The sequence below is a fragment of the Eulemur rufifrons genome, chromosome 15 (genome assembly GCF_041146395.1).
Source record: "Eulemur rufifrons isolate Redbay chromosome 15, OSU_ERuf_1, whole genome shotgun sequence".
NCBI lineage: Eukaryota > Metazoa > Chordata > Mammalia > Primates > Lemuridae > Eulemur > Eulemur rufifrons.
The window spans coordinates 70,285,688-70,574,045 of NC_090997.1; the positions used below are offsets into that span (position 1 = coordinate 70,285,688).

The 288,358-nt window shown below is 39.2% G+C and overlaps 3 protein-coding genes and 1 pseudogene across 7 annotated transcripts; 1 reads left to right on the forward strand and 3 right to left on the reverse strand.

The window, feature by feature from the left end:
* Positions 1-53,780: 53,780 nt before the first annotated feature.
* On the reverse strand, positions 53,781-116,429 carry MCM9 (minichromosome maintenance 9 homologous recombination repair factor). 3 transcript variants are annotated; one of them, XM_069487290.1, is made up of 13 exons: positions 116,418-116,429; positions 112,847-113,165; positions 109,132-109,448; positions 107,485-107,566; positions 103,532-103,732; positions 99,925-100,050; positions 98,356-98,475; positions 69,731-69,905; positions 61,339-61,541; positions 60,213-60,416; positions 58,858-58,940; positions 58,239-58,384; positions 53,781-55,248 (listed from the first exon to the last, which is right to left on the reverse strand). In XM_069487290.1, the coding sequence occupies exons 2-13, from the start codon at positions 113,148-113,150 to the stop codon at positions 53,781-53,783; spliced, it is 3,429 nt and encodes a 1,142-aa protein (XP_069343391.1). In that variant the 5' UTR covers positions 113,151-113,165; positions 116,418-116,429. The 3 variants fall into 3 exon arrangements, with proteins under 3 accessions (XP_069343391.1, XP_069343392.1, XP_069343393.1); XM_069487291.1 differs by lacking the exons at positions 53,781-55,248; positions 58,239-58,384; positions 58,858-58,940; ... (2 more) ...; positions 69,731-69,905; positions 116,418-116,429 and adding an exon at positions 114,422-114,548 and having other exon boundaries at positions 97,305-98,475; XM_069487292.1 differs by lacking the exons at positions 53,781-55,248; positions 58,239-58,384; positions 58,858-58,940; ... (3 more) ...; positions 99,925-100,050; positions 116,418-116,429 and adding an exon at positions 114,422-114,548 and having other exon boundaries at positions 97,305-98,475.
* ASF1A (anti-silencing function 1A histone chaperone) lies at positions 82,066-96,150 on the forward strand. The gene is made up of 4 exons (XM_069487293.1): positions 82,066-82,446; positions 88,325-88,440; positions 92,927-93,103; positions 94,421-96,150. Exons 1-4 carry the CDS (start codon positions 82,338-82,340, stop codon positions 94,631-94,633), a joined length of 615 nt encoding a protein of 204 aa, XP_069343394.1. The 5' UTR covers positions 82,066-82,337; the 3' UTR covers positions 94,634-96,150.
* A 9,320-nt stretch (positions 116,430-125,749) lies between the features above and the next one.
* Positions 125,750-227,230, reverse strand: FAM184A (family with sequence similarity 184 member A). 3 transcript variants are annotated; one of them, XM_069488099.1, is made up of 18 exons: positions 226,701-227,230; positions 183,654-184,508; positions 182,686-182,821; positions 180,194-180,375; positions 177,788-177,985; positions 174,640-174,762; positions 169,904-170,065; positions 166,929-167,050; positions 166,333-166,483; positions 147,693-147,905; positions 145,400-145,553; positions 142,277-142,404; positions 140,669-140,853; positions 140,088-140,234; positions 133,397-133,514; positions 131,305-131,409; positions 127,760-127,962; positions 125,750-126,173 (listed from the first exon to the last, which is right to left on the reverse strand). In XM_069488099.1, the coding sequence occupies exons 1-18, from the start codon at positions 226,866-226,868 to the stop codon at positions 126,092-126,094; spliced, it is 3,432 nt and encodes a 1,143-aa protein (XP_069344200.1). In that variant the 5' UTR covers positions 226,869-227,230; the 3' UTR covers positions 125,750-126,091. The 3 variants fall into 3 exon arrangements, with proteins under 3 accessions (XP_069344200.1, XP_069344201.1, XP_069344202.1); XM_069488100.1 differs by lacking the exons at positions 140,088-140,234; positions 226,701-227,230 and having other exon boundaries at positions 183,654-184,510; XM_069488101.1 differs by lacking the exons at positions 131,305-131,409; positions 140,088-140,234; positions 226,701-227,230 and having other exon boundaries at positions 183,654-184,510.
* A 29,112-nt stretch (positions 227,231-256,342) lies between these two features.
* LOC138395482 (peptidyl-prolyl cis-trans isomerase A pseudogene) lies at positions 256,343-256,743 on the reverse strand (annotated as a pseudogene).
* Between the last annotated feature and the right edge of the window lie 31,615 nt (positions 256,744-288,358).

The following is a 288,358-nucleotide window of genomic DNA, read 5'->3' on the forward strand; positions in this document are numbered from 1 at the left end:
TTCAGTCATTTTCCCTATTAGGCGTTGATTCTGAGAGCACTGGTGGGACCACCGAGGGAGCCTTCTAACTGGTTTCCTTTCTCGTTTCCCTAACCTTATCCTATCACCAACCAATATATCATACTTAGAATAATCTGTGTAAAACACTTTCATTAAGTTTTTCCTGACACTGCCACCAGAATTTCTCTTTTAAAACACAAAACTCATGCAATCAATTCTTATTATTCATGGATTCTGTGTTTGCGAATTCACCTACTCACTAAAAGTTATTTGTCACTCCAGTATTAATACTCACAGCACTTTCCCGATTATTCACGGACATGGGTAGAATGGTATAAATTTTGACTCACCTGACGTGCAGGTTCCTAGCTGAGACTGAACAAGGCGATGCTCTGCCTTCTTGTTTCATGCCCTCTCAGACTGCCAACAAGTGACTTTTTTGTGGTCTATTTAATGTCATCTTTTTTGTATTTTATTGGCGATTTCACTGTTTAAAATGGTCCCCAAGCAGAGTGCTGAAGTGCTGTCTAGTGTTTCTAAGTGCAAGAAAGCTGTGATGGACCTTGCAGAGAATATACATGTTAGATAAGCTGCTTCCAAGCGTAAGTTATAGTGTGGTTGGTCATGGGTTCAATGTTAATGAATCCATAATGTAAATATATTAAATAAGGTGTCTTTAAATAGAAATACACATAAACCAAGACTGTGTTTTGATCAGTTGTTGAAAATGTGATCAGAGCCTTGCAGAAACCTAGCCCTATATTTCCCCTAGGAGAAATGATTCAGTATTTGTTAATTCAATGTTCGAGTTATAGTTAATGTTGTAGAACATACAGAAATAACAAGAATCAACTGTATTTGCGTGCTTTGCTTAAAAGCCTTTGAAAACTCCCCATTATTAACAGAGCAAAGTTTATATTCTTAAGGTTGTCATTCAAGGCCTACACCTTTATGCCCTAATTTTCTAACCTTAACTTTGACTAATCCCCAGTGTAAACTTTTGTTGCTGAGAAAAATTCATCTATGATTATAAAAGATAGCTGGTTAAAATAAAGGCCTTCAGTTCTGTCAACAGAAGCCTATCTGGTGGGAAAACAAATTTTCCTTGAAGATAAAATTCTACAGCAAAAAGGCTCTTATTTCCCAGGCACCTAGAAAAGAGTGCTTGTCCTTTTACTTCTCTCGGCAGCACACTCTCAGGGTCCATTGTTTCTAGAAAACTGTTTTGCTGTTCCCATGTTACTGACTTCATCTATGGTCCTATAGCCAAGTCTGGCTGTATTTATTCCAATCAGTGTGAGCTCCTGGCTCCAGGGAGCACACTGATGTTAACGTTGACGTTCTCTTCAGGCATACTCAGTCCTGTAGCCAGAAACTGTAGCATAACCAAATAATGATATCACAGAGCAGAGCCCTTATGGGTAATTACAAACATTTCCAACCAGTTTGCAGAGATTTGGGGCACTAAGAATAGCGGACCTGGGATCTGGACCTGTATTCAGTGTCGGGTAGATTTCTTGCTGGAATGTAGGCCGGCCCCATCACTCCACACCAGCCAGGGTCTGACATTTCCTTACAGCCAGCATGACAGTGTTGGGGGAAAGGAAAAGGGTGCAGCCCCCACATTCACCTTTTGGCTGATGACGATGCCAGGAGGTGCAGAGGGAGCATCATCATGTCGAGTAGCTCAGTGGCCCAGGAGTTCTGATCAGTGACCAACAACAAAGAAACAGGCAGCTCTAGGAGGGGTGAGAGCAGTAAAAGAAGCAACTGCAGTGTGGAACAGGCTCAGGTGGTATGTATTTCCCCAAATATTCTTTCTTGGGAGGCTAAGATTTGGATGACACACCATGTATGCATGTGTCACTCCAATAGCTCCTCCTGCCCACATGATTAATTCCAAATTCTTTAGCTTCAAAATCACACATTGGGGCCGGGCGCGGTGGCTCACACCTGTAATCCTAGCACTCTGGGAGGCCAAGGCGGGTGGATCACTCGAGGTCAGGAGTTCGAGACCAGCCTGCGCAAGAGCCAGACCCCGTCTCTACTAAAAATAGAAAGAAATTATATAGACAACTAAAAATATATATAGAAAAAATTAGCCGGGCATGGTGGCACATGCCTGTAGTCCCAGCTACTCGGGAGGCTGAGGCAGTAGGATTGCTTGAGCCCAGGAGTTTGAGGTTGCTGTGAGCTAGGCTGACGCCACGGCACTCACTCTAGCCTGGGCAACAGAGCAAGACTGTCTCAAAAAAAAAAAAAAAAAAAAATCACACATGGGGCCAGATCCCCTTTACCATGTCACCTCCTCCTACTGCACCGCAACTACGTGCTCACTGGGACGCAGCCACTCCCTGCTGTCCACGGACATCACTCCGTTTCTAGCCTCAGCTCGCCACACCTATGGAGAATGGAGAGCAGCCTCTTACCTGCCACCTCCTCTGAGCAGCCTTCCCAGCCTGCCGCGCCCATGTGGAGCTGCTTCCTCCTTCCTGTGTGCTCCCATTGCACTCCAGACCTATTGGCACTGGAGGACAATGACCCATTGTCATATCTGCCTCCTCAACTGGGCCACGGAGCTCACTAGCGCAGGGACTGAGTCCTTCTCTTGTTTGCGTCTCGGACATCAGCCCAGGGCCTGCCATGTGTAGGTGCACAGTGTGTCCTGATGGTTAAATGAATGAACACAGGGATACGTTTCTGAGACGCTCATTCATGTACTTTGGTTCTAAAATTCCCTGGCTCTCGCTTGTCCCCTGTGGCTCCGGGTTGATGGTTTAGCCTGGCTGGCTCAGACGGTAGAGCTCCTTCCGAAGTTAGAAGAGAGAACTAGGTGGCACGACTTGCTGTTCTAGGAAGAAGCACCTGACAGAAGAGAAGTTGCCCCCAGACGCTGAGAGGAAGCAGAAGGCCCACCCCCTCCAGGCCAGTGCAAAGAGGGAAGGAGGAAAAGACGGAGGTCGGGGAAGCAAACAGGCCACTGTGTTCTGGCTTCTCATCAGATAGAATTCCAAAAAAGTGGGAGCCGCTATTAATAGGTGTGGAGAAGCTGAAAGAGAAGGATCTTGTGCCGCACTTCCTGGTTAGAACTCTGGAAGGAGACCCATGGGTGGCCCCAAGCAAACAGCAGGCGCCTCCACTGAGAGAAGTTCTGATCAGTGCCCCGGAGGCCCCTCTCCTCCTCTGTGGTGTGGAAGGATCCGGGCAGCCTCGCAGGCCCCTTAGGTGTGCAGCAGGTAGCGGAAAGGTCACTGCCATGGTGATCGTAGAAGAAACGGTGAGGCGACTCCTGTACAAAGTCTGTGGTTTGGACAGTTAAAGCCAAAGGCCGAATGCAGAACTCGGCCAGGACTGAGCGGGGTCCACAGTGCCAGAGACAGCAGGGGGAGCCCTGGCTGCAAGGCCAGGGCCCGCCCAAGAGAACAGGCCTCGGACCTCCAGCCTCGGGCCTCAGCTGTAGATACCAGCAGAGCCCCCCGGTGACAGGGAGGACAAGGGAAACATCTGTGAGGACCGGAAGGCCCACAAGCTCTCTGTTTGTGGGTCAGAGGCCTCTTACCCCTCAATGAAGTCATATCCATTTCCACAGTTACTACCTTGGGATGAGCAGGAGTTGGGGGCGACAGCTAAAAGATGCGGTATTTACTGTAAAAGAAGAGGTTAAATCAAAAGCAGCTGGGACATACCGGGGCTGTCTGGAAAGTATCCAGCCTTGTCACATGAAAAATGGCGTTAACAATGGCTGGATACTTTCCAGACAGCTCTCATGCATCGACTGCCCAGTCAGGGGTTCCCAGCTCACCTTTACCCAAAGAGGCGCGAGCTCCGAAGGAAGATTTGTCCAGCTCAACGGAGAACTTTGTTTTGAGAGAGAGGTACATGAATTGCCTTAGGTTAATTTTTCAACTCTATTATAAATGAAAAGAAAAAAAAAACAAAAGCGAAAGGGTCAGGCCAATATATATTTAATGAATAAAGCACCCAGCAGTGACACAGCGATGGTGTCCTGAGGACGCTGGTGCCATTTTGCCCAGTAATCTGCCTCCTGTCTATATTTTCAGACCTTCCTCTTTTGTGAGAGATCTGTGCTTCCTCAAAACCCTAGGAAGAGAGGAAACTGAGCAACACAGCCCTGATCCTGGGCTTCAAACGTCAGCTGCTGCTCCAGCTGCTGCTGCTGCTGCTGCTGCTGCTGCTGCGCCTGTCAGATAGGATTTGCCTCTTGGCTGCCCCTTGCTGAGATGTTCAGAAGTGCTGTGTGTGTGTGGGTGTGGGTGTGGGTGTGCACACGTGCCTCTTTTATTCATCTCTGAGCTGAGGGGCCTTGGGGCATCATAATCCAGCACTCGCCACCCGCCCACAGCCTCCCACCTCATTGTTGGTGGATGCGACTGAACCAGCCTCCGGACTTGACACAGACTCTGCTTCCGGGTCTGTACCTTTGCCTCTCCCGCCTCCTCGGCAAGAACTCTGCATTGGTGCAAAACCCCAAATGCATCACTCTTTCAGTTTCCGATACTGTGTGGCTTTTCTGCCTGAATTCTGAGTCTGGCTCTTAAAGACCTTGAAATCCGTATTAGAAACTCCAGCACCGGATTCTCTACAGTCACAGGGACACTGGCTACTTCACTTCCCTCCAAACCTCCCAACAGCTTACCTGGTAACTGGCGACTTCCCTCTATCCACCCCACTACGGCCCCCACCAGACACCGTAGCTTCCTCTGTAGCTCCTGGCCCTTGTTCAGGAAGCACTTTCTCATGCATTACTCTCAGCAGCTTTTATTCTTGAAACTTTCTGAAAATTCACATGGTGATATATTTAGCTACAGCTAGTTACCATATATTCATATATTTAGTCACCATGAAGGGTATAATATGCACTAATTCATTTAACCCATCAAGACCCCTAAGATATTGCTGTTTTACACATGGGAAAGCTGACGCTTAGAAAAGTTAAAAGCTTTGCCCAAAGCCACAAAGCTAGCACATTGTGGAATCCAAATTTGGACCTCTCTCTGCTTGGTTCCAAGGCCTGTGTGCTTAACCCCACATCAGTCTGCCTCCCCCTGAGTAGTCCGACCGTCCTTACCCCAAAGATGTTCCGCTGGCTCTGAACCCATTTCCTCACACTTTCCAGACAAGATCCATGCCCTAACAAAGCTTGATTATGCAATTCCTGCTAATGTACAACTTGCTTTTTTTCCCCTTACCTATATGTCATTGTCAAAGGACAATTTCTTAAAGGGAAAAAGCACAATTCTTGTTGTTACTATAAAATGAACACCAGTAAAAGGTTTTATGTAACTCATTAATTAATGATAGTAACAGCAAGATGTTAACAACCAGCTCAAAGGAGAACTCAAAGTACCACACATATGTAGACAATCAGAAATGCTGAAATGAATTTACACTAAGTACAAAACTAGCAAAACTGGTCAGGACCCACAGGGCAGTAAGCAATTGTGTTCTCCTGGACACAGTTCATTTGCATTTCTATAGAAAACAATCCTTTGCACTATTTTCAATTTTCTACAACTTAGAGGATAAAATAACTCAAAGACAACAAAAAGTAGAGATAACCAGTAAGGATGTGCTACACAAAACACGCAATAGTCATTTTTACCCATTTTTAAGATCTTTTACAATTTTTCTTGGCATTGTGAACATAACATTTCATTACACAAATGTATAATATAAACATCTCCATCCATACATACATACACACAGATACACACACAGAAACTGCTCAAGATTCAAGTTGTAGAGAGACATTTCCTCTTCAGAATGAATATAATGGAAACACCTGTACCTCCGGCCCTCTCCAAGTGGCATCTATTAGGGATAAGTATTCCACAACCAACTGCATATTTTTCCCAAAGGAGTCTCCCAATATCATAGGCTGTTACAATTCTTTTCTAAATCATGTGATGAATAGATTGCACTGGGATAGTCACCTCTTACCTTTAATGCCTACCAGGGCTCATCTGGCAGTCAGTCATAGGACATTCACAAAGATAGGAAGTCTTGAAACCCTAATTAAATATTTTGACTAGAAACTGGCCTTTGATTTAACAGAACATCCTAACAGGAAACAAATGTTTACCAAAAGTACTTCCTAAAGGAGGACATAGGTCTATCTTCTTCCTTCCCGAAACACCTGCTTCATGCTTTGAGAATTTAGGTTGTTTGGTCACAAGTAATGAATGCCCGCAGAGGAGGGATTTACCTAGTAAAAAGGAAAAACAAGACTCTCCCAAGACTCCAAGCACAGCCATCCAGGAGTGGTTTGGCAAGTGGTGTTCAAGGTCCAAGTTGCTTCAGGGTCTAAGTCATTTTCTTGCCCCCTGAGGGAAGCAGTGTCTGAACCAAGATTTCAGGTGCAAGGCCTTTATTTGGGAGGTGCAGGAAATACTTGCAGGCGTAGGGAAGGGAATAGAGTGGTAGGCAGGCAATAAAGGATATGTGATTGAGCCACTGTCACAGCAAGTAACTGAAGCTTAATCTCACAGGGAATCTTGAGAAAATGGTGCAAAACAGAACATCAGAATTATCCTACCCGAGGGGCAGGGGAGCTGGAATAGTATTTATACAGCAACTCCTGTGAGCTATCGATTGAGGGCTGCTCCTGAGAGGTGTTGGTTCCCAGCACTTCTAACCTGCTGTAAGTTCTAGAAATAAGGCCTTGAGACTCAAGACACAGATGCTGGCAGCTGGAGTCAGCTCGAGCCACTAAAATGTCGGGGAAGACAGGAGAAGAGTGGAGCGGCCTGATACTGACTGCACCTGCTACCCCCGAGCAAGGGTGGTCTTCCCTCCAGTGAGCAGCATTAGTGTGACTCAGCCTCTCTCTTGGTCTCTGCTTTCTTACTTTTTCTCCTGCCACTAACTCACTTATTTTTTATTTCCTGGTTCTAATCCCAGAAAGAGAGCCTGAGAGAGAATCTGATTGACAAGCCTGTCTTATTATCACCATCCTTATTGATTCAGAGCTTTTTGCCCTGGGCCAACTCACAGGTGACTGGTCAGCCTCTGGATTGGTTGTCCTGGGACCAGGTACACACCCTTGGCTCCTGTTTCTGAGTGTAAACAGGGTCAAGTGACACAGAGCGTGACCACTCCTGCTGGAGAGTAGCTTAGGGGCTGTGAGCAGCTTCCCTGGGCAAGGCAGACGCCACGCAGATTCTGTTTCTACATAGGGACAGTTGGCAGAGTTATGCCTTTGTGTGGCTGTGCACGCACACACTCACCTCACCAGGAGGAAGAGGTGAATGCCTAACCTGAAGTTGTGGTTTTCATGTCTATTTTTCCCCTTAGAATGTAGTGTGTTCGTATGGCTCATCCTGATTTAAGACACATTGTACTTTACCTCTCGCCATTTCTTTCTTTTCATTTGACTGTTTCTGTGAACAAAAACCTGACATGTAGGATTTCCCTATACCAGGAATTGCTGCAATTCTTGATTTCCAAGAGTATGTACATTGCATTTAAATGTGGGGACAGTGTATGTATTTTAATTGAGCTCCTGACCACCATATCCACGTTCTCTGAAAGAGCCCTCTCCCTCCCAGTTACTCTCTCCTTGCCAAGCATTTATTCTTTGTAGCATTCAGCACTCTCTACAACTTATTTTTCATTGTTTGTTTACTGTTAATTTTTTGATTCCCATGTGAGCTTGGTGAGAGCTGATGCCAGAATGAGGAGATCAAATTTATATTTGTTGAATAAATGAATCACTAAAGCAAGGACGTTAAGGCTTTTTTCTAGGAAAGGTCATGGGGGAATTAGTTTGGATTGATCTAGTGGCATCTGTCACTTGGTCTCTATTATGACAAAGATAAAATCCGTGGTGGCTGACCGGAGCAGTGTGGAATCATCAGGCAAAACTGAAGTCGCCACCTTGGCCTCATCGGCGTGGCTCAGACCAGCACAGCATCCCTGCTTGGGCTGGAAAGCTTGTTAGGAGCCATCCGGCAGGAGTAACAGGGTAGGGGCATGTGAGGCGGGCAGTGGGTGACATGGAAAGGTCTAGCCAGAAATGCCCAGCAGGGCCAAGGGTGGAGGATAACCCACCTAGAGGGCAAGACTGCCGCGTGGATGAACAGAGTGGGCCCCACCGTAGGCCAGCCCTGGGAGAGGAGGACTCTGAGTCAGGGAGACAATTCATAGCGGCCACACTGCTGATGATGGCCACTCCACAGCCACCCACATGCAGCACGCCAAAGTTTTCTCAAGGTCAAAATAAACAGCTGTGGAAAATGATTCTCCAGCAGATCTGGAATTTGCTGTGCTTCTGGAGACACCAGTGGAGGTTTGCACGCATTGTAAGTGCCAAGAATCAGCACACACACACACTGGTGTTCCAGTCTTCCTTTCATTTCTGATTTTGGATATTCACACTGGATATGCAATTTTTACAAATTTTAAGTAGATAAAATTAAATAAGCATAACTTCAGTATTTTTCATCCCAACTTCCCCGTACCTAAACAGCAAATCCAACAACATGTTGGAGGAAAATATTAAATGACACTCAACATTTATGTCATTCATGAAAGATTCTTTGGAGAAACTGGATAAATGAGAATAACTTGTCATGGGAAATGTGTTTATGAAGATTGAGACTGCTGTTCGTGGGCTAAATACATCTGCAGTGAAGGGCAGTGTAGGCAGAGGCTGATTATATCCAAGTGTGAGAACAGTGTGACATTGAGTTTCAGAAAGACAGCACAATTGATGGTTAAGCCTCGAACTTATAAAAACGACCCACTCACTGGCAAGTGGCGATGAATGTGTGGAGGAGAAATAGACTTCTGTGATACACTAAGGAAAAGTTTTATTGGAACTTTCAGTGTGAAAGGAATTGCTAAATTGTAAGAGGGAATACGTTTTCAAGAGAGGAAATATTCAGACGTGCAAAGCCCTGGACCAGGATGTGAAGAATGTGTCACAGTGACACATTCACTGAATAAAAGAGAGTGGGCACATTATTCTAAGAAAAGTGATAGCAAAGAATTTCCTAAAACTATCAAGAATTATTTCTCTCTGTTTAGTAAAAGCCCACCTATAAATTTCCCTTTGTTCACTTTCAATGCGCATTATTCTTTTTATTCAAACCAATAATAATGACGTATTCTGAGATAATGTTCTTTCAGTTAAATACAGAGCTTCAAAACAAGGGGGTATTGTTCATCCTCAGAAAACCCTGAGGTTTCTAATCATGTTCTCAGATATTACTGCCAAGGAAAGAGATTGGTTCTAAAACCAATGTCTCTAACAGATCCTGTAAAATGGGAACTGAGAATAGAGCACTGTATTTAGCAACCTGGAGGTCACTGGCGGTCTTGACCAGAGAAGTTTCACTGGAGAGAAGCCTCACTGGAGTGAGTTTGGGACAGAGTGGGGGGAGGGAAATTTGAGACAGTGAGTGTAGGAAACTCTTCCAAGGACATCCCCTACAGAGCAGAGCAGAGAAACGGGGCAGTAGCTGGCAAGGGAATTGAGGTCAAAAGAGAGTTTTGTTTAGTTTCATTTTGTTTGAAGATGAGAGAAATAACGACAAATTTGTATGGTGATGGGAATGAGCTATTACGGAAAGATTTCAGTAGAGGGGAACTTTAGTCCCTCTACCCTTCTCTTTCCTCCCACGCTGGCTTCATTTCCCTCTTTAGCCAGCCTGGCCTGTGCCTGGCTATTGCAATTGTGCTTTACTAACCCCCTAGAATGCCCCCTTTTTGTCATTCCTTCCTTCCCAAGTCCACCATTTTCTTTCTTTGCTAGAACTCGTGGCTTGCCAGTTGGCTTTACTACAATAGATTCATGCTACCTAACCTCAGTTCAACCCAACTCTTTTATTCTTATATTCTTTCATGGTTTGCTTCCTACTGACCAAATAGTGTTTATTCCAATTTTTAAAAAATTCTTATTCAGCGCTCATTTGACACAAATTTACTGAGCAGCAACCCTGTTCCAGACACGGGGCCCTGACATCCCCGCCCCCCACCCCCGCTCTTAGCAGATGACCTTTACTCCACTTCACTGAAATGACTGATGGGAATTTCTTTTATTTTCTCCCTTTGGTTCTCAATTTTTAAAGACATCCTTTCCATTATTGTTTCTAAAAGACAAAGTCTCCTGCTTATCTCAAAGATTAACTCTCCTACGTGGGCCTTGATTCTGTGACCTATTATTATACGCTGGGTGCCTCAAACTACCAGTTAATCTCCCCCAAACCCACCGCACCTCCAGCATTGCCCCTCCCCACTGCAGACCCTTTTTTCTTCCCAGAGGTAACAACCACACTGACTTTTGAACTAATCATTTTTTTGCTTCTCTTTATAATTTTATCCTGCACACACATACACATAAGTGTGTCCTGGAAACTAGCCGAGGGTGATCATCTCTGCATTTCTTCTTCTAAGCTCTCCGTGGCTCATCTGCACGAAAGCCTTCTTGAAGCTGAGAACATTTCACTCTCTTCACACCATCTTTAATTTCTCCTGTGTTCTCCAGAATAAATTCCAAAGTATGTAGATAGCACTGGGGGTCTCACTACCAGTGTAGCAGTGTTTTCCACGGTTCCTCTTTTTGCTCCTTGTGCCAAACTAAGCCACCGTAACCAAGACACAGAATGAACAGGACTCAGGGCACAGTCAGAAGACAAAGTGGTTCTTTTCCCTCACAGCCCCTTCAACTTGCTCTGGGGCACTTCTTTTTGTCCTCAGTGAAGTTTCAGGCAGGTCACATAGCTTATTATCTGCTCCCTCATGGATGACACAAAGTCTCCTGGTCAATATATCAGGTCATTTCTGTAATTCAGCTGTCTAATCGTGTGTAATAGTCAGGACTCCAAATTCCATTCCACGCCTTCTCTCCCCGTGTGGGCTATCCCAGGCTGGCGCCGTGGAAGGGAGGGCTCGGTCAGCCTCTTTGCTTTTGACTGTGTCTGAGCTTCCACACAACCATGCTTCTACCTGTCCTCTGCTCACTGGTCACCCCTGGATCCTCTCGGAGGGGGACACCAGGAGAGGCAAGGGTGGGAGCAGGAAAGGTTCTGCTTTGCCTTGCAGCAGTGGGCCCTGGCCCTGGTTTCCTCCAGGCAGAGCAAGTTCAAAGCTGATGCTTCTCTGGGAGCGTGTGTGTGTGTGTGTGTGTGTGTGTGTATCTGTGGGTCTGTGGAGGCCCCGCCTGGATGTCCCCTGATGCAGAGAATGCATTTTACTCTGTTCAGTGTCCTCTCTCAGCTCTGGGACTTGGAAGGAGTCTACTCCTGTTCAGGTCACAGCCCACTGCAGGCAAAACTCTTGGGCAGGCTGGCTTCCTCTTTGTGGTCACCTCTGGCCTGTGGAAAAAGCGCTCAAGCATCCTTTGTCCCCCAAACCTCCATCCTCTATGCAATTATCCAGTCACAGACTCTTGCTTTTAGGATTTTCTAGTCATGCATCCAGCAGAGCCTCTTGCCCCCACAAAATCCAGAGGGCGCAGGTCCAGAGCCCCGAGTGGTGTGCTTAAAGTCAGTTTCAGTTGGCTCGAGGTGAAAGGAAAACACTTCCAAAGGGGAGAAAGGGAAACTGCCTCGGCACTCCCACAACTTTTTCCAAGGAAATTATCTGTCACATTTCTAATCTCTTGCCTGCAATAATCTGTTGTATATAAATTCTAATCTTTTGTGTATCCTCCCATTGTGTGAGGTACCAAGGGTTACAAACTGGTTTTTGCTAACCTCCTTTTAAAGCCCTGTGTGGGTGGTCTAGAACTTCACTATTGACCAAACAGGTATATTATTAATTCCTTTGATTCTAACTTTTTGGGGCTGCAGCTAAATGGAAACAGAACTTTTTATATTATATTCTTATCTTCTAAAAGGCTCTGGGCTTTCCTTTGGGTCCCATTCATGTTATTTCCTCCACCTAGACTGTCTTCCTCTCCCATCTCACCTGTAAGGGCTCAGCTCCAAGACCATCCCCTGCACAAACGTTGTCTCAGATTCCCTCAGCTGCAAATGATCGCTCCTTCCCTCGTGCCATTTTCGCCCCTCTCAGATAGCGGTTACTCACACTCTTGCCCTGGCATTGTAATTATTCCTGTGCATGCCTTTTTTCTTATTGAATACAAAATCCTTTGAGGTAGAGAATGTGCCTGAATTGGTGTGCTAGGGCTGCTCTAACAAGGACCACAGACTGGGTGACTTAAACCACAGGAATTTATCTCCTCACAGTTCTGGAGGGCAGAAGTCCAAGATCAACGTAACAGCAAGGTTGGTTTCTTCTGAGGGCCTCTCTCTTTAGCTTGTAGATGGCTGTCTTCTCACTGGGTCTTCACCTGATCTCCCCTCTCTTTGCGTCTGTGTCTCCATCTCCTCTCCTTATATGAACACCGGTCATTTTGGATTAGGACGCTCTTCAATGACCTCATTTAACCCTAATCACCTCTCTATAGACTCTATCTCCAAACACAGTCACATTCAGAAGTACTGGTGATTAGGACTTGAACATATAAATCGGGGGAGGGACACAGTGCAGCCATAACAATGCTTATTGTTAAGAACAACCCAATCTTGCTTCCACATAGTGCTTGCTTAACACATGCTTGTCATCCTGAATTGACCTTGAAGACCTGATGCCAAAAACCCTGAAGGGTTATAAACTGTGATACTAGTGATAAGATAGTCTGTAGAGAGGGGAATCTGAACTGAAAGGATGAGAGCTTCTGTTGCCAGATTCAGGGACGTGATGGTTAATTTTATGCGTCAAATTGACTGGGCTAAAGATGCCCAGATAACTTGTTAACATTATTTCTAGGTACGTCCAGCAAGTGTGATTCTGGTAGAGATTAGTATTTGAATCAGTAGACTGAGTAAAGAAGATTTGCTCTCACCAATGTAGTGGGCATAGTCCAATCTGCTGAGGACCCAAATAAAACAAAAAGGCAGAGGGAGGGTGTATTCTCTCTTCCTCTTCTAGAGATGCAACATCCATCTTCTTCTGCCTTTGCACATTGAAGCTCCTGGTTCTCAGGCCTTTGGACTCTGGGACTTACACCAGTGCCCCCATCACCCCCTCTGCTTCTCAAGCCTTCGGCCTGGGACTGGAAATGACACCATCAGTTCCTTTGTCTGGTTCTCAAGCCTTCGGTCTGGGACTGGAAATGACACCATCAGTTCCTTTGTCTGGTTCTCAAGCCTTCGGAATTGGACTGAATTATACCATCAACTTTCCTGGTTCTCCAGCTTGCAGAAGGCACATTGTGGGACTTCTCAGCTTCCATAATCATGTGAGCCAATTCTCATAATAAATCTCTTTTTATATATATAGGAAACAGAACCAATAGGATATACATATATACAGAGATATGTATATATAGGATGTAGGTATATGTATACATAGGGTATGTGTATATAGCACATATATACATATCTATATATGTATACATAGGATATATATGTATATATACCTATCTCCTATTAGTTCTGTTTCTCTGAAGAACTCTGACTAATATAAGGGGGTTGAAATTAATTGGAGACAATTCATTATTATTAAATAATTGAGGCTTGGAGTCTAAAGAAACTAGCAACTAAAAGAGGAGAGGCTGGGTACAGTGGCTTATGCCTGTAATCTCAGAACTTTGGGAGACTGAGGTGGGAGGATCACTTGAGCCCAGGAGTTTGAGATCAGCCTGAGCAACATAGCAAGACTCCCCCCGCCCCCTACAAATAATTAGAAAAATTAGCTGGGTGTGGTGGTGCACACCTATAGTACCATCTGTTTGGGAGGCTGATCCAGGAGGATGGTTTGAGCCCAAGAGTTTGAGGTGGAAATGAGCTATCATGATGCCACTGCACCCTAGCCCGGGCAACAGAGTGAGAATTTATCAAAAAAAAAAAGGAAAAGAAAAAAGAATAGAGGAGAAAATGGAGAAAATGGTAAATGGTACTGGCAAATATTAATACTTCAGTAATAGAGAATGTAGCCACATTAAGTATTCCAGGAACATAAAAACTGACATATCCTGGCCAGAAGCTTTTCCCTCCTATGTGGTATACTCCCTAGCAGGAACCCCAAGAGACATGCAGGAGAGCCTGTCTGTTCCTAACATCAGCAACTTCAACTAAGGCCCAGGTTGAGATCTTTTATTAATGAATGTATCTAAAGGTTTTTTTTTTTTTTCACCAATATCGGGCTTGTTTTTGTGATTGTAAAAATAATACATGCCCAGAGTAAGAAAATACACACCAACTCCCCCCCCCAGAATTACATTAGTTAGAGAGTAAAAGTCCTTCCCTTAAGAAATTTACAGCTTTAAATACCTATATTAGGAGAAAAGACAGAAAATTAATGAGTTAAACTTCTAATTAGAGAAGGTAGAGGAAGAACAACAAAGTACACCCTAAGAAATCAGGAGGAAGTAACAAACAAAAATATTAGCAGAAACTAATATTAGAAAACTAATAACATAGGGCCAGGCGCGGTGGCTCACGCCTGTAATCCTAGCATTCTGGGAGGCCGAGGCGGGTGGATCACTCGAGGTCAGGAGTTCGAGACCAGCCTGAGCAAGAGCGAGACCCCGTCTCTACTAAAAATAGAAAGAAATTATCTGGCCAAGTAAAAATATATATAGAAAAAATTAGCTGGGCATGGTGGCGCATGCCTGTAGTCCCAGCTACTCGGGAGGCTGAGGCAGTAGGATTGCTTGAGCCCAGGAGTTTGAGGTTGCTGCGAGCTAGGCTGATGCCACGGCAATCACTCTAGCCAGGGCAACACAGCAACACTCTGTCTTAAAAAAGAAGAAAACTAATAACATAGACAAATATCTGGGAATATTGGTCAAGGAAAAAGAAAGCATAAATAGTGTTTATAATGAAAAGGGAACACATGTAGCAGGTAAAAAAATTGAAAATACTATGAAGAACTTCATGCTAAGCATTCAAACTTAGATGGAATAAAAAATTTCTTAGAAAAATATAATTTACCAAATAAAATAAAATATATTTGTAGTCTATATAAGTCTATATATTATGCATATTTTATTTATACATATGTGTGTGTAATTTATGAACTATATCTCTCAAAAAGAAACACCAGGCCCAAATATTTCCAAAGACATATCCTACCCAAATTTCAAGCCCATCCAGAGAATGAAAAAAGAGGGACTGCTCCCAAGCCAAGTCATGAGGCTAGAATAACCCACCTAACAAAACCAGACAAGGAGAGAATATAAGAAAGGAAAATTATAGACCAGTCTTGCTTATGAACATAAATGCAAAAATCTACATAAAATATTGGTCAAGTGAATCCCATATGATTGAGTGGACTTTATCCCAGGAATGTAGTGATATAATTAGTCACATTAAAATATTAAAGAAGGAAAATCACTTGATTGAAGAAAAGGAAAAAGATCAGTTAATAAAATCAAATACTGGTTTATATAAAACATTTAGTACTGAAATAGAAGAAACTTCTTTACCTGGGTTGAAATATATCTACCAAAAAGTACAGTCAACACTTCACTTAATAAAGAAACTTCAGAACTATTCTCTTTAAATTCAATGAGACAAAGAGCCGACAACTTCCACTTCTATTCCATAAAGTACTAGAAGTGCCAGAACTAAAGTGGGACAAGAAAAAATAACAAAAATTTTTATATTTAATCAATTTTTTCACATTTCTAAAATTAAAATGCTTCTAACAATCAAAATATCTTAAATTTGATGAAAGGATTAAAAAGAAAGGAAAATCTCTCATTATTTGTAGACAGACAAATTAACAAAATGAATTTGAGTGTTCAGCAAGAATGGTGGATATGAGACACGTATGCAAAACTCAAATGCATTTTCATACATTGTCAGCAACAAACAGAAAATGAATTTTTAAAAATATACCATTTATAATACCAACAAAATTATAAGATACACAGGAATAAATCTAAGAAAATATGCGTAAGACCATTATGAAGAAAGTTATAGAGCTGTAAAAACATGAAAGAAGACCCAAATAAATGGAGAGATGGATCATGTTCAAGGAATGAAAGATCCAGTATTGTAAAGTTGGCAATTCTTCCCAATTAACCTAAATTTTCAATGCAACTCCAATAAAAATCTCAAGAGGATTCTTTGACAAACTCACTTAAAATTCCCATGCAAGAACAAAGAACCAAGAATAGCCAAAGCACTTACAAACAAGAACAAAGTAAGTGGGGAGACTTCTTCTGCCAGGTGTCAAGATTTATTATAAATCTCTATTTATGCAGTTGTGTAATAACTGGCACAAATTGACAAACAGATCAATGGAACAGAATAAAGTACCCAGAAACAAACCACGCATATACGTGGAAACTTGACATATGACAGGGGCAAGGGATTGCATTACCAAACACTCAGGAAAGATGATTTCTTTTGTCAATAAATGGTGCTGGTACAAGTGGTTACTTTGTGGGAGGAAGAAGGATAAATTGAATCCTGACTTCATGCCACAAACAAAAATAAATTCCAAGTGGACTAAAATCCCAACTTGACAAAACGCTCAAAATCTTATCAGAAAAATTTATCATTTCATACCTATCCTTTTGGCAAAAACCAACAAAGCCTGATAATACCAAGTGTTGGCAAGGATATGGCTGACTAGGAATGCTGTTCTTGGGAATGGAAACAGGCATCATCTTTTTGAGAACATTGGAAGTCAATGCTAATTGCCTAAAGATTAGACATTCTACCGTTCTTCTTTACTTACCAAAACCCTAATATTTTTAGGGCAGCAATGTCCTCAGGCTCAGTGTACAAATCATGTCTGGTTTAAGCCAGTCATAATCATCCCATTCTCTCTTACCAGATACTTGTTTTCCCATCTCCCTGAAACCAAGGCATGGCAATGCAATCTCATTCTGGCCAATGAGCTATAAAGGGAAATCTGAGGAAGAACTTCTGGTTGCTAAGACATGAGAGTCTCCAATGGCAGAATGGAGGGAACCTCTACATATTTTGACCATGTCCTCACCGTAAGGCAGAAGTGGCCTATCTCTAGAAGCATAGGAAGGTTTTTCCTCCCTGAAAAAAAGAAAACTCCTTTTTCATACACTCTTTTCTCTTGTTTGGGACACTGGAATGAGACTGTGATGCCTGGAGTTGTGAAAACCATATCATGATCACGAGGCAATAAGCAAGAGGACCAAAGCCAATGCATTAAGGGCAGCAGAATGGAAGGATGGAAAGAGGCTGAGTTCTTTGTTGACAATGTTAGACAAATACACTTTATTTACTTATTTTTTTCCTAGCCTCTTTACTTCCATGGAAAGTACATCTTTATTGCTTAAGCTGTTAGCTATTCTGTAACCTGCAGCCAAAAGCTTTCCTGATGAAAGAGAACAATTATCTAGTAAAGTTGAAGAATAGCTTAAGGATCCAGAAATTCCACTTCTAGGCACATACCCTAAATAATACCCACAAATGTGTGCAGGAAAACATGTCCAGAGATGTTCATCATAACACTATTTGTAAAATAAAAATATTGCAAAAATCTAAATATTTATCAACAGGAAAGATGGAAAAATAATTCAAGGTTAGTCACACAATAGAATACTATACAGAAATTTAAATAAGTGAACTGGAATTATATGATCCAATACACTAAATCTTAAAAGAATGTTAAGCAAAATATGCAAGTTTCAGAAGAATTTATACAATATGTTACATTTACATGGGATTTTAAAACATTGAAAATATTATACATTGATTATGGATGAATTAACATATAAATGTAAACCTGCATAGGAATGTTAAATATCAAATTCTTGATAGTATTTGTTTCTAGGGAGAAAAGGAAGGAAATACTATGGGGGTCTCCACCTATAATGTAAAATGTAAAATGCTATACTAATTATTTATAGTTGAGAATATTCTGCGACTGAGAAGGCACAAATGGTGTAGCACTTCATTACTTTATGGGAAGCATTGAGTCCTCCATGGCTTACTCCAATCATCCTACATAAAAGCTTACAGCATTTGAATTGCAAACTTGTGAGGCCTATAATTAGTGAGAAATAGCAGACAGAATAATATCAATGTATTAGAAATTCCCAGGGTAACTTCCATAGGTATCAAAATAATTTAGGGAGCCATAACTTTCTTTCTGATGCTGGTCACCGTCCATAACAAAATGCACCAATCCACACAACCCTGGATTCAATGTTCTTATTCTTGTAATGCTTTATTTTCAAAGGCAGGTTGTAAAATTGTAAACTTGTAAACATATTAGTTCATCCTATTCTCACAAAGGGTCTGCATTTCAAAAATCACAAACCTCTCCCAAGTTCAGATATCAAGGCAAATAAGAAACTATAGGAGAGGCCGGGCGCGGCGGCTCACGCTTGTAATCCTAGCACTCTGGGAGACCGAGGCGGGTGGATCGCTCAAGGTCAGGAGTTTGAGACCAGCCTGAGCAAGAGCGAGACCCCGTCTCTACTAAAAATAGAAAGAAATTATATGGACAACTAAATATATATATATAGAAAAAAAAAAAATTAGCCGGGCATAGTGGCGCATGCCTGTAGTCTCAGCTACTTGGGAGGCTGATGCAGGAGGATCGCTTGAGCCCAGGAGTTTGAGGTTGCTGTGAGCTAGGCTGATGCCACGGCACTCACTCTAGCCTGGGCAACAGAGTGAGACTCTGTCTCAAAAAAAAAAAAAAAAAAAGAAACTATAGGAGAATTCAAGTTTTTGAAAAAGAAGGGAGGCCAGAGAGAACACTGTTTATACAGGCAATCAGGACACTCTTTCCTCTAAATCAAACGCCAAATTAATATTAGATATAATTAATAATTTGCATTTTTCTGGAAGACTTTCCCCAGTGTCTTAAAAGTAACATTTCTTACACAGATTTCAAAATGAAAATTGCAAAACCTTTTTGGACATCTGTGCTAAAGGAATTATGTAGAAAAGAGTTGATGCTAGAAAACTAAATACATTCAAAACTTGGGTTTCTTTCCAAAATACGTTTTATCTTAATTACTTTTACAGTAGGATCTCACTTATTCAAGTCTAAATTAACAAAGCTCATGAATTTTCCTTAGGGAAATGACTTGTGGCAAATAAAAAGAAACAAGCAATATGTAATAAGCATCGTGCTCCAGGATTCAGAGCTGACACCAGCTATGAGAACAGTATCTCAAGCAAGCAGCACTTTAAGGCTTCATTGAGTGGCAGCACACAAGATGCTTCCAAAGCAGCAGCTTAATGTTCCTCAAAATCCATGAAGCCTTCATTAAATATATGATCTGCAAAATTACTTATATTTGGATCTTGAATATTATAGGATAATATAGCATACCATTGTGGTATAGTGTTGTAGTATATAGTACAGTATATTGTTGTAAACAAAAAATAAAATCCTGAACTCCCCTGCTGACTGAATGGACCCCCTCTTGGCCAAGGGCACCCCAGAAAATCCTTAAAACTGAGTTCCTGGCTGTGAAGGGAAGGGAGGTCGGACTTGCCTTGTTATGCCCCCTCCCTTTTGCAGTTTAGATACAATTGACCAGCATTAATGTTAAAAAAGAGATCATAAGACTGGCTAAACAGACTCTTTGTGACAGTAAGATGATAAATTATTAACAGGACCTTAGGCCATGCAAGGCAAAGGTTAAATTACACCTGCAGACCATCAATTTGCTTAACAGATCACTTGAGTCTGTATATCGTGGCTTGTCTCTGATTAACAGACTTCCTGATCTTAAAACATTCCAAGCCTTTAGATAAAGCTTTATTTCTTTAACCAATTACAAATCAAAGCATCTCTGAAGCCATCTATAACCTATAAAACCCTGCTTCGACATGTCCTGCCTTTTCAGGCCAAAGTAATGTATACCTTCCACATGTTACGACTTTACCTGTAATTCCTGTCTCTCTAACATGTATAAACCTAAACCGTATATACTCAGTTGTTTGTAAATCTATATAAACTTCCCTGCTCTGGGGTCCTGTTCTACTCATTTTCCATATTCCCTCCATGTTCAGTATAGTACATAGTGTGCACTTGGCACTTTTTTTTTTTTTAAGAGACAGTGTCTTGCTCTGTCGTCCAGGCTGGTGTCCAGTGGAGTGATCATAGATCACTGCAGCCTCAAATTCCTAGGCTCAGGCCATCCTCCCACCTCAGCCTCCTGAATAGCTGGGACTACAGGTGCAAGCCATCATGCCCGGCTAACACATATTATTGGAGCTGATGAAAAAGCCCAGGTGTGAGGTAAGGTGCTCGAGGAGGGTGATGGTGCTAGTGGGATAGAGACCAGAGAAGATATCTGGGGCATTGGAAAGAGTCAGCAATAGGACACTCTAGTTGCCAAGACTCAGTGATGAAAGACTGAGTTAACCAGAGAACTGTGCCCTGCCTACGTGGCTGGGAGATGACTAGGAGCAGGTGTGCCCCACTGTGATTGAATGCAATGCTTATAAAGCACTTGCCCTCCTGATATCCCTCACGTGTGCACCATCAGGGGTTTTGATATCAAATGGATTGTAAAATGTTTTAAACAAGAGAATTCTGGTGAAATATTCGGCATGAATAATTCCAGCTTGGACTATCCTGTCCTAGGTGAACACGTACAGGAAGAGACAAAGAAATTCCAAAGTCCTATGTTAGGCAAACAAGAAGGAAGCCAAAAGATTTTCTGGTCCAGACCTTGGACCAAAAAAACCCCAACTCTTAAATCAAGAAGGTGGTACCAGGAGGGTGATACCATAGTGCAGTTTGATGGTGGCACCCTTATTATTAGCTTGTTGTCAGCTGTGAGAGCTGGCTGTCCATGGTGGGCCTGACAAAGTGACAGTAGGGTACTCACGAGAACAGTCCAGGAGGCCACTCAAGCCAGAGAATCAGATTGTAGGTGTCCAGCAGGGTTGGAGATGACATTTTCAGAGCCATCGGAATATAACAAATAAAGAAGACAGGAACCCTCTGAGAAGGGAGGATCTACAGAGAAAAACAAGACAAAGTTAGTATGAAGGCGCATAATCAAGGAAGATAACGAAGGCCAAACAAAGGCCAGAGAGATAGAATGAGACAATAATGAATATAATGTACAGAAACCAAAGAAAGGCAAGTTCTGGTGGGAGAGATCAGGCATCAGAATCGCCACGGTGTCTGGCTCGGCAGGCCTTCTGTCGGCCCTCACCCTAAGAGCTCCAGGGGTGGATCCGGGGCCTTGGCCTCCAGCTCCAGAGCTCTCTGGCGTTGCCAGCTAGAGTGAAGGCTCTTCATTGCTGGCACCGGCTCCCTCCTGTTTCTAGCTACATAGCTTTGGGCGCAACTGATCCTGGCGCCTGTGTGGTCTCTAGTGAGTCTGAGCTCCCCTCGGAGCTTCCTGCTACTTCCAACTTTTGACTCGGGGTCCCCACTTTCTCTGTTCCAGCAGTCTAACTTCCGGGCCCTGAATCTGACCACTGATGTTTTGTGTTCTCACTCAACGCCAGCCTCTAGCCCTCTTCCCATCTGAGAAAGAGCTTGCAGAAGGATGCTTTGAGGTTCTGCCTGCACTGTAGAATAAAACAGTGATAAGCACAGTCAAATAGAACAGAAATGCCAAAACAAAAAGAAAGGGGGTGGAGAAGGCACCATGGGTGATGTTTGAGGGAGCAGTTTCAAGAGCACAAACTCACCCTAGAGTCTAAAACGAAGGGAGGAGAGTAAAGGACGAAGACAAACAGGAAACCCAAGGATTGCCGCAAGAAACAAGTACCGTGTTGATGGCTGAGGCAGTTTTCTGACCCAAGGCTAGTTGTCTTCATCTCCCTCTTACCCTACAGGGAACCAGTCTCTGAATGAGAACAGTGGAAACTTTCAGAGGAAAGCAATTGGAAACAGCCGGCTTAGGTGACATGTGAGGAGAGGAAAGCATTTCCTTACAGAGGCTTCTGATAAGAACGTGGTTTCAGGGGTTGTCTGCTTGCTGCTCCTTCAAAGGAAAGTGCTGGCTGCCCTACTGAGTTCTAAGCTTTCAGTGCCCTTTCTCACTTTTCCTGCCCTCCGGAAACAGAGAAAGAAGAAAAGGAGGCTGAGCTTCCAGCTCTGCAGGTCCCTATCTCTTCCAATCTCACTTGGCCTTGCTCAACTTCCTGCTCTGCGCCTTTAAATCTCAGTCTGAAACAAAAGCTGCTGGGACTGTGCAGTTTTCCCCTCTCAATGTGCTTTCAAGCACAAGACATTTTATTCATACCCTCTATTTGGGAGGACCCCAAAAGCTACACATATAACATACATTAGCATCAGTTGTTCACATCATCAATGTAGTTGCTCATATTAAAAGGCATCACCATAGGGCAGCTGTAAAACATACTGAACACAGGTTTCCTTAATTATTAGTTGACCTTACTGAGAGTTACGTTCATTTTGAGATAATTATAACCATTCTTTTCTCCTAATAGTCACATGGGTATTCATTCTAAGATTTAAAAATTAAATTTATATATATTTACATATTTTTCTCTCAGTCTAAATTTGGCACCACATTTGGGTTTGGAGAGAAGATTGAGTCATAACTTTAAGTTTTCAAGACCTTCATAGAGTGTAAAGAAAAGCTCCCGTTCTAAATTACAGAGTTCAGATCGTTGGAGTTGCTTTTTCTGCATAACAGAAACATAAAACTCTTGTGAATTTATTATCACTTGTTCTCTGTTCTTTCATCTGGATCCTGCACATCTGTTGGTTGGTGATTCCTATCAGTGCCAGAGAGCATGTAAGCAAAACCTACAGTTTGTGTTAGTTTCATCTCTTTTAGCAAACGAACTTTGATTGTCTAATTTGTGTCAAGCGCCATTCAGGAGACGTGCAGAGAGGGGTAAGGAGCATATACAAAGATCTGTCAGACCCCGGAGTCTTCCTAGAAGTAAAAGGTTGGTGGGAGTGATAAATTGCCATTAAACGGCTCTTGCTGTGGCAATTCAATTTCCCTTCTGTTTTTAAAGTGGCCTCTGGGAACAGCAGCAGCTAATAGACCATGTGTTTAATGGGAAGAACCAGGGCTTGAGGGTTCAATAACACCAGGCCTGATTCTCAGCTCCATTACCTATTAGCTGCAATCTTGGGGCAATTAACTAGAGTCCTACGTCACCGAGAAATATGTCATTATGCAATTTCATCATTGTGCGAACATTATAGAGTACTTACACAAACCTAGATGGTATAGCCTACTGCATACACACCGTTAACAAATTCACTGAAAAGGAAAAGAGAAAGAGATTCAATGCAAACAGAGAAGACACAGCCTTCAGTATAAAACAAAGAAAAAAGAGAAGGGCTGCCTTGTGTAGATGAAGTTCCTGCCTGGGTTCCCACTCCAGTCCACTATGCAAATGAGGAAGCTTGTTCAGTCTTGATTGGTTGATGCTAAAATTGACCGCAGGTCACAGTTCATTGGTCAGGTCCAGGTGACAGAATGGGGCCTTTCAGTAGCAGTTGATTCTGGCTGCATAAACAGGAACAGACAGGTTTGAAAGCTCTGAAGTTTAACTACTGTTCACCTTGCACAGGGTGTGTGTATAACCTCTAGTGGGCAAGTGGCTCTCAGCTCCACTCAGAATTTAAACCCAGTTAGGCCCTCAGGATTCATATCAAAGGGTTGGCTCTTTCAGGGCTCACAATACCTAGGCCATATGGTGTTGCTATAGTCTGGCCTGTTGCTCCGAGGCTACAAACCTGGACAGCGTGTTACTGTACTGAATACTGTAGGCACTTGTAACATATGGTAAGTATTTGTGTCTCTAAACATATCTAAACATAGAGAAGGTATAGTAAAAATATAGCATAAAAGATAAAAAGGTGGTACACCTGTATAGGACACTTATTATGAAAAGAGCTTGGAGGATTAAAAGTTGCTCTGGGTGAGTCAGTGAGCGAGTGGTGAGTGAATGTGAAGGCCTAGCATGTCACTGTGCGCTACTGTAGACTTATAAACGCCGCACACTTAGGCTACACTAAATTTATAAACACTTCTTTCTTCACTGAATTAACCTTAGTTTACTATAACTTTTTTTACTTTATAAACTTTAAAATTTTTTAAACGTTTGACTGTCTTGTAGTAATATTTAGCTTAAAACACATTGTATAGCTGTACAAAAATATTTTCTTTCTTTATATCCTTATTCTATGAGCTTTTTTCTATTTTTAAATGTTTTTATATTATTTTATTTTACTTTTTAAACTTTTTTTGTTAAAGACTAAGACACAACCACACACATTAGCCTAGGCCTACAGAGGGTCAGGATCATCAATATCACTGTCTTCCACCTCCACATCTTGTAACCCTCGGAAGTCTTCGCAGGCAACAACATACACAAAGCTGTCGCTGTGATGTTAGCAATGCCTTCTTCTGGAACACATCCTGAAGGACCTGCCTGAAGCTGTTTCACAGTTAACTAGTTTTTTAAATAAGTAGATGTACACTCTAAAATAATGATAAAAAGCATAGTGAGCTTTTATCACGCCTGTAATCCCAGTGATGTGGGAGGGTTGCTTGAGCCCAGGAGTCGGAGGCAGGAGTGAGCCATGATAGTGCCACTGCACTCCAGCCTGGTGAGTCAGCAAGACCCTGTGTCTAAAGGAAAAAAAAAAAAAAAAATTTAGAAAGAAATAAAAAAATGTAGTAAATACGTACACCAGTAGCACAGTTGTTTATTATCAGGTATTATGTATTGTACGTAATTGTTTGTGTGAGACTGTTCCATAACTGGCGGCGCAGTGGGTTTCTTCACACCAGCATCGTCACAGATCCGTGAGAGCAATGTCACAATGGCTGCAACATCGCTGGGCAATGGGAATTTTTTCAGCTTCATGATAATCTTACGGGACCATTGTCGCACATGCAGTCTGCCTTTCGCGGAAACATCATGATGTGGCTCTTGACTATATTCTAAACTCCAGTCTTCTCATCTGTAAAATACAAGCCAAATGTATACTTTCTGGAGGTTTTACATGAATTAAGCCAGTGGAGTTGAATCCAGTGAAGCCCCTGGGGTCAGACTACTGAGGATTCCAACTCTGACTCAACCACTTACTTGCTGTGTGATTCTGGGCAAGCTGCTTAATGTCCTTAAATCTCAGTTTCCTCAATATACATAATATTCTCAAAAATGATTCTTAGCTTATTGAGTAGTTGTGATGAGCACACGGGATTATCCATAGAAAGAATTTGGCATAGTGCCCAGCGCATAGTACGTGCTGAAATGAATGTCAGCTGTTGTCATAGACAGCACCATGCACAATAAAGGTTATTTCCTGCTCTCTTAACCGGGTTGCAGGTTAATGGGAGGCAGTTGTGCTAGAAGTGCCCAAAGGCAGATTCTTCTCTTTACAAGGAATTTCTGTTTTTTCTTTTTTTCTTCTCCTTTCAAGAGTGTTCTGGTAGACATTAGCAAAACACCTGGGGGAGAGAAACCTAGAAAGCCTTTAAGTGTATGTGTTTCCTTCACCATGAAATGCATGTGCTTTTAGAAGAAGCAGGCTCCCGGAAAGGGGCCAGTTAGTGTGAGTGCCTGACTGTAAATAAAGCATAAAAGAAGAGACATTGTGAGTCCCAATTAACGATAGATCATTATTACCATTAATGTCTTCATTAGCGATGTTTTTCTATATACGCTTTTTTAGAAGTACATATGTAATTTTATATTCAAGGGGTAATTGTGTAGGTATTTCAAATTAGAGAAAACGGCCCTTGGGTAGTAACTAAATTTTTAGCTTTGCAATAATATTCAGAGTTCAGATGATGATTAACTTAAATTTTTTGGTTGGGAGCATGGCCTTGTCCCTGCTCCTGGCCCCAGGCAGGTCTCCACACCCACCAGCCTTGCCTGGGTTCCTTCTGGGCTCTTCCACGTCTTCACTTGGTCCAGTTCTGCTGCCCTGCCTGCAGGAGCTTTGTCCGTGCTCAGCAAACACATCTTGGATTGGGTGTCATTTTTGCTCAGTGTGGGCCTGGGCATTCCAGATTCCCAGGCAATTCTGATGTTTACGGTGCCAAGAAAACATGACTGGATTTATGATTTTCACTATAACAACTCCTGCAGGGTCTTACCATTTTGCAGATAACAACTGCCCCACTTTTCCTGTTTGTATGATGACTTTCTCATGCCAAGACACACCAAATGAATATGCTTGTAAAAGTGATATTTCATGGTTACCAGGGGCTGGGGGTACGGGGAGTAGGGAGTTATTGTTTAACAGGTACAAAGTTTCTGTTTGGAGTGATGACAACATTCTGGAAATGGATGTTGGTGATGGTGGCACAACACTGTCAACGTACTTAGGGCCCATGAATTACCCACTTGGAAATGGTTAAAATGGTAAATTTTATCACATATATTTTACTATAATTAAAAAAGTGATATTTAGGCATCATGGTTTCATCCTTGTATATAGACACAGTACTTCTAGTCAGGTGACGCAAGTTTTAATTGTCTGCCTTTTGGGGATGGAAACCTATAGTAAAAATGCTTCCTCCCAGAGGTCGAGGTGACCAGAATGTTCTGCTTCCTCGTTAGCCTGTTAATTAATTGCATAGAAGTAGATGCTTGGAAAGTACTTGAAGATTTGCTATGTTTTGGAAGCTCTAAACATCCTCCTTTCAATGTCATCTACCCTTTCAACAGCACCCATAAACCAGTTTGTGGCCCACTTGTTGGTGCATCTCATCATACGTGGTAAGTGCCGTGAATGGAGGAAGGAAGTGTCTCTCAAGCGAGCACTCAGTGTCTAGGGGGCTGCCTAGGTGGGATGGAACTACATGGTAGCTTTTTCCACGAAAAATAATGGAAATAATTGTCATTTAGCAACTTTTCACTTAGAGGCAGGGTTTTCAAGAATGATTTAAGTCGAGTGAAGGACAGGTGTAAAAGTCACATCTTCCCACCCGCCATGAGTCAGTTCCTGACCTTCCCATTCCACTTAATGCGAAATTTTAACTAGCACTATCCAATCCTGGGATTTGGTTGGGACATCTATATTTTATAAGTATCAAATGCTCTAGCCAGGGCAACAGAGCAAGACCCTGTCTCAATCAAGCAATCAATCAATCAAAGCAACGAATCTTCATAGAAAAACATAAACACATTTTTAAAGTTCTGATGTTTAATATTAATGTTGGTGAAATCATCTCCTGAGACTAGAATGGATTATTTTCTATTCTTCAGAGGGAGTGGTTAGGATAAAGACGAGGGCAGATGGCCTTATACATTCTTATACACCTCAGTGTGATTGCAGGAAGAATTATGTCTATGGAACAGAGATTGTCTCTCTCTCGCTCTCCAAGCTTCTTCCTTCCTTCAGTTCTTTTGTCTTTGAGCCTTTTCCTCTGCCTCTTTCTCACACAGGCACAGTGCTGTACTAATCACACTTCGCATTTGTCTAGCATTCTTTTCTTTTCATTTAATCCTTGAAACAACCCTATGAGATAGAGGGTGGTTAAGGCAAATGTTATTATTATTGCCATTTTACAGATTAAAAAGAGATATGTAAAGGTGAAGTGACACACAGCTAGGTGTAGGAAGAACCCGTCCTGAAAGCCACTTCCTGTGATTCTGGTCTAGAGCTGGTTCTACAGCTGGACCCAGGATTCTGGGGATCATTCGTTCATGAAGGGAACAGGGTCACAGCACCACCAGACATATGGCATCAGTGACTTTGACAAGTGGCAGGTGTGGAGCCCAGCACAATTCATTAAGTCCCCCTGAATATGCTCCCAGGAGCTGCCATCCTGGCTGCTGAGTGGCCTCCATCCATCTACCCACCCATCTACCCACCCATCCAGAATGAAGGGGAGCAAAGGGGATGTTCTGTTGGAGGAAGCCAAGAGACACACCTGGATCCTGAAGACCATGATGGTGAGCTCTTCTAAAAGTCAAAATTGACAACTGAATTCAGCCACTTTTAGTCAAAATAGCTGGGAAGCCATCACAATAAAATTCTCTCTCAAAATGTAAATTCAATTGTCATCTTGAATTATTACTCAGGTAATTCTATTAATAGCTATGCAAATACAGGATTTGAGTAACTTAATTTAAAAACAGGTTGTATTTCCCTTCTACCTTAAAGGATTGATTTAGTTATGTAAAAATGCAAAAGATTAGCAAAATCACCTTAATATTTTGACTAATTGATATCTGTCATATTGGATTGTCATAACTTAAAAATTCCTCACCAGCTTCTTAAATTAAGCCTGTATTTTCCCTTTTTGTTACATTAAAAAAAGAAATCCTGGGCTTTCAATGTGCACCAAAACCAGTTTCTATTTTTTATTCTCCATTGACATTTGCAATTACCCAGAGAGGGAAAGTATTGTGAGAAAAAACCCCACCCAAAATACAGTCAGGTGACAATTCACATTCTTTTTCCTAAGATGCTTAACTGTGACAAGCAAAAGCCAATTCAAAAATAGATCTTTGGGGCACCCTCTGGTGGCTGAAAAGAGTCACAAAATCAGTGTCCACGTGTACAAGATCCTAAAACTCACCCGCTAGGACCCAGAAGGCCAGTGATCTTTGTGGCTTTTCTCAAACAGCCATCTCGAAATTTTCCATACAATATTGAAAACGTATCCAGATCAGGAAAGCAGGAAGGAGTGGAAAGAATTTTGAATCATAAGACTTGGGCTTGAGCCAGAGCTCTCGCCATTTACTAGCTGTGGGAACCTATGTCTGGCAGGTCAGTTTCCACAGAGCTGAGGATGAATCTGGAATTTCTCACTGGAGATAAGAGGCAATGTCAAAACTGGAGGGGTAGAGGATTCTATTTATCTGATGTGTCCAGAAAAGTCAACTCTGTAGAGACAGAAAGTAGATTAATGGTTCCCTGGGGCTGGGGAGGGGAATGGGGATTAACTATAAACAGGCATAAGAGACCTTACTGGGGTGGTGAAAATGTTCTAGAACCTGATGGTAGTGAATGTTACACAACTCAGTAAATTTTCTAAAAATCATTGCACTGTACATTTAAAATGGGTGAATTTTATGATATGTCATTATACCTCAATAAAGTTGTTTTTAAAAAAACAACTGGGGGAAAAAGCTGAGTGGATAACCCCTAGAGACATCTGGGAATAATAGAGCCAGGAAGCCTGTCCCTTGTAGCTGGGTGGGAGGAAGAGGACCGTGAAGCAGGGAGGGGTGATCAGGAAGAATGACGGGAACAAGTGCTGACGTTGGGAACTTTATTGTGTCCTTTATGTTGTCCTTCGATCACCCCTAGGTGGCTGACCTGAGGGCTGAAAGGCCACCACCTCCCATGGCAGGTGTTTGGGGATGTTCCTGATGGAGCAAGACTAGCAAAGCTGCCGACTTGATTGCAGCTGCAGCAAAATGGCCATTTTGAAATATAAAAACTATGTTGTCTTTGCTACTTTTTTCAGCAACAGGTAATCTAATGTGGTTTGGGAATTAGATGAGATTAAGGAGTGAGCTGGGGAGAGAATATCTACTTTTTACATTACTTACTAGTAGAAAACGTGAAAGTCAGGATTTATAAAAGTACCAGAAGAAGATTCAAGTGACTATTTCTGTAAAATTAGGAAAGAGAGAAACTTGTTAGGAATAACACCCAAACCAGAAACTCTAAAAGAGACAATAGATGGACTTATTTATTTAAAAAAAAAAGAAAGAGAAAAAGAAAAAATTAAGACATGAATGATATATTAAGAAATAATACTGTGTCATACATACCAGACCGAGGTCTACTATCCTGAATATAGCAGATACTTACAAACCACAGAAAAATGGGCAAAGGATGGGTTAAGACAAAAGGAAAAATAAATGAAGACATACCATCTGTCAACATATGAAACAGCATTTAACCTGGCTACTAATTAATAACTGTTATTAAGAAAATAATGAACTATTTTTCACTGGGATTAGCAAAGATTAAGAAGATTGATGCTGATTACCCCCAGTGTTCAGGTAGATTTGTATAGCTTTCTGGGAGGTAACTTGGCACTATACCTCAAAATATAAATATGAAAACCTTTTGGTCCAACAATTCCATTTTGGGAAATTACTATATGGTAATAATTACACATGTGTGAAAAGATATATACATCAGGATGTTCATAACTGAGTTATTTGTAAAGGCAAAAAATAGGAAGGTTTTCAAGTGCCCATCAACAGGGATTTGATTAGGTATAATACATCTATTCAGTAGAATATCTACAGGAATTAAAAATGAATGTGATCTATATTTTAGATCATGGGGGAAATGTTTACATTATGTTGCTAAGTAAAATAAATCAGTGCCATAAGATCATAGATAATACGCTCACATTTTTGTTCAAAACTGTACTCTCTGTGTGTGTGTGTGTGTGTGTGTGTGTGTGCATGCATGTATGACATGAAGATGCATTACCTAGATCCTCCATTTGTCCCTTCAGGGATTGTCACCTGAAAAGCCACCTCTCCAATGCCCTGCCCTACTGGGTAGGTAGAGTGGGCACACCTTGATTGAGGCAGGAATATGAGACCAGGCCATTTTGGCACAACACAGTACAACTCTGATGGGCCATTTCCACTGCAAAGCTCTTGTGGGGTCAGCCCAGGCTGTTGTTAGGCCTGCAATGAAGCTTGACTTCTCTCTGTACCCAATTTTGTTTCTTTGCCCTCCTTTTCATAGGTGCTGACCCCAAGGACAATTCTTAAAAGACATCCTGCACAATAAACTCCATATCAGAATCTGCTTCTCAGAAAACCCAACCAGCAATTTTTATACCTATGCAATGAACAAATTCTGGAAAATAAAATCCACCAATTATTTTGTATTGGATGGCTTTTATTTTATAATTTCTGGCATTGTCTGATTCTTTTTCCTTTTTTTTTAGAGACGAGGTCTCCCTGTGTTGTGCAGGCTGGAGTGCAGTGGTGTGATCATTGCTCACTGCAGCCCTGAACTCCTGGGATCAGGAGATCCTCCTGCCTCAGTCTCCCGAGTAGCTGGGAATACAGGTGTGCACCACAACACCCCACTAATTTTTTAAATATTCTGTAGAGACAGGGTCTCACTGTGTTGCCCAGGCTGGTCTGAAACTCCTGGGCTCAGGCAATCCTCCCCCATCAGCCTTCCAAAATGCTAGGATTACAGGCATGAGCCATCACGGCCTGTCTGATTCTTTTAAAATGGGTATTTGTTATTTTTGTCATTAGACAACAATAACAAAGCAGTTTTCATTTTGGAAACTACAAAGTTAATGGTTTAGTTTTAGTCTGGTCAAAATGGCTACCTCAAAGTGTCTCTATCGAATGGCGGCATCCAACCCATCTGGCATGTGTCCTTCTTAGTGGGGTAGGTAAGCTTTTCTGAACACCCTTCTGCTCCATATCCTTCCTCCTGTTCTAGGCGTTGGACCTGGTAAGAGTTCTGGTACTTCTACCAGGTTGTTCTGGAGCATAGTTGAGGTTGACTGTGAAGTGTAAGATGAGGAGTAATTTGGGGGTATGTGAGGAGCTGTAGAAGATGATTACACTGCAGGGATGGGAGTAGAGGGAAGCAGAATGCTATTCATACATGTTGACAAATTCTCAAGCCTTGTTTAGTTCCAGGTAGTCTCACTCTCATCATGAACAGGTGGAACATATGCGTTGGGAGGAGAGTCAAATGCTATCTGCCACCCAGATTCCTCAGAGCCTTGGACTGTTTGGCAAAATCCTTATCATGCCTACACCAGAAGCATCTGTCTTTAGTTCCCTTTTGAGTGTTTTGTGGCTTTTTCAGATTTTGGCTGCATCTTGTGGTTATGTTCTGGGGTGTAAGAGAACTGTAGGGTTAAAGTCATTGCTGCTGAGAACAAAGTATATTTTGGCCAATTCAGTCTTAGGAAATATTGAATTAGCTATCAAGTGTAGCAAAGACTATAAGTTAGTCCCTAAAATCCATCCTCCTCTTCTTCACTTAGTAAATACAAAACCCAAGCTTTGGGTGGCACATGGCTATCCAGCTAAAAACTGCATTTCCCAGCCTCCCTTGCAGCTAGATGTGATTAAATGAGTCAATTCTGTGAGCAGGACTGAAGTTCCAGGTTATCTCCTTAAAGGAAGTGACTTTGTCTTTTCCTGTCTCCTGCTAGCTGGGATGCAGACCCAGCAGATACCGTGGTGAGGTATCTGTGCAACAGCCTAAGGGATGAACAGGCAATGCAATAGAAGAAGCCTGGAACCTGTTACGATGGAACCAACATAACATTCTTTGACCACTTGCACTTGAATTGTTATGTAAGACAGAAACAAACTTCTTTCTTGTTTTTTGTTCTTCGGGGTTTTGTTTGTTTGTTTTTGCTTTTGTTTTTTGAGACAAGGTCTTGCTCTGTCACCTAGGCTAGAGTGTAGTGATGTAATCATAGCTCACTGCAGCTCCCAACTCTAGGCTTAAGTGATCCTCCTGCCACAACCTCCTGAATAGCTGATACTACAAGCATGCACCACCACACCCAGCTAATTTTTAAATTTTTTGTAGAGATGGGTCTCACTATGTTGCTCAGGGTGGTCTCATACTCCTGCCCTCAAGCAATCCTTCCACTTCAGCCTCCCAATTCTTTCTTGTTTAACCCACTGAATTTTGGGAAGGGAAAAGTGTGAAATAATCATTGGTTTTATATTATGCTCACAACTCTATTATAGTGTTTATAATAATGATGTAATTCTTTGTTTACTTCTCTGTGTACCTCCCTAGATTTTTTCTTTCTTTCTGAACTACTAGCACATAAGAGGCATCCCCTAAATATTTTTAACATGTGTAAATAATTGAATGGTGGGAAAATTTATGGGGAAGGGAAGTTAGGGAACTAAATACAACTTCAGTTTCACAATTTTGTGTAACTAAAGTTTCCCCAGGCCTCTCTAGCCTGGAAGGGGGAGGGGACATACAATTAAAGCCCCATCAACAATGTCTAGCAGGTGGGAGGGGGGAGGAGGGGATGGTATATTCACACCTAATGGGTGCGGTGCGCACCGTCCTGGGGGATGGACATGCTTGTAGCTCTGACTTGGGCGGTGCAAAGGCAGTATACATTTGTATCTAAACATTTGTACCCCTGTAATATTCTGAAATTAAAAAAAAAACAATACAAGGAGATAGCAATTATTAATGCATAAGTATTCACAGCTTTCCCTTCCCTTAGCCCAGAGGAAAATTCTGGTGTTTCTCGCTGTGTGTTCTGTTCCACTCTACCCCTATCCTGATCAAACTCACAGCCATCTCTCAGATCAGGTTCATCAGTGTGAGGAGCGGCTTGGAGATGGAGGGTTTGTGTCAGGGAAACAGGGAGGGGGAGGCCTGAGGAGCCACAGTATGCGAGAGGCTGAGAGCCTGGGAAGAAGGGGGACTGAACGTTATAAACTATATTTCTTTTTTTCTTTCTTTCCTTTTTTTCTTTCTCTTTTTTTGAGACAGAGTCTTGTTCTGTCTCTGCAGGTAGAGTTCAGTGGTGTCATCATAACCCACTATAACCTCCAACTCCTGGGCTCAAGGGATCCTCCTGCCTCAGCCTCCTGAGTAGCAGGAACTACAGATGTGCACCACCATGCCCTAATTGTTTTCTATTATTTGTAGAGGCGGGGGTCTGGGGGTCTCGCTCTTGCTCAGGCTGGTCTTGAACTCCTGGCCTCCCGGTGTGCTAGTATTACAGGTGCGAGCCACCCTATGTTTCCTTTTGAACATCACTTGAAAAGAAGAAAGACTAGAATTAATTTACTTTTGATTGCTGCTCTGTGTTCTCTGAGAGCAACACCACAGAAAAAGCCTGGGCAGAGGACGTTGGGACTTGTTTTTCCCTCTACACCATTAGTAGCTAAAGTTTTGCTGGCTTTTCAGCCCACCTCTCATAAGACGATTCTGCCCCTTCTCCAATTCACAAATTGTTTTTAAAGAGTCCCTGGATGTTGCTTCTCCTGTAGAAACAAATTCTGGCTCTCACCGTGGTGCTGGCTGCCACAGTCACAGGGAGGCAGCCCCAGCCTCCGTAACTGCCGCTGCTGTCCCGAAGGAAGCCGACTCTGCCCAGAGCACCATCTTCATAGGCACCAAACATCTTCCACCATCAAGGACGATTTTCCCTGGAATCTTTACTGTGCCAGAGTCACACTAGGATCCTCACAGAGGTGGAGGGAATATTCTTTTCCCCTTGCCTGACCTTACCTTGCCTTCACCTTCCTCATTCCCCTCCTTTTTCCCCACAGATACAAGTCTATAGCCCGGGGCTGGCAAACTTCTCTTTGTAAAGGGGCAGATAGTAAATATTTCAGGCTTTGCAGGTCACATCCATCTCCGTCACATATTATTCTTTGTTGTTTTTTCTTCTTTATAACCTTTAAAAAGTGTAAAGAGTATCACTAACTTGCAGACAGTACAAAAACAAGCCCTGAGCTCGATTTGGCCCTCCAGCCAAAGTTTGCAGAGCCCTGGTCTCTGGGAATTGCCCAAGGAACTGGTACACGTGACACAAGTCCTCCTCATCTTAATTTTTCTCCCAGATACATACGCAAAAATCAGAAATAAACTGGTGTTAGTCTAGTTAAACTAATCTGCGCCAAATGAACTGACCTGAGACCCCTGTCAGCTTTTCAGTTGCAGACTAAACACACCTGAGCACAAATGGCCAATGGTTGCCTTGGGGTTTGAGGTCCAAATGTATCTTTAGAGAGTTGATAAACCCACTTTGTTATTCCTTGGTCTTCTGGATTCACAGCATGGACACAGCTGAAAAATGTTTCTGAGCTCTAGCAAGCATTAATAATTTGTTTAAATGATCCAGAAGCCTACAGCCAGATTACTGAATTTTTAATATTCAGGAAGTTGAGTTGATTATAAACAAGACTACTGACTTGTAAATATGCATCTTGTTCTTCTCATTTGACAAGTGTAATTTTGCTTCAGTTATTTAACATACAGCTTCTCCTGGTTGGTAAGGAAATGATCTGCTGTGAATCTGCAAAGCAGTGACATTTGCGTAACATGGGACCTCAGGGCAGCCACCGTATGGCTCATTTCTGCTGATGAGTGAGATCCCTGCTAGACTGCGTGTGAAGAGGCGCAGGCGTTACTGGAATTTCTGTTTTACCAAGGAGAATTAGGGAATATTTACCAAATGGGATTTCTGTGTATCCATATTTATAAGCACAATTCCAGAGTGTATAAGCCATAAAATTAGTCATTTATTTAGTAAACATTCTGTGAGGCCCTGTGCTGAGTACTGATACTAAAACATTTAAGCACAGTGAATGGTATTTGCTCAATAAAAAATCATGACTCATCCTAAAGAAAGAATATTTAAAATAACTGTCCTAATGTGTGGCCACCTTACGTAAAAGACATAAAGCCTGTCACTATTTGTAGCTCCCATCATTGCAAAGTCTATGCAAAAATACAAAGTAAAACACACACTCACACATACACACATCAGTGCTTTTTATGGGAATGGAAAAGGAAGCTAGGTCTCCCTAATTAAAGGATATTTCTCTAACCTTTTACATATTTGAAAGCCAATTTAAGCTCTGAAGGGAAGCCTCGTCCATTAAGTGATCATTGGGATGCCCCAAGGCAGCTGTAGATCCCGAATGGAATCATTGAAATGTCAGCATCTTCCCTCTCCTTTTCTGCAGCGATACAGAGAGCTCCATTGTCTATTCTCTCGGGCAGCTCGTGCTGGCAGATTCCACCTGAACTCACAGAGGGCAGTTCTCCTGCTTTGGGAACGGGGGTGGGGGGAGGACGGCTCCGCTCTGCCAGTTGGTTCAGCCCAAACAGCTCGGGCTGGCGCCAGGCCCAGCACTGACAGGGAGGAAGTCTCAAGCCCGAGGCCCGGCCCTCGTTGGGATCAGAGCCCACTGAACCACACTGCTGACCTCGGCACTGGGCAGAGGCAGGACCCCCAGACATCCCTGGGGGATGTCAAAGACAAGCCCCAGTCTCTGTGTGCTCAAAATCCATATTCGAGGGTTCCTCTTGGATGATACTCAGAGATGATAGAAGGAAATTGAGTTCTGGACAAACAGAAAGAATACGCATGGCATGAAAGAAACAGTTGTGGTGTGTGTGTGTGTGTGTGTGTGAGAGAGAGAGAGAGAGAGAGAGAGCACATGCATGCATGCACATGTTGGGGATCACGGGGAACCTGTGCTGTAATAACGTCCTTTGTCTCTGACCAGGAGTCTTGTGTCTTCTGCCAGCAGCGATGAAGCCGTGACTGGCTCACCTGTTAGCTTTCAAGAAGGGGAAAAAGCTCAGCTCCTTCACGGTTCTTGATATTATTCTGTCTTGTCATCTCTTTGGGTCATCATTTGACTTGGAGTTGGGGGAAGTTATAGTGAAGATGATGGGATAAGGACAATCACAAAGTGGCTAATGTGAGATTAATGCTGCTCTCTTCAGGGCCCTGCCAGCTTCCTGGTTATCTGTGCCCTTTCTTTGCCCCCATCAGGCCAGCACATTTCGGGCAGAAACCTAGTTATTGGTCAATAATAGTTCCACCATGGAGTGAGCACCCCTGTGTACCAGCCACTCCTCAATACATGATCTCTGAGCGTGCAACAGTTTTGAAAGCTTAGTATTTTCCTTGACCTGAGGCTAAGAAGGGTTATGAAACCTGTCCGAGATCATTGAGAGATACAGGCAGGATTCCTACTCGGGTTTGTCTGGTAGCGAAGTTCAGTTTCTTTCCCCCACAACCCCAGGCTACCTTGGCTATACCATGAGGTTTCAGAGGAAAGCAAGAAACGTTTTAGTGGCAATATTGACCAGTTTGCTTAACTTCCTCTCCCCAAATGAATACCACCACCCTGTTTCCAATTTTATTCGACCCCTATTATTGCCAATGCAAAGCCGCTCCTCAGCCTTTTACTCATTATCATCTCTTCTTGAATGCAGAGATATTAATAGTATGTTTTCACCTGATGTAAGAGAATAATGGCAGGAAGTACAAGATGAACTGGCACTTCACAGCAATGAGAAAGTAATCCATGACCTCAGCTTCCAGCGCGTGGGTTTAATGTGCGTCCACCGGAAACCTGAGTTGGGAGCTCACGTCTCGGCGTCTCCTCCATGGGGGCTCGTTTGAGGGATGCCATCAGGCCTGTATTTCCAGGAAATGACACTTTGATTCATGGTAGTGTTCACTTTAAAAGGAAGGCAATTTTGATGATTCTTGAAAGGGGAAGAGCATCTGAAGACAGGTTGACTGAAAAGATAGAAAAATCCACAACTCACTTTCATTTTCAGTTGAGTGGCTCCTGCTGCCACATCTGCGCTGGCTGTGAAATTCCCTGTGGTCTGTGAGCAGGTGGTGCAACCTCCGCTAAATGAGCTACCAACTTAAACATTTCCAGGCACCCCCTATTTTCCCAGAATTCGCCAAGCTTCTCAGCCCTGGGGATGCCTTGGGGCATGGAAGATCTGAAAACAAAAATGTGTTTACAAACTCACCCTCACCATCGGATGAGATGACACTATATTTTCCCAGCAGAATTTGTATTCATTGCTGCCTTTAGGAGTACAAGGGCTGTCACGGAAGTATCCAGCTATTGTTAATATAACGAGAACAGTCACATGGCTGGATACCGGACAGCCCTCGTTTAGGCACACTCTAAAATACATCAGAGTCAATAGCTTGATGACAATTTAAACTCTCATTAGAGTCGAGTTAGTGAAAATTATATAGTTGAGAAGCCATTTGGCTAGGCAGAGATGCAATAAGACCAGAGACTATAGGAGGAATAGGGAGATGGTTCCAAAGGGTAGAGAATGGAAAATATTGGTACATGAAATAACTGGATTGATCCAAGTCACTGTGGCTAATCAAGGAGGCCCAGTGAAGGGCAAGAAATTTGAAAACTCTCCTTTCCTGGTACGCTTGTTCTTATTCACAGGGGTATAATGAAGAGAGCAGTTATGAGATCAACGGAGGGAACTGGGCCTGGCCTTGGAGGGTGTGCCCAAGGAGGTTCCTAAAAGGAAAGAAGACACATGATGTACAGTTTTGAATCTGTTTGCCAGCAGCTTCTGGCCTCTTCTGCAGACAGTCAAACCAGCCACAGCTGGTTGGCATCCCTGTCAGCCCAGCCGGCTGCTGGCCGTTTTGTGATTGACATGAATGCCCATCATTACAAGTCTCCTCATTCGGGCTGGGTTTGCCAAGCCATCCTGTGGGTTTATTGGCAGGAAAGATTCTCTCATTATCCAAAAACCTCAAGTTTGTGTGGCTTGGTGGCTTGTGAAAACGTGGTTTATTTCCTGTTGATGTCATTTTGGTGTTTTTGGTTTTGATGTGAAAAACGTGACACAGCCTTTAAGGGAATAGGATGTTAAAGACGAGGTACAGGATGCCGTGAAAGTTGGGGCACATGACCCTGTCGCTTTGTGTATTTCTCTGTAAAGTATTTCTGCCTATCCGTCTCTGGGCTTGGGCACGTTCTCTGCTTTTCTCTGCATCATTTCTCTTTTAAACTATCTCTTTCTATTTCTCTCTTCAGTTTTTGCCTCTTTTTCCCCACCCTTTCCCCTCTTTTCCTTCCCATTCATTTATTCAAAGTTGGATTGAGTGTCAACCACTGTATATTGTCTCTAAAAATGATAAAATGTCCCCTCCCTTGCAAACCTGAATCTAGCAGCTTTTTCATGTAGGTACCTTGATCTGCCGTATTTTCCATGGGTCAGTGCCCTTTGAGGAAAAATAAAAATTTGTTCTTGACCATTTCCCTGATCTATGATGGCGTTTCCTGAGGATTGTACACCACGCCGATCCCACATTAGTCTATGCAGAATGTTGATGCCCTTCAAAGCTGGTAAGACATAAGTTGCTAAAATGACGACACAAGTGCCCGGGTGCAGAGAGAAATGAGACAAAAAATCTACAAAAATGAAACATTTAATTAAGCTTCCTGATTTTAAACTTTTTCAAACATGAAACATATGGCTCTACAAAGCATAGAACAAGAACCAAAAATCTGACAAGCTGGTCAAAGTTTGAATTTCTTTCAAATCTACAAACAAGGCATTTAAATGTTAAAATGATTCAGACCCATGACTGGGATGCTCTCTAATTTATTTTTCCCTTTAAATAGCCAGAACACAGACCTGCTAAGGGGCTCAGGCTACGAGCATCCTGGAATCCGAAACATGACAAAGCCTCCAGAGCCAGCACCGAGTCACCTTGCATGGAGTAGGGACTGAGTACACATGGGTTGAAATTCAAAGTGCTGGGAATCATTGTTCTCCTCCTGTGTCCACTAACACACTTTCTAAGATTCTCCCCATTGCCTATAATGACTGGAAGACCTCATGTTTCACACCAATAACTCCAGTGTTAGTAGGAAACTCAGAAGCCATGAGGAAAGACAGAATTCATTATTCATGAGAGTACTGCGGTCCTCTGAGGAAGCCCAGCGCACATACTGCCCGGCCTACGCGCCTCTCATCGATAGCCGGCGCGCTCTCATTGTCTGTGGCATCCCTGGGCGGGCTGGCCGGAGAGCACGACAGCTAATTAACTAACCCTCTTCGGCCTTAATTAAGCCGCCCTTTCTTGTCTATCGTACCATTTCATGGGTACTATTTCAATGTAAGATGAGACATTTCCTGCTTTGTTTATTTTACTCCCATTATAGAGCTGAATTCAAATAATATCTTTAAAATATGACCCCATTAAGCTTCACTTATCTAAGGAAATGCACATATCCTCACATATTTTGTATTTTAATATGAGGTGAATTTGCTTAAAAGATTAATTTTTTTTTTTTTACCTCCTCCTTCTCCTCCTCCTCCTCCTTCTGCTCCTTCTTAACTGATGGTCTGTGAGTGTCTTGGTTTGCGAGGTCTGCCATGACCAAGTACCACAGACTGGGGGCACAAGTGACAGAAGCTCACTTTCTCACAGGTCTGGAGGTGAGAAGTCCCAGCCCGTGGTGTTGGCAGCGTCGTTCCTTCTGAGGGCAGAGGGGAGGAGCTGCTCCAGGCCTCTCTCCTTGGCTTGTAGGTGGCCGTCTTCTCCCTGTGTCTCCACACGACCTTTCCTCTATCTGTCTGTGTCCGAATCTCCTCTTCTTATAAGGACAACAGTCATACTAGATCAGGGCCCACCCTAATAACCTCATTTGAACTTAATTAGCTCTGTAAAGACCTTATCTCCAAATACAGTCACATTCTGAGGTACTGGGGATTAAGATTTCAACATATTAATTTTGGGAGGTCAGGTGGGGGGGGAGGAAATTCATTCCATAGTAATGAAGAAAAGGTGAGATTTCTAAGGGGATGTAGTAGAATACATGGTCAAGGGCACCATCTCCAGTGTCAGATCACATGGGTTCAGATCTCAGCGTTCCCACCCACCACCTAGGTAACATGGGTAAGTCTCTCAAGTTTTCTGCCCTTCAGTTCCCCGATCTGTAAAATGGGTTAATAATGATATTTACTGCAAGGGGCTTTTGCGAAGATCAAATAGGTGTTTGCTATAATAATTTCAAGCTTTTCCCTTAAAATGCTTAAAGTGTGTTTATGCGTTTTCTTCATAGGGGAAATGAATGGTGACCAAGCATGTCTGTCTTACCATTCAGCCCAGTGCCTGACACACAGTAGGGACGCAACACTTGTTGGTGTCGAACCATCCTACAAAGGAGATATCGTGCCATTTTGTTGGTGTTCAGAAGCTTAGGGTTTGGCAGTCACAAAGCTCGTGCATAGCAGCTCTGCCAGGCGCCCAGTCCTGGGTTCTCTCCATCATCACACCTGTACATATGCTCAACCGTGCGTTGCCAATATTCAGCCTATTGTCTGCTGTGTTCGATTCTGGGATTTTTCTAAAGCTTCTGATGAACAAAATCCCTTTGAGGACCTTGTGAATTTGGAATCCGAGTGCCTTCCCTACACCTCCCAAAGGAATCCCATTATTAAATGTATGTTCTTTCAGATTATAGGTTTCTATAAAATGGACACAGACCTCATGGCTCAGAGGGTTTCAAAGCCCTGTTGCAACCTTGCTCTCTGGGTATGCATTTTCAAAGTCTTCAGAATATAAAGCAGTTTTTGTCCTCCCCTCTGCCCGGCCCACTCATCAGCTGGCCTCTGTGTCTGCCGGAAGTGCCCAAATGAGAGTGATTTTTGAAGAAATGTTTTCATCATGAGAGTTGAATGCAGGCAAGCCTCTGGCTTTTGCTTGTCATGTTGCGGGTTCCCAGCCTTTTTAGCTCCTCTATCAGATACTTCATGCCCCCTAGTGGTGCGGAGCAGCAAAAAGAAAGGGCTGACCTAGATTCTGTTTCCAGGGCTGACTATTCACTCATGAGAACAATCATTGTTGCAGGCAAGCAAGAGCAGGAAACAAACAAAACCCCCTTCACGGTGGTGCTGCAGGGTCTAGCTACTGTTAACTTTTTAGTGAGGAAAAGCTCTTCATGAAAAAACATATTTGAGCATATGAGATACAAAATAAAAAAGGAGGGGCCACACCTTGCCACCCTTCAGGGACATCGTTCTCAGTGTGCTCTATGTGGTCGGCCCTGCCCGGCATTGCGAGGTACAGCCACTCTGCAGTGTCCCTACATTTCTGCGATGCTGAACCAAGGCACGGGACTATGCTTCAGACTATGTGAGCAGCAGCTGGAGTCGGCGTGCAGAGGAAAGGGGAACCACCCTCAGCCCAGCACCCTTGCCTGGCTTAGTGGGCATCAGGAGAGGGCTGCCCCACACTTTTCTTTCTGGAAGCGAACAATGATGGAACGGGAGATGAGCCAAGATCCTTATGAACTTTGGCTACTCAGTCGAGCCCTGCCTTGCCCTGACACAGTCATGTTTCTTCTGGGAGCTATCCTGACACGGCTGGGGGACCACTGGCTTTGGAACCAAACAGTTCTGGCTCCACCACAATTCATTTGTTAGCTGTGTGACCTAGAAAATTAACTTAGCCCTCCCCTCCCCCCATCCTGTTTTTATCTGTAAAGCATGGTTAGTGATACTTATCCCACAGAATTGCTGTGAGAACTAAATAAATACCTATCTCATATATATTATATGTATACAATCATGTGTCACTTAATGATAGGGATATGTTATGAGAAATGTCCTGTTAAGCAATTTTGTCACAGAGGTCTTACACAGACCTGGCTAGTATAGCCTACTACACACCCAGGCTACATGGTACAGCCTACTGCTCCCAGGCTACAAACCTGGACAGCATGTTACTGTACTGAATACTGTAGGCAATTGTAACACAATGTAAGTATTTGTATGCCTAAATGTATCTTAACGTAAAAAAGGTACAGCAAAAATACAGTATAAAAGATAAAACCTGGTACACCTGTATAGGACACTTACCATGAATGGAGCTTCCAGGAGTGGAGATTGCTCTGGGTGAGTAGGTGAGTGAGTGGTGAGTGAATGTGAAGGCCTAGGACGTTCTTATACACTACTGTAGACTTTTTAAACATCGTACACTTAGGCTATAGTAAATTTATTTAAAAATTTATAATGGCGATATGGCATCTCTTTGGTTCTCCTGGAGAGAGTTGGAACCCATTCTATTAAGTGAAGTATCCCAAGAATGGAAAAATAAGCACCACATGTACTCACCAGCAAACTGGTTTCCCTGAGTGCACATTTGGGATTAACACCAATTGGGTATCGGACAGAGGTGGGGGCTGGGGGGAGGGATGGGTGTATACCTACTTGATGAGTGCGATGCGCACTGCCTGGGGAATGGACACGCTTGAAGTTCTGACTGGGGGGGATGGGGTGGGGGGAGGGGATGGGTGCACACCTACATGATGAGTGCGATGTGCACTGTCTAGGGAATGGACACACTTGAAGCTCAGACTTGGGGGGATGGGGAGGCATGGGCAATATATATAACCTGAACTTTTGTACCCCAATAAGGAGCTGAAAAAAAAAATAAATAAATTTTTCTTTCTTCAATAATAAATCAACCTTACTTTAACTTTTTTACTTTATAAACTTTTAATTTTTTTAACTTTTGATTCTTTTATAACACTTAGCTTAAAACACAAACACAATGTACACCTGTACAAAAATATTTTCTTTCTTTATATCCTTATTCTACAAGCTTTTTTTCTTTTTCTTTTTTTTTTTTTCACTTTTTAAAGTTTTTAGTTAAAAATGAAGACAAAAACATACACATTGGCCTAGGCCTACACAGGGTCAGGATGATCAAGGTATCACTAGGTGATAGGAATTTTTCAGCTCTGTATAATCTTACAAGACCACCATGGTATATGTGGTCCATCATTGACCATTGTTATGTGGTGCATGTCTGTATGTGTGTGTGCGTGAGCGTGTATACACACACAAAGTGTCTAATATGTTGCCCAGTAGGTGCTCAATATCGGTCACTTCCTTCATCCTCCCCTGTCTTCACAATCACACACTCAGGTCTCTGCATGCCTGGGAGGACACTGGTCCTTACACGTCATGACACAGGACCCCATCAACACCCCAGCAGTCTTCATGTTCTGTTCTTGCTCCAGGGAAGGGCAAGATAACTAGACTCAGTTCTCCTGCTTCTGAAATTTCTCAAGTCTGAATTTTTATTTGGCACATTTTGTCTGTTTTTATTTTGCTTTGTTTCATTTTGAAATGGCATTGGCGATTTGATACTGGGGATTTTTTCTATGCTCTAGCCTTGGTGGGACATGATCTCATTTTTGTATAGTGATTGGGAGTTGCCTTTAATCCACTGAGATTCTTATCTATCCTAGAAACTCCCAAGTTCCTTTCATTGAAAAAAATTTAGAATTGTCTCTGTACAAAAAGGGTGTGATGTGGTGACAACAGGCCCTCCAGCAAGGAGGGGACTTCCTGGAGTCAGTGCCCAGCAGCTCTGGCCATTGTCTTCCAGCATCACATGTAAAAATGTTGCCACCTAACCCAGAAGGCGTTCTCTTCATCTACTGACATCACCCTTACAGCGTCCCCTGAAGATTCTCACCCGCCTCGCTGAAACAGAAAGCAGGCGGGGGAGCTGTCTGCTGACCATTATGCCTCCCACACCGCGTCAAGGTTTTCTGTTCAACTTTTAGTCTTGGAATTCTGAACCCGTCTATATTTGCGGGCAGGGCGAGTTTTGAGGATCATCGGAGCATTTCTGAAAACTGTTACAATATATATTCACATGCTGACAACTAAGAGTTGTGGTTAGTATTAAATACAATGAAACACTCTACATTAAATCTGACAAAATCAATTAAGAAAATATTTTTAAACATATACATCTTTAAATTGCCTTTTATAATAAAACACATCTTATTTTGGTCAGATGTTTTCCCTAAGTCACAAACAGCTCCCTCAAGTCTCCTGACTCTAATGTGAAGACAGCCTGTTGTGTACAGCCAACACTAGTGGGGAAACACCGGGAAAAAGAAAAGAGAGGGGAAATGAGAAATGTAGAGGAATGGTAACTCTTCCCTCAAATATTTTAAATGTCTCATTCAACAAATTTATTTTTTAATTTTTTAAGAGACAGGGTCTCACTCTTTTGCCCAGGCTGGGGTATAGTGGTGCAGCCTTGAATTCTTGGGCTCAAGTGGTGCTCCTGCCTCAGCCTCTGGAGTAACTGGGACTACAGGTGCATGCCATCACACCTGGCTAATTTTTCTATTTTTTGTAGAGACAGGGTCTCTCTATGTTGCTCAGGCTGGTCTTGAATTCCTGGCCTCAAGTGATCCTCCCACCTCTGCCTCCCAAAGTGCTGGGATTACAGGCATGAACCACAGCACCTGACTTCATTCAACATATATATTTGTGCCAGGCACCCTTCTAACTACTGGTGAGACATCAGTGAGCAAAACAGACAAAACCCTTGCCTTCATGAAGCCTACATCCTAGTGAGGGAAGATGGTGCCATGTTAAGCCATATTGGAGCCTGAGGCAAAAGGAGAAATCAGTAACATTGATCTTGTTTATTTAAAAATTTGATAGTCGGCCGGGTGCGGTGGCTCACGCCTGTAATCCTAGCACTCTGGGAGGCCGAGGCGGGTGGATCGCTCAAGGTCAGGAGTTCGAGACCAGCCTGAGCAAGAGCGAGACCCCGTCTCTACTAAAAATAGAAAGAAATTATATGGACAACTAAAAATATATATAGAAAAATTAGCCAGGCATGGTGGCGCATGCCTGTAGTCCCAGCTACACGGGAGGCTGAGACAGGAGGATTGCTTAAGCCCAGGAGTCTGAGGTTGCTGTGAGCTAAGCTGACGCCACGGCACTCACTCTAGCCTGGGCAACAAAGTGAGACTCTGTCTCAAAAAAAAAAATAAAAAAATAAAAAATAAATAAAAATTTGATAGTCTATTCATAATAGATTTTTTAAAATATGGCATCAAAATATCTATCCTGGTCTATGGCCATATCACCCTGAACGCGCCCGATCTCATCTGATCTCGGAAGCTAAGCAGGGTTGGGCCTGGTTAGTGCTTGGATGGGAGAAAATATCTACCCTGAACACTGAATTTTTTGGAGTCCCCTCAAATTTTGTGCCTGAGGCAAATGCCTCACTCCTCTCACCCCAGTCTTGGCCCTGAAACAAATGCTGAGGCGCACACCTGAATTTCCAGTTCAGGACTGATACACCCACTTTCCCCAGCTGCTGAGAGTATTGGCAGCTCAGAGCTCACAGCTGAATCCCCTTCCAGAGATTGCCCCTGGCTGCAGAGAGCCCTAGCCCAAGGTCATGCCCCGCCCCCTCCCCTCCCCAGGGGCAGCCTACAGCCAATAATTGATCAATGTGGCAAGATAAGTTCCCAGAATAACAAAGGTCAAGTGAGTGGCAATACTTAACTGTCAGGACCAAGGTGGGAGCAAATATCTCAGTAAGCAGCAAGGTCAGAGTAGCAGGCAGGGAAACTGACTCACAGAGAGCTATGGAAAGGGCTAGAGTCCCTAGAAGCAAGATAGATAGGCATTCAACAGAAGTGATGCTCGATCTATACCAGTGTCTCAAAGAGTGGTTGCCGAGAGCAGCAACAGCATCACTTGGGAAATAATTAGAAACACCAGCTCGCAGGCCCCAACCCAGACCTACTGAATTAGAAACTCTGGAGCTGGGGACCAGTAATTCGTGTTTAACAAGGCCTCTAGGCGACTGATAATACTGATCAATATAGACTCGAAAGAAAGGATCAGAGGGAAGCTCTGCCAACAAAAAGTCATGATTCTTTGACCAGCTTCTGTGCCTGAACCGTGATAATCAAAATGCGTGACTAAGAATCCCAATCAATTCAAGTTTATTAAGCCATTGTAGGGCATGTCTGGGAAAAAACAGTTTTTCCCCCCGAAAAGGTTTTTAGGAGGTTTAGTATTCGTACATTTTCTCGAAGGAGGGAAGGCATGAAGGGAGGGGCTGGTAGGTGGAGATGATTAATCTCATCTTGTCTTTGTTCTGCACCTCGGAAGACAAGCTTGTAACGGACATTATCAGTATGGAATCAACAGACTTTAGTTTTAGGAGCTAAACTTAAGATTGCAGACCTAAAGTTATAAGCAGCATGTCCCTGTTTATGGGAGGATATACATCTTGCAAGGCATGGAGAACGGACAGCAAAGAATTACTTACGAATGATTTGTGGGGGCAGTCATTCAGAGATGCCTGAAGACTTTTGTTTTTTTGTGGGGGTCTGGATAATGTATAAAGCTTTGATATGAGGTTGTGAAATAACAGCCATTCATTTGGAAAAGGGTTTTGCATGACTTAGCCTCCACGCTTGGCTTTCCCTTTGGCATGAGGAGTTTAGGGGTCCTGGAATTTTTTACTTTCCTTTACAACCAGTTTTTGGACTCAGAGCCCCACTGACTAAAGCAAAGGCCATAACTCAATGGTCATGTCCCTGGCCCCTGAACATATAAGTGAAATGGACAAATTGGAAGTTGTCAGAACACCCATATGCTCACATTGGTTCCTTGGCCTGTGGCAAAAGCTAGCATAGTGGGGAGGAACTCTCAAACTTCCCCCTACCCACCCAAGACTGCAAATTAAAAACATCCTGGGGCAAATGGCAGAAATTAATGTCACCCTTGAAGACTGAAAGGAAGCAGTGTGGTGATCCCCATCAAATCCCTATTTAATTTATCAATCTGGCCCCTACAAAATCAAACAGATACTGAAAGATGTTAGTAGAGTTCTCCAAGCTCCAACTGGCAGTGCCCACTGCAGCTGCTGTACCAGATGGGGTATAAGCCATAACCCTCACCACAACAGCTATCTGGAGGGAGCAAGTGATAATCATTGTCTCTCTCTACTATCCATTCTAGATTTCCCTCACCCTTGGTTAGCACCTGTGAAAATAAAATAAATGAGTAAATTTTATAGTATACTAGATGATAAAAATGCTACTAAAAATTGGATAAGGGGAGGAATGTTTTGCAATTTTGAATAGGTTAGAGTAGGCTTCACTGAGAGATGACGTTTCACAAAGCCTTGATGAATGGGAGTGTGTGATTCTGTCAGATCTTAGTCTGAAATGTCGGTTCTTAGTGCGCTCATGGCCAAAGAATGACCAGACACACCAAAGAAACACAAGCATGAAAATGAAGTTTACTGAGGAGAGAAAGATAGGATTATAGAGCAAGAGCAAGATACAGGTTTACAGAGTGTGATACATGTGCCACAGACGACAACCAGACCCATTGTCGCAGCAAAGAGAGAGCAAAAGGAAGGACACAAAAAAAGAGGTTGGTTATGGTCTGCACCTTGTTTTATAGTGCCTGGATTGGGACCTCCTTCGTGGCTCAGACATCACTGTCTGAAAGTCTCTTGGGGAGAATCTTGGCTGAATGGCCAACTTATAGTCACAAGCCTATGTCTAAAAAGAAAATGGTGTTTTGTTGTAATACTGCTTGGCCAATGTAAATGCTGCAGCATGGGAAGTGGCTGTTAAATGGAACTTTAAATTATTATTTGTCAAGGTTCAGGTAAATGGAATGAGATCCCATATGTACAAACCTTCATGCAATTATATAATAAATAGGCTGAAAGGCCTGGGCCAAAATTGAGGAGGAATTAACTAGGTTAAATCTCATGAACCCTTTTAATCCAAACCTTGCAGAACCAGCTTCCCCACTGCTGGCTTCCCTATATCTGCCAGGGCAGGTGGAGGAGCCCCTGGGTAGGGAAGGTGAGACTGGAAATAATTCTTCAGTCTCATGACCACTGGGTTATAACTCAGGAGCGAGAATGTCTCTTCTTTCAAGACCCAGCAGGGAACTCAATTTGGCCACAGGGCACCCATAGCTGGGGGCAGGACAATTTCCACTACAATAATGTCCTACAAGGGGCTTGACAAAAAGTTAATGAAGATCCCTCTGAATTTTTGGAATGCATCTATCAGGCACATTGGAAATATACAGATGCAAATCCAGAGGCTCTTGAAAATCTGCACATGGTTAATACAACTTTTATAGGACAGAGTGCTCCAGATTCTGTCAGGAGAGGAGGATTCTGTCAGTGCAGGAGAATAACTGCAATGTGTAGAAGGGGAGATTGGCATGAATCCCTCAAGCTTGTTGATATCACCTTTAACATAAATAACAACAAAGAAAAATAGAAACAGAAACCTATGCATGTTTTGTTAGCTACCCCGACCAGGAATTTACATGGCTCCCTTGGGAAGGTGATGCAAGTGCCTTTAAAGGTATGCTCTCTCAACTCAGTAATTAGAAAAGAATCAATAGAGGTTGTAGAATTGTAGCATCTATAACTAAAACCCCTGTGGAGCCGGGGATGTGGTACACTGGCCAATCACTGCCTCCCGTCCACCCACAGCTCAGGCTGCTATGCTGGTACCAGGCAGCCACTTACCCCTCCTCCTCCAGTTCCTTTTTAACCAGTGAACCAAGAATCTGAAATGAAAAGCACAGAGCCTGAATCAGTAAATGAGGTGAGTGCATCATCTAGAAAGGTCAGAGAAAATCACAGCTGGAGTCAGGTCCCAAAGCAGATCAAAAGCCACAACGTACCTGGAGCAGACAAGCCCTGGTGAGCACAGAAAGTGGGACTGCAGAGATGGGCAGGAAACTGGGGCACACTCACTGAGAGAAGCAGCAGCAAGGAACCTTGAGGATCCAGGAGAGGCTGAGGAACAGCTTCAGTACTGACTTTATAGTTCTAGGGCCATGTAGCCTGGTTAGATTTTGTTTCCTGTCCTTAATGAGACTTCCTGCTATATGCTATATCCTTACAGCAAACTTACTTTTATTTCAGCTAGCCTTGGAGGTTTTCCTTTTTTGTAACTCAGCAATACATAACAGATATGCCTGATCCTCTGCTTTCGTGGACAAGACCACTGAAGACAGTGCAGTCACAATGCTGGCTAGTTCTAGAACTCAATTTGCTGATTCTCAATTTTGCTCCACTACCAGTCTCCTTTACGTATCAGTGGGCATTGAAAAAGTTAGATCTGAAATATTAAGCAGTATTTCCACACTGGTTTGGTGCCTTATGAAAGCCTTAAGTTAAACCAAGTTTGTGTCCACATAAAAACACACCTGATACAATTGTGGGCTTTCTGGTGATTCAACTCTGCCAAGGCACTAAGATTCCAACCAAGCATAAAGAAGACTGGCCTAAAGATAATTTGCATTCATAGGTTTTATAAGTGACTCCCTATTCTTGGTGAGATTTGGCCCAGTGTGCGTATCTCATTTCCTTCCCTGAACTTTATCTTGCACCAGAGTATTCACATAGACACATCAATTTTGTTGAAGTTAACATTTGTCAAGTTCATTTTTACACATATTACCCTTACATGCATTTTCAAGGGTGACAGTGGAACTGATATAAGAACAACTGAAGAGTGTGTCTGTCATAAGAGGCAGTTACCACCACTTCCCGCATATGTCCTGAGTAACAGTGAAGAGGATGTGCGTGGGGAATGGCTCCCCATATGCCTGGCGGGCTATGCCATGTGCAGGATGGGACACCAACAGCAAAACCCCAATTGAATGTGGGCCGGGAACCTTTTCTCTTTCTTTAATGTTAACAATATGGAAAGCAGACTCGGAAGATGATATTCTGAATACTGGGGGGTATGCACAGGCCCACATGGTGAGGTTGATAGGTGTGGAGTAGGTTGCTTGAAAAGCAGCACCTGGCTTCACCTGGTCTCAGCAGCCCCTAGTGACCCAGATCTCCAGGGTAGGTTGGTTCTGAACTCCCAAATGTTGTGGACTGAATAAAGGCAAGCTGTAGGGACCTTGCGGGTGACCTAAGACTTCCTCTAGTGTTCCACCAGCGAAGCAGGAGGACAGCACTTGGGGAAGGGATAAAAATCAAATGCACATGAAGAATATCTAGGTTTGTTAGAATTATAATTTGTCAACCAAGAATGGATCTTTATGATTAAAGTTTTGGCACACCTTCAAAAAAAGTTAAAATTTGGTTGAATTAAGGCAAAGAATTAAAGATATCAGAATAATGTGTTTGTTTTGCCTATATTCCTATAAGACATCAAAAATTATAACAAAAATCCCTATTATAAATTTTAGAATACTACATAAATATACACCGAAGAGTAATCTTTTACAGTCAGAAAATGCAATACTTTTTTATATAGTTATCACAGAATTTAAATTCTGGTTTGGTCCTCTCACAAAGAAAATTAAGTTTAGCTTTTACTGTGTTTAAATAATTTCACATTATTAAAATGTTTTCAATGAGCCACTGGCCTGAAATAAAAATATTTGGCAAGTTGATTCTGAATTAAAGGTTATTTTTTTTACATTTTTCTTCACTGACCAGAAATATAATCTTTTAGACTGCACATATTCCCCAAGACACCTATATGCTTCCTTCGTATACACATTAAAGTCCATATAAGAGAAAGTTTTTAGTTGTTATGAAATCACAAACTATAAGAAAAGTAGGATACAGCAAGACAAAATGTGATCTCAGGGCATTAAAACATTTTCCAGCTCTAAAATTACTAAAAAATGACCCAATAACAGTGGTAAAACTTTTGCCCACTAGTGACTCTCCTGCACAGGAGCCCCTGAGACCCAGGGTGTGGTCTCCAATACTACTGACCTGTAAGGGAAACGGTACCATGGGGATAGCTGATTCTATGACTTGGGGCAGGAAAACATCAAAATGGGTCTGGAACATCCTGTTGTTTTCAGATAGCATGGATGCATTTAAAAATACCAGAGTGCTAAAAAGACATTGGAGTCAACCTAAAGGGACTTCCCAATGACCAAGCTGTAAGACTTTGAGCATTAAATACAAACTGAGGTAATCACAACACAAAAACAGGCTGTGATAAAATTTTTTAATAAGTAGGGGAGTGTTTACACAGGTTGAGTATCCCTAACCCAAAAATCCAAAATCCAAAACTTTTTGAGGCCAACATGATGCTCAAAGGAAATGCTCATTGGAACATTTTGGATTTTGGATTTTTGGGTTTGGGATGCTCAGCTGGCAAGTCTAACACAAATATTCCAAAATCCAAAAAAAAATTATTGAAATTCCAAACACTTCTGGTCCCAACCATTTCAGATAAGGGGTATTCAACCTGTACTATTTTATTTCTTCTAATAATTATGTCTGTTTATAATATTTATTCATTTTATTTTTGAAATGGGGTCTCACTGTGTTGCCCAGGATGGAGTGCAGTGGCATGCTCATAGCTCACTGCAGGCTTGAACTCCTGGCCTCAAGTGATCCTCCTGCCTCAGCCTCCCAAAGTGCTGGTATTACAGGCATGAGCCACCATGCCCAGCCTGTTTATAAATATTTAGATCTGTAGTTATTTCTATCTAGGTAAGCACCAAAGAATAACCACAGGGACCTTGTAATTTTGGCCAAATGATCTTGGCAGAAGGTACTAAATCAATGATTAATTAGCACAAATAATGGGATGTATGGTGGGCACAAATAATAACCAGGGAGAAGGTGGCATAGGCAGTCATACACAATAACCAAAAGGACAATTCAACACGGTATTTTAAAATATGAATTACTCAATGTCTTCGAGAGATAAGTTAACTACAAAAATTAAAGTCTCTCATTACTAAGAAATGAAACCTCTAGAATCAAGAGTCCCAATAAAGAATACAAACATTTTAAATGATGATAATGGAACAGATCAAAATACCCTAATGACAGGCCAATAGGTTAGGTAGTATCGGCCACCCAAAACCCAATATATCATCACTGCAAAAGATACTAAGTTTCAAAGGCAAACATTCATAAGAAAGGGACTTAAAAATTCACCATTAAAAAAGCATTCTTAGTCTGGGGGTGAGGGAAAAAGAAAAAAGAAAAACAGTCAGCTCCACATTGTGGCTCAGGTTTGAATTACCCCCATCTACACAATCAGAGCACGTCCAGACCAAGATTCAACTGGTCAAAAACCTATGTCCTTTCTTTTTCCTTTAGTTCTAGTAAGAACACTGACACCCTGAAAACCAAAAATACTGAAAGGACCATATCAAATTAAGAATTATACTATACTGGGAAGTTATTAAACAAGTACAGAAATAATACTATGTAAGCCATAAACTTCTACTAGAACAGGTTTAAGTGAATATGCAATAAAAAATTTTATAATCACTGCTTATGTATATCTTTTATCAGCTGTTTAAAGTATTTCAAGACTTCAAAAGACTCATCCATATTAAATTTGTATTCACAGCTTAAAATTTTTCAAAAATGTAATTAGTTAATTTTGGAATTAATGTTTAAATGTTTAAGAAAAGTTGGATTTCCTAAATTTGTTTTCTCTCCATGAATTTAATGAAGTGAACATTAAACAAATTACATATAGTTTTGAATATTCTTCATGTCCAAAACTCTCCCAGACAATTAAGGAATCAATCACGTTACAAATTCATACTTCAAAAGAGAAAGTCTGTAATTATGAAATCCTAACAACCCTTGCTAGAATCCAAAGGAATAAGTGATTTTAAAAGCACACAGAAAGACAAGCTTGAGTTATCTATTATTATCAAACACAGTACATGATTTGCTTGGATTTAAAGACAAATGAATCATAACCTAGTAGGAATCATATTTCTATATTATCCACCTGAGTAGATGAGACGTGATATACGGTTGAGACTACTGCACATTCTTCTTCTGACTACGGGATTTGAGTTGTGTTGAAGGTAGGTCCCCGAGAGAAAAAAAGAAGCTGAAGCACAAAATGTTGGCTCAAGAGAGAAAGGAAAACTCAAAAGATCAGTACTTTAGAATGATACTATTTGACCAGTTGCCAGATCTTTGGGAATACCATGGAACTGGAAGGATGTCTCTCAAAGAAAGAAAAGCTTAAGTCACATTTAGTCTGATGTATGCAAATAAATACAAAGATAATATTAGAAAATCACATGATTTTGGCAAATCACCCCAAATGATAATAAATATTCACTGTACTTAGCACATTTCAGGTGAAAGTACAAAGACAAAAATAGCAAAAGAGTTCATCTGCCTTGTTAGATTTATGAGTGCTTTCTTCCTGGCATTTGTTCCTGAGTGAGTGAAAGAAGGAATCTAGGGAAGACCCTCTCTTCCTTAAAAAACAAATAAAAAAACAGAAACATCTTTGGGAATATAAGTACTCCATTTGCAAAATCAAGCATAAGATCTATTAATTCAACTCAAGTGCTGGTATCACACTGACCTAAGCCGAGTAAGTCATGAAGCTGAACCTGAAACTAGCAAACCTGACGGGGAGCTGGTGTTCAGAATGGTACTCAATATGGCCAGCAGTTCTGTACATTGGTAAGTCGCACATTGATACCCTGAGGTGCTGCGCTGAGTTGTGAAAGCTGAAATTTGATTAGAAAGCTCTTCATAATTATGGCGTTTTTCTCATTTCTTCATCCCAGTCAAAATCTAATGTTTCATCATCGAGTTCTGATAAAGTGAAGAGAGTTTTGGAAAGAATCAGTTTCTCGGTGGACCCCTGGAGCTGAAAAGATTTCCTCCTACTGCCAAGCTCCGGAGCTGTGGCTGTGGGAGGAGGGCTTGGACCTCTCTCACTGCAGTTCCTCCTTTCAGGAGGAGGAGGGGATTCTGATTTGGATTCTGACGGGGAACTAAAGGAGAAGTTTGCCAATTTGGCTAATGTGCAAGCATGAACTTTGCTGCTTTTATAATTGCATGAAACCTCTTCCTTTTTGTCTCCCTCGCAAGTAAGACGAGCACGCCCAGTCTGGTTTCCAAGCTCTGATCCATGCTGAATAGCTCTCTTCTCAGGGGCGCACTCCCTCTTCTCTATTGACCCAGCTTTCTCTGGTGGCTGCTGGGACACCTCCTTTGTCTTACCCCGTGGATGATCTGAGCTTCTGTTTCCTGAAGTAGATGTCAACTTTTCTGAACCTTTCACAGGCAGAGCTGCTTCTCTTCTTGTTCTACGCTGGGAAATTTTAGGACTATGAACGGCTATTTCCGTCGTGCCAGGAGACGCATGGCTGTGTTCTTCAGGGGAGTGGATCAGTTTTGACTTCTGTTTGAAAGTAAATTTTGCCAGTTTGGCCACAGGGGGAACTGGAGTCTCAACACTTTCAAGTTCAGGTTGTTCTTCTTGAGCAAGGGATTTCGGTCTCTTTCTTTTGGGAGTTTCCAGTGTTCTTTCTGGGCTACGTACAGGAATGGATTGAGGATGAGAAGGGACTGTGGACTGTGAGGGCACCCTGGTGGCATTTCTGTACAACTTCTGGGCCCTCTCCCTGCACAGCTTATTCAGTCTCCTGGGGGCATGATGAGTTAGTACCGAGTCTGGTTCCCCAGCAGGTGCTGCTGCTTCTGACGCTGGTGCTGTCCATTTTGCCTCTTTACCCTCCACATTGTCTGGCCTCCTCGGATCTGTCTCTACTGGTGATGGAAGTTGCCCAGCTTCCACTTTGCTCCTTTGGCCTGGTTCACTCTTTCCCTTACCCTGAGATTTGTTGTTAGAGATCTTTAAAGCTGTATTCTCCTCAGTTGTTTTGGGACCAGGAGACACAAGAACAGTGTTTTTAGGTTTAGTGTGATGAGCTGCCATGAAGTCAAACCAGTCCAAACTGTCATCTCTGCTATTTGTTTTTTCAGCTGAATGTTTTTTCCTTGTTGATCTATTAGGCCCCAGAAGGGGTGGGGGGTCTAGAAGCGGGCCTGCCCCAGGACTGCCTCCAGAAGAGGAGGCACGCATGCTACAATTTATTTCCTGCTCTGCTGAGGTTCTGAAATTGGATTCTTCCCCTGGATCATTTCTCGAGGGTCCTAAAGTAGTCTCTGCCTCCATCACCCGTGGCTCAGATTGGTGCACACTCTGATTCTGTAACCTGTAACAGAGATAAATAAGGAAAACGTGAAGAGAATTTGCTTTAACCTTCTCATTTCTTTAGTTTCTGAGATGCCATCTTAAAGGTTTAAGCCCAGTGTAATTCCAGGTTAATATCCAATACAGTCTCCTAGAGCAGCAGCAGGAAATTATCCTTTTTTATCAATATAGGTTTAAGTGCTCTGATAAGTGTTCTAATTTAAACTAAAACTGGAATAAAATAAAGAAAATTAAACAGGAGGTTTGTCTACATTGTTAGATCTCTCTGGAAGTCCATTTTACTCATTTCGGACTGTTTGAAGGTCAGTGTAATATGCTCAGCCTTATCTCTCGTGTTCAGTGTTTAAATATAAGACAGACTTGTCACTTCTCGCACAGTAGCTGACTGCTGACCAAGTAGCTTGGTGCTCTAGTTGTTTAGTGGCCAGTCTGCAGACCAGAACCAAATGAAAGGCTGGAGGTTATGATCTCTCTCTTCTCTTCACCTGATGGAGGTACTGAATTTTAGTGCATCTAAACAGTCACCTTCCTCAGGAGCTGAGAGTCTGCGATACCCTGTGCTGGTGCTCCCACTGCCCCTCCAGCGTTCTCATTCATAGCAGACATCCCCAGGTAACTCTGACAGTCTTTCCTGCAAAGCCCAGTCATGTTTTAACATGGGTTCTGGGCAGCTACTCTCCATCAATCTGATACAGAATTAAAACCTATTTACCTTCTATGAATGAAGGATCTGTTCAGTGATAATCACTTTCAACCTTGGGCATACTAGAAACTGAAATAATGCCAGAAGGACGACTTTCTAAAAGGGATTGTAGTTCCCCAAAAGTAGGTCCTTTAAAAGAAAGCCCTTCCTAGCAACCTAGAAATGCCTTTTCATTACAAAGTGCCATATTACCCCTCTTCCATGTACTAACTCTGAAAAGAAATTATACCAAAAAGCAGAGGAGTAAATTATTCTAAAATTCATGTGTAATCATACAAAACAGAAAAAAATATTACATTTAAATATATTTAAATATGTTAAAATGTTAATGGTATATATCTATGGGAAATAAGATTACATGTGATTTCTGTTTTCTTATTAATTACTAATTTGCAAAATACTCTATAAAGAATATTACCTTTATAATCAGAAAAAAACCAAAAAAATTATTGAAAAAATATTGGGTTATATTCATTCACAGTAGATTTGCAAATATCAACACAGCAAACCCATGTTCCTTGTTACTACTCTGAATTACAATCAAACAAAAAAAGCAAATAGCTTTAAAAATTACTACTATCTAATATACTTTTTAGCACCAAATTGAGGTCAGGGACACTTATAATTGTTAAAGTTCCATAACAATGTCCTAAAAGATGAGAATAGTTAGGGTAAAATAAGTTAGCCCTATTATTTTTATCTAATTCTTACTTTAGGAATTAAACTCTCCCTTACAGAAAATTTCTACAGCTTTACTACACCTTCCTGAAAGACAGTATCTTTGCATTCTGTTTTGAAGTGGATAGAATGGTCACAATTTGAGACAGACTATCACTCATAAAGCATTTTCTGAAAGAAAAGTGTGATAAAAATATAAATACTTTAATTATAATTATGTGGTCTCCTTAAGGAAATAACTCTTTCCTAAAAGCTCTTTCCTAAAAGGTAAAAACCCATATGATAGTTGGGTGTTTCTCACTTGATAAGATTAGCTGTAGATTGTGTCTTGGAGGTAAATTCACTTTCACTTGCAGGGCACTTGGTTTTGTTGTTTTGAAGATCAACATGGAACTTGCCTCTACATCATAAAGAAATACCAATAGAAACAAACATTTTAAGGCAGAATCCTATCTTTTAAGTTGTCATATACTCTTTTCTTTTTCCTTCTTCCTTCTTTTCCTCTAGGAGGGTCATGTTGAATTTGGGAAGTCCAACTGCCATTTTTCTAACACACAACAATGATTCTGAGCCACCTATTCCCTCCTTTCCTGAATTCAGCTTATGTCAGTTTCTAGTAGCTTGGGTCAAAGTAAGGAGCTGCTCCAAAGGCAAAGCCAAGCCCAGGAGTGGCTTGAAAAGGATCAGCTACATCAAACCATATGACCCAAAGGAATAACTTTGATCTTAGCACCATGCTCTGGATCATAAGAGCCAAAAGAAAGGAGGATTGATTAATACAAAGTGCAAGTTTACTACAGTCTGGCACCTGGGTGTCAACAGGATAAAGCCAGTCCCCACATTTCCCCACAGCCAGGAAGGCTGTGCTGAGGTTTTATAAATTAGAACAGAGAATGCTGCTGGGAGAAGGAAGAATTCTCAAGGCTTTACTTTTACAGTCAACCAACCCAGTAGTCTCTAATCCTCCTTCTGCGGGGCCCCACTTCCACATGTACTCCGTTCACAGCCCCCAGCTTTGAGGTCGACACCGATGAGCAGGTGCAGGTCAGTTAGTAAACTGCTCACACTGATCATGAAGACACCCAAAGGGATAGACTTGCCATTCCTCACTCCTGTTTCTCAAGTACAGACTCAAAGCCTAGCTTTTTAGAAGCCTATGTATTTCCAAAGCATGTAAACATTAATGTTCAGGCAAAAATTCTTTAGGTACCTACCAAGTCCATGTTCTCACTAATGCAAGTGACACATTCCTTCCCATGTGTCCTCCATGTCTATTATTCACCTTTTAACAAGTCATTAGAAAGGTAAGTTTTGAAATGTCACTTCTGCCATTCCTGAGTTGTTACCTCAGCCAACACAATGTAGAGCAGAGACAAGCCACCTCCACTGAACCTGCCTGAATTTCTGACTCCCAAAAAAGTGAGCACTAAAATGGTGTTTTTTCAGGCCACTGAGTTTCGGAGTGGTTGATTGTACAGCAACAGATAACTGAAAGAATCCCCTACAGGTAGCACAGATAGATTTTTCCACTTAATTTACACTTCCTTTGTTTCACTAACTGCCAAACAAGGATTTTCCATTAAATGCCTTTCTTGTTTTTCCTTCCTCACCTTTCAAGTCTTCTAAGCTCTTCACTCAAGAGGCTCTGCAGCTCCAGCTTTTCCAGAATAAGTTCACACTGCCTCTGGTACTGCTCCCGGGGGTTTTCAGGAAAGGAGGTGTGGAGAGCATTCACACCTCCTAGCAGTGCACCTCCCTGCAGGGGTGAGACAATAACAGGGAGAGTCACCACGCTGGCCTGCACGGTGGCAGTATACACTGGGATGGCTAAGACCGGCCCTCCACACCCCTACCTTGGGTATCTGAATCACCTGGGAAGCTTTTTCAAATTTTGATAGTTCCTGCCCCCAGATCTGAGTGCCAATCATTGCTCTGGGAAGGCACGCTGTCACTGGTGGAACCCTGAACATCCTTCAGGTGTGCAGAGGAGAAAAAGGATTGAGACCCCCTACTTTATACCAATGGGCAAATGCAATGCCACTGATGCAGTGAATGTCTCTATGACATATTTTCCTCTTGTATTAAATGGTTACCTTTGGATATATTTCCAGGAATTATTAGGTCTAGAATATAATCATTTTTGTAACTCTTGATATGTTAACAACATGTCTCTTTTGTTTAAGAAAGCTTGTAATTAGGGTAAATATTAGGTACACAAAATATCCTTACCTGCATTGAGGACTCCATTACTGACACCACTGTAATGGCATCTTCCAGAGTCACAGTGTCACGAAACATCAGACGGGCATGAGCTGACAAAATAAAACACGTATATTTTTTAGGAATATTTGAGGGGATAATGGTAATTCTCTACCTGACCCCCAGTTATATTTTGTGAATGAGCTACTAATAACAAATTGATCTCACTAGAACAAGCACAAAAGTCAATGTTTAACTAGCCTTAAGGTTGTTTCTATAATAGGTCTAATCCTTCTAAATAGCCCATGCAATTTAGTACATTTATATGTAAAAATACTCTAGACTCTAGCAAAGAAAGCTGTATAAACACATATTTAACATTCAGCAACTTTTAATCTTCACTTTGTAATTTACCATAGAAATACATAAAATTAAAACTCATTTCACATCTCTGGCACTTTTCCTTATCTATGATCTATATAAGCTTTCCAAAGCTACCAACCTAGCAAGCCTACATTTTGAGTATTACTTGCTCTAATATTAGCTATAAATCCTTGAAAAAATGAAGTCCATTTGTTTTACAGTAATTTTTATTAAGCTTATGTTATTTACTATATGTCACATTCAGTATACATGAATTTTTTTTTAGAATTGTTTAAACAAAGGCTAAAATGTAAAAGCCAATGTTGGAAAAAAAGTTTGAGATACGTATTCACCATATGTGTGCATGTAAGCCTATACCTTAGGGATGGATAGGGCACCGCATTGCTAATTTGGTTGTTATGATGATAGGGGTGGGTTGCACTTACACAGCAAGAACCAGAGATAAACAATTCCAAACAAGAAACTGTCCCACTCAAAATGCTAACAGAGATGGCACTGAGAAACAAAATATCAGAACAAAGGCTTTCTAAATGAATGACATCTTAAATTATAGGAGGTCCTGAGATGTCACAAAGAGTCCTCTTTCTTAATGACACTACATTCCACTCAACACACATAATCTGTCCTCAGAAGAGCAGGCAAGGTCTCACAGCTCAGAGTCTTTACTTTTTAAGTGACTATGAGCACCTTAGAATAAGGGTTACTCTTTTTTTTTTTTTTTAGACAGAGTCTTGCTTTGTTGTCTGGGCTAGAGTGAGTGCCGTGGCGTCAGCCTAGCTCACAGCAACCTCAAACTCCTGGGCTTAAGCAAGCCTTCTGCCTCAGCCTCCTGAGTAGCTGGGACTACAGGCATGCGCCACCATGCCCAGCTAATTTTTTCTATATATATTTTAGTTGGCCTAGGGGTTATTCTTATTCATCTTTGATTCCATGGTGCCAAGCTCCATGCCTTGCACACAGTAGACACTCAATGAAAGTATCATTTGTTGAATGAAACAAACCTTCTGCTAATCGTATCAAGCTTTCCAACAGGCGGATGGTGGTCCGGGCAGCGTTCCGGGAATCACTCTGCCTTTGCATCTGGTAGTACCGGAGAAGAACTTGGTTGCCCACATCAGACAGTGAGGGCTGTAGATTCCTAATGAGGCAGAAGTAGGCTTTCATCTTTTCCATGCTCCAGAGCTTCTCTGATTTGCTTGGGTAACCTGTGTATATCGGGTATTGGGTCAGTAATTTCAAAGAAAAGGCAAACCTCATTTTAAGGGTTTTTATAAAGTTCCTGTACTCATTGTTTAAAAAATAATCTTCAGGTTTTGTGGCTATTGAAATCTAGATCTGTTCTCTGCATAGCATACTGTTCTAGAAAGAACAGTCTTATGATCTAAGATGAATGAAGGTAAGCTTCCTACAGGGGTTAAAATTATTCAGAATAATTCTGGTCTGCCCTATGGTAATAAATAGTACTTGAGTAAATCTAACTTAAAGAGACGTCCACATTTAGAGATTTCTGTTTCATAATTCAGTTCAGTTTTCTTTGTGTACAAGAGGTAAGCGGTAATTCTCTACCATAAGGTTGTCCCCTTTCACTGCAAGGGACATATCCAACAACCATATTCTCATCAATGGCTGGTAGAGAATGACCCTTTTCCTTCCACTCAGTATTCTGGGGCCCCCTGACTGGCTCCTCACTCACTGCTTTCTAAGCGTCTCTCTATTGCCTGTTACATAGCATACTCTGGGTATTTATCTAATTTTCTTATTTATTTTTTCAAAGTTAAACACAATATTTTTTTCTTCTTCTAGAGTCCAATTCACACAGGATAAAAACAAGATTTTTTACTATGAATCAGAGCTTCTGTTACTCTTCTGAAAGAAGTTATATATTAATGTGATGTAAAGGCAACATTGGAAAGTTCTTTAAATTAATCACCTAATTTATCCCTACAATTACAAAGAATCAAAGTCTTTCACAGGTCAATTGCAGTAAACTATAATGTTCTCCCAGCACAAAGCAGCACTAGAAACAGTTATAGATCCGAGTTGACTAGTTTTGTCGTGGCTAAAGGGAATTTCCTTTAATTACGTCTAATCTCTCTTTGTCATTTGGAATGATTTGTCTCCACATACCTTTATTTTCTAAGATAAAGGAGGAAATTATACGATCCCAGTCTTCATTCTTGGTATCAAGTAAAACCAGGATCAGGTCAAATCGACTTAAGAGTGGGCTGCCGAGGGCGATGTTCACGGACACAGACTCGTGGGGGTCGTACTGGCCTTTGGGGTTAGTTGCTGCCAGGATGGTGGTTCTTGTGTTCAGCTTGCACACGAGGCTACCGAAAGAGAGGGTACAATTCACTGACTCTGAGATTCAAATAAAAAGCAAGATTAAATTTCTTAATAAAATGGGGCTGATCTTTAGCCTTGAAAATCTAGAAAGTCCTGTGAAAGCAATGCGGAATGACACAAAAGGATATCACAAACACCATGTTCAAATAAAGTGCTTTGAAACTGGTCTATCTTGAAGTAACTGTTCAATAAACACTTTTTATGCTGATACTATGAGCAGACCCCTCTGCTAAATGCTAAGAGGTAAACAAAATTAAACCAAGTATGAATGCTGTTCTTAAGTGGCTTGCAATCCACTAGCTATAATGTAATACAAGGCAGCATGTGGTAAATTCTATAAGAATAAAGTTCCCAGGGGAAATAACGATGATGTGTATTCTTCTACGTGGACGGAAAAGTGATCAGAGAAACATCAAGAAGCAGCTTTTGAACTGGGCCCTGCAAGGCACCTGGACATTTTTAAGTGGAGAGAGACATACCTTTGTGGAGGGGTAAGGGTGGAGGGAGAGGATGACTTTAGAGAATGGTGAGTAGTTGAAGCAAAAACTTTCTTTGTATTCAATTATTTTGTTTTGATTTTTCTAAACATGGAAGAAATGAGAGAGAGAGGGGGAGGAAAAGGAAATCAGGAAATATAAGGATTGGTTTAGCATGGAATTTCTGAGGACAGCTGTGGACAGAAGGCTGAAGAGCCTGGGCTTGGCGCAGGGTTGGACAGAGAGGGACCGGGGACGGCAGACAGGGCAGGACGCCAGTGCAGGGGTGCAACAGGGAGGAGCCGAAGTCCTAAATGGAGCAGAGGTAGAGCAGGGATGGATGTGATACAACTTAGATACAGTTTTAAACTATTAATGAGGGGCAAGTCTTCAGAATACTATGGCACATTCATTAACAATAACAAACATCAAAAATGTTATCTGTAAGTTTGTACGTCCTATACTTCCTGCCCATTTTTAGTTACAGTGGGATGTCTGCCTCTCAGAAGTCACACCCCTGTGACATCAGCAAATGTGTGCTACATTTGTTAATCCTGGATCTATTTCCAGTGGGCTGTGGTGGTTGGTTACTTCATTCCCTGAGGCTGAAAAAGCTGGAGAATATTTGTGGCAAATGGCATATGACGACACTCACCAATAAGAGAAAGACAAACAAGGCATTTTTACCAGAAACTAAATCCCCTTTTAAAATATTACTGAAAGAGAAAAATTCTGAACAGACAGTCCACATCTTATTATTTATGTGCCAGAGTGGCTTTTGTAAAGGTAGTTGTTTAGAACTTGGAATCTAGTTTGACATAAAAACAAGGTAATAAATGGTTCCTAACTAATCCCACAATAGTACATTTAAGCCACACCAAAGTGAGACTATTTGCATTTATCAGTAAAAAAATTCTGCAATACTGGCAATGAAACAATATAATTGCATATGAAATTATTTTTTTGAAATTATTTTCAATGCTAGGTAAAATTAATTGTTTATTCTCCCTCTCTCTGATCAACAGATAGCTATATAGGCCATTTCCTGTGTGCACAGGACTGTACTGAGAATTCAAAAAGGTATACAGCTGGTTCCTGCTGCCAGTTAGTTTGCAATAGAACCTCTGAAGGATGAGGAGGCTCAACACAGCACCTGCCAGACAGCAGGTGTGCAAGGAATTCTGGGTTAGTGTTGGCATCGGTATCAGCAGAGAGGAACTGCTGTGGAGATACCTGGATACCTACAAAGGAAATAATCTGAAAGTTTTCCATGATATGAGAAGGAAAATAAACAAAGACAGAAGGAAGGTAGTAAATTATTCCTGGGGTAACTGGGAGGACAAAATGGAAAGAATAAGTGTAAGAAAGGGGACTGAGGAAGATTCATATGCGAAGAAAAAAGGCTGCCTGAGGTGAAGTCAGCAGAGATGGAAGTGATGAAAACAGGGGTGTGGGCAGGGGAAAAGGAGATTGCACGGGATAGTAAGTGGGGCAGATCCCTGTGGCAAAGGCGGAGGACGGTAGCAGGGCCCAGAGGGACAGGGTGGGCTCTGGGCATTTGAAGGAGGGAAAGCAGTACACAAGCTTGGTGGCTGCAGACAAACATTTCCGCTAAAAACTGAACAGGGCTATAGAAAACAAACACAGATACTCACACACACATACACACACACACACCCAGTCTAATCCTAAATACTTATGCATAGTAAATAACTACTGAATGAATGAATTCATGAGTTAGCCACAGTCCCAACCTTTTTGGCACCAGGGACTGGTTTCATGGAAGATAATTTTTCCAGATGGGGGTGGAGGGTGGGAGAAGCTCAGGCAGTGATGCTGGGGCGCCATGGGGAGCAGCTGTAAATACAGATGAGACTTCGTTTGCTCGTCCTCTCCCCACCTCCTGCCACGCGGCCCAGTTCCTAACAGGCCACTGACTGGTACCTGTACCAGTCTTCAGCCCAGGGGTTGGGGACTGCAGAGTTGGTGTAAGGTGACTCATTTTTTCCATCCAATATGGACTCTACCTTCAATAATATTAATGAAAATAACTACAAAGTAATACCAAGTGCTGTGTTAGGGTTACACAGATTACCCTTAACCACTGCAATCTGAAAGGTAGGTATTATTATAACAAACTTAGAAAGAAGGAAATGCTAAGCTCAGAGATGTTAACTTCCCCAAGGTTACACTGAGCAGCAGAGATGAGATTCAAACCTAGATCTGCTGGGCTCAAAAATCAACGCTCTTTCACTTCCAGACTGCCTCCCCTGTGGGTTCTAACATTTCAGGTGTACAACTCCTGTGATCTTAGAGAGTCTATCTGGTGTTTTAGGTACCTATTTACTTGCCTTATTTTTTTCCAACTAAATTTGATCTTCCTTGAAGGACTGTGACTTACTGTTATAATTCTCACACTGCTTGGCACATATTAAATGCTCAATAAATGTGCATTCATTAAATGACATATAGAAAAACAAATCTTTACACAGTTCAGTATTTCTAAAATTCAGAGTTATTTTATGCTCACAGGCTTCAACAGTCACAATAAAATGATGTTGATACATGTTTTTTCTGCCTAATTTCAAGGAGAGGAACCACTCCAGTTTCTGAAAAAGCTACTTTTCCATTTATTTGATCCACACACTTAAACTTTCCAACAAACACAGTAGTAACTGTTTTAAATGTTGTAAAGTTAGGTTACGTAAGTTATTTTTACCAGTACAGACCCTCCAGAAAGTGCCCTTGTTTTTATGAAGGTTTCCTATTACTCCCATTACACCCTTTATGGGGTGATCCCCATCTTTACCCATAGCTTTAATCCCCATCTATATGCTGGTACTTCCATATTTAGCTCCAGCCTATGGCAGTGGCTGCTATATGTTCACCAAAACTTGTTATTTTTTTCCTCCTGGAAACAGGGAAAGATTATATTTCCTATCCCCCATTATAGTTAAGTAGGGCTATAATGACAAGTGTGGACAATGGAATAGGAGTAGAAGAACATATACTACTCTTAGGTTTGTCTGGCCCCTAAAAGCCTTCCGGTGCAATCCTTTCCTCTCTCTATTTCTCAGTGGAGTACAGAAGAGGATAAGGGCTTGGAGGCAGAGAGCCACATGAAGGAAGGAGCCCGGGCCCTGAATGACTATGTGGAGTACAGCACCCCACCCTCAATCCACATCAGACCGTGACATGAACGAGAAAACCTTCCTCTGGCAAAGTATTACAGGAGAGATGAGCATAAGAAAGAACTGCCCAGTTTTCAGGGAGGAATGGAAGGCAATAAAAGACAGCTCAGAAATTCGAGGTTTTGAAGGGTCAGGGGAAAAAATTGCTTTTAGACCAGAGAGGCAAAATTGAAAAAGGCTTTGAACAAAGGCCCAGTAAATTTTCTTAGTTGTATAAAGTGACTTAGATTGAGGGTTAAGTCTTCTGCTTTAGATGCCCTTAAGGTAGCCACTGTTAAGTAACAAAGGCCACACCATGTGCCTAGCAGCACAGAAGCCGAGAGGTGGAAGCAACCCAAGTATGTAAGGATGAAGAAATGGATAAGGAAAGTGTGGTCTATAAATACAATGGAAAGTTTTTCGGCCTTAAAAAGAAAGGAAGGCCTAGAGTGGTGGCTCAGGCCTGTAATCCTAGCACTCTGGGAGGCTGAGGCAAGAGGATCACTTGAGTTCAGGAGTTTGAGACCAGCCTGAGCAAGAGTGAGACCCCATCTCTACTAAAAATAGAAAAAATTAGGCAGATGTGGTGGTGCATGCCTATAGTCCCAGCTTCTCAGGAGGCTGAGGCAAGAGGCTCATCACTTGAGCCCAGGAGTTTGAGGTTGCTGTGAGCTAGGCTGACGCCACGGTACTCTAGCCCGGGTGACAGAGTGAGACTCTGTCTCAAAAAAAAAAAAAAAAGATAGGAAATTCTAACACACGCTACAATATGGATAAACTTTGAGGATAGAGGATGTGATGCTAAGTGAAACAAGCCAGTTCCAAAAAGACAAACACTGTATGATTCCACTTAAGTAGTTAAATTCATAGAAACAGAAAGTAGAATGGTGGTTGCCAGGGGTTGGGAGGAGGAGGAAATGGGGAGTTGTTTAATGGGTATAGAGTTTCAGTTTATAAGATGAAGAGTTATGGAGATTGGCTGTAAACAATGGGACAACACTTAACAGTACTGAACTGTACACTGAAAATAAGATGGTAAATTTTATGTTATGCCTTTTTTACCCCCACTCCACCCCCCTTACACACACACACACACACACACACACACACGGAATGGAGGCTATTATGGACTGAATGTTTGTGTTCTCCCAGATTCATGTGTAAAGTCCTAACACCCAATGTGATGGTATTGGGAGGTGGGGCCTTTGGGAGGTAATTAAGTTTAGATGAGGTTATGAGGGTGAAGCCCTCTTAGTGTCCCATACATACACAGGAAAGCAATAACCTTTTATTGTGTCAAACCACTGTTTGCTATAGTTACGCCTTCTACTCTGACTAATATAGAGCAAAATCTCTCTAGCAAGCTCTAGATCCTTTGGCTATGGCAACACTTATCCCAACAATGTTTGAGTGCTCTCCTTACCAAAGGAATTAGGCCAGAAACCGCCTGCGAGACAACACTCAAATATTAGTTTCTAGATTTTCTGACATTTCTATATTAACAGGGCCTCAGTTTTTTTTTTTTTTTAAAGTCTAGCACCAAAAAAGGGAGCAAAAACCCCAACAAAACTATACAAAATAAAAACACATTAATGGTATTCTCACAGTCCATTATATATTTTTTGGTAATCTGAAATGCTAGGTACACACATCCTTTCCTCCCATACTTTTTAACTAGGTTGATAAAGTTGGCAAATTGCCATTCACGTCTACATTGACTTAATGAAGGGAAATGAGATTTACCCGCAATGGGAATAGGCAAGAAGAAGAGATGGATAAAAGTACTGACCATATATATTATCTAGAAAGAACAGAAAACTTTCAAAGTGCATGATTTGAACTATTTTCACATCTTGGTGTCGCGCTTACATACTTCCAAGGAACACTTCCCAGTATGTCCCACAGCCCGTTCAGCCCCTGCTAGGTGGGGTTCGGTGGAAGGACACACGCCCTCCTCTCTCTCCCTCTCTCATCCCCACACTCCCCCAACTCTGTGATGGATGCCATCAGAGATACAGTGTCATAAGATCCCAGAAGGATGAGGCAAACAGCGTGCCTGGGTACTGAGCAATGTTACCCTGCAGCAGGGGATTCTAAGCCAGGCTGGGTGCCTGGGTACTGAGCAATGTTACCCTATGCAGTGGGTCCTAGGCCGGGCTGATCAATGGGACCCAAGGTAGGTTTTCACAGTATAGATTCCCAGGTCCCACTTCAGAGATTCTGATTCAATAGGCCTGTGTGGGCCAGAAAACTAATGATCAGTCAAGTGGGGATTTGTGCCCTGGCTCTTCTAGGGCTGTTAGAATCGCAGTATATAATACGTGTTTACTTGTCTGTCTTATTACAAGGCTGTGAGCATCTTGAGAACAAAGGCCTTGTCTTTTCATCTTTGTGGTGCTAGTGGCTAGCAGAAAGCATGACATTGCTTAGTGCTCAAGACATGTTTATTGAGTAAATCAAAAAATTGCTATCTTACCATTTTTTAATGTTCAGATAGTACTTCCTATCTAGGCATATGAGTATAATTTAGCAGCACCATATATCTCATTGTCCTAAATGTGTCCTCAGCAAACAGTGAGGATTTCCTCCATTATTTAAAAATCTAGTAATACCCTCCCCTTGATGAGATGCTATCCTAGTTACGTTTGAAAAGCACCTTGAAAATAATGAAACATTATCTTTCCCAAATCTTTATTTGGTTTAGAATCCTACAACCTTAAAGATCATCATCATACAAAGTTCTTTCAAATGACTACACACTGTGTAGCACTGTGCTGCCATTTAGCAGTCACAGGTACTGATGGGCACAGTTTAAAAACAGGTAAATTCTACTACTGACACTTTTTTTTTTTTTTGGAAACAGGGCCTTGCTCTGTCACCTGGGCTAGAGTGCAGTGGCATCATCACAGATCACTGCAACCTCAAACTCCTGGGTTCAAGTGATCCTCCTGCCTCAGCCTCCCGAGTAGCTGGGACTACAGGCATGCACTACCACACCCGGCTAATTTTTCTATTTTTAGTAGAAATGGGGTTTCGCTCTTGCTCAGGTTGGTCTCAAATTAAGCCCAAAGTGCTAGATTACAGGTGTGAGCCACCATGCCTGACCTCGTAACACTTACTATAGACTTATCACTTTGCTGCTATTTTTGTCTATTCTTCCCCCCCAAAAAATAGTGAACACTTCAAAGACAGTATTTTATTCATCTTTGTATTACTCAGTGTCTAGAACAGTACCTAGGAAACAGGTTTTTAATGAATATATTATATATTGAGTAACTGAACAAATGAATAGATCTGATAATGGTTCTGCCTACTTCTTTCTTGTGTCCTTTTCCTATGTGCTGTATCCTGTTCTCCCTCCCTCCCCACCTCACTCCCCATTACTGTTTTGCTAGTGTATATAAATAGATCTCATAGAATCTATATATACCATTATCTGCCTGGCTCCCGAGTACCCATTACTATTTGAAGACGCTGTTGGCAGCCCTATCTGCTCGATCAGTTGGCTTTACATCCATAATAGCAGCATTAAGACTGAGATAGTTCTGGCCCTGTTGTTTCTTGAATGACCTGGCAGCCTGGTTTTGTGGCCAGTCTTTGTAGCCATGTAAGTTTCCCGTAAATAACTCAGTGGATTTCTGAAATGTCTGAATCTAGCTTAGTGTTCCTCCCCTTGGGTCATGTGTAACCAGGGACTCACATACCTCAATCCTGAATCTCCTTGAGTCATAACAGGCACTTCATCTTACGCCAATACATATTATTATTTACTTTTCTATGTTCTGTGATCAACTTTCCATCAGGGCTGGGTGCGGTGGCTCATGCCTGTAATCCTAGCACTCTGGGAGGCTGAGGCAGAAGGATTGCTCGAGCTTAGGAGTTCAAGACCAGTCTAAGCAAGAGCAAGACCCAATCTCTACGAAAAATAGAAACCTTAGCCGGGCATTGTGGTATGTGCCTATAGTCCCAGCAACTTTGGAGACTGAGGCAAGAGGATCACTTCAGCCCAGGAGTTTGAGGTTGCAGTGAGCTACAATGATGCCACTGCACTCTGGCTGGGATGGCAGAGTGAGATTCTGTCTATAAAAAAAAAACAAAACCAAACCAAACCAAACACAAAAAACTCTTTCCATTAGGATGCCAGAAATTATGGGTTTTTTTTTTCTTTTTAAACTGTTCTAAATTCCCAACACATATGCTCAGAATATACACAAAATATTTATTGAATGGAAGAGAGAATAGGTTGAATCCTACACTGAAAGCTCTTTAAATCCCCTCCATTAGTTAAGTCAACCTACATTTATATTTCACCTTTCCTTTTCTTTTTCCCAAAACTCATTTTTATTTCCTCATACACCTGTATGGTCTAATAAGGAAAAACTTTGATGTGTGTCTTAAAGGGTGATAACTGATAAACCTTGAGAGGACCAAATATATCTTGCCATTCAACAAGGTTCACACTTTCCCCAAATCATATATTAAATAATCTCACCATTTCCATAGATTTTAAAGAAAGGAAACTCTTACCCAGCCTTAGCAACACTTATGGTTTGTTGCTCCATTGCTTCGTGGATACTGGTTCTATCATGCTCTTTGAGGCTGTTAAACTCATCGATACAGCAAAGGCCTGCATCTGCAAGCACTAGTGCCCCAGCCTCCAAATTCCACTCTCCTGAGTCTTTTACAGCAGTTACCGTTAGACCTGAGGAAACAAGAAAGCTATGTCAGCCTTTATTTTCAAAAGCATATCTTACACCTGTCAGGGGAAAGAGATGCCTCCATTTTAAAGAGAAGGGCATAGAATCGAGGCTTTTATTTGCTACCTACCAAGAGTGGACGACATCAGGACCATCACTTCAGGTATCTAGTCACTAGAAGGCCTTAAAAGCTCCTATGTCCTGAAAATCTAAGATGCATTATTTGGTATTTTGTAGCAACCAGAAGTCTCTGAATTTTCTGTCTCTCCTTGTAGGTTCCCTGACTGAGTGCTCTAAACTTTTGGAAGGAACAAACAGATCTCCAGAGACCTTATGACAAGAGGTTCTGTACTATATGCTGTTTACAGAGAAGGCCCCAATGATAGAGAACAGCAGTTATTACAGTCCAATGATGGGAATGAAAAGTTTGCTTCCAGTTACACAATGAAGGAGATTTTCTTCATATACCAATTTTGATTTGTCCTTTATACCAGTCAATAAAGCCAAATGGTCAAAAGCAAAGGCTTTGGAGTCAAGACTTGATTTGAATGCTGGAACTCTCATTCTGACTATTCAATCATAGTCAAGTTTCCTAATATACATATAGACCTCAGTTTATTAACCTGTTAAAGGGGACAACAATAGAAAATATAGATTCTTGGATATACAAATAAAATATAACTAAAGCTCATTAAAAGGTATATGACACATAATGAGTACTTATAATAACTATTGTTGATAAAAATTGATAAACCTCTGCCAGACTGACCAAGAAAAAAAGAAGAGACACAAGTTACAAATACCAGGAATGAAAGAGGGGACATAACTACAGACCCTACAATAATAAGAAAATACTATGAACAACTCTATGCAAGGTTTTCTTTCATCACTCTTACTCAAAAATCATACGAGAGGTTCTAGTCCATGAAATAAGGCAAAGAAAAGAAAAAGACAATATACAGATTGAAAAAGGAAAACTATTTAAATTTGCAGATAACACGATTATGTAGAAAATTCAAAATAATTTACTAAAAAGCTACTAGAACTAATAAGTGAGTGGAGCAAGGTTGCAGGATGCAAATCAATACACAAAGATTAATCTTATTCCTATATATTAGAAATGAGTAATTAGAAATTGCAATTTTAAATGATATAATTTATGATAGTATCCCCAAATATGGAATATTTGGGTACAAGTCTTATGAAATATATGCAAGATCTGTATACAAGAAACTACAAAACACTGATAAAGGAAATCAAGACAATTAAATTGAGAGACATTCCGTGTTCATGAAATAAACTAAAAAACTCAGTATTTTCAATATGTCAATTCTCCCCAAACTGTTCTATAGTTAAATACAATTCCAAACATCCCAACATGGTTTTTGATGTATATGAGTCCCTGGTCCAGCCACCTGTTTTTGGAAATATAATTTTACTGGAATGCAGTCATGCTAATTTGCTTATATATATATTATCTATGGCTGCTTTCACACTACAATGGCAGCAGTAAGTAGTTGTGATAGACATTTTGTGGCCACCAAATCTAAAATATTTACATCTGGCCTTTTACAGAAAAAGGTGCCAACTCTTGATTTAAAGTATTAACGTCTATGGTGGGACATCGAATTTTAAAACAAATACTAATAAAAAGAGAAGGGTAATGAGATAATGAAGGACATAGAAATATTAATATCATTTAAAGAATAGTTTATAACATGAAGTATGTTTAGCCTGGAAAAAGAAGATGTAGAGAATAGAAATTTTTATATACTCAGAGAATTATTCTACAGAACAGGAATTAGATATATTTGGAGCATCTTCAAAAGAAATAACCGAGACTAACATGTACAAGTTTACAAGGAACTACTGGCAACTTGAGGTATTTAAAAAGAAATGAGTTGCCTTACAAAGTAGTGAGCTTTTCATCAAAGTACCAATTAAGTAAAGGTGGAATGTCCACTTATCAGAGATAGTATGAAAAGGTATATTTATGCAATGAATGGGTAACCACCTAAAGGACGAAAGGGTCTAAAAATCCCTTCCAACCCTATTACTCTTAGTACAGAAGGCCTTTCAGTCAATCCCTGAAATCTATGGCAAAGATGATTAAAAACTAAGATACCTAAGTATTTCTTCCCACTTTTTCTATAATAATTCCTTGCATTCCAAAGATAGAAAGAAAACAGTGTTGCCTGTGTCTTTGTCTCTATCTTATGAGAGGCAAGAAGGGGGAAAGAAATATTATTTCTAATGATTAAAAGGTGATTATATTTAAGACATATTTCCTTTTAAACTTAGGGTTTTTAGTGCTGGCATAGGAAGGGCAATAGAAGGCAATCAAGGGGCAAAGGGCTAAGTCCCAATTCATTCTCCCTTCTTGTATAGGACTCCTCTGTTCAACAATTCAGCAAGCATTTGTTAATATTAAAGTACAGTAGTGCCGCCTTATTCACAGGGGATATGTTCCAAGACCACTAGCAGATGCCTGAAACTATGTCATATTGAACCCTATATGTACTGTTTTTTCCTACACATATATACCTATGATAAAGTTTAATTTATAAAGTAGGCACAGTAATTGTGGTTTGTTTGTATTCTAAGGTAATACTCAGTGGGTCAATGTGTAGAATTACTTATAACAATATACCATAATTAAAGTTACATGACTGTGGTCTCTCTCTCTCTCAAAATATCTCATTGTACTGTACTCATCTATTTTCAGATACTGGTTGACTGTGGGAAGCTGAAACCATGGACAAGTGAAACCTCGGATAAGGGGGGACCTACTGTATGTGCGAAAGAAGTAATAAACACAATGCGCTCAAGTACTGTGTTGGCCAAGGATTAAATATAATTGTATAGTAACGTTTAATTATATACCCTAACTTTCCCAAGTCCCACCCCTTTGAATCCTACTTCCCTCCCCACCTAAATAACAAGAACGTTTCCTTCCTCCAAGAAGCTTTCCTCTTCATTTCCCAACTAGCACCTACTTAAACATACCCTTTAAAAAATGTATAACAGTCAGAAAAGGTTGCTACACATGAGAAATATTTTGGCTTTTGCAGTGCAAAATTGCTCAATTAAGAGCTTGGCAATTTTGGCAGGCAAATTATCAAAGAATAACAACAGCACTCACCTTCCTGTTGACTTGTGGTTTGTTTGTATCCTAAGGTAATACTCAGTGGGCCAATGTATGGAATTAATGGTTTGATTACATTTTCTCCATAAGGACATGGAACTTGTAGCCTATTCTAGTAAAATTTCCTTAATAACACTAAAGGGGGAACATTGGCACCAGAGGTTACAAACTAGGACTAACGGCTGTGCTTAGACCTGAAGAGTTCCGCTTCTGGAATGGCACCATGAGGCGCTCCAGGGACATGCTCCTCAGTCAAGCAAGCATAACTGGTGTGAATTATTTTTAAAAACCCAACCATTGGAATTGTCCTAAGGGCATACAATAAATGAAAGGACATTTATTCATAGAAATCTGAACCTTGGTAAGAATAGTGAGAATCTATGACACTTAAATCACGACCTGCTTCCTTCCTCTCCCCTGTCCCCTACTTAGGTGGATGGAAGCTTCAGTCCAGGTGGGTATGGCCAAGAAGAGGGGCTCCCTTTCAGCTCCTAATCAAGGGATAAGGTATCTCACCAGGAGGGATAGACAGCACTTATCCTCTCCAGCTTTGAGGCCCAAATATTTAAAGAAGCAAATACCATTCTTCATAAACTCTTATCTAGAGAGAAAAGAGGAAGAAACACTTCCTATCTCATTCTATGAGGCCAGTATTACCCATACACCAAAAATCAGACACAGACATCACCAGAACACTAAAAACTAATATCTCCTATGAATATAGATGTGAGGATCCTCAACAAAATACGAGGAAACCGAATCCAGCAACACATAAAAAAGATTATATTAATACACAATGACCAAGTGGGATTTACGTTAGGAATGCAATGTTGGTTTAATATCTGAAAATCCACACCCATTAATCATAGTAAAAATGCTGAAAACAAAAGACAAAGAGAAGATTTTAAAAGCAGTTAGAGAAAAACAACTGTACACTTATAACAGAGCCCCAGTAAGATTAAGACCTGACTTCCATCAGAAACAGTGGAGGCCAGAGGCAGTGGGACATATTCAAAGTGCTGAAAGGAAAAACAAAAGTCATCCAAGAATCTTATATCTAACAAAACTATCTTTCAAAAATGAGGGTAAAATAAAGACATTCTCAGATAAACAAAAACTGGGAGCATTACTAGCTAGCAGGCCTGCCTTAAAAGAATTACCAAAGGGAGTTCTTTAGGCTGAAAACAAATCACCCCAGATGGTAAGTTAAATCCACAACAAAGAAGAATGAGCACTGGCAAATGTAATTATGTAATTAGAAAAAAAAAAAAAAGTTTAAAGGCATATTTTTTCTCTAAACTGATTTTAAAAGCAATTGTATAAAACAATATGTATATAATTGTATCATTGGGCCTATGGCTTATAGAAATGTAATGTATTTAGCAAAAACAGCAAAACAAAACAAAACAAAAAACATAGGTGGGAGGAAAGTTATATTGGATTAAGGAAATGACTCCAGATGGTAACTCAAATCCACAAGAACAAATGAAGAGAACCAGAAACAGTAATTAAGAAAGTTAATATAACAAACTCTCTATATACAACTTTACTATTCTTTCTTTTTTCAGCTTCTTTAAAAAGCATAAAATTACATAAGACAATAAATAATGTAGTTTTGTGTTTGTAACATATATGATGAAATATGTATAAATATTATAGCATAAAAAAGGGAAAATAGTATAGAACTACACAGAGGTAACATTTCTGTACTTCACTGGAATAAAATAAGTATACATCTGAAATGGATTCTGATAAGTAAGCCCCATAACAACCACTAAGAAAATAACCCTCCCTCCAAAAAAAGGGAAAAAGTTAAAGAAATAAAAAATGATATATTAGAAAATATTCATTTAATGCAAAGGGAAGTAGTAAAGGAGAAATTAAAGAGAAGACTTGAGATATATAAAAAACAAAAAGTAAAATGACAGACATGAATCCAACAATATCAATAACATTAAATGTGAATGGATTGAACAATCTAATCAAAAGGCATAGATTGATAAAATGAATTACAAAAATAAGATCTAACTCTATGCTATCTATTTACAAGAGACATTTTAGATTCAAAGAAGCAAATAGATTGAAAATAAAAAGTTGGAAAAAGATATATATGTAAACAATAAGAAAGCTGGAGTATTTATACCAATATCAGACAAAACATTTTAAAATGAAAAAATATTACTAGAGGTAAAGACAGGCATTTTACAATGATAAAAGAATCAATCCATCAAGAACCCTGACAGAAGGAGACCAAAAAAGTCAATGGTATGTCTATAAGCTTAGCAAAGAAGAATCTGAAAATATAATTTAGAAAATATTTCCATTTACAATAGCATCAAAAAGAATAAAATATGTAGGAAAAAATGTAATAAAGCACAAAACCAATACTCTAAAAACTACAAAACATTGTTGAAAGAAATTAAAAGTGACCTAAATAAATGCAAAGAAACCCCATGTTCACAGATTAGAAAACAATGTTGTTAATATGGCAATACTATACAAACAGATATACAGATTCGATGCAATCCCTATCAAAAGCCCAGGTAGCTTGTTTGCAGAACTGACAAGGTGATCCTAAAATTCATAAGAAAATACACAAAATGCCAAATAGCCAATCTTGAAAAAGAGGAACAAAGTTGGAAGACTCACATTTTCTGATTTCAAAACATAATGCAAAGCTGAAGTTACCAAGACAATGTGGTACTGGTATAAAGACCCAGATACACAGAACAGAATTGATTGTCCAGAAATAAACCCATATATATTTAAGGTCAATTCATTTTTGATAAGGGTTCCAATCCAACTCATGGGGGAAAGAATAATCTTTTCAACAGATACTGCTGGGAAACTGGACATCCTCATGTAAAAATATAAATTTGAGGCCGGGTGCGGTGGCTCATGCCTGTAATCCTAGCACTCTGGGAGGCCGAGGTGGGCGGATCCTTTGAGATCAGGAGTTCGAAAACAGCCTTAGCAAGAGAGACACCCCGTCTCTACTAAAAAATAGAAAGAAATTAGCTGGACAACTAAAAATATATTGAAAAAATGAGCCAGGCATGGTGGCGCATGCATGTAGTCCCAGCTACTTGGGAGGCTGAAGCAGAAGGATTGCTTGAGCCCAGGAGTTTGAGGTTGGCTGACGCCACGGCACTCTAGCCAGGGTGACAGAGCAGGACTCTGCCTCAAAAAAAAAAAAAAAAAATATATATATATATATATATATATATACACACACATATATATATATATATATATATATAAATTTGGACCTCCTACTTTATACCATATACAAACATTAATTCAAACTGAATCAAGGACCTAAATGTAAGGTGCTAAAATTATAAAACCCTTAAAAGAAAACATAGCCATATAGCTATAAATCTTCATGACTCTGGATTAGGCAATGGTTTTTGTGAATGACATGAAAAGCACAAGCAAAAAAAGACAAAATAGATAAAATGGGCTTCATCAAAATTAAAAGCTTTTATGCTGCAAATGATATCACCAAAAAAATTAAAAGATAACCCACAGAAAAGGAGAAAATTTTAGCAAACCATGAATTTGATAAGAGACTTGTATTTAGAATATATATAGAACTTTTACAACTCAATTACAAAAGGACAAATGACCCAATGTTTAAAAGGAGACAGAGTCAGCATGGTGGTGCACACCTGTAGTCTCACTACTTGGGAGGCAGAGGTGGGAGGATCACTTGAGCCCAAGAGTTCAAGTCCATCCAGGGCAACATAGTGAGACTCCACCTCTACTTAAAAAAGGGGGGGGGGTGGGGCAAAAAAATCTGAATAGACAGTTCCCCACAGAAGACATACAAATGGCCAATAAGCAAATGAAGGATGTTCAACATCTTTAGCCATTGGGGAAATGCAAATCAAAACCATAATGAGATACTACTTCACACACCACCAAGGCCCTAATCAAAAAGACATACTAACAAGTGTTGGTGGGGATGTGGAGAAATTGGAATGCTGGTGGGAATGTAAAATGGTGCAGCCATTTAAAAAAAAAACTGTTTGGCAGCCCCTCAAAAGGAGTTACCACACATGACCCAGCAATGCCATTTCTAAACATACACCCAGAGAAAGGGAAACATTTGTCCCACACAAAAATCTGTACAAAAATCTGTACACAAATGTTCACAGCAGCACTATACACAATAGCCAAAAAGTGGAAACAACACAAATGTCCATCAACTGATTGAATAGATAAATAAAATGTGGCATATCCATTTAATGGAATATTGGGTAATAAAAAGAAATGAAGTATCAATATATGTCACAACATGGATGAAAACATCAAAAATACTATGCTTGAAAGATGTTAGTCACAAAAGACTACATATTATATGCTTACATTTATATGAAATTTCTAGAATAGGCAAATCTATAGAGACAGAAAGTAATTTAGTGGTTGCCTACTGCTAGGAAATGAGAGCACAGGGGTGAGGAGGGGGATGCTAAAGGCCACAAAGAATCTTTTTAAGATGAAGAAAATATTCTAAAATTGATTGTGGTCATGGCTGCACAACTCTGAATATTCTAAAAGCTATTGGCTCAGACACTTTAATTCGGTGAACTATATCTCAACAAAGCTGTTATTTAAAAGATATTGTGCCATCACAAGAGGGGTACTTGGAGGTGGATTCTTTGTATCCTGGATTCAAAGCCTTAGCAGGCAAATTCTACCAACCACCTACCTACCAATTAATGACCTATTAACTCAATTGTGAAACCTTTGCTCTTCCTATCCCTTCTAGTTTTTGACTCTTTCTAAATGGCCTTGCCTACTTGCCTAGCTTTTGTCAAGCATAACTCCATCTAATGTCATTTGTATCTATAGTAACCGACTAGAAAAGCTTAGCAATGGCTTTGTGCAAGCAGTGGTTTAGCCTAGAGATGTTTTAAAGATTTGAGTCTTCTCTCTACTGATCACTGCTTTTTTCCTGGTATTAAGAAAAGAGCCTCTGATGAATGGGAGAAGTGGAGGGTTAGAGAGAAAATGATGGAATATAAAACATGAAGGAAGATGGACTGTAAGTGGAGACTGGGTTCAAGAGGAAAATGAAGTAAGAAGGAGCTTGATTTATAAAGACCAAGAAGACATGGTTAAAGAAAAAAACCCAAAAAACTAGGTATAAGGAACAAAGTAATTATTAGGTGTTTCCATTCACATTCTTCTGGTCAAAGACATATGATAATATTAACATCAAGAAACTGTCAATAAACATAATCATGGTGCTTTCAGAAAGCTGAATGATATTTCAAACTATCCAAAAGTCCTTAACAGTAGAGTCCAGCTATGGACAAGGGATGAGATATAGCTTGTATCTTTAAATGTCCAACCTAATGGTGGGTAGCAATGAAGACCAAACAATGAAACTTTTATTGAGGTGAAGTAGAGAATGGGGAGGGAGTACATTTTATGTCGCAGACGTGAAACCTTATAAAAAGTATAAGGATGTATTCCAGGATGAGTAGTCCATCCTCCCTATTTCCCAATCATCCCTTTTGCAACAGGAAGCTCAACATCTGTAGTGTCTCAACAGGGAGACTCCCCCAGCTTTGGCTTGGCTGGGTCCTCCTCTCATTACCAGTATGTACCTGGGCCAACTTCATTAATGGAGTTTCATTCCTCAAGAGTTCATTGAGCCAGTCATTACTACAGTGTCTGCCAGCCTGTATATTCTTCCAGAAAATGATACCAATCCATTTTCCTATACATAAAGGCCACTCTAAATTTTACCTGACACGGTATTGAGAGTAGAAAGATACTAGGACAGTTATTAGAGGAGCGGGTTCCTGAGCATCAGCATCTTCATTTGTCACATGGGATAATAATACCTTACTCTCCTACCACAGAATATTGTGAGGCTCAAAAATATGTTATTTAAAAGTTTTTACAAATGGTAAAACATCTTCTCTTTTGCCTATTTTAACATAATTGCTTAAAGTTGTATCTAACACTTTCTATTCTGTATCATACTTATTTGATTACATAGTTACCTTTCCTACTGGACCATAAGGTCTTCATATGTTTTATCTCTATTTCACAGAACATAGCACAAAAATTTCACATAATAAATGCTCTTTGTATATATGTAATGAGCTATTATTAAAATCATTACTATACAGTTTATTCCATTTGGAAATGTCTGTAAACTCCAGCAAATCTCTATATTCCACTTATATATAGAAAATTTTATTTAAAACTGTCATTAAATTTTGACATCCTGTCACTAATAAAAGGGAGCCTTTTAAACTAACTAAAGATGATATTAAAACGACAAGCCTTACATGAGAATTTTTTAAAAAGATGGGAATAATGGCCGGGCGTGGTGGCTCATGCCAGCAATCCTAGCACTCTGGGAGGCCGAGGTGGGAGGACTGCTTGAGCTCAGGAGTCCGAGACCAGCCTCAGCAAGAGCGAGACCCTATCTCTACTAAAAATAGCAAGAAATTAGCTGGACAACTAAAAATGGAAAAAATTAGCCAGGCATGGTGGCGAACACCTGTAGTCCCAGCTACTCGGGAGGCTGAGGCTGGAGGATCCCTTGAGCCCAGGAGTTTGAGGTTGTTGTGAGCTAAGCTGATGCCATGGCACCCTAGCCCAGGCAACAGAGCGAGACTCTGTCTCAAAAAAAAAAAAAAAAAGATGCAAATGACTCTTTAAAGACAACACAGTGATAATTTAACTACCCCAAGTAAAATCTAGGATTTGAACAAAGGCAAGAGGTTAATACTTCCATTCCTATGGTAACTTTTGTAGTAGGCAGGGACTGAGAATGGATTTGATGCCTAGTTCTAATACATTTTAATTCAGCACAATTTAATTTAATTCAATTTGATTCCAGTACATTTAAATTCACTCTTTCATCTTGTTTTGTGCGTGACCTCAATTTAACTTCAAGTTTTAGATTCTTAGAAGTCCTCTGTATAGGTACCTTGGATCCATGGAGGGATGCTACATCTTGTCTCTTCAGAGGTCAAGCTGTGTCCCCAATGGTAGATGCTTCCTCTGAAGAATGGCCATAGCACACCATTCCACAGTACAGTACACTCCTTCCTCCTGGCAAGGCTAAATGACCACTTCTTTTCATACCACTGAAAGTACTCATAACTGACCAATATTTGGATTAAATAAGTTTCAATTCTCAAATACGCTCAATTAAGAGGAAAAAATCTTATAGCTATATTAGTTTGTTAGGGCTGCCATAAAATACCAAAGACTGGGTGGCTTGGACAATAGAAATTTAATTTCTCACAGTTCTGGAAGCTAGAAGTCCAAGATCAAAGTGTTGGTAGTTTTGGTTTCTTCTGAGGCCTCTTGCTTGCAAATGGCTGCCTTCTTGCTGTTTCCTCTGTGCATGTGTGCTCCTATGTCCAAATTTCCCCTTGTTATGAGGACACCAATGAGATTAGATTAGGGCCCTCTCCAACGACCTCATTTAACTTAATTACCTCTTTAGAAGCCCAATCTCCAAATACAGTTACATTCTAAAGTACTAGGGGTTTAGAGTTCTTCAACATATGAATTCAAGGGAGACATAATTAAGTCTATAACAATAGCTAACTAGGTTCATTTATTTCTGCCCTAGGCACTAGTGTAGGATTTGTTCATGTTAGAGCCAAAACAATCTCTCTGAGCCACCCTTCCCCCAAGTAATCTGTAGAGAAGTGAGCTGAGTGTTACATTCTATGTATCCCTCCAAGCATCAGGCAGGCCCCCTTCGGTACTTAATAAATTAAGACATTGATAGTGACTTATCTGTTGCAATATGGTTAGCTGCTTGAGAGTCACTCCAGTTTGGTGGTTTCATTAACAACACTTAAGGAAAAAAATGTTTTATGAAGAGCAGGTAATAAAACGAACCTTTACACCACTCTTACTTAGTAAACGGAAATAGTTTGAGTTCACAAACTTGTTAAAAGATTTCCGTTTCCCCACAAACCTAGTCAAGCATAAACTAATACATTTCCTCAGTTTAGACCCTGAACTGGTTACAAGCAAGCAAAGGCTCCTCAGAATTTACTTGTTATGCCATAAATTTTTATTTGCTAACGGTTTAGGTCACACATTTTTTGAAGATCAAATGTCTTGGTGTGCCTTTGTGTTCTTTCCTATTCCTGTTGTATTTGTTGCTCTTTTGGTCTTCTGATACTTCCATTTTCTCCTTTTATGTTCCTGCTACGCTGCCCAAACGGCAGTAACCTGGGGTGTAACTGATCACATCTCTTGTAATTTTTTTTCTTGTTCTAGGACTTTTCAGATCTGAAATGGCAGAAAGAAGACTCAGGTGCAGCCCAAAGATTACCTATTTTGATTTTCCAAGTAGTGTGTGTGGAAAATCATCTCCTTGCCCTTCATTTTGTGTCTACTCAACGGCGCTGTCGTGCTCAAACGTACAGTGGCCAAGAACTAGATTTCCAAAATGGCTTTGCTCTTTTCGAGCTGACATCGGTCTATAAAATGCAGTTTATTTCCACTGCAACCAACCCTTCTCTCTAATCCAAATACTACCCGATACATAGCTGAACCTAACCTAGTGTAAACAACCGAATTTCATCTGCTAAATTCAGGAGAGCAGGCATAGCCATTGCACTGATGTAAAAAGACCGTTAAAAGGACAAAAAAACAAAAAACAAAAAACCCAAAACCCCAAAAAACCAAAACGAAGCAAACCCGAAGGGCGGGCATAGCCTGGGAGAGAAACTCCCCGCTAAGCGGGGCCACGCCTCCCCGGCGCGGCCACGCCCCCAGCGCGGCCACGCCCGACGTGAGGCGCGGGAGTCGCCGGGTCGGGGGCGGGGCCTGCACTGCCCCTCCCCCCGCCGCCGCCGGCGGCCTCCGCGCGGGCCTCCCAGCCCTTATTCCACTCACTTTGTTCTCCGCCTTTGTCCTAATCCACACCAGCAGGTGGAGCCGCAGTTAAAGTTTCCGAGTCCGTTCCGGGAGCGGGAGCCCATCTTGCTCGCTGCCGAGGCCCTCGCTGGAGGAGGAGGGTCAGAGCTCGGGTGCAGCCAATCGCGGGCAACGCTGCTAGTTATCAGAGCAGAATGGGCTGTAGTTTAGTGAAATAGGAAAGCTGCAAAACACTGTGGAGTGCTCCCGTGTAAATAAAAAGAGGAAAAAAAAGTTTCTCAAGTCGCCGCTGCACGACGTCGGGCAGGCACCGGGGCGGGGGTCTGCGCTCTCCCGAGCGGCCACGCGCTGGACTTTATTGTGCCGCAACAAGCCCCAGGTCCCATTGTTTGTTTTTTTTTTTTTTTTTCAAAATATGGCAAAGGTTCAGGTGAACAATGTAGTGGTGCTGGATAACCCTTCTCCTTTCTACAACCCGTTCCAGTTCGAGATCACCTTCGAGTGCATCGAGGACCTGTCTGAAGGTGAGTCGCGACGCCCGCCGCCCGGGCTGTCAGTTGCGGGCTGCAGACGTTGAAAGTTTCCCGGGCCCGGCCTCGGCGGGGCGGCCGTCCTCGGCGCCGGGCGGGCTGCGGGCTGGGCTCCGCGGAGGGAAACTTGAAGTTGACGGACGACGGCCGCCGAGGCGCGCGCTGCGTTCGGCTGCAGCCCCGGCGTCCGCCGCGGCTCAACTTGCGAGGAACTTGTTCGAGCAGAGGTAGCCATGTTGTCAGCTTTGTCTGGCGGGCAGGCGGTTCGCGGGACCCGCACTCGCGCCCGCGGCACCGGCCGCTGGGCGCTCCGGCTGGCCCCGCGCCGCGAACGGCCTCCGCGATCCTCGCGGCCCCGGCGAAGAGGCTGGGAGGGAGAGGCGTGTGTGGTCGCGCCGGCGAGTTAGGAGCGGAGCCATCTTACCCCGAGCCAAGAATTGGGCTCGCGACCCCGGCGTCACGACGCCTCCTCTCGCCCCGCCGCCCACCTTCCTGCCCGGAGCGAAATGCACGTCCCTTGCTGGAGCTGACGGCAGAGTTGCCCTACTCTCCTGGCCGGCCGTGCCGGGCCGCTTCGGGGAGGAGAGCGAGGCTGTCCTCGCGCTGATTTCTGGCTCCCTCGACCAACCAGCGGGGGAGGCGGGCGCAGGCTCGGCCCCTCCGCGCCGCGGGCCGGGCGCCGGCGCTCCCCGGGGGCCCTGGGTCCTCCTGGCCGGTCCTCCCCGGCCGGCGCCCGGGATGCGCGGGACGCCCGGGGATGCTAGTGCGCGGGCTTCCGGACCAACCGGGACTCCTTTTCCTTAATGACGAAAATCTTCTCTGTCTCAGGAAGAAAAATATAGCTAAGCTAGGAAGTTACGTTTAACCCAGGAGCAGAAATACTAAAATAATTTCCAGGACTTAATCTCTGGTTTCTAAATAGTCCCATAGATGACTTTCTTTAAAAACGTGTTGAAATCTAATTAACTCCACATCCAAACAAATGCAGAACACACTCTGAACATAAAACACAAACGTGGGCTAGGAAATTAATGGTAAGATCATGATGGCAATGCAAACGTTTTTAGTATTTTTTCTAAATACGTTTTAAGGTCTTCCAAAAAGATAAATATTTTTAGTATGTTCAGTAATAAGTATTTATAAAGCTAAAACTGGACAGTTTCTTACCTTTGCTTTTCTTAGATTTTAACAAAGTAATCCAGTATTTCAATTTCAAAATTTGAGGGGAAAAAGTTTATTAGTGTTAATTTTACAACTGAACAGGGGACATGCTGCTTTGAATTTATAAGTATATTTAAAAAAGTGTATTTAAAATTACTCGGCTAATCATGGCATGTAAAGCGTTTTTATTTTAAAAATTAATCTTTAAAATGTATCTTATGTAGGGTGTTAACTTTACTTATAAAAGCAATATATGCTTATTGTAATAAGCTTTCAAAAAGTTGTACAGACATATACAATGTAACAGTCCTTTGTATTCAGTGCCTTCTCTGTCTCCTTTTAAAGTAACCACAATACTTTAATGAGTCTGTTGTTTTAATACATATATAAAGCATAAATGCACATATATTTTATAAAGGACATATTCTGAAAGATGACTCATTTATTAAAATAAACTAATATCTAAATAGGCCATTGATAATATTAAAGGGTATTCTTACTATTGTGAAATCATTTGATTATTCTCTCATAGTACTACTACAAGCATTTCAGGAACCAGGCCCATTTTTCATATCCAACAGTCAGCAATTTTTCCTTTTTATTCCCAATTGCACATAAAAAATATGGGCAAATATAAGAAAAACTATTGATCGACGCATTCTGGCTTACACAACAGTGTTTTAGGCGTTAGATGTTCTCCAAATCACAGGTATTTCTCAAGTGATGCCTTCCATTTTAGGAGTTAACTGAAAACAAGGAAAATGATTCAAGGTGCTGTTACAGGGCCTTTACATTGGATAGTTGAAACCAGCCATTTATAGAGGCCAAACTATGTTCCATTTTTAACTGGGATTCATTCAAAACCCAGCTGAATCACATCAGGGTTTTTACAATACTGATGTCAAGAATACACCTACTTCCACTGGTACATTTCACTTGCCGGGTGCCATTACTGAGCATTTATTTAGTATTTTAAAAAATATTTTAAGCTGAGTCATACTGAAGCTGCAAAGGAATCTTTCAAAAAGGTGCCATGCCTGTGTACTCCACCTAGAGGCTATGTGGATTAAGGAAACTGCGTGTACTTAGCAAAGGCTCCTTATAGGTTCCATACTTTTATAGTTCTTAAAAAGAAGTGTTCTTGAAATTAAACTACAAAATATTCTGAAGAGAATTTTGACTTTGTCTCAAGTCTCAAAGCAGAGTTTGGTCACCATTTTTCATACTTTGTCAGCAACCCCCAAATATTTTCATTTTCCTTTAAAAGCTGCCCTGTAGATTTGCTTTAGAAAAGGCCTTGAGTCCTTGAGACAATTTGGTTGTTTCTAATATAAGGCTTATGTCGGGGGGGCGGTGGGGGGGGGGGAGCCTTAAAAAATGAGAGGTCAAGATTTTAACCAGAAGCTTTCCTGTCATACTAGGACATGGGAGACCCTGGATGTGCTTGAATCTGATGGTCACCAAGCGTGTACAGTTTTTGATTGACTTTTCTGACATTTTTAAGTTTATATATGTCAATAATTATAGCTGTCTGTTGAATACTTATAATGCACCAGAATTGAGCATGGTGCTTCATACTTTCCAACTTCAAAGTTTGTTCCAATTCTAAAGACTACATACTTTCCACTAGACCACAGGTCTTCCCAAGTATTGTAATTAGCTTAGATTCCCTTGGTGACTTCCCTCACTCACTGCCACCACAAATGGAGATACTTTCATACTGGGATTACCATGATTAAATTAAACAATTAGTTAACTTTAAATACATAAACTTTAACTGAGAGGGCTAGCACACCTTCCAGAGTGCTAGCTTTCTAGGAGGGGGGGGAGGATTAGTTGAGGTCAGGAATTCCAGACCAGCTTGAGCAAGAGTGAGACCCCCCGTTTCTACTGAAAATAGAAAAAATTAGCTGGGCATCGTGGTGCATGCCTGTAGTCCCCAGCTACTCGGGAGGTTCAGGCAGTAGGATCCCTTGAGCCCAGGAGTTTGAGGTTGCTCTGAGCTAGGCTGATGCCATGGCACTCTGCTCAGGGCAACAGAGTGAGAGTCTGTCTCAAATAATAATAATTATTAAGAAAAACAAACTTCAACTGAGAACCTGTGTAAAGAATCCGACTGTATCCTTTCTCTTCCCCTTTCAAATACTGAAGGCAGGGGAATGAAATGAAAGCTGGGTTTAAAAAAATAAAACAATGGATGCTAATTTATAATAAATAAATAAATAAATAAATAAAAGCACTGAGCATTTGAAACTCAGCTACAGCAAGCATCTTTTAAGCAGGAAAATCAACGTGCAGGTGTTCCCTAAACTGCAGCCTGTTCTCGTGAAGGTGACATTATCTCCCCACCTCTGCTCTCAGCCTTTCCCCTGCAATTAAGTTCCCTTATTCCACTATTAATTTGAGAGCTAGAAAGAAAGAAATTTATCTTCCCAGTTAGGTTTTTGGAAAAAGCCCTGGCTTTGGAGTTGCAAGCATAGCTTGAATTCTTACTCTTTGATTTACAAACTGTGAATGTAGGTAGGTTAACCTTTTGGAGTTTGCATCAAAGTTTGCAACTTGGTTTGCATCATAGGGATAATTAGATCCATATGATAAGGCTGCTGAGGTTTAAGCAACAGGCATGAAGCAGCAGGACCAATGCCCGGCACATAGTAGGTATTTTATAAAAGGTTTATAAATTAAATTACAATTCCTATGCCAGTTCACAAATACCACTTTGATTTACACCAATTAGAAGACCAACAGTATTATATGTAGTGGTACAAATACGTATGAAATTAAAGTTTTATGAAAACCCCATGTGACAATTCTTAGTCTCATCCTCACTTGGCTAGTTTAGTAGCTTTCACACCCCTTAACAAGTTCTTGGTTTTTGGGTCACCTACTTCATTGGCCACTAATTTGTAACCTACTTTATTGATTCTTCAACTTCTTAACCTCTTAACTTTTGGAAAGCCCAAAGGCTCACTCACTAGGAATCCCTTCTATTTTCAAGGCTTTACATATCATTGAAAATTTCCAAATTTTTACCAGACCTATTCAGTATCTCCATTCAGATATCTAGTGGACATTTCAAACATGTCTAAAACTAACTCCTGATAGTTTCTCTCTCACCCTCTGCAAAAAAAAGTGGCTCCTGTTGCTTCCAACTTCAAAATTTATCCAGAATATAACCACTTCACACACTCATGGCTACATGTGATACAAGCCACCATAATTTCTTGCCTCAATTATTGAAATATTCTGTTTCTGCCCTTGCCCTCTTACAATCTGTACAGAACACAGCAGTCAAAACAATCCTTTTAAAATGAAAGCTGGATCATGTCACTCTGCTCAAAACCCTCCATGGCTTCCCATGCCACTCAGTGTTAAAGCCAAAGTCCTTATGATGGCCTTCAAAACTGCATGATCTGGCCATGTGCCTCATCCCCCATCATATGGTTGGCTACTTTCCCCCTTGCTCTCATTCTGCTCCAGCCCTGGCCTCCTTGCTTTTTCTGGAACATGCCAAGCATGCTCCTACTTCTGGGCCTTAGTATCTGACGAGATACTCATATTGTTTGCTTCCTCTATCTCCATCAACAAATAAATGATCTTGTGAGATGTTAAGATGCAGGACCTTCTAGCACAGAAGAAGCTAGAAGCTAGAAGCTGGAAATATAAGTGGTCTAGGACAGAACTATGACATAATAGGTCCTCAGAAAATGACTACTGACTTAAGAGAAAATATAAATCTAAAGGAGCTTTCAGTTCAGTAAATTGGCAGTTTATAATACAGTATGAGTAAGAAGTAGTACCTATACTATTTCTGTTATCAACATGGGGAACATAAATATCTACACAGTTAGGCAAAAGTGGCAACACACGGTGGCACTAACTAGATTCTCCATGAGTGGCCTAGAAACACACCCTTTTGAGAGTGCTTGTGTAGTCTCAGTGTAGTGAATGCAACAGGCAGGCCATACAGTGTTAAACACCCTAAGAGGATGAGGTCTCTCAGAGGTGATTTGTGTGATGAGTTGTTTTCTAACCCCGTACTGAAAAGGAAGCTCCCTCAAAGAGTGGCAGTTCTGCTCATCTTTGGGTTCTCCTCACAGAGCACATTATAAAAGATGCTCAATAAAATCTGCTAGATTGAATTACAAGAGTTGATGAGCTGATGCCACTTACTTCTGAGCCACAGGGGAGGTTTGCTCATAATGGTTTTCCACTCTGGAGCTCTATGATGATTTGAGTCTCTGCAACATAGTATAGGGCAGCCCTTCCAATGTGTGTTGAGGAAGGTGTTAAAAAATGACATACGAAAAAGGGGCGGAGGGATTCTATAACCAAATAAATTTGGGAAATGCTGGATTAATGTTACTGCTGCTCTTTACTAAAGGATATCTCAGGACACTTACTATGCCAGTGTGCTTTATGAATCCTCAAGACAAGGTTTGTAGCATTTCCCAAGTTTTTGGCTATGTTATTTGTGAAGAGCACTGTCCAGGAACCAGTGTTTCACAAAAGAGCATTTTGAGAAACTGGCATAAGATGTGAACTCTGGTAACAATTTTATAAGGAGCATTTCAGTGCCTCTCTGGATTTTCTGCTATAAGAAGCCAATTTTGGCAGCCAATAAATGGTTAAGTGGACTTTAGAAAGGTTTTTTATGTCATCTGGTAATGTAATTAACAAATATGAAATAACGCTTTGGTTTTTACCCTAGACTTGGAGTGGAAAATTATCTATGTGGGCTCTGCAGAAAGTGAAGAATACGATCAAGTTTTAGATTCTGTCTTAGTGGGTCCTGTTCCTGCAGGAAGGCACATGTTTGTATTTCAGGTAAGATGAATCTTGGTAAATGTGTATGCCAAATATGTTTCTAAATAGACTGGATTATCTCATCCTTATCCCTTTTCTTTTGGGTTAAATCACTCTGCTTCTGCTGTATTCACTTTTAATTTGCTTCCATCATGTTTTAGGCAATCTCTGTGTCACAACAGTACTCTACTTCTTGGTTTTATATGTTCAGAAGTGTTAAGGTGATATTTACTTTAGGGAGATGCACAACATACAGTAAACTTTATACTATATCATGGTATACATGGTGGTTAATTTTGGGCTCTTCTGTGAATAGTCCCTTAGGATCAGACTTCCCGGGTGGCAGTCTAGCAGCCCAAAACATGGATTCAAAATGCTTATTACTAACGAGAATAGTTAGTAATGCATCTTCAGTTTATGGTTTCAGCTACTAGGAGTGATGATGATGAAACAAAAACAACTTTATTTCAGCATAATCAGTAAGTGAGCTAGGTTAACAGGTATGTTAGTAGATAGAGATGGGTGATCTTTGGTTGCTGGAATGAAAGTCTGGTGGTTTACTGCAGCATCTAATAATCTACATGTCTTACAGAGGACTGCTGTTAACAAATCTACTACTGCCCCACCAGTTATTTGTGAGGGGAAATTCTTCAGACACTGTCTTGTGTATTCAAAAGTGTTATTTTTTTTAACCCATGTTCAATAGCTATATAAAAGTATTCAGTCATTTCTCAATTATCCATTCTTATTTAGAGAAAGATATTTGTAATAGTCCAAAGAGTAACTAGCCATAGGTTTTTAAAAAACCATTTTTGTTATGAATATTTCTACCCAACAGTTAAGTAAAACCCACTGAAAAGACTTACTCCAGAAAGAAAATCTAACTCTTCCTATCCTTGACCTCCATGTTTACTCACTTCCCAGATGGGGCCCATTTAAATGAATGCTGTTGGTCAAATAATTCCACCAGAAATTGGGGAAGAATCACTTAGACACATGCCATCACTAGAGCTGCCACCTTTCCCTCCCTGTCCTAAATTTAGAATTCAGAATCTTGGTTTTCTAGCCTTAGTGCTTTTTGTTAAAAAGCAATAAATAATTTAGTGTATCCTGCCAGGTGCAGTGGCTTATACCTGTGATCTCAGTGATGCAGGACTGCTTGAGGCCAGGAGTTTGAGACCAGCGTGTAACATAGTGAGACCCTCCCTCTTAAAAAAAAAAGAAAAAAAAATTGGCCCAGTATAGGGGTGCATGCCTGTAGTCTCAGCTACTAGGGAGGCTGAGGGAGAAGGATCACTTGAGCCCAAGAGTTTGAGGCTGCAGTTAGCTAAAACTGGGCCACTGTACTTCAACCTGGGTGACAGCACAAGACCTCATCTCTAAAAAAATAATAAAATGATTTGATGTATCTAAACAAATGGTTAAGAAAGGCTCACATATGCTAATTAAAAATGCTATTAACCTGAGCTGTGTGAGTGCATAACGCTGTAAAACACATGGGTAACAGAACGCCCTGTTCTGTAGGAGGAGGCACTGCAGTTACAGACCTGATCAAATCCCGACTCCTCTGCTTATTAGCCATGTGTGACTTTTGACAAGCTCCCTAACCTCCCTTGGCCACTCTAGTCATCTGTAAAATGTAGATAATATTCTACCTCATAAGAATGGTATGAAAAATAAAGCATTTAGTACAATCACTGACAAATAGTGTCCTATTTCTATATTTAGAACTAAATTTTTATTCTCTTAGCTTCATGAAATTGTTATATAAAGAAGCAGGATTTACTTTGACCCACATGCCTGAGGAACCCATACTTTGGATGATAATTCATGATACAAGAAACTTGAGTTGACATACAGTGATACACCTTTTTATGCTACTCTGAAAACTTACAAATAAATGCCTTATTTTTGAAACAAACCCTTGAAAATCTTTTGTGTTTATGTTAAGAATACTCCTAAGCTTTTGGCTGAGAATGCTGTAGGAAAAAAATTATGCAAAAATGTTTCCTTCTGGTGATTTTTGAGTAGCTTTACCTTGGTATCAGTGCACATATTGCCAAGAAGAACGGAGGCGGCACAGTGTGATTTAGGTCATTTGTTTGGCCCATATATTTTACAAAATTCACCATTATCCACAGTCAGAAGCTAAAGTACAGCTTTTGTTTTGTATTTTAAACTGTTGTAGTATTCTGGTCTGCCACGATTTTGCCTCTCAGAATAGTTAAACATGCTTTTCTACATGCTTTTCTCGTGAGTAGGTCAAAGGCTAGCAGGAAGATGTCCAAACATCTGCCTAGTATTGCTGGCTAGAGTCAAAAGATCTCTGCCCAGCACTTATCTATCTTAAATGATCTGAGAGGCCTGTAAGTTTCTCCACCCAAATTTGCTCAAGCTGAATCCTTTTCAAATTTTAATTGTTTTAATATTTGCAAACAAATTTTAAAACACAAACATGTCTAGAACCAATTTACTACTGAGGGTATGGGAAGCAATGTGGGGGAGAGTTCTCATAGCAGTACTGATTTATATTTCCCATCTCTACCCACTTCCAGTACATTGGAATACTTCTGGGCACCCTGCAAGTAACATAACCCCTTTAGGGAAGGGGTGTATAGGATCTCTAAGACACACAGCACATTCACCAGGACAGGCTCTCTGTCCCCAGCCTGGTGTCTCTCCAGAGAAATCATAAACCCTTTCAGGTCAAGAACTGAGTTATGAATGAATTTCAAACACTATGTGTTCATAGCTGTGCCAGACATGAGATTGAAAAGATGAACTGGATGGGACTCCTGCCCTGGATAAAGCTTGAGTTGTATGTGTGTGTAGCAGGGAAGACTGAAAGTAATATATTTAGATCGTTGCACATGCATTTGTAGAGGATTTGTGTCAAGTAATATAAGTGCATAAAAAAGGAATCTACTGATTCTACCTTCTGAATTAGAAAGGGCTTCATTGAGAAGGATACATTTGATGTAAGCATAAGATGAATTTTTCAGGATGTCAGGGAAAGAACTTTTAGGCCAAGGGAACAGTATGTTGGAGGCACAGAGCGTGAAAGATTAGCACCACGTTTTAAAGAACTGGGTAATTCATATATAGAACAAGGGTGGAGTTAAAGGAGGTGTGAATGGAGATGTTGGTTGGAGACCAATTGTTATGGGCCTTATAAATGAGGTTAAAGAAGTGAGATTTTATCTTTTAGAAATGGGAACCAATCATCTGAGGTTTTAAAACCAGGCAAAGAGATAGGAACAGATCCATGTTTAAATAGCTAATGCTGGTAGCACTGCACATGATAGGCTAGAGCTGGGGAGACCAGTTAGAAAGTTTAGGAACATTCTAGATAAGAGATGAATACACAAGTTCGGCCTTTAGAAATGAAAAATGTTGAGACTGACTAGATATGGGAGCTAGAGAAGCTGTGGGTGATTGAGGTTTTTAGCCTAGATGACCAGGTAAATATAAAATGCCTTTTTGTGTCATCTACATGTGGTAGGCATAAATAAACATCAGTCTTCAATGTTTCCAAGCTTAGACATTGGCTGAAGTATTCACCTAGGCCCAAAAGCAATAGTAAGGTAATTTGCTGGGACTTGACCCACTCATCACCCAGAATGGCTGCCTCAGGTCGAGCTCAGATGCCTCAGCCATCACTGCCTATGTCCCCTCAATCTGTGGCTCCCTCCATCCAATCAGTTACTTTACTGTTCCACATGCTACTGTAGACAGGGTCCTACCCTTTGCTCATGCTCCTAGCTGCCTCTAACTTGTTTGCATACTTTCTGTACTCCTCTGGGTCCCGCTTACAATAGCTTGATGCAAAACAAGGTCTTTGACATCTGCCTAAAACAATCTTTACCTTCACTGAATTTCCACAGTATGTGTGGTTTAAACAGCACACTATACTGTAGTGCCCAGCAAAGTGACTATTCAGTAGTCTCAACAAAGGATTATTAATATTTTCTGAAAATCTGCTATATAGCTATTTCCATCCCATTTTCAGTTTTATACTATCTATTAGAATATCTGTGAGGAGTGGTTGAGTGGGTATGAGAATATAAGCGTCCTGAGTTGAAGAAGGAAACTGGTATAATAAACATCTGCTGCCAATAGGCTGTGTGGAGATAATTTAATATTTACTAATTTAGGTCTGAAAATTATGACTAGAAAAGGTTAAAATCAATAAGACTATTGCTTTGTTTACTACATTTTATAAAAGGTTTTGTAATGAATGTTGCATAATCCCTCATGAACCACCGTGCACTGTAGCCAGAATTATTTCCCAAGAGAAGTGTGGGGATGCTTTGAAGTATCAGGGATACTTACAGGAACTGTACTTTCTAGCTATAAGTCAATGTCAAAAATGAGCATTTGCCTTCCCAGTATGATTTCCAAGTTTTTATTGTTGCATCCTCAACTGATGGTGCTCAAGATAACTAAAACTCCAGCCTTGCCTGCTCTTAACAACTTTTTCTGTTTTCCTTTTCTTTTTAAATTCTAGGCTGATGCACCTAATCCAGGACTCATTCCAGATGCAGATGCAGTAGGCGTAACAGTTGTGCTAATTACTTGTACCTATCGAGGTCAAGAATTTATTAGAGTTGGCTATTATGTAAATAATGAATATACTGAAACAGAATTAAGAGAAAATCCACCAGTAAAACCAGACTTTTCTAAGGTAATGTTCTTACTATTTCTTTTTAATTACTTTTACTATACAATTTTTTAGGTTGTTGCTATTAGTGTTTCATAGTACATTATGAAAATGACTTTGAGACAAAATAAATTTGAGGTCCTTGTGCCAACTGGGCTAACTAATTATTGTTCCATTACTATGGATGACCTCAAACCCTACCCTCCAGGTGAGTCATTAGTAATTAATGTTGGGCAGACACCTGAACATCTCTATTGGTTTAGGAAAATGAAAGTGTCTCTTGTAAGAAACAAGCCTTTTTTTTATGGCTTTCTGTGTAACATTTCCCATACATCATAATTCTATTCATGTCAACCTTTAGGACATGCAAATTCACGTTTGTTGTACTGATTATTCAGTAATGATATTTTTATGTATAACTGTTCCCAAAATTGTGGGGGAAAGTTCTATTTGTTTTCCATGTGAACAGTGTTATCTCAGAATACCTATATGCTAAAGATCTGCCATTTGTAGAGGTAAACTAAAGCTCTTAAATACTTCTGATGGTGAAAAAGAGTTTAAATTCTGAGTGAGAAGCTGAAATCTGTGATTCACCATTCTCAAAGATACTTAGTACCTTATTTTCAGTTGGGAACTGTAACAGTTTAGTAACTGGTGATCTTGCAAGGATGCAAAGTAAGGGAAGTTGAACATGACACACTATCTCTTAGACCATGCAAGAAAAATTACAGGGCAACAGAATAGAATGTTCTTCTTTTTGATAATAAGGATGGAATATTTTTCATACAGGTTGTAGGACCTTCCATTGATCCAATTTCTTAGTTTCCTGTATGGCACCTTGTATAGCAGAAAAGAGAATAAACTAGAATACTGTTTCTAAGAAGGAGACATCTTTAAAAGCCATCTTTAAAACCATTAATAATAAGAGGTTATATTTGAGGAAATTTTTCATTTTCCTTAAAAAGATAGCAATCTGAAGAGGGCTTAGTTTGTTAAATGAAGCATTTTCTGAAGCATTCATCTTCAAAAAAAGAAAAGATCGTCTCTGCTTTAGAAAACAGACGTATAGAGGAGGTATTTTGTTGAATAGTAAAACACCTGGATGTGTGTCCCCTCAGATTCTCCATATGTTTCCATTCATCTAAGGTAATCTCTTTGCCATGGCCCTAGTCCTTATTTGCTAATATTATATTTAAGGTGCTTTATTTATTTGACTTACACTTTGTATATGAACTTAGCTCTTCAGGAGTACTAACGTGAACCATTTATTAAGCTCCTATTTGCATATGGTGATCTAACTTTATTAATGTTTACCATTTATATATTTCCTTCTTCCCCTAGCTTCAAAGGAACATTTTGGCATCTAATCCCAGGGTCACAAGATTCCACATTAATTGGGAAGATAACACAGAAAAACTGGAAGATACAGAGAGCAGTAATCCAAATCTACAGTCACTTCTTTCAACAGATGCATTGCCTTCAGCGTCAAAGGGATGGTCCACATCAGAAAACTCACTAAATGTCATGTTAGAATCCCACATGGACTGCATGTGACCACCTGCCATCCCTTTAGTACAAATTAAGCTATTAAACACACACAGAACTATTTCCCTGAAATTCCGTAAGTACATAGTCAAGATACAATGTGAAGAATTTGTTTAAAAACATCCTGTAGAAAGTTTATAAGAAAACCAGTATTTGAACAAATTGTGGAATATAAATACAACTATTTTTAAGTAATTTTTTTCTCTAATGTGTTATTTTATTTGTCCTGAAACTACTCTAATTAAAGCATATATATTATTTTCTTCTTCTTTACATGTAATTAAAGCACTTACAAAGGAAAATATGAATCATTGGACCAGGTTGTCAAGATATGTTAGCCTCTTGGAAAGTAATCTTTGGACCACTAATTTTACTGGCCTTTGAAAGAACGAAGTTCACTTCAACTAAAATGAAAACATAGTGTGGTTTAATTTAAGGGGCAAATTTCCTTTCTTTTTTGGTATGGCCTTTAACAGGGGATTTGAAATTAACTATATGCTATTTTCCAGGTCACCCTGAAGCCTCTCATGGCTACTATTACGGTTCACATAATGTTGGACAACATTTGGTTTGTTTTCTAAGATAATAACAAATGTGGCTAATTGTTTATAAGGCAACCCTGGCTATGGTTTTTGTTTTTATAACAGAGTTTAGCACATCTGAGCATTTCTTGAATCATACATCGTTACTACCCAGTGAATTCAAGACCAAATACAATATCAAGAGCAAATACAGACTCCCTAAGTTGAAGAATAGGAGATTATAAGGACTCAAATTTGTCCATTAGATTTATAAAAATATAAATACTATAAACTTTTTAAAATTCTTCTGATCATTTGTTGTTGGCAGGATATAAAAAGAGTATATAAAAACAGTGGATTTAGAAAGGTATATTTAGCTTTATCATAATAGTTAAGTTATATGTATATTTTCACATCTATACTATTCCCCATTTTCTCTGAAACGAAGAATGAGATCAGGCATATCTGTGGTTAACATTTTCTAGATAGCTTTTCTACGTAAGTTTTTGAAAAGCAGTGTTGGACAGGAATTCATTAACTAGATGGGCTAAAAGGTTCTTTTTGAGAGCTAGGTCCTTCCTCAAAAAGTTTCTTATGTTCCATTAAATTAAGGGTAGAATATTTTCATTATTCTTGCTCAGCAAGACAGCAGTATAATGCAGGTTATGCAGTGCCTTCATATATGAAACTTTTATACTTGCACTTTTTAAAGGTTTTGTGTTGAGGAAAGGAAAGGGCATTTGTCTAAATACAGATTCTAAATTGTATATATTTCCTATTATCCTAAAAAAGTAAATTTATGAAGCCAAGTTTTGCCAAATGTTAAAGCTTGAAATTTTTAATACACCAGATTAAAATACTGTCCATTAACTAGTTCATAGATTTTAAAAGTAAAATACTTCTGACTGTTAAACTTTATGAAGAAAATCTCATTTTTGTCTAATTGCAATTAAAAGAATATGTTAAAATATTAAAAATGAAAATAAAAGCATTACTTTCCAATAAGAGCTCAGTGATTAATATAACAGAAGCAAGATATGTGCTTTTTAAAAATAAAGCATAATAAGCCAAATCACCAAATAAAGTAATTTACTGCTGAGTTTTTATTCTGACTATAACTATCAATTTGTAGTAATATCAAAAGGTTTTTATGTCAATTTGTAAATGGGTAGTTAATCTTCACAGAAGTTTGGGACATAAACTATTTCCTTTTATCTTAAATGTTATGGCTTTATATTTTTTAAAAAAATGAATGAAAATAGATTTAGAATTCATACATTAGGAACTAAGAAACTATCGCATGTAGATCTTTTCCCTGTTTAGCCTCATTTATAGATACTATGTCTGAATTATAGCTAGAAGGCACAGAACTGTTTTTCCCCTTTGATCATAGTAAATAGCTGTGTCCTGAGAAGATAAACATGAACAAATTACTTATGGCACTGAAGAGACAGGTGAGAAGATTGGAGGAAATAGGGGTACCGCTTGACTCAGAAAACATTCAGGAAGTCTGAGGAAGTGTGTGTGTGTGTATTTACTCATTCTTAACCTTAGGCTCCCATGTGGTCTTACTCTTTGGTTTTAAGATTTGGGGTTTCTAGTTTTCCCAGGACTGTGGAAGCAGTTTTCAAAATTTTTTATCATAATCCCTGGTACAAAAATTCTTTAAAAAAAATAAAGTGTGACCCCTGTAACACAAGTATGTATTTACATTAAAAACTTTCATGAAAATGCACCCTTAGTGCACCTTTTACTACGTGCAGTATTCTGGCATTTTTTTTTTTAAATTGTATTTCACTGTCAAAGTGCTGCTTTTGACCCACTGAATTGACTTTTATGACTTTCTAATGGGTTGCAGTATACAGTTTGAAGAAAGGCTAGTCTGGCCTTTTAGGTAGAATTAGCAATAACTTTTCTACCGTTGTAAAGCTTATATTCCCTATACCTGTCTTTTCTCTCAGATTTGGATTATGATCTTGGTATAAAAAAGGAGGGGAAAGTGCCAGTATGTTTTTTTTACACTAATTCATTAATCCAGTGAATCAGCAGCTATTCACTTTTAAATTGCCCTAATACTCTGAAATTATGAGTAGCCCACAAGATAGCCTGGACTCATTTTTTGACATTCCACATAATTACTTAGGAAACATTCTACATAATTACTTGGGAAACATCTTTATTATCATTTTATACAGACTCTAGAACATTGAGTCATAAGGATTTTAAAATGCATAGGAAACATTCTTTATGTATTCTTGCTGCCTTCCCTTCTAGTAACCTGAAGTTTATCTATTCTCCACAAACCCCTTCTTGTCAATGCTTAATGTACTGTTCAGTTATATTCATATTTCAAAACCTGACAGCCCCTTCACAGTGGTTTCCTACTTATATAAGACCATTGTGGAGCATTTTCAGTTATATGATAAATTTTAAAGTATAAGCTTCTCATAAGAAACTTAGGCACAGGTCAATGGAAGCTAGACTCCCTTTACAAGCGGCAAATAACATTTGTACAATGTATGAAACCAATGGCTTATCTTTAGAAGAACAGTTGAAACACTACCCCAATCAAAAGTGTAAAAAGTATAAAATGGCATCAAAACATTTTTTAAAATAAATTTTTCCTAAATTCCCTAGGTCACTTTATTTATAATCAAATCTTGACATTCTATCTGCAAAGGCTTTTAAATGTACTTGTGAAAGAGTCATTACAATGTATGAATGAAGCTTCACATTGCAGTGATGAAAGTATGCTTTCCGAATACTGATAGACAAATTTTCTACATATTTCGATAGAAGCTACCGTTGCCTGTCAGATCTATGAGCATGAACATGCCTTAAGCTCTGTACCTTCTATCTACTTTTGTAAATTTACCCCTATTTAGTTTATTTTAACATTCTGTTTGCTGGGTCTTCATAAAATGCCAGATGATGTGTACTTTTTCCTGCATACGTATGTATGATGGAATCACTAGAGAATGAGAATATCAAATAGGATTGTTCAAAATTAAGATGCAAAGATAAGTGAAGGTGGAGCTTTCAAAATATTTTCTTAGAGCTACAAAAGTAATGTTGCATTCCTTCAGTTTTAGGCAGTAATCTCAAAAGTTAGCTTGAAAATTACCCTATTACAGGCAGTTTTTCATCAGAAAACTATTGTGTTAGCTTCTGTAGTAATATTAAATTACTTGAAATTGTCACATAAAGTACCTGCACTTGTAGATCCAATTCCTGTGGTCAGCACAGATCTTGGTGTAATCTTTGCTGCATATTTCAGGAATTGAGATTTCCCTGTGCCAGGATCCCCAACCAGTAAGAGATGAGATTCACCTAGGAAAAAGTAAATATGTAAAGTTTTAAATTTCAATAAAAGGACCTGTGAATAAATACAATTAATCAAAAAGAAAATGGCCCACTTGGAATGCCAACACTTTTCTTTTTTTCTTTTTTTTTTTGGCAGGTGAGTTGACAATTTATATAGTATTTCTGCTGTATACTTTTACATAAGGTCATTTGAGGAAGAATTTAACTAGAAAAATATTTAGAAAAGTTAACTTATAAATTTAACAGTCTTTAATTGATTACTGAATGTGACATTTAAAATTAAAATTCTATTAAATAAGTTATGTGCTATTTCCAGATGTTTAGGCCTATAGTTAACATTTAAAAAATTTTTGGCTTACAAGGTTTCTGATTTTATTTAATCTATTTTTAAATACCAAACTACTGTGATTAAATCTTTCCATACAAGTCATACAAGTATTTTATTCTATTTTTATTTAAGAACTTATAAATGTTGGGGACTTTGTAAGTGCTTTATAAATATTAAATCACATAGGATTCCAATAGTTAAAACTTTTTCATTTTATGAAAATTTTACGTAGTGAAATATCTATCTTAATTTTATGTACTCTTATCTTTCAAATATAACATAAATGAGCATATTCATATCCTATAGTATATATTAGCTTACTGACCAAATGAATTCAGTAATACTCCAGTGTTTTCTAAATGTATTAATAGGAAACCCTTATGTAAGCTCAATATTTAGCAGAGTGCCTTGCAAATAGGTGATCAAAACATATACGTGAACTTAATACTTAACTGTTCTATACTGTACTGTATATGGTTTTAGAGTCCCTACTAATAGCCTGATCTGTAATAACTTCCTTTTAGTCTTTGGTTTACATACTTTATGCTAGACTCTGGTCAGTTCAGTGTGTTGGCTGCAAAAGAGCTTTCTGCCATCCGGATGTAATTGTACACTTAAGAGTAATCTTTGCTTGAATGTGTGTGACCTACAGCAGCACCTCACAGCAGCTGGGACATTTGTTCTCTAGCAGCAGAAGGGGAATCGGCAGGCAGATGCCCGAGAGCAGCAGTCTGAGAGAAACTCTGACAGTCACAGATGGAAAGACACTGACTTGGAGACATTAAAATGCACCATTTCTAATCTTTTCCTCTTGAAGAGACTGGGGATCCAATGAAAAACATACCCAGTAATGGAAACGTAAAGATGTTATTTTGTGGCACCCTTAATAGGCTAGAGCAAAAGCATATACCAGTTGAAAAGCATGATTTCTTTTAGCCTTTCTAGATTTCTAAAATACCTTCTCATATATAGATGCTGGACTAAGTATGAGATATATCGACAATTGTCAGTTTTAAGAGATTACATTTAAAAGATAAAGCTGAACAAGTGGTTTTTATTCAGGAAAGAAAAAGTCTAGCTTCTCTCCCTGTGTTAATATTTCTCATAATTTTTCAATAGGTACTAACCTCTGACCCGTGTTCCTGTGGCGTCAGTCCTTTGAATCCCACCAGCCAGCACCATGGCCACAGCAAGCTTTACTAGGTACATCCCAAATACTTGAGGGCACAAGCTGGCCAATATTTCATTCCTTCCTAAGAAAGGCAAAAAGATCAGAAGTCACCAATAATTATCAAGAAACCCTAACTGAAATTTCCCTTCCTATCCTAACTGACCATGCTCCTATAAACATACTCTTTCTGCAATTTGAAATGAGCAAGAGGGCAAATTCCAAATGACTAAAAGGAGTAAGTAACTTTTTGGTTCTAAAAAGTCCTTTTCTTATTAATTCCATGAGCTACAAAGTCTGCTTTTTATTCCTGGGTGCTACTTAACTTTCCATAAATTTATCATACTTTAGAAGGTATGTAAAGAAAGGAAATCTTTTCTCCCTCATCTATGACCTATCAGGCCAACACATCATCCCTTAAAGTAATACCAGTTGTGCTTTCTATGTGGTAATTTCAGTAAAATTACTCTTTTGCCTAAATACAAGGAAGGTGTTCAATCTCAGAAACAAGGAGTCAGATCATAGGACCCAGTAATCTTTAAATATAGAGCCAGTTGGAGCTCATGGAGCTTCTCTGGAAGTGTAAGAGAAGGAAGAGAAGTAAAATCGAAGTAAAATCAATCTATCCTGCGAGTCAATTCAGCATTTGCTCTGGGCAGTTTGGTAAATTTTGTTTTATCTGGAATAAAGTTACACGGGTATCGGGGTATTAAGATGATTGCAAATTACAACCCTAGCAATGTAAGCTGGAGATCCTGAATTCTGATCATGTGTCCTGTTTTCAGAAATACCAAAGCACTATATCTGAGAATCTGCCTATCTCATCCACAAATAAAGTAAGTATTTCATTCGGTCATTGGCCTAACAAATCTATAAAATTCTAACAAGCCATTCATTCCTGAGCATTTCTACAATTTATGGCCCTATGCACAAAGGCTACTTTTTGTAATGAATCAAAATTGTCTCAGTGGCAACTAAGCTATGGTGATGTGACCTGAGATGGCAGAAAGAGTGAAGAAAATCTTTTAGTAAAAAAGGAACCAGAAAGATTTAGTAAATCCAGGAAGTCCATTAACTGCCAGGAGGAATCCCTCCCTTTCCTGAGGTAAAACGCCCAGAGTAAAAAGGTCAGGAATTTAAGCATATAAAATGACCTGACAGCAGGTAGGTAAATTGTGACCAGAATCTAGAAATTACAAAGATAAGGAAAAAAGGAATAGCCCCAAAAAGCAGATTTAAGTGTAAGCAAACTGACCAGGGAGTCACTCAAGCCAAAGCTGTTAAAGAGCCAGGTTCGCTGAGTAAAACAGGAGTCATGACTAATGTGCTGAGGGGAAGCATATCCCAATGTAAAGAGCACAGGCTAGGGGGTCGTGTCTGGATTCAAATACTGGTACTATTATTTACTAGCTGTCTGACCTTGGACAAGCTTCTTAACCTCTCTGCCTCCATTTCCTTATGTGTAAAATGGAGATAATAATGGTACCAACATAGAATTGTTAGGATCAAAGGAATTATTAAGTGTACGGCACAAAGAACAAAGAGTACCTGGCACATAGTGGGAACTACTTAACCATTAACTATTTTATTACCTGTATTACTTGTACTTAAATTTCTGATCTCAAGATTTCCTCACACTGAAGTCAACACAAAAGATAGACTATGAAGGTAGGACTGGGATACCAGAGAAAAACAAAGGGAAAAGACCATAATCCTAAACTTGTCCAAGTTGAAAAACTTGATTACTTGGATCATGGCATTAGAAGCACCCCTGGCTGTACCATGGAAGAGAATGCATTAGGGTCAATACTATCCCCATCTCCACCGCCCTCCTAAATCTGTGGTTCTATACCATGTCAATAATGTGGCAACAGCCCAGTTATCACCTCTTGTGGCATGGCCCTCAGTTTTCCCAATGAAGAGAAGCTCTCAGATCTAAGATAATTGAGTCACCCCAGAGTGGGTTCAGATGGTCCAACAGACCCCAACCCATACGTCTGGGTTTCTATACAGTATCTAAGCACCAGGGTCAAGGGATCCCTGAAGTCACTGCAGAAGAAAGCTCCTAGAGTCATTCTAGTCAATACCCACAGGATAAAGTCTTCATAAAGCCGGTCAACCTCCAAGAGCAGGGGAAGCAATCTCCAGCTTTAGACTGGCAGAATGAAGACTCCCTGTTGGACGTGGCTCCCCACCTTCACCTCCCCGTCTTGGTTGGCAACACACAAGTGATACGGTACAACAGTGCACTGGTACTAGTCAATAGGAAACGAAGAAGGGAGAAGCCATTTATACCAAAAACAAAAATGTTGCCTCATTTTCTCGTTGTCTTCCTACTTACATTTCTCACAAGGTTGTTATATTTACTTCTTTTATCTAATAAATGTGTCATACAACTGTCTAATTAAAAAAAGCCAGACTGTAATCACCAGCACAAGCCCTGAAGCTCTGGTTAGAGCACTGAGTGGTGGCCTTCCTTCACCGTCATATGGCAGAGTTGAGGCGTGGCACTGGAACCCATAAGGAATAACCGTGGAAGCAAAAGTTACAGATTTTTATAAGGACCTAATCCTAAGAAACTATTTCCAGTCAAAGAATTTATTTAAATATATATATGGTTCTTAAAGTCCTTGCTTCATAAACCCATAATGTAGAGAACTTTTGGTTCTTTCTATATAGATCAAATAAAAGAAAGATCAGGAACGACTACATATGTGCTATACACATAAGCAAAAAAAAAAAAATCCTACAAAATAAAGGCAAACTGCCCATATTTAGGTAAGTGGAAGCCTTGTTTTGTGAAATATCTGTCTAGTTCAGCATGTGATTTAAGAATAAAGTACTCAATATATATTAGATTTGAGGTGAAGTTTATTAGAAATAGTTTATTACTGGCTTCAGTTATTTTTATGAGAAGATACCTCCAAGGAAAAATGAAAACTGGCATTTGGAGACTTAATTGGTGTTTTATACATTTGGGACTTTTCAATAAAAAACACACCACAAACCCAAAGGCTGCGTGAGGTTTTATTCTATGTAATTACACTAAACTGTCACAGTCAAAATTTTTGCTATGATGACAAAGCTTATTCTCTGCATATGCTGTCCCTCATCATCTCTTTCCTAGTTACTCCCTATTTTAAAATCTTCAGCCAAAATAGGGTGAAGTTATCTATTTTTGAAAATACATCAGAAGAGAAATAACGGCTTTAATATGATGAGGTTTCCTAATAGGATAAGTTTTGCCTTTTCAAAGAACTGTCTTTTTAATTAATAAAGAAGGTAGGAAACTCATACTGTTTTCATAGTATACAAGGTGTTTAAAAATAATGGAAATGGAAAATTTCCAGGAAGACCCCTAAATAGATTTCTAAATAGAAAAGACTATGCCATAAAATGGCTTCAGAGGGAGATGACAGCTAGAGGTACTGACTAATGCTACCCGCTTTAAACTCAGCCACTGAGTTATGCAGCTTGTAAGGCTGTCCCCAAATCACAGACATCATATTTAACTACTGAATGCAATGCCATTAATAATAATCAGCTTTATCCCCTTAATCACAAACCTGCAAAGGGATCACTCTTATAGCATTCCCAAAAATCTTCAAATTCCTTTCGGACCTCCTCATCCATGGGGATCCCCGAGGACTGCTCATTATTTACTTGTATATAATTGGCTTTCAGGACTATCTCCACTTCACAGCGCACATCTTGCTGAAAGGGCTTCCACCGCTGCATTACAACCCCATAAATAGTGAGGTCATCACCTGGGAAAAAGCACCAAGTGAGTCTAGCAGCACCATCCTACATGTGGGCACAGGCTCATATGACAAAGGACCAGAAATTAGAAATAAATCACTCCCCTACTAGGGTTTAGAATGTGTACACTCATCCAAAAAACAATCTGGATGCAGAAGAACACCCCAGATTCCCAACTGGGTTTTTCCCCACAGACACTTGTACAGTATCTGCACAGTGAAAAGCTGAAGTCAGCAATTTTATTTTTCATAATCTACATGATAATCACACCAATTATCCTTCACTAGGAAAATATTAATAGTTTACAGGATATAATTTATTCATCATAGTTACACTAAATGAAGTGTTCATTCTCTCAGAGTCTCTAACCATTTAGTTCTCATTTAGAGAAGAGAGATTGGAATTACAGCCAGAAGGTTAAACTACGATCAATTTGGTGTCAGCAAGAGACAACCTTGTGATGACTGACACCTAGTTTCAGTTTCTTACATGTTCGTTTTTTACTCACATTTGTTAACATTTTGCTCACTACCCTTTTTTTTTTTTCAATGAACCAAAGAAACAATGAACTAAGAAATTAACGAACACCAGTTCTACTTCAAAGCTCCTTCCCATAAACTATGAAGGCACAAGATACAACCCTGCTTATTCCTTCTTGGTGGTTCCTTCCTACCTGAGGAAACCCTCTCATTCTTGGTAGGCAGAATATTAAACTTTTATAGATTTTCCTACCAGGTCTTGGGTAGTTTATAGGCACATTTGCCAAACATTGCCATCTGTGCTTATCATATTATATGTTAATACAATGCAATGCATCAGTTAACAAGTATATATGAATGTTTTGCATTTGATATTTTGGTACTAGAGAAAAGGGAGCCACAAACAAAAAATGAAAGAAAAATCATAATCCTAGTCCCTCAAAATTTCAATCTGTTTGAACACAGGATGTTAGACATGCCCCAAACCCAATCCTGGTATTTACATTTTGAATAACAATGTCTCAGAATTAACAGGCAATTCTTCATTTCCAAGCCTTTGTGCTAAGTATATATTATTTGCTGATGAAAAATGCCTTTCACTTTCTAAATTTCAATGTGTAATGTGTAATCTGCAGAGCTTTTGATTTCCTGAAGAAAAGTGTTCTGTAAATGCAGAATGCATGCAACTGGTGGTGCCAATTCACAGAATAGAGGCGAAAGGCAACTTCACACTAAATGGTAACAAACATACTAAATCAGGGCTTTATACATATTCCAAGATCTTTCCTAAGCCACTCCTTGGATGATTTTCAAACCCAATTGGGAATAATGATCATTTACTATATTGTCTGTCCCCAAATTTTTAGATAAAAAAGATTGGGGCAACTTTACATGAGCATGTGCAACAGTCCTCTATTATGGTCATTTTAATGGATACTTACGTTGTTTCTAAACTAGTTAGAGGAGGAACTTAAGTTTTAGATATATCACTCATAAGCAATAATCTAATGTCATAAGTGGTGATTATGTAGAAAATGTAGAATACTGAAGTGTGGCCAAGAGCACTGACTCTAATCAGATTTGGATGTAAATCCCACCTCCACTGCTCACTGGCTATGTGACCTTCGGCAAATTACCTAACTTTCCTGAGCCCGTTTTCTGACCTACAAAATGGGAATTATATTTATATCATAGTGCAACAGGGAGAATATCTATAACATAGTAAGTGCTCAATAAATATTAGTTGTTATTATACTAAACCTACCTTATGTTTGTAGAGCAACTGATACCTTTAAAAACCTTCAATATTTATTGAGTGGCAGATTCATATGATCATCAGAACAATTGTGTTACATATGATAGTCCAAGGCAATAGATACTTTAAACTTTTGTATTTTTCAACAGTAAATATTATAAACAATGTTATTTTCAGGAAGCTAAAATTCTCTTTTTTATACAATCCAATCTCTTTGTGCCCTGTATCTTCTGCAGCACATTTACTACCATAGCCGTCCCCAGTCAGACCCATCTCTCACTTCCTGCTGTACTGACATATACCAGCATACAACCTCCAACTTTATTACTCTGCACATATTGAATTGGGGTTCGTAACTAGGCTCTAAGTTCCTGAACGTCAAGGATTATACCATTTATGTCTTTTGTTTCCCACAGAGGTTTGTAGCTATGTATAAATGAAAAAAATAGCTATTCACGTACTGTTTTCATCCATCCTTCACTAGTAATGTCATTGAAAGAAAAATAACTTAAGATTTATTTTTCATGCAGAATGAATTCAGTTTAGATGAACTGCATGAAACATTATTCTCTATCGAAGGATATTTTCATGTTCAGGCTGAGCTCATACAAGCACTACTTTGCTGATCCAGATATTACAGATTTAGGTTAAAATCTAGAATTCTGTATGAACAAGGTATTTTGACATATCTTTGTGTCATTTAGCAGGCAATCCGTTAATCAAACTGTCTTCTCCTTCATGTACTATTCAGAAGACTATATGTTAATACAAGAAGTCAGCTGTGTGTAACCTACAAGAGGGCCCTCACCAGAACCCAAACACGCTGGCACCCTGATCTCTGACTTCCAGCCTCCAAAAGTGAGAAATAAATGTTTGTTGTTTAAGCCACCTAGTCTATAGTAATTTGTTTTAGCAGCCCAAAATGACTAATGCTTTTAAGTTCGATTTCTTACCAGTCTCCCCAGTATGGAGAGGAAGAGGGAATGAGATGAATTGAGAGGGGCAAAGGAGAGCTTAGGACTAGTCTGGTGGGCCCAAAGATCAAAACATATTATCTCAGAATGACACCAAAACAACTGGGTTTCTGGAGCCCTCAGATTTTCAGAACAGCTCTGAGGCTCAGAAAGTCTTTAATATGCCTGGAACAATGCAGATCCTCCAGATCAACTCCCATTGTAATGCCTAAATCCCTAATGAGTTGCTGTACATCCTCTCTGCTTGACTATTTATGAGAAAAAGTACTCATCATCATCCAAGGCCCATGCTGGACACTTGATTATGAGGTATTGAGTCAAAATCTACCTCTCTGTAGCTTATCCCACTGAAAGCCAATAGTATCTTCTGTAATTACAATTCCATTTCTATATGACAGTCTTCCAACTATTGAAAGTTGGCTATCATGTCCTTCCTGAGGGTTCTCCATGATTAACACCTACAGTTCTTCATTGAGTATGGTTTCAAGTTCCCTCCCAATTCCAGTGATTGGCCATTGAAAACATGGAGGACCCTCAGTGGACAGCAGACTAAAATCAATGTGACTCCTATCATGGTGTCACCAGCACAGCAGAGAGAGAAATAATCACTTCCTTTCTTCTAGACACCAATAAGACCTGTAGTAGCATTTGAAAGAGTCACATCTTCTGATTCATTTTATATGACTGCCTATTAAATCCACTAAACTTTTTAAAATTGCTGCAGTTAAGCTATGGCATACTCAAGAGAGCTCCAGATTAGAAGTCAGTGGATCTGGATTCATGTTTCAGTTCTGCCACTTAACTCTTAAATTGACCTTGGGGAAGTCAGATTCTTCATCTATAAAACAATCAGCTGGACTAGCTCTTTGTTGTGTAGCTACAGCCCAGCTCTTTCCTGCTATCATATCCCATCTCTATGCCAGTCTCTATTCTCAAGGTGAGCAATTAAGCCTACATACTTCCTTACCAGTGATCTTGGGAAAATAAAAAGTGGCTTTTCCTAATCAATACTTTAGGATCTTATAAACAAACTAACCAAAGTTCATTCTTACCAGATTTGCAACTGTCTACTAAGTCATCTTCCAGGACAACCTTCATAGATCGTGGAATACTTCCAACAGATAGTCTTTGAACCTAGCAAGGAAAAGAAAACAGATTCTGAGTATGCTTAAATACATACTAAGTATCCAGAAGCCTAGCAGTACTTGAAATTATTGTTTCTATTTCTCTGGTATTATTATATCATACAATTTAATTATGATGGGGATTTAAGGATCTTTTCTTGAAAACTGTGCCTACTATCAGTATAAGAATTCACTAAAACTAGAGTAAAATAAAAGCACCAATATGGAAAATATCTCCATATATAATCTACCCTGTGATGGTCAAAGTAAACATATGCTTCAAATACTAAACATAGTAACAAAGTTACTTATCTAGAAGAGAGGGACATTTCTTTCCTGATCTCTAACCAAAAGACATGGGACAAATCACCTAGTCCCCATGATTATTCCTCAGTAACAGAACCCTGGTTTTATTCCATGTGGACATGTGCCTAATGAAGACTATATTTCCTGGCTTCCTTGAATGTAGGTGTGGTTATATGACAAAGTTCTGGCCAAATAATCAAATGAGATATAAGCAAACATGTTACAGGAGACTTCCAGGGAGACTGTTTAAGTGGTGACTTGGTTAGGTAATAGGCATTTTTGCCCATCCCTCCTTTTTCTCTGTTCTCTAACTACACTATACATGAGATGAAGTTACAGCCAACATCCTGAACAACCATAAGAAGAGAAGCCATGTATTATTAAGAATTGGTGGAATAGAAACACAAGAGTCTGAGTCCTTGACACTGAGCTAGCCTTGGAATGCCTATCTCCTACTCATTTTAAGATGAGAGAAAAGACTTTTGCATTTAAGCTGCAAGTAAATGAAAACTAGGCTCACTCTCATATGTTAAAGAGTGTTTATGTATACCTCATTTGGTACAGCAAATAAAATTGGGCCAAAACCCCAAATCCTGTTCACTCCAATGTTTAACAACCACTTAAACATTAATTAACCTCCTATCCCTTAGTTAAGAACATTAATTTCCTCCTATTCCCTCAGGAACAGCTAGGTTGGACTTCTTAAATATTCATTTAATCTTAACATAATTATTAAGTCATTCCACAACCTTCTTGTCAATGTTCTATCTAAAAAGGTAACTACGCCAGGTGCCATGGCTCATGCCTGTAATCCTAGCACTCTGGCGGCAAAGTGGGGAGGATTGCTTGAGCTCAGGAGTTTGAGAACAGCCTGAGCAAGAGCAAGACCCTGTCTCTACTACATAGAAATATTAGCTGGGCATGGTGGCATGTGCCTGTAGACCCAGCTACTGGGGAGGCTGAGGCAGGAGGATCACTTGAGCCCAGGAGTTTGAGGTTGCAGTGAGCTATGATGACACCACTGTACTCTACCTGGGGTGACAGAGAGAAACTCTGTCCCAATCAATCAATCAATCAATAGATGACTAGTGCATAGTTTCTAAAGACTATATTCTGGCATATGTGGAACAGTTTTAAACTTGATATTCTACAAAGTAATGACAACACAAGTCCATTTGTCTCCATTTTATGTTCCCTAATCCTAGCAATTTTGCCCACAGCTGAAAAATACTTCTTTAAATTTGTTATTTCATTTATGTGATCATTTACCTGTTCCTGAATTTTGATTTCCTGGTAATCCCTACACCTCGTTGGAGATGAAGACAAGCCTGAAAGGCAAGTGAATTTAGAGGAATCACAGCTCTCCAAGCTGGGGCACGAGGATGGTCGGCAGAAGGTGTAATACTGCTCAAAGTCAGCCTTGACCACAAATACATGCTTGCATTTGTTACACATGTAATCCCGCTCAAACTCCAGGACCTTCACCAGACTTGTTCGAATCACTGTCCCAGTGACAGATAAAAAGTGTCCCACATCCTTGGTTCTAGGTATGTGCTCCCTCACGAGCTCAGGACAGACAGGCAAACCTAATGAAGAAACAAACAAAAAAAACCAGCATCAACTTATACCTTGGAATTTGACTCCATAGAATATGTTCTCATATTTCCTGGGAGAAAAATTATAATCTCAGAAAAAAGGAAATCTTTGTGTTTTACTTAAGAAAAAATCAGATCAGCTCAAGAAAACAGAAAAGAATTATTTCAAATAACAATTACCAATGGATTCTTTCTAAATGCACATAGCTAGATGCTATAATAACCAGGATTAAAAAAAAGGATTGATTCTCACAAGACGGCTATCTCAGTAGGATCTGAATACTGGATATAATTATAACCACATTTAACAAAGAATATACTGCTGCTTGCCACATAGAAAATCAATTGATGACTATTTGAGTACACCACAAAGCAAATTGATAAAGAGACAGTGGCATGATGTCCAAAGAGTTTCATGGTGCTAGAAATTTATTGGGGTTTTATTGTAGTTAGATTCAGAATTTATTAATACATAAACCTGACAGTGTTTTTAAGCCTTGACTTACCTAGAGGTTTACCCACAGCATCACTTTATCCTTTAAAAACCTTGTGTTTTTCAATATTAAAAAACAGGCAACAGAAAAGACGCAAAACACTAAAGAAAATTCTTATGCGAAATGACCTCTTTCTCAGTTTGGCTACAATGCACCACTGGAGTACAAAGGTGCCAGCTGTGATGGTCAAAGGCTACCTCCTTACACGTTTATCGGGGTAGCATTTGCTGTGCTGGTTCATATCCCATGAGCTACTGTCTCCTCCTCAGAATTTAGCAGCTCAAAAACCAGGTAAGAATGCACACTGAAGGGCAATTTATCAGATTTTCCAGCTCAGGAGAAATAACCATAATAGGTATTATACCTTAAGTTTCTATGGTCACAAGTTTTCTCTCTGTTGATACATCTACTCTGAAAGCCAAATAATAATAACAATCAGAAGGCAGTTTAGGAAGCATGGGGGGAAAAAAGCAAGTTAGTTAGAGAACTGAATGTTTAAGGTGCCAGGCTATGTTAACCTGGTGTTATACGTTACAAGTCTGCAGAAAGACTTAAATTTTCTCTGTTGGCTGAGACACTCTCTCCATACATTGTATACTGTATAAACAAGGCGGGCACTGCTAACATTTGCCTTTATGACCACTTTTTCTACTCTTCCAAGGCTGACTTGCCCATATTCTAATGGGCATATTCTTTACTTACACTAATTCAGATTGCATCCCATTTTGCCACTGAGTCACGATTTTGGTTCATATCCTAGAATGTTAAGAAACAAGAAGCAACCAAAAGGGGATCTCTCTTGCTTACCTGGCCTTAAATGGAATGTATATTATGGCAACATAAATTAACACTTTTTGCATATTCTTAGTTACCTGTATTTTGCTCCTCACATGAATACTATTTTAAAAAATTATGATATTCACATACCATAAAATTACCTTATAAAGTGTATAATTCAGTGCTAATCAGTATATTCACAATATTGTACAATCATCACCACTATCTAATTCCAGAACATTTTCATGTATCCAGTAGCAGTCACTCTCCATTCTTCCCTACCCCTAGCTGCTGGCAACCACCAAACTACTTCTGGTCTTCAGTGACTTATCTATTCTGGACATTTCATATATAGATGCTCCTTGACTTACAATGGGATCACATCATGATAAACCCATTGTAAATAGAAAACGTCCTAAGTTGAAAATGCATTTAATACACTTAACCTAAAAGCATCACAAGCTTAGTCTAGCCTACATTAAACATGCTCAGAATACTTACAACAGCCTACAGTTGAGCAAAATCATCTAACAAAAGCCTATTTTGTAATACAGTGTTGAATACCTCATGTAATTTATTGAATCCTGTTCTGAAAGTGAAAAATAGAATGGCTTATGGGTACTTAAAGAATGGTTTCTACCGAATGTACATCACTTTTGCACAATCATAGAGTCAAAAAATTTTAAGTTGAACCATGCAGGGATGTCTGCATGGAATCATATAATACATGGCATTTTGTGTTTGGCTTCATTCATTTAGCATAATGTTTTCAAAATTCATCCATGTTATAGCACATACAGTACTTCATTCCTTTTTATGGCTGAATAATATTCCACTGTACGAACAGACCACATATTGTTTATCTGTTTATTCACTGATGGACATTTGAGTTGTCTTCACTTTTTGGTTGTTACAAATACTACTACTACAAACACTTGTGTGCAAGTTTTTGTTTGAACACCTGCTTTCAATTACCTCCCTCATCTTTTTTGGAATTAACTGTTGGCAGATTCTGTTTATACTTCAAGAAGCAAATTGGGTTAATCACTACATTTCTCACTGAATACCATTCTATATTCATACAATATAGAGCACTTACTAAATCCAAACAGAGGAGAACAGAAAAAAAAAAAGAATGAGTTAATAAAACATATTAATATAACAATAATCTCTCTGGATCTTTGAAACATTCACTGTCTCTTCCTTGGCCCTAAAGAAGTATCACTTTTGCCTCCCATTTCTACTGCCCTCACCCCAGCTGTGCTTCAGATGCAAACTGAAGCTCAGCAAGACAAAGTAACTTGCCAAGTCTCCCAGCCTAAGGGTGTAGCTGTAACTGGGTATCCTATAAATTCTTTTATTTTCACCACCCGACACTATGTCTTCCAAGAAATGGTTTCCATGCAATAAACTAATGAAATACTGTTACACTTCAGCATCACTTTTTCCTAAAATTCTTAAGAGTTCTATAGAATTCTTAATTCAACTCCATCTACTTTTAAAAAAAAACCCAAAAAAACAAAAACAAAAAAAACCTTACTTTTCAAACAGAAAGTGAGTGTCAAGAAGTCCTGGAGGCAGGAATTCAAGGACACAGCTCTACCACCACAAGTTGCTGACTGCTCCCCTGAAGTTTCTTAAAAATTCAGATGCTTAATCTGTCATGTATTCAGTGAAAATTTATTGAGTGCCTGGTAGGTGGAAGCACAATGCTAATCTTGAATAAAAATAATTTCCTAAAATAGTTTTGAAGATCCTTGGGCAGAATCTACCACTTTTTTAATCCTTTGTATTAACAATTCTTTTATTGTTAGTAGTCACAAAAGTTCAAAAAGCTGTTTTTGATCACAATTTTATACACACACATGGAAATATATAAACATACAAGTCTATTGCTGTCTCTACACATTCTCTCTAGTCTCAGTAGGCACGGCTAATACCCAAACCCAGAGAACACAATCATTATTCTGCTTTCAAAGAAGTGACCAACTACACAACAGATACAAATTTTAAGTATAGATATCAAATATTTCTTAGTGTTCTGAATCCAACATGTGTTATATTTTCTCAAAATCTTCCTTGAAAATAACATGGCAGTAAAACCCTTAAGTGATTTACCTGATATCCTGGCATGAAGATTCTGCTTCATGGAAACACCCTCAGGCTGAGAAAGGGACTGGAGAATCGTCAAGGCTGACCTTCGCAGTGCACTATCAAAAATAGTAAGTACTTCATTGGGGAACACGTTGAAGTATTCCCCAATTTCCATGTTGGTCTCAAAAAGGGTCATGGCATTAACCACAACTGGGTAATGAGCATCTTCATCTCTTTCCTTCAAGATTAGAAGAATATCATTCTTATGGTATTCTGAAACGTACGACTCAAACACTTGACCAACCAGTGCGACGTGATCACTATTCATCTTGAATCTAGGTTACTAGAGAAAAAGAAAGCATCAGATTATGCCTTTGATATTCAAGATCTACACACTATTTAACAAAAAAGATTGATTATAAATCATCCTGGTTTTTCATCACACTATAATCACAAAATAATATCTGAATTCAAATTTTAATTAGATCCAAATTACCTGTTACGGTCACTTAGTACATGTATTTTAAAAATGAGTGAAGTTAAATCTAAGAATTATGTTGGTACTGATTATCAAAATCCAAAACGTTTCAAAGCATCTCCCATATCTTTTCCCAAAACTTCCTCCTAATTAATCCTGTATTAGTATACATGCATGCACTGAATAAAGTTTCAGTCAACAAAGCATATACAATGGCAGTCTGATAAAATTACGATACTGTATTCTTACTGTACTTTTTCTATGTTTAGATACATTTAGATACACAAATACCTACAACTGTTTTACAGTTGCCTACAGTATTCAGTATACTAACATGCTGTACAGGTTTGTAGTGTAGAAGCCACAGGCTACACCATATAGCCTAGGTGTGTCGTAGGCTATACCACGTAGGTTTGTACAACAATGAAACTGCCTAATGACACATTTCTCAGAACGTATCTCCACTGTTAACTGATGCATGATGGTATCATAATTTACATAGCATATAAAAGAAGCACTGCCTTTGATTACCTTCCATACAGACACATTTGCTCTCAAGTATAAAATCTTAAACATCAGTCTCCTAGCTGAAGTGGAGTTCTTTGTGAGGGTCCTGGGTCTAGGTTTTGTTCATATAAAGAGCATATTGAGGCCGGGCGCGGTGGCTCACGCCTGTAATCCTAGCACTCTGGGAGGCCGAGGCGGGTGGATCGCTCGAGGTCAGGAGTTCGAGACCAGCCTGAGCAAGAGTGAGACCCCGTCTCTACTAAAAATAGAAAGAAATTATCTGGCCAACTAAAATATATATATACAAAAAATTAGCCGGGCATGGTGGCACATGCCTGTAGAAAAAATTAGCCGGGCATAGTGGCGCATGCCTGTAGTCCCAGCTACTCGGGAGGCTGAGGCAGTAGGATCGCTTAAGCCCAGGAGTCTGAGGTTGCTGTGAGCTAGACTGACGCCACGGCACTCACTCTAGCCCGGGCAACAGAGCGAGACTCTGTCTCAAAAAAAAAAAAAAAAAAAAAAAGAGCATATTGTTCTTTCTCTCTCTCTCTCTCTCTCTCTCTCTCTGACCACACACACTCACTTGTATTCTGGTATATATTAATAAATGGAACACATACTAATCAAATTGATAGCCAGTTTTAACTTGACTAATTAATAGATTGGCTTTAGAAATTCATATTTGGAGGTGAATACTTTCTCCTCTTACCCTGGGAAAACTACTGGCTTCAGCAAAAATAGCTGTGAAGAATGTAAAGAAAATAAACAGTGGAAAGGAAAGGAACACTGAGTCTCTGAATGATAAATAATTAGGGCTGAAAATAAATATAACATATACCATTACTCTACCTCATTCCTCTGGCAATCTTTTTTTTTTAAAAAATTGTGCACAGATTAAAAGGGCCTATCCCCATACTATTTTCATGCATATAGTCAGATAACAAATTACATATGTATAAACCCAATTCAATGTCCATTTCCCAATATCTATCATGTACAAGGCACTATGCTAGCAAATGAAAAGCTTAGTAAAAAGTGCTCTTATATCCTCAGAGATCTCAGGAACAGATCAAATGAAATAGTGCTCTAACCAGCAGTAAAAATACAATATGAATAGGAGCACAAAGGAGAGAGGAATTAAATTTAAATGAGATGACAATCCCAGCAGTGGCACTGAGCAGTTACAAATAAGCTGTCCAAATAAGCAACTTGCGTTTGGTTTGGAAAGAGCATTGGAGAAGAGGTGTACTTTAATTTGCCTTATTTCATTTATCCATCATTTATTGTACTAGGCTCATCAAATATGAATATTAAAGAAGACAGTCACAAAATTCACAGTTTAGCATCCTAAAAATGTGTTATACATGCCATTTACTAGCAATATTTCGCCTTCTCTGAGAACCTACTATTCTGGAAGGTATGAAGGGTGTAAGCGGGGTACACTAGAGTTAGGCCAAGAATCCTGACAACTAAAGGATGCCAGTGTGAGATCAAGAGATGAGTAAGTGTATATCCAAGAGAATGAGTGAAAATAAATTATGGGCATCACTCCAGTAAGTAGTTTGTATTTGGTTAGGTAATATAAATTTAGCCAAGTGTAAAGCAGAAAAAGCACCTGGGAAGTAACTAACCATACAGTATTTCCATGATGTGGCCTCTGCCAAAAAATAAATAAATTAATTAATTAAAAAAAATAAAATCTGGACTCCTAAGAATGACTACAAGAGAATCTCTGAGATTCTATAAATGTATATTAAATTTAGAGCCACAAATTTAGCAATTTGAAAACAGCTCCACATAAGGGCAGGAAATGGGTAACCGCAGAATCCAAAGTTCCAATTAAAGTCGGATTAAATTTTGCCTCGTTATACAAGCAATTTATAGGGTTATATGCAGCATCTTTTATGAAAATAGCATTCTCTTTAAACATCTGCGCAAAACTGACTAATCAACTGTTTTCTAAGCAGTCTGCTAACCCTGCAAACATTCTCATCCAGAAACAGACTGGAGACACTTATTGTTTCGAAAAAGCTCATTCCACAACTTTCAAGTTCGCTTCCCCTTTTCTTATTGAATATTTAGGGCCACAATAAAAATTATTTTGCGTTACTTTGTCCTCTTGACCAAACTGAAGCGTCAAACAGAAGACGGGAAGGTGCCTACCAATACTGGGACCTTGCAGCCGGCCCCTGGGAACCGCGGCGACCCCGCCCCGCCCGCCGGGAACCACGCCCCCTCCGCAGGGGGCCGAGCGCCGCTCCCCGAGGCCCTCCCCGCCCCGCTTGCCCGCCCCCGCGGGAGCGCGCGGTCTCCGCGCCTACTCCCTGGCCGATGAGCTGCTACCTGGGCGCCCGGCAAACGTGGACTCGACTCGTTTTCGGGGGGCGCTTTCCAAACTGTCTTTCTAATTCAGAGGGTTTCTGCACGTAGCCCCTGCCCTACGACATCTCGGCAGGTCTCTGGCACTTCCCGGGCTCTGCTCCAGGCAGCTCCCTCGCCTGACCGGTCCCGGAGGTGAATAGTTTTTGAACTAACCAGTCGTGGGCGAGACTTGGGACGAAGTGCAGGAGAAACAAGGAACCGTGAAACGAGGCAGTGGCTGTCACTTACTGGCTGACACGCACTGTCAGAAGTCGCCGAAGACGCGCTGCTCCCAAGGCCGAGGGCCGCGGAGAGGTCTGGCGGGGCTGCAGGTCCTCACCGCGGCCCCGCGCGCCAGGACGCCGGTGGGGGCGGGGCGTGCGCGTGCGCGTGCCGCTAGAGCGCCGCCGGCCGCGGGGACGCGCAGGCTCCGTTGGGTCGGTCTAGAGCAGTGGGCTCAGCCCGGCAGGCGCTCTCGGAACACACCGGGCCGCGCACCGCCTCAACTTCCCGGCCTCGACTGCTCTTCCGGGTGGAGACGCCAGCGGGCGCGCGCCCCGCCAAGCGCCGGGGACTGCGAGGCGGTGGGACGGGTTGGGGAGGAGCGAGGCGGGTCCCGGGCGGGGCGGGGCGGGGTTCGCGCGGCGGACCGTGGGCTGGATGGGGGTGCCGGGCGGTGGGGTGGCTCAGACCGATTGGATGGATTGTTTTTGACCTAAGGAATGTGCCTAACGCAAAAATCACAAAGATTCTCGCGTTATGTTTTCTGATAAATGTTTTAAAATTTTAGGTCTTAGATTTAGGTCTGTGATCCAATTAGAGCTAATTTTTATGTGGTGCAGGGTATGGGCCTTAGGTCACTTTTTTTGCATGTGAATGTCTAGGATCATGTGTTCAAAGAGCTTTCTTTTTCTCGCTGAATACCCTTTGCATCTATAGCAAAAATCAGTTGTCCTTAAAAAAATCAGTCGTGGGTCTATTCTTAGACTTTCCATTCTGTTCCAGTGACCTATGTTTCTTTACAAAAATATCACACTCTTGATTCCTGTGGATTTATGATGAGTCTTGAAATCCGATAGTGTTTGGCCTCCAATTTTGTTCTTTTTCCAAAGTTGTTTTGGCTCTTCTAGGTCCCTTGTGTTTTCGTATGAATAGTAAAATCAGCTTGTGACTTTCTATTTAAAAAGCTGGGTTTATGATTGGAGTTAACATTGAAGCTGTAGATCCATAGGAGAATAATTTACATGTTAATAATATTGTGTTATGACCTTTGAACAAAGTAAGCCTTTCTATTTATTTAGGTGTTATTTCTCTCAATAAATGTTTTGAGTTTTTATCACGTCTATCCCCAAATCAGATTTATTCCTAAATCTAGGGATTATACTTTTTGATGTTATGTAAATGGCATTTTTAAATTTCAGTTTCCAATTGTTCTTTGATAATATATAGAAATACAATTGATTTCTTAACACTGATCTTGTATCTGCAATCTTGTAAAAATCACTTTTAAGTTCTAGTAGCTTTTTTGTAGATTTCACCAGATTTTTCCACATAGCAGGATTTGTTGTCTGTGAGTAAAGGTAGTTTTATTTCTGTTCCCTTCTGGATGCCTTTTCTTTCTCTTGCCTTTTTGCACTGGCTAGAAGCTCCAGTGCAATGTTGAATGAAAGTGTTGAGACCAGACATCCTTACTTTGTTTCTGATCTTACAGGGAAAGCATTCAATCTTTCACTTTTAAATATGGATGTTAGGGTTTTTTGTAGATGCCCTGGTAGCCTACTCCACAGCCCCACTCCTGCCTCATACCCCCTCTTCCCTCCTTTGCTTTTCTCCATTGTACTTATTACCACCACCATCTGACAACACACATCTGTGCTTTTACTTCTTTTTATCTGTCATATACATAATTTATGAATGGATATATATCTATATGGAGATGTATGTTCATCTGTATATCCATATAGTCCCACAACAATGTAAGCGCCACAGGGCAGGAATTTGTTTTTTCACTGGCATTCCTAGTCCTAAAACAGTACCCGGCACATAGTTGGTACGCAATAAATGTAGAAAATATTATCTTCACATGATTTTAATTTTCTAATTTCTCCCTTTAACTTATTATTTTTACAATTTTTATTGTGAGAATAGTTCACGAGGTTAAAAAAAAAAAAACTCAAACCATGCTTCCTAATGGATTTCACTCCCCTCCTCAGAAAAGAACCAGCCTTTTTAAACTCAGGCAGTGTTAGGAGGACCATTGCTGAATTCACAGATTCATTCTATATAGACTTGGCTTCCCAAGAAGGGTATTTAATATACTTTAATGCTTACATACGTCTTTCTAGAGGGTCCACTTATTATTTTTATTTCTGTCAATTAAATAAAAGAAATAAATATTTGTCTCTGAAGATCTCAGCGCCAAGATAAGCAAGGGTGTTGCCAAATGCTTCATGAAGACTATATAAATTGGAAGAATTCTTTCCCATGGACCACTCAGTAAATTGAAGAGAAAATTTCAGGCTCTAATATTTCATAACCTAACATTTGGAAGAGCAAGTTATGGGATAAGTCTTAGAGAAACTTTTATTTGTACTCTGCAGCAACAGTCTTCAACCTCAGGGAGTGTGCAAGATGCTTTGTAATGCAGAGGAAATTATTAGAACTTCTATTTATATTTATTTTTTAACCTAAAAATAAAGCATTTAAGGATTTAATGTAAAAATTGACACTGGCTTTTTATTATGTCTCTGTCAGACAGGCAGCTGCTCATCAGGTACAGTTCTTCAAGGTCTCCTGAGGGGAGAGTGGGAGGTCTGCTGTTGGAGCGCTGGACAGTAACACTAGTCAATTTCTTTGTTTTCTGCTGAGGATATTTTGCGGTTTGCATATACTCCATTAACTCACCCTACAGATTATACATTTCTATATTTAACTAAATTAACATTGAAAAAAAAACAGACTACTAGGCCGGGCGCGGTGGCTCACGCCTGTAATCCTAGCACTCTGGGAGGCCGAGGCGGGTGGATCGCTCGAGGTCAGGAGTTCAAGACCAGCCTGAGCAAGAGTGAGACCCCGTCTCTACTAAAAATAGAAAGAAATTATATGGACAACTAAAATATATATATACAAAAAATTAGCCGGGCATGGTGGCGCATGCCTGTAGTCCCAGCTACTCGGGAGGCTGAGACAGGAGGATTGCTTGAGCCCAGGAGTTTGAGGTTGCTGTGAGCTAGACTGACGCCACGGCACTCACTCTAGCCCGGGCAACAGAGTGAGACTCTGTCTCAAAAAAAAAAAAAAAAAAAAGAAAAAAACAGACTACATCATCCACTATCATTAGCCATGGACTATACCTAAAGAGACCTTGAAGTATGAATGTCATCACTATAGTGGTTTCTTTTCCTTACTTTAAAAAAATTTTTATATTATGTATATATTAGTACAATAATATATGCATCTATATAAATTTGTTATTTCCATGGGTATGTTATTTTTAAAAAACAGTGAGACCTTGTCTCAAAAAAACCAAAAAACCCCCACAATATTTGTTGAATAAATATTTGTAAAGTAAGTGCTATGAGTGCACTGAGTAAGGAAATTCTAATTCATTGTGAGAGCATAAAAAAAGCCTTCACAGGGGAGGCGACGAGAGTTCAATAGGGGGCAACAGTGTATTTGAGGCACAAGCCTAAAAAACTCAGAGATAAGAAGGGTAGATATACGCCTTGGCAATACTAAAGATAGAACCTACAAATTGGTCTGTACCTGATATTCTGTCATCTGAGGTAATCTCAAGTCATGTTCTCCATCTCTGACTATACCCTCCGAGTATTTCCTATTCAGATACCAAGACTTAAAGAAATGCTGAGGTACCAAATAGCAGAACACTCATACAGAAAATGGCATGAAGAAAAAAGCAAAAAGAATGAATCTTAGAAGTTTCCCCTTAATTTATAAATATAGCAATTTATAATATAATTTACGTATTGTGTTATTCAGATACCAATGCAGAGTCACTGGAATAGTACTTCACTACTTAGTCCTTTTGTTTTTATTGTGGTAAAATATACATTACATAAAATTTACCATTTTAACCATTTTTAAGTATACAATTCAGTGGCATTAAGTTCATTGACAATGTTGTACAAACATCACTACTATACATCTCCAGAATTTTTTTATCATTCCAAACAGAAACTGTGTACCCATTAAACAAACAACTCTCCTATACCCCTTCCCCAAACCTTGGTAATGACCATTCTACTTTGTCTTTATGAATTTGCCTATTCTAGGCACCTTAAATAAGTGGAATCATATATTTGTCCTTTTGTCTGTCTTATTTCATTCAGCATAATGTTTTCTAGGTTCATCTATGTTGTAGCACGTATCAGAATTTCATTCCTTTTTAAGGCTGAATAATATTCCATTGTATGTCTATACCACATTCTGTTTTTCACACGTTGACTGACACTTGTGTTGTTTCCACCTTTGGGCTATTGTGAATAATGATGCTAGCACCACTGGTGTACAGGTATCTGTTTGCGTCTCTGCTTTCAATTCTGCTTTGGGGTATATACCTAGAAGTAGACTTGCTGGATCATATGGTAATTCTATATTAAGCTCTGATGAACTGCCAAACTGTTTCACCATTTAACATCCCCACAAGGGCTCCGATTTCTCCACATCCTTGGCAACACTTGTTATTTTCTTTTTGTTTGTTTAGTTTTGTTTTGTATAAAAGCCATCCTAATAGGTGGAAAGTGGTATCTTGTCTGATTGTGGTTTTGACTTACATTTCCATAATAACTAGTGATGTTGAGCATCTCTCATGAGCTTATTGGCCATTTGTATATCTTCTTTGGAGAAATGTCTGTTCACGTCCTTTGCCCATTTTTAAATTGTTTTCCTTCTTGTTGCTGAGTTTTAGGAATCTTTATATATTCTGGATATTAATCCCCTATCAAATATATGCTTTGTTAATATTTTCTCCCATTTTGTAGGCTGTCTTTTCACTCTGTTGATAGTGTTCTTTGATGCACACAAGTTTCACATTTTTATAAACTCCAATTTTTTGTTTGTTGCCTGTGCTTTTGGTGTCATATCCAATAAATCATTGCCAGATTCAATGTCATGTGAGTTTTACCCCATATTTACTTCTAAGAGTTTTATAGTCACAGCTCTTATGTTCAGGTCTTTGATCCATTTTGAATTAATTTTTGTATATACTATAAGGTAAGCGTCCAACTTCATTCTTTTGCATGTGGATATCCAGTTTTCCCAGCACTATTTGTTGAAAAGACTGTCCTTTCCCAATTGAATAATGTCCCCCTTGTCAAAATTCATTTGACCATATAAGTGAGGGGTTATTTCCGGGCTATTTTATTTTGAACAGATTTTGATTGCCAATAAAAGCAAATTAGAAGTATATTGTTAAAAGTAGATATAGGCTGGGTGCAGTGACTCATGCCTGTGATCCTAGCACTTTGAGAGGCCAAGGTGGGAGGATGGCTTGAGCCCAAGAGTTTGAGACCAGCCTGAGCAACATAGCAAGACTCTGTCTCTACAAAAAACATAAAGAAATTAGCCAAGTATCGTAGCACATGCCTGCAGTCTCAGCTACTTGGGAGGCAAAGGCAGGAGGACTGTTTGAACCTAGGAGTTTGAGGTTGCAGTGAGCTATAATGCCGCCACTGCAACTCTAGCCTGAGCAACAGATAATAATTAGTAATTATTATTGACAATACCCATTTTTATCATCATTTCTCTGCAAGTACTCCTGCTCCTCTGACATCTCTCCTTCTGTGGTACTTACCTAACAGTATCCTAATCCTGGTTATGTCCAACTATCCACTCTTACAAATTTGCATCCTAGTAGCTGAAGATGGCCAAAAACCACAATCATGCCGATGGGTTTCAATATATAGTCTCTGACCTCAATTACTGCTTGACAGTCCTTTGACATTTCTCTAATATATTTGCTCTTCTACTTTCCAAGACAGCTATTTTCTCACCTATAGCAATTTATACCTTTCTCAAGACTTCATATGCTATCTTGTATTATCCTTTAGGAAGGTAAGGTAGAAGGTATCATTTTATTATTAATGTATAGCGTATAGGAGATGTATTAATGTATAGGAGACTGAGTCATGGAGCTTAAGGTAGTTGTTGGTGGCAGAGCCAGTGCTAGGGAGCCTTGGAGGAAGGAGCTTCCTATCACTGGAGGGATTAAAGTTCAGCTAAGCATGTTATAAAGGAGATTCAAGAATTCTATGGGAGATTGGAAAAAAGCATTCAGGAGAGGCTTTTAAGGCCTCTTCTAACCCTAAGATCCCAGCTTGCTTTTTATATAAAAAAAATGTCTTGCTAAAACTTTACTTTTTCTTCACAATGTTAGCCATATATGACTTCTTTGACCATCCCTTTAATTTTATTACATATAACCCAATGACAGTTGAAGGTTGTTATAAAATTTTTGCTTCTCTCTTCTTCCTCCTGTTCTTTTAATCTTCCTCTTTCCCCTCCAGCATAAAAGCATGATAAAGTCTCCCAAAAACACAAACAAAACCCATCTTGACCCTGCATTCCAGTTTATCACCTCAATTTCTTTCCCCTTCCCTGTACAGCTAAATTTCTTCAAAGAGGGGTTTTTACTCACATGTCAACTTTCTCAAATTCCATTTACTTCTTTCCTGGAATCTGGCTTTTGCTGCCACCATTACCCTGAGTCTGCTCTTGCTAAGACCATCCTCTAGTTGTCAAAGCCAACGGACACTTCATTTTTTCCCTTTTCTGATACCTGTAGCTCTTGACATGTTGGCTGTTCTCTTTGAAGCTTTCTTCTTTGGGAACACTAGGTTTTTTAACACCAATCTATAATTCCACTTCTAATTTTCATTCAAGCCCTGCCTGCCCCTTAAATGCTGGTGTCTCCCAGAGTTCTCTCCACAACCTCATTCCTTGTTGTTCTCCTCCATACCTGTGGCTTTTATCGCTCATGCCATGCTTCCAAAATATCTCCAGCTCAGATTTTTTTTTCTGAGTTGTGTTTAGCTGCCTATTAATTATTCTAGAGAAACTTTAATTTCAACATATCTGAAATCAAAATTCTTCTTCTGCCCATACTTCATTATCTTTCTGTTCTGTGTATATTTGTCACCAACTCTCACCAATTCTGTATCTTGACTCTCTATCCCCTCATCTCCATTCCCATTAAAAATGTAAAAATTGAAGTGTCTGGGCTGGGTGGGTGTGGTGGCTCACGTCTGTAATCCCAGTGTTTTGGGAGTCTGAGGCAGGAGGGTCACTTGAGACCAAGAGTTGGAGACCAGCCTGGGCAACATAGCGAGACCCTGTCTCTACAAAAAAATTAAAAATTAAAAAATTAGCTGAATGTGGCGGTGCACACCTGTAATCCTAGCTACTTGGGAGACTGAGGCAGGAGGATTGCCTGAGCCCAGGAGTTCAAGGCTGCAATGAGCTATCATCACACCTCTGTACTCCAGCCTGGGTAACAGAGCTAGACCCTGTCTTTAAAAAAAAAAAAAGAAGAAGAAGAAGTATCTGATACCTGGTAACTGCTCAAGAAACGGCTGTTCTCTTATTATGCCCACATACATCCTACACATTGGTCCAACAAGATTGCACAGAATTCTCTGGACACAGCTGGTTTGCTCTTTCTTAACTCTTGTTTCAGCTTGTGCCTGAAATAGGCTCTGCCCTGGTCTATCTGGTAATTCCTATTCATCTTTCAGTATTATATTTGGATACTCCTTCTATGTTTAAGCTTCCCCTGCCACCACTTTCAGCTAATTACTTCCTCCTCTCTGCTCCCATTGTATCCTCCATAATTCTCTTTTGTAGCTCTTCTGATAGTGCTTCAAGAAATGCTTGGTTCTGGACTATTTCAGCAAGTATACAGTTAGCTCCTTGAGGACAGGTGTTCACCATCTTTGTATGCCTATATCTAGCATAGTCACCTGCACGCGTACTAATCCACAAATGCTTGGTTAGTAAATGTCCAAATTATGAGATATGTATAAACTAGGGCAAGAATATGTGGTTATAACAAGAACTATTTTTGGATAAGCATTCACTAATCATTTTTCCTAGAAAGTTCAATCCTTGTGCTCGTTCTGGCAGCACATATACTAAAATTAGAAAGTTCATTCCCTTAAAGGAAAAAAACAAATGTAAGGCAAGTATTTTGTATAAAATTTTTTTTCAGGATAATAACTTGACAAAGAACATGCTATCAACTGTGCATATGCATGCATTGATTTATTCCTTGAGGATTTATAAAGATTAAATGAGATAATCCTTGCCCTGCTCCTTAGCACAGTGCCTAATACATGGTAATTATTTTAAAAGTTTGTCTTTAATATTATTATAATCATTCATATATGAACTAAAATCCTAACTCCCCCCCCCCACCAACTGAAGAGAACCCCTCTTGGCCAAGGGGACCCCAGAAAAGCCTTAAAACTGAGTGCCAGGCTATGAAGGGAAGGGACCCCTCAGATAATAAGATACTAAATTATTAACAGGACCTAAGGCTGTGCAGAGAAAAGGTTAAATCACCTGCAGGCCATCAATTTGTTTAACACATCACTTAAAGTGGTATACTGTGGCTTGTCTCTGATTAACAGACTTCCTTATCTTACTTCCTTACTTCATAAGCTTTTAGACAAAGCTACATTTCTTTAACCAATTACAAATCAAAGACTCTTTGAACCCACCTATAACCTGTAAGCCTTTGCTTCCAGCTGTCCCACCTTTTTGGGCCACAGCGATGTACTGATTTATCATTTTACCTGCAATTCCTGTCTTTCTAAAATGTATAAAACCAAACTATAACCCAACCACCTCAGGACCACTTGCTCAAGACTTTTTGGGCATAGCTTCCCAGGCTGTGGTCACACATATTTGGTACAAAATAAACCTTTTTAAGTTATTTTATGGAATTTGGGTTTTTTCCCTTAAAATAGAGATCATGTATTATGTCTGCATTTATCTAGTTCACCCAGATTCTTCTAAAATCCACATTACTGAATCAACTAAATTTGGTGCTCTTAGAAATGGATGCACTTCTTCTGGCCACTGAATACGATATAGTAGCTGGCCAAGATTGACTAAAGCCTGAAAGAAATAAAAGTTTTCATTAACGCGTGATAGTGGTTAGTTAAGTTCATGTTCATGTATCAATACTGAATTGCCTACTTAGAAAACCAACAAACTGGCTTTTAAAGGCAAATTAAAATAGAATTGACTATTCATTCTTTACCAAGTAACTTTGGGCCACAAAGCATAATATTAATGATTGACACTAACTGTACTAAAAATTCTAGGTATCAATTATCAGAATAAAAAAACTTATAAGTCAACAATATTTTATATACTTGAAAATCCACAACTTACACACATGCTTTCATTCTAGCCTTGTAAATTTAGAGGAAAATTTGTTAAAATTATACATTGTAATGGAACAAGATAATAATTTATGCTTCCCTATCCTGATTTTGTTATGGTTATTGAAGTCAAATAATTTGTATGATTATTAATGCAGTCAAACTTTTTTTGTTGGCAAGTCTTACCTGTAATTAAAAAGTATTCAAAAACTAAAGCAAACCTATTAGAAAAAAATGAAAAACATTGTTGTTTGTTCTAACAAAATTTATTATGCAGTAATTACAAAGGTTAAAGACTCTTCCATCTCAAATAAAAATAGTTATAATTACACACATAATATAGTACCTTATAGAGTGATTCCAATAAATATCACAGGAAATACAGTGCATTTTCAAATTGGAGAGACAAATACTTTCTCATTCACAGTGTTTGACATAGGAAAGCCTGTTCACATAATGAGTTGTATAAAGTCATGCTCTTAGTAACAGTCCACACAGAGCTGTGCCAACACAGTTCTTTCAGAATGTGAAGTACCGGGCAAACCACTCCTGGCGCTGGGGATCTGGAGAAGCCACCGGGGAAGCTTCACTCTGAGGAGGACTGAATTCATAAAAAGAGAGACATGTAACCCAGCATTAAGTGGTTTGGCAAAATTAAGGGAAAAGCACATAATACATCATCGTAGATTACCACAACTGGTTCCCCATGTTCTAAAGATTTGCTATCCCTCTGCACTAGAATCGGTTCTCCACGCCATGAAAGCATGAGAGCGCAGCAGCTGCTCAGATGAGGTCAGCTAAGCAAGAGCCACGTCACAACAATTACAAAAACAAAAACCAAACAATTCAGAAAAATAATGTCACCTTCTTTGAATAAAGAAAAAAAAGAATTCAGTAGGAATTGTGGGAAATAAGAGAATAAGATATTCCTCTTTCAGCACCTTTTCCCTTTTAATTAAAACTTCAGAATCTGACACAAGCATTTGATTCTTACAGATGTGTCCTTAAATATAACTAAATTAAGTAACTAAATTGAGGTACAGTATTTTTAACTATTTGCATATTTATGTTAAACTTTCATTTCCATAATCACAATTCCATAATCAAATACTCCAGGAAAAGGAGTACATTAAAAACTCAATTTCTCCTCTATCTTCACAGTTATATAGTCTATACTTATCTTAATTCTAACTAAAGATTCTTTGGGCTACTTGAGAAAACAAAAGAATCCCTACCGTCTTTTGGGGAAAATTACAAGGCACGCAACAATGTGTAATGGAAACTCCAGTAGTCATGTTCCTTGAGCTCATGCACATGCATCTTATTGATACCTGAACATACCCATGCACAAGGGAAAATAACACAAAATATTTAGCAGGAGACACGTTCAGAGGTGTATCTAACTATTTTTCATTCTTGCTATTTTTTTTTTTACCATTTAAAGTAGTCATTAACTATGTCATTAATCACTTAGCCCAAAAAAACCTCTCTGCTTATATTACTCGTGACACTGCTAACGGTTAATGAGAAGAAGAAAAAAAAATAAGGCAGTAAAAAATCTAATAGTAAGGTGAACATAAAATAACAGTACTTTCTGACTTTAATGGCTGAACAATGTATTTCATTCAAAATTTAATTGTTAATATATTTAATCAAGAACTCTGAGGTAACTTAAAATTGGAATGTCAATCTAAAAAATTATTTCTAAATTTATTTTTTGCTTAAGTATATCAAGTTCCCAGTACTTACATATTTTTATTTTGGCAATAAGCATATTTATTTACAAATAAGCTTGGTAAACAAGAAAGGGAAAAAATAAATATATAAGAAACAAAAACCACTTAATAAATATTTTAAAGTTCTATAATAAAGATGGATTATTAATGAAAAATTGGTGAAAATACTAAAAATGAACTATTTATCCATAAGTATTAAAATTCTAAGCATATGAATTACATTAACACCTCTCTAAGCATTTGGAAAATTGATAAGAAATTAGAAAAAATTCTTTTTAACAGAGTCAAGAGGAAGTTCTTTAGAGAGGTGATAAATATATTTTAAAAATATTTCACAGTAATATTTCTTTTATCAGGTTGTTCTTAAAGTAGTGGACTTCTGCAATGTAAGAAGGTAAATTGCTCAAGTTAAAAAAGAAAAGAAAAAAACCATCGGTGAGACGGGGCTCACCTCAAAAATGTCTTGGGCTCTTTGGGTGGCACTGGCTGTGGAAGTGGTTTGCTGCTGTTGAACTCAATATCGTGGACTGGAGAATTAGGAATGGGATCCAGGCGGTTAGGATGTCCATTGCCCACTCCACCAGATTCCAGAGCACTTAGATTGGGAACACTCACAAACCTGTTTGTTGGTGATTTATCATTCTTCTTCTTTTGCTGCATTAAAAATAATACATGTGAGGATAGTCCCTGCATAAGGACAAATGAGAAAATAGGCATAGGACAGAATAGAAATTTGGTATGGGTAAATTTTGGAAGCTTTATGTTAAATTAAGATGTTAAAATTAACTGGTGTTACCCAAACTGTGGTCTGGGAATCCTTGGAGGTGTTCTTTATCTACATGGAATCCTCAAAGGACAGAAAGAATGAGGAAGAAATACTTAGGAGTGGCTTATGGGGAGGGGAGGAGGAGGTAAAAAGGGTGCCAAGAGGTAAAGAACACTGGGAGCAAAGGGGAAAAGAGAGGGGGAAAGAGCAGGTCTTGCAGATACCACAAGGTTAAATGGATTCTGGCTAAAATAGGAGAAGGAATAAAGTTAAACATAATTTTAAGAGAGGTCCATGAAATTTAGCCATCTGTCAAAAGGAGGCAGTTCTTGCCTGGAAAAAAAAAGGAATGAGAAAATGCTTGGCAATGTATTTTGAAACAAATCTTACATTTCTACTTAAGACCTAAAGCTGACTTAGAGAAATAATTTGGTTTTAAATTCATTGTGACATCTTTCTGAAGAGAGAAAATTAAATCTGCATAATTAAATATAATTTCCCAATTAATTGGCAGCATTAAGTGGCTCATATTTTTTAATGTAAAGGATATAAAACAATAGTAATCAGTATTTTTTATTGTTTGAGTCTATCTTTAAAATTAACAGATAGGCAGGTGCGGTGGCTCATGCCTGTAATCTTAGCTCTCTGGGAGGCTGAGGTGGGAGGATCACTTAAGCTCAGGAGTTCAAGATCAGCCTGAGCAAGAGCAAGACTCCATCTCTACTAAAAATAGAAAAAAATTAGCCAGGCGTGTTGGTGCTTTCCTGTAATCCCAGCTATTTGGGAGGCTGAGGCAGGAGGATCACTTGAGCCCAGGAGTTTGAGGTTGCTGTGAGCTAGGCTGATACCATGGCACTCTAGCCCAGGTGACAGAGTAAGATGGTCTCAAAAATAAAAAAATAAAAAGATTAACAGATAAAAAGAGGCATACAGGCTGGGTGTGGTGGCTTACGCCTGTAACCTTAGCACTCTGGGAGGCCAAGGTGGGAGGATCTCTTGAGGTCAGGAGTTTGAGACCAGCCTGAGCAAGAGAGAGACCCCATCTCCACAAAAAATAGAAAAATAAGCCAGGAGTGGTGGCACGCACTTGTAGTCCCAGCTACTCAGGAGGCTGAGGCAGGAGGATTGCTCAAGCCCAGGAGTTTGACAATGTAGTGAGCTATGAGGACGCCACTGCACTCTAGTCCTGGTGACAGAGCAAGACCCTATCTCAAAAAACAAAACAAAACAAACAAACAAAAAAACCCCATACAATTGCAGATTATCATAAAATCTATCAGCTTGCAAATCATTAACTTTCATCTCAAAGTATTGTATTCACACCTCTAGAATCAGTGACCATCATCTTGCTATGAGGAATAAAAATTAACATGTAAGATATTTAGAATATTCTTATCTTTTGATAATTAGACATATGCTAACTAAATTTGTGAAATAATTTGTTGCATAATGACTTCAGAGTTTGGGAAATAATGCAATTAACACACAAGATGGAATTTTCCTTTAATTATAAAGTAATCCTCTCACTATCTAGACATATTCCTCTATGTCATATTCTGTGACAAGAGTGTCTGACAAGAAGTTTATGTTAGCATAACCAGAAAAAGAAAGGAAGAATATCTTCTTCAGAACTATTTGTGAAATGTAAAGTCATTATTAGGAGTCAAAAGTAGTTTGAAAGTTCTTACAGAGATGTATCTTTTGCATTTTCTCATTCTAGTCACCAGAGGGCATAATTAAACCTACTTAAGGTTTCTAGTTTAAGAAATCAAAAGTGTCACTGGTAAAGTTCTACAGTAATGATTTTGCATCTAAAATTTTAATTCTAATAAAATAATAAATGAAAATATTTATAGTATATGTTGTTTCCACAAGATTCAAAATCTTGCTTTATAATTAAAAGCTTATTTCATGTTAAATTATGAGTTTAAAAATGAAAACTAATTATATTCATTCATTTACCAATTATTTATTGAGAGCTTTCTACGGTGCCAGGCAGTATTTTAGGCTCTGAAAATAAAGCTACGTGCCTGTCTACTTTAGTCATTCTATTCTACAAATCATTCAAGTTTAGAGTTTGGAGCACTTTAACTTGTAATGGAAGGACAGATTCAGTGTTCTTAGCAGAGAAGTTTTATGATCTTTGAAAGCAAAATTTCTGGGTAAGCCAAAAGATTCATAATTCCTGTGAAGCTGATAAATACAATTATTTATTCTTTATTACTTGCTTTATTCACAGAACAATTTGTGGTGGCTTATAGAGAATGTGATGAAATTTTGCATCTGAACAAGTATTTATTGAATACCCACTATACTGAAAGCACTATGATTGGAACCATGGGAAGGTAGGGTACAAGGATGTGCAAGACTTAGACATGTCCATTTCAAGGCTCTTCTATTTGTCTTAAGAGAGTGACAAAGTATCAGAATAAATTATACTCAATTTTAATTGTCAAGAACAGTCATTAGACTGAAAGAAGTAAAGCCCTTCTCTAAAAAAATGGTAGGCAACAAAATAGATGTCAACGTAAGGTCCACTAAGATGGTAGGACTGGCTGGGCACAGTGGCTCATGCCTGTAATCTCAGCACTTTGGGAGGCCAATGCGGGAGGATCGTTTGAGGTCGGGAGTTCTAGACCAGCCTTGGCAAAATAATGAGACCTCATCTCTACAAAAAATAATTTAAAAAATTAGCCAGATGTGCTGATATGCACCTGTAGTCTCAGCTACTTGGGAGGCTAAGGAAGGAGGATTGCTTGAGCCCAGGAGTTCGAGGCTGCAGTGAGCTATGACCATGCCACTGCACTCCACCCTGAGCAACACAGTGAGACTGTCTCAAGGAAAAAAAAAAAAAAGTCAGGCCTTAAGCTAGGGATAGCTGCTGGGTATTCAGAACTGGAGTATCTTTCTGGGCCCCACAGAGGTATGTGATCAGTAAGGAAATGACAAGAAATTGTCTTAGGAGAGTTAGAAGTTTAGTTTTCTTTGGAAATATGAAAAAAGGTAGACTCAAGGTTTTATAAGAGTGATAGAATAATATTTTAAGGAATGTGAGTATTAAGAGTCTCATTCTGAAAATGAAGACAAATAATTCGTAAATTTTAGTGCGAGATTATTAAATTTAAGAAAACATTTTGAGGAACTTTATCCTATGCTGCTTCAAATATTTTACCAAATTTTTAATCAAGTTTTAAACCATATCCCTATTTTACAGTGTTTATAGCACATACCTTAGTCAATGGATTAATAACACCAACAGTAGGACTTGAGTTAAATACTTTGTTGAAGTTAGTTTCTCGATTGACTAATTCCAGCTGGTAAAATTTATTATCCTCCTATGCAAAAGAATTATAAACATCTTTTAAATATTTTCTATGAATATTTTAAAAATTTAATTGTTTAAATGCCATTTCGTTCAAAATTTAATATAAAACCTGAATATAGATTTATATACCTTGTTCAAAGATTTCTATGCCCAATTGCTGCTGTCTTAAAGATTGCCGGTAAGTCTTCAACACCTTTTAAACTCTATACTCAGGGATTTGACTCTACCCTCTCATGCCTTTTCCTCCAAGACTGGATCTAAATGTTTTATTTGGTCCCACCTCTGTTTCACAGGGCTAACTGTGCAGTTTTAGCAGGTCTAACTTGCATTCATAGAGTTGTGTGAATGGTTATTTCCACAGATGAGGATGGTACTATGATAAATTATTATTCTTCAGTATTGTAAACAGATTTGATCTCACCTAATATGAGACACATCCATCTATTATTGCAATGGTAATCACAGAACAGGGAAAAACTGAATGGCCCATATAAAGATAAAAGCTTTACCTTTGGCTTCAACAAGATGTGCTAACTGAACAGGCAGACTGTGGGAAGTCCCATAAGTAAACACAAGATTGCATGTGAGAATGCAGAGGTGACTGGTAGAACTAGGTTCTAGTGGAATCTGTTAATGGTAGCACTACATTCCTCATCCCGCTCTTGGTTACCTGCCACCGTCAGTTAAGTAATGGCTACATTCCTGGCTCTGTCACGTCATGACTAGCTGTGCTGCTTTCAAAAGCTACTTTGCTCTTTCTGTTGTGAGGATAAAATACAATTAGATCTATAACACCCCCCGAGTAAGTACAGGGAATTCAATAGCTATTGGTTTTTCTGTGGACCACAGCTGAAATACACTTAATACACTTGCTAATTTCATGTGTGAGATATACTTTTCCATGAGTCTACTGCTGTCAGATACAGCAATTGATAAGGACTGTACTCATGTTCACAATACTTGGACTTGGAAAACCGGGTGGTTGGTAGGTTGAAGCAGCACATTGTCTCTTCAAAGCCTGCTTCTGGATTCCATCTGTTGTCCTCAACCTATAGCTGTTGCTTTCAGCAGGAACTTCTAGTCTCAGATAACAGGCTGGCTTCCCTAAATGCTAAAAGGGATGTGTTGAGGAAAAAGGATGTCAGAAATAAATATTGCTCTTATGCTCTTTTTGCATGCTAAAGACCAAAGTTTTCAGTTGAAGAGATCAATGAGCATGAAGAGTGATTAGCATTCTATTTCTAGTTTCATTGTGAAAGATTTTCATTTGTTAGTGGCAGTAAAAAGCAGTATTTTAATTACTCATCAAGACATGTAATTTTAGAAGATTCTGAAATGTTTTATGAATTTTAAAACATCTGTGTATTTTTTATTCTTAGGAATAGTAGCATTAATGAAGGCAATGGATTTATAGTTAAATCTGTGTTTTCCTGCTTGATGGACTTCTCAGATCCGGTAACAACTCAGTGTTTCTGACTCTCCAAGAGAATCCATGTAGCTTTTCTTAGACCATACAGCCCTTTTTTCTATGGAGTATCTCTTTGGATCAGTGTTTGGTGGAACAGAAATTAACATGATTAACCTGGACTTATACAATGCAGGTTAATACATGGATGTGCTTACTATTCTTTCCTAGCCAATTCTAATTCAACATGTATAATACACACATATATACACACTTTAATAGTATATTAATTGTATAATGGTAATGACATATTCAACATTCAATATGTATCAAAAAGACTATTTCTTTTTAAAAAATACTAAAGAAAGAAGCACAATTCCTTTACCCTAATACCATATTTAAATTTTAAAAATTACTTTATATTATCCTTATTCATAAATATTTTAAAAATCTTTTAATGCACAATTCTACAATGCACATATTTTGTACTTTTTATTTTCATTTAGCATTACTTAAAAATATTTTCCCATGTTTTCCCAATCAATAGTCTATTGATTATTCACATGGTTAGACCAAAACCAAAATATCTTACAATTAGTTTCTTTATGATCTGGTCTCTTTCTGTAAGCATGGCTTTTAATTCTGTTATCATCTGTATATCTTCTGGTTTTGATTCTCTCATTAGATATTTTTCTTCCATTTCTTCTAGTCTAAAAACAAGAAAGCCTTTAGCTCATTGATATGACCCAGACACATTCTTTCATAATACTTACATTTTAAAAATTAGTCTAGTTAAACACACAAAAATTTGAAACAAAACATTTTTTTTCCTTAAAACTTTTAAGTAAAATGACATGATTTCTTCAAGAGCTATACTCTTATATTAAATGCTTCACAGGGGTAGATAATGTTATTAAAGGCCTGCATGTTACTTTTTGAAGAATTTACTCATTTAGGTCATTCAAGAGTATTTGGAGATGAAGTGAGGTGAGCTCTGCAGAGAAAATCGTATGCTGAATGATACTAACCTAATAAATACAGATTTGATGTTAGAAATGTAGGCTTACTATTAGGAGTGTTTACCATATCGTGTGATGACATAAGGCTTGGTAACATATATAAAAAGGACGAGAAAAGGAGGATACAGAAGAAAGCGGAACAAAGGACACACATGTATGACATCATTCTTTCCTGGTTTATGGAAAATACAGTTTAAAAATTCTGTATTATCAGCTAATACATATAAACGTTTAAAAAGGTTCATCAGGTAAGAGAAGACTTATACTCCTTTCTAGGCCTATTCTGTCCTGAATGATATCAGACAGTACTAGGCCTGAATGCCACTGACCACTAAAATAGAGGCCACTTTTTAGAAGCCGAGGTGACACACCCTGCAGAGTCTAAGAATATAGGACAGGGCAGATTGAAGAGAACGCAAATGGAAACTACTGGTTTAGTTTGGAAAAAAGCACTTTCAGTTTTAGAAAATGCAAATAATTAGAACAATTAAAATTTTATTGTCTTCAGAATATAAATGATAGAACTTAAGGCTTAATAAAATTATGGTTAATGAAGATTCACAGAAAAAATTATTCACTGAACAAATACTGAGTGACTTCTAGGTAATCTATCTTCTAGAAATCAGTGATCCACTCCTCCCCCAGCCCCACCCTGCTGCTTCTCCCCTAAATCCTATAGGGGTGCCAGAATCTTCGTGTATTCAAGTACCATAAAACCCCTCCACTAACTCAGCCCAAGGGAAAGATTTGGAGATAACATGTGGCTCCCTACCCAGCCCCCCTCGCTAAAGTTCTAATCTGGGGTATGGGGAGGTATGAGGATGAGGAGGAAGTGTGAGGTTAGGAAGTGACTGTCTAAGGATCAGTTGGGACTTTTTTCAGTTCAGTGTGAGGTTATTTGTACAATGTGTAAGTTTCACTATCTTTACTTTTGTTCTTTTGTGACAATGCAAACTAAGTGAAAAAGAATGTTCACTGAGCTCACATACAATGGCCTTGCATTTTACCACGGTATGGCCAGTGTAACTCTTATGTATTTTATGAGAAAAGGTTTTAAGAAGATTGAGAAATTCTGATCTTGTCAAGGAAAAAGGCATTTAGGTTTTATGCTAGAGAAGCCACAAGATGTCACTGGAGTGCTTTCTTTTATCATTAAAAGCAAAGTACAAGATTTTTTAACTGCTTTCTGCAGCTTACGGAAAGAATACTGGTGTAAGAGGTAGCCAAACAACTAAATTTAAAGCCTTACTTAAAACTATTATTTCTTTTTGTTCTAGTACAATAAGTTAAAGTGAATCAAAAGCAATTAGTTATAATCTCTGAACCACCATTTTTGCATAATACAGGTATGCCCTGAATCCAAATTCTAGTGTTTTTATTTAGCTTAAACATTCTTTACCTATAGAATTATTATCAGTTAATCCTCTCCACAAAATAGCTTTACATCTCCAAAAATATTTAATTAAAAAGATACCTGGATATTAAAGAAGAAAAAATAATTGATTAAATTGAAGAAAAAAGATCCTTATAAACACAAATAGGAAAGCATTAAAGGAGAGAACAAGTAATATGATATAGATTTAACTTGCAAATATATTTCAATAATACAAAATTCTCATAGGAAGAAAACTTCGTACTATTCCGATATTCCTTTCAAGCCAACACTATTCAACATTTTCCCTTTCTTCAATTGCCCCCAGCAGCTCTCTAAACCAGCACTGCTTCTCAAAGACCAGGTGTGAACAACTGGTGATACACGCCATTTTAAGTTTGTTCTTCTTTAATCTTTCTGATCACAAGAAGGAGAAAGTCTGGTTGGTTCTATTTATCTTAAATGGCCTTCATAGCATATGTTTATTATCCTATTTCACAACACTCAAGCACACCTTGAGCCTCAGTGCTAGCTAGAATCTAATAACAGTGTTTTATTTTCATGGAATTTACATTTGTATAATTATAGCTTAGCTTCTATTCAGAGGAAGGGATAAGATTTTTCAGTAGTGATAAAGGTTTTACTGTAGTGATATAAAGTTTTCCTGTGAAATGTTTAAGTTAATATGAGTCAGTTAAAAAATATTAAGAAAATATTATAAATAGTCGGAAATGACCAAATTCCCAAAGTTATAAGAATGATTAAAGCCTGGGAAACACTGCCCTGTGAGTAACACACAAGCACATGTAGCCTTTTACTCAAAATACAGATTTCCATTGAAAGTAATAGAAAGAACAGTAAGGAGAAGTAGAACACATAAAATTACTAATTGGGGTCACTGATGGACTCTCACCAGGCATGCATGCCCTGATTTGATTTTGTTTTTTGGCCCTGAGAATATATAGGTCAAGGTCTATGGACAAGGTTCATGGACAACATAGGCCTAAATTACAAATGCCTAAAAAGCAGTATTGAAAGTTTCCAAGTTATAGTCCCCCCCATGCTGTTTAAAAAAAAGGACCAAAAAAAAGTCAGTGAATTTGAGACTTTAGAGCCAAATAACCGTATTGTTAGGTACACATATATTCTAGAATTTTAATTTGGCAAAGATGAAAAGCTCTACTATATCATCCAGTCTTACGTAAAGGAAATAAAGTAATTGCAACCTTTTAACACTGAACTTTTCTTTCCCCCTAAATTATGAGCACAGACTCTGACTTGTGACAAGACTACTACCTCCTTACTTCACAAAGCTTATGAAAATAACCTGAATGGTAAATTAAAAATCAAACAAAAACAACAAAAATTATTGTGATATAGATGAAAGGATTCAAAACTTTTAAAGAATAAGTAATTCTGAGGTGGTGGAGTGCTTGTTCTCAATTAGGGATTACTGACCTATTTAAAATCCAAGTACAGAAACTCAACGTTTCTCTCAAGAAGAAATGATCTTTTTGTTCCAGTAGAGTGAGAATTTAATGTAAATTAAACCTAAACAATCAATAATAATCTCTGACCCATCTTTTTTGCGTAAGAATGATCTGCCATGACCCTAGACTATATTTTCATTTAGATTAAACTTTCTTTACCTATAGAACGAATCATTTAGATAAAATCAAATAGCCCATTCTCTCATTTCTTTCTAAAACAAATGGAAACCATGACATTTTTATTAGATATGAGGTTTTTACTAAGATACTATATCACCAAAGAAAATAAAATTTCTATAGAACTCTCTGAAACTCTAAAAAGACTAGTTTCCAGCACTAGAGAAGATTTCTAATAATCACTCCATAAGAGATGTAGACTCTTATCACCATTTCTACAATACTGAAAGGACATTTTCTCTCCTTTAGATTTGCTGTCCTGCTCTTCCCTGGAGTCCACCAGTATCTGGGGCAGGAGCAGAAGCAAGAAGCTTCCAGCTGCTCCAGAGCTTCCTCAGCTCTTGGCTTTGCCTGGCAGGCTGAACCGTGTTCCCTAGTCCCTCCACTACCACCACCTTCTAAGAAACCACAGCACTTTTCTGGTTTTAAAGCTTTAAAGCCTGGGTGCAGCTGATTCGGAACTTCAGTGGGGTACTCTAGTCCTTGGCGACAGCTGGGAATAGTTCAGATACTGTTCCCCCCAGCTCCACCTGCTGGAACAGACTCTCCCTGCTCACCATCTCTGTCTAAATCCAAACCATTCCGCAGATCCAAGCAGGCTGCATTTAAGGATATGGGCCAGAAATATCCAACAGTCTAAAACTGCTTTCCAGTAGGGTAGCCACCAGTCTGTATGTGGCTATTTACATTTAAATAAATTGAAATTAAATGACATTTAAAAATTCAGTTCCTCAGCTCCACTAGTCACAGTTCCAGTTTCAACAGCCATTTGTGGCTAGTAGCTTACGTACTGGACAGAGCAGATACAGAATCTTTTCATTATCGCAGACAATCTGTTGTAAGCACTGAGTGAGAATAAATTTTATGTGTGTTTTGTTTTTATCTAAAAGAGTACACACCTAAATCTAGAGGCTAATTATATGATGGCAGCAGGTTTCTGGTGAAAAAAGAAATAGTTAGCTTAGACCCAAGTTGAAGTATAAAATGAAAGGTGGGTCTAAAAAAGCAGATAAATATTTTACTTATCTGCAAAACTAATTCTTCAATTATTAAAAATGATCATAATGCAGAAAAACTAAGTTATTATTCATATTATCTACTGAAAATTCATAATGTGCAAAACCATATACAACAGAATAAAGTAAAAACAAAGACACGACCTTTACTCTTTGTAAAGGAACATTCCTAAGGAGACAGGACACACGGACAGACAGAGGTTATTCTTCTTGTGAGCATATTTTTTCAGAGTATGAAGTGGGGGATGCCAGGATTTCAGCCTCTGCCTGATGAATAACACTGAGGCCAGGAGAAACGACAGCCAAGGCACTGAGGTTTATTATATCTCATTTCTGCAAAATACATGAGGTTATGAGGTCTTATACAAGGCAGATACCTGAGCTCGTACTGTGGCTCAAAAGGATTTAAACATTACCTCTAATAACAGCCAACACCAAAAGCACAGTGGTTAGAAAATTAACACGAGTCTCCTCACCATTTCAAGGGCAACTATAAAGCGGTAAATAAGATGGGGAATCTTTTTTTTTTTTTTTTTTTTTTTTGAGACGGAGTCTTGCTCTGTTACCTGGGCTAGAAGGCCATGGTGTCAGCCTAGCTTACAGCAACCTCAAACTCCTGGGCTGAAGCAATCCTCCTGCCTCAGCCTCGTAAGTAGCTGGGATTACAGGCACACACCATGACGCCCAGCTAATTTTTCTATTTTTAGTAGAGACAGGGTCTCGCTCTTGCTCAGGCTGGTCTCGAACTTCTGATCTCAAGCGATCCTCCTGCCTCGACCTCCCAGAGTGCTAGGATTACAGGCGTGAGCCACCACGCCCGGCCGATAGGGAATCTTCATAAAATTAATTCATGAAACATTCATTCACTGAGTGCTTGCTAATGTGAAGATTCTGAATATGTCCATCAGAAAAAGCACCTCACCTCAGAGGACACTCAAATAAATGCCAACAACTGGGGGCTGTTGTTCTGTTGTGGCTGAATGTGTGTGTGTGTGAGAGAGAGTGTGTGTGGTGGGGTCCTATGTATGTAACAATATATACTGTGAGACTGGCCTGGTTACATGGATGAAATAGGAGGAAATAATTTTTAGATTTGAGGAAGGTAATCAAAATAGTAATAATGTGGGAGGTTACTCTAGAATGTAGTTGACGACACAGAAGAATCTTAGAAGGAAACCAAGGTCAGCTTGGCTGATAAAAAGACAGTAGACAGGGAATAAGGGTTGTTGGATGATGTAAAATAAGGCACATTGGAGCTAAGCATTTACATTTGACTTTGACACTGAGGGTAAAGGGATTAGTCACTAATTGTGACTTTATTGAAGTATGTGTATACTTAGGTACATACATTTTTAAATGAATGTTTTTAAATTGATAGGGAGAGGATGGACTAAAATTGAATAAACCATTAGCAGCAGCTTAGAATAGATTAATTCTGAGATAAGTTATACTGTACCAGGGTTTAGGCCACAGAGATGGATTGAATACAAACTGCCTTGATTACAGCAGTTTATAAGTGTCTAGGAAAGAGAGGAATTATTAAATATTTTTAAAGAACATAAGCAAGAATTAGAAATTTTGGCTTTAACAATATTGGTGTTACTACATATGAGCAGTAACTTTACTTGTAATGGTTTTCCTTTATTGATTTTGCAAATAATAACACAATTAAATGCTTACTTTAGGAATCAAATACCTGAGTATAGAAAATAAAAAGTCTTTGCTCTTTCCCATCTCCAGTATCTCCTAATCCATTCTCTTGAGAAAACTACTATTATTCAAAAGTTTATATTTGTTTTTTAAGTTATTTTGACATTTTTGTAAAATATGTATTATTAGTGTATATATGTGTATGTATAGGATCATAATATTTATATTGTTCAAAATATGTTCTTTTCCTTTAACATTATATAATGGACATAGTTTGAGTTTTCACCATGGCATGATAGTTCGTGATCCTGAGGGAAATTATGTAGATAAGTATTATCCTAGTAGATTTGTAGCCGTAGCAGCTGATAAACCATCATTCAACTACCGTATCCTAATTAAAGAATGTACCACACTGCAATTACCATCTGTAATGTAGCACTAAAGTTTTCTTTCATAACTATCATTTTTAATAGAATCAAAATAGCTAATCTGAGGTTAAACACAGTGCTCCTCAGTTTATTATCTACATATGAATTTTCTTGAATATAATATAACTTACGACACTTGTAAAGCTGCATTTATTTCCTTGAGTAGCTCGTTAGTCTTATTAAAATCTGCCCGCATGATATTTTTCTCTCTGAGGTGGTCTGCTGTCATGACATCCAACTCTTTTTCAAGTCTCTTGTTTAAATCTTGTTCATGCAACCTGTTTAATTTATTTTTAGTTAAGAAAATGTTATTCTGAGGTCAAGCTTTCAAAATTTTCTATACTCTACCAGATTTGAAATGGTTTTCGTATAATATATAGAAAATTAATGTATACAGCCTAAATTAAGCTACTCACTTTGCTATAATCTTCTAGCTTGTATTAAAGTTGTCTCCTTTAATGCTTTTTCGAATAACATTTTTAAGAGATTTTAGTTAATTATGTGCAATTTCCAAAGTTCATGAATACATCATTCAAAATATAAACATTTCATTTATATTCTGGATTATAACAGTCATTAAAGTAAAAAGTGGTCTTCAATATCTTACTAGAAGATCAGTCTAGTCACAAAAATAGGCACGAATTTGCTAAATATCGTGGGAATAGTTTTTCAGATAACACTGCACATTCCTTCTGTTGTAATGATAGCATACCTTATCTGTTGGTTAGATTCACTTCGTATCCTGAGAATTTCTTTCCCCTTAAATTCCAGTTCTTTGGTTAGGGCACTTATATTCCCATGAAGGTGCTGTACCTCCTTATCCAAGTCAGAGATGTGATGCTCTCTGTGTCTTAATTCTTCTTGTAGATCTGTTATTCTACACATGTGCTCCTTACTCTATAAAATACAAGTAATTCTTAAAAATTTTCTACATATCTGCTCTGTTTATTTGTGTTCATCTGAAGGAAAGAAAATGAAATACTGGAATGTCAAATGTAATTATTCTAACATTTCTTCAAAAGCAAACTGCTGAAATGAGATAACCTCAAGGTCTCTTCTCTTTCCATACATGTAAGAAGTGTTTATATGATATAGCTTCAATAATGCCAGCATTACAAGGGACCCAAAAGATCGTAAGAACACATCTCTCTCATTTCACAGATGAAGAAACCAGTACTCAAAGATGATTTATAACCAGTGGTACAGCTGAGATTATATAGATTTATATGGTCTTGCAGTAAAATGTTGGTACCATTGTCCTTTAATCTAAAAAGAATCTGCATCTATAGAAGCCCTCCCCCAAAACACACACACAGACACACACACACACACACACACACACACACTCTCATGGCTTAGAAAGCAGACCCTGTCTGTTTTTAGTTCTGGTCTAGCAGTTTTCTTATATGACAGATAAGCTCCTTTCCATTTTCCTAAAAATCACTTTTTTTGACTTTTACTTCCATTTTCCTTAAAAGTCACTTTTGTTTTCTGAATTCTGGAGGCCTAGACATTGTCAATTTCAGTGTAAGCCTAGTTGAAGAGAATATAACTTCCATCCATGGTTACAAGGTGGCTCATTTAAAACTTTCTAGTGATGAAGAGAAGATTTGGGATGATCATTTAACATAGGTGAAGACTAACAAAGTGAAAGTCAAGTTTAATAAAGTAATAAATAACAGCTTTAATTGCACTATGCTTAAAAAATCCATCCATCCAGACACACATACATTCCAGATCACACACTATCTAATTAGAGGACACTTGGCCAAAGAGCAAAGTTAAAAAGTGTAAATAGTACCTGTGCTAGAATGATATGGAAATATAAATTACCTTTTTACTTCTTGAAGACCTGCTTCTTTTGTAGCTGAACTACCCAATATGGCTATTTAAACTCAACTTTGAATTAATTAAAATAAAGTAAAAATGAAAATGCAGTTTCTTGGTCACACTAGACATATTTGGCCCACATGGCTACTGACTACCACAGTGGATAGCACAGGTATAGACTAGGTCCATTACTACAGATATTTCTATTGCACAGTGCTGTCCTCATTCTTATTATTATTTATATTTCATTGTTCACTTTCCCAAGATGCAAATGAAATTCAAAACATTCAATTAAAATGTCATAAAATAAAATGTAATTTTATGACCAATATACTGAAGTCTAATTACTTATCTCCTTTTAAAAGTAAAACTCTTCAATATAGATAGTAATTAATAACTAGTAAAAATAATAGTTACTACAAAATAATTGTGAACACTCAATCTATTCACATTAAAGAAATCATCACAGAACAGACTCTTCTTATCTTACCTGTCTTCTGCTGATGTCGATGCTTCTCTCCAGTTCCATTTTAGCAGCTGCCAATTCTTGATGGTGACTGTGCCGTAACAAATCAATTGCAGCTGCGTGTTGATGGTTTAGTTCTGAGCGTAGGGAAGCTGGAAAGAAAGGAAAAAAGAAGTTTTGCAAATTTCACAAATATTATTGATACTTTAGATAAAAATTATAAAAATCAAAGAATATTATTTTTACAATTATAACACATGTATATGCCCATTAAATCATTAATAGATTATTTATACATGATCATGAATTCAAACATTATGGACTATCATATACTATCATGAATTTAAAGTTCATATAGCTTTAATGAGAATATGAAAAAATTTGAAATGGTTAATGGACAAAAGTATTTCTGTGTATGCTTTCAGTTTGCAGGTAAAGTGCTAATGGAAATAAAATGTTTTTACCTCTTCTCTTTCACTATTAGAATAATAAAATTTTAGAGTTGAATGGTATCACAAATATTTAGGAGGCAACTTCCCATCCAAGTAAGAATTCTTTTGTAATATCCCTGAAAGACGTTAAGCACTGGCTGGTAAATGCGTCTAGTGATTGGAAGGTCATCACTTTCATTTCAGATTGGGATTGACTATTTCATACAACCCAGAAACATTTATGGAATGCCAGGTCCTATTCTAAGGAAGAATAACATTTGACACTGTCCTTATAATTGCATGGGCTAGAGGGGAAAACATTACGTCAAGGAACTAAGTGGGATATCAGAGATGAATATTAGGTATGATGAAATAACAGTGGTGGAAGAACCCAAATATTCTAGGAGAGAGAAACTGGGGATACTGTCACAAAGGAATTGTCACAGTAACTTGTGTCTAAAAGACCAAGTAGTGGTTCTTCAAGTAAAGAAAAAAGCATTCAGGAAGAAGGGATATCATATGCAAAAGCAGAAAGAACCCGATCTGTCTGGCAAACTGTAAGAGGTTTGGTATGGCAGAAGGCCACTGTGCACATGGTCATTGGAAAGAAAATGGAACCCAGTCTGAGAGTCTGATAAAGTTTCAGTACAAAATGCTTTGTACTTTAACCTTAGGCTCATGGTTCTCAAATTGGGGTATGTGTGGCAGTATGGCTGAAGGAACTTGGAGATCATACATGATTATCTTCTCAAATATGCATTTTACTTAAAGATTTTTGGAAAAGCTGTTTTTTATATTAAAATCAATAGATATATAAGTGAATAAAATATAAATTATAAATTTTAAAACTAAAACATGAGACTTCAAAGAAATGCTGTGCTTGTAGCTAGCCAATTTAGGCTCCTCCTGAGACCTCCATGGGAAGCATGAATTCAGTCTCCCCTGGTGTCAAGGGCTTCTTTTTTTTTTTTTTTTTTTTTTTTTTGAGACAGAGTCTCACTCTGTTGCCCAGGCTAGAGTGAGTGCCATGGCATCAGTCTAGCTCACAGCAACCTCAGACTCCTAGACTTAAGCGATCCTACTGCCTCAGCCTCCCGAGTAGCTGGGACTACAGGCATGCGCCACCATGCCCGGCTAATTTTTTTGTATATATATATTTTAGTTGTCCATATAATTTCTTTCTATTTTTAGTAGAGACGGGGTCTCACTCTTGCTCAGGCTGGTCTCGAACTCCTGACCTCGAGCGATCCACCCGCCTCGGCCTCCCAGAGTGCTAGGATTACAGGCGTGAGCCACCGCGCCCGGCCAAGGGCTTCTTCAGTGGAAGAAGGTGGGACTGAGGTAGGAAGTGGGGAATCACTGAAGCATTTAAAGTAGGAAGTCACACGGTGAGATCTGAGCATTCCAAAATTCGCACTGACTGGAGTCTGGAGGATGTGCTACAGGAAAGGAGATCAGCAAGAGGGTTCCAGCAGTAATCCAGGCAATAAATGCTATGACCACAAACTAAGTATGACAGAGGACTAAAGAATAAACACAAATAAGAAATATCTACGAAGTGGAACAAACAGGATGTGGCAGTGAAAGAAAAAAAGCTGAATGTGACCCCCATCTTCCTCGCTTTGGCAACTGGGTAAATAGTGATACTGTTAATTAAGTACGAGGTACAGGAATATAAACACATTTTGGACTATAAGAAGATAGCGAGTTGATATTTTAAGATGTGGAATATAAGTCAGAATATCTAACAGGCAATAAGAAATATAAATCTAATGTACAAGAAAAGAACTTTGGTCTAGAAGTGTGTATTTGAGTCACCAACACACAGATGGTAGCTGGAGCCATGGATGTGGAGCCAATCAATCAGAAATAGGCTAAAGACTAAAAACCAGATCAGAAGGCTGGGGGCTTACTATGGCTTGAATATGAGTCATCCGTTCTGAGATGCATGTTGAAATCTGATTGCCATTGTCCTGGTGTTGGGAGGTGTGGCCTTAAAAGAGGTGATTAGGTCATTAAGAAGGATGAATGCCTTTCTCACAGGAATGGGCGGGCTAGCTAGTGAGGGAGTTCAGCCCCTTTTCTCTCTAGCATTCATGCCCTCTCCCCTTCCCCTTTCTTGCCATGCTATGAAGCAGCATGAAGCCCTCACCAGATGTGGCCACCAATCTTGGACTTCCCAGCTTCCAGAACCGTGAACTACATAAACCTCTTTCCTTTATAGATTACCCAGTCTGTGGTATTCTGTTATAGCAACAGAAAACAAACTAAGACAGGGCTGAATCCTGGATATAGCAATATTTAACAGATGTATGTGGAAACAGGACTGGCAAATGAGATTAATGGCTAGAGGTCAGAAAAGTAGGAGTACAGTAAGGACAGTACACTATCATGAAAATCAAAGGGAAAAAAGTTCAAGAAGCAGGTGATTCCACCTAGTCCCACAAGGACAAATGGAAGCCCCTGTGGTGTTGCTTGCATAGCCAGAGTACCAAGAGAGACAAGGGGAACTCACTCTACTGTTTGTGTTCTACCCATTCTGCTCCACCTTACTTGCCTCTTCATCTGGTAACTTCAAATAAAATATGCAACACACTTAAGACATTGATCTTGATGTTTCAGAATTTTAAAATAAAACTTCATGATTTTGTATTGAATTTTTAAGTGGAAGAATATACAAATAAAACATGACAATATTATAATCCTTTCAAAATACCAAGCATAGCCTTTCCTTCATCTTCTAATTCAAACCGAAGAGTCTGAAGTTCCTGTTCCATTTCTACCCGGAAGCCCTCCATAGACTCTCTGTGTGCATCTTTTAATGACTGAAGCTCTGCAGAATGTTTTTGTTGTAAATGGTTTTCAAGAGCCTAGAACAGGAGAAACAAATTCAAATTATTATGCTAGAATATAGGAAGGAAAATGCAAATAAAAGAAATAATAGTTTAGACTCTCAGGGACAATGTTAAAAAAAAAATAAAAAGTAGTTCCCAAAACTCAGTTATTATTTCAGAAATACAAGGTGTATTTACTTCATTTTCAAGAAAACTAGATACGAGATAATCACCATTAGAAAAAAATTAGTAGGGTCATTTCAGTAGAATAAATAAATCATCATGAAACCAGTTTGATTCAGTATATTTTGCTTGAAGTAGAAATGTGGACCCTATACATATAATCATTTTCTAAAGCTGCTACGGGGTGTAAACTACCTAAAATTAATAAACAATTCTTCTGTGTGCACAAATTTAGACTTAGGAAAGAGGACGAGGAAGGCATTACCAAGAAAAGATCTCTTTCTGGTTAGAAAAAAAGCTACGAGGACTTTTATAACTCCAATCCTATGAAATCTTTTGTATGTGTTTTCAAGAGCCATTCTTTGCACCTGCATTTGTGAGAAGCAGCAAAAACTCTGAGAATAGGTAGCTGGAAAAGTATAGGAAGGCTTTCATGTGATTAGTTTAAAAAGCCTAGCCAGAGAGAAGAGACTACATATGGCTATGACCAAGAGAAGACATATGGCCACAGGAAAAAAAAATTAGAGCTTAAGGCACTTCACGGTAAGAGATTAAACCATGTCAGTAAGGTTTTGTTTTTTTTTTTAACTATAATTTATAACATGAAATGATTCTGAGAAAAATACCATGTTGTAATTACGGCTATCTTTCTTTAATCATTACTCTAAAATGCTGTTTTTTAATATTATTATTTGGCTACTTATGCTCACAGTTTTACAAGTGTTTTATTTCTGAAAAATAAAGCATGGGTTTTTTAAAACACAAGTAAAATAAAGGACTTTTAGTTTAGACAATGTTACTTAGGTAGCTGTACAGTAAAATTACAGGTTCTGATTTCTTTTGAACAATGATTAAAGTTCCATAAAAGACTTATGCGTAAAATTAAAATACTGATATGAGAGCTCATGTGCTATTCCAATTCATAAATGGTATCTGATAAATAGATTATTTAGCAATGCAATCAGGCCTAATTTTTAACCAAAAAAACTTCCTTGACTTTCTAGATAAGGTCAACAGACTACAACTTATTGTATGGGGAAGAGTTAATTGTTTTAAAAAGAATACAACTTTTTTGTTTTACTCATTTCTTTATAACATACCTCTTACAATAGTGCCTAAACCCAAATAAAGGATTAAGAAACAATCTTTCTCTGTAATCACTATATATGGTGAAAATTATTGTTAGTAAAAGCACATTCTTCCATCAAATCTTTATTTGAATTATAATACGGTCCTTCGGAGCAATTGAAAAATACAGTGTTAAGAAATGAACTAAACCAAAATGAAGCTTACTAAGACTATGTCAAACATTTTAATACAGAACCAAGTAATGGATATGCGAAGAAGACTTTGGCTGGCATATGATTAATCCAACATATCTATTTGATTTAAATACCTTCTGACTGAGTTGGTTTCACTACTTTTCACACAGCCTTTAGGGCTATATACAAAGGAATTATACTATTTTAAAATGTCTCCAATTTCACTTAAATTGTGAGTTTTGTACATAGAAAAGAAGAATGTGAAGGAAAAAATTTGGAATAAAAAAATATAAATCCCCTGGATATATTTCCTTTCTGTGACCCAGAGTGAAAGAGAAAAATTAAAAATTCAATGAAAGACTATTATATCTACAAAATGTATTTAATAATTAGAATGGTTACAGCTCAGTAGGATGATGTTAAAAGATTTAACTGAATTTATTTCATCACTATGAACTATATAAAAAGCCATATGGTATATGAGTCTCACCATGAATTTGGCATTATGATGGCAAAGAAATGTTGATTCTAGTCTAATTTATCTGCTGTAGTATACAATTAGCATATATGTTTAATCACTGTGACTCATCAGGAAGTCACATCCTAGAAAACACATTTAAATAAAACAATATGTAATTTTTTGAAGCAAGAAATGAATTCTTAAGAATCTGAAGGCTAATTATTATTAGGATGTTGGATTACTTTGGAGCATGTGTCACATTGAACTTACTCTTTGTTCCTTTTCCTTTTCTTCTTCCATAGTTTGAAATGCAAGGACATGTGCTTCTTTTAAGGATTTATGTCTTTGTTGATGTTGTTCTTCTAATTCTTCAAGCTCTTGTGTAAGCCGCTGTCGTTCTTGTGTGAACTGGGCTTGCAGTTGCTGCAAAGAAGTCTGAGACTGGGAAAGCTGAATCTCCAGATTCTGTTTCAGCAAGGAAATCTACACCACAGAATGGTGCACAGTGAAGAATAAATACAAGGGATATTTTACAAACTACCAATCGAAGAGAAAAAAGCATTTCAAAGATATTAACTTTAGTCAAATAATGGCCCCACTGTCTAAAGAATATGGCAGCCCACATTTAGAAATACAATGAACACCTATGTTGGTTGCATTGCAATAAAAATTCATAACATGAAATAAAAACATAACAAAACTAATGTATTTATTAGGTTATAGTCATTTTGAGGAAACAGTATGAAAAGTTAAACTACTTATTTGTGAAGTAGTAAAGTGAAGTAGTTAAGACTGCCAGCTCCGAGTTAAAATTCTAGCTCTGCCACTTGTTAGTATCAACACCTCACCAGGCTTTGGTGAGAATTAAGTGTGTTACTACATATAGTTCATTAGGACAGTCTCTGGCATGCAGTACACATTTAATAAATGTTAGCTAGGAGTATTTGAGAATTAAAAACCTATTCTTTAAGAAGATTTGTCAGTTTATAATTTAGAATCCTTATGTAAAATAATTTATTTTTGGATTTTGATTTAATTCAAACGACTTGCAAAGTTTTAAGTTTTTTAAAAATCATAAACATCCCACAATCTTCTAGTTAGCCCTTACAATCAGGTGCTTTTCTTTTACTATGGAAAACTGATTTGTTACACCTTCCTATGTCTGCATCATTTCTGGATGTTTTAATATGTTTAGGTCTTTTTCTGTAAGAATAAAAATATAAAACACATGTATATGTATATATTTAATATGTTCATATATGTGTTTGATGAAACCATTTAATTTGATCTGTTTCTATTCTCATATACAGGATATTGTAACTTGAAACTGTATAACTCAACCATATTCTAAAACAAATCTAAATCTAAGAGGAACTTAGGGGAACCAGATAAAAAGTTATAAAATGTGTTCCATAAGCAACTTAAGACATTTGTGTGTTTATATACCAGTAAAACTGTTTCTGTGGCCAAAAAAGCCAACGGAAAGTGGAAACTTTAAAGTGAGTTTTGTAATGGGAAAAGACTTTCTTCTGATTGATGGAAGGCAGATATTGGTTGCCTCACATATCTCACAAAGAAAGGTACCTGGGAAAGAAGAGAAAAGGTGAGGAATCATTGGAGATGCAAAACAAGAAAGGAGGAAAGAACCATTCTTTGGAAAACAAAAAATGTCAGAAAAAAGCTGCTGCTATCTCACTTTAAAAGGCAGCAAGCAGTCACAGACTGTAGTGAGCTTAGAGTGGTGATTAGCTGTCTAGCAAGGCTTTGCACAAAGTTATAAACCAGGGTTAGTTGTAAAGATTAGCACATTCCCTCATGGCAATAGTCAAGCACTGATGAGAAATGATACAGATGACATTGATGTTCAATCTGTTTTAACGTATTTCCAAAGTGACTTTACCTGTTGAAAGTTTATGAATTCCACTGATTAAATTCTATACAAACCTAAGGTTTCAGGGATTATTTTATAGGTTTGGAGCCAAGATGGAACTGCAACGCTCTGACTCCAGGCAATACAACCCCCTATACCTCTAAATAGAGCAGCACCCATGATTTATAGACTGAAATAAACCCTGCAAATGTGAAAAGTGCATGAGAATGTCACAGCCACATCTAAGGCCATACTTGTGAAGTAAGATAAATCACACTATGTGACTTCTCACCATTTTATGCAGGAAAAACCAAGATGAAATAAATATTAAGGACAGCCCAGAAGGAAAAAAATAAATTATAAAAGGGTAATAGGCAATGAAAATATGTGTTTGTGAACACTGATGTGTCACTGGTAGATCCATCGTCTGCTCAGCCAGCTGGTATTTGAAATAGAGAAGGCACCTATCATCCACTCTCTTCCCAGGTCCAACTCTAATCCCAGCCTCAGCATGAGGACCTGTGTTGACTGCCTGGTATTTCTCTTGTGATAATTTGTTAGAATCTATATGGGAAAGCTGGGAAAAGTGTATGTTACACATGGAATAATGATTGACATGCTCAAAGTTCTTACTTGGCACCCGACCAACTGGGGACTAAAATCTACCCAACATTCTGCTAAGCTGTCCACTCTGATACAAATCTGTGTCCACCCAAAAAGATGAGTATGTTTTTCTCCTTTGCACAGTCACCATATAGGCTAGCACTGGCCCTGGACCCCATCCTCTAACTGAGTGTGCACTTAGATTACTAAGAATCCAATCAGTTCACAATGGTGAAGCTTGTTTTCCGCAACACCAACTTCAAAAGTTCACTGCATCGATAGATTTCCCATGTGTTAACTGGACTAAAATTTGACTCACACGTGAGCTAGTTAAGAATGAAACTTATGAAGAAATATAACATTTAAAATGAATGAATGAATGAATGAAGTACCACAGTTATATAATATTTATACATTTAAAATCTATGAACAGTTTTAAATTTATCCAGCTTAAATAAAATATACTTAAATATTTTACATTATAATATACTTTACCTTGAAAGAACTCCAAAATAGTACATTTCATCTTAGGATGTATGATTAATCTTTGTATCTACACTCAAGAAAACAATACAAACTATATGCAGAAAGATATTATCATGCATTTTAATGTTCAAAATACTTAGATGTTTTGTATTATTAACTTTGAAAGCATACCAAAATAATATTAAGGCTATCTAACATCTCCAGATTCATGCTCAAGACAGTAACATAAATTATATGCAGAAAGCCTTAATCATGCAATGCAGCATCAAAATTTATTTTGTTCTTTTTGTAAATAAATTTGTAGAATTGCAATAAATAATCAGCCTTTATTCAGCATGAAAATTACACAGCACTTTAAAAGACAAATAATGAGCAAAGCAACGTAAAATGAACTAATGTTTTATAGCTATAATTAAAACAGCTGAGCTTAATATACTTTATGGAAATACATATTAATGTAAAACTTCATTAATTTAAAACAAAAGAGAACAAAAATGAACTCTGCATTAAAAGGTTTGGGCAACCTTGGTCAATACTTTTGTTACAGAATCCTAGAATATCTAGAAAGGCATGTGTTGAATAAATGAATAGCTGTTTTAAATTATATATTATATTCAAATTATATAGTATGTGGTATTAGTTTCTACACGTTACAATTTTAAAATTTTTAATGTTTTTTATTTTCTTATTTTTAAATAAACCAAGGAAAATCCTTATTTCAGAAAAAATCTGATCTATATTTTTAAAATTCTTACCATAGCAATTTAGCTATGAATTATATAATATATTCTACTGATTAATAGGTACTAGATATTTTACAAACAATTTTAAAAGCCAAACTGTACTGGTAGTAATTTTGCTACCTTCTGATCTCTACCATTTAAAATATCATTGTCTTTTTGAAAATGAAGTTTTGCTACCTTTTTAAAAATAAAGTTTTATAAAAATTTCAAAAAGAAAAAAGTAAAATTAAAAATATACGGATTCTGTATCTTCACATGGTGCTGCTGAAGACACCCCTGAAACATTAAATCGGAGGTACCGGGTATGACAGGATATCAGCATGAGACATGTCATTAATTACGTACATCTTACCTACAACCCTTGGTTTTTGATGCAATGTTGGTGTCGTTTTTCCCCAAAAGACATCAGTCTTGTTACAGAAATGAAAGAATATAAAAAGCATAAAATAATTTGTCCTCAAAGCATGTCTTGAGATAGTAATCTGTGGTTCTCAAACCTGGCTGTATATCAGAATCATCTCTGTAGACTTTGGTTTTCTTAGAGACAGGGTCTCACTACGTTGCCCAGGCTGGTTTCCAACTCTTGGCTTCAAGTGATCCTCTCCCACCTCAGCCCCCTAAAGTGCTGGGATTATAGGCATGAGCCACCGCACCTGGCCTCTGCAGACTTTAATAGAGACAGTTGCCTAGGCCCTGATCACTTGAGATTCTGATTTAGTAGGTCTAGAATTGGGCCCAGGCTGCCCAACATATTTTTATTCCTAGTTACCAAAGTAAAAAGTATTCACTGGGGAAATTTAAAAAAGATAGGAGTATATAAAATAAAAAGGAAAGTCTCTTTCATTCTCTTTCCTTGCCAAATCCCAATCCCTAAGGCTAACCAGTGTTAATATTTTGGTATGTGTGTCTGCAGACTGTAATAACTTACGCCTCTCTTGATATAATTAACTCTTTTGCTTTTTAAGCTATATCATGTGTAAATGGTTAATTTTTATCAAATGTAGATAATATATCTGCCATGATCTGACAACAATATTAGCCATGTCTTATACACAAAAGCTAGAGGCCACAGGGCACACCCCAAAACATCAGTGCTTTATGTCCATAGTAGCTAAAACAGTGATCCCTGGGGCAGCTGATGGGGACAGACATTCCATAATATATGTATCACACTGAGAAATAAACACCCTTCAAATGTGAAACTGTGAGGTGTCCTGACCTACAGGTATTGATGGGGTGGTATTCACACGCCAATGCGATGTAGCTTTCTCCAAGATAAGTATGCCAAGGAATTTATTTAACGATGTTTAATAACTTTCCCATCAGGGAGGCCAGTAGGTTTGTGTTTTTGTAGTTTTTTTCTCCTTCAAGGTAGTATTCATAGAGTATACATGATATTTAAATATGCCCCATTCTTTGAATGACTACATGGACACCCCATGGCAGGAACTGTTCCTCATTTCTCCAACAGCCCTTCCTCCCCTTTCCTTTCTTCCCAGTTAGCTGAACTCTTGAGTTTGTTCAGGGATTGACCGGAAATCCGTAGAAGGTGGGCCCCTCTGCTAGCACCAACAGATGAATTATGGCTGGGACAAGAAAGGCACAACAATCTAATTCTAAGGCATTAAGTCCAATACTTTCAAGTACATAAAGCAACATTAAAAATTGCTAACCTAGGTTTGGTAGAGAATAGTAAGAATAATTAATATGTCAATAACTTATGTAAAATGTTTGGAGGTGCTCAAAAATTTTAATTCTATGATTTTTTTCCCTTTTTAACCACTAATTTGCTATTACTGAAGAGTCTAGTCAAGAAAAGTAAATTTATATTGTAAAATTATGAATTATAGATTCTGAATTGTTCATAATTTTTTGGTATTTTCTAAAAAGACTTATAAACTCAGTTTATTGATTAATGATGCTTTTTTTTGACAAATTTATTTATTTATTTTTAATTTCAGCTTATTATGGGGGTACAAAAGTTCAGGTTATATATATTGCCCATGCCCCCCATCCCCCCGAGTCTGAGCTTCAAGCGTGTCCATTCCCCAGACAGTGCACATCACACTCATCATGTAGGTATGCACCCATCCCCTCCCCCCACCCCCAATGATGCTTCTTAATGTCCTTAAGATATTTGTGGCATATGTTCCCAATTATTCTCTTATTCTTAACGAAAACTAACTAGAAAGCATCTATAAAGGAGAGATGAATCAACAATCACGTTTACTAGAAGACAAGGTGTAAAGAGAAGAACTTTGCTAAGCATTAAGCTTTTACATGGAAGGTGGGGATAAAAGCTGCGGGGGAGCTGGGTAGGTGCTCACCCTGCTGAGCACAGCACTCTGACAAGGTCACACTGTTGTGGACGATGACAGAGTGAAAAGGGGATCTGTAAGGACTATGATGTTACAAAAGAGAATTAATTAAATGGGGATTTCATGGTGTTACCAACCCCCCCTGTTTTTTGTAAGAGATGAATCAAGGCATTCCTATTTCCAGTCGCCAATAGACTTAATTTCAATAACATGGTTTTTATTTAACGGATACCTTTCCATTTATAACTATTAAGGAAAAAGTGACTATGCTGTCACAAATATTCTGAAATACAATTTAGTTAATTTTGAAAATAATCATATTTTGGGTTCTTATTTCTATCCCAATTAGCACATATGTCAAAACATCTGGATTGATATAGCTATTATGCCAAAATTCTTACTATGTTCTATATGACTACTAAAAAGAATTTTTAAATGTAGCCTTATTTTTACCAACACTGTGATAAATGTTTGTTGCATATGTTTAAATAGATTTTTTAAATGCTGCTAAATGTATTTGTAGATTTCTAATTTATTTTTTTCCTAGTAGAAAGAAAAGCTGACTAGGAAAGGCAGGTAAAATTTTTTTTAGGTAGTAGAAACAAATTAAGGATATATGAGGAAACAGTTTCTAGTAAGTATCAGAATTCCACAGAACATCTCTAGACTAAAAACTTTGATTTCTCTAGGGCAGGGGTTGGCAAACTACAGTTTGTTTTTGCAAATTAAGTTCTATTGCAAGACAGTCACACCCATCATTTACATATTGTCTATGAGTATGCTCACACTATACCAGCATAGTAGAGTACTTGCCATAGAAACTGTGTAGCCCACAAAGCCAAAAGCATTTACTGTCTGGCTCTTTCTAGAAAAAGTTTACGGACTCCTGTCCTAGGACATCAAGAAAAACATTCAAAGATGTTCAATTCTGTTACCTTATTTTAAAGGACAAGTTGAATATGGGTTTGGTGTGAAAATAAATTTCATTTTTTCTCTTCATACGTAAAAAAAATTTTGAGTGGCAAATGGAATATTATTTTGAAGCTTAATTTCTGCATACTCGAGTGTACATAATAGCTTTGCCAATTCTTAGGAAAGGGGTTACTCTATTTTTCTTTTCATCTGTTAGTAATTATAACATGAACGTGTAAAATATTCTAAATCTCATGAAACTTCATAACAATCTGATGCTTTTAAATAAAGAAGCTTATTAATACTACTTTTTCAAAAAACTAGTTTAACAAAAATACATTTTTACATTTATTTCTTTTATGATAGTCAATATTTAATAGTTTTTCCAAAAATATTACTCTATCTTTCAAAGAAACTGTGAAAACAATGAATTTTATGTTTGAGATATAAAATATTGATTGGCTTATTATATGCTTTTTAATACAATGTGGTAGATGTACACACATACACAAATGAATAGCTGAAAGTTACAAGCTATTATTACCCATAAACAAAGTATGTCTTATTGAATGCCAAACTGTATCTTTTATATATAAGTTAAAGCTTTAAAGCAGTGATGTCGAGTATGCAAAATGAAAAGTGCAACATGCCCTTGTGTACAAATTGTAAGTGCCGCTCACTTACATTGTTGATAGATTTATGCAAAGCTTCACCGAGAGAATGCCGCTATGAAGAAAAGATCACAGGAATAAAGGGAAACATTCAGAAATCAACTAAGTGAAAGAAAGAGAGATAAGAAGGGAGAGTAAAACACAGAACATTAATTATAATGTGCTCAAGAAAAAATAAGTTGAAAACAGTTCTGAGAAAGAAATTAAACAAAAAGAAATTTAAGACACACAGTCTAAATTATCTGTAGTCCCTTAAAACGATGTCTGGTATGTTTGTGGGCTGTCAGACTTACCTATGCAAAATACTAAAGGCTAGAACATATACATCAGACTTCAGTTTAAAAGAGAATGGTTACTGAAGAACCTAGAGGGGATATTACTATTCTAAATTCCTCCCAGAAATCTACGAAGCTTTACACCCAGTTTGCTTTAGGTTCATGGAGGATTTCTCTTTAGACAAATAAGCAGATGAGAACCACAACACTAACTTAACTGACTACATAATTTGGGGGCCAGAAATAAATATGAGATAATTATTGAAAATGTAAAGATTTAATAATAACCTGGTTTTGTACTGGGGGAAAGGAAGAAGAGATGACTTTATATCTTTTTAGTCCTATTTTCTAGGATATATTTGGCAAAATTATCTATGATCTCTGTCATTTTTCAGAAATTCATTGAAATTTTAAGTGATAAACCATTGGAGAGAGAAATCTATACCCTCCCTCCCCCTAAATATGGAGGAAAATAAAACTGTGATCTCATTTTCAATCACCTCACTTTTTACCTTCCAAAAATACAAAATAGTATATTTAATTTATATCAGTGGTTCCCAACTTTTTTGGCACCAGGGCCCATTTTCACGGAAGACAATTTTTCCATGGATCAGGGAGGGAGAGGATAGTTTTAGGATGATTCAAGCACATTACATTTATTGTGCACTTTATTTCTATTATCATTATATTGTAATATATAATGAAATAATTATACAACTCACCATAGGTTGGGGACCCCTGATTTATATTACTAATTTAAATAGAAAAGTTATTTTTAAATGGTTTTTATTCTAGATACTAATCAAATTTTCAGACTGAATATAATTATCTTTTGGGTTTTTTTGCATAATGTGATTATTCCTTGGAGTAGCATGAACTAAAGATAGTTTTAATTTGGAAAACAATTTTTTACTAATAACTTATACTAATATATTTCACGACATAGTTTACTAGAGTTGAAAAAATGAGACAAAGAGACTTTCTATTTGATTATTTTATAACTTCTCAATCTAAACTTTCTCACATAGCTAGTTATATTAATTTTATTTTTTTACTTTTTCCTTTATACTTATTGTATTCTTTATATAATAATAAGAGACTTAATTTTTTCAGGCTTCACAAAACTTAAGGAACTCTGAGGGATTTTTAGTTGCAGTATTTGTATATTTCGTATTTCTTAGAACTGATGTCCTAGTACCAGAAGCTAATCTAAAATGTATGTCATTTACTTATGAAGTAGATTTTATTTTTCACTCCTGAAGTTATCATCAGATAAAAATATGTTAAGATTCCTGAATTAATTGATAAATTACAACCATATGCCAAATCAGAATGGCATACGAGGTAATCCCTTCCCTGTCTAGATTTTAAGCTTTATATGCCAGATGTATATTTGAACATTTGGAATCTAAATTCATGTGGTCACTATCTCTGTTCACAAATAGTTGCAGGTCATGGAAATATGTAAACCAAAAGGTATGGTCCCTTCTAACTACATAGTACACATCAGAAAAAAAGAAAAGAAAAAGGGGGAAAAAAAGGTATGGTCCCTAATCTGTGAGCTTACGTCACAGACACAACTATGGCAATCAGCGAAGGCACAACTAATACTGCTGGGGGAAATACTATTATTGGTTAACACAGAAATGAAGATTTATTTTTTCATTTACAAATGCTCATTAGAGTACTACTATATTCCAGAAAATATCATAAGGGCAGAGTGAGATGCAGAGTTGAATAAGATATTAAAACAAACACATAAAAATAAAATTTTTACAAAAATTAATAAGTATTATGATTTTTTAAAAAGTTGCTGCGATAGGGAATGACTGGAGGTGATACTGGGTTGATAGTAAGGAAAGATCTTTGGGAAGAAGTAACATGGAAACTGGGGGCCAATGCAGAAGCCAGTCAGGAGACGACCTTGGGGAAGAGTGTACCAGGCAAACAGACGGGCTTGCACTAAGGCCCTGAGGTGGAAGAGAGCTGAGAGCCAGTGGTGTGTGTGGGGACGTGCTGGTGAGGGGACAGACAGCTGGCTGAAATGAGATGGGAGATATCAAGCAGGGGTCTTGGCTTAAGGTCTTGTAGGATAATGAAGGAGTCAGAAGAGCCTGGATTCAAGGGGGACCCTGAGAGAATTTTAAGCAGGAGAATGGCATGATCTCATTTACATTATAAAAGATCACTTTGTGGCTGAGCTTGGTGGCTCCTGCCTGTAATCCTAGCACTTTGGGAGGCGGAGATGGGAGGATTGCTTGAGGCCAGGAGTCCAAGACCAGTCTGGGCAACATAGTGAGACCGCATCTCTATAAAAAATTTTTTAAAAGTAGCTGGGTGTGGTGGCGTGTGCCTGTAGTCCCAGCAGCTCAGGAAGCTGAGGCAGGAGTATGGCTTGAGCTCAAGAGTTTGAGGTTGTAGTAAACTATGATCACACCACTGCACTCTAGTCCAGGTGACAGAGCGAAACCCTGTCTCCAAAAAAAAAAAAAAAAAGAAAGAAAAGAAATCACTTTGCTGTGAGAAAAGTGAAATCAGGGAGGATAGACAGGAGAGAGACTATTGTAATAGTGGCTTGGACTAGAGTTTACTAGGGAAGATGAAAGTGGATAGAGTTGGGATGTATTTTGGAGGTAAACAGGATTAACAGATTACACAAGAGATAAAGGAAAGAGAGATCATGGACTATAGCTTCTGCTCTGAGCAACAAGCAGTGCCAAAAAGTGAAGATCTGGGATGGGGACTCGGGGTAAAAATCAACACTTCTGAGTCAGACATGCCAAGTTTGAGTTGCCTATCAGCCATCCAAGTGGATGTAAACTCGGGGGAAGAGGTTATGCCTGGAGATTTAACTTTGGAAGTCACTGACATATAGATGGTATTTAAACCACAAAACTGGTTGAGAACCCAGTGCTATGGACTGAATTTTGTTGTGTCCTCCTACCCCAAATTCATATGTTGAAATCCTAACCCCCAATGCGGTGCTATTAGGAAATGGACGTTTGGCAAGTGATTAGTTCACGAGGACAGGGTCCTCGTGAATGGGATTAGTACCCTGATAGAGAGATCCCAGAGAGCCACCTCAGTCCTTCCACCGTGTGAGGACACGGAAAGAAGATGGCTGTCTGTGCACCAAGAAGCAGGCCTTCTCCAGACACCCGGTCTGCTGTCACCTTGATCTGGGACTTCTAAGCCTCCAGAACTGTGAGAAATAATTTCTGTTATTTATAAGCAAACTAGTTTATGGTATTGTTATTGCAGCCCAAGCTGGGACAGGAAATGGATACCAGGTGGGGGTGCTGCTGTAACAAAGATCTAAAAATATGGAAGCTGCTTGGAGCTAGGTAATGGACAGAAGCTGGAGGAGTTCTGAGGTACATGCTAGAAAATGCCTACAGTGCCGTGAACTGACCCTTAAAGGCAATTCTGGTGAGAGCTCAGAAAGAATGCAGGTGTGGAGAAAGCCTCAATCTTCTTAGAGAACACCTAAGTAATCCTGAAAAGAATGTTGGTAGAAATAGATATAGGTGGTGAAGGCCGCTGTGATAAGGTCTCAGATGGAAATGAGAAACATGTTAATGGAAATTGGAAGAAAGGTGACCCTTGCTATAAATAAAGTGGCAAAGAACCTGGCTGAATTATGTTTGTGTACTAGCGTTTTATGGAAGGTAGAGCTTGTAAACAATAAAATTGGTGTTTAGCTGAAGTGATTTCTAAGCAAAGTACTGAAGGTGTGGCTTGGCTCCTACTGACTGCCTATAGTAAAATGCAAGAGGATAGAAAAGACTTAAAGAGGAAGTGTTAAGCAAAAAGGAATTAGAACTTAAAAATTTGGAAAATTCGTAGTCTATCTATATTGCAAAAAATAAAAAAGTATGTTCAGAAGAGAATAACGGTGTGGCCAAGCATCTGTCTAATAAGGCGATTGGTATGGGAGTGAACGAGGGGCCTAATCAGCTATCTCAACAGAAGCCAGGCACTGTTCTTTAAGACATGGGAAGAATGATCCTTAAGATGATTCAGAGATTGTCAGGGCTGCCTACTCAGTTTCAAACTGGGGGACCATTGCCTCACTTTCCACAGCCCAGAAGGCCACTGTGGGCAAGTGGCCACCCAAAGCTGTGCAGGCAGGACTACCTGGAGCCTTGTGGATCCAACCCCTACCTGGTGAAGCTGCAGGGGCAGAACTGCCAATCTAGTGGTTCCACAAGGTGGGATGCTTCCCCAGTGATTCTGGAAGGTAGGACCTCTGCCCCAGTGGGCCTGGAGAGCACAGCATTGAGCCAAAAGGATTATTCTCAAGCCTTAAAATCTCCTGAAGTTTGCTTTGTACTTGGAACTTATGTGGGATCTGTCACCCCTTCCTTCTTTTCCATTTCTCCCTTTTGGAATGGAAATGTCGATCCTATGCATGTGCTGACACTGTACTTTGGAAGCACAAAACTTGTTTGGCTTCACAGGTTTGCAGCTGGAGAGCCATTTGCCTGAGTCTCATCCATATCTGATTTAGATGATATTTAGATGAGATTTCGGATTTTAGACTTTAGAGTTGAAGCTGGAACAAGGTAAGACTTTTGGAATTGTAATAAATGTATTAATATTCTACATGTGAGGAAGACATAAACTTGGGGAGGCCCTCGGGTGGAATGCTATAGAATGAATGTTAGGGCCCCCCTCAAAATTCATATGTTGAACTCCTAACCCTGAATATGATGGTATTAGGAAATGGGGCCTTTGATAGGTGATTATGTCAGAGGGTGAAGCCCTTATAAAAGAGACCCCAGAGAACTCCCTTAGCCCTTCTGCCACGTGAGAATACAGTGAGAAGACAGCTATCTATGAACCACGAGGCAGACCCTCACCAGACATCAAATCTTCTGGCATTTTGACCTTGGACTTCCCAGCCTCCAGAAACAGGAGAAATAAATTCCCGTTGTTTATAAGCCACCCAGTCTGTGGTATTCTGTTACAGCAGCTCAAGCTAAGCCACCATAGATGTCTGCTTGAAGGAATACTAGACAAACTAAAAATATGTATGCAAAAATATTATTTGGAAAGCATTGTATATGAGCAAGATCCATGTTAACAAAAACTGATGCCCTATATAATAGTCAACTTGTTTTAAAGCACCTTAAACTTCTTGTTAATTTTTGAGATGAGTGAAAAGGGCCTTAAAAGCTCCTCTTCAACTGACGGAGAGCACTCAGAGACTTCTACCTAGAAGGCTTACTGAATGTGTTCCATTTCTGTTCTTGAAAGAGGAATAAAATCAGACTTTCAGACAAATGAGGAGAAAAATCAAAAACTAAAAAAAGTTGCTGCACTTAGAAATTTAGCACTTTGTACATAAAAAAACAATGTTCTTAGGAGTTATCTCATTATTCTAAAGCTCAGTTTATTCATTTAGAAAACAGGACAAGGTGTTACATGTTTGCAATTTGCAAACATGGTATTATATAAATATTGAAACCCACCAAATTGTAAGCATTTAGAGGACAGAGAATCTGTCTTATTCATATTTTGCATCCAAAGTGCCTAACTTGGTGCCTGGCATGGAGTAAATGGTCAATAAACGTTTATTCAAAGACTCAATGAATGCTAAGAACTTTTTAGTTTTTGCTACTCTCTACCTTACTTCTCCCCTCCTCAACAATAACAGAAGCAGTAAAGAGAATTCTGGAAAACTAAAAAGAAATAAGTTATTTAGAGGAAGAAAATATATATATATATATATATATACACATATATCTCATAGAGAAATCCTGTTGACAAAAGTCAAAGATTCTAAGATTTAGAAATGTATCCTCTCAGGGAAATGAACTAATGAGTATACTAAATATATCAAACATTTGTCCAGAAAATATAAATCTCAGCACAGAAAGGCTGCCAAGAGGGCAGCAATGTTCTCTGACTGGCACCTATCTTGTTCTACCCTAATCTATTTTCCATATTGCAGCCAGGGTTTTGGAATCACAATATTTGGAATCACAAATCACAGAATATTTCATACTTCTGATTAAAGCCCTTCAATAGGTCCTCATTGCTCCTTGTATAAAATTCCAAATCCCTAACAATGCAAACAAGTCCCACCATGGTCTGACCTGCCAACCTCCCAGATGCCCAACTCTCTTCTCTCCAGGTAACAGCTGCCTGAGGCCTTTGCATGCACCGCTCCTGCCCTCGCTGCTCAGAGTGCTGTTCTCCTTCTCTTGGCCTGGTTCCTTCCCTTTCAAATCTCAGGTGAGGAATCCCACAGTCAGAGAAGCCTTCCCCAAGTTCCTGGACTATGTTAGGTCTCCCTGTTACACATGATTGTTTACCACAGTTGTAATCTAATACCTGCTTTCCTACCTAGACTGCAAGCACCAGGAAGGCAAAGATCACTCTGACCCCATTGCTAGTCTGGCACAAGGCGTGGCTCCAGAGGCACTCAATTTTGATTGTATAAATGGATAAATGTATCAAAGTAGATAAAAAAGTAATTCCTTAAACTCTGATTTCAACACCTAGAAATTTTTTTTAAATAAACATGGAAGTAACGTGGGCCAAGACTAGAGCCACTTAAGAAAGCTCCAGGGCTATCACAAGGAGCCTCTGAAGCCATACTGAATGTTGGCAGTGGGAAACAGGAAACACCCAGAAAACTAATTATATCAGAATCACCACACTATCGTGTAATCAAAGGTGTACATTGTCATAGGGCTTAATAAAAAGCACTACTAATGCTTGATGTGTAGACGACATGCCATATGCATATACCCACAAGTTTTCATAATGGTTATTGCTCGAGTTCCAATTCCAGTTTGAATAAAAAATCTCACACAATAGAATAAAATTCTCATTACTGATGAAAGATGTATCATTTCTTAAATTTCTAACTTCCTTGAAACAATATCAATATTAGTCTTACACTGCAATTCAAGTAAAATATGTTAAAGCTTAAAAAAATTCCAAATTCAACATTTAATATATGATACTATAATTTCTTAAAGCAAACTGTGTAAAATCTTTTTCTAATGTTCATTTAACTATACTACTAGAAGAAAGCAACCAACAAATCTAAGATTTAGAAGTGGGATTCACAGCTTTAATAAGTCTCTCAATGCAAAAAAATAAGTCACAAACCATTGTTCGATATTTAAACTAAAATAATAACATAATATGAATTTCATGCATATGAATGAAATTAAGGTGGAAACAAGCTAATGTGTTAGGTTATTCTTAACACTTTTCTTGAAGACTCAGTCTTAAATAACTTTACAATCACATGACCACTGAACCCTTTCAGATCCCAAATATTTTAATTCTTTTTAGTATCTTATTATGTGAAACAGAAACAGATTGAGTTGAATTGTTACTATAATGCTATCTAAATGTTCATAAGTATTTTTCAAGTGTGTCCTGGGCCTTAGCACCTCTGAAGTCACCAACTATATGCAAGCTCTTCTGCATGTCATTGCAGGTGTCACTACAGTGTTCTGCAGAACAAGACTTGCCCAGTACTCGCTAGTAACTGCCCAGTATTTCAAATACTTCTTCTCTTTTAAAGCTAGGTATAGCTCCATCTCGTCACTCTCGTCTCCTAAAGGTGCCAATTTAAGAACTGGATGAACTTGAAAGGGAGATTTGGGTAGGAAAAAGAAAATTAAATATTAATTAATAATGAAATACTTCTAGACTAATTCAGAAAACAATTTAGTACTGTTTATCTTAGAAGAAAAAAACTCAAGAGGAGGGAAAAAATCTCAAGAGGAGGAATACTAACCACATGAGGCTGATAAAAGAGGACATAATGTACCTGAAGTAATAATGTCATTAATTTTTTTGACTAAAGAGAAATTAAAGACAAACTTCCATATTTACTAAAGAAAATATCACAAATTAACTTTGAATCCAGGAACTGAAGTAGGAAGAACGAGGAATGATGAATTTTGGTTGGCTTTTGCTAGTTTTTAATTCCATTCCACATTTTCTGAGAAAGCAAAACCAGGTAATGCCAGCTATTCCCACTCTCTTTTCTAACTGGCTTTTCTCCATATGCTATTTCTCTTCACTCTTTCTGCTTCTTTCTCCTTTGACTTCCCTTACTCCAGCCATCTCTTTCCCAGGGCTCAGGATGGACCCGATGTTTGTTTTACATAGTTTCCAGCTCTCTTGATGTCTAGGGAGAGGAGTCAGAGCAGTGAGGGCCAGCCAGCCTCCCTGCTGTCAGGGCTCAGGCATCTGTCAAGGTCTCTGGCTATCCTGGAAAGAGATGATTATTCCAGGGCTCTTGCTATTCTCTCTTCCTCAGAATCTACTTCCATCTATTCTTCCATTAAAAGGTAGTGCTGTTACTCATTTAAAAAGGCAAGGACTTAAGAAAAGGTACATAAAAACTGATGAAAATATGATTTTTTTCCTATGGACAGAAATACAATTTCTAAAAGAGAGAGAATACTTTCCTTGCTAACATAAAACTTAATTTAAAGTTAAGAGAAGGAGTGGCAGAAAGAGTATTGAGATCTAATGCCAAATTTACCCAAGTTTCCCGATCTAGATAGTCTAGACCAGTGCTGTATAATTGAAATATAATTGAAAGGCACAAACAAGAGCCATGTGTGTAATTTAAAATTTTTTTAGTAACCACTTTTAAAAACAGCAAAAAAAAAAAAAAGAGATAAATTTACATTAGTCATATATTTAAGCCAGTATTTCTAAAACATTATTATTTCAACATGTAATTATATAAAAACTGGTAGTGAGACATTCCATATTCTTTTTTTTTGTACCAAGGTTTTGAAAGCCAGTGTATATTTTACACTTATATCTCAATTTGGACAAAGCTTTCAAGTGCTCAGCAACCATATGTGGGTAGTAGCCACCATACTAGACAGCACTGTAGAAATCAGAAAGCAGTCTGCAATAAACCTTAATGAAATTGGCCTTCCAATTGCTCTTGATCACGAGCACTTATTTTAATGCTCTATTTCTTACACTAGTCATTGTTCTTTCTTACTGACTGTGAAAAATTCTGAAATACCATCTATGCTTACAAAATCAATATATCTAAAACAAAGCTTACCCTCTTGACTCCCCACTGCTCCCTACCTCACCCCAAACGAGTAGCTCATTCTACCCCCTTGTCTCGGATGATGGTCTCCTTTTCACTATCCTGCTCAAAGCCCAAGTCACCTTTAACATTTTCTTCTCCTTTCCCAAAGTAGTCCATCAAATCACATGATTTGTTCTTTTATGGTTTCTCTTGCATTCTCAGTGAAATCCTGGAGTACAACAGTTATTTGTTAGTTTATCTACGGTAATGTGTATACCCTATTCATTTTAGAAGTGGGAAAAAAGGAAGACATTACAGTCTTGGAAATGGCTTGATAGCATGGAGCATCACAGAATAGTTTTATCTTCGGAGCCAATTAATTCCTGGTTATCTTGATATTTATATTTAATCTTTGAAAACTGATTAAAAAATCTCTCTGTAGAGCTGGCAAAAACTGGAACTAATACGTAATAAATTATTTTATGATACACAGAACCACAAGATGCAAAGCATTGAGTCCGCTCAGGAATGAACATTGTTGAATAGGCATCCAAAGGAAAAGAAAAGAAAAATCAGAGAAGCAAGGATGAAATCTGAAATTCTAATATGAGAGATTAAAATCTGTCCTTCTCAGTACCTAGGTAGAAATATAAAATAAGTGTATGCAAACATGGTATCCAACTTCTAGTAAGAGCTGTTTCCTTGCGCCACCAAGTATGGCTAATTTTTTAAATATTTTATAGGAATGGGGTCTCACTATGTTTACCAGGCTGGTCTCCAACTCCTAGCCTCAAGTGATCCTCCTACCATGGCCACCCAAAGGGCTGGGATTATAGGCATGAGCTACTACCCTCCTTGTTCTTATTTTTGTCTGTGTTTCAAAGGCTTCAAATGATTCATAAAAACTCTTGTGTGTGTGTGTGCACACGTGTGCACACATACATATGTATTGTCCCTTTTCAGACTAACATTATAACTTATTATGAAATACCAGACATAAATTGGCAGGTCCCAGCCCCAAGTATTATTAGTATTATTTTTATTTATTTATTTATTTTTGAGCCAGGTCATCTTACTATGTTGCCCAGGCTAGATGTGAACACCTGGGCTCAAATGATCCTCCCACGTCAGCCTCTAGAGTAGCTGAAACTACACTGCATCTGGCTTTTGAAAGACACTGCATATATGTACCTACACATACAAATCATCTTACGAAAAGCCTATCTTGTTTATTTTGAAATTCATCATGCTCACAAATAGAAAGATAAGAGTGGATTTCTAGCGCTAAATTACAAAGCTGCTGCTTGTCCAAGTTCTGCACTTGCTTATCAACCGGTGACTCACAGTCAGTCCTATTTAATTATTGGCTTTGCAGGAGAATTCTAAGAATTCATAAATTTAGAAGTTGTGTAAATGAATAAAAATGTGCAAATTCTTTTCATTATAGTTATAAATGTTCTGGAAATAGGTGAGCATGACATAAAAAGATAGATTTAGTAATATTATCACCTTTTGTTTACATAATACTCTCTCCAAGGGACTTTATCAAAGCATTTTGAAGCATAAAAGGCAATATCCCACTGGTGAGAAAGAAGTAAACTGCTCATTTTTGGTAAGTGGTTTTAGGTAATCAGGATACATTTAACAAATTTTACCTTCTGTTGCCCAAATGGTATCTAATGGCTTGAAAAAAGATTTTATACTTTCAAAAAATAGCCAACTTTCTCATTTAATATTGTGAACATGTTCAGTTCAAATATTAAACTATAAAGTTATAAATTCTTCTTCAGTATTTAGGACTGCATATATAACAATAATTTAGCACAATGTTTCCTAAGTTTATGATAGTCTCCCTGATTTTATATATTTTTAAAATCTTAAGTTTTCCTATGAAAAATAACAAAATACCATGAATTAACATAGAATGTTTTACAATACTTCCTTACATAGAGAATGTCAAGGAAAATACATCTTCATAATGTACACATGACAAATTACCTGGTTTAAGAGATCTTCTACTTTCTTCTGCCAGGAATCTCTAGCTGCATTTTTCTCTCGCTCTTTTAATTGCAAAAGTTGAGACATCGCTGACTTCTTATCCTCTTCATGTTGAAGCCTTAACTCTTCACGAAGTTTAGAACACTCTTGTCTAAAATAAAATAAACGCATTTACTTCATAAAGAGAATTATTCCTCTCAGTAACTGTAGTATAGTCGTTCACAGTTTTCCTAAGCACTCAATCCTCTACAAAAGTCTGTGACTCTGAGTAAAAGTAGATTATTTTATAGTTAAGAACTATAAGGTAAATTGGTAACTTACACAAGATCACTGATATACCAATTTATTAATGGCAGAATAGGTACTAGAACAAATAAGTCTTCTGACTTCAGGTTAGTTCTCTGCCTATTTTATATTCAAGTAAATGAAACCAGGAAAAAAAAAGAATTCCAATTTCTCTGCATCTAATCATGGAAAAACTGCATTTAAAATACTGCTACTATGTCTTTAATAATGTGACAACATGAGCCATACAAGAGAAAAATGTTCTTGCCTATCTGTATTGATGAGATTACATAACAGAGTAAAAAGCATACCTAAGATTTTCAGTCCACTTGATTTCTAAGTCATGGGCCATTTTGTCCACTCTGAGCTTCTCTTCTTCTTTCATGGTTGCAAGTGTTTCTTCATGCTGTTGCCTTTCTTGTTCGAGCTCACCCTGAAGAATAAAAACTTTTCAATGAAGACTAGTCTTAAAAAGCAAAGACACTGCTGGTTATTTCAAGTAAGTAGAGTGCTTGTATTATAACTTTTAAATTCTTCTAGCATAATAATTGGTAATGCTATCTATGACAAAAAAATATATAAAACATTTTATATTTTAAATCTCATTGCCTGGACTGTATTTTATTCAGGCTTATAATATAAAAAAGTATTTAAATACTTTAAAGTCAGCATTAATCATCTTAATTAAGCCTTCCATATCATAAGTATCTAACAATGGACTGATTATCCAATTACTTTCACATATTTATACATTATATAGATGTTATTCAAATTCACTCATTATCATATTCAAAAGTATGCTATTTATTCAAAACTTAAGTATTATAGTTGTACTACCCCATGGCATGATTAAAATAATTATGTAGTATTTAGCCTACTATTATGTAACTTCAAACGAGCGGTCCACATGTTCAGTGCTATGGTAATGTGATCCGATACATACAAAATCCCTGCAGACTAGTATGAATCAGGTGGTACCCTGGAGCCTAGGGCTGGCGGTGACCTGTTTAGACAACACTAGCAGCCACTGGCCCCTGCCAGCAGTGCAGTTGGCTCTTGGGGTACAAGGCAGAAGAGGAACAGATGATAATCCATTCTCCTGTGAGCACAATGACCCTTTCTGGATCACTCCCTGCCAAGAGCACGGGGTGCAGCAGTTTTGAGGGGTGTATCCAGATGAACGGGAAAGACGCAAGCCAGTGTTGAAGCAATAAGCGTTGAAAACTAAATGCAGTCATCCTAGTCGGCTGTTCCCTTCACTCAGTGCTCTGCCTCTAGTAACTTTTGTTTTTTCCCAACGAAGGTAACATTAAATGAAGTAGATTACTTAAAAAGTATTTCTTTTACTCAATGCAAAGCACTTTATTAGACATTATTGTGGTGGGGTTTGAGGAAAAGAGGTACGGGAGAACACTTGCTCTTAAGCAGCCTACACAAAGTTGTGATAAATCATGATGTAGCACTTATATTTTCTCAATTAAAACTGTCAAGCAGACAGAAAATGAACAGCTGATAGGATTTTGCTTAACATTTTTATTTTCTACTATTTGATAGAAGAACAATGTAAATATGAAAAAGGACCCAAAAGAAATGAAACTGAATCCATAAGCTCAATTCTCAGTGCCAAGACAGTCAGAGGAAAATGTAACCAGGACAAAATACACTAGAGCCAGGAACTGGGGATACACCAAGGCCAAGAGACATAGGAGCTCCCTGATACCATATAAATACAACCTATATTCAACTAACATTTGTTAGAAATATTTCAACTATTTATTTTTAAATACATTTTTGCTACCTTAAAATGTCATCCACCTTTTATATTTGGCAATGGAAAAAAACCCTCTTCATAAGGTCTGGTCCTCCAGCTTAGCTTTACGCCACAGAACATTACCATCAAGGTCAGAATCAATATACATGGCAATCATGTAAATTAAATATATCAAGTTGTGTATTAGACTATCTCTAAATTCCAACCTATTACTTGTTTTATACTTATGTATTTTTTTCTATTTTCCCAGATTTCACCACTATCCAACACTGTGTTTTATATTAACATTGTCACATCACATAGGCATTGGAGAAAGGTAAATAGAAGGAAAAGACGATTCAATGAAAATGAAATAATACATTTTGTCACTGAATTTAAAAATAGAATGTAATAAGTATTCAATGTACATAGAATATAATTATATTTTAGATAAGACATGAATAAAATTACATATACAAGGTACATCCACTAAAGTCTTCTTGTTTACATGCTTTTGAAGTGTCACCAATGCTAAGCTTAAAAATAAAATTTGAAATATTAATAAAAGGCAACATTTATTGAATGCTCACTATTTTGTTAACCACTGTGATGTAAATGGCTTATCTCATTTAATTATTACAATAACAGTGTGAAGTGTATTGTTATCCCCCACCCCTCCTTCATTGTGCAGATGAGGAAACCGAGGCTTTGCTCAAAGTTTCACACTACGTGTTAGATCCAGAATTCACATACAACCAACTAACTCAGAGCCTATACTCTAAATCACCTCTTTGAAGGAAAAGTTTGAGAAAAACTCCCTGGCTGCTATCCCCTCAGTTTTATGGATTCTTTTCTCTAGTGTCTAAGGCTGTCTAAATCTTCGCTGTGCTTCGTAAGAATGAATGGAAGGGAAAAGGCAGAGTGTTTCTGAAATTTGTAGGTAGATCACAGAGAAGTACCTAGTTGCTACGTGTGAAAGTTCCAACTCTTACCAGTAAAAGAATTGCACACTGTAATTGATATGGGTTAAACTGAATCTCCTAAAAGACATGTTGAAGTGCTAACTGCCCCCCCCCAGTACCTCAGAATGTTACCATATTTGGAAATAGGGTCAGTACAAATGTATTTAGTGAAGATGATGTCAAACTGGAGTAGGGTGAGCCCCTGACCCAATACGACTGGTGTCCTTCAAGATGGTGGATGATGTGCAGACAGCAGAGATTGAAATTGTGCTGCCCAATGACAAGGAATGCCTAGGGCTCCCAAAAGCTGGAAAAGGCAAGGAAGGATCCTCCCTTAGAGGTTTAAGAAGGAGCATGGCCCTGCCAACACCTTGATTTTGGACTTCTAGCCTTCAGAACTATGAAAGAATAAATTTCTGTTGTTTTTGAGTAGTCTATAGTATTTTATTATAGTAGCTCTAGGAACTAATATACTAATTATATATAATGTAATATTTAAATAGCTTTAAGCTAAGTGGCTAAATTATGCTTTTATTTTGCTGATATTTAGATTACAGTAGAATTATGAAATTACCTCCACATTTAGTAGAGCATCCTTGGTCTCCTTTAGCCTGCCTTTAGTCAAGTCAAGCTCATTCTGAAGCCTTTCTTGGGAGTCCTGAAGACTCACAATAAGTCCTTCTGCAGAGCCAAGACCTTGTTCACTTTTCCTTACCAGATCTTGGAGGCGGCCAATCTGCAAGTAAATCAAGTGCTTTTAATATACCTTATTGTAATAGACTTGCAAAACACTCTTACTATTTCTTCTTAAAGTTTTTTCTTTAGTTGTAATTTTACTGACTGGACCATTTCTTGATGAATTTCAAAGAAGGACTCAAATAAAAGATTTTTTTGAAAAGACTTTCATATTTAAGATTTTCCTTTTTTGTGACAACCACGTAAAGAAATGGATATACCTCTCAAGCTACTGGTTTAACAAAGAGAATTCCTGGTTCTATCATATAATAAGACACCTAAAAGAAAGAATTAAATCAAGATAAAGATTATATCAAAGTTTGAAAAAAAATTAGATAAAAATATTTTTAAAGCCGTTCTTTGAAATTGAATCACTTGTATTTCATTTACGTCCATATCTCCTGCTATTTACAAAGGTGATAAATTTAGGTCAATATTGATAAGCTGGCAAATGTATCATAAACTAGAATAAGCTATGATTTCTGTTTCCACACAAAATTTGTCTCATGAATTCTTTAAGAGTTGAATTTATACTCATCAAGTTAGAAGCTAATACATAATTTGGTGATTAAGCAAATCCCTACCCTAAAATTATGAGACCTAAAATCCATAAATAAAATAATTTAAATTATTTAGGAAAATGCTATGAAGTAAAAACTCTGTTCTTACAAAATAGCTAGGCCTATGAAAATTCTATAAAAATTAAAATTGATAATTTAAGAATAATATCTGAATTTCCTCCTTGTAAATGCAGACATCAAAAATAAAATGGTGAAAATTCTCCTTTAACCCCTCTCTGACCCACAGTTCCCTTCCCAGGTGCACAGGCTTCCTGTCCTGTTTCTGAGCAGGTGTATGCTGATACATGTATATGCTGAACAATACTGGTGGTGGTAGCATTTTATCTTGTTAGTGTCTCTAAAGGGATGCTAACCTCATAAAATGATTTTGAAGAGTTTCCCATTTTTTCTGTGCTCTGAAATATTTTCATGGCAAAAGAATTACCTGTTTCTTGAAATTTTGGTAAAATTTATCCATTAAATCTTCTGGGCCTAGTATCTCTCTAGATACATGTTTGACTATTTTCTTTCATGGTGATAATTGATTTGGTCAGGTAGTTCAACTACTTTGAGTCATTTTAAAAACTTAAATTTTCATACAAAGACATCTTTTCTCCTAATTTTTAAAACTTACTGGCATACCTTTATATAGTATTCACTTATAATGTTTAAAATATATGTCCCTTTTCTCTATTCTGTATCACTTACTTGTATCTTCTGTACTTTTTATATTGATCTGGCCTTCCATAAATGTGTATTACAGTGATAAATTATTGTAAAGAAAGCAGCTTTAAGAGTTGAGAGAGTATTGACTTAGCAGAAAATCCAGTTTCAAGTCCATGTTCCGCTAATATAAAATAGCAGTCATAACACCCACACCTCATGGAGTTACTATAACAATTAAATTTAAGAATGTATAGGAAAATGTATATGTTGCTTATAGAAAGCAACATATAAACATTAGGTAACAATCAGTAAGGAAAGAACAATCAAATTTATCAATATGGAGAAGACTATTCTTCCACAATCCAGAAAACTTTCAAATGAGTAATAGTTATGCATACAAATGCAATACATAAAATAATTTACAAAGAACAGTATTCTAGTTACTACATAAAGAATTAAAAGAGAGGGTCTATTGAAAAAACTAAGAATCTAGAGATAATGAATATCTAAATAAGCAAAAAGCTTAAAATTCTGCAAAATTAAATGTAATAAAATACAAAAAGCAAATAATAAATGATGAACATGACTGACTAAAGTTTGTTTTCTAAAATATAACAAAAATCAATACGTGTGGAAAACATCTGTTGTCTCTCAATATCAAAATCTCCTTTTGGCATTTTTGAGAATCTCTATTGGGTGGTCTTAGTAAGGATTCAACTCAAACTCTAGGATGAAGTGCTTGATCAAAGCATAAACCGATAAGGCCGCCTCATTCTGTTGGTCATGGGCATTGGTTCAGGGCAGGCACATGGTTTAAGCTTATCTATTCACAGTGATCTCAGGACTTTAAAGGTACCTGGAAAATGTTTTTTTGCCAGCTGCACATCTACCTGAGGGAACGTATGACTGAAGCATAAAATAAACACAAAGAGAACAAATCCAACTTAAGAGAAAAAGACAAACTGAGCTCACCAATTTCAGTTCTGACTTTAGTCATGCCTAATGCTAACATTATCCTTTAGTCACATGAGTCAATAAATTTCCTTTTTTCCTCAGTCTAGTGTGAGTTGGGATTTTTGTCATTTGCAATAGAGATCAGTAGTCAGGTTCCTCTTATTAATGTGCACACTGAGGGAATATAGTAAGTACAAACCTCCTTCCTGGAATATCTATCTATCTACCTTTGCTCTTCTCTGATCCATTCTCCTTGCAACACCAGAGTGTATTTTTCATAAATTACCAGTATGGACATGTGTATAAGCCTCGTCCCCCAAGCAAGCATCTACATTTTTTGCACTTAACATCTTCCAACTGCTTCCCAACTGCCCCTAGGATAACATTTAAAATCTTTCATGTGGCTTACAGGGCCTCCATGGCATAGCCCCTAAATCTCTGGCCTCAGACTGGCAACCCCCCTTCTTGGCCTTACACTCACTGAAAGGAAGAATAGCACTACAGTTAAGATTTGAGTTCTGAAATCACACCACCTGGACTGGAATGCTGGCTTTACCTATTTACTATGTGTCGTGGGCAAGTTATGTAACTTTTCTGTGACTCAATAACTAATATCTACTGCACAGCGTTGTTGTAAGGATTAAAGGAGAGAACAGTATAAAGAAGAGACTTTATAAAACAATGCTGGATATAGAAAGTGCTAAATAAATATTAATTATTATAGTTGCTATCATACTCCAATTATACTGGCATTCCTACAATACCTAGAAATTTCTCACACTTCAGGGACTTTACATAAGCTTTCTTCAGTTTATGATTCTGGCAAGACCCTGTTAATCACTTACTACCCTTTTGCAGTATACATCAGACTGGTAACTACTTGTTTCCTATCTGTCTCTCCACGGTAGTAGAGACCACATCTAACTTACTGCTGAAACCACAATGCCCAACATAGTGCTTTGGTATCTAACAGCCATTCAATATTTATTAAACAAATGAATGAGTCAATTACCGAAAAAGTTCATATATACCTACTAGCAATTAAGAAGAAATGAAATCTCTTTAACATCTCAATATGTAGGTCTTTAACTTCTAAAAAGACCCTCGATGCCCTCACTTTCTTGACCTTGTCTTATACCAGGGCAGCTGCTAGGCCATATGGCACCTCTGAACAGGAGAAAAGCAATCCCTCTCGGCATGGAAGTAGCCCCAGAGCACAAAATGATGCTTCTGTGTGAGTTAGAAAAGACTCCCTTTCTTCTCGACAGAGTTCTGTGAAAATTTATGTTGCTTCTAACTTTCTTCCATAAACAGTGCTGATTTTTGTCAATAATCCATAATTATCTGCTAAGGTTAAATACACAGAAATGAAACTGCCGAGTCAAAGGACCATCTTTAAGGCTTTCATATGTGCTGCTAAATCTCTTTCATGGAAAATTATACAATTTTATATTCCCACCAGCAGCTTCTCAGTGCTTATTTCTTTACCCTCATCAACGCTACATGGTCTCACTCTATTTGGTAATGGAATGGCATCTCATTGATTTCATTTCCAGTTCTTAAATTACAAAAAACAAATTGTTTTTTCATGTTCTTCTTCAGTCTGTAAAAACAAATTGGGTATCTGTATTTTTCTTATTGCTTTGTAAACACTCTTAAGGTGTTAAAGACACGAATTCTTTGTCAGTCATACAATCTGTCAACTATTCATTCCATCCATCCCAATTTTTCCTCTTTTAATTTTGCTTTTTATATGTTTTGATATACAGAAGTTTCAGGTTTAACTGTATAAATATTCTGTTTTTAATTCATGATATGGGTATCAAGTTCAAAAGGCCTTCTTTGTCCTAAGGTTTGTCACTTGTGTTTTCATATTTTATTTATATTCACATTTATGATTTTGTATTACATTTTAATCCTTAGCCCATGTGGAACTTTTTTGATTTGAGGTTGAAACTTCACTTTGCTCTCCTCTTCCATTCACATATAGTTTTAAAAGAGCAGTGCTGTGTACTAGTACTCAGATTAAGCCTACTGACTCTAGCTACCATCCTACAATTCTATTGAAATTGTAGAAAGAGACACAGTATAGAGAATACTAAGTTAACATTTTGTAAAAGGGCAGAGAAACCTCTTTTGTTTTCTTTCCCATATAGTGATGCTCCCCTGTTTTGATTCTCCCCACAAAAGCACCTTGCTTTAATGTTTTTGACAGTAAGTTTTTACCTAATGGGACATAACCAAAATTATGAAAAATTCAGCATAAAGTTTTTTGATTATTTTTACTCCAGATGTTACCTTCACTGAGGCTCACCTACCTATACAATGTCACCAGAATAAGTCACTAATATTGTTAATATATATAACATAGGTGATAGGCCTAAAGAATTCTTGCCTCTTGATTGGCTGTATTCAACTTATCTTCTAGTACTTTCTTCAGGTTTTCTAGCTCTTGCTGAAGATGATTTTTATCTTCTTCCAGGTTTAGTTTCTCCTTTTTATGTTGTTCCTCCAATTCCTTAGAAAAAGGAAATTTTAAAAATTTACAATATTGCAAATACTATATACTTTGAAGACTCCAAGGAAAAGACTATTCTGTTTCGTATTTTGATACTTTGCTCTACAAATTGGTCTTACCTTTAATTAATAACAATCAGAGCTAACAGTGACTCTAATGCTGTCTACCAGGGAAGCTCATGAGAGACTCAGTGCCCAGCTTTTTTATTGGGCTGTGGTCACATAGGTACCTCTCTCCTGTGACATATCAAATCCCAGACTCCCAGAAGGAAAGCAGGTGTTTGGCATAAACCACATCATTTGCATACACGGTTTAGGTACAATGAGCCATTCTTATCAGGGAATGGTGGGAATCCTCCCAAAATCCAAGTTCCCAGATACCAGCCAAGGGCCAACTTGCCATTCTAAGGACAGTAGTCTCAAGCCAGCTATGTTAAGTCTTTTCTGCATCATGGGTTCTCTTACATTCATTCTCAGATAGAGTGGGTGAACTAGAGTTATGATGCACAATGTAATTCTGTTTTGTTTTGTTTTTTAAAGACAGGGTCTTGCTTTGTTACCTGGGCTACAATGCAGTGGCATCATCATAGCTCACTGCAACCTCAAACTCCTGGGCTTAAGCGATCCTCCTGCCTCAGTTTCCCAAGTAGCTGGGACTACAGGCACGTACCACCATGCCTGGCTAAGTTTTCTACTTTTTGTAGAGAGAGGGTCTCACTATGTTGCTCAGGTTGATATCAAACTCCTGACCTCAAGTGATCCTCCCATCTCGACCTCCCAAAGTGCTATACTTCTTTTTGATAAGTAAATAGTAAGGCACAGAGAAGTCATCTTTAGCTAAATGTTCCCTAAGAGATAATTTGACATTGGAGAAAGACTATTCTGGAAGAAGACTGGTTTTAGCTTAGGCTCAGATGTGCGCTACATACACAAGAAAGAGAGGACTGAGGCCAGGTGAGGTGGCTCATGCACATAATCTTAGCACTCTGGGAGACTGAGGCAGGAGGATCTCTTGAGATCAGGAATTCGAGACCAGCCAGAGCAAGAGCAAGACCCTGTCTCTACTAAAAATAGAAAAATTAGCCAGGCATGGAGGTACTCGGGAGGCTGAGGCAGGAGGATCGCTTGAGCCCAGGAATTTGAGGTTGCTGTGAGCTAGGCTGATGCCATGGCACTCTACTCAGGGCAACAAAGTGAGACTTATCTTTAAAAAAAAAAAAAAAGAAGAAGAAGAAGATGATTAAGCAGCAAGTGATATATAAGTTACTGTGATAAAAGAGAAAGGTACAAATAAGGTTGCGATAGAGGTTTTGATTATGTTTATGTACAGGAAATTTCATGCCATCTGTCTTATAGCAATCATGTTTTAAATAAAGATTTTAAGAAATGTAAATGGTTTAAGGCAGGTTAGGTGGCTAGAAAATTGAAATTTAATTAGGTAAAGGGATGATGAGGAGTAAAGTAATGAGGTAAAAAACAATATTGATAAAAGATGTCTTGATTCCAGTACTTAGAACTTAATATAGAGGAATAAAGAAAGACTAAAGGCAGGATACATGGAATTTATTCCAATATGAAGGCTAAGATGAAAAAGAGATGTAGAAATGAAAAATAATAACAAAAGATAGCTTGGAAAGAGATTACAGAAGCAGCAGTTACCACTAAATACTTTACTATAAAACCTTGAACACTTGATACATGCACCGCATAATTAAAACCATACAAACTGGTCCTGGAATAGCGAGCAGGCACAGAGAAAACCACAGTCAGAATCTTGAGAAATAATGTGTCATTAATTTTTGTATCTGGCTACATAAACATAAAAGTTTAGAAAGAAATAACATCCTAACAGAAAATTTTATTTGAATTTTTGATTAAGTTTAAGTCTTAAAATATTTTTTCCAACTAGTCATGTCACAAATGGAAGGGACATTGAGGTGGCTATCAATTCACATCCTATCTTTTCTACTTACTTGGTTCGTGGCTCCGAGTAAATAATTTAGATTTATTAAACCTACTTTACCATCTATATAATAAATGATTCCAATCTCCAAGTCATAAGTATTACGGAATGTATAAGAAAGTTCCTTGTAAACTGTAAGATCATTAATAAATGCCTAAATGATAGTATTTAAATGCCTGGGGTTTGGCAGATCTGAGACCTGCGTCCAAGGCCTGCCTGACTTACTAGTTGTGTGTGCCGAGCCCATCCCCTCTTCAGTAAAATGGGCATAGCAACCAAACCAACAGCAGGGTCATAGGATTAAATTAAAAAAAAAAAAAAATGTAAAACATTACTGTAGTGTCTGGCACGAGGCTAAGAATCACTAACTAAGATTTATCACCGTATGCTAGAATGTATCTGGGTACTCAACACTTTATCTCACTTAATCCTTGCAGTAACATTTTAAGATAGGTCGCATTTTCTGTCAGGTGAGGAGCCTGAGGCATAGCTTTGGGGGCCCAAGGGAATGCAGAGCTGGTAAGCAAAGAGCTCAGGGTAAGGCCAAAGTCTGTCAGATACTTTGCTTTTTCTACTATGCATTTCTGTCTGTCATGTATTACTATTAGCAAGAAGATTACTTAATTGGGAAAGAAACAAAACAAAAAAAAAAACATAAATCATTTTCACAGAGAAGGAAGCCATATCTATAAGAGAATATGTCCTTCAACTAGTTGAGGTTTCCTAAGGAGCATATCTATTTGGTTGTCTCATTAAGAGACAGCACAAGATCAAAAAGAGTGGTTTTTTCCTGAATGACATTTTTGTCAGAAAAAAGAAAAAGCGTTTCTATGATGGCTTACACAAAGTAGCAATGCCTCATGTCAATTCAATAAACTACATCCCATATCAAGAACTTTCATGTATGTATTAATATGTTACTCTGAACCGTGATTTAAAGAATAATCACAAGACAGCATCCAACAAAACTAAGCAAATCATTACTTTCCAATAAAGGTCTTGCTGGACCATTACAGAAATCCCATCAATTTACAGGGCGATGATGAACTGAAGTTTTGCTTACCATTTGCAGTTTTTTCTTATCCCTAATTGCATTACTGTGGACAGCCTCAATTGCCATATGGTGCTTCCAAGCTAATTCTTCCAAAGTCTTAGAATGTGCCTCGTTTAATTGAGTCACCTCCTCTTCCAATCTATTTTGCAGGTTTTTTAGCTCCATTTCATAATATTCTTGCTGAGTTCTCTTTGCTTCATTTACTTTCTAAAATTAAAACAAATAAAAGTCAATAACTGGCACCTGCTTTTTTCATTGTTGCCAGGGTAATTTGAATATCCTATAAATATGTAAGTTTGAATGAACTGAGTGCTATGGGATCCATACTATGAAACATGAGAACAGATCATTGTCCTCAGAAAGGGACAGGGTGGCACAGAGAAAATGAAAAAAATTTAAAGCAAGAGATAAAACAGACTATTATTGGGTTAGAATCAATGTGAGTTAGCACATCTACAAGCTTAAGAGAGAAAGGCTTCCTATATGTCAAAGTAGTACACAAAATGGCTTATTAATTAATGCACTCAGATGATGTTATTCAATACAGTTTTGAGTGTCAATTACACACCTTTCAGGCATTCATAGTCTAGCGATAAAGTCCAAAGACAGTGGCAAGACAGTTTCATAAGTTCTAGAGAGATATCAAGGAAGGCTTTTCAGAAGAGAAGACATCTGAGCTAGTGATAACACATTCTTTTTTTCAATTTTCACAACAAACCCATAAGGAAAGTAAAGATGAGAAAATGTCAGGTCTAGGTCTGATGTCAAAAGCCTGCATTCATAACCATTTCTACTGCCTTCCAGTATTCTGAAAGATGGGAAGTAGCTAACCGGGTCGCAAAGTTTAGGGAGACAGAAAGTCCATGCAGCTGTGCAGTCTGGTAGACCATGTAAGGCTGGGGGTGGTGTGAGACGGGGCTCAGAAATAGGAGTCAAACAATGAAAAGGATCTTTATACTAAGAACTTTGGGTTTTATTCTGAAGGGACTATGCAATCACTGAATTTTAAGGGACATATTTTTAAAAACAATCATTTTGGCAGCAGAGCAGTGAGCTGACTGTAAGCAGCGAGAGCGGTTAGGAGGCTGTGACTATAATCCAGGCAATAACAGCTGCCTAAGCCTGGGATCTGCAAGTGGGTAAGAAAGAAAAGGGGAGGATGGAATAAAAAAAATAGGAAGGGAGCAGAACCAACAGGATTTGGTAACAGACAAGGGGGTTCAGAAAACAAGAATGACTTGTTGAAAATCAAGAATGACTCCCAGGGTTCTGACTTAGCAACTAGACGGACTGTGGTACTAATGGTTGAAATAAGGAGAAAAAGAAATATAGTACTTTTGAGGGGAGAAAGTTCTAGGTATGCGGGCTTGACATGACTATGAAAAACATAAATGAAGGTATGCAGTGGAAAGTTAGATATATAGGACTCAAGTTCAGGAAAAATATCTGGCCTGGACCTACAGACTTAGAAGTGATCAGTGAACAAGTGATGGTTGATGTTACTGGAATGCATGAGTGTGTAGAATGAGACAAAAAGCCAGGGAACATCAATGATAAGGGAACAGATGGAGGAGGGAATTTCACAAAGAAGACTACAAGGCCAAGGAGGTAGGGAAAAAACGTGAGAGAATGTGAAATACCAAGAGAAGAGAGACACTGTGGATCAGCGGGTAGGAAGTAATGACAGTAAGATAAGATCCACCAAGTCCAGCCACAAGGATGTCACTGGGGGCTGGGGCAAAAGCAGATGCTGGGGAATGGTGGTAAGAGCAGACTGCATCAGGTTAAGGAGAGAATGGGAGTGAGCCAGGAGCAAGAAGAATGGACATCATTCAATACACTTAGTAGTTGAGGGAAGGAGAAAGGAAAGGACATCCAAAACCTCCACTTGGTATTGTGGATATCGGAAAAATTGGAATAAATATTCAGCAATTACTCTACAAATGATGTCTTACTTATTAAACTAGACATACTTATATTAAACTAGACTTACTTATTAAACTTATTCAGTCTGTTGGTATATGAATTTTCAGAGCATGATGCTTGTCATCCTTTTCAGTTTTAGAGAAATTTCCTAGGTGTTCATACAATCACATATTCCATTAATAGAAAAATAAACATACTATAAATGCACTACAGTGAAATAAGACTTTATTCAGTTTCTGGCTCAAAATAGGTTGAAATATCGTAAGCTTTTATATTATAGATTGTTACCCACATATTTTGAACACACACACAATGTAGGATAATCTAGCTATACACCTTTTTCCTCAAAAACAACTACTAGCCTAAGAAATGCACTGTTACTGTGGAGTAGGAATAAACATGTCAAATACTTCAAATCTAAAAAAAGAGGAAAACTGAACTTTTCTTCCTTTCCTCTTTTTGGGAATGGGGTACTCTGTTATTTTTCACCTTCTCCAGTTCCAGAATCTGTTGCTTCTGCTCTTCATCCAGACTTTGAGTTTTGCTTTGCAAAAAAGCTCTTTCCTCTTCAAGTTGAGATAATCTCTCATTCACTCTCGATTTTTCTGATTCTAAGTCTTTAATTGTAACCTCCTGGGTCATCTGAGTTGCTTGAAGCATTCCAATATGACCTACCCCCAAAACAGAAAAGTCCCTTCAATTAAAAACTGTTGCATCATGACATAAAACAGTTTATACTTAATGACACAACTGTACTTTATACCTAAGTAGAATAAATGGTCTGCATGTGCAAATTTTTCTTTGGTTTCCTCATTGTACAAAATGGAAATATTTACCACGGGAATACTTTTCACCCAACTAGAATAATTTAAATTAGAAAGTCATTTGCATATAACTGATGTTGCTCCCTGTCTCTAGTACTGTTCCACCTTTTTTTTTTTTTTTTTTAAAGCCTGCAAGCTATACAGGTTGAAATCAGAGCAACTCCTCAGAGTTCATATAAGTCTCCTGGGAGTAAAACAAGATAACAGAGGATGCAATGACTAATACTATGGAGCCAAAATAAGTAATTTGTTATTTTCTAATCTCTTCTTTTTTTCAAATTCTAACATCAAGAGGAAGAAATCTGTATTCAGGGAACAAAAGTGGCAGACAGTAGTTTGGTGGGAACTGACCGTTGCTTTAGATAAGAAGCTAGATAAAGAACTAAGGTGGTCTGTTTATTCTCGTGACTGTTTCTTTGGCTGTGCAGAAGCTTTTTAATTTAATCATGTCCCAGTCATTTATTTTTGTTACTGCTGTGATTGCCTTGGGGGTCTTCTTCATAAATTCTTTGCCTAGGCCAATGTCTATAAGAGTCTTTCCTACATTTTCTTCTAGAATTCTGATTGTATCACGCCTAAGGTTTAAGTCTGTTATCCACCGTGATTTGATTTTTGTGAGAGGTGAAAGCTGTGGGTCGTTTCAGGTTTCCCTGATCATCACCTAAATACAAATCTGGGAACGACACCAATTGGATATCAGACTGAGGTGGGGGGTGGGGGAGGGGATGGGGGTATGCCTACACAATGAGTGCATTGCGCACCGTTTGGGGAGTGGTAACACTTGAAGGTGCTGACTCGGGAAGGGGGGGGGTGGGGAAGGGAGGGATATATACCTACATGATGGGTGCAATGCGCACGACCTGGGGAACAGACACGCCTGGAGCTCTGACTTGGGGGGAAAGGCGGTACAGGAGCAATGTATGTAACCTGCAATTCTGTATCCCCCATAACAAGATGAAATAAAAAAAAAAAAAAAAAAGAACTAAGGTGGAGTAAAAGACAGATAAGGACAGCAAGGGTATGAAAGAATAAAATAAATGACAGCAAAAAAAGGCGGGGGAAATAAAGAGAGAGAGAGGAAAAAAAGGGTCTTCACAGAAAAACATGGTTTAGGACACTGGTTCTCAAAGTAGCATCCAGCTCCAGCACTACCTGGGAACTCTAGTCAGAAATGCAGCCTAGCCCAGACCTACTGAGTCAGCAGCTCCAGGGGTGGGGCCCAGCAGCCCTAGACTCAGGAATCCTCCAGGTAATTCTGATTCGTGCTAAGGTTATTAAAAATGACTACTTTAGGGGAAGGGAAATCTGGAATTCACTGATAAGCCAATCAAAATCACATGAGGCCCTCGAAGAACTAGCTCAAACAGCTTCACTGGCCACACTAAACACTCAGACAAAATATAACTTCAGAACTGGCATGGGTCACCCATCTCTTCAAGTATGGGCTATGAAATGGCCACTTCAGAAATGGGCAATTCATTTTTAGTATGTAAAACAAGCATTAATAACAAGCCAAATGAAATGAGATGCTGCAATTTACATACAGTTTAACTAATTTAAATACCTTAAAATGTATGCTTTTAAAGGACAAAGCTCTTAGAGTGCTTCATTTTTTTTTAGTGACTGATTTACTAATGATTTTGTTATTTTTTAAATAAAAAATGTATTCCTAAAAATAAGTTATTATTTGCTTATCTTATGAATAATTAGTAAGACATTAGAGTCTTTAAACATATTGAGAGTCTAAGTAATTTTAAAATGTTAGAACACTAGCACTCTGGGAGGCCGAGGCAGGAGGATTGCTTGAGCTCAGGAGTTCGAGACCAGCCTGAGCAAGAGCGAGACCCCATCTCTATGAAAAATAGAAAAATTAGCCATAATTAGTCTTGGTGCATGCCTTCAGTCCCAGCTACTTAGGAGGCGGAGTCAAGAGGACTGCTTGAGCCCAGGAGTTTGAGGTTACAGTGAGCTATGATGACGTCCCTGCACTCTACCTGAGGCAACAGAGGGAGACACTCTGTCTCAATAAACAAAATAATTTTAAAAATAAATAAATAAATAAATAAAATATTAGGAGAAAAGACAAATTTTGTCCTGAGTTAACATGTAAATGTTGGTTTTAGCTGAGCATTACACCAAAACTGTGGTCAGACATACTAGCTTTGAGGACAAGATCTGAAGCTTGCTGTTGTAAACGTTCTCTGGCAGCTGCTAGCTCACTTTCCACTTCTTTGTGCTTGCTTAATAAGGCCATTTCTCCCTCCTTGGCTTCATCAAGCTGTTTTTGAAGAACCTAAGGAAGATTAAATAGCCATTATTAAAATGCAAGAATGATACCAAGATAAACAATTTATTTAAATTATAAGCATCAGCTTTCTCTCATTTGGAAGTCATACCTTACCTTGAAGATACCTTGGTGAAGAAAATAAAATTAAAAAAGAAAATAAGAAGTCATACTTAACTATAAGCAGTTTTTAAATCTGTAAGTAGTGGTGAAATTTATAACTTGATATTTTCACAAGCCATATGACCCAATCAGGATTTTACCCTTTCTAAACGATTCTAAGGCACAAATATTAAAAAACATAGCTATGACATTTTCTGTGCCAACAAAACAAAACTTATAGAGAATTTTTGGCTTTCCCCGCCCCCCACAGAATTGTGCCATACCTCTATTAAATTCAGTTTTATAAAGGAATCAATTTTTTGATCAATGTCTAAATATCAACTCACGGGCAAACCATTATTAATGACGAAAAAACAAAAAACACAAACTCTAAGTCTAATATTTTAATTGTCCCAAACCACTTCTGGAAAATATTAACATGTTAAATAAATAAAATCCTTTTGTAAATAATCAGTAAGTTTTTAAGTTTATCTTTTTGGGCCCTTAATTTCTGAAATAATAGCTATAGGGCAATAAAAATTATCCCTTCATTGTTTTTTCTCACAAAGGAAAAGCAGGTAAAGGCAAAATGGAAAAAAAGAAGTTGTTTATATGCTGTGAATGAAAAGAAGCTGATCCTATGCCAGCCAGACTGCTCTCCAGTCTACAAAATTAATATATCTAAAAGAGAAAACTGGGAAAAGAAATCCATGTGTTGCCTGTAATATTCTTTACTTACCTGAACATTGTTCTCTGCTGTAGCAAGTGCCATCTCAAGCTTTTGGCATTTGTCAACAAGACTTCCAGCTTCATCCTGTACCATCTGTAACTCCGTCTTTAATTTTCCTATGGTTTTTCGTAAAATTGCTTCTTGTCCTTGAAATTCTTTTCTAAGATCAGCTTCCTTTTCTTTGCTGGCCTGTAGGCTTTCCGCTGTAAAGAGCTGCGACCTTTTCAAAGTATCAAGCTCACGTTCGTAAAAGGACTGAGCTTTATTCAACTTGCCTTCATAATCCTCTATTAGTTTTTTCTGTTCCAGTCTAAGCTCTTCAAGTGTTTTGTTTAAGGTCTCCACCTCCAGTCTGTGCAGTTCCTCTGCCTTCTCCTGCCCTTTATTGACTGAGGAGTTGTGATCCTGCTGTGACTTCAATAGCTCTTGGATCTCCTGTCTGTGAGCAGTCTGCAAATCTTCAAATGCCAACCTTTTGTCTTTCTCAAACTGGACTTGAAGTTGTCCAAAGCTCCGTAATCTTTCTTCAAATTTCCTTCTAATCTCTTCAACCTCTCTAGACATGGTCACTATGCGTTGGACGTGCTGGGCTTCTGCACAGAGCTGCATGTCCTCAACTCTGTGCTTATAAGCTTCAAATTCTGTCAAAGCCTGCTGCTTCATTTTTATGTGATCTTCTAATGATGCTTCTAAAACTTGAATCTTTCTCTTAAGGTCTAACTCCTCTGTCACTTTGCTTTTATACTGCAATATTTTTTCTCTTGTTTCTGCAAGAATTTGTTGGACTTCTTCTTCATGAGCATCTTTGAGGGCTTGAATTGCAGATTCATGCTCATCATTTTTAGTGTTCAAAGCATATATTACCTGTGAGGTTTTGAAGAAGGGAGAGGAACTGAGTAAATCATATTCTTTTCTAATTTGTAGTTAATTCTTTCCTTTGAACTGATATTTTTCTATGCACACAATATTGGCTATGGTAAATGTTAAACACTGAAGCTTCATGCAATTGTTTTTGTACTAGGATTTGCTTAGAAAATTTCTATCTTAGCATAATCTTAAGACTTGTATTTGAAGACTTTTTAGTTATGATTTTAAAGCATTCAAAATTAAGTCAGTTTTACTATTAATACAAATGAAACAGTGAGGAGGAAAGGGACAAAGGAAGCCACCTGGCCTAAGAGAAAGGAGTTCTCCTATTGGGGACTGTGCAGGGGATCAGAAGAAAAAGCCTCCTAGTAAGTCTCTGCCCTACATTGGTGTCCTAGAGGTAAGAGAGGCTTCGCATGACTGGAAGCTCTAGGCCCTAATCTTCCCCAAAGCCTCTTTTATCTGTTTAATGGCTTGCTTAAATATTTCAACTTTTGAAATTTCCTTTTCCAATCCCCCTATGGTTTGCTTTTATAAAGCTGATCCTTTTCTCTCCCAAGTTTCTTAGTGGTGTCTTTACAAAATCCCATTAGTACTTTTCACATATCAAATGCTCTAGTTTTACTCACTGCCTAATTTTCCCTCTGCCTCCAGGCAAGCCCCATTCCTTGAGGCAGAGTGTTTTTTCTTTTTCTTTTTAAACCATCCATGGAATGAGAGCCACAGTGTTTTCAGTACAGGCCTTTATTTTCATTTTAGTTCTCAGGTTTTAATGGTTCCACTGAGATTTCTCAACCTTAATTCCAAATGACAGCATATTCCCTGTAGAGTAACACTCTCCTTTCCTCCGTTCCTTGGATGCCCTCCACATTACCACTGTGGTCAAATAGTGCAATATTCATGACTGTTACTTAAGGTTTAGAGATGTGCCCACTGTCCTTCTCCTGAAGTAAAAAGAAGTAAACACTATACAATCTACAAATCCAGAAGCTAAAAATCAGTGTCCTGGAGATTTGCGTATTTTAATGTGATCTTAACTGGCTGTAGAAATGAATTCCAGCACCAGATACCAGAAACTGCAATTAAGATGCAAAAGTATTACCATTTTTGTAGAGAACTCATTCATGCAGCTTGAGGCAATTGAGGCAGACTGCCTGGCTCTCCAAATATCCCTGGTAACCCCAGATCCTACTTGCTAAATATAGGCTGTCACCCTTTTGGACTGCAGCTGCACTTGCAGAAGGAACAATACATATCAAAAGCCTACGCCACTGCAGGGGGTTTACTTTGTCCACACAGGGCTTTGTCTTCCAGACCCAGTGCTCTGTCCACATACTCACTTGGTCTGCCATAACTATTATGAGATGCAATCATACCAATCGTAAAAAGATGGAGAGGTGGCAGGAACCCATCTGTCTTGCCACAGCAACCCCTTTTTCTGCAAGGTTCATAGGCAAATGTGTACACAGAAGTGTTTATTTGTAGTCTCTAATTCCACATCCTAATTCCTAATCCCAAATTATGTCCCTAATGAGTTAATACAAATCCCATGGAAGACTCCTTTCATTTATGCATTTAAGCTTTAAAGTAGCCCATAACTCAACAAAGTTGGATGTCTTCCCATCTCCTGGGGTCATACCTGGCTACCAAGTAAATGGCCAGAAGAGACTGAAAGGGTCTGTGATATATTAAGAAATATACATTTGGACTCTGCCCCCATTTCCTGACATAGAGCTCCTAAGAGCTTAGTAATTTCCTGAGCATCAGGATCATCAGACACAGAGCTCCTACCTACCTTGGAATTTCCTGGGTGATAGGAGCATATTTTGTTCTAATGAAGTAACTTTTGGTGGCCTCCTCGATGGCCTTGGGATGGGGCCAGAGGAAACAACCATGTGACAGGAGGGTTGGAACTTCCAGTCCCACCCCTCAGCCTCCAGGGAGGAGAGGACTGAAGGCTGATCACCAATGGCCAATGATTTAATCAAGCATGCCTACATAGTGAAGCCTCCAGAAAAACCCAAAAGGACAGTGTTTGGAGAGCTTCCAGATTTCTGAACAAGTGGAGGTGCTGGGAGAGCACCCCTTTCCACAACCTTGCCCTATGCAACTTTTCCATCTAGCTATTTATCTGTATCCTTCATAATAAGTGGGCAAATTTAAGTGTTTCCCTGAGTTCTGTGAGCCATCCTAGAAATTAATTGACCCCAAGGAGTGGGGAGTGGGAACCCCCAATGTATATAGGTTGCTCAGAAGAACAGGTCAGAACTTGGGGTTTATGACTGGCATCTGAAGTGGGAGCAGTCTTGTGGGACAGGGCCCTTAACCTGTGGGATCTAATGCTATCTCCAGGTGGATAGTGTCACAATTGAATTGAATTACAGGATACTTAGTTGGTGTCCACTGGCTGTTGGTAGGGGGAAAACTTGCACACATTTTTGTGACCAGAGGTGAAATATTCTGTATTGTATTAAGTAGGAGGGTAGGAAAAACACTTTTGTTTTTTCCTATCTCAACTAGGGTCACTAACGAACAACAAGCCAGAGAGAAGCCCACTCGCCAGAGTTCCTAGAGCAAAGCTGGTGTGGGCCATAGGCCTTGGGCCCCCCAGGACAGGTCAGCACCCATGCCCACTTTATCTACTAACCCATGGAGAGAATTCAAAGAGATAAAATCCCAAGGGAGAGCCAAGCCCTTTAGCACTTTGCTCCAGGATATGATCTTGAAAAGAACCAGACCATGGTGAGATTCCATATTTTGGGAATGACATGCAGTAGGGAGGCAATATGTGAGCTTCACATCTTATCAAAAATTTACTGAAATACTCCTCCTGTTTTTTGAATATTTAATTTTCCTTCAGCCTTTGAAGAGTCAGCTCAAGTTCTGCCTCCTGTAATAAGTCTTCCAAGATCACCCAAATCCATGGGAGTCTATCTTTCTTTCTATACCCAGCTCCTCCATTTCCTTACCATTACTCACTCCTGATACTCAGTCAATGTTTGATTAATTAAATCTGGGAGGCCTTGACAACAAGGTTGGAAAGATGTATGAGGATGTTAGAGAGCCTGGAAAAGAAGGTGCAGATATAAAAGCACCCTAGCACTCAGAAAGGTGAAAAAAAGGTGAAATTAAAGAGAGTAGAGGTAGGAATGAAGGCATTAAGTTAGAATGGGATTCAAGCAAAGTAAATAAAACATCTGACATAATAAAAAATCTTATGGTGAGGAGCTTTATTTCACTTTTTCTAACCTAGGGGTCAGAAACTACAACCTGTGGGCCAAATATGGCTGCTGCTTCGTCTTTGTAAATAAAGTATTACTGGAACACAGCTATGTCCCTTTGTTTTTGTATTGCCTACAGCTTGAAGTAGCAGAACTGACCAAAACTGAATTTTTGAACCTAAGTAAAATCAATTTCTCCAACTTCCAAGTTTCTCAAATATTACATAGAGATCCTACTTATTCTACCCTAGTGGTATTGTTATTATAATCACAAACTGTAAGGCTGGTGGCAGGCACCCCTCCCCTCCCTAATGAAAAAAAGAAGGAGCCCACGAGACCTGCCGAAAACAAGGCCTGCAAGGCACAGCTAAGTTAAAGAATAGTCACACCTGCACGGTTACCCTGATAAGAGTCTCTGTTCCTGGAATCCATACATACCACTAACCCCTCCTAGTTCTCAATACCCACCCTAAAACAGTAATGGAAAATTCCTAACTCTTCACGAGGGAACCCCCCCATCCCCCAGCTCTAAAACATATATAAGCCCACACAAAACTTCTGGGTGGCGCAACTTCTCGGGCCCCTCTCTCGGGACCGGTGAACCTTGCCTGGGCCCCTCTCTTGGGGCCCATTACCCTCGCCCGGGAGCGCTCAAATAAAGCCTCGTTGCTTACCCCTTTCAACTCTGCTCGTCTTTCTTTCTCTGGGGCCGACCATCCAAAAAAACCTTAACAATCTATCACTGAAATTTTAAAAATTGATTTTATGTAACTATATTTCAAAAAATATAAAACACTAAAACATAGCAAAGCTTCCTTATTAGCTGTATGATTTACTTATGGAGAGAGTGAGACTAATTAAAGGGAACTTCAGTAATTGATCATAGTCATCCATAAAATTGGCTATTACTTTCCAAATAAGAAAAGGAAACTCTCTAAAGTCTCTTTTCATAAAATATTTTAAAAGACATTAGGAGACATTTGCAGGTTTTTCCGGAACTATGAACATTCATGGAATGGAATAGTACATAAATCATTTCAGCAATTTCATGCAATTTCATAGTTTCATTTTATGCCAATAATGCCTAATTTAACTATGTATTTCATGATGAATAAGCAATAGTAATTTTTACTTTTTCTATGGAGATTTTCAGACAATGTTTTCCATAGGTAAAATGAGAACAATTCTAGACCTTACTTTTTAAAATGATGGTTAGGTGAAAATAAGCAGTTTCTGAAATAGTTCTCATTATTGGCTGCTACGGACTGAATTGTGTCTATAAAATTCTTATGTTGAAGCCCTATCACCCAGTCTGATAATATTTGGAGATGAGGCCTTTGAAAGGTAATTAGGTTTAGATGAGATCATCACAGTGGGGCCCTGATGATGGGATTAGTGCTATTTTACAAGAAGATACCACAGAGCTTGTTTCTCCTCTCTTTGCCCTGTGAGGACACATCAAGAAGATGGCCACTTGCAAGCCAGAAAGAGAACCCTCCCTGGGGAAACGAACTGTCTGGCACCTTAATCTTGGACTTCCCAGCTTCCAGACTGTAAGATATAAATTTCTGTTGTTTAAGCCACCTAGTCAAAGGTATTTTGTTATGGCAACCCAAGTTGACTAATACACTGGCAATATGTAAATATGCTCCCACTAAAATCTAACTCATTCATTATAAAGTACATTAGTAATAAACTGCACTCATGAAGTAATGTGTTATACTAGATTATTAATATATTTTAACTGGATCTTAATTGTTTTATATTATACCAACAGGTTTAACATTGCTAAGGCAAGGAAATCATTGAATAAATGATATATTCATACAATGTAATACCATGAAACCATCAAAAAGCACATTTAAAAGAATACTGTATAATATAAAAAACGTATATAAGATAAAGCAAGCATATTCATAATACAAAAAAGTATACAATATAAAGCAAGTATACAATAAGGTCCAATTTTATAGGAAGAAAATGTGTGCATATACATATTTAAAGGTGTATAAAGAAATAAAACAAATAAGGAGATAATGTATTTCTAAGCCTTCTATAATGAATATGTTATTAATAATAGTAACAGAAAACCAGAAGTTTAATCAGAAAATATTAAACCTTTTTAACAGATTAACAGTGATAAAAGAATGAATTAATATTCACAATGCCTTAGCTTTAGAAAAACGTAACAATGAAAACGGAAGCAGAAAATTTAAGGAACATTTCACTAATTACCAACAGAGCAAGTTTCCTTAAAAATTACCTGCTGAAATTAAATGGATATATAAAAATTATACTTAAACTTTTTAAAAGAATAATGAATATCAATAACTATACTTATTAAAGATAATTTACATATGTTAAGGAAAATATAAAAAATCTAAATACCTAAATAAAATTTGATAACTTATTAGCAAATCTTTAATGGTCAATCCTGACTTTGTTCATTTTGCCTTTCTACTGCTAGCTTCAGCCAAGAACTATAATTGACACAGGAAATACAACAGTGAATTAGATGCGTCTATACAATGTCTATTACTCTTAATGGAGCTTAGTGGATACTGGCCTTAAAGAAATATTTATTTAATGAGTCAAAGTAAAATTTTAATAAGTCTTGCAAAGGAGGAGAAATATAAAATGAGTCTTTGCAGGGAGTGGGAGATGTATGAGTATTCCCTTAATTCTGAGCAAAATGCTTTTGCTTTATTACAGCCAGGATCTCTTAAATTAGTCAAAATATTAAGGGGAAGACTAGAGAGACAGAAGTCCAGCCTGAAGAACAGTAAGAGCAAAGGCACAAAGATGGGGAAGCACAGGACTCTGTGAGGGGAGAGATGGGCCCAGAGCTAGAAATATGTCCATGGTCAGCACTGCGGTGACACCGGTAGCTGTCAGGCTGGACAAGGTCCACAACGGAGAAACACTGAGAAAGAGTGAAAAAGCCAGAGGACATGTTCTTGGGCAGAGTCCAGGGGTGGAGAGGAGGATGAGGACCCACAGACAGGCATGTGCTGAGATGAGGAAGAGAGGAATGGAGACAAGGCATCAGGGGCAAGATGCAAGGGATGCTCTGTGGACAGTGTCAGAGGCTGCACAAAAACCAAGAAAAATGAGGAAACAAAGCCATTGCATTCAGAATCTAAACCTCAGAAGTAATCTTTGGGAGAGAACATTCAGCAGAATGATGAGAGCAGAAACTAGAGGAAAAGTGGAGAAAGCAGATGAGTAGATGGTTAATGGGTGGAGGCAGTAAGATGGTAGAGAAAAACTCCAAGAAATGATTGGTAAAAGGAGGGGTACAACTAGAGAACTAAGATGATGGTGGCTTTCCCTTTTGACTTATTTATTTATTTATTTTGAGACAGGGTCTTGCTCTGTCACCCAGGCTGGAGTGCGGTGGTGTCATCATCACAGCTCACTGCGACCTCATACTCCTGGGTTCAAGTGATACCAAAGTGCTAGGATTGCAAGCATGAGCCACTATACCTGGCCAAAGGATGGATTCTTCTAGCTGAGCCAGTCACCAATAGGTTACTTGGGCCATTAGACATCAGAGTTAAAGAATATTGAAAAGAATCTCTCAAACTTCTCAAAAATATTGAGTTACTTACCTTTGCCACATAGGCTGTTCTAGAGCATTGACATAGATCAAAGCTCTGAACCTCAGTTTATATTCAACAATATCCCAGACCAGCCTGATAAGTAAAATTTTCACAAATTGTCAAAGATAATTTCAAAAATTACTAAATATTACTGAGTATCTTAGGGAATCTTATGTTTCTGTAAAATGGTTCACCATTTGGAGCCCGAGTATTAGCACCGTATCCTTACCATATAAAGGCATGTTAATAAAATGTGCTTAAAGGTGTTTTTCTTTTGGAGGTGATGAAATTGCACAAATCCCTCCATATTTTCTTATCTATTCTACTGGTGATCAATAACAACATGCATTTATGCTACCTAGATTACCCAGAAAACAGGATTAATCATTGCAATGTAAGAAAAAAAACTAAAGGGCTTATAGAACTGAATTCAAGAAATAGTCTCAAGTAGCTCATGCTAACAAAATGAGGTGGATGAAAGAAAAAACCTTAAAACGAGGAGGTCATAAATGAACATGCATCTTAGAAAAAGCAAGAAGCAAAACTTACAGAAATCATTTAGTGCAAGATGAATGTTAGAAAGAACAAATCCCAAACTCTTTCAGCAACAAGCATGTGTACATGGGTGCACAAATACGCACAAATTTTCTTTTTTCTGAACCATTTGAAAATAAGTCACAGCTATCGAGACTCATCATTAAATATTTATATACTATTTCCTAATATCAAAAGCAATAGTAAATATCAACCTAATATTTTCTAATATACAGCCCATATTCAAATTTACCAAATTATTCCAATAGAGAAATTTATAGCGGCTTTTCTTTGTCAATGAAGATCCAATCAAGGATCCTACATTGTATTGGTCATCATATCACTTCAGTGTTTTTAATCTGGGGAAAAAAAGAAAACAACCCAAGCCTTCCTTTATTTTTTTGTATTTTGTGACATTGACATTTTTGAAGAGATCAGACTGGGTGTCTTTGTAGAATGCATAGATTTTTATAATCTTTACTTTACAGTTTTATAGTGTGTTTTATTTTTAATGTCAAGTTTCTCCTTGTAGAAATCTTGTGTTTTCCCAATCCATCCTATCTACTAGTGCTTGGAGGACCTAATATCACATTATGAGGGCACATTTTATTAGTCTGCTTTTCCTATGTCACCCTTCCCCCCACCCTCTTCTAAACTAGCGTCCTTTTGTAACCACCTACTCAGTTTAAAGCTATTAAAAAATAAGAACAAAAATAGACGATGAATTTAATTTTCTTTATAAAAGGTTTAGTCCCTAAGACAAACCTTTCGACCTTTGTATGGCAAGCCCTTTACGGGGGCTTGCCTGAGTAATAACAGCCGATCATCTGTGGATGATCTGTCCTTTCTTTTCCTGAGTAGAGTTTGTAAGCCAAAGGTCAGGCTCAAACTGTTCACGACTATGAAGGGAATTTTTTTGAGGCTGTGAGTGGTAGAGAAACAAAGCAAATGGCAGACTAGACATTTAAAGAGGATTCTAACAGTCTTTTACAATAAGATGTAAAACTTTTTAACCTATAGTCTCAAAAACTATTCAAATATTCATTTGCCATTAATGGACACAGAACAGGATCTACCAGGGAGGTGCACTGAAGATGTGGAGTTCAAGGTGAGTAGGATGGGAACAGATGCTTCCCACATCAAGTTGTTCAGCCCTGGGAATGAATTACTTTCATTTGTTTTCTTGGTTCCGTTTCTTTTGTTTGAATTAGTAAGGAAAAAAATTTTTAAAGGCTGTTCTTCGTATATTATATAATCAAATTAATTCCAGCAATAGACTTGTGTCCAAATAAAACATTTACAAGGCAGTTAACAAAAAGAGCTCATTTGGATTTATGTAAGCCAAGGGCACTATAAAGCCCAAATTTTAAAAGAATTTTAAAATCCAATTACTGTGGGAAATAATTACCTTTAAAGATATGCCTGCTATGTGTTTCTATAATTATTGTTGGAAAAATCTTTTGGAAAATATTTATAAAGTACAATAATGTTGGAGTTGTCTTCCTGTATGGTAATGTAGAATACATCTGTTTCCTCAAAAGATTTAACTTAAATTCTGAAACAGGCAATAGAAGTCTTACTATACAGCTATGGTTCAGTACCCATGCAATGGGATCTGTGCTACCAAACTTTAGAAAAAAAATCAAATCATCAGCAAACTTTTCATGAATACCTATTATGTCCTCAATGCTTTTTTACATGCATTCTGGCAAAGAAGAGTACCAGTGTTCTTAATCTTACTTAAATAGGACTGCTTAAAACAAACATACACAAAATAATGGCAGACAATTTTAAAAATATATATTTAATGTCAAGCTCTAGAGAGAGTACAGAATACTGTACACAGCAAGAGAAGTTTTCAGTAGAAAGAACTAGATGAAGACTTGTAGTAACTAGAAAGGCTTGAAAGGGCAAAGGCAGTTGTAGAGAACTGTGAGGAAAGCAACTTGAGTTAAGGCACGAGATAGGAATGATTTTGGTGGTTGGTATGGTCTGATAATCCTCAACACAGAGAGGGTGAGCGCCAGGGAAAGCCAGTTAAAGTTAAAAAGTTACTACAATTTAATTGAAAAAATGGGTCTCTGTAGTAATTTTAAGAGATTTACAATCCATATATATTTTTCTGTTTGTATATCCACAATGGTGCTGGACAATAATTCTAAGACACATATTTTTTCCACCTTTAAATATTTCTTAAATTGGAGTGCATCATACAATTAATTGCATATCATAGTTTAATTGACAGCATTTTTTCCTTAGAAGTACATAAAATAACGATGCATCTTAAAAATCAACCATTGCTATAAATCAAGAGTGCTACAAAGCCATTAGGAAGAATGGATGAATAAAATGTTTTATGTTGAAAGTAGAACCTAACTGGTTCTCAACTCTACAAATAAATTGCATGAACTACTCACTCACAGGAACAGAAGAGAGCAGCTGGTCTCCTGCAGGGAAGGGGCAGGAACATCACTAAATTGAGTCCTGACAGAAAGTTGAGATTTTTAAATCAGAGAGACCAAATGTTTTGAAACATTGTAAAAGCAAAAAGCAGGATCAAAACAAAAAAAGGGGAAATGAGAAGTCAGGAGTTAGGACCCAGGAGAGAACTGGAAAGTAAGAAAGTAAGCTGTAACAAGTCACAGAGGGTCTCTGAGCAATCACTGCCTTCAGTGTTAATTCACCAGTGGGTGCATGAGCACGTCAAGACTGTATAAAAGCATATAACTAAAGAAGACACAATGGGAAGAGTGGTCAAATTTTTCAGGTTCCAAAGGTAATCAATATGCTTCCATCCACATTCTCCTAATCTCCTCCATACATAGCACTGTTGACTTTCCCCTTTTGGAAATCCACAGTTCTTCTTCTGGTCCAAAAGTACATCCTCTGCTTCTTTTATTTCCTCTTGTTTCTCCTTAACCTGCAACTTTGGGCATTCTACTGAAACTTCTTCCTTAGAAAGTTTATCTATCCTATTCCCTTTTAGGCAGATGACTCTCAAATCTACAATCCTGAGCCTTTCACCTACTGTTTACGTACTGAATGTGTGCAAGAGTTCACATGAATATATGCAATTGAATTCATCATTTCTCCTTACGCAAACAAGCAAACTCAATTTTTTTCTTTTTGTCTTTTCTACTGTCATATTATTCTCCCAATCCTCTGACCTTGAAATCCATTATTAATTTTCAGTGCCCAACGTGTACTGACTCATCTTCTAACTCTCCCTGGCCAACCATTCTCTATCATTGTGTTGGTCCAGGCCATTCATAACCAAGGCTACAGTTACTACAAAGGCCCTTGCTGTTTCTCCTGGCCTCAGGCATCTCTGCTCCCATTCCTCCCGCCTACCATTAAACTAATCATCCTAAAACATAATATTTGTTACATAATTTTTTATGCTCAAAACCCTACAAGATTCTGCCAAATGTCTTATATTTTATGATAGCAAAGTCACCCAGACTTTGTGGTCAGACAAAACCTGGGTTTGAATTCCTGATGCTACTTGTACAACCCTGGCCAAGTTATTCAACTCTAAGTATCTATTTCCTTATCAGTAAATTAGGAAGATTAGAACCTACTTCCTCAGATTCTTATAAGGATTGCCTGAAATTAGGTATTGAAAGCATCCATTATAGTGTCTGGCCCACCATAGGACTCCAATAAATGGTGTTAAACATTATCTATCCCGAATTACCCCACCCAATGTAACTACATATTTTCTTATCAAAACAGATGCTTTGTTCCAGTCAGGTTGGCTTTCCCTAAAAAGACCACGGTTTTTCTAGTCACAGTGAGATGGCTCATTTTGTTCCTAATTCTAATATCCACACCCATGGAATGTTATTCTCCTTGTTCTCCCTACCTTATACAACTGTTACTCACCCTTCAAAAGTATCTCAAGTCTTGTTTCCTCTTTGTAGTCTTTATCACAAGTCTAAGCCTATACAATCTCTTTCTTGCCAGCTCTCCAAAACTACCTTCTAGAAACTCTGACTGGGACCTACATGTATTGTCTTGTATCATGCAGTCTAACGTTTAAATATGTGGTCCTCTATTATTTCACATGTGTAAATCTTGTCTCTATAAATAGAATAAAAGCTCATCAATAGCAGGGAAGTAATCTGTCTGCTGACAAATACCCATTAAATCATAATAATTTAAGATAAACAAGTTTCATAAGGAATTTACAATAATATATTCCTCATCTTTTAATCTATTTGCTATCCTAAAGTTTATTAACGAAATGTTTGATTTACTGAAAGCATACTAAGCAAACAGCACTGAATTCAGGTCTTTTATAAGCCAGCAGGACAGCACAGTTTTTGATATTAGTTTTAATTTACTCTGATAGTACAACTTCACTGTTTGCTGTCTGACAAATACAAACATCTACACTATTCTTGAATAAGATGAAGACACCAAGACTGTGTTTTGCCTTTTGGAATAAAAAACGGTAACATTTCTCAAAGAATAAAAATAGTTTTTAAAATGTTAATAAGCTAATTATAGCAATATATATAGAGAGAGAGAGAGCGAGAGAGCGAGAGAGAGAGAGAAAGATAATAAGTATGTAAAATAGTATTCGCTAAGCATTGGCAAAGCCATTTCTGTTTGTGTTTTATACTATAGAAGACATTGATACCATAAGGTCCATATTTCAAAACTTTATTTCCAAAAGTCAACTAGCAAGAAAATGAAGTCAAGAATACCTCTTTCTCCTCTTGAAAAGCACTCCAAAGCAACAAAGAAAATAAGAAAGAGAAATGTAAACTCTGCCTTGGATAAAACTACAAGACATCTTCACTTGAACCTTGATATGTCAGGACAGAAAGTAAATGCAGAAATAGTAAATGGTTGTCAGAATGGAAGGAGATAAAACCTAAGTGTTGAGAGAGAAAAAACCATTGAGAAGAAAGATGATTTGTCCAGAATAGCCCTGAAAAGCATGGGCGCAGGGAAGGGTAGATCAGGGGCTGATAATAGGGAGGCAGTTTTCAAGTTTTTAAAGAGCAGTTAAATCCCTAGGTCATCACCTGGATCAAAGAGACAGGAAATTAATTTTCCGCTATGCTTAGTAAAAAAGAGAAAATAAAATAGAGAAAGTGAGCTACAGCAGCTCCAGGCTTGGGAACGCTGCGCACAGAGGATGGCAGGGACGAGATATGAGACTAAGAACAGAGAGATTCAGTGAAAAATCTCATAAGCCATCGACTGGGAGAAAAATTTGCAAAAGTAAAGGACTGTTTCCCAAAATGCAAAGCCTAAAACTCAAAGATAAGAAAATGAATAATCTGATTTAAAAATAGGCAAAAGATCTCAATAGACACCTCACCAAAGACATGTACATGGCAAATAAGCATACGAAAACACGCTTAACATCATTAGGGATTTGCAAATTAAAACAAGATACCACTACACACATAGTAGAATGGCCAAAATCTAAAACACTGACGACACCAAATGCTGATGAGAATGTGGAGAAATGAGAACTCTCAGTCATTGCTGGTGGGAATATTACAGTTTTGGAAGACAGTTTCGCAGTTTCTTACAAAAGTAAACACATTCTTATAATACAACCCATCAATCACATTCCTTGGTATTTACCCAAGTAAGTTAAAAACTTATGTCCACACAAAAACCTGCACACAGGATATTTATAGCACATGGATGTTTATAGCTGCTTTATTCAAAATTGCTAAAACGTGGAAGCAACCAAGATGTCCTTCAGTAGATGAATGGATCCAGACACTGGAATATCATTCAGTGCTAAAAAGAAATGAGTCATTAAGCCATGAGAAAACATGGAGGAAACTTAAATGCATATTACTAAATGAAAGAAGCCAATGTGAAAAGGATATATACTACAGAATTTCAACAATAACATTCTGGAAAAGACAAAACTGTGGAGACAGTAAAAAGATTAGTGGTTGTCAAGGGTTGGGGAGAGAGAGGGAGGAATAGGCAGTGCACAGAGGATTTTTAGGGCAGTGAAACTATTCTATGATATTATAATGGTGGACACATGTCATTATACATTTGTCAAAACCCACAAAATGTATAATACCAAGAGTGAACCCTAATGTAAATCATTATCACTTGAGGTGATAATGCGTCCATGTAGGCTCATGGATTCTAACAAGATTCTAAGGATATTGATAGTGGGGGAGGCTGTGTGTATTGGAGGAGGGGGGATGAGAACTCCATATTTTCTGCTTAATTTTGCTGTGAACCTAGAATTGCTCTAAAAAAATTTAGTGTATTAAAAAAAAATCTGTATGTATCCTTAACAATTGAGTCCTCAGTTCCCCTCCTCTGCCCAGATTCCGAAGGCCAGGAGTCAGGCTTTATAGGTCCCTGGCAGGAGATTAACGAATTCTCTGGAGAAAATGAACCATCAAAAGAAAATACCTATACATACTGACATTCGTCTGTGTTCAATTAAGAAGACAAATCTGATAGGCTTCTATGTTCCATCATCAAGAAAGATGAAAGGACCAGTGCTCTACCTAACAACAACTACCAAATAACTCACAAAATCTTCAATTTTCTTGAACCTACCAGAGAGCTGCAATCACAATGCAACCTAATGACTTTCAAACTAAGAAAAGTCTCCAAGGACAGACAGAACACAGCAGCACTGGCTCACCTGTGGCAGAACACAGAAGGAAAATGAGAATGTCGTACAGTCGGTAAGAATTCAGCACGGGCAAGTGTGAGAATATAAACCCCAAGAAGCCACAGGCACAACCGAGTGTGCCTACTCATAGTCCCTCTTCTATGACCTCAATGAGTGACATGAGAAAAACTGCTGACTGGGCAGGAGACTGGAGAAAGCCTACTCAGTGAGACAGGACTGCCACTGCAGGGAAAGCACAAAAACTCCACCCAGATGCTTTCATCTACATAACAAAAGCCCCAAGCTACTAGGGTGAAGGCAACAAACCCTCTTTCTCCACCCCCAGGGCACATGTCATATCCTACAGAGGCTGGGGGGAAAAAAAGGAATAAACCATGTGAGGAAAGGACAGGAAGCCACTGAATGTAAATGAAAATACAACGTATCAAAACGTGTAGCATGCAGCTCAAACAGGGGTTGGCAAACTAGGTTTGCAGCCCGTTTATGCAAATAAAGGAACACAGCCTTGCCCATTCATTTACATATTATGTATGGCTGCTTTCCCACTCTACTGGCACATCTGAGTAGTTGCTATAAACTACATTGAGAAAGAAGATCTCAAATCAATAACCTAAATTCATACTTCAAAGAACCAGAAAAAGAAGAGTAAACTAAACTCAAAGCTAGCAGAGGAAGAAAATAATACAGAGGCACATGCATGGAGAGAAAGGCCATTAGAGGACACAGCAAGAAAGCCACCAAATGCAAGCCAAGGAGAAGCCTTAAGAGAAACCAACTCCGCCAGAAGGGCACCTCAATCTCCGACTTCCAGGCACCTCAGAACAGTCAATATTCTAGGAGGGGATGCTCTATCAGCCTGGGTCTTGAAAGAAAAAAGATAAGGGGCAGAGCTGTCAGTGACCCAAAATAAACATCTTAGAGAAATAAACCTTTTTTGCTCTGAGCAAAAAAAAAACAAAAAAAAATTAGAGATAAATGGAGAACAGAAACAAGTAGAGAGAACCAACCAAGTGTCAACCAACATTTTTACTCATGCCTTAGACGGTTCTATGTCCAAAAAACCAATAAAGGATAATAATGTTCCAAAGATCCTATGCTATCAAACAGAATAGAGTATAAAGTGTCCTCAGCCAGGAAGAGGGAAGATGAAGCCAGAATAATATTCCAGCAGCTGACTGGTACCTTCTTTTCAGGAGGCCCTTGGCAGGGAGTTGATTCTTCTCCATCTATGACTTCCCTGCCCCTGACTTCAAGAGGCAGTACATCAAAAGCAAGAATTTCCTGGGTCACATAGCAAGTGAGTGAAGCCAATATGTCTGACATTTCTCTAATATTTGGGAGAGGCCGTATCAGACCCTGTCTTGCTGGTACATATCCCAACACTGTGCCTCTGAATGGTGAGGAATGCAGAACAGACCTTAAGAAGAGCTGTAAATGGTATATCACAGTAGCCACAAGACTTTAGAATCTGCTGTTAAGAATATCCTTCTGTTGGTTTGAGAGGTAGAGTGAGAATAAGACCATTATAATGCGTTATCTTGTCTGATCACAGGATTCAAATATAGGCTTCTGAATAAGAACTTCGATGTCAGTAAAATTTAATGAGGTAAGTCAGGTAGGATTGGGAGATTACTTTATGTAACAGATACTAAGCACTGTAGACTCTGGTTCCATGTGGTGAGATACCCTCCTTGAAAGGCTGGAATCTTCAGAGCCAGCAGCCATCTGACGCCCAGGATCCCAAACAGCAGTATCTGTGCATGAGACTCAGATCCTGGGCTGGACTGCGATGCAGACTCCCTCAGTATCTCCTGAGTATAATTCAAGGACTGAAAATAATTGCAATTACCTGTTTTGGATACTGACACCTATATTCTATTTTTTTCATTTCTTCCTTTCATACCTAAATGTGCGTGAAAGAATGAAAATATACAAATGTGTCACCTAAGAGTTCTTCTAAGTACTTTTTTCCTCATCCCTCTCTACCCCTATGAAGCCATTATTAGGTCCTATCAGTTCTACTTCCAAAATACATGCAGGGTTGGTCAAATAAACATATTCAACAAGCTATAGGAGTCATGAACATTTATGAAGAGAGAAATCGTGTGCATGTGTAATTGTGCTTTATCTCTCCCATCCAGTTATGGCTGGGACTGAGTTTTAAGGTGTTTCTGGGGTCCCCTTGGGTTGAGAGGGGTCCATTCAGTTAGCAGAGAGCTTAGGGTTTTATTTTTAGTTCTCACTACTAACAGCAATTACTCACATGCCCTCCAGACAGTGACCTGCCGTTTCAGATAAATCTGGCTAGAATGGGCTATAACTCTGGCACCTCTGACTCCCAAGTCTATAGCTCTGCTCTTAGCTCCTATCTTTCCAGTACTCCTAGGTAATTCCAACACATCACCCCAAATTTCTCTATGTAACAGGCTAATTGTGCTTAACCATTTTTCTGCCCACGACCAAGGGATATTGTACTCCCATTAATAACTTTTGGGTGCAGGGGTAGGAGTTAGTATAAGAATCACTAAGTGGTCCTTTAAAAACCTACACATTTGGAATTTCTTCGGAGTCCGAATTAAGAGCAGAGGTGTGTCTGCAACTGTGGATGGTAACCTCCGTGGGAGACTACAAAAAAACTACACATTCCCATCCCCCATCCTGATGGCCACCCATACACCCAACAACAGAGGTGACTGTGAGGAAAAAAGATTGACAACCACCTACTGCTTTAATAAATACAAAGGGCCAATAAAATTAATTCAGTAATTAAAGAGAAGAAATTCTATGCCAACCTATTTTATAAGCACAAGAATTCTGAAATGTAACAGTAGTAGCCCAAACTAAATTCTAAGAGAAGTGTCTGTTTTGAAATATTTTTTCTGTTGTTTCCCATGGTGATAAACATTTTCAGGTCTCAATTTACTTCTCAGCAGGAACTACACATAGTTTAATGAGACGAATATTATGATGCTCTCCCTACTGAGAAAATCTCAGTGCCATTATGAAAGGATTTGAAGGTAATGAAGTTCTAGGAAAGAACTTTAAAGTTCTTGATGTTCAAATCCTTTAAAGAAAAAAAATTCATATTTAATTTAACGACAACCTCCCCTAATACATTCCTCTTTCTACTATCCCAACTCCAATTTTCTTTTTACAGACAATTTTAAAGAAAATACGTAACCCTGAAAGGGAAGCTAAGGTAAATGACTAAATTACAATCAAAATAAATCATGCTTTGGCAATTACATACAATAATTCAGAATTGTTTTAGTCTGTTCAGGCTGCTATAATAAAAATACCATAAGCTAGGTGGCTTATAAACAACAGAAATTTATTTCTTATGGCTGTAGAGGCCAGAGAGTCCAAGATTAAGATGACGGCAGATTTGGTGGCTGATCCGAGGGCCTGCTCCTCATAGATGGTGCCGTGTATGTATTCCTGCATGGTAGAAACGGCAAATGAGCTCCCTCAGGCCTCTTTTGTAAGGGAAGTAACTCCATTCACGAGGGCTCTACCCTTACGACCTTATCACCTCCTAAAGGCTCCATCTCTTAATACTACTGAATTGCGGATTAGGCTGCAACATATGAATTTGGGGGGACACAAACATTCAGACCAAGAGTGTTCCAAAGTGTGACACAGTAGAAGACTTTAGGTAATCAATATTTTTACTTAATATTTATGCATTTATTTTAATACTCATTAGAAAAAAACGTAAGTAGCCCACCAAATCTATGAAGTTATATTAGCTACTCTTGGGATAAGATTAAAGTAAGCAGAGAAATTTACACAGACTTCTTGCCTTAAAGGCCCTACACTCAGGCACACTCATGTTTTGGGTAATGAGTAACTGAACCTTGTAACAATTTTTTTTTTTTAAGTAACAGCTTTGAGATACAATTCACATACCAGAAAATTCAGCCCTTGAAAGTATACAATTCAGTGGTTTTGAGTATATTCACAAGGTTGTACTACCATCACCACTATCAAATTCCAGAATATTTTCATCACCCTAAAAAGAAACCCCAAAACCATTAGCATTTCTTCCCACTACAGCTTTCTCCCAGCCCCTTGCAACTGTTAATCTATGTTCTGTCTCTATAGATTTGCCTATTCTGCACGTTTCATAGAAATGGAATCATACCATATGTGGCCTTTTGTGTCTAGCTTCTTTCACTTAGCATAATGCTTTCAAGGCTCATCCATGTTGTAGCATGTGTCAGTATTTCATTCCTTTTTATAGCCGAATAATATCCCATTGTATGTATACCACATTTTGTTCATTCATCAGTTGATGGACATTTGGGTTGTTTCCCCTTTTTAACAATTACAAATCTGTAATGCTGCTATGAACATTTGTATACAAATTTTTGTGTGGACATATGTTTTCAATTTTCTTGGATATATACCTAGGACAACTGCTAGGTTATATGGAAACTCTATGTTTAACCTTTTGAAAAACTGCCAACTATTTTCCAAAGTGGCTGCACCATTTTACGTTTGACAAACCCACCAACAATGTAAAAGTGTTCCAATTTCTCCACATCCTCACCAACACTTTATTGTCCATTTTTAATTACAACCATCCTAGTGGGTGTCAGTGGTATCTCATTACGGTTTTTACTTACAAATCTCTAATGACTAGTGGCAGTTACCTAATTCTTTGAAAGCATGCACGGTACAGATACTATATATCTCTGTTGTAAAATTTCACATACTCCATTTCTTTGGGCATTACAACATACTTTGTGGCCCTCTGATACTTTCTGCAGTGGTGTGTTTCATCATGGGCTCCGATCCCTTTCAGCTCCTGTCTTGGCTACCTGCCCAAAGGCATGTCCCTTGTCTAATAAAACTGCTCTCTTCTTTCTTCTCCTACAAGTCCACAATCTCCATTTCTTCTCTGAGTCCCGGTCTTTATCATATTCCTGCTCCCATCTGTTATCAGGGATATAATAAACACATGCAGAGGAGTTTAGATGTCATGTGGTAAAACAGTGGTCCCCAACCTTTTTGGCACTAGGGACCAGTTTCATGGAAGACAATTTTTTGATGGACCAGGGGTGAGGGAGAGATCGTTTCAGGATGATTCAAGCACATTACATTTATTGTGCAGTCAAACCTCTCTGCTAATGATAATCTGTATTTGCAGCCGCTCCCCAGCACTAGCATCACTGCTTCAGCTCCACCTCAGATCATCAGGCATTAGATTCTCATAAGGGGCGCACAACCTAGATCCCTCGCATGCCAGATTATAGCAGGGTTCATGCTCCTATGAGAATCTAATGCCACTGCTGATCTGACAGGAGGCAGAGCTTATGAGGTGATGTGAGTGATGGGGAGTGGCTCTAAATACAGATGAAGCTTCACTTGCTCAACGTCTGCTCACCTCCTGCTATGCAGCCCAGTTCCTAACAGGCCATGAACCAGTACTGGTCCGCGGCACAGGGGCTGAGAACCGCAGTGGTAAATAACAAAGAAAAAATAAGTACTTCTGCAGGGGATTACATTTATTAATAGTACCACATCACTATGCAAGATAAACTGAAATAGAAGAGTATGAAAGTCAGGAAACTTAGCAAAAATAAGTTCTACATTGATTCCTATCTGGGGGAAGGAAATGAAATGGAAAATCTAAAAGATATTCCAAAGGAAAAAAATGAAGATACTTAAAAGTAAAAAGAGAGAGAAGAGGAAAATTTAATTCCAAAGTTCTACTCTAAAAGAGTGGATTTAAGGTATGGTCAGACAGAAATGCTAGAGTTGAGAAAGGAAATTAGGTTTTGGGGGTTTTTTATTCATTCTTTGGCATATGGGGGATGTCTGATGGAGCAGATGGTTAATTTGATTTTGGACTTGTGGCACTGAGGTTATGGCGATAACAGTCTCAAAAGATGAAGCAGATAAAAGCTTCCTTAAATAAACTTAGGGGCCGGGCGCGGTGGCTCACGCCTGTAATCCTAGCACTCTTGGAGGCCGAGGTGGGCGGATCGTTTGAGCTCAGGAGTTCGAGACCAGCCTGAGCAAGAGCGAGACCCCACCTCTACTAAAAATAGAAAGAAATTATATGGACAGCTAAAAATATATATAGAAAAAATTAGCCAGGCATGGTGGCGCATGCCTGTAGTCCCAGCTACTCGGGAGGCTGAGACAAGAGGATGGCTTGAGCTCAGGAGTTTGAGGTTGCTGTGAGCTAGGCTGACGCCACGGCACTCACTCTAGCCTGGGCAACAGAGTGAGACTCTGTCTCAAAAAAAAAATAAATAAATAAATAAAAAAAAAATAAACTTAGGGTTCCGCCATCCCACAGCAACATTTTATGATCATCAGAATGTATTTCTTGTCTTATCCACATACATTATTTGGCATTGGGCATCAAATTAACTGGCTACTAAATCACGGTCCTAGTACAAAGTTAGTTTATCATCTCCATCACTACAATCTTCAAATATCTCCAAGGTTAAAACTATTCTTATACAATCTACTAGGAACTTCCTTAGTTTTTGTTAGGAACTTCTTTCCTTTCCAAGGTGATTTGAATTTGGGCATTCACAACATGCCAAGCATTCATACTGTGATATAATGAGGACAAGAGACAAAAACAGAGAAGCTCAACTATCATAAACATCAGTACTGCAACCACTAAATCACTAACCTTCTTAGATTGCCCCCACATTGGACTACATTCCATATAAGCCCGGTCCATAGAATCTACAAAGAACTCAAGCAAATCAGCAAGAAAAAAAATCAAACAACCCCATAAAAAAGTGGACAAAAGACATGAACAGAAGCTTTTCAAAAGAAGATAGACTTATGGCCAATCAACATATGAAAAAATGCTCAACATTACTAATCATCAGGGAATGCAAATCAAAACCACAATGAGATATCACCTAACTCCAGTGAGAATGGCTTTTATCCAAAAGTCCCAAAACAATAGATGCTAGAGCGGATGCTGAGAGAAAAGAACACTTATACACAGTTGGTGGGATCGCAAACTAGTACAACCTCTCTGGAAAGTAGTATGGAGACACCTCAAAGAACTAAAAGCAGCCCTACCATTTGATCCAGCAATCCCACTGTTCGGTATTTACCCAAAGGGGGGAAAAAGCCATTTTATTAAAAAGACACTTGTCCTCGAATGTTAATTGCAGCACATTTTACCATCACAAAGATGTGGAATCAACCCAAATGCCCATCAATAAATACATGAGTGGATTAATAAAATGTGGTATATGTATGCCATGGAGTACTACTCAGCCATAAAAAAAATGGTGAATTAATACATTTTGTAACAACCTGGATGGAACTGGAGACCATTCCCCTAAGTGAAGTATCACAAGAATGGAAAAACACCACATGTACTCACTATTAAACTGGAACTAATTAATCAACACTCATGTGCACATATGGAAATAAAACTCAACAGAAATCAAGGAGATGGGAGGGAGCAAGCGGGGGAAACGGGTAAAATCACACCAAATGGGTACAATGAACACTATCTGGGTGATGGGCACACTTATAACTTTGACTCAAACTGTACAAAAGCAATTCATGTAACCAAAACATTTATACCCCCGTAATATTCTGAAATAAAAAAAAAAAAAAAAAAAAAAGCCCTGGTCAGGTGGACATTCACTAGTGTGCTAAAGATGTGGGTTTCTTCTTTCCTGACACAACCACTACTTATGTCACCAACTACCCCTTTCTCAAAGGGGCTAAGAGGATAGAAATAAGAGCTTAATTATATTGAAAAATGTATTCCACAATATGGTTAAAAATTAATATAACTTGAAACTAGTGAAGGCTGCTGCCCAAAATATATATTACACTATTACCACTGAAGCAAAGATCCAAAATCTAGGAAGTAAACTCAAATGGCCTTGAAATTACGGTCCCCTTTCTTATTGTCCCAATAGGTATAAGGCTGGCAAGTGACTGAGCAGTGACAATATTCAAAGTGTACATCATTATATGGCATAAGTTCTAAATTCTGCTATGATTATGAATAGTATTTTTCATTACCATGTATCTAAGAATACCTGCGTTAAATGAGTATGGGACCAGGGAAAAGTGTCTCTGCTAATTAGGAGATTCTATATTTGTATTTAAAATGACACGAGTTCTTTCTTAATAATGCATATTAGGTTACTTTACTAGTTCTCATTGTCTTTTTTTTACTCGCTTAAAAAGTTGTGGCTAATCACCAAAAGAGTCATAAATATGGGTTAATTTCTTCCCCTATTCCCAGAAAGTGCACATTGTGGCAGACTTTATTTTTCTGACGATGGCCACAATATTTCCCATCCCATATGCTCTTCTGCAACGTGACATTGCCACTCCCTCATCAAGAAGTAGAGTCCAATTCTCCTTTTCTTGAATCTAGGCTGACCTTCATGATTCACTTATAACCAAGAGAACATGACAAAAATGATACTGAATGAGCCTACTGAGCCTAAGTCAGTAGGAGCCTTGCAGCTTCTTTCTCAGTTTCTGGAAGATTCAGTCTCTAGATGCTGCCCTGGTGTGAAAAGCTCAAGTTACATGGAGAGGACAGTGTAGGTCCTCCGGTTAACTGTTCCAGCTGAGCCCAGCTTTCAAGTCATCCAGGTCCAGATGCCAGAGGAGTAAAGGAGTCATCCTGCAAGGGGATTCACCAATCCCAGCTGTTTGAACTCCCAGCTGAACCAGTCATACCCAGCCATTTGAGTCTTCTATTCTGAAGAGCACAGACATCACGGAGCAGAGACAAAGCACCCTGTTGTCTCTTCTCTGAATTCCTGACCCCAAAATTCGTGAACATGATAAAATGGTTGTTGTTATACACAAGAGTTTTAGGTGCTGTGAAAGGCAGATAACCACAGCAGCAATAGACAACTGGAATACATGTTGGATAACATGGCCACTCCCTCACTTTAATGACCAGACTCCACATTTTTTTCTTCCTCTTTACTAAAACTTTATTTCCAATTAATTTCTTGCCAACAATAAATGCCCACTGTTAATTTTTACACTTATTTTGACAGTTCAACTTTAGGAACCATCATAGCCAACAAAACCATCTCCTAGGGTTTGGTTTCCAGCTTATTTGTTTTAAAAGCTTCTTTCTCAACATCCTATCTATTAGAATTATTTCAGTTTTTCACCCTTCCAATCTATGTTTGAATTAGGTCATGACTAAAGACATAAAATTACTTGAAGCAAAATGTTGTGCACCCAACTATAACTATGATAAGTAAACATTCTGTCAGGCATAAGAACTATTCAGCACTTATCGTAAACAAAACATTGTACCAGTACTTCACATGTTTAACATTATGTTTTATTAATGAGTTGGTTATATATCTACTCTCATCCACAAGTATTATTTTGCCAGAAAAGCACATTTTAATATTTTCAACAAAACAAATTGTTGTTTGATATATAACTTTAATAAAAACTCTTTAAACAAATGTATTTTTATAACTACAGTCTATTCTATAAGTTGCTACTATATTTAATAGGCATAAATTGGTCACTCACAAATCATAGTATAAAAAAATGAAGCTTTTATTTTCTTGACAGAACTCCATTTCCTATGTGACTCTTTGTAAATACTTGCCAGAAAAAAACTTAATTCTGCTGCCCCTATGCGTTCAATCACTTATAAAGCTTAGACTTTTAAGAAGGTATTCAGTTAAAATCAGGTGTAGTCATCCCAGTTACAATTCAAAGCTCCCTCGTGGAACTCTTCCCCTCCTAGTATCACTTCTATTCTCAGCCTGCTCAGCTGTGGCCTTTCAGGGTGGCTACATGGGGATGATTCTGCTTTCTTACTAACATACATTAAGGGTAAAAAGCTATATATATGGTAAATATTATCCTTTTGCTGGTTGCGTAAGGTGTAGTGGAAAAACACAGGGCAAGGCAGCTAAAGGCACTGGCAAACAATGGCTGAAGCAATAGTCCAAGTTTAGTCTAGGACAGATAAAGAATCAAGTGAAGAAAGGAGGCTGATGAACAGGGAGAAAATGAAGAGGCTAAAAGACCAAAGGGACTGGAGAATGGGTGAAATTTGAAAAAGGAAGGGAGAACTAAAAGGTTAAGAAGTTCATTCATTTAATCAACAAATATTTACAGAATATTTTCCATCTGGAGTTTAAGATTCAGAGGAAAATGTGTATGTGTAGCCTGAATAAAAATGAAGATCACGGAATTTGAAAAGGTCAAGAAATATGAGGCTAGGATGTTAGATGCACCAATGAACAGTGACTGCTGAGAGTGGGAAGCACCAAGGAGAGGTGAGGTAGAAGAGCCAGCTGGCCTAAACCTAAAGAATGGTATTTGCATAGGGTCGAGGAGTAACTGTTTACCACTCAAGTGATCCTCCCGCCTCAGCCTCCCAAAATGCTGGGATTACAGGCATGAGCCACTGCACCTCGCCTCTAAAAGACATTTAGATTGTAATAAAATGTCATATCCACATTTGATTAAGTATCAACAAAAAGGTGGAAACCTAAAAAAATAATTCCATATATCTAGTAAATAAGAGAATATTGGTATCTTTATGTATGTTATTCATTATTTTTAAGATGACAGAACTGGGCATAGTGGCTCACACCTGTAATCGCAGCACTTCGGAAGGCTGAAGCAGGAGGATTGCTTGAGGCCAGGAGTTTGAGACCAGCCTGAGAAACATAGCAAGACCCCAGTCTCTACAAAAAAAAAAAAAATTAGTTGGGCGTGGTGGCGTAAGCCTGTAGTCCCAGCTACTCAAGAGGCTACTAAGGCAGGAAGATCACTTGAGCCCAGTAGTTTTGAGCTTGCAGTGAACTATGATGATGATATTGCTCTCTCACCTGGGAGACAAAGTGAGACCCTGTCTCCAAAACAAAAAAAGACAAAATATGCACAAAATTTGTATAAACTAATAGTTAAGTTAGAAAAGTCAGTTTGATCAAATAATTCACTTAAACACATCAAAATTTTAGTGTGTTGTTTAATATTTGTTGAATACCTATAATTTTTTAGTTCCTATTTTAAAAAAACGCTAAAGCATAATAAGATTTTGCATTCTAAGACATATATCCCACTTTAGCCTCACTGCTAAACAACATATTGCATGTTAAATTCCAATATCCATACTCATCGCTGGTTCTTCCCACCATTAACCGCCACTCCCCAACCACCCAACCCACTAATTACACTCTCTGGAATCCCCGAGCCAGCATTTAAATAATAAACCAAACACACACCCGAAACAAAACTAATTCCCCACATCCTAAGAACCCCCTTTCTGCCCCACTGCTTGCTCAAGTCTGGCTCTCAAAGACATGGATTGTCTTCCAACAGAAGCTGTACTTTATGTACTCATCGTGGGATCCAAAAATGATCTGGGATTTCACCTAGCTGCCCAAAGCTGCCTTCTAAAAAAGGCAACATGGCACAGTCAGACAAATCTAGATTCAAGCAGCATGGCCTAGAGCAAATCACTTAACCTCTCTCACACTCCGCTTCCTCACGAAAGCTAACATCCACCTCATGGGACTATGGTAAGCAAGAAATTACACAGCGTAAGAAAACTGCATGTAATGGTTGGTCAAAAAATGGCGTTTACTGTTATTACTCCAAATCGTTATTCTTCCTTTAATGAAAAATGCCTCTTGCTTTATGACTAGTCCCACTACTCAGCTTTATCACCTGACCTGCCTTGTCATAGTAATAAACCAGCCTCCAGGTCACCACCCTCCTCAGTGTAGATTTAGGAATGAGACACAAACTTCCCTTCTATCCAAACCCTGCTATTATCTTTGGAGATTTCGAAATGCATGTGGAATCCAAAATGTTCGACTTACAGTCCTTTGGGATTCCTAACTCTAATAGCCTTCACCCCCCATAAACATTCTCAAGACTGTACCCTGGATCTTGTTATAACATTCTCTACCTCAGAAGTCTTAACATAGCCTCCTCTTATGCTGCAACTCCTTGTCTTCATCCCTCAACCTCTAGGCATCATCTTCACACACAACAATGGTTCTCTCAATCCTGAAATTTTCTCTTAATCTGTTAGCTCCACCCTAGCCTCACACCCTTCCCTACATAGTAACCTAATGGTAGATTAACCAAATTACTCTACAGAAGCTCTTTAACTCTCTTAAAACCCAGTTCTTTGGCTGTACCTAGCAGGCAAAACTCAGGCTCTGGACTGATCCTGTAAGAACCTGCCTGCTTCTCTCCTCCACACGCTGAACAGTTTTCTCTACGGGACTGCACAGGACTTTGTGGAAAACTGCAAAGCATTCAAACTGATACCAAATATCACGTCTAACTCCTCTTGGGACAACCACATATCTTACTGATCCTTTCATCTGTCTCTGGTCAGCTCTGTTCCCCTCCTTTCCTCAGCAACTATTCCAAATGTTTTCTGCTCTGTTTAAGGACTCAACCAACAACTCATGATTTTAATTATCACGTATATGGTAATGACTTTTAATTTTTTTATTTCTACTATTGATCTCTTCCTTTGACATAGACACACATCCAAATGCTTGCTAAATATTTCTACCTGGATGTATTAATACATGGTTATCTCAAACTGTCTGAACTTACTATGTCTCAATTCTGCTTCTCTCTTGGGGTAACAATCCTTCAAAATGACCCCCAGTGATCTCTATCTCCAAAATATTCAAATCTTTGAGTAGCCACCTCTTCCACTGTACCATGGTTGGTTTATGCAACCTAACAGAATACAGCAAAGGTGATGACGTCACTCCACGTTATGTTATGAAAAGACTATGGCTTCCATCTTGGGCTCTTCTCCTTTCTCAACCCTCAAATCATTTGCTATGGAGAGACCCACGTGGTAAATAATTAAAGTCTCCTACTATCAGCCAGAAAAGTGAACTCAAAAGTACAACCTTCAGTCTCAATGAACTCTTCAGAGACCACAGCCCTGGCCAGCAGTTTGACTGCAACCTCATGAGAAGCCCTAAGCCAGAACCACTCAGATAAATGCCACCTGGACTTCTGAATCTCAGAAACTGTGTCAGATAATAAATGTTTGTTGTATTAAGCTGCTAAATTTGAGGATAATTTGTTACACAGCAGTACATAACTAATATATGTTCTTGTATTCCTATTTCAACTGACATTGTCCATTCAGTCACTCATTCATGTCCTCATTCATTCAACAAATACTTGAGTACCTCGTATGTGACAGAGATCTGTTATCCTCAATCTTCTCCTACAATAAATTGTCACAAAGTCCTGACAAATTTATCTCCAAAATATTTCTCAAATCTGTCCCTCAGATTTGAGATTTCTCAAATTTCCTCTCTCTCTGCCGCCATTGTTCTAAATCATAATTTCTCACCAATACTATTACAATAACCTGCTGAGTTTCCATAGTGTTATAGCCTAAGATGCGAGAAATGACCACCTAAAGACCGAATTGAGCCAAATTAGGAGTCTTTATTAGCTGGCCAGCGACCACCCCCTGTCCTGGGAAAGTCCAGAGACAGAGAATGGCCCCGAGCTTAAAGTGAGCAGGGGTTATATACCTTCACCACTAACAATACTAACAATACACATATGGCTAAAAAAAAACATGTTGATTACAATAATTCATAAGCAAGCAAACTTACAGAAGCAGATAGCATCCATTAAATCAAGGAACATTTCCTTATGGAACATCCAAGGAACATTTTCCCAAGGAACTGCCAAGTGTAGTACAATGTAACTATACACCTAATGATTTTAAACAATCACTTACAAATTAATCACTGTATAAATTTTTTTTAACTTTACACAACAGTGAGTTCGTACACAAGATGGCTGCACTAGCCTGCATACAAGATGGCCTCACTGTGGCTCACAGAGCTATACTGATTACTGTGCCTCATCACACATAGTGTAGTGGTTATCATGGTGGCCTGACTATTACAATAACCTCCCAATTAGTTTCCTTGATTCCCATCTGCCCCTGTCAAGAGCAATCTATTTAAGACACAGAATAGCAGCAATACATGAGCATTAAGGCAGCAGGACCAAGAGAAAGTTTTCTTAAGGAATGAATAAGCCCAGTATCTTTATAGACAAGTAACTTAAGATTGATAGTCTTGATAGTTTCAATAAAACAGAAAACAGCTTATCTACCCAATGTGTACAGATAAAGAGGAGAGGGCACAATTGTCTACAGTTGTGGACAATTCAGAGAGACAGCATTATCAGATAGGGCAGCAATACTGGGTGATCAGATAATTGTATTACATGATTGTATAGAGTGAGCCTTATAAGACCATGTGTTACTTTCCTACTGCTGCTATAGTAATTTACCACAAAGTCAGTGGCTTAAAGCAATAAAAATTTACTAATCTTAATATTCTGGAGGTCAGAAGTCTGAAAAGAGTTTTACTGAGCTAAAATCTGCAAGCTCTTGGGAAAAATCCATTTCCTTGCCTTTTCTAGGTTCTCTAGAGGCCTCCTGCATTTCTTTGCTTGTGGCCTCTTCCATCTTCAAAGCCAGCAATGGCTGGTCAAGTCTTTCTCATATGCTATCACTCTGACACTGACTCTTCTGCCTCCCTCTTTCACCTAGAAGGATCCTTGTGATTACACTTGCCCCAGTGAAATAATCAAGGATAATCTCCCCATCCCCAAATCTTTAATCACATCTGTAAATGTAAGATAACCCATTCACAGGTTCCAGGGATTAGTATGTGGACATCAAGGGGTGTGGGAGAGGGCATTATTCAGCTACAGTTTACTTCCATATTTTTCTCTAGCAATGCTCCACAATTCCAGAAATAGAAATAAAGAAAACAAATAGCAAGAGTGATTTAGGATTGAATGTTAAAGATATATATGGTCCTAAAGAGAGCAATATTAAAATGATGGGCTTGGCTCCAGATCAAACAGTTATTTATTCCAGGCCAGTTATCTTTGCTAACTCCCTCATGACCTCAGTAGTGCTCTTACCTGGGCTCCTTTTTCTGATAATCACCAGTATTTTTTTTTTTTTTTTGAACCTTTCCCCAAATTTATTTGGCAAGGAAATTCTTTTTTTTTTTTTTTGCAAAGGAAGAAGTAAAATTTTTTATTTACAGACAAGTTCATCTTTGCATAAAATCCAATAAAATCAACAACAAAGGTCTTAAAACTCATAAATGATTTTAGCAATATTGCAGGATATAAGGTCAATATTTAAAAATTGTATTTCTATACACTAAAAATGTAGCATTGAATACTGAAATTTAAAAAAATTGCAATAGCATAAAAAAGTAAAAAAACTTTGGAGTAAATCTAACAAAAATGTGCAAGGCCTGTACATTAACAACACTGAACAACATTGCTGAAAGAAATTAAAGAAGACCTAAGTAAATGTAGAAATATAACTTGCTCATGATTCAGAAGAGTCATAATTGTCAACATGTCAATTCTCAAATTGATCTATAGACAATGTAATTTCAGTCAATATCTCAGCATGCATTTTTGTGAAACTTAACAGAAAATCTTAAAATTTGTATGAAAATGCAAAAGACCTAGAATAGCCAAAATAATTTTTTTTTTCAATTTAATTTTACAGAATCAAAGAGTCTAACAGTATATCTTGTAGATACAGTATGTCCTCATAATGTATACATTATTTCTTGTACAATGATATGAAATAATATGGGAAATATTCATGATAAATTATTAAGTGAACAGTGCAAGTTAAAAACAACAGTTTCATATTTTTTCCCCACCCCCCCTTTCCCGAGTCACCACTCCCCAAACGGTGCGCAATGCACTCATTGTATAGGCATACACCCATCCCCTCCCCCACCCCCCACCTCAGTCTGATGTCCAATTGGTGTCGTTCCCAGATTTGTATTTAGGTGTTGATCAGGGAAACCAATTTTCTGGTGAGTACATGTGATGCTTGTTTTTCCATTCTTGGGATACTTCACTTAATATAATGGGTTCCAACTCTCTCCAGGAGAACCATAGAGATGTTGTATCTTCATCATTCCTTATAGCTGAGTAATATTCCATGGTATACATATACCACAGTTTACTAATCCAATCATGTATTGATGGGCATTTGGGTTGTTTCCACATCTTTGCTATTGTGAATTGTGCTGCTATAAACATTCGCGTACATGTGTCTTTGTCAATGTTTTTAATAGTAGCATATTTTCATATCTGTCTGCACTGTCTTGTCCCAGTCCTCTGGTGATTATCAAAAAATACTGGTGAAAGGTCAATCACCAGTATTTTTTGATAATCACCAGGGGACTGGGACAAGACAGTGCAGACAGATATGAAAATATGCTACTATTAAAAACATTGAAAGTACTTCTAAGTTATTTAAAGAATGCATATGTCAGAATAGAAACCAATAAGACTGTCTAGACATTCTATATTTGAATAGTTTTTTAAAAGTTTTCTATATGTTGCATAAGGTTAATCAGGAAACATCAACCATATGTGCTATACCCTCAGACTGCATAAGATTTCAACTAATCTCTATATACCTAGATAAAGGCTTTTAACAAAACCACCTCCCACAGTGACAGTTTATGCTAGGAAGGAAGTAACTGCAAGCATGTTTTAAGCAAATGACGACTATAAAAGATAAGACTTTATTTAAAATAAATCAGCATTAGATTTTTAAAGGTTTTGCTCCATGCCCTGGAATAATTTATATATTTTTTTCCTTTTTCTGACCTAGGGTAATGTGGCAGATTTAAGTTCAGATTATGAACACTACAATTAACATACAAGGAGAGAACCTGATTGTAATTTCATCCCAAGTGTATGATTGTAGGGTTGCTGCTAGGTGATTGGCAACTCCCACAAAAGATGAGTATTCCTGCCCCCACTATCCCTCCCACCCCTCTCATCTGATGGTGTTTAGGAGATAATAAGAGTGAAAGTCACATTCTTGTGAGGGTGTTTAGGGTGGTAATAAGAGTCATAGTCACATAGGCCCATGACAACAGCTGACAAACCAGAGAAGGAGCTAAGTAAACAGCAGATGCAAAAGTTCTGCTTCCATTTTTACATACAGTCGATCCTCATTATTCATGGACTCCATATTTGCAAATCTGCCTACTTGCTAAAATCTATATGTAACCCCAAAATCTAACACTTATGGTGTGTTAAATAAGCTTCATTCAGGCATGAGTTACATAGTGCTATTGGCTGGGAGTTCACTGCCAATGTGTCAACAATATACATTAAATAAGGTGTTTTAAATAGAAACACACATAAAACGAGGTTATGTATTGATTAGTTGATGGAAATGTGACCAGAGACTGTCAGGAACCCAGCTCTGTACTTCCCCAGAACATGGGACATAACTACATAAATAATGAAAATTGACTATATTTTAATTGCTGCTCAACCTTTACTTTTGATAGCTGTGGCCCCTAATAATGTAGAATTCATCTCCATCAGAAAAGAAAATATATTTTTTAAAAAATACTGTTACAGACTATGTCAGCAGAGGCTGAACCAAGGGGCAGGGGGACTGGAGAGTAGGTAGAAATTGATATTTACTAACTCCCTCTCTCCTAAGCTAATAATCTCCTTTAATCTTTACAGTAATTCTATGAGGTGGGCTTTGTTATTCTCATTTTATAGATGAGGACACTGAGGTCCTGAGAAGTTAAAGCAAAAGGTCACACATTAGTAAGTAGTGAAGCTGAAATTCAAACAAGGATCTAACTCACTGCACCAAACCTCTGACCCACGTGATGGGCACTGGGCTCTGGGAATGTGGCTCTCTGCCTGTCCATGAGGAACCTAGACCTACCACAGACACATTAACTCCCAGGTTTCAGAAGACTGTAATTTCCCTTTACCCTCTCTACCCACAGGTCAAATACACTACAGAGATTTATAACCAGAAAATGTGTCAACAGAGGCATCAAAACCTTATTAAAGAAGTTGGAAGGCACCAGCATAGTTTATCTAAGAAATGCAGGCATGTAAATTCTATCCCATAAGAACCAAACCAAACAGAAAAGATTGCCCGTAATGATGCATTTAAAATTCATCAGAATTATTCTTTTGATAAGTATACTGTAATTAATATATATGAGTTATATATATATATATATTCTGGCTATATTTTCTCAAATTTGTTGAAGAAAATGAGAAAACTTTATAGTCCAAAGTGAAATAATAAATTGTATTAAATAATTAATAGTACCTAGCACAATGTCTTACGTACTAGGCATTCAACAAATTAAACAAACACATGGACCAACATGTTTATTTCAGTTATATCTAAGTACATCTTCCTTTATTACTGAGTAAACCATTAACATATACACTCACACACAAACACACAACTTCTCCCTAAAACTACACATACTTTGTTTATACAGTGTTTCACTAGACAAAACATCTAAGAGTAAGAAAATAATACTATTTAGTATTTTCATCATGAAATGTTTTCTGAAAGAAATGAGATTCTGTTAAGACTGTGCTTAAGGAAGAACAGGATAAGAAATGCAAATATGGGCCTGGTGCGGTGGCTCAGGCCTGTAATCCTAGCACTCTGGGAGGCTGAGGTGGGAAGATTCCTTGAGCTCAAGAGTTTGAGACCAGCCTGAGCAAAAGCAAGACCCAGCTTCTACAAAAAATAGAAAAATTAGCTGGATGTGGTAGAGCACACTTGTAGTCCCAGCTACTCGGGAGGCTTATACAGGAGGATCTACTGAGCCCAGGAGTTTGAAGTTGCAGTGAGCTATGATGATGCCACTGTAACAGAGTACAGAAAGAAAAAGAAATGCAAATACCTGTGAATAAACAGATATATACTCACCAGAATAAACTAAATCTGCTTAGCCAGAAAGGCCAATTTCTAGAATTTGTGCATATTCAAACTTTGCATTTCATATTATAAAAAAGGAAGACATGACAATAAAAAGGGAAGTAACAGAACTTATTCAGAAATAAAATTTCAACATTTATAGATTTGGCCTAATTTCCTATACATCTACTGATGATCTGGAGGTGATGAAGAACTCCAGTGTAATTTATGAATGGTATGGTTTATATGTAAGTGTATTAATATTATTGAATTAGAAGGTGGAATATTTTAATCCCTATGGTAACTTCCCATTAACTAAAATAACTCAGTCTCCAATAATTTAGAACACATAGGAATTTATCCTAATATTTTACTAAAATTATCAATTTTGTTGATAAATTAAACGCTAACAATGTACTTTATGGATGAAATGTTATACTTTAAAACCATAAACCTCAATATAGAGATGGTACATACAAATAAGCAGTACGGATTAGCAAATTTAAAAATCATTAGGACAAATGGCCACCAGATCTATGAAAAAATGCTCAGCATCACTAACCATCAGAGAAATGCAAATCAAAAATCACAATGAGACAGCGTCTTACACCAGTCAGAATGGCTATAATTAAAAAGACAAAAAATATTACATATTCTCATTAATATGTGAGAGCTAAAAAATTTGATCACACGGAGGTAAAGAGTAGGAAAATAGATAACAGAGACTGAGAAGGGTGAATAGAAGTGGGGAAGGATGAAGAGAAGTGCCCTAAAGGGTACAAAGATTCAGTTAGATAGAAGGAATAAATTCAATGTTTGATAGCGGAGTAGGGTGACAACAGTTAAATACGTATTGTACTCAGGGGATGGACACCCTAAATACCCTGACTTGTTCACTACACATTATAAACATGTAGCAAAACTTCACATGTACCCCACAAATTTGTACAAATAAAAAATATAAAGAAATTTAAAAAATTAAAATTAAAGTCAAAATCATTAGAATAACATCTCCTTTATAATAAATGGGTGGCACATAGTAAACAAGTCTAAAATATGCAAATCCCATATATTATTGTTGACCACTAAGTCTTGTTTTCCCATTTACTATTGCTTCTTTGGTAGTTTCAGCTTCCATTTATATCTCAAAATGACAACAGTAAAAGATATAGGACAAAAAATTTCATATATTCAACTACTTTTTATACATTCTTGTTAAAGTTTTGGTAGGAAAGAAAGATGTAATCACTAATAAAATACAGCATACAAATGACAGTCACTCACTGATATAATTAATAAAAAGCTATTAGAATAAAAGATTTCCTAAAATATTTGTTTGAATCTCAAATGTTAAACATACCAAAATATTATAACCGAAAATCCCCAACTTGCAAAGGTCAGTGTTCCCAAAATTCATTTTTATTAATTGATTTGGCAGTCATAGAATATTCTCTATTAATATTTTAAAGAACTGTTAAGTTCCCAGGTCAATCTAAAAAAGCCCATATGGCTCAGATCAGACTTGAAATGTAAAATATAAATCTGATAGTAATATTTTCTCCACCTCAAACCACCATTTATGATATTTTTTTTTAATCCTGAATTCAGTTAACAATTATCTCCCTCAGGAGTCTATCCCCAAAAAGGGGTGTGGGTCACCAATTCTGACAGATTTACTTAATGTCCTTTTCATTCATAAGTGGCCTGCGGGATAGAAACTTTCTGTGGTGAAAAAACAAGTATGGCATTACAAATTTCCATCATTCATATCAATACCATTTCAAGGCATAATCTTCAAATTTATTTGGATGCTCATAAATAAGTGATTTTTAAAAAATATCTCATAAGATCAACAAAAAGGGCAGAATTTACAGTATTTTACCAATCCTCTCCTCACCCCATTATCTCCTATTGTCATTCAGAATCTAACTGGTTTTATAGGCCCATGTTATTTTTCATTCTTATCTCAAACTTAAGATACAAAATGTTCAGAAATGCCCATAATTTTAAAAATTAAAGCATAGGTTATTTACTGATTAAGTTAATTAAAACAAACAGACTACTGCAATCACATATTTCTGCAGAACCTTTATCCTTCATACCATTTTTTTTAAGACACCAGCAATTACAGGATGGCAAAAGAGCTCCATAAACAAACAAACAAAACAGAGAGAGTAAAATATTAATAGATAAAAACAGAAAAACTTCCAACTTACTGCCTTCAGGAATGGGGTCTAAGCAACAATCCAATTAAGAAAGAAGCAAAGGAAAAACATTTAAAATAACAATAGTAGTAACTTTCACACCAAGTATGGCAATCTCTGAATCAATGTAATTAAAAATGTTTAAAGTCTGGGATGACTAAAGTTGTTAATAAAAACATGAAAATATTATGACATTTATCTGAGAACACACACTAAAATACAGCTCTGTTACAAAGTTACCAAGCCACAGTTACAAAATATACAACCTATAAACCCAGAAGATTTTACAGTGTGACGGAGAGGCATATCGGTCTCAGTCTTATAAAAAAAAAAAAAATCTGTGAATCAGATGGAGAGTAAAACGTGGTTCAAACATGGAAAAAAACCCCAACAACTCTGTGTCCTTTTATCAAATAAGCAATATTAGAAAGAAGGAGACACAGGCAAGAGAAACCAGCCAGTGTAGCTGCCCCCTCTTAGACCAAACCAGAGACCTGGGTTTGAGTTCCGGTTCTACCAGAGACATCTTCAAATGACTTTGGGCCCTCAACTTCCACACCGATAAAATGAGAAGGTTAGGATGGTTAGAATCTAAGGTTTCTAACAGCTCTAAACCTTTAACTCCAAAAGCAGCTCCTTTTTAGGTTTTTGGACAATTAATGAATAGGATATCATGCTTTTCTGTCCATCAGTAAAATACAAGAAATTAATCCAAACCACTCAACTATTGACTAAAAGATTATACCCAAGCTACTGCTACAAGCATGGCAAAGCTGTAATGTAACAAAGGAGAAAAAAAAGATGCTGCATTCAGCATGTACCAGTGCTAAGCTGAAACACAGCCAACTGGTATGTTTTATGAAGCTACTTATAACTCCAGTTCAAAAGCCCAAGTCATAACCAAAACTGAATATTATTATGAAGCAGTATCTAGGTAATTCAAACAAACCAATTAGTGTAAAATCAGTTTTGTTTGATGTAGAGAAAATAGGACTGTTTGAAAATTTCACTGGTTTTGGTATTATATAAATACATTCTGGTTTTAGATACAGTAAATGCAGAGTTAGTATTAAATGATTCAACATAAGACTTTTTTTTTTTTGCTGTCTTTGCCTGAGTCTAAAGCTAGTGGTGTTAAAGAGTAAAGCAAAACTGTTTTGCTTATCAAATTTGTGTGTTTTGACTGTGTGTGTGTATGTGTGTGTATATGTGTTTGTGTTCTGTGATACCAGTGAGAGTGTGGAAAATGAGATCCTTATTTCATTACTAGAAGAACTATTGAAAAGCACTTTGACTACCAAATGAAGACTTTTTTATACTTGCTAAGAAACTAGTATATTAATTACCTACATTTCAAAATGACAAAAGCTTTATATTTTAGACAAAGAGCTTTATATTATTTTTACATCAAAAGTATAAGTACATTAGAAAATAATACAGATTTTTAAAGCAGTTTAGAGCAGCCAATAAACATCTAAATATTTAATAATAATTTAACTCAGCTGAAATGATCTATCATGAACGCAGAAGAGTAGAAGACACAATTCCTCAAAAATACTTTCTCTACTTCATAAAAAAATCACTTGGTATATCATCACCACCATCTTTTTCAATAAATACTTATTAAACTTTTATACTATGTGCAAAGCATTCATATTAAGGGTACATGAAATGTAAGATACAGTCCCTACAGCTGAGAAACGTCCAGTCACAGTAAGAAACAAGGTATTTTGGGGCCAGGCACAGTGACTCACACCTGTAATCCTAGCACTTTGGGAGACTAAGGCAGGAGGATCACTTGAGTCCAGGAGTTCAAGACCAGCCTGAGCAACACTGCAAGATCCTATCTCTACAAAAAATAGAAAAATTAGCTGGGTGTGGTGGCACTCGCATATAGTCCCAGCTACTAAGGGGGCTAAGGCAGGAGGATCGCTTAAGCCCAGGAGTTTGAGCTTTCAGTGAGCTATGATGATGCCACTGCATTCTAGCCTAGGCAACAGCGTGAGACACCATACCCCACTCCCAAAAAAGAAAAGAAACAAAGTATATTTATAAACACAATAAACAGTATTTGCAAATTCGTGTTACTAAATGTCAAATAATGCATTCTGTAACTGAGGATCAAAAAAAAAAAAAGAGAAAAAAGTGTCAAATAAGAAGTACAGGCAATAAATGTTAATTTAGAATAAGAAAAGTCCAACAAGGGCTAGTTGGTCATGGCAGTTTTAGGTAGAAAGGCCACAATCTGGGTATTAAAAGAGGACTTGATGCTAAGCACAGAGAACACAAAGAAACTACTTTCTGCTCTTTGGAAATTTATACTCTACCTTATATTAGAACTGACATTCCAAAGCAAGTACTACTTTCTACCTCCACCAGTAGTGAGAAGGGCCATTATGGAGATTACAGAGCCGGGTGTTGGAGAAGATTTCCTTGGGGAAAGTTATGGTAACACGGGCCTGTGCCTTCAAGCAAGAAGGTGCTTGTCCCACACATAAACCCTGGGAGACAAGGCTTCGAGAGACCCTTTGAGGAGCTCGATATGTGTGGCAAGCACTTTGAAGAATCTACTGACCTGGCCCTGATTCATCCTGGGAAAATCAAAAGGATGAAAAGCTGGATGAAGAGCCATGCGAGAACAAGAGAGATGGCTGCACTGGAACCACTGCTACAGTTTGGGCAAAGAATGAGTGTGCCTGTGGACCAGATGTGGGCTCTATGGGAGAGACAGAGCAGGCGGGGGTGGGGTCACGTGGGTCCCTCCAAGAGGGTTATCTGGAGTTTGCACAGACCTCAGCAAAATGAAGATGGAGGTACTGCTAGCTCCAAGATGCTGAGGAAGAATGCAGCATCACTGTCAAGGAACTTGAGGTAAAAATCTCAAGCAACTGAGGTGGGAGTTAGAGGATCTACAAGTGAAAGAATGAGCTTTAAACATCTAGCTTCTTCCCAAATCAAGCAAAAGTTTGCTCCTCCTCTTTCCTCTCTTCCCTTCTTCCTTGTCCAACTTTGAAGGGGTCAGAAACCAGCACTGGCAAGACAAAGGAGGAAGAAGAGAAAAGCCAATGATGCCCCCCTGCCCCAATTATTGGCCTCCCCCTTGCAACAGACAGAGAAAAAGGGTGATTATGAAAGGAGAAGCTTCATCTTTATTTCAGGTTTGGTCTGCAGTTTTTACTTGTTGGCACTGGACAATTTAATAATCAAGTTGAGATTTCGCAACTGAGGACTGAAGCACGATTTGTATTATCAATATCATCTAAGAGCAACCAGAAAAGTTTGTCCATGGCAGAGGATGAACCAGCCTCACAGAGTAAATTGAAAAGGTCAAAAAAGGGGAGAAAAAGTAAATTGAAAGTGACAGAAATAAAGCTGTTGATAATCATGTACCACAAGGTCTGCTTTTCAACCTAAGCGTCAACACAGTGGAGGGTACGGAAGTACACGAATGTGGTTTTATAAAATATAACTGAATCCATCCAGCCTCTCTGCCTATTGTGAGATGGTTCAGATATTAACATTTCCAGAAATATGCCACAACAAAGCTCAAGAATGGAATATTAATTCTTAAAACTTGACATGAGTGACCTAAATATGCTGGCCTCACTTTAAAAGGCAGAGACTGTGTCTTGCTCCCTGCTGTAGCTCTAACGTTTAGCAAAGTCCCCCTTACATAAAAGGTGCTTAAAGAACTGCTGTTCTTCTTACCATGAGGAGGCTGCTGTGTTAGGCTCTGAGGAAATATGATCTGAACAAATAGACACAGAGCCAGTCCTCCTTTTCAGTTAAAAATATATTGAGCTTTACTATGAGCAAAATTATAAAATAGATTTAATTTCATGCCTACTCTTTCATAGCCAGCCAAATCTCTGAAACATGCAGTACTATACTACAATGAAGAATAAATGTGAAACCTTTAATATTTGATATTCAAATAGGAGAAAAATGACTATTGTACATATTTTTGGAGTTTAGCAGAAAACCCTCAAAAACCCCACTATCACATGCTATTAAATCCAGAATTTATTTTATTTTTAAAATATATAATCCATATTTTATTAACACTGTGTTTGTTGGTATATGTCTTTTTAGTGTTAGCCTGAATTAAGAGCCTATTATGTGCCACATACAACACACTGTCTTGGGACAAAACTCTCACCCCACCACTTACTAGTGTTGTGACCCTGAGTGAGTCACTAAACCATGAGCCTGTGTCCTAATCTTTAAGATAGGGATGATAAAACCTATCTTAGAGAACTGTACTGTATGTGGCACACAGCAAGCTCTTAATTCAGGAACTTGAAGTGAAAATTTCAAGCAACTGAGGTGGGAAGTACAGGATCCACGAGTGAAAGAATGAGCTTGAAACATCTGCCAAGGCTACAAAAGCACTGAAGCTAGATCACCATCTAGCTTCTTCGCCAATCAAGTAAAAGTTCATTGCTCTTTCCTTTCTTCCCTTCCTCCAACAGTGTGTCAGATTCCCAAGGCATGCTCTTAGTTGTACTGCTGCTATAATGCTGACAAGTTTTACTGACTCCTTTCCAAAAGAAATAAAATACAATTTCATGGGTACCTTTATAATGTCCAATTATGAAATATAAGCTAGCATTAAGTTCTGACCATAGTTCTACTAACATACCTTTCTTTGCTAATAAGAATTTATTAATAAACTCTTCACAAGTGAAAATTCTATATGGCAGATACTAGTAAAGTTTATAACAGAGAGTGTGTGTGTGTGTGTGTGTATATACACTCGTGATGTCATGCTTATGGTATGGTATTTACAACTTATTGTATGTGACTGCAAAATTTGACAATTTTCAAAATGTCAAATAAGAGAAGCAAGATTTATTATGTTTTCAGAAACTGAAGGGTGTTGGCTGCAACAGAGTCCATTAACAGATTGTTTCATTCTCAGGCCCTAACTCAGTAAATAAAGGCAAGAGATAGGGGTGGGAGAACCCCTAGATATTTCAGTATAAGTCAGTGGTTCATAATGTGGGATGATTTTGCCCCCAATATCCTGCCCCATCCCGGGAAAATCTGGTAAAGTCTGGAGACATATTTATTGTCACAACTGCAGGGGGAGAGGAGGTGCTACTGGCACCCACTGAGTAGTGCCAGGTACACTGCTAAACATCCTATAAGGCACAGAATAGCCCACCAATAACAATAGAATTATTCTGTCCAAAATATCAGTAGTGTGATATTGAGAAACCCTACCTAGTATGTGGGATTAAATGTCTGAGGCCCTTATCAGAGGGGGTGGAGTGTTTAGAGACTGTAAACTACAAGTAAGAAATCAGAGAGTTTAACACCCAGTAAAGATTAGGTGTGGCCCTCAAGGGGTGTGAGAGCACTGGCCTGGGAGCATGAATCCTGTTGGCTCATTAGATTTGAAGTGGGCTATATAACAGGATAATGAGATAGCAGCAGCCTCCATTCAATACTCCCATCTTTACCAGTGGTGCTGAACTGTTTTTTTTCTGATAAAAGAACAGGAAATTGAAAAAGTATAAGTAGAAAGGGAAAAAGTTTACTGAAGAGAGGAGAAACAGCTTTTTTATTAAATAGGACATAGTCCCAGTACCAACTTATTGAGTGTTATTACTTACAGCAGGGGTCTAGAGGGTTACAATCTAAAATAAGAACAATGGGTGTGTGGACACATCATAAGAGAAAATCAGAATAAATATTCATGTGCTTCATTGTGGACATCAGTATTCTGAAGACCAAACACTATGTATTGCAGGAAGCCTGGCTTTTAGCCCCACATGTGTAAATGCTCTGATAATATACTACTATTGTTCCTTCTTAGATCTTCCTTTCCCTGATTTTGGGGACCCTCTGTCACAAGAGGAAATAGAAAAAACTGGACACGCAGCAGCCTCTGAGATGGTGGTGACATAAAACTAAAACCAAACAAAATAAAAAACAACTTCACAAAATGTTTCCTCATTTTAAATGGTTGGGTTTTACTATTATGCACCCACACCTTTTTTTCTTTCTTTTTTTTTTTTTTTGCACCTTTTCTTTTGCTCGTCTATTTGCTTCTTCATTCTTTAGTTTTCTCATGTTATTTTTCTTTCAATCCTCAATCACATTTCTTCACTAAAATCTCTTTACCCTCTTTTCATCCCTTTTTCACTCCTATTTCCCTCCTTCTCTCCCTTCCAATTCTAATGTCTTATTACACTCTCTCAAAAGTGCCAACTAGTAATGGAACTATACAACGAGAATTTTGGAGTCGAGTCAGACTGTAGAGGCTATCTTGTAGTAACCCCCACAATGCCCACCTCTCTTCAGCATACTGACACTCCTAGCAAGTGGTTAGTAGACTCAGCTTAAACACTTTAAGGTACACCACATCCAACTTTCAGCAACCACAAATCACTGAAGCATTTATTGCCAGATTGCCGGTGAGATCTCAACAGAGCAATATAATGCATCTGAACTGCTTTTGCTTCACAGATACCAACTCTTTCTCATTATCAACATTCACTAAATTTGAAGAAAAGCTCACTAACTTAGGTACCATCCTAAACTACAGCTGGCGAAATTTGCAGGCTATTTGCTCCTTGAAAGTATCTTTTGACAGACTGAAACATTTAACCGAATGCAGGCACAGTGTGATTCATCTAATAAGCCTTGTTTGACATCTCGTCAGGATGAGGAATGACTCATTAAATCCCCAAAATGGCATGCAAGGTAGGTTTTTACTCTCCTACATTCCTGTGAAAGTTTATTCTCCTCTTAACTAAGTAACCAATAAAAGATACTGATTAATTTTGAGGATTTCAGGTCATATTAGGTAAATACGGTACTGTACTCCATAAGTACAGGAGAGTGATGCCTCGTGGAGCCTTGGCAGACGCACGAGAGCAAAAGTAAAGTGATTTCTTATTGTGGAATAAAGGAAGTAAATCCTAATTTGTTCGGTGCTGGCTTACCCCTAAAGGGCAAGGAGGTGCAAGTCCCATAAACTCAGCCGTGCCGCTGTGCTGTCTAGTTTAAATTCACGATGCCAGCGTTCACCGAAGTTTGCAAGGTTTTGGAGGTAAGTCTCCTCCGGCTGTTGCTTCTTCGGAGAAGCCCCCCTCAACTCGCCGCCGGGACAGGCGTGCTGCCTCACCGGCGGGCAGGTGAGCCCTGCGCGGCCCGCACGGGGTCGCAGCCGCGCCCGCCCCGCCGCCGCGCCCCTTACCTTGGTGAGCTGGGCGATTTTCTTGCTCATTTTCATGTGCATGTCCTGGCTGTAGTCCATGCTGTGCCCAGCCAGCTGCGCGGCGGTCGGCGAGGGCGCGAATTTGGCCGCCCCGGCGGCCGAGCCGCCGTAATAGTGCTGCTGCCAGCTCATGCCCGGGGTCGCCATCTTCCCGACAGACCCCGGCCGGGGCACCTGTCCCCGCGCTCGGGGGGAGGCCCGCGGAGCGGCGACGTCTGGGAAGCAAGAGCCGGGGCGACCCCTTCCCGACCCGACACCCGGCGCCCCCCACCCTCAGCCGCAGGCACCCTCCCGCCCGCGATCCCCGCGGTCACCCCTAACCCCTTCCAGGGACGGGGCGGTCCCGCCGGCCAGGGACCGCAGGGACAACGGCGCGGGGCGGACGCCTGGGGTCCAGCGGCGGCGCCCCGGGGCCGGGCCCGCTGTCGCCTGCAGCTAAGCCCGCGCCAGGCTGGGGCGTCGAGGGCTCCGCGGGTCCCGCTCGCAGCCGGCACCCGGGGCCAGGCGAGACGGCTGCAGCTCAGGCTGCGGAGGGAGGAGGAGACGGGGCGGGCCGCAGCGGGAGAAGGCGGGGACATAGAGGAGGACGCGGGAGCCGAGGAGCCGCCGTTACCAGGACGCGCGGCCCGCGGAGCGCGCGGGGTCGACTACGTCATTTCCCCGCAGTCGAGCCCCGCCCCGCGCGCCGCGCCAGCGCCTCACCCCGCGGCCGGAGGGGGCGCCCCGCTCAGGGCTCACCCGGGTGGCGCTCGCTGCGCGGGCTTCCCGCTGTGGCAGGTGCCCTGGAGTTCAGGCGCGGGCGGCAAGCCCGAGTGCCGAGCGTGCGGCCTTGTGTAAAAAATTCGGCCGGCGGCGAAGAGGGGGCCGTGGTCACCTTCGGTCAGCAGAACGCGTGCCGGTTTACACAGCCTTTCCACGTGCATCCTCGTGAGCGCAGGACCCCAAGAAGGGACCTCCCCACCAGAGACGTGGGTAGTGAAGTAGTGGGGTAATCCCTGCCATGACCCTTCCTTCCAAACTCACACACGTGTGTTACATTGTTACAGAAACGCTTCCAGATCTGTTGGCATTCCAGAAAGGAAGATTTAAATTGGTTATATCTTTTCCCAGATGCCAGCTAGTCAGTCCCCTTCTAACAGACCTTCCAGAAAAGTTGTCTAATTCCAAGGTTTTGAATAGGGGAGATGGCTGGAAACAAATATGCAAAATTTTGCTCCTTTCTTATGCTCTAATGATTAAATGAAATTAAAGAGAATTAGGAGCTGGAGTTATTTCATCAAATTCTAGGCATGGGAGATTCACAGTCATTTTAGAACTCTCATATTCTTTATATTCCAAGCCAAAACATATGCTCAAAAGGCTATGTTTCACTAAATTTGTATAGCCAAGTCTTGCTACGACAAGGTGTTTTTGTTTTTGTCACTATAATACAGTGGAAAGAGCGTGGGACTGGAAATAAGGAGACCGATGTGTAGCCTCAGCTGAGTCACTGAACCTATTCACCCCTAAAGTGCTTCCTCTGAAAAGGGACAGAGTTATCAACATCTTCCAGCTCTGACTTGGTAGTTAGAAGCTGTGACCGTGGTCCACTGGTAATTCTCAGTGAACTCCATCATATGAGTTTCTGCCATCACTCTATGGCATAGCCCAAAAGGAGCCTTTTCCTAAATGCTATGCTCAAAAGATACCCACTGTCATTCCATAAATTTAATATTTTTACCCGACTACAATGGGATAAAACAGGTCATTTGATATAAAATTCTATTTAATTGTAAGTATGGAATAGAAATGTAAAGAATAATGTACATGAGTATCCCTTATCCAAAATGCTTGGAACCAAATGTGTTCAGATTTTTTCGAATTGGAATATTTACATTATACTTACCAGTTCAGCATCCCAAATCCAAAAATCCAAAATCCGAAATGCTGCAATGAGCATTTTCTTTGAGTGCCATGTTGATGCTCAAAAAGTTTCAGATTTTGCAACATTTTGGATTTTCAAGTTAGAGATGCTCAACTGGTAATACACCAATAATTCCATTGGCCAGAATCTCACCTTTTAAAAACCTAGTAAAGGAGGTACATGTATAAGAGGGGAAAAAAGGACAGAAACTAGTTAGGCAAGAAATCTTTATTTAGTGCCTGTTTCCCTCATGAGATTGTTTATGCAGAAATATTTATTGGCCGCCGTGGTGTTCCAGGTGCTTAGGCTGCAGTGATGACTAAGAAGCAATTTCTGTCCTGAATAAATTAGCAGTCTCATGGAGAAGACAAATTAAAGAATAAGGTACTTCATGGTGGGGTGTAAAAGGAACTCCAAGAGGGGCACTTAATCTAGCCTTAGGGTGTTAGAGAAGGCTTCACACACACAAGAAGGTAATGCTCAATGCTCAAATGTACTCCTGGAGGGTGGATGAGTTTTTCAGGTAAAGTGGGTAGGAAGGTAGACTACAAGCTCTGTGGGTAGCAAGAGAAAAGCCCGGAGATGAGATGAGAGCATGACCTTTTGAGGGAACAGCAAGTGGTACAGTATGGCTAGAGTAAAGTTTTGAGTGGGATGTCAGAACATGTGGTAGAGCAGGTACCAAGATTACTCATGGAGGTGGGGACTTATATACTTTGATGAGGGGATTAGAACTTTATTCTGAAGGCAGTCATGAGCTATTGAGGGTTCTAAGCAGGCAAATGAAATAATCAGATTTGTGCTTTAGTTACATAAATCTTGTGACTGTGGAAAATGGATTGTAGGGGCAACTTTACAGACAAAGACACTAGTGCTATTTGTCTACTGCACTTATTCAGGTGAGAGACAATGGACCACTGATCTAAAATATGGCAGTGAGAATAGAAAGAAAAAGATAATATGAAACATCCATAAGGTAAAACTATAAGGGACAACGACATGCAGGCTGAGGACGAGGGACCTGTCAAGAGCTCCACCTGAGACAGAATAGAGAAGGAGGGGCAGGTTGGGGAAGATAATTACTTTGTTGTAGAATACCTTAATGTTTGAGATGCCTATGGGACATCTCCATGGAGATGTTCAGTTGCAACTGGATATAGAATAGGTGAGGTAATATAGTAATCAAATTAGAATACAGCAAGAGAAAGTAAATATTGCTTTCAAGAGGAGACCAGAAGCCATGGGTATGTGAAAAGAGGCATCAGTTTAGGTAGGTTACCATCTGTGATGTTCTAAAACTTCTCTTTAAGAAGGAATCATAACCAATGGATGGAAGCATCAAGCTCAAAGGAATAATGAAATGAACTCATTGTAATGGCAGAATTTTGACACAGCAGGATGGAGGTGGTACAGAGGAACAAGCTCTGAAAGCAGGTAGAGAAATGAGCTGTGAGTAAAAAGAATTATTGACTATTAGATCTGGGATGGAACTTCAAGTCCAAGCCTCTTATTTTATACATGTTGAAAATCAGAAAGGTTTAGTTGCCAGATTTTCAAAAGCAATTAGTGATAGAGCTAGAATTATGAGTAGAAAATTTAAACCTCAGTTCTTTCTGATTTAGTAAATAATAGTTTAACGCTATTTATAGGAGAATCTCTGTTCTGTTATGCTTTGGCTAGAAATATCTTTATACTAATATTTTCATATACTAATATTTCAATTAAGATTTATACATACTTGCTGAATTGTTAGAAATGGTAGGGAGAGGGAAGAAGAAAGTGATGGTGGTGGCTGCAAAAGCTGATTAATGATGAAGCTAATGAAGTCTGCATGATTTCTTTCAAGTGTCTTACCATAAAATTTAGTAAAGATTAATAAAAATAACATTCTTTATATTTTTTTCTTAAGCTTCCCAAATTGTATATGTTTCAGGCCCCAGAAAACCAACCTTAACCCCAAGCAGTAGCACTTAAAGTTAAGAATTAAAATTAGGATTGAGATGTGAACTCAAAAGTTAGTGTACCAAAAGCATAGGCAACAAAGAGAAAAATAGATAAATTGGACTTCAAATTCAAAAACTTTTGTGCTTCAAAGGACACTATCAAGAGAGTGAAAAGGCAGCCCATGGAATGTGAGAAAATATGCACAGATCATGTATCTTATAAGGGATTTATATCCAAAATATATAAAGAACCCCTAAAACACAACAGCAAAAACAAACAACCCAATTAAAAATGGACAATGGACTTGCATAGTCATGTCTCTAAAGAAGATATACTAACAGCCAATAAGCACATGAAAAGATGTTCCACATCACTAATCATTAGGGAAGTGCAAATCAAAACCACAATGAGAAACCACTTCACATCCATTAGGATGTCTATTCTCAAAAAAACAAAACAAAAACAGAAAATAATAAATATTATGTGGAGAAATTGGAACTCTTGTGCACTGCTGGTGGGAATGTAAAATGGCACAGCCACTGTGGAAAATAGTATGGAGGTTCCTCAGAGAATTAACGTAGAATTACCATATGATCCAGCAATTCTGCCTCTAGGTATACACCCAAAAGAATTGAAAGCAAGGACTTGAAAAGATATTTGTACACCAGTGTTCACAGCAGCATTATTCCGCTGTAATAAAAAAATGGAAGCAACTTGTGTCCATTGACAGATGAATCGATAAACAGAATACAGAATATACAACAGAATGTTGTTCAGCCTTAAAAAGGCTGACACTTGCTACATGGATGAGCCTTAAAGGCATTATGCTAAGTGAAATAAGCCAGTTACCAAAGGACAAATACTGTATGATTTCACTTATGTATTAAGTATCTATAGTAGTCAAATTCATAGAGACAGAGAATAGTGGTTGCCAGGGGCTGGAGGGAGCGGGGAATGGGGAGTTACTATTTAATGGGCATGAAGTTTCAGTTTGGGAAGATAAAAAAGTTCTGGAGATGGGTGGAGGTGATGGTTGTACAGCAATGTGAATGTACTTAATGCACTGAATTATACATTTAAAATGGTTAAAATGGTAAATTGTATGTTATTTATATTTTACCATGATAAAAAAGAGTGGACACTGCTTTCATCAATGAAAGATACCCTTGCTACTTATGGGAAATCCATTCCAGAGGATAGACAATCAGAGAATGCTGTTCCATCAACCAACAGGCATTTATTGAGCACTTCCTTCGTGAAGGTGAAACAGTCATTTCCTACCCGAGGTTGTGGTTAGCTAATGAGGACATCTGGATAGGTTTGAAAGAGAGAAGAGGTGGGGGAAATGTTCTTCTTTCTCCTTTTTCCTATTTTCTTTCTTCCCATTTGAGCCAGAAGAATCATGGAGATCAAGTTAGGCAATCAGTTGAGAATGATACTAAATATCTACAAAAACCCTGTTGGGGTTGACAAGGTGATCTCCAAGGTTCTTTTGAGCTCTCTTCTGTTTTGCATCACAGTGTTATGCCTCTTAGGAAGATTCAATACTTGAATGGGACTCAATCTAAGGCCATGCTACAAGGCTTAATAGCATAAGGGACTCAGAATCAATATAGAATGTATATAAACAACTGAACTCCAGTGGAATCAACAAACACATCTGCTTTGTGTAAGACTTCACACAAATACAGAAACTACCTTGAGTTAACCATTTCCCAGATGACAACTCTTCTCTTGGTGCAAGTTTCCATGTATAATGGAAAGGGAATTAGAATCTTGATATTCAGAGTCTGATTATGCCACTAAGCTACCTCTTTTTCTTCATCTGTAAAATGAGGACATTGGCCTAAATGAACTTGAGGCTTTCTTATATTTCTCTTATATCCTATGTTGAATTATTTCATATTTTTAGAAAAGAATTTTGTTATATGTATTTGGATATACCACACATCAGTCATGCTGCAACCCTCATTTCCTAACACACTCACCAAAGCATGGTACACAAGATAAGCCTAAATAAGGTTGTAGATTTCTTTAGATAAGTGGTTATCCAGATGGCTGCAAGCTGGTAGCCATCATTATAAAAGAGTTTGACTGCCATTTGTTAATTTCTTGTTATGTGCTTTCTCTTTTTTCTGTTCCTTTCCTATGAGTTCAGAAAACTCATTTCTGTCATCAGTCAATTGGTAATGTTGTTGAATACCTTCTAATATGCTTGATATATAATACATGCACAGTAGATGTTTATTTCCAATTTTTAGTTAAGTTCAATTTCTCTACCAAAACTATTATTAGCTTTTCCTTTAACAAAGCCAATCCTTTCTATAAACATCACCATCAACCAGCAGTCAACTGGTTTATCCATCTGCTTTAGGTTCTTCTGAAAGCAGGGACTGAATTAAGTAGTTTACTTGCTAGGTCATCTTGAAAAGCGAGAAGCTAAGAGAGATGAGAAGGAAAAGCATTAAAGGATACATTATTGAGTTAGCTACCACTTTGGTCAATTGGGACTTGGTCCCTGCAGGGACTCTCTGAGGAACTGTGTAGTCAGAAATCTCAGAATTTTCCCTCCCAACGACAAAAGGCTGACGCATTTATCCACTAACTCCCCTCACTCATTGGTTAAGGGTGGCTTTCAGGGGACTTAACTCTCATGTATGTCTGGTCATTCAGTTGGGCTTAGTGAACTCCTGTGGCTTTGGAGACGGTGGTGAGTCAGGAAGGCAGGAAATGCAGCAGGCACTTGAGGGGGAGCTGCGGAATGCACAGGAACTGTCCAGCACCTTTGGAGCTGAAATCAGAAGAAGTGGCACAAGACACCAAAAGTATCTTCTACAGTCTATCCCTTGAAACTTTCAGATCCATTTCTGCCCTATATAAAATTCATTCTGTCACCAACTCCTTAAGGTCATAACCGGCTGCTAATTCTCAAACTCATACAAGAGAGTTAGTGTAGCAAGCAGATGTCCCCTGCTGCAACTGCTCCAAAAGCCATAATTGATATTCACTAAGTTTTTTTCTAGATTTTCAAAACCCATTCAAGATTTTCCTCCCCCTTGGCGAGCACTTCAGCTGATGTAACATATTAGCTTGGTGGGGAGATCCAAGCCTTCATCCTTGAGAAATCCAAGCCGTTGGTTGGCTTGCCTGTGTCAGGCTGAGGTTGCTACAATTTTTTTATTCAGTGCTTTTGTCAGGCATAGAAGAACAAGGGGAATCACAGTGAATCTTTTGAGATCTAGAAATAACCCTCCATACTTCCATTATTTAGCAACAATCCTAGGCGCTCGTGATAATCAGGATCAATTATCCTGCCAGTATTAAGAAATGCCTTTCTTGTTCTACTAGTCCTTTGGCATAAAGAGCCAAAGTGAACAGGCAGTAGCCATAGCTATAGGTTCTGTGAGACCCTTACAGTGTCCCCTAGTAGAAGTGATTTTCTCCCTTCCACACCCAATAGTAATGAAGACCTATAGTCTAACAGAGCCTAAGGATGTGGAAATAGGTAGTGCAAATTCTACAAGTGGGTCACTGGGTACGATGGTAAGAGGAGACATTTCTGCTTCTCCACCTTGGTTTCCAGACTCATGTATACTAACTATTGCATACACTGCACCATATATTGGTTATTGGCTAAATGCATATACCACATCCTATAGGACAACTCCCAGCTATGTAGAATGTGTTGTCCCCAAGCTAACTGAGCCCTTAATGTTCCTTTCCAACATTCTATCAGACCAGTAACCTGTGCATAATGTAGTATATCGTAGGAACAGTGGATCACATAGCCTTGTGCCCATGTTGTCTTGTCATACCTCCTTTCTGTGGGTCCTTTGGTCCAAAGTAATGCTATGCAGGATACCATGTCAGTAAATAAAGCATTCTGTAAGCCCTCAGATAATAATCCCAGAAGCGACTATATGGGCAGGGAGGACAAGCACATATCCAGAATAGGAAGTAATTCCAGTAAGGATGAATCACTCCCTTTTCTGGAGGGAGGGGGGTGAGGGATCTGATGTAATCAATTTTCCACTAAGTGCTTTGTGGTGTCCTTGAGGGTTAGTACTCTATCCAATACTCGTTATTGGTCTTTGCTGCTGACAAGTCAGAACTTCTGTAGCAGCAGTAGCAACGGCAGCTTGGTGAGAATGAACCAATACTATTAGGGCCTTGCATGGGCTTTATACCTGTCAACAAAGCTGCTGTGTTCATGGGTCCATTGCACTAGCATTGGAATACAAATAATAGAGGCTGGCTGACATCTACCCAAGGAGTATCCTGTCTACCTGGTTGATAAAAGCCTCCTCAGTAATGAATGCTTTCCAGCAGACATTAGTGTGAGGCATGAAGATGTGCATATTTGTTTCTACTTTCATAGGTATATCCACAAGACTATATTTTTTCTTTTATTTTTATTACTATTATTATTTTGAGACAGGGTCTCACTCTGTCACCCAGCTAGAGTGCAGTGGCGTCATCATAGCTCACTGCAACCTCAAACTCCTGGGCTCAAGAGATCCTCCTGCCTCAGCCTCCCGAGTAGCTGGGACTACAGGTACATGCCACAACATCTGGCTAATTTTTCTATTTTTTGTAGAGACAGGGTCTGGCTATATTGCCCAGGCTGGTCTCGAGCTCCTGGCCTCAAATGATCCTCTTGCTTCAGCCTCCCAAAGTGCTAGGATTAGAGGCATGAGCCACCATGCCCAGCCTATTATTATTTTTAATTGACACATAATAATTGTACATATTTGTGGGGTATAATGTGATATTTCATTGCATGTATATAATGTGTAATGATCAAATCAGGGTGATTAGCATATCCATCACCTCAAACATTTACTATTTCTCTGTATGGAGAATACTCAAAATCTACTCCTCTAGCTATTTGAAAATATGCAGTAAATTGTTGTTAATTATAGTCATCCTACAGTGCTGTAGAACACTAGAACTTATTCCTCCTGTCTAGCTGTAATTTAGTGTCCATTAACCAACCTCCAGCTATCCCACCTCCCCACTACCCTTCCCAGCCTCTAGTAACCATTGTTCTACTCTCTGCTTCTGTCCACACAACTCTTTATACTCAATATTATAATTTTGCTCATTCTAGGCCCCTAACCAGTCAGCCAAGTAGGGTACCACTGCACAGGAAAACATATATGTCCTTACTTCAGGCTAGTTCTTTCTTCATATATCAAGTGTTCTGTCCCAATCTGTGCCTACGGTGAGGATTTCTTCTTACCACTGTCTTTTAGGGGATATCTGTGAGTGGGCTATAGTATACTAGTAGACCACTTTTGCTTAAACCAACATATTGAGTCAATCAACTTTTAAAACAGGCCTGTGGGCGCGGTGGCTCACACCTGTAATCCTAGCACTCTGGGAAACCGAAGCGGGAGGATTGCTGAGGCCAAGAGTTCGAGACGAGCCTGAGCAAGAGCGAGACCCTGTCTCTACTACAAATAGAACAATTAGTCAGGCGTGATGGCACATGCCTGTAATCCTAGCACTTTGGAAGGCCAAGGCAGGAGGATCACTTGAGCCCAGGAGTTTGAGGTTGCATTGAGCTATGATGACGCCACTGTACTCTAACCAGGGCAACAGAGAGAGACTCTGTCTAAAAAAATAAAAATAAAAAAATAAAACAGGCCTGGATGTTTTTAGTCACAGGGAACATCTCATGAGGACCTAGGTGTGGACTGTTGGAGAAGCACTGGTACAACACAGGTTGGTGATGTGGGAATCTGGTCATCTTTTTGTGAAACTTACTTGAACGTTTTTGCTCAGGCCTAATCCTGTATGAATCTTTTCCATCATATGATGGATTGCACCTGTGCAAGCTCAACTTGTAGCTTAGATGATTTGACAATACACAGTTCACAGTGGGCATCTCCAATTGCAAATATTTGATGTCCCATGATTAGGCAGTCAGTCTCTCATAGTACCCTGTAACATACCAGAAACTACTTTTCAAACAATGAACCATTCTCTGTAGCAGGAGGCATGCCTTGACTCAGAATCCTAGAACTCTCAGTTGCCACTCTTCTCTTGAATACCTCTAGCATCACTGAATCTGTTGGATCATATAGTCCTAGCAACAAGGAAGCTTGCACCATTGCCTGAACCTGCTGCAGAGTCTTCTCGTGCTTTGTGTCCCACTTGAAACTGGCAAACTTCTGAGCCACTCAATAAATGGGTTGGAGCAGTATCTCCCGTGTAGTATCTGCTGGCCCCCAAATTAAAAGAGACCAAACTTGTGCAGTACCTCTTTCTAAGTGTTAGGAATACAAAGTTCAATAACTAACTATATCCATTCAGTTATGCCCTCAGGGCTTGGAACAATGACCACAAGATGGCCTGTAAACCCATTGGAGATAGTTTGTGCCAAGACTTCATTTATTCTTTGGCCTCATTAGGTCCCTACTTTATTAATGGAGCCATGATAGCATTTGGGTCCTTGTTATCAGTGTCACCTCAGACTTCATATCTAAACAGCCCTTAAAAAATCTGAGTAAATAGTCATAGGTCTCTTTGGGGGAAGAACTGGAGAGTTAGGATATATATTTAAGATGGGATTGTAGGGTCTTTCCTTGAGAGGATCAGGCTTCTTCAGTCATTGGCTCTGGATCTGATAACTGGCTCAGATCTGAAAACTCAACAGAGAATTATCTTTTTCTATTGTGGTTGCCAATCCTAGCCTACTACTCACCTGCTTTTGATTTTTTTCTGATTGCCAAAGTCAAGTAATACTTTTGTAGGCTGCCTATCTATGTCATCCCTAGGAACACAAAGCTCTATTAGCCATTATCCCCAAATCCCTAGGGGCCCAGCACCCTGGTTATCCCTCTAGTCTTGTTGCCTATCACACTGATTATGCCCATCTGGCCTTTGATGTTTGAGTGCAATGACCTAAACTCTAAACTCATGGACTGCATTTTCTTCTCTGAACCACGATTCACAGAGGACTCTGACCTTTTAAAAAAAAATGCTAGTGCCTTTCTTATTGCCCTAGTGAAGGGAGTATCTTGGGAAACATAGTCAGGCAATGGGTCTCACATAAAAACCTCATTCCGTTATGCCCACCTCCTTGAGACTTCTGACCTGTTTCCTAGCACTTGAAGACAGCTCTGGCATCTCTACCTCATTTGTCATGTCCAACTTTCAAGGCACCATCTTAGCAGTTTGTTAGGACAAACTCTGGGTGTCCTCGACAGAATGCTAAACCCTGAATCATGAGAGGATGTTCCAAGCCATTAAACTCTCTCCTACTCAGCCTATATCTCACCACCCCATTCAATTGAACACCTTCCAATTTATTCCCATAGATCTTTTCCTCTTTCCTGTCAGAATTGTTGTGTAATTCTTTCAGTAAGTTATTTCTTCACACAGCAGAGACTGCACCTCCCTCTTTTGGTATGCTAGAACTTGACAGTCATCAATCCGCAAGTAATTAGGCAAGTCAGTGGAGGGGATCCCAAGAAAGATGAGCATTATCTTGCAAGATGATCAACTCCAGGAGGTTTTCATCCTCTCTAGGCAAGGGAAGGCTGCTGTCTGCTAGCAAGGGGGAGGAGATTGGCTTCCACAGCAGGAGCATCCAGGGTTTAAGGTTCCCATCCATATCCTCAGAGATGCCTTCATCCCAAGGCCCAGGGTCCCACTCTTTCCCTATCAAAGCTGTAACTTTAGCACAGATCTTTAACATAGGAGACCTGTATGTTCAGTCTCTTTTGCCATTCTGCCACCCCTAAGATTGAATTCTCAGCCTGATTTTTAGCACAGACTGCCATTTTGCTGCAGGGTCTCCTCACTTGCTGTCAAGGAGGATTTCTGACTTTCTTAGAATGCCTTGAGTTGATAGTTGGCTGAACTGAACTTGTCTTTGCCTTTAAGGCATTCCTCAAGGCTTTTAAGGTAATTCACAAAGCCAGCCAATTCCACTACTCCTATAATCACCATTGCCCCTTTTCTTTCCAATATTAGAGATATTATATAAGCAAAGCTCCCCCTTCCACCGCATCCTATCCACTGCAGGTGAGAGTTTGATGATTATGCCAGAGGTTATCAGCACCACAATTACCACCAGCAGTGGAGTTTTGTTTCCACCTGATTGGTGAGCAAACCATTTCCAGAATACTATCCTGAGTGCCTGCTTTCTAGTATTACTGTCTTAGTTTGGGTTCACCCAAAAGCAGAGCCCGAGGTCACGACTTGAGTTCAGGTAATTTATAATATTTGCGAGACGACTCCAGAAGGTAGGAAGGAGGGAGAAAGGAAAATGGAAAAGTCAAAAAAGGGTGTGTTATTGAGCTAACTACCACTGTGGGCAACTGGGCTCAAGCCTTCTGAGGATCCTCTGAGGAGCCATGTGGAATACACTTGAGAATTGTCCCTGCAAAGCATGGGAGGCTGAGGCATTTATCCCCTGGCTTCTGTGCCCTGTTGGTTGAAGATTCTCCCCGGAGGTGGGAGCATTTCTTCCCTATACTTTGGGCTTGCCCTGCACCAGCTATGTAAGCTCCCCCTGTTTCAGAGAAAGGCTTGGGAAAGAAAAGTCAGAGAGATGAAGAGGGCACAAGCAGTGGGACTCTGTCGGCATGCGTGGAAAAGTCCACTACAGCTGCAGCAAAAGTCAGAGGTGGGATGAGTGGATGTTAGAACAGCTGCTTCATCACCCAAGCCAGCCCCATACACCACTGAATGGGTAAATGGTCTCCTGGGCTCCGTTAGTTAAATATTCCCATTTCTTCCTTGCTAAGAACTCTAACTTACAAGCCCTACCCATTCTTTCCAGGATAACCTTTCTCTCCTCAAAGTGAGAGAAGAGACAATCCATGTGCATTTTATAAAGCTGGTGCTGAATCGGAAACTGTCCCAGCAAGAGGAGTTGCTGATTTCCTGTCAGGTGTCCTTTTTTTTTTTCACACTTTATATTAAGGTTTTTTGGGGAAGAACTATAAGCGAATTTTAACTGTCCAATCTCTTGTTCCTGGTCCCAAAATCTGGTGGCCAGGAGACAGAATTGTGCTCTGCTTTTGATGGTACTCTCTGGGTGAGTCTCTCAGAGAAGATATTAAAACATCCTCTGTTCTTTTGTGAACTTCTGGTCCATCTGGGGTCCCAGGGGAGCAGTTGGTTAAAGTAACAAGTTGTTGACTTTTCTGGGTTTCTTTTTCATGGTGAGTTCTTCCCTCACTTTGGACTTTGACATGATTCTTATTCGTACTTGAACCTGTCTGATTGCACCTCTCCTCAAAGCAACTGTTGTGTCATTGAGAAGAACTCTTCAGACTATAGACCAAAAATCACCCGTTCAAGGCAGTGGCATTGATGCCAGAGGACAAAGGTCCCTACTGTGTATTCTGTGTCCGTGGCTCGAAAACAGTCCCCTCTACTTGCTGTCTTTATTGTCTCATCTCTCGTGACACTTGTTTTCTGCCCCTGGAGTTCTCTTCAAGCTATAAAACTTCTAGGATTTGCAAAGTTTGCAATGTGGTACTACTTTGCACACCGTGGAAGTAGTACTTTGCACTACTTTAGAAGAATAGAAAGAAAGAAAATGATAATGCTAAAGAATATTACTAGTATTGTTATTGGTCTAGGCTAAGATCCGGTGTGGTAGTGACAGCACTTTGGATAAATGTTTGGATACACTTTTGTCTTCCCCACCTCCTTACACCAACCACCCTCCTCCTCTCCTCTTTCTCCTCTCAGGTCCAGGCTTGTCCCTGACATTGGTAGCCCTGGTTGGTCTCCAGGCAGCCCATCCAAGTTCAGGACTTAGAGACAAGGCAGTGCGTTCTGCACAGTCCTGCTTGAAGCTTCTTCTCTTTTCTTATTTGAAGATTTTATTGTGTTGCCCTGGGGATGAGAAATGGGGTTAAGAAAGAGGAATTCAGAAAGTACAAAGTGTGGGGACCAGAAGAGGCAATAATGAGAAGAGTCCAGATTTAGAAAAATTGTGTCTGAAGGAATATTGGGGTCAGAACAATGACGACATCATCTTCCCTCCTTTCCATCTGGTGGTTCACACTGTTCTCTCTCACCTCTGCCTCATGACTGGTTTTATTCACACTTAAAAAGTGCTACTTCCTTTTTCAAAAAATGTTTATTCATTTAAGAAGAAGAGCTTTCAATTCTCCACCTCTTTTCCTCTTCCCTCTTCCTGTTCTACTCTCCAGTGTCTCATGTTCCCTTCTAAAAAGAACAATTAAAAGCAAAGACTCAAACAAAATGTGAACCATCACCAAGACACACCTATAAAAATAACTGAATTTAAAAAATGAAAAATAGATGTATTACTTTAGGTTTCACCCAAAGGCAGAATCCGAGACAAGGATTTGGGTGCAAGCAGTTTATTTGGGAGGCTGTGATATTATGATATAGGGTATTGGTTTTTGTCCATGGTTCTTGGCTCATGACTCCCATAGCCCTTGTTATTTCCTAAGTGACTAAAGCAATAAGCATATCTTTTGTTAAAGTATTTGCCGTTTTGCCCTTCTTTCCTGAAGCAGCTTCACAACAGCTTCAGAGTGATAAAGGTGAAAGATAGTCCTTTGTTATAATGTTGGGGCACTTTAGGCCTCAGAAATAGGCTTCAGAAAACAGAATCTCTCTCTCTCTCTGCCATCCTGCCTTCCTTTCACTTGCTGCTTTCTCTCTCCAAAACAGCAGTCTTTCCCCACATTTCTGTCTTGGAGCTGACCATAAAAAATTTTCTGACCTACCTTGTCTGATTGTAGGTCATGGGACCCCCATCTAGGAAGGGGTCCTGCCCCATAGCCTGGAGAAAGAAATGGTGCACAGAGAGGCCAAGAAGAATCTGAACAGACAGGCCTTGTTGGGTTTCCCCACTCAGTGTGTTAGTCTTAGATCATACCCTTTTTACACAATCACATTTCTACGTGGTTGTCAGTGCTTCAATCATGTCTGTCAAATGAAGCCTCCATAAAAGGCCCAAGAGGGCGGGATGTGGAGAGCTTTTCGATAGCTAAAGACATGGGGGTTCCTGGAGGGTGGTGTCCGGAGAGGATGTGGGAGCTCTGTGGCCCTTCTCACACACCCTGCCCGTGCATCTCTTCATCTCTATCCCTTGTAACATCCTTTATAAATCAGTAAACATAAGTAAGTGTTTCCCTGAGTTCTGTGAGCTGCTCTAGCAAATTAATCAAACCCAAGGAGGGGGTTGTGGGATCCCTGATTTATAGCCAGTTGGTTAGAAGCACAGGTAAAAACAACCGGGGCTTGTGATTGGCATTGTGCTCCTATAATAGCACAAGTAGGGGGCAGTCTAGTGGGACTGAGCCCTCAACCTATGGGATTGGATGCTGTATCCAGGTAGATAGTGTCAGAATTGAGTTGGAGGACACCCAGCTGGTGTCCACTGCAGAACTGATTGCTTGTTTGCAGTTGGGGAGAAATCCCCACACATCTGGTGTCAGAAGCACGTTGGGAGAGTACAGTGGGAGAACCAGAGTTTGTTTTTTCTTCAGAGGTGGTTTCAGGAAGCATGGTAAGAAGAGAAATGAGACAGGAAATGGAGGGAGGCAAGGCCAAAGACAGTGTGTTATGTACATATACAATTGGGGTTCAGTACCACTGTGGACCCTCTGAGAGACTGTGTAGAACACATTGGAAATTGTCCCAACAGGAGACAAAAAAGGAGAGGAGAGTATTTACCCATCAATATTCTGCCCATTACTGGTTGAAGTTTGTCCCCCTGGAAATTACCTGCCTGGGAGCCCTCAGGCAGAGAGATGCTTACGGTGAGAAGCCACTGGAGGTAAGCATACTGTCTAAACACAATTAACCTCCAGGGGAGCTGAGGGCATATGAGCTGGGCACTGATATCAGCCACTTGCAAATTTTGTCTGAATAAAGCTGTCTGCTAATTTAGCTCCCCCCCCCCCATAGACTAATGGTTTTAGTTTCTTTAAACATTAAAAATACTTTTTGGCCGGGCGCAGTAGCTCATGCCTGTAATCCTAGCACTACAGGATCTCTTGAGGGCAGGAGTTCTAGACCAGCCTGAACAAGAGCAAGACCCCATGTCTGCTAAAAATTTAAAAACATTAGCCAGGTGTGGTGGCACCCGCCTGTAATCCCAGCTACTTGGGAGGCTGAGGCAGGAGGATCACTTGAGCCCAGGAGTTTGAGGTTGCTGTGAGCTATGGTGATGCCACTGTACTCTAGCCAGGGCAACAGAGGGAGACTCTGTTTAAAAAAACAAACAGACAAATAAATAAATAAATAAAAATGCTTCTCTATATCTTTATTATATTTTTGTAGGCTCTATGATAATGATAGCCTATAATGTCTCACATTTTTCACAATGCACTTTTATATCAATTATCTTGTTTAATCTCAAACAATCCTGAGATGAATATTAATAGCCTTTCTTTATTATAAAAGAACTATGGCCAAGATAAGTTTAATATTCCCTCATAGGGCCATAAAGCAAGTAAGTTGCTGATGTTCAAACTTGGCTCTTATGATTCTAATCTTGGTACTTTCCCAACATACCCACATTTGTCTCTTTGAATAGCACAAATTTCTTGAGCATGGGCATGGGATGTAATATACTAATAATGCTTAAATAGTATATGCAAATCATGTTAATGTTCTTTATATGAACTTCTCATCCTCATATCCTTAGTTGGTACATGTGGGATACATTTTAAAAGACAAGGAACTACCATAATGATACAAGAAGAAAGAATAAAAGCTATAAATCCATTATAAATAGAGAAATGCTAGGAAGAAGCTGAACAATATTCTATCATGGAACAGTAGTCAAGGCAGGACACAGGAAAGAACATATTGTTTTCCTTCCCACATCAGAAGATTGGGAGTGTAATTTTTAATGAATAGAGTGAAATTGATTATAAATTTAAGATATTAATCTCAGGATTTGCTATAGGCTAACAGTGGAATTATTAATTCCCCCCAAATATCATTAAAATTGTAAGAAACCAAAGACTAAGAAGGCATGATAAAAGAGGCCTGTGCCTAAAATAATCTCTATTTGGAATAAGGCTTACAAAGTAAAAGGAATTATAATAAAAATGAGCTTCCAGTATGTATCAGGAAAGCAGAGAGCTATTACCCTGGAGAAAATCGTGACTTTGAAAATATCACTAAGGAAAGACAGAAAATATCAAATTCAGAGACAAACAATATGAGCTATAAAAGCAGGTTTAAATCAACAGGACTGCCAGGAAATACTATAAAGTATAAAGAGCAGGCCTTGGTGTTCCACACAAGATCCAGTCGCCCATTCTTCTTCCTTAACAGGACCCCAGTTTTGCTCAGATACTCGTCTATATCCTACATGTAATTCTGGTGTAATCCCCAGCTCAGGGGTCAATCCTAATTAGTCTGAGTCAATTATGGTATTCTATTCCCTTGCCAGGATTGGCTTATGAGATGTGGTCCAGGGACCTGGTTCTTATCCATGAAAAGGACGGGTGAGGGCCTCTGGGAAGGGATTTTTATGATAGGACACAGCCCCCTTTCTGTCTCTGGACATTGTTATGTCTGTATGTGATGCCTGGAACTGCTACACCCGTCTCGTTATCGGTCTGAGCACAAAGCCAGGACACTGACACTGGGAGAGTGGGGAGATGGAATGAAGCTGGATCCATCATGACACTAGTGAGTAGCTGCGTCAACCCCCAAACCTATTTACTGAATACTGTAGGATTTCCCGATATCTGAATTAATAAATTTCTATTATTTAAGCCAATTTGGCTGAGGGGTTTTTGTAATTTATAGCCAAAGACACTTTAACCGACATAAGAGTTAGGGTGGCCTAACTTCCAGCATTATAGCCTTTGTCCTTTCAATAATATAAGAGAAACAGGACAAAACTAGGAGATAGTGCGTAATATTATATATCCAATTCATTTATTGGAAAAGATTCAGGGAAATTCTAATTCCAAGGAACCACACCTATGTTTTCCTGAAGCAGAGGAGGAATGTTTATTCTTTTCCCCAGTAATAATGCATTGTGCTATATATTTGAAAATGATTCCAAGAACAGGATCTTAAATGCATAAAGTTTCAGGATGCCAAAACTAACCAGAACTTTGATGATTTCATTTTTTTATATAGCCCGTGCTTTCAAAACTATAAATTCCATTTTATTTACATATAAAAAGTAAATAGTTCTCCACTCCTTAAGTGTGGACTGCGAATAGTGAGTTCTTTCCAAAGAGCACTATGGAAAGAGGGGAAAAGAATAACTTTAGAGGACAGAAACTGACAAATACTACCTCAGCTAGGTGATCAAGGTCAACATCAACAGTGATAAAGTCATTTTCATAGCATGTACATTTGATATCATGTGATGAAAATAGCATTTAACCTCTGTGATCTTCCTCCCCCAAACCCACGTACGGAAAATATCAGTAGAGAAATCTTCTACAGATCACTGACCAGTACTCCTCAAAACTGTCAAGGTCATCAAAACCAAGGACAGTCTAAGAAACTGCCACTGCCAAGAAGTACTATCTTCACAATTTTTCTATAAATCTAAAATTGTTCTAAAAAACAAAGTTTACTTAAAGAATACATGGACTACAAACAGGTATATTCAGTTTTGATCTATGTTCCCCATTTTTCCAGTAATTTTCATCTAATACAAAACTATTTTTTGCCCTTTCAATAATGACAGAAATATATTTAAAAGCATATGTGTGTCACAGAAATTCATTATAATCTGTACTTTGACAGCAAATGTCAAGTGCATTCATTGCCAAGATGCATAGTAGGTTAGTTGGCAAGCATTAATTTTAAGTAATTAATTAACTTTATGTAACTAACCTAAAGCCATCAGTCATGAAGAGCTGAATGTCAGTAAGTTACCAATTCCATATTTAAACAGACTGCATCACTGTTTAAGGCCATAGAATTGTCTTGGATTTTTGGTATGCTTTTAAAAAACTGTCGTTTGTGAATTCTACACTTCCAGGAAGAGAAATGCTATAAAAAATCAAACTGACTTATTTAAAAAAGACATATTAAATGATAACTTGTATAAGCTATTACTCAGAGCGGCACCTTTTGTCTTCTCATCTGCTTTCACAGTCTTTTGATTTTGAAAATTAAGGCAAGTACTGGCTATGCCATTAGGCTATTAATTTAACTTTTATAATTGAGGTCAGATGAATTATTCAGAGTAAACTCAGTGTATCTACTTAATTACTTGGCTCTAACTTTAATTTTGAAACTAAGTGACTACATAGACTTTGACAAACTACTTAACCTTTTTGTGTTTCAGATTTTTCATCTCTAAAAAGGACTAATTGTAATTATCTGATATGATACAAAGTTGTCACAATAATAAATAAAGTAATAAGGCATGAAAAGTGTTTGAGGGGAAAGGTTTCAGAGTACTAAAACTTCTTTGTAAATGCAAATATTCACTAAAAAAGTCTCTGAGAAGTTATGGCCAATGGGAAAGATTCAGGAAGATGAGAGAGATTAGTAATTGGGAATAAGTTTTTCCAAAATGATATTCTCAGTTCTCAAGGGAATATACAACTTTGGGGGGGGGTAAATGTACCACCCTAAAGGTGTAATAAGAGTTAACTAATAGAAAATATCACTTAACATGTAGTAAGCATTAAGTGTATACCCCGAACATAGAAATAATTTCTACATGATTTCAGTCTGCCAAAGTCAATAACCTCCATCACAGATACTTATGTTCATATTTTTTTCCAGGGTTGTCATGGGATTGTTAAGTTTTAAAACAAAATGCCTATATTTATTAATATTACCCTTGTCAACCTAGCAGAAAGACACTACAGAAAAATATCTCTAAATATATGGGGTTTACTCAGGAATTAAAAATAAGGATTATAATCCAGAATGCATGGAATGGCAAGCTACCAGTACATTCTAGTGAATGTACTTCTTTTTTTTTTTTTTTTTTTGAGACAGAGTCTCACTCTGTTGCCCGGGCTAGAGCGAGTGCCGTGGCGTTAGCCTAGCTCACAGCAACCTCAAACTCCTGGGCTCAAGCGATCCTCCTGCTTCAGCCTCCCGAGTAGCTGGGACTACAGGCATGCGCCACCATGCCCGGCTAATTTTTTGTATATATATATTTTAGTTGTCCATATAATTTCTTTCTATTTTTAGTAGAGACGGGGTCTCACTCTTGCTCAGGCTGGTCTTGAACTCCTGACCTCGAGCGATCCACCCGCCTCGGCCTCCCAGAGTGCTAGGATTACAGGCGTGAGCCACCGCGCCCGGCCGAATGTACTTCTTCATTAGCAAAAAAGAGATTTACATAAGCTGCTTAGAAACACAGAGTTTATTGGTTTCACAGGTTCAAAGCCAGAGTTGTTGCCGATTCGTTGGTGGAGATGCAAGTGTTATTCTGAAAGCATCTTATCTGAATTGCTGTAGTCCCAAAGAATGTCTCATGATGACCTTTATCTAAAGCAGGAGATGCACAAAGGACAGGAAAGCGTTTTTAGAAAGTCCTTAGAAACAGTTCTTATCGCAGACATGTAAGCATGAGCCTTTCTGGCCCTATTTTGCCTGCGTATGATGAAAGTGATTTCATCCTGGTAGCTGCAGCTTTCATACCCTGAATGAGAATACAGGGTTTCTGGGGCAGAGCAGATTATTATTTGCTGTAAGCAAATAACTGCACCAGTTCTTTTTTGCCCTAATTCTTAACCCTAAGAGCTAGATCAGATATCATACTACATGTATCAGAGTTTGTAATGTAGGTGAAGAACCCTGAAAATGTAAATCTGGATATTTATATAGGAAAGGGACAGCTGTCTCCCCTGCCTCCTGAAAGGTGGAGACAAAGGATCCTGGATTCTTACTTTTATTCTTTGAAAGTCAATTAATCTCTCCAGGGGAAGATAAGACTGGTATCTTCTTGGAAGTTTTTATAGCAATTAAAGTTGCCCCAAATGTGTTGAGATAAAATGTGAAATAGTAGTCACTTCATCACTGCAGACAGACTACAAGGATAAATTTGAAAGGTACTGTTTTAAGAATGTCATTACATGGGAGAACTATGAAATAGAGAATCTCCAAACTCTTCTTTTAATTCTGTGATTATAAATCTAAAAAGACTTTGAATTTTTTTTCCCTGCTATTAGTATTTAGGTGGCAACATTCTTCACAAATATCAATTGAATTGGAATAGAAGGTCAATCAGGCATTGCTCTGCGCTTGACCAGTGTTCTCCAGAGAGTCGAATCAGCAATTCTGGGAGTGGGGTCCAGAAGCTCTGTTGTAATGAGCTCTCCACATAATTACATACTCTCAAGTTTGAGAAGCACTGATTAGCAGTTGTAGATGTGTGTGTGGAGGGTTCTTGCATGATTGGCATAGCATTCCTTTTCTTCTTGTTTATGGTTAATATGGGTTGCTCATCCAGACCTTTTGATGCCTTGACATAGGAGGAGCGAATTCCTCTTGTCACCCTACCATATAGGTACTCCTGTTGAAGGAGGGTACGGAAGTGGAGAAGTTGGAGAGCTTACCTAAAGCAGAGTGGAACTGTTGGGTCAGCAGTTCTCTGTTTTTGGTGCTTGGTGTGCTCTTGACCCAAGAATGACCAGACACACCAAAGGCAAGACAAGCGTGAAACGAAGTTTATTGAGGAAGGACAAGATAGGTTTACAGAGGAAGAACAAGACATAGGTTCACAGAACAAGAGCAAGATACATTCACCACAGACAACGAACAGACAGACCCCTTTGTTGTAACAAAAAGGGCTCTAGTTATGGTCCACGGTCCTGTTTTATACTGTCTGTACTGGGCCCTCCTCGTGGTTCAGACCTTACCAGTGAACCACTTTGATGGACAGTTAACGACATGATAATTAGCCTTAGGTTACTCTAGGTCACTTTTCAGGACCTTTTGTGCCTGGGCTGCCTAGCCAGAGGGCTAGGGAATCCTCTGCATTCTATTTCAGTTGGAGCGCTAAGTTCTGATTGGCAGATTGGTAGGGTGTTCCTGTTAGGTAGTTAGCAAGGGGATTCCAGGTCTCCTAGGGATGAAAGTGGGCACTTTGTCTTGGTGCAATTGCCCCACCTGGGAAGGAAGACAAGGGTAGGCCCCAGGCCCCCGTCTTGGCCCTGGCCTACCCTAATCCTCTCCTGTGTGACTGAGTTACCTGGGGAAGCAGAGAATACCCTATGAATCTGCCAATCATAACTCAGCGCGCCAGCTGCCAAAGAATATAGAGGACTCTCTACCCCACGGGCCAAGCAGCATAAGTACCATAGAGTCTGGAAATTGAACTAGTATAACCTGCATATGTAGTTAAAACTCAGGTCATGCAACTCCAATTGTCCAGTCAAAGTGGTTCCATGGTGACCTCTGAACCACGAGGGAGGTCCCAATCTAGGGCCACTATAAACCAAGACACAGACCATAACCAGGCCCTTTTTTGCACCCTTCCTTTTGCTCTCCCTTTGCTGCAACGGTGGGTCCAGTCATCATCTGTGGCGTATGTATCATATTCTGTAAACCTATATCTTTCTCTTGCTCTATAATTCTATCTTTCGCTCCTCAGTAAACCTCATTTTCATGCTTGCCTTACTTTGGTGAGTCTGGCCATTCTTTGGCCATGAGCACGTCAAGAACTGACATTTCAGACTGAAACCTGACATTCCCTCCTGCCCCAGATGTGGCAATTGCTTGGGGTGCCTGCCTTTGTCCCCAGGAGGGCCGGAGGTCACTCACTGTCTACCTAACAGACCCATCAGGAACTAGGGTCTCTTCTGTCTTCTGAAACACTGTTAAATGCCCTCCACGCCATCCAGACTGTATCACACTCTTCTGGACTTCATTTGCTTCCTTCAAGTTAGTAGCTCTAGAAAGCAGAAAACATCGGTGGCTATTTTTGCCTCTGCCAAAGTTCCACGGTGGTGTACTGGGGTTGCTACTCTTGAGAACTTTTTCTTGACTTTTTAAAAGACTTTGTCTACCTTTTCAAATTGTACACTTCTCTTCAAATTTCAGATACCAATTGGTTTCTTGTCCTCTCTCCATGGATTGGAAATGACAGTGGAGATTGGGTTGTCTCCTTCTTTGGAAGGAGTCACCCAGGGCTGGAGTTTGATAGAGAGTAAGAAGCTCCTGGCCTATGAGCTGAGACTCAGTAGGAGCTTGGGCACCTGGAATGCTGCTAGGTTTCCCAACCATTAAGGCATTGAGTGGAGTCAGGAATGCCAGAGCCAATAATCTCCACTCTCCAGGAAATAGAATTTACTTCTCTTTTCCTATTCTGCTTTCAAAGTTCTTCTTCCTAGGTTTTTTTTTCTTTGTTTAAAGAGATGGCTGGGAGGCCGAGGTGGGAGGATCACTTGAGGTCAGGAGTTTGAGGCTGTTGTGAGCTAAGCTAATGCCACGGCACTCTAGCCTGGGCAACAGAGTGAGACTCTGTCTCAAAAAACAAAACAAACAACAAAAACAAAAAAAAAAAGAGATGGGGTATAGCCCAGGTTGGAGTGCAATGGCGTGATCATAGCTCACTGCAGCCTTGAACTCCTGAGTTTGAATGATCCTCCCACCTGAGCCTACCAAGGAGCTAGGACTACAGATGTACACCATCATGCCCAGCTAACTTTAAACGACCTTTTTTTGTAGAGACAGGGTCTCACTATGTTGCCCAGGCTGGTCTCAAACTCCTGGCCTCAAGCAATGCTCGTGTCTTGATCTCCCAAAGCACTGGGATTACAGGTGTGAGACATTGCGCCAGCCCTTCGTAGGTTTTGAGGGCATCCATGAATTGACCCAATACTACATACCTAAATGTATTCCCCACTATTTTCTAAAATGAGCCTTCCTTCCATCCCATAAACAAGCCAAACATCTTCATGCCACCTTGTCTTTGCTTCCTTTTTACTTAGAAAGTTCGCTTATAAATTTTCTCCCTTCATAAATTCTCGCTATTCCTATCTCCTCTGTGAAACCTTTTCCCAACTATTCTTGGTCTCATAGCTCTCCCTGTTTTCTCAGAGTCTGCAGCACTTGTCCTCTGAACTGTATAATTTAGCCATTAATTATACACTGTGCCACACTATTTGCTCTTGTGTTAACGTGTGCCAGTTTTTTATTCTCCAACTAAATTATAAGAATCATGAGGCATTTCACATCTCTCACTTTACAAATGTAGAACTTGTTTTAAGTATAGAGAAGAAATTAGCATCACAGATTAGGGCCTGGTTTTAGCACTTGAACTTCTGTTTCCCACCCCCTCACTTTCCTCCTGTTTTGTTCCATTCCATTGAGTGCTTGGATTCTAGAATATTTTCTCCACCTCTCTCATTTTACTTTTTCTGTAAATCCTTCTCTCTCTCTCTCATTGATAAATGCCCATGTCACCGGATGAATACTTTAGCTATATACACAGACCATCAAATGTTCTCATAAAAACAGTAGGATATGGATGGGGACAGGATTATCTTGACCCTGTGGCATTAAATAAATGAGTTATTATAGGATTGTGGTAAAATCTGACAATTGAAGCTGTTAATGAACAGGGACTCCCACATCCATGAGGATTTTTATGACAAATATTAGGAAGCACAACTCTATATTAATTATTTAAAAAGTCATCCGTTTCTGCTGTTTCCTTTCCTAAATGACATTCCTTCATTTATCTACAGGCCTACTAACTTGTTACTTTAATGTTGCACACTGTCTGCCTTAGTACTTTTAGACCCACATCTGATAAAAATATAGTTCTGTACTTTATTTTAGGTACCTTTTCTCAATTAAAAAAAAAAAACAACTGGTATATTTATTGTTTCTAACTCTTGTAGCAGGCCAAGCCCATTAGTCTCTTGGAGGTTTGCTGAAAATCACTGACATGAGGCAGATTGATTAATAGGAGAAAAGGAATATAAATTTATTTAACATGTATACACAGGAGTCTTCAGAATGAAGACCCAACCCACCCCCCACAATAGGGTACAGAAGCTTATATACTATCTTCAGGTTGTAAACTAAAAATAGGAATGATTTCCCCCATCTGACTGAATGGACCTCCTCTTGGCCAAGAGGACCCCAGAGAAATCTGAAAACCTGAATTCCTGGCCATGACAGGATGGGAGGTCAAACACCCCTTGTTTTACCCTCTCCCTTTTGGAGTTTAGACAACAATAGACAAGCATTGCTGTTAAAGTAGAGATCATGTGAGACTGACAAAACAGACTTGTGGCAATAAGATACCAAATTATTAACAAGACCTAAGGCCATGCAAGACAAGAGTTACGTCACACCTGCAGGCCATCAATTTGCTTAACGAGTCACTTTGACCTAGTATATTGTGGCTTACTCTATGTTTTGCATACTTCCTTAATTTAAACATTCTTTTCTGCTAACTCCAAGTTTTTAGACAAAGTTTTGTTTCTTTAACGAATTGCAAATGAAGAAATCTCTGAATTCACCTATGACTTGTAAGCCCCAGGTTCAAGATAACCCACCTTTTTTGACTAACCAACATATCTCTTCCATTTATTATTAGGTTATTAAGTATGAAATGTCTGATTTCCTTAACTACTAAGTTTGACAGTTGATATCTCTGACATTTCACTCTGACACTTCTTGTTTTATTTTTATTGTGTAGGTACATCCTCAGTCTTTCAAACACATGTTTTGGCTTGTGATTATCTTTCAAATGTTATTTAGAGCAATTTTTGTGAAACCGTGGATAAGTAAAAAATTTGGGTTATTTTCAAATATGAGTTCCATCATGGAACCAATGCAGAACTGACAAATATCAACGCTCAAAATATCAACAAAATGTTTGGGAATAATGTGGCTAATGAACACACAGTACATTGATGGTTTGGGAAGTTCTCTTCTGGTGATTTAATCTTGAAAATGAGCCACGTGGGTGACCTGAGACCAAGGTGGATGATGAGGAGCTGAAAGCTGTAGTGGAAGCAAATCCATCTGAACCTACGAGTGAATTAGCAGCAAGGTTTGACATTACTATTCCAACAATATTGGACCATTTGAAACAAATGGGCAAGGTAAAGAAGCTAGATAGATGGGTTGCACATAAAGTAAATGAGCATCAGAAGAGAACTCGTCTTGAAGTTTACCTTTCTTTGCTGTCATGACAAAGGCGAACCATTTCTACACTAGATTGTTATGAGTGATGAAAAATGGATTCTTTTGACAATTGTAAGCATTCGACACAAGGCTTGGATAAAGATGAAGTGCTGAAACACAGTCCAAAACTAAATATTCATCAGAAAAAGCTAATGGTGTCTATTTGGTGGTCCAGTGCTGGTATTGTCCACTACAGCTTCATGAAACCTGGTCAGTCCATTCAGTGAATGTCTGCTGCAACCAATTGGTGCCAATATTGGTCAATGGAGACAGGCCATCACAAGACCATGTGTTGCAAAAAACAAGGCTGCTCAAACTACAGCAGCTGGACTTGGAAACTCTCTGTTATCCACTGTATTCACCAGACCTTGCACCAACTGACTACCACTTCTTCCAGACTTTGTACCACTTCTTGCAAGGAAAAATATTCAATTCTCAACAAGTTGTGGGAAACACCTTTTGCAATTTCATCGCCACTCACTCTCCAGGCTTCTTCGCTGCTAGCATAAACAAGCTGTCGTTAAGATGGCAAAACTGTGTCGATAGTTTAGGTGCATACTTTGATTAGTTATACTGCTTCTTGTTTGAGATATAATAAACTCTGATTTGAAATCGGACATTTCATATTTAATGGCCTAATACTTTGTGTAACTCCTGCCTCCCTTAAATATATAAAACCAAACTGTAATCTGAATACCTCAGGACCTCTTACTCAAGGCTTCTTGGGTTTGTGTTTGTTTTCCCCACACTGCAGCCACTCATATTAGCTCAGAATAAATGTCTTTAAAATATTTTACAGATTTTGATTTTTTCCATTAGTGAGGTTACAGAAAGAATATGGGCTCAGAGCATGACCAAAACCAGGTTACGGTGGTAAATCAGGTGGAGCACCTTACCTGCGCCATCATTACCTCAGCCTCCTTTTGCTATTTTGCTATGCTTAAAACATGTGGCTTTTATTTTTGTGATAGTCTCATGGTTACAGTATGGTGTGCCCCACCTTTTGTCTCCCACCCAGGTTTTAGGTAGGAAGCAAACAAAACAAAACAACAATAAAAACAACAAGGAAGGGGGAAGAATGTCTATTAGGAAAGGAAAACGTTTGATCTCCAGCAGACATCTCAAGCACAGAGCTGTGTCATATGCTCAACTCTGGCTGGAAGGGAGGTGAGGAAACTGGGTACACTGTGGCCCTAATCAACATTGGGGTTTTTATTAGTAGGGAAGAAGGTAAGAGGGATGTTGGATGGACAGCTAGCAGTGCCTGTCACGTAGAAGAGCCTGAGGCAGTTCCTCATGAATGATGAAAGCCTACTTTCAGAGCTTGATGATACGGCAAGATTATGAACGTGGTTGGCTGAGACATTTTAGACAAGGTTGTGAAAGCTCTGAGCAGAATTTCAAGCACTCAGATACAGATTCCACTGATTCACTCTTCTTTTATATTTCACAATTAAAATACTCATTATTAGTTAAACCCAGACAAGTGCTTCAGGTTTTCTTTACATTGAACATAGGAGACCTAGAGAAAAATGTTTATTCTACTCTAGAGGCAAAATTTAACACAGTAAAAAACAGCTAGCTGTGCTTTTGCCAAGCATTACATCCAGTTTATGGATGTTTGCTGCCACCTGCAGTTTAAACTTGATATTTACTCTGGTCATCACCTGTAATTGAAGAAGAATGTCCTAGGAAATGAAAAGAAAGGATGCAATAAAAAGTACCTTGGTTAGTGCTGCAGCCTGATGCTTAAAATTGAACTTCCCATTTTTACACCTGTGTTCCCGGCAGTATTATTTATAATAGTAAAAATGTGTATGCAATCCAAGTTTCCATTGACAGATAAATGATAAACAAAATGTTATTTACCTGAAATATATTATTCAGCCTTAAAAAGAAGGTATTTTTTACACATGCCATACATAGATGAACCTTGAAAATATAAGTGAAATAATCCAGTCACGAAAAGAAAAATGCTGTAGAATCCCAGTTATATGAGGTTCCTACAGCACTCAAAGTCATAGAGACAGAAGGTACAATGGTGGTTTCCAGGGGATGGGGGAGGACCGAATGGGGAGTTAGTGTTCAATGGGTATAGAGTTTCAGTTCAGGAAGATGACAATGTTCTGGAAATGGCTGGTGTTGATGGTTGCACAACAATGTGAATGTACTTGATGCCACAGAACTATACACTTAAAAATGGCTAAAATGGTAAATTTTATGCAATGTATATTTTGCCAGCATAAAAAAGAATTTTAAAAAGTATTGAATTTCCAGGGGCATGAGTAAACTGGTTCTGTAGAATATAGAACTTGTATTCTAACTTATGTTACCATGTAGTAATGAATTGGCACTAAACGTTTTGGGTTTCCCCAGTCCCCAAAGAGTAGATGCCTTACCCGTTGGTGAACAGATTGTCATGTTCTAGTCGCTATGCAAATTGTTTTGGCAGTGTCAGGGATGCAGCAATTTAATGTACTACAAAATAACTTATAACTGAGTCAGCTGCAGGGAAGGAGGCAAATAAGGGTAATTTGGAAGTTCTAGAGAAAAAATTTTAAAAAATCATTTTCATGATGTTTTGGTAGTTTTAGAACATAGCAAAATAACAAGGCTGTGTACTGGATATGTATGCTGCATATTTATCATTTTAACTGTTAAAAACTGTACAATCCCTGAATTTTGTCTATTCTGGAAAGAAAGTGGGTGGAGACCTCCTATGTCCGTGAAGTCATTTACTACATAGAGTTTCTAACTGGTCATATTTCAAATTGAACATGTTGTGTATAATGACTTCCATCCAGGTTATGTCTAAATCATTTTAAAAACTCAAGATAATATTTTTAGTTCTATGGCCATTCAAAGCTTAATGGGTTTTAGAGTAAAGCAGTCTCCTTTTTCCTTTTCCTCTTTGTAGTTTAATTGGTTTCCACTCCGACACTTGCGATTCAGATCATTGGCAGCTGTTACTTATTATACCCTGAAGAGTGGCCCACAGGACAGGCATCACTCTAAAGAGAAACTGATCTTATTCTTTTAGAAAATTGACTGCAGTCCTTTCTTTATGACTTGAGATAGTCACACTATTTTTCTTTTTAAAGAAAATGTGTGGAAAAGGTAGAAACTGAATTGAGAAAGATATTTAAGGTATCAAAAAAGATTTTAAAAGGATAGACACAGAATCCAGGGGATCTATGGAAGACTTGTTTGTGTCGGATAAAGGATGACTTCTGCAAAGAAAAGCAAAAAAATTATTAACTGCCATAAAAGGCCATTTATAATACATTTTTCCTTATGCTAAATGCTAAGTTGAGCTGTTTGAGAAGGGAGAGGGGGAAGTTTTATTCCTTGTCTCTCATGGCGGGGGGGAGCGTAGGTGACTGCCAGCCCCGCTGCTGTTCCTCTGGGTCCTCCTGGCCCAGGTTGCTGTGGCCACTGTCTGAGCATGGCAGGGCACTAGGCCAGCCTAGTCCTGTGGCATGGGCACTACTCTCGTGGGCAACATCCCCGGCCACTCATTATCGGCTTATTTGACTCAATAATTTTTTTGTTGTGTTAGTTTTTATTTAATAAGCATAAACTTAACTCTGCAATCCAGCTAGATGTGGAGAGGAATAAGGAAATATGGAACCCAAAGAACTGCAGCAAGAGCACAAAGATTATAAGGTATTGAGAGCAAATGGGGTGGAGGGGTGCCCTCCTGAGCTACAGAAGGAATGGTCAGGTGGTTAAGATAAAACAGAAGTCAAATTTATTAGAGTTGTTCACAGTCGGCAATGGTGGTCTTCTTGCTAGTCTTGCCATTCCTGGACCCAATGTGCTCCATGGCTTCCACAATGTTCATGCCCTCTTTCACTTGCCAAAGCCCACACCCTTGCTATCCAACCACTCAGTCTTGGCAGTGCAGATGAAAAACTGGGAACCATTTCTGTTGGGTCCAGCATTTATTAATACCATGGACAAGATGCCAGGACCCAGATGTTTCAGGGTAAAGTTCTCATCATCAAATTTCTCCCCGTAGATGGACTTGCTGCCAGTGCATTTATGGCGTGTGAAGTCACCACCCTGGCACATAAACCCTGAAGTCATTGTGTGGGTAGCTCTGGGCTGCAGCAGCTACAAAGCCAACACTTTCCCCTTAAATGCTCTCACTGTATTCTTTGAAATATTATAACTATGACCAACAAACTCTCTCACATGTTCAACCTGCCCCCGAATTCCTCCAGATCTCTCTGGATTCTCAACATCCTTCTTCTTCACTGCTTTAAATGCAACCTGTCCATGTGCTGAGGCCACTGGTCTCCTGCAGCTTTCTCAAGTTCCCGTTATGCCCGGGTGCCCCAGTATGGGGTAAGCATCCTCCTTGCTTCCCAGTGACATGTACAAAACCATTTTCCTTCCTTTCTTTCCACCCCCCACAATTACTCTCCTCTGAAGCTCGTGCCATGTAACTGCAGTTCTGGTTCTCCCTTATCCATGCTTTCACTTTCTGTAGTTGCAGTTACCCACAGTCAACTGCCATGAGAAAATAGGTGAGTACAGTACAATAAGGTATTTTGAGAGAGAGAGAGACCACACTCACATAACTTTTATTATAGTATGTTAAGGTCATTCTATTTTATTATTAGTTATTGTTTTTAATCTCTTACTGTGCCTAATTTATAAATTAAACTTTATCATAGGTAGACATGTATAGAAAAAAAACATACTATATATGTTAATATATATATAGGGTTCAGTACTATCTATCCATGGTTTCAGGCGTCCACTAGGGGTCTTGGAACATATACGAATAAGGACACACCACTGCATCCCATATTGCTGTCATCTCTCATTCATGGAAGACTTTAGCTTCCAGCTCAGTGTTTCTCTCCAACTGGGGTTGTCAGATTTAGCAAATAAAAACACAGGCTGCCCAGTTAAATTTGATTTTCAGGCAAACAGCAAATAATTTTTTTATTTGGCAACCCTCTCGTCTCCCTCACTCCCCTCACACATTTCAGTGTTTCAGTATCCACATGGATGGTCCTGCTGACACTGGCCTCTCTGTTACTAGCCCCCAACCTCTAATGATCTTCCACTGACTACTCTTTTCTACTCAATTCTGTGGGCACACTGCAGATCAGAAACTTTTCTTCACCACATCTCAGTTTAAAACATGTACTTTCTGCATTCTTGCCTTCTAGTCTTCTAGCTTACATGCTGCAGAAGAGGGGTTGGAAAACCATGGCCCAAGGGACAAATGTGGCCCAAGGACAGTTTGTTTTTTTTTTTTTGGACAGAGTCTCCCTCTGTCACCCTGGGCACAGTGCAGTGGCGTCATTGGAGCTCACTGCAACCTCAAACTCCTGGGCTCAGGCTCCCAAGTAGCTGGGACCACAGGCATGCACCACCATTCCTGGCTTGACTTACACTTAGAAAGGGCTTTTACTATTTGTTTAGATTTTTGAAAAATCTTTGCACATATTCACATCTGTCAAATTTGTCTCTTTGGAGTAGGAATTTCTTTCTTTCTTTCTTTCTTTTTTTTTGAGACAGAGTCTCACTCTGTTGCCCTGAGTAGAGTGCCCTGGCATCAGCCTAGCTCACAGCAACCTCACACTCTTGGGCTCAAGGGATCCTCCTGCCTCAGCCTCCCGAGTAGTTGGGGCTACAGGTGCGCGCCATGATGCCCGGCTAATTTTCTATTTTTAGTAGAAACAGGGTCTCACTCTTGTTCAGGCTGGTCTCAAACGCCTGAGTTCAAGGGATCCTCCTGTCTTGGCCTCCCAGAGTGCTAAGATTACAGATGTGAGCCACCGCACCCGGCCTCAAATCTGTCTCTTTGATATTCGATTATAAACTTGAGCAGGCAAAAGTTATTTCTGCTTAATGGGTCCTTTACAGTAGCCCTTACCACATGCATTATAAATACGTTTAAGTCAATTTTTAAAAATTGAATTATAATTCACATACCATGAAATTCACTTTTTAAAAATGTGTGATGCAGTGGATTTTAGTGTATTCATAAAATTGTGCAATCTAATCACCATTATCTAATTCCAGAACATGTTTTCCCCCTCAAAAAACTCTGTTCTCATTAGCAGTCACTCCTTACTTGCCCCTCCCTAACCCTTGGCAACCATTAATCTGCTTTCTATTCTATGGATTTGCCTATTCTGGATTTTTGCATAAATGGAATCCTATAATATATGGCCTTCTGTGTCTAGCTTCTTTCACTTAGCATAATGTTTTCCAGATTCATCCATGCTATAGCATGAATCAGTACTTCATTTCTTTTTATGGCTGTATAATATTCCATTGTATGAATATACCACATTTTGTTTCTCCATTTATCAGTTGATGGAAATTTAGGTTGTTTCCACTTTTTGGCTATTATGAAAAATGCTGCCGTGAACATTCATGCACAAGTTTTTGTGTGACATATGTTTTCATTTCTCTTGGAGTGGAATTGCTGTGTCATATGGGAACTGTATATTTAACTTTCAGAGGAACTGCCAAGCTGTTTTCCAAAGTTGCTGGACCATTTTAAATTTCCACCAGCAATGAATGAGGTTTCCAATTTCTCCATATCCTCTCAATATTTGTTTTTTTTTTTTTTTTTTTTTTTTTTTGAGACAGAGTGTCGCTTTGTTGCCCTGGCTAGAGTGAGTGCCATGGCATCAGCCTAGCTCACAGCAACCTCACACTCCTGGGTTTAAGCGATCCTACTGCCTCAGCCTCCCAAGTAGCTGGGACTACAGGCATGCGCCACCATGCCTGGCTAATTTTTTCTATATATATTTTAGTTGGCCAGATAATTTCTTTCTATTTTTAGTAGAGACGGGGTCTCGCTCTTGCTCAGGCTGGTCTCGAACTCCTGACCTCGAGCGATCCACCCGCCTCGGCCTCCCAAAGTGCTAGGATTACAGGCATGAGCCACCACGCCCGGCCCTCAATATTTGTTATTATCTGTCTGTTTTGTTTATAGCCATCTCAGTGTGGGTGAAGTGGTATTTCATTGTGGTTTTGATTTTAATCCTAATGGCTAATAACGTTGCGGATTTTTTCATATGTTTATTGGCCTTTTGTATATATTCTTTGGAGAAATATCTATTCAAATCCTTTGCCCATTTTTCAAATTTTAGATAGATATTTACTTACTATTTCAAATGATTTATACATTTTTCTTTTCCTGAAATATTTCTGATGGTGTTAATTTTCCTGCTGACCATATTTAAACTGGTCACAAAGAAACTATTAACTCTATAAAACAGCTCACATAAAATTGAAGTGTCATATTCCCGCAATATTTAAATATGGCTCATTCAATAACCATTTATTCATTGAGCTGTTATATTGCAGGTTGGTACTGAGGAAAGGGGAATAAATAAGATATAGCTCATATGCCTAATGATCCTATTCTGATTACCCTGCAGAAGTAGGATAGACCCCCATCCAAAATTTGATTCAGATGTTGAGATCGATGATGCTGCACACACACCAAGAGGGTAGGAAAGGTTTGTTACTTACATAGTGAGGCTTTCTAGGTAGAGCAGGTCGGGTTTTCCAAGCTGGTCTGGAATGGCTTCAAAGAGCAAGGAAAAGAGTGTTTTGGAGCTTTATGGTGGTTAGGTGGTGGGGCCTGGGTGAGGGTTCCCCTGTTCAGGGCCAATACATGGAGAGATGTGAATCTCCCATCAGCTCCAGAGAGAGAGAACATGGGCTTTTTTGTTGGCTTGTCCGGATGTGGGGGCAGAAGGGGAAACGGGAGTCGGGGGTGGGCTTGAAAACTGTCAGTAGTCAAACATCAAAAACAGAGTCAGACTCTTTATTTCAAACCCCAGACTAGTGAAGGAGAGAAATAGGAAAAGCAATAAGAGCATTATAAGGTGATAAATGCCCACAATGCTATGCAAGCCTAGAGAAATGAGTGCCCAACTGCTTGTGGAAGACTTCGTGAAAGTGACATTGACTGGATCCCCAGGGTAAGAAGAATCTCACAAGGCAGAGGAGGATTAAGGAGAGCAAGAGGGAATTTTCAGGCTTAGAGAACAGTATTTGGAAAATCACAGATGCATGGAAGTGTGTGGTATATTCTGAAAGCAATCTGCAGTCCCTCAGTAAAGAGTAAGGGGCATTTGGAGATGGAGCAGCGGCCAACAGGGGAGCCTGGTGAGAAAGTTTGTGCAGGAGCGTGAAGGCTCCTGTGTGCCATTCTAAACCTTTAGACTTTATCCCGTGGAAAACAGGAAAGCCTCAAAAAAAGGATTGTATCTGCATTTTAGAAATACCATTTGGGTCTTAGGGATTGCAGGAGAGTTGGAGAGGGTGTGGCCAAGTAGAAACACCAGGTATGACCAGGTGGGAGGCTATTGCGATCATCTGGTAGGAGACTAGGAGGGCATTCACTAAGGCCAGGGGGTGGCAGGGGGGATACATTTGGGAGCCGAGTCTGTGGGTCCGTTTGTCTGTGAGGATGAGGGAGAGTGAGAAACAAACTCTTGGAAGTTTTAGCTTCGACCACTAGGAATCAAGGATGATCACCAGATTCCTGATTTTGGTGACTGTGCACATAGTGGTGCTTTTAACTAAGACAGGAAACAGAGAGGGGGCGAGGGAGGAAGAAACAATGTCTGTGTAGAGAATGTTGAATTAGAAGTGCCTGTGGCTTTGTTTCCTGGCTAGTCCTTTGTACAGAAAGTTGGAAGCAGGCCACACTGTAGCATGGTAAATTTGAGTACAATTTATAGCCATACCCTTACCCAGGTGGCCTCCTCCACAATGGTCACCTTGAGAGGCTGTACCAGTTCTGTTGCTGCTGCCAGGGGCCCCAGTGCTTTGCAACGTGCCTGTGACTCAAAGGCAATACTTCATTTTTACAACCTTCGCAGTTTATGAAGCACTTACCTTATCTTAGTTGAACCTTAAAACAAGCCTGTGAAGTATACAGGGGGATCATTATCATTTTTTACAGATATCAAAACAGACTCCGAGAGGTTAATTTTCTCTATTTCACATGGTTAGACATGGAGGACTTGAATCCTTTTTCATGATTAATCTAATTGGTTCAGGATTTCTAGGACCTGAAAGTTTGGCTAGCTGCCTGGAATCTGCCTCACAGTGCAAGTGTAGCCAGCAAAGTATTGTGAAAAAAAGGCAGGCTGGGAGTCTCCCAGGAGAAGGACCAGTCAGGGACTCAGTTAAAGGGGAGAGAAGCAGACAGGGACCAGAGGGCCTGTCAGGCATTGTTCACATTCAGGGTCACCCAGAAGGTCAAGAAGAGATTAGGTGACACCAAAGATGATGGATCCTAAGGTAGAGGCTTTGCTCTCTGAATTATTTTATATGGCTTTTGGGCACAGACGGCTCTGACCTGCAGTTATTCATTAAGCCAGGACCTTTCCATAGACACAGAAGTATGGTCTTCCACAATCAAGGATAGTTATTATTGGCCGGGGGCGGTGGCTCACGCCTGTAATCCTAGCACTCTGGGAGGCCGAGGCGGGCAGATCGTTTGAGCTCAGGAATTTGAGACCAGCCTGAGCAAGAGTAGGACCCTGTCTCTACTAAAAATAGAAAGAAATTAGCTGGACAGCTAAAAATATGCAGAAAAAATTAGCTGGGCATGGTGGCTCATGCCTGTAGTCCCAGCTACTCAGGAGGCTGAGGCAGGAGGATCGCTTGAGCCCAGGAGTTTGAGGTTGCTGTGAGCTAGGCTGACGCCACAGCACTCACTCTAGCCTGGGCAACAGAGCGAGACTCTGTTTCAAAAAAAAAAAGGATAGTTCTTATTATTCTTATTATAATACTGAAAAACTAGAAACAAATGTAAAACAATGTAACTGGCTCCACCACTTACTAGCCATAAAATTAATTAAACCTTGGTTTCTTCCTGTGTAAAATGTGAGCATAAAATCGCCTACCTCATAAAGTTGTCAGTATTAAATTAGATGATACATATAAAGGGCTTAGAACAATGCTTAGGTCCTATTAAGCACTCAGTAATAGTTACCTTTATTATTGTGGGAGATGATCTCACTAGAATATTGTACAGCCATTAAGATTATGTTTCTGAGGAGTTTGTAATAAAATGGCGTACTTTAAAAATTTTAAGCATATGAATACAATATAATCACAACTATTAATATAAAAGATAAGGAAAAAAGACACTGGAAGAAAATTCTCCAACATGCCAGTCAGTTTTTGCTATTTTTAAATAATAGCTTTATGAGATATAATTTACATACTCTGAAGTTCACCCCTTTAAAGTATACAGCTCAGTCAGTTGAGTTCAGCATATTGACAGAGTTGTGCAAGCATCATCAGTATCTAATTTTAGACCGTTTTATCACTGCGAAAATAAACCCTGTGCCCATGAGCTGTCACATTACCCCCGGCCCCTGGCAACCACTAATCTACTTTCTGTCTTTATGGATTTGCCTCTTCCGGACATTAGGAGAGGTGGCGTCATACAGTACATGCTCTTTTTGTATCTCATAAGTTACCATAACGTTTTCAAGGTTCGTCCATGTTTCAGTATATATCAGTATTCATTCCTTTTTATGGCCACATAATATTCCATTGCATGGATATACTATATTTTCTTTGTCCGTTCATCAGTTGATGGACATTTGGGTTGTTTGTACTTTTTGGCTGTTATGCTACTATCAACATTAGTGTTCAAGCGTGCGGACATACGTTTTCAATTCTCTTGAGTGTGTACCTAGAGGTAGGATTGCTGTGTCACATGGTAACTCTATGTTTAATATATTGAGAAACTTCTAAACTGTTTCCTAAAAGGGCTGTAAAATTCCACCATGAATGTGTACAAGTTGATTGCTGTTCATGCTATTTGTAGTGTGTATAGATGTTTGGGTCACAGAATCTTTGGAGAGAGAGATATGTAGAAATAAATACAGGCAGTTATATATTGTAAAGTAATATTAATACATCTGGAAACATTTGTTTCCTCCCCTCTCCATTTTAAATTCCATCTAAGTTACCATTTGCTGATGGTGGGATTATATTACAGTTGCAATATGCAAGTTTAGATAAATCTTCAGATCCATTTACAAAGCACACCCCAAAAAACAACTTTGCACCCTCCCAAAATATAGTCACTGTCAATTATTATTTATGGAACCTATGTTAACTGTTATAAGCAATATCCGCCTTAAAATTTTTCATTTTTATTTCTTTTTTAAATTTAAAATATTCTTGACTATTTATAGTCTTAGCTAATCAGTGTTTATGCAGTTAAAGATGACTGCCAAAGATATTTTTTAGTTCAAAGGATTTTATCTTTTTTTTTTTTGGTTTATTTGTTCTCTAACAAAAATTCTGGCAGAGTTGCTCTTACTCCAGTTTTTAGCCACTGCACTAAATACTTATATATGTTAACCATGCAAAAAGCTTTACAGTATCAAAGTTCATCTTACAAGATCAACAACTTTTACTGCTGCAATATTTTATGTAATTTTTAGAATTAAGTTATGTAGAAACTTATGATGGCATCTTTTATATTTTTAAATCAAGGCAATAATGATTATAACTAGCCCATTGGCTTTAACTTTATGCCAGTAATTGTAATTATAATTAAAAAATCTACATTTATTTATAAAATTTTACCTGGGGATATAAAAGCCTTCTCATGCTCTATTAAAAAGACAATTATATGCTATTAAAATGAGTCATGCTGAAATCATTGCTTATAAGGGGTTCATCTAAATGATAATGGGTTTAAAAAGTAAGTTATTCCCTGGTAGTAGAGGTCTTTTTTTCCATCTGGCAAATCTAATAATACTTGAAAAGACAGTCATGAACAAACAGCCCAATTACAAGATCAAATAAACCATGCCCCTAATGGTTTATTTTGTTCTACGTCTTTAAAGCACTTTTGGTAACAATTATTAATCTGTATATTCCAAGTAGGTATAACCTCAGAAACTTTTTACAGTATAGCAGTTGGTTTTAGCTTTCTTGATTTTATATATCTGATGAAAGTAATGGACCCCTTACTCCAGGAAAATGCATATATGTATACTTAATTTAACATAAAAATTACAGAGATTCAAAGCTCCCTAGAACTCCTGTTTCGTCACAGAGAAAATATTTATGGTAATTAAGCTAATTTTACAAATGATTTGAAAGTGCTTTCCAAGGTATTATTTATAAATCATTCTTTTTTTTTTTTTTTTTTGAGACAGAGTGTCACTCTGTTGCCCAGGCTAGAGTGAGTGCCGTGGCGTCAGCCTAGCTCACAGCAACCTCAAACTCCTGAGCTCAAGCGATCCTCCTGTCTCAGCCTCCCGAGTAGTTGGGACTACAGGCATGCACCACCATGCCCGGCTAATTTTTTCTATATATATTTTTAGCTGTCCATATAATTTGTTTCTATTTTTAGTAGAGATGGGGTCTCGCTCTTGCTCAGGCTGGTCTCGAACTCCTGAGCTCAAACGATCCACCCACCTCGGCCTCCCAGAGTGCTAGGATTACAGGCGTGAGCCACCACGCCCGGCCAATTTTTTTTTTCTATATATATTTTAGTTGGCCAGATAATTTCTTTCTATTTTTAGTAGAGACGAGGTCTCGCTCATTGCTCAGGCTGGTCTCGAACTCCTGACCTTGAGCGATCCACCCGCCTCGGCCTCCCAGAGTGCTAGGATTACAGGCGTGAGCCACCGCGCCCGGCCTATAAATCATTCTTTATAAACACTGTTGTGGTTTGCTATTGAGGCATTTTAATTTATATCCAGGCAGTTGCATCTATTAATAGTTTTCTTAAGATAAGCTCTGAGAATATTTGCATACAAGTCTGGTCTATGACTTGAGCCAGCTTTATTAATCAGTCATCAAACATGTATGGTTAACAATTATTTTCTGGCCATCGTTAAGCAAATCGGATAACATGAAATATTACTTTTTCCTTCAGGCTTATTTCCTTACATTAACTGAAGAGCTGGTTATAAACCTAGATGGACACACCAATTTCCTTAACAGTGTTGGAGATCATGCGTTTTCTGGCGTATAAACTACACATCTGCAACTTTGCACCCACAACTGACAAACTACTTTTAAATTCTCAGAATAGTTGATCTAATTACACAAGGGGTCAATAGTCAACTTTCTGTGAGGACAAGTTTTCAGAGTCTTGCTCATAGAGTGTGCCCGGGGAAGTTGTTAGGAGCAACTAGCGTGCCAGCAGGTGGGAGGCTTCCCAGCAGCACTCCAGCCACTCAGACTTAGAGATTTCTCTGAACGTGATCTGCTGTAGTTTCAGTGTAGAGGGTATATTCATTTGCTATTGCTGTATAACAAATTACCACAAACTTAATGGCTTAAAACAACTACTATTTAGTAGCTCATAGTTCTGATGGTCAGAAGTCTGGGCATGGCACAGCTAGCTTCTGTGCTCAGGGTCTTACAAGACTAAGTTCAGGTGTTAGCCAGGGCTGCGATTCTCATCTGAGGCTTGGAGTCATCCAGGCTTATTCAGGTTGCTGGTAGGATCTCATCCCTTGTTGCAGGACTGAGGCTGCCACTTTCTTGTTATCAGGGTTGCTTTCAGCTCCTGGAGGCCACCCACTGTTCCCTAAGGTGGCCCCTCCATCGTCAAAGTCAGCAGTGGAGAATCTCCCCTGCATCCAATCTCTCTCATGCTTTGAATCTCTTTCCAGGAAGAGCCCAGTCCCTTTAAGGGCTTATCTGATTAGGTCAGGCCCACCAAAGATAATCTCTCTATCTTAAGGTCAACTGATTTGAGACTGAAACTCCACCTGCAAAACCCCTTCATAGCAGCAACTAGGTTAGTATTTGATTGAAAAACTGGGAAAATGTTTATGTACACTGGTGGTGGTGGGGTATCGTGGAGGACATCTTAGAATTTTGTCTACAATGGGGGTATCAGTGGGACAGCAGGATCTAGGACCTGACAGGGGAAACAAATATCTAGGACTGTTCTCTGCTCTTTATAAAAAATATCTAAACACATGCAGGTTATTCTGGGTATCTGCCAATGCTGCTGAACCTCATAGAAGGGGACTTCCCCTAGGACTTAGGAAACCTGGCTCTGCCACCAAGTAGCCATGTGATGTTGGTCAGATCCTTTAACTTTTCTGGGTCTAGAGCTGAGGGGCTTGACTGGATCAGGAATTCCCAGTCAGGAGAGAGTGCAGGAGGGAAGCAGCCACCCTGAAATCCCCTGGGGAGCTTTTTCACACCAAGCATTTCTCCTTCCTTCCCAAGACGTTATAACAGTCTTGGGAGGTGGGAGAGCAGGGTTGAGAAGGGAGGGATGAACATGTGCAGTGTGGAATTGTTCCTCAGGTCATTCACTCATCCACTCATTCAGTTAACAAACATTCACTGACCACCTACTTTGTGTCAAACGCTGTGCAAGGCCCTGGGAATGTTAGAGAGAATAAAGCAAGCGGGCTTTCTGCTTACTTTCCAGCTGCACAGACAGGCAAGTGAGTACAAGATGGTGCATGTTACTGAGTGGGGACCACAGGGCGCGATGGGAGTTAAGGGTGAGGAGCCTCCTTGAGGAAGTGATGCTTGAGTGGGCGTTAGCTAGGAGAGGAGGGTAGGGATGGGTGTGGGAAGGTGGAGACGTTTCAGGTAGGGAAAAGCATTTATAAAGGCGTTGAAGCTTAAATGAGCAAGGCACGTTTAAGGAGCTATAATTAGCCCACTATGACCTGAGTTGGTATATGTTTCAAAGCCAGCCTTACAAATCATGCTAATAGTTTAGATTTTTTTTTTTTTTTTTTTTTTTTTTTGAGACAGAGTGTCGCTTTGTTGCCCTGGCTAGAGTGAGTGCCATGGCGTCAGTCTAGCTCACAGCAACCTCAAACTCCTGGGCTCAAGCAATCCTACTGCCTCAGCCTCCTAAGTAGCTGGGACTACAGGCATGCGCCACCATACCCGGCTAATTTTTTCTCTATATATATTTTAGTTGTCCATATAATTTCTTTCTATTTTTAGTAGAGACGGGGTCTCGCTCTTGCTCAGGCTGGTCTCGAACTCCTGACCTTGAGCGATCCACCCGCCTCGGCCTCCCAGAGTGCTAGGATTACAGGCGTGAGCCACCACGCCCGGCCAGTTTAGATTTTTATCCTAAGTACAATGGGAACACATTGAAGGGTTTTAAGAGAGAATGACTTGAAGAGATTGGCACTTCAAAAATATCACCCTGGCTGTAGTTTGAAAAGTATAGCAAAGAGGGGTGGCTGTATTAGACTCAAGGAGACCATGGCAGATAGCCAGGACCAGGGTGGTATCAATGGGCATGGAGAGAAGGTGGCAGGTTTGAAAGAGATACAGAGAGTAGAATCAACGTCATAGTGGTTGGCTGGATGCCAGAGGTGATTTGTGTATCTCCAGTTACAGGAGTTACAGGGTTGGATGTGGCTGCATGTATTTTGATTTACAGTTGCTCCTTTATGCGACTCAAGCTATGTCCTTCTCCATTCACAAGATCTTTAGGTTGCAACAAGGCAAAATATCTTCTGTATGCTCTGGAACACTTATTTCACTGGGATGGAATATTCCACTGGGAATAAGTACTCAAGCAATATACAGATGATCTGGATTCCAGGGCCTTGTTTCCTCCTCTGCTCAATGAGGGGGTTGAATTGGGAATCTCAAAGACTGATACTAGGGCTGACCTTCCTTAACCCATGGAACCTGGGCTCAGAGACACTGGGCTCAGTTCTGTTTCTCTCCAGGCTGACCCAAGTTGCTGGCTGCAGTGATAGAGGAATCAGCAGTATACCCTGAATGCAATGCACATTTGGATCAAGGGCTACCCCAAAGGAAGAACTTTTGCACTACTCCAGCTTTGGAGTAGTGCAAGGTTAATGGACAGAGACAGTCATTCCTGTAAATTCGGTTCCATAACTTGGTGTCTTTGGAATTTCCAGCATGTCACATGGCAGGGTTATCTAATTTGTGCACACAGAGTATTCAACCAGATTCAACTTCCCTTTAATTTCTCTTCTCTCAGTGGAGAGAGGAGAGTTGAGTACAGTGAGTAACATGGATTCAACATAAAATGCTTTGAGTCATAAAACTTCATTTTGCTCTGTTCTCAGATATCTCAAACACTAGTAGGGGTCTGTGGCTGGGCAGAGACACTTGAATGCAATCTGCAGAGGACGGCATTGAGAAACCTTTGCTGTGGCTGATGTACCTAGTGCCAACCTGGGCTCCTCCCCAGCAAAACCAGCCATGAAGCAGATATGGTGGGACTTTTTCGTACTGTTAGGGCCCATATCCATTTCATTGGGATGTGTGTTGCCTTTTTCTGAATGTGTCTCATAATTGGTCTTTACATGTGTTTTAATCTGGTTTCACCTGCGTAATTGCTTAAATTGTAGAAAGTGCATTTTATTTTGGTCCACTAGAGGGAACTAGAAGGATTGGAGCCACCAAGATTTTTCTGAGGTTCTTAATGTCAGTATTAGAGGAAATTCCCAGGGATTCTGAAAGCAGTCTGACTGTCACAACACTGGGGGGAGTTTCTTTTTTTTTTGCTTTTGTGTTTGTGTGTGTTTGTTTTTGCTTTTTAATTTATTTGCATAAAAATAGTCTGTTTTTTAGAGCAGTTTTAGGTTCGTAGCAAAATTAAACAGAAGGGGAGTTTTAAAACGTGTAGATTTCCAGACCCTGCCCCAGATCTACAAAATCAGAGGCTTTGGGGATGAGGCCTGGGAATCTCTATTGGAAGGGTCGGTGGAACGCCTGCCTGCGGCAAAAATCTACTTAACCATATAAACTTAAAGCCCAACAGGGGCAGGAATACACTGAGTGTTCTCAGGATACATAGCAGGATGTAAGAACAGGGGCCCGCAAGGATTTAAACACATTTCAAAAAACAGAGGGGAAATACTTGGAGATTGTCAATATTTGGAATATGAGTCATATATTTTTCCAGTTAAGTAACTTCAACTGTTAAATAGTATCCACGTGATTTACTTAGAGCCAGAGGAAAATTTAAAACTACCATTCCTGGAAGACTTTCAGCTTCAGAAATGAAATTTTAGGGAGCCCCCAAATCAGTAAACAGTATATTGTTTCTGACATAAACATTTTATGAAAGACCAACAGATTCCTGTGGATCTTATCCAGGGAATAGAAATAAATGCCCTAGATCCAATTGCTGTGAGACACAGATGTTTCCATAGTATCAAATATGTTCTGGCAAACTGGCCAAAAGACACAAACTGGAGTTACAGGAAGAAAAGAGTCCACAGGATTATCATAGGGGAAGATTTAATAAATTCTATTAATAACCCCCTAAAAAGTAGTTCAACATAAAATGGAGGTAATCTTATTGATTTATAGGAAAGTGTGTTAGGTAATCCAAATAATAAAAAAAAAAATTAGCCATCTAATTTAAAAACCACTGAACTGCCTGCCCCTATGGACCCTGCTACACTATGGAAACTTACAAATTAGTTTAAACTAACATCAAATAGCCAGAAACTATTTGATAAGAGCTGGTCTTTGTACCAGGTCTCTGAAACCCTAGTTTGAATACCAAACAAAAACTCAGAACAATGCTTTGCCCCCCCCCCACATCCACCTAGTTGGGTATCTGCCACAATCTTGTGCTCAGAATTGGATTTCTTGATGCCAGTGGGTCTCCTAAGTCAAAAGTGGAAGAGAATGGCTCCCAACTTACTCCACCTAAAGACATAGAGATTCTGAGCTAGGCAGACATGAAACATTTCTCCTAAAAGATTGTTCTGGATTAACTAAATAAAACAATAATGAAAAGTATTACATGGCCCTATAGGCTCAAAAGACCTTGATAAGTATGGAAACAAGATTCCTCTCTTTAAATTTTGCCTGAGGAAACTGGGCAGACTTGTGGCAACTTTAGAATTCTTCCCTATTCTCTCTTTAATTTTGTTTACGGTGTCTAGGGGGCCTTCATACACGTTCATAACCTAATCTCTACCATAAAATATAATCCTGTATTGTGTTTTATGCTATAGATACATTTTAACACAGGAAGATAGTTGAGTATTGGAAGATGAGGTAAGGAGAGTTATAGGGGTAGAACTATTTAATTTATTCTCAAGCTAGCATTTGGAAAGGTAGTTATATGAGGGAGAACAATATAGTAATTTATACTCAGAACTTCCAAGTAAAGTATGCAAATGAATAAAATTCCATTTCTGGTTAACTTGATTATATTTCCTTTCTTGTATAATCAGGCCTCATTTTGAGAATAAAATTTAAAAAATTTTCTCCCCATAAAACCTTTCCTTTATTTATTCCTGCTTTGAAATAACAAATGCTAAATTCCTTGTAGGTTTTAATGATACTATCAGAATATATATCATTTCTCTCATAATAAAGAATAAATTTACACTGTTAGCCAGCCTCTAATAACTGCAGAATCAGTTTCAGTCTTTTACCCGCCCCTTTCTGCTAAGTATTTTTTTCCTACCAGCCTGTGATGGCGAGTGCAATATAATTTGCAGTAAGTTAGTTGGCAGCAAACCCTAGTAACTCCTACTAGGCTGGCTTGGCTAGAGGACAAGAGCTCTTGTTTGAGGTTCTGATACAGCTCCAACCCCAGGAGATCATTAAAATTGTCATCTGGTGCTACAACAGCTGCTTGCATCCCAGTCTCAATAATTCATGCACTCGAAACCTACATTTTTGAAGAGAAAGTTAATTACAATTGTAAATGCCACTTTTCATTCATTTGCAAATTTCTTCCCTTATTTACTCAGTCTTCTATTTTCTTATCCATTAGCCACTCCTCACTTCCGTCCTGCCCATCCCACCTGTGAGAGACATCTCTAATGGATCACAGCTCTCTTTTCCTTTGAGTGGGGACATAGCACTGTAATCCTCTGCAACACAGTGACCCAAGTAGTTGCTGCCAATCATTGGAAGTTGGCACTTGAGGTGAAATCTATTTATTACCCTGGCTTTAATTTATACCTTTCAGGAACATTAGATTTTCAATTACCTTTTCCCTTGGTAGTGAGGAGCTTAGAGGATGGATTGAACTGGGATCCAGATGTTCATATAAAGTTCCTTTCATTTTAATCAACACTTAGAGTTGAAAATATCAGGGAACAAAGAGCCAAATTAGGCAATAAAGATAGGATTTGTGCTTAACATTCCTGATCCGAGACTTCTCACTGAGTTGAAGAACTGGGTCATAGTAAATCTTGTTTGATTCTGCTTATGCTCAATTGTGGATATTTGTGTGACCAATGAGTGATAAATTCATCAGAGGTTTGAGAATTAGTTAATTCTCAGAAGGAAGCATGTATGCAGAAGAGAAAGCTTGGCAAAGTGTTTAGCACATAAGTAAGCTCTACTAATTTGTTGTTGCCAAGTGCATTCTACAGCTCAGTTCCTATACAGGATTTTTCATGTGAGTTTTAATTTATTCTGGATTATTTTACTAGTTTATTATGAATTACCTTAATCAAGAATTGATGAGTCATTGTCGAAGCTTAGTTTCCCTAGGGAGACTCTGAGATGGGGATTAACACACAGGAGGTTTATTAGGGAGTATTCTTGGTGTCAGCACTCAAGGAAGAGAAAGGAAGGAAGTAGGATCACGCAGAGAGGTAGGAGAAGCTGGGTTGCAACGTAGCCTAGGGAGAACCTCAGCCAATCCTACAGAGAGCTCTGAAACGAGACTGGCTCTTTAGGTTGTCCTGACTCAAGGTGAGTAGATTGGACCTTTATACTCCATATTAATCAGTGGTGGGCTGCCCCAGGAAGTGTTTGTGACATGGGCAAGGTGAAGAACATTGACAGTTGGGGACTGTCTGCCAGCAGCGCTCCCAGCTGCTGGGAGAATTACCTCACCTCAGAAGGGGGCACAATACAGCGTCTATTACAAGCATGTGCATAAAGCCTACAGCAGGTGCCATATTTAATGTTAAAATGTTGAAGTATTCCTCTTAAGATCAGAAACAAGACAAGGGGGTCCTTTACCACCATTTCTATCCAGCACTGAGTGGTTAGACATGAAAAAGAAAATGTTTAAGGATTGAAAAGAAGAAGCAAATTGAATGTGATTTGTAGTTGATATCATTGTTTATGAAGAAAATTATCTACAAAGAAATTGTTACAATAAAAAAAAGTTTGTCAGAGTTGCTGGAAACCAAGTAAATATATGTGTGTGTGTGTGTGTGTGTGTGTGAATTGAATTTCTATATACAAGCAATAATTACGTAGAAAACTTTATTTAAAAATACCATTTACAATGGCATGAAAATAAAATGTAACTGGAAATAACTCTAACAAAAATGTGTATATTTATTGAGAAAATGATACAACTTTATTAAAAGATATTAAAGAATGCCTAAATAAATGGAAAGATATATAATGTTTATGGATAGAAGACTATGTTTTGTAAAGATTTTAATTCTCCCCAAATTGATGTATAAATTTGATAAAATTCCAGTAAAACAAAAACCTTCATTGTGATTTTTGTGGAATTTGACAAGCTGATTTGAAAATCTATATGGAAGATATCCAGGTGGAAAAAAAAAGAAAAAAAAAAAAGAAGAAAAAAAAAGAGAGAAGCAAAAATTTATATGGAAGAATAAAAGACCAAGGGGGAAAAAGAGAGGTGGGAAGACTTGCACTACCAGATAAAAATTTATCATCAGGCTATATAATTAAGAATATTCTAATGATGTAGGGAAAGATAAATAGACAAGTAGAATAAATAGAACAGAATACAGTCCAGAAATAAATCCATGAATATATGAGAATTTTATTTGTGCAGATCACTGAGGAAAGACCAGACTATTTCATAAATGGCTTACGGAGAGTATAGTTACCATATATTTCTTAAAAACCTTGAAAATAGATCCTTACCTTATATTCTAATCAAAAGTCAATCTAGGTGGTAAAAGTTAATGTAAAAGGAAAACCTGTAAAATTTTGGGATAGCATATAGGGAAATATCTTCAAGAACTTGAGTAAGGGTTCCTTTCTTTCTTTATTTTTATTTATTTATTTATTTAGAGACAAGGTCTTACTCTGTTGCCCACGCTGGAGTGTAACAGATCATAGCTCACTGTAACCTTGAACTCCTGGGCTCAAGGGATCTTTTCACCTTAGCCTCCCAAGTAGCTGGGATTATAGGCCACCATGACTGGGTAATTTTTCTATTTTTTTTAGAGATGGGGTTTGGCTATGTTGCCCAGGCTGGTCTTGAACTCCTGTCTTCAGGCAATCCTCCTGCTTTGGCCTTCCAAAGTGCTAGAATTGCAGATGTAAGCCACCATGCCCAGCCAGGAAGTGTTTCTTAAAGAAGGCACAAAGCTGGGTACAGTGGCTCATGCCTATAATCCCAGCTACTCGGGAGGCTGAGGCGGGAGGATCACTTGAGGTCAGGAGTTTGAGACCAGCCTCAGCAACATACTGAGACCCTGTCTCTACAAAATAAATAAATAAATAAATAAATTAGCTGGGCATGGTGGTGTATACCTATTGTCCCAGCTACTCTGGAGGCTGAGGCAGGAGGGTTGCTTGAACCCAGGAATTCAAGGTTGCAGTGAGCTGTAATTGCACCATTGCACTCCAGCCTGGGCAACAGAATGAGATCCTGCTTCAAAAAAAAAAAAAAAAGAAGAAGAAGACACAAAAGTACAAACTATAACTGTTCAGGAAAAGATTAATTCAACTATATTAAAATTAAGAATTCAGATCATAAAGAGACACAATAATAAGAATAAAAAAGGTAAACTAAAAATTGGGAGAAGATATGTGAGATTCATCATATTGACAACAGATTAGTATCTAGAATATAAAAATTTTGAAAACTCAATACAAAAAAGACAAATAAACCAACACAAAAATGGAGAAAATACATATGAGCCAGATATTTACAAAAGAGGAACACAAATAGTCCATAATCATAGGAAAATATGTCAACTTCATTAGTTATCAGGGAAATGCAAACTGAAGCCAAATTGAGCAATAGCAGTTATCAGTTATCTTTTGCCCCAAAACTCAATGGCTTAAAACAATAACAAATATTTATTATCTCAGTTTCTGTGGGGGAGGAATTTGAGAGCAGCTTAGCTGCGTGACTGTTGCCCAGGATGTCTTACAAGGTTGCAATCAAGAAGTTAGCTGGGCTGTAGAGATCTGAAGGCTTGACAGGGACTGGAGCATCTGTCTGTGAGATGCTCACTCACAGGACTAGCAAATTAATGTTGGTCGTTGGCTGTTGGCTGTTGCCACGTGGAGAAACTGAGCATCCTTATAACATGGCAGCTGGCTTCTCTCAGAGCAGGGCTTTATCCAAAAAAGAGCCAGGCAAAAACTGGATGTCCTTTATGACCTCACAGAGACCACAGTCTGTTGTTTATGTGATATCTTATTGCCTACACCGGTCAGCTGTGTTTACTGTGAGAGTGCATTACATAAGGGCAAACACCAGAAGGCAAGCATCATTGAAAACCATCTTGGATGCCGGCTACCGCAGTTACTGTTGTACATCTAACAGATTTACACAAATTAAAAAGTGTAACTGTGTCATGAAAGGGACACAGTTATACTCACTAGGATCACATGAGGAACACTCCCAGGCAGAAGAGTTACCACATTGTATGGGTCCTTCATCCTCCTGCTATCCTACTGGGGAGAGAGAGGCATAAATGCCATTAAGCCATGTTGTCTCTGCTCAGTCCAACAGGACAGAGTGATAGAAACACTATTCCCTGCTTGTGGGAAGTATAAACTGGTATAACCATGCCCCCAAATATTTGTATTTTCTAGAAGAGTTGAACTTGTGCCCAACCCGTGATCCAGCAGTTCCACTCCCAGTATGTACCTTAACGATACTTTTGCATATATGCGCTAGAAAACATGTTCACAGAAGCCTTACCCCTACGAGCAAAAATTCATAAATAATTCATAAATGGATAAACTAATGATGGGGTCTTTATAAGGTGGAATGCTATATAGTAATGCAAAACAAATGAACTACAGGTATGGGCGTCAACCTTAGGTAATCTAAAGAACAATGTTGAACAAAAGATGCAAGTCACAAAGGAATATGCAGAATATATTCTTTAGAGAGCCACATATGTGAGATAAGACTATAAAGAAAAGCAAGGGGATGACCCATACACAATACAGGGTGGTAGTTACTTCTGTGGGGGAGGGATCAGGAAGTATTTGGAGAGCGGCACACAAGAGGCTCTAAGGAACTGGTAATGTTCTAATTTTCAAATGCCATTAGAGCTTATTATTCTTCTTTCAACTCTACCAATACATTTTATACAGTCCTTTTGTAAAAATAATATGCTTCACAATAAAAAATTAAATATTAAAGTGTTCTTTAAAAAAGACATAATTTAAAATGTCAGGGCTATTTCAGTGAGCGAATGAATGTTCTTAAATATTCATCATCACACATCAAGCATCTCCCCAGCCTCCATTCCTCCCTATCAAAATAGAAAAGTATAAATGTACTGAGCCTGGAAAAAGAGAGCGGGTTTCCTCAATTCACAAATGTTACTACAAAAGTCGTGGTAATTTGCCCTCAGAGCTCCCTCTGATTCACTGTCTGGCTCCAGACTTCTGATGTGGATTTTCAGGATAAGAGCTAAAATAGACTGAGAATAATAAGCCCAGATCCATGCTTCATGCAAGAGGAAGGTTAGAATTTGGTTGAAATTGATTTACCAGGTGAATTCTACTATTTTTCAGGTCTGTAGCATCCATGATTTTAATATTAAAATATATATTATTCTCTTTATTCTCCTAATTGTTCCTCAGATGGTTCAGAATAGAAATCTCATTAACTCAACTGTTACCCAGATGGCCTTAAATACTAGGATTCTCTTGTTGAGAAAAAAAAATAAGCAGAAAAAATACTTCCAGAAATATAGTACATTTTTTTCTAATGCATATACTAATCACTAAACTTTTATAAAGTAAAATTCTTGCCTAATTATAGATAGCTTTCAATATGTATATGCATTTCAGTTGCATAATTATATCAAAATAATTCATTGGCATTAAAAAAATTGGCAGCACAGATTTGATAGACCCACGTATCACTGAGAGTTCTTTGGTTACAAGCAACCAAATTCAAATCTGGCTGGTTTAAACTATAAAATAATTTATTGGAAAGATATGGAGTGTTTCATCAAAGTGAAGAAGCAACTGACCAACCAGACTTTGATAAGGGCAGGAATTAGGGAGGCTCCAGGAATCCAGATAAGGGGACTTACTGGGCAGTCTTTTTTCCTAGGTGCTAGCATCAAAATAAATAAGCTTCAATATTTTTTCAATTCTTATGTCACTGTGCTCAATTTTCAAATCTCTGCTCCCGTCTGGTCCAGTTTGGGTCATGTGAACATTCCTTGGGGAGAGGAAGTTAGGGCGTTACTGACAGTTCCACCGAGACTGCTGCAGTGATACGGGTGGGGTGGTGTTGGGAGAAGTCTAGCATTTTCCCAAGGGAAACCAAGGAGCTGTTACTAAAAGAATGGGGGCATTGATATTGGACTGGCAAAATAGCAGATGTTCACTATAACCCCTTTAGAAGAAATTAATTTTGCTATAATCTTCTTATCCAGAACCACTGGACTTAAATTAGTGCTACAAACATCTGGGCACTGCCCTAGTCTGCTCAGCTGCCATAACAAAACACTACAGACTGGGTGGCTTAAATGCCAGAAATTCGTTTTCTCAAGTTCTGGAGGCTGAAAGTCTGAGATGACAATGCCAGCATAGCTGGGTTCTGGTGAGGGCTCTTTTCCTGGCTTCCAGACAGCCGCCTTCTCCCTGTGTCCCCACGTGGCCTTTCCTCAATGTGCGTAAGAGAGAGAGAGGGAGGGAGGGAGAGGGAAAAAGAGAGAGAAAATTTCTTTCCCCTCTTATAAGATCACCAATCCTTTCAGATTAGGCCCCCACCCTTATGACCTCATTTAATCTTAAGTATCTTCCTAAAGGCCCTATCTACAAATACAGTCACACTGGAGATCAGGGCTTCAATATATGAATTTGGGGGGAGCACAGTTCAGTCCATCACAGGCACCTACTATTGGACTCGGAATTTGCTAACTCACTTTTCATAGTCTTCTCGTCCTCATGCACAAATGTGATTGCAAAGTCCAGTGAGAGGGTGCCAGCTGTTTCCTGAGTAATCTGTTGGAGTTTGTCAGGCTCTGTGGGGTTTATTGCTGTTGGCAGCCCTGCCTCTCCTCCTCCTGGACCAAGATACACTATGCTCAAAGCCAAGGCTCCGTCTCTGGTGTCCGTGTGCCAGGCTGGCTTGTCTGAGTCTGTTCCTCTTCTGTAGTTCACTGCCACAGCAGTTACTGCTCCGGTCTTTGTGGAGTTTCTTCTTCCGTTTTTCGGACACCCCTACAGGAATTACTTAGAGAGGCCACGTGGAGTAGTGGAAAGTTACGGAAGTCAGAACACCTGTGTTCTATTCCTAGCTCTAGCACTTACAAGCTGTGTGACGTTAGGGAAATCACTTAACCTTCAGTAAGTTTATTTATGCTACAAATGTGTATTGCTTTCTCACTTCCAAGTTTTGTGCTAGGTATTGGAAAGTCAGCGATACATGCTACGAAGGATGCTCTGAGAGCATGAGGGTGGGGAGGTATTAGTGAATCTGGTAGTGTAGGTTGCAGAAGGCTTTCCTAAGGAAATGACTCCCAATAAGAAAAATGAAGGATGTGCAGGAGTTACCTAGGAGAAATGGTGGGGGCAGGTGGGAAGGAAACACATTCAAGGCAGAGGGCACAGCATGTGCGCAGGTCCCGATGACGGAGGGACTTGGCACATTGAGCTTCTGGCCGGATCCACAATAGACATGGGAGGAACGATGCGAGATGAAGCTGGGCGGGAAGGCAGGGGCAAGAGCATGCAGCCGTCAGGCCCTGCCGGAGATTGTATTCTCTGTCCCAGGACCTGTGGTCGGAGTAAGGGAGAGACATGCTCCAATGTGTTTTTAAAAGATCGCTCAGACTAGAATATGGAGGAGTACTGGAGAAGAGTAGAGGTGGCTGTGACTAGATTAGTGAAGTGGCCAGAGAGGACGGTGGTTCAGAATAGGGTGGGGAGAGTAGAGATGAATAAACATGTTAGTCATTTCTAACAAAGGTTACTCTGCTGGCAGATTGTATCATAGCTACCGACTGGCCCAGAGTGTTGTTTTCTGACTAATGCACTCAACAACGTTTATTGAGCAATTACTATGCGCCAGACATTTTTTTTCTAGGTGCTGAGGATACAGCAGTGAACAAAACAAAGACTCTGCCCTCAAGAAGCTTACTTTCTGGTAAAATGGTTTACATTCTAGTGCAGTTGTTGTAGGATCAAATGAGATATGTAAGCCACCCGAATGCGAGTGGTTTCTTTGGGATCTGTAGTTCATTGATTTCTAGGGAACACTGTTTTTCAATTTCCTCCCTTAGTTTCCCATTGCCGCTGTAACAAATTACCACAAACTTAGTGGCTTAAAGCAACACAGATGTCTTATCTTAAAGTTCTGAAGGTCAGAAATCTAAAATGCGTCTTGCCGGGCTGATACCCAGGTAGTGCAGAGCTATGTTCTGGAGGCCCTGGGGACAGTCTGTTTCCTTGCCTTCTCCAGCCTCCAGCGGCCACTTGCCTCCAGGGTTCACGGCCCCTTCCCATCTTCAAAGCAGTGGCTGGTCAAGACTTTCTCACATCACAGCACTCTGACATTCTCTTTCCTCTCGCTTTTACTTGTGTGCATTCTTGCGGTTACATTGGGCTCCCTGGGATAATCCAAAAAATCTCCGCATCTAGAGATCCATCACATCATCTCATCCGCCGAGTCCCTTTGCCAGACACGGCAGCATAGTCACGGGCTCTGGGGGCCAGGACAGGGGCCTCCCTGGGGTCGGGCTTGACTCTGTCTGCTCCTCCCCGTGAGCTTTACTGCGCACAGACCATGAAACAGATGCGGATTTTCTCCTCATTCGTTTCAGCTTTGTTCTCAGTGTCTAACTGAGCAGTGAAGTGACTGAAACACAGGGATAACCACAGTTAAATCAGTCTCTTTTTCCTGTGCCTGAGAGGTTTCAAAAGAATCCCAGAGAACTTCCTCTTTATTAGAGGGTTAAGTGTCAAAACCACAGGCCTCTCCCGGTGCTGCTGGGGACAAGAGCCCAGCAGGTTGTTTCTGGTTAGCACACTTGACTCACTGCTCTCAGGATACTCCAGGCAGTGTCTGGAAATCTTTAACTGTGAGTGCTCTGTCGAGCAACATTTCCTACCTACAGCGTTCCTAGGGGGGAGAAAAAAACAGGCACTTTAAAGAATATCCCTGACACATTTTACAGCAGAGAGAGAGAGAGAGAGAGAGAGAGGAAAAAGATTCAGGTGAATAAGATATGGAACTTGTTTCCTTGTGACAGAAAAGATTCTAAGCAATTCCTTAAAGTATTACACTTTCCCATCATGCTGCATATTTAAGGTATGAGAAAAAACACCACTGGGGATATTTAGTGACCCATTTAAAACTAAATTAATTGTCATTTCATCGTCAGGGTGCAGGCTGTAGTTTTACAGATCTCTCCCCACAGCCCCTGTAGAAAAGCTGCTTTGAGAAAGAAACAAAGGATTGTGTTCAAGTCCTCTTTTTTTCCTTTAAGCAGATGACTAAAGTTTCCTGATTCCAGGTGAGAAATTCCCCACTCGGTAACAGCACGTGAGAAATGAACCCTTTCCAATGCACAGTTGTGTGAGATGCCAGCGAAGTCTGCACCTGCGGCTCCTCCTCGGCTTGGAACAGCTGCACGTGGCTGGGACAGCCTAGGTCTGTTTGGACCTCAGGTCCCTGACTGAGGGGGCTTAAGAACTGGCAGCGGGAATAAATGTATGGGGGACAGTGGGCTTGCGAGGGAAGTTGGGTGCTAGAATGTCCAAGAAGACCAGGCCGTCTGGGAGGAAAGTGGTGCAGTCTGCTCTCCTGTGTTGCCTGGACTGTGGTAGGGGAGGATGTCGACAAGGCAAGGGCGTGTCGAGCAATGGCAGGAGAATAAACTTTTCTGGCTATGTCTTTAATGTTTGCCATTTCCCACGTTAGTGGGTTGCCTGATCAGATTTGATTCTTCAGTGAAAAGGATTCTCCATTTTCCCTGGGCTCCCGAGAGAGCCCCTGGGAGAAGCAGTAAAACTGACTTCAGGCAGGACGGGTCTCATTTTTGAAGGACAAAGGCACAAGAGATACCCAATGGGCAATATCCACTTTCTTGGACTCACAGGGCATTTCTTTCTTTCTTTCTCAGCCATATTCAGAACCCTGCTCTCCGCTTTCGTTCAGTCCTTGTAATCAGCATCATCTCATCCGCGCCTTTCGGCCCCCGGCAACACGATGCCTGCAGCCCGGTTCCCTCGCCTGCCTTCTCCGCCACTGCAGTCGCAAGTCTCAAGGGCACCCGCAGAAGAACAGAGGCTGCTTCTGCCAGACATTGAGAGTCTCCTTTCCCACACTCCAAGCAGTAGAATAGGTAAAAGGGAGGTGAGGGAGGGTCCCTCTTTCCCCTTTCAGAATCCTGGCATCAAAACCCTGCTAGGATTTACACGCAGCACTTTATTGTGCATTGCGGTCTCTAGTCACCGTCTCTTCTATTAAAGCTAGAATTGATTCACTAGGTAATAAATGGAAGAATCCTCCCCAGGCTTTCCAGCAAAATTACTTATGCTATTAGTAGCATTAAGCAGGCTTTTACAACTGCAGATAAGCTACCCTGATGTTCTATCTGCCAGGATGTGTGGAAGCCAGGGCTACTTTATATGACCGAGAGTAGGTGGCAGGGACAGAGGAGAATGTGTCTATTTGTGTCTCGAGTCCTACGCTTAGATTCGTTCATATTAGGAATTGCTCTTTAATTCTTTCACAAGAAAGCCACAGCTCATTAAAACTAACTAGACTCAGAGAGTATACAATAACCACACTTTAAAACTCTGAGTTTGCCTTAAGGTTTAGCAACCTGCCTAGTCAAATTGCCCAGGTGTTCCTCTTACAGCAAAGCTGCCTCTGTAAATAAATCACCAGGTATCCCTGTCCAAAACTGAGAAGTGTGTGTCACGAGTACCTTCCTTTTAGCCACCTGCAGCTCGACAGGCAAGTGTGGGGTTGGCACCAAGGTTGCAGGGCTGCCGAGCTGCTAAATGGAGGAGTTCAGTGGAATCCTTTATCTGAGCTCCTTTAAACATTCATCTCAGGGCCTCAAAGTTACATATTCTGGAAAGTGGCTGTGTAACAGCACCTTTTTCATTAGATGAGCTCAGAAAAATTTCAAGTGGAAACTTTTATTATTTTATTACATCTTCTCCTTTAAAGAAATCACATAATGAATCCGTTTTCAACCCAAATAATCATCCCTTAATTTTATTTCTTCTAGAAATGCTGATTTTCGTATGTTGGAAAATGGTTATTCCTCTGGAGTACAGAGCACACGGGTAAGTAAGCCATTTAGCAGCAATATAGTTAAAGTGTTGAGAGTTAATCATTTCTGTCCCGACTCCCAGTAAATCTGTTTTGTGTGTCCCAGCTTGGAGAACGTTATGTAGGCCACAGGCGAACATCTGAAGACAATATATCAGTTAGGCAGCCTGGGCCTCTCTGGGGTGTGGTATTTATGGATGTGGTGACTATTGAATGGGCCGGGAAGGACGGAGTGAACTCGCAGCCCTGATGGCGTCACTTCCGAGATCATCCCAGGCACTCTGTTCCTCCCAGGACAAGGGGGTGGTGCAGAGCAGCCAGGGCATGCTCTGCAGAGAGCAAAGGCGGCAGAACCCGGAAAGCTCAAGGAGCCAGATGGATCCACTAAAGTCCACACTTAATGTTCTTCCTCGTCCCGGTGATGAAAATGACATTGAACATTTAACAACTCACACAGTTAATGCAGTCCCAGTTGGAACCAGAGAAGCACTTAGAAAACAAGAATGGACATAACACTCTGAATCAAGCAGCACAGGGAGAAGGAAGTTCTTGTAAGCAGAGGACACGCAAGGTAAATGTCAGCTTGGCATGCCCACTCCTCTCACCCAGTATGACGCCTCAGCACGGACAAACGCATTTCATTCTCATAGAGACCCTGGAGGGGGAGTGTTGTGGGTTGAATTTTATGTCCCCAAAAGATATGTTGAAGTCTTAACCTCAGTATTTGTGAATGTGACCTTATTCAGAGATCTTTGCAGATGCAGTCAGGTTAAGATGAGGTCATACTGGATTAGGATGGACCCTAATCCAGTTACTGGTATCTTATAAAATGGGGGAAATTTAGACACCCACAGGAAAGGGAATTCCAAGTGAAGACACAGATGTGCAAGGGGAAGATGGCAGACATTGAAGGTACATAGCTACAAGACAAAGATTGCTGGCAAACACCGGAAACTAGAGAGAGGCATGGGACAGATTCTCCCTCTGAGCATTCAAGAAAGGACCAGCCCTGCTGACACTTGGATTTGGGGCTTTTTGTGTCCAGAACTGTAAAAGAATACATTTCTGCTGTATTAAGACCCCCAGTTTTCAGTACTTTGTAAGGCATCTCTAGGAAACTAATATTGTGAGTATTCCATTTACAGGAGAAAAACACAGGTTTCAGAGGTGTTAAGGAACTTGCCTAAGACTACATAGCTGGTAAATGGTTCATGGAGACTTAAAATCCAGAGCTGTGACTTCAGATCCTAGGCCCTTCCCCCCACATGACCTTGATTTATGGGATGCAGGGAGAACCCGCATTATTCTGTTCCACGTATGGGTATACACCCCAGGGAACTGAAAGAAGGGTCTTGAAGAGATATTTGTACACCCATGTTCACAGAATTATTCACAGTAGCCAAGAGGTGGAATAGATTAATGGATAAACAAAATATGGTCTGTACACAAATGGAATATTATTCAGCCTTAAAGGGAACAAAATTCTGACACATGCTACAGCTTGAATGAACCTTTAGGACGTGAGGATACGTGAAATAAACTAGTCACAAAAAGGCATATACTGTAGGATCCCACTTGGGATATGTGGAGTAGGCAAATCCAAGATGGGAGTGTGAAATTGTTTAGTGGGTATACACTTTCAGTTTTGTAAGAGGAAGAGTTCTGGAGATTGGTTTTACAATGATGCAAACGTACTTAACGCTACTGAACTATGTACTTAAAATGATTAAGATGGTAAATTTTTAAAATTGTGTTTTGCTACAAGGAGAGAGTGAGAGAAAGGGGGAGGAAAAGGGGGGGAGGGAAGAGAGAGAGGGGGGAAGAGAGAAATAGGTGGATGGGGCTTTTGCTGATAACAGGATTTTGCTAGCTTGGCTCAGCTGTGAGAAGGCAGCCCGACAGAACAGTTTTGTTTCCTCAGTCAAGAAAATGTTGTTTCTGCCTGCCTGGGACTTGCATTCTGTGACAGCATTCAAAGAAGGGGGGGTGCCTACCTTACTCCAGCGGGGCCCAGAAGCCCACAGCTCTGCCAGGTGCCGGCTTTGCCCTTCATGCCAGCTCACGCTCTGTCACTGTTGGTGCAAACTGCTGTTAGAGGCAGCCTGGCTCAGGTGTTCAGCATCTGCTCCCGGGAGTTACGGTGCTATGTTCTTCTCTCGGAAGACTCGGGGAACACGCCCTTTCTTTGTTAGTAGGTGAGCGATTTTAATTGCATTGCTTCCTGATTTTGCTAGCTTGTGGTGAAGATGGAAGTCACGAGGGTCTCTCCCATGCACTGTCGCCTTCACTCCAAAGTCATGCTGCTGGTAGCAGAGCTCTGGCTGACAAGGGGCCTGCAGCGGGCGCTCTCTCCGTGCTCTGGATGATGGGTGGTGCACACCTCTACATTGGCACCACTGCTAGTCTTTGTGTCACTGACACATGCATTCACGATCTGATTCATTTGACATTTACAACTCGTTCTACTGAGAGTTTAAGGAGTGCAAAGGGGCATTACAGATCTGTAAACATCATCATGTTATGTGAGGAATGTGTTGGTGAGTCTCCATCTGGCCCTCCAGATCCACTCTCCGCCCTTCTCTGCTGACCTCTAAGTGTGGCATGTCCCGTGCTCCCCTTGTCCTCTAGCTTCCAGCTGGTTTCCGTTCCTAGAAGGCCCTGGCAGGAGACAGGCAGGCAGGAGAAGGATCCACTCATGACAGGCATTCTCTCTGCTGCCTCCCTGCTGGCCCCTGCTAAGGTCAAGACTCCTGTGGGCTGTTGGGTGTGGTGGACTCTCATGGCTGTGGCTCCCCGGGGGATCCTGCAACAGCTTCTTCCCCTTGCCCTTAGGCTTTAGGGTTGTAATAGCTTCCTGTCTTTGCTAGGCCTTGGGTTGCTTCCTTATCTTTTGTTGGCTTCTTTAATTCTTGCCCACACCTCTGCAAATAGTTCTATTATTAAACCTTTCAATCACTCCTTTGGGTACCATCTGATTTCTGTTGGGACTCTGACTGATTCAGTGAGTGCCAGGAGCAAAAAAATATCACAGAGAACCAAGGGGTTGGGAAGGGACAGGTTACATCAAAAATATATCAAAAATCAAAAGTTGATTGATATACTTAGATTCACTGACTTGCTGACTGGAGTTTTTAACACAAAAGGCACAACAGCTCCAATGACTTGGCTTCTTATTTTTAGTAGTCTGCAAATCTTTTAAGACATGCACCTTCTGTATATTCTGACCATTATTTCTGTTCACGGATGGGGTGTGAGTGTTTTGAGGACCAACTATTGGGAAGAACTATACACTAGTGACCCAATCCAAAAAGATAATAGCGATAATCATAATAATAGTGACAGCTGATGTTTATTGTTTATCGTATATCAGGCATTGTGCTAAACGATATGTGTCATCCCACTGAATTGTCACACCAGCTCTATGAAGCAAATACCCTATTTTACAAGTGAAGGAATGAAACTTAGGCTAAATATTTGCTCATGATTTTATAGCTAGAAGTTGAAGCCAGGCAATCTGACACCAGAGCCAGAGCTCTTAACTATTAATATTATTGCTCAAGTATTTCTCCAAGTGTGTCCCTAGTGCCACTGGTGGAATAGGAGACCCTTTGAGGATGGTCTATGAGTGAAGAGTTTTATTTGATTAGTTATGTATTTATATTTAGGCTTATCTTCTATTTATGACAGGTGATATTGGCTTTCCACGTTCCATAGTGATGTAGTTTCCCTTTCATGATAACCATGATTAAAAACAAGTCAATAAATTTAAAGAAAAATATTAAGGAACTAATAGGCTGAGTATGGATATGGCCAAAATTATGACTCAGATTTGGGGAACACTGTACCCTCCATAATGGCCCTCAGTGAGACCCAAGTGTTCACATAGAGCAAGACCCTGCGAGAACTAGAAAAATTATCAATAAATACATCTGTGCTCAGATTTACTTAACCCATTTCCAGGTACTATTTATAATACAGTCAGTTTTGTTACAACTAGAGTTTCTGTACCACCAACTGGCTCATGTAGAGCTGACAAATAAGGGAATAATGTCAACGTAACATGGGAGTTGTGTTGGTCCAGATGTAACTTGTTTTAGGTGAGGGATGCTGTAAAAGTGGGCGTAGAGTTAAAGTCACCAACAAGAAAGGAAAAGTCCTCAGCTCCCCTGTCGTACAGATCGATGCTCCTTCAAGTCTACTTGAATTAAACAGCAATGCTTATACCCAGTGTTCCCTCCCAAAGATGTGCACCCCAGCCTTGCATTGGCAGCCCTCTTGCCCTTACGAGATGATGGTCACTGCATTTCTAGAAAATTATATATAGTTTCTCCACAGGATAGAGCCAGAGCCCCAAACTCTAATGAGAGGTACCAAGACACCCAGTGGGGCAGTGGCAGGCTGTGTCATGTCTCCCAGCTGCCTACAAAATGTACCACACTAACACCACTACCACCAACACCAATACCACTTCCTCCTCCTTCTCCTGAAGCTTAAGTCTCTTCCAGGTTTCTCATCCAATTCCGATGAAAGCAGCAAATGATTAAGTTGCTTCATCCGCATATTAGTGGCCAGGAGGCGGTTTAGCACGGGTACATCTTAGCTGTTGGTCTGAGCCATGACACACCCCAGTATTGACCTCTGAGCTTCCAGCTAGTCCGGTCCCCTCCAGACTTGATTCTGACTGGGGATAAGGCATGGTGGGGTCTTTTGCCAATTCCAGCTCCTCAGTGTTTGACTCAAGATGAAGCCTCCCAGCGCTGCGCGCTTGCTCCTAGGCTGATCCTTGAGCCGTAGCCCCTCAGAGCTGAGAGGCTGAATCTACAAATGGGCCAGACCCGAACGTAAAGATACAACTTTGACTCACAATCTGCAGTAGGGGATCTGCTCGGGGAACCAACCCCTTATCTACAGTAAACAACCCAGGAAGCCAGCCTGCCGTAAGTCAGACCTGCAGGAAGGCAGGTCGCTGCCTCTAGTGACAATCTAGGAAGCCAAACAATAACTTCTGTAACAGTCAGCCCCAGATGGCCAGGACTTGATTAATAACTGGCAGCTTCCCTAATTTTTGTCCCCACTTTTCACTTAGGACTAACCAGAGCAAGCTAAATAGGCACCCACCCCCAAACACTCCATAGGATGCCCCACTTCTAGTTAGCCCACCTGCAGCTCCCCCAGGCCCCGATCAGGGCACACCTGAAGCCTTCCCTTGTTTCCACTATAAAGCTTTCCCACTCCTCTGCCTGCATTGGAGTCTCTGCCAAAACTCAAGTGATGGTGGCTGATTCCCACAGAGTAAATAGACTTTGCTGTTCTCATTTGGTTGGCCTTTGCACAGAGTCTAAAACCTGCTTATCTTCCTACCCCCATCTTAGCACCTTGCCTAGTGACGAGACTTCAGACTTCAGGTTTTCCCCACATGGACAAGATTTCTTCTTTCCTCTGCTGGGGAGAATGTCAGCTGGAGCACTTTCCTGGGGGGCAGGCAGGGCTTGCTGGACTTCTGTCTTTTCCTGAGTGAGGCGCGTGGAATGCTGGCTTCTTTAAGAGCCAGTGACCAGGCAAGACTGTAACTGGGTTTTAGGTCCAGTTCCTGCTTTATTTCCCAGTCCCACCTACCCCATGAGAACTGGGGCCTAGCTGTACTCTTGCCAATTCCTCCTTCTCAAGGATCCAAGTGTTTTTTATGAACCCAAGCCCACTAGTATGGTCCTAATCCCCGGTGGATAAATTTCCTCTCTGCCAACTGCCCGTCTACACGGCCAAGTCCAGCTGCCTGGATTCTCCTTGTCCCACCCCTGCTGTTCCTCCAGGGAGCTTCTCAGCCCTTCTTTCTTAACCTCCTCCCCCAGAACACAGACTATTGCTGCCTAGGTCAGATGTGTGACCAGCCAGCAATGTTCTCATAAGACGCCCAACACGAAGATATCTGATTCATTCAGAGCTACTCTGCCAGGCTTGACTCCAGCAGAATTTCTGAACAGATTGAGCAGTGACCACATGATGGCACTCTACAGCTAGCAATACACTCAGAGAGTTGGCCAACTGCAAAGCCCCAGGGAGTCAGGATCTGTATTTTCCTGTTTTGGGGAATGTCAGAAAACTGAAAACTGGTAATGGTCAACATGCCCCCAGAAAAATCTCAGTGTTATTTTGCCAAGGATTCTTCCTGATCAGTAGCCATTTGTGTCTGGCACTTGCCAAACGTTAACTCTCCCACCTCAGCACACATCCCGCCGCCCCTTGCTGTCTTCCCTTTGTACT

Bases quoted from the DNA above. Each gene is read 5' to 3' on its own strand.
- MCM9 (XM_069487290.1), bottom strand. From the start codon at position 113,150: ATGAATAGTGATCACGTCGCACTGGTTGGTCAAGTGTTTGAGTCGTAC. The intron at 98,476-99,924 runs GTTAGTACCTAT...ACTTTTTCCTAG, and splicing joins CACAGGAACACGGGTCAGAG to GTGAATCTCATCTCTTACTG. The intron at 61,542-69,730 runs GTAAGAGTTTCC...CTCTTTCGGTAG, and splicing joins ATAAGTGTTGCTAAGGCTGG to CCTCGTGTGCAAGCTGAACA.
- ASF1A (XM_069487293.1), top strand. From the start codon at position 82,338: ATGGCAAAGGTTCAGGTGAACAATGTAGTGGTGCTGGATAACCCTTCT. The intron at 82,447-88,324 runs GTGAGTCGCGAC...TTTTTACCCTAG, and splicing joins CATCGAGGACCTGTCTGAAG to ACTTGGAGTGGAAAATTATC. The intron at 88,441-92,926 runs GTAAGATGAATC...TTTAAATTCTAG, and splicing joins GGCACATGTTTGTATTTCAG to GCTGATGCACCTAATCCAGG.
- FAM184A (XM_069488099.1), bottom strand. From the start codon at position 226,868: ATGGCGACCCCGGGCATGAGCTGGCAGCAGCACTATTACGGCGGCTCG. The intron at 166,484-166,928 runs GTATGCTTTTTA...ATTTTATTTTAG, and splicing joins AAGTGGACTGAAAATCTTAG to ACAAGAGTGTTCTAAACTTC. The intron at 145,554-147,692 runs GTAAGTTCAATG...CTCCTGTTCTAG, and splicing joins AAAAGGAAAAGGAACAAAGA to GCTCTTGAAAACCATTTACA.